We start from the raw sequence: 288358 nt of genomic DNA, 5'->3' as shown, positions 1-288358 counted from the left end.
TTCCATCTCCCTCTAGCCTTCCACATGGCAGAAGGGAAATATCCAACTCTAGCCATCCTGTCCCACCTAAAGGGGGCATGGGGAACAACAAAGAAATACCTGTGAGGTTCACAGTCCAGGGGCATAGTGTCACTAAAAGAATGCAATCTAATTATAGGACCGTAGAACACTTTCACCCTGCCGACAACTCATTACCACATTACTAAAAACCTATTTACAGCAATTCCTTTTACCTGGTATAGTAAGTCCAGTTGTCAAGAAAAATTTACAAGGTATATAAAGAGGGGGGGAAAAGCACAGTTTGAAGAGACAGAGCCAGCATCATAAGCAGACGCAGACATGGCAGGGATGTTGGAGTCATCAGACCAGGAATTTAAAACAACTATGATTAATATGCTCAGGGCTGTAATGAATAAAGTAGACAGCATGTAGGAACAGATGGGCAATGTAAGCAGAGAGATGGAAATTCCAAGCAAGAACCAAAAAGAAATGCTAGAGGAAAAAAAAAAATCTAACAGAAATGAAAAATGCCTTGGATGGCCTTATTAGTAGACTAGAAACAGCTGAGGAAAGGAACTCTGACCTCGAGGATATCTCAATAGAAACCTCCAAAACTGAAAAGCAAAAAAAAAAAAAAAAGGACGAAAAAACCTCTCCAGAATATACAAGATCATCTATGGGACAGCTTCAAAAGGTGTAACAAATGTGTAATAGGGATACCACAAGGAGAAGAATGAGGAACAACAGGAGAAATGTTTGAAACAATGGTGATTGAGGATTTCTCCAAATTAACGTCAGACACAAAACCACAGATCCAGGAAGCTCAGAGAAGAAAAGACAGGATAAATGCCAAAACAAACAAACAAACTACAACTAGACATATCATATTCAAACTACAGAAAATCAATGATAAAGGAAAAATCCTGAAAGAAGCCAGAGAGACAAAACATCTTACCTGTAGAGGAGCAAAGATAAGAATAAAACATGACTTCTTCAAAACCATTCAAGCAAGAAAAGAGTGGGATGAGATATTTAAAGTGCTAAGAGAAAAAACCCACCAACCTAGAATTCTGTACCTGCAAAATTATCTTTTCAAAAGTGAAGAAGCAATAAAAACTTTCTCAAACAAATAAAACTGAGGGAAATTTATCACCAGTAGACTTGCCTTGCAAGAAATGTTAAAAGAAGCTCTTTAGAGAGAAGGAAAACAATACAAGTCAGAAAACTGGGTCTACATAAAGAAAGGAATAAATGAAGGTAAAATAAAAACTTTTGGTTTTCTTATTTTTCACTGATATAACAAACAACAATTTGTTCAAAATAATGAAAGAAACAATGTATTTGATTGTGTATGATTATGTGTATATATACATATCCTGCATATATACATACACACATACACACATATACTTATGAAATGAATGACAGCAATGATACAAGACACTGAAGGAAGGAATTAGAATTATTTTGTTATTAAAAGTTATTTACGCTACCTGTAAAATGATATTGTGTTATTTGAAAGTGGCCTTGTACATTGCAAATTGTAGGGCAATCACTAGAAAAAGTAAACACAGAAGTATAAATGATATGCTAAGAAATGAGAGAGGGTGGAATCATACAAAATCCTCATTAAAATTACAAAAGGCAGAAAAAGTGGAAGACAAAAATAGGAAGCAAGAGCAAAGGCAACAAACAGAAAACGGTAACAGATAAATACACGTTAATCCAACTATATGAATGATTACCTTGACTGTCAGTTGTCTAAATTCACCAATTAAAAGACAGAGGTTATCAGAGTGGATCAAGAATATAAGATCCAACTATATGCTGTCTACAAGAAACACACCTTACATATAAGGACACATACAGATTAAAAGTAAATGGATGGAGAAAGATACACCATGCTAACACTAATCAAAACAGAGCAAGAGTAGCTATATTAATTTCAGACAGAGCAGACTTCAGAAAGTTATCAAGGATAAATAGGTTAATTCTCCAAGACTACATAACAATCTTAACATGCATGCACCTAACAACAGAGCATAAAATACCATAAGGCAAAAACTAATAGAATTGCAAGGAGACACAGATTAATCTGCTACTGTTGGGGACTCCAACACCCCATTATCACAAATGGACAGATCTAGCAGGCAGAAGATAAGTAAGGACATAGCTGAACGTAACAACATTAATCAACTGGATATAATGGACATCTATAGACTACTTCATCCAAACAGCAGCAAAATACACATTCTTCTCAAATTCACATATAGAACACTCACCAAGATAAACCACATTCTAGGCCATTAAACACACCTTAACAAATTTAAAATAATAAAAAATTTACAGCAAAAAAAAAAAAAAATTTACGATGTCTGCTCTCAGACCACAACGGAATTAAACTAGAAATCAATAACTGAAAGATAGTTGGAAAATCCCCAACTACTTGGAAATTAAACAATACACTTCTAAATAATATATAGGTCCAAGTAGAAGTCTCAAGAGAAATTTTAAAATACTTTGAACTTAATGAAAATGAAGACATCAAATGCTAGTGAGGGTGTGGAGCAGTAAGAACTCTCATTTATTGCTAATGAGAATGTAAAATGGTATAGTTACTTTGGAAGGCGGTTTGGTAGTTTTTTTACAAAATTAAATGTACTCTTACCATATGATCCAGCAATCATGCTCCTTGGTAGTTACCCAAAGGAGTTGCAAACTTATGTTCATTCAAAAATCTGCACATGGATGTTTAAAGCAGCTTTATTTATAATTGCTAAAACTTGGAAACAACAAAGATTTCCTTCAGTAGATGAATGGGTAAACAAACTGTGGTACATCCAGACAACAGAATATTATTTAGCAATAAAGTAAATGAGCTATCAAGCCATTAAAAGACATGAAGGAAACTTAAATGCATACTACTAATTGAAAGAAACCAACCTGAAAAGGCTACATATTGTATGATTCCAACTATATGACATTCTGGAAAGGCAAAACTATAGACAGTAAAAAGATCAGTGGTTGCCAGGAGCTGGAGGAGGGGTAATATGAATAGGTGGAGCACAGAGAATTTTCAGGGCAGTAAAAATGCTCTGGCTGATGGTGGATACGTGTCATTATAGATGGTCCCTGACTTACCGCATTTCAACCTAATGATTTTTCAACTTTATGGTGGTGTGAAAGCGATACACATTCAGTAGAAACCGTACTTCAAATTTTGAATTTTGACCTTGTCCTGGGTTAGCGATACAGTACTCGTTCCTGACGCTGGGCAGCAGTAGTGTGCCACAGCTCCCATTCAGCCATGTGATCAAGAAGGTAAACAACTTGATACAATGATTCTGTACACATATAACCATCCTATTTTTCACTTTTAGTACAATATTCAATTAATTACATGAGATATTCAACACTTTATTGTAAAATAGGCTTGGTGTTAGATGATTTTGCCCAACAGTAGGCTAATGTCAGTGTTCTGAGCATGTTTAAGGTAGGTTAGGGTATGATGTTCAGTAGGTATATTAAAAGCATTTTTGACTTACAATATTTGCAACTTACAATGGGCTTATCTGGACATAAACCCTGTAAGTCAAGGAAGATCTGTATATATTTGTCCAACCCCATAGAATGTACACCAAGAATGAACCATAAAGTGGACTATGGGCTTTGGGTGCTATGATTTGTCAATGCAGGTTAATAAATTATAATAAATGTATCACTCTGGTGAGGGGTGTTTATCATGCAGAAGCTGTTCATGTGTGGGGACAGCAGGTATATGGTATATCTTTGTACCTTGTACCCAATTTTCCTGTGAATCTAAAACTGCTCTAAAAAAGTCTGTTTTTTTAAACAAATGATGATGATATAGGTTCATAATCCCTTATCCATAATTACAAAATCAAAAGATCTCTAAAAACCAAGTTTAAAAATAATTTTTCCATGACACAATCTGACCTGAATTAACATGAGACTATTTATGATACACTTTCTATGAATATTCATGTGTTTCACTACAGAAATACGAATGTATTTAATTTGGAAGTGCTGGAGAAATTGTGCAAGCTACTGTATATCTCTCTTATTTCTATTTTAAACATCTAAAAAAAACTGAATTCCAAAATACATCAGATATCAAGCATTTCAGAGAAAGAATTATTGGCCTATAACGTAACTGGTATTTACTAGGAGCTATTCTAAGCACTTTGTGTTTGTTAAAGCAGTTCATCTAATTAGTGTAATTGTGGTGCTTCCAAAACTAGGGCACCTCCAAAAGGACACGCAATCCAAGAGTACATGAAAAAAGAAAATGTTTCGTGTACACCAGTCTTTTGGAGAACTTTGATCACTCTCTGCGTGTCACCTGGCAGAACTCAAATCTCAGGGATCCAGATTTAGAAAAGATGTGCTTCCAATCCCCTCTTGCAGGTGGAGATGAACTTCAAAATCTTTAATCTACATATTAATTCATTGAAGCTTAGAGAAGAAAGAAAAGAGTTCTTTCAATGTTCGGTCTTATTTTTTTGACAACAACTTGTGAAAAATAAGTGTGAAGGGAAAAAAATGAAGCAAACAAGAATGAAAATCTAAAATATATTTCCATTTACAGCAAAATCATTAGACAAATTTTACTCCATAGCTCTGACCAGTTACTTCTTGAACAAATATATACTGGAGGTATGAAAATTACTTATGGAAATGAAATTTTTTATCTGATGAGAGGATTTCATTTCTCAACAGAGTACTGAATAAATATTTATTGGTTTCTAAGGATGAATGACTAAGGAAACTGCATTGAATTAATACTGTAATTCCTTTCTTTAGTTATCCACTTCCTGATGCACAGAACTAAATCAAATCAATGGGAAATTGATTTCATGCTGGGCTTGAATAGTAAAATATCACCAGTTAACCTAATATTCCATATTACTTACACCTCCATTATATAGAAAAGAAAGGCTAAATAGGCCTCAGTTAGATGACATATCATCATATTACATTGATTACAAGCTTACAAGCTTGACTTCTATAGCACACATGTCCTCCAATTTCAAGAACTATGCAAATGAAGCTAAATTAAAAAGCAACTAAAAGAACAGTCACTCCCCTTGCTAACACAATATTTTAAAAAAAGGCAATTTATCATACTTGAGCGAAGAAGTGGTAACTGTCCTATTCACCTAATTCTTTGAACTTTTTCAAAAAAGTTCAAGAAGGAATGCATCTTTGTCATCTAGCCCTTAATAGTGGTTTACAGAAGTAAAGCATTTTTTTGTCTGGGAATATCAGACTAATTTATCCACAGGAATTATAATGAGAGATGCAGAATTTTCACTTAATATGTCTAGATGAAAGCCCAAATAAAATGACTGACTACTGACCCTATATCTTCCATTTATTCACTAATTAAGCTGACTTGGTATAAACCTTACTTCCAGGTTCAATAAAGAATAAGATAAAGCATCAGAATAAGCTATGACTCCTGCTTATCTTCAAAGAGCAAAGAGCTTTTAGTCTATTGCAGAAGATAACGATATTATGTTGTTGAATTCAATTTTGCAAAATCATTGAGTCTTTGGAAAGCAACGTTTGACCTATTATCTTAGTTGGAGTCCCCAGAAGCAGACCCTGAGGTGAGGGTTTGTGTGCAAGGAAGTGCTCCCAGAAGAAAATGGTAAGGAAGAGAGAGAAACACAACAAAGAAGAAAGTAAATCAAGAAGGTTTTAATTTCAGCAAAGTCCTGGGAGAGCAGTTTCAGCCTGATTCCACATGATGTTTCTGGAGTATAAGTTACAGCCTCAGAGCTGTGATACCTTAAGGCTAGGGGCTGGACTCTCATCTCCCAATGTGATCATTCATTAGCTAAGCATCACTTTAGGGAATCATAAATTCCCAGGCCCTTCCAGTTCTCTGTGTCTGTGGGCAAAGCTGCTGCAGTAGACTGAGGACAGTCCTTTGAGGAAGAGTAGCAGCTGAGGAAGTTGAAAGCAAAAGCACATTAAAACTGGGAGAAGGTATACAGAAGAGATAAAAGGAGTCTGAGGATACCTGTGCAGAAAATGGCAACGTCCACTATCAAGATATGTGGGAAAAAATTTGAGAAAAGATTTCCTATGTAATTACCTCCCCCCACAAAAAAAAACCCACATAGATTGAGATACAGGTGTTTCTTCCAGAAAGGTATCTAATGCAGGGATTTAGGTGTTTACCCCATTATGACAAGAACTAGAGGAGCAGCCATAGACTGGGCATCCAGGAATGGTTCCCAGTAGGAAGGACCTGGAGGGAAGAAGAACAGCTTCTATCTCAGCCACAGTCAGGAAGCTGACGAATCAAAACTGCTATTGCAGCTGTTGCTGGAGGAACACATCTCAGCTGTGCTCTAGGGAAGTGCTGCTGCACCTGTGGGTTCCAGAGCCACACTGCACCTGCTGGAGCCTTGCCAGCAAAATACATAAGTAAATGAATAAATGAATCAATCAAGCAGCAGTGAAAGTGTTTTCTATGATTTTTTTTAAATCACAAAAATGTATTATCTTGTAAGATTTTTACTTAAAATAAAATCAAATACTGGGAAAATAATTAATGAACTATAAAATATAGAAACATACATTGCTCTGCATGGGAAGCAAATAAGCAAAGAAGTAGCTTTGTTTTATAACAATCTTCTTTTTTTTAAATCTCCTTTACCTATTTCTCCTACCACTTATCCCCCATCTCTGGCAACCACCAATCTCTTCTCTGTGTCTATGAGCTTGGGGTTTTGTTTGTTTGTTTGTTTTCTTTGTTTGTTTGAAGAATCCACATATAAGAGAGCACATATGGTATTTGTATTTCTCCGACTTTTTCCCTTAGCATAATGCTCTCAAGGTCCATCCATGTTGTTGCAAAGGCAAGATTTCTTTCATTTTTTATGACTGAATAATATTCCATTGTGTGTTTTTATATATATATATATACACACACATAATGTGTATACATATATATACACTACACCTTCTTTATCCATTCATCTATTAATGGGCATTTAGGTTGCTTCCATAACTTGGCCATTGTAAATAATGCTTCAGTGAATATGGGGGTGCAGGTATCTTTCTGAGTTAGTGTTTTCATTTTCTTATGATAAATACCTAGAGGTAAAATTCGTGAACCATATGATAGCTCTATTTTTAGTTTTTTGAGGAACCTCCATATGGTTTTCCTTAGTGGCTATACCAATTTACATTCCCACTAACAATGCACAAGAGTTCCCTTTTCTCTGCATGCTTGCCAACACTTGTTATTTCTTGTCTTTTTGATAATAGCCATTCCAACATATGTGAGGTGATATCTTATTGTGGTTTTGATTTGCATTTCCCTGATAATTAATTATATTGAGCATGTTTTCATGTATCTGTTGGCCATCTGTATGTCTTCTTTGGAAAAATGTCTGTTCAGACCTTCTGCCCATTTTTTTTTTTTTTTAAGTTTCCTAGTTCATACTCTTATTTATTTATTTAATTTTGGCTGTGTTGGGTCTTCGTTTCTGTGCGAGGGCTTTCTCTAGTTGCGGTGCGCGGGCCTCACACTGCCGAGACCCCTCCCATTGCGGAGCACAGGCTCCACACGTGCATAGTCGCTCCGCGGTATGTGGGATCTTCCCAGACCAGGGCTCGAACGCATGTCCTCTGCATTGGCAGGCAGATTGTTAACCACTGCACCACCAGGGAAGTCCCCTGCCCATCTTTTAATTGGATTGTTTGTATTTTTGCTATTGAGTAATATGAGTTCTTTGTGTATTTTGGATATTAGCCCCTTATCAGATGTATGATTTGCAGATATTTCCTTCCATTCAGTAGGTTGCCTTTCATTGTACTGATTATTTGCTTTGCTGTGCAGAAGCTTCTTAGTTTGCTGTAGTCCCACTTCTTTATTTTTGCTTTTGTTGCTTTTGGTGTCAGATTTTAAAAATCATCACCAAATCGCTTACTGCCTATGCTTTCTTGTAGGATTTTTATGGTTTCAGCTTTTTTTTCTTTCTAAGTGCTCTAAGACTATAGTTCTGAACGTACCATGGAATCCTCCTTGTAGAATGTGCATGTCTTTCATGGTCTTCCTCATAGTAGTTGGATAGCTTTTCTCAACTTATGTTTCTCAGACTTAGTTCGTGAGGTCGTTCCTGGAAGTTTGTGTTAAAAGTATAGTAACAACAATTTCAATCTTTACCTATAGGAATCAGGTAATAAAATGATTATTCATTTCTTTGCATTTAAAACTGTACATTTTAAGAGCTTCCAAATATGTATATAAGGAGCATGCGTAGCAACCAGTGGCAATCAGATGAGCAAGTTTATCAATCAGCTGAGCACTGCTCACCACGAGAAAATGTTTGAGCGCTGGGGGTTTTCTTCTGTTCCAATACCAGAACATGCTTCCAGGGTGTCCCCAGTTCATTGCTAGGTATCAAATGAGCCAGCTCTAAAACATTCATATGAAGGATTATTTTCATGAGAAGGTATTGGAAGTGAAAAGATTTTTAGAACTCTAGGAATATTATTATTTTTAAATGTATCTTCTTCCAGATTGGGTTTAAATGACATACTATGTCATATTGTTCAGATCATCTTTTTAAAATTTTATTTTCATGAAGAAATTATATATTATTGTTTAACATTTTCTTCTTATATTAAACAAACTGATGCCAAATTGACTACAGTTAGATAGGGCTAAATAGTATATATTCTATTAGATTATACTACATTATAAGGTATTCATCTATGAATTTATGTTGTTTTTATTAAAATTATATACACACACAATAGAAACTTAAAAACTAAAAAATGCCCAGAAAAAAATTAACAGAATCCCATTATCTATAAATAACCACATATAACATTTCAGTGAATATCTTTCTAAAGAGAAAAAGATAAGTTTACATAAATGAGATCCTGCTTAGAGCACTTTTCACCTTTTTTTTTCACTCAACAGTATGTCACAAACATCTCTGTGGCAATAAATATTGAGCTACGTCAAGTTTAATAACTGAAGAATAGTATTGCATTTATGTGCAATAAGTTACTTCATCAGACCACTACTGGTAGATGTCTAGGATGTTTCCAATTTTCATACATTAAAAACAGACTTATAAGAAACATTCACATGCCTACATCTTTTCATTCTTATGTTATATCTGCATCAGAGTCTGACTTTTATGCATTGCTAAACTGTGTTCCAGAATGGACCATGGATTTGCAGCATCCTTCCTTCCATTCAATGCATAACCCTAAATGTGACTAAAAAAAACCCCAAAAAACTTTTATTCCTTGAGGAATATAGAGAGACATTATTCTTTATTTTCTCTAAAGCATTCCTCATTAAAATGAGAGTCTCTAAAAACTAAAATAAATAATTCCCACAAAATTTGTTCTCAACAAGTTTTAATTTTGTGGTAGTTGTAAAATGATGTATTTAGGTTTCAAGAAAAATAAAAATTGATTGCTTTCCCCACTAGCATTTAAAACTTTTGTTACGTAGGAAAGATCTAAAATGCATTCACTCTGAGAATTTCCATTTTTCTGTTATTAAAACAACTGAAAAATGAATGTAAAATATAGTGATTAATTTTAGAAAAATGTGCAAATCACCAGTTATTATTCAAGACAAGAGCTATTTTATTAAAGCAAGGAATAGGGATGAAATTACCATTTTTAGTGACAAAATTGAAAGTGATTCTGTCATCCCAGCCAAGTTTAATTGAGATAAGAAGTTTGCTGTGCTTAAATACAGACCCTGAAACTTAATAGTTCATACATGTTAGAAAGCCTAGTCCCAGAGCATTTGAAATGAGGAAGATCTTATTCGTGGGAAGAAGAAATAAGAAAACCTTATTTGCCCTCTAGATATGAAAGGTAGATCTGTCTTCCGTTTATATGACTGACTTAGAGGTAAACTCAATGATTCCTCCTCACCCCTGGACATCTACTGGTCAGTGTCTACCAGCTCTGATATCTGGTGTGTCTGGGGATCCATATCCTGTATGGAAACAGCACAGTCAGTACCGGCGAGATTTGCAATGACTCCACCCTTGTAAAGGCCAAGAGGGAACGTGTGCAGTAATGACTATGCAAGGTTCATAGGAAGACTGCTGCTTTGGGAGAATAAGTTCGCAAACAGGCATCAAAGCCCTTAATTTATTTTCCTTTACCATGAAAAATTCATAAGCACCACCCTTCTCTCTTTGCCCTGTATATGCACGGTTTATGCTACATTTTCACTCTTCATTTTCCTACTTGAATTAAATCTCTATTATCATTCATTTACATCATTTCATTATATGTTTATTGAAAACCGACTATAGGCTAGAAATGGTTCCAAATATTGAGGAAATAGTAGTCAATATAACAAATTCCCTTTCCTAAGGAAGCTTAAATTCTAGTTGGAGAGGCAGACAATAATCAATTAAATGCATAAATAAATATGTGGTGATACCAGCTTCTCATGGAAAAATAAGTTAGGTAAGGGAGATAGAGGATAGCAAGTAGGGATGACGGGGAGCATTACGTCAGATACCATGGTCAAGGTGAGCCTCTCTGTAGAGGTAATATTTGAGCAGAGGCCAAGGAAATGAGGAGTGAGTCATGCCAATATATGGAGTAAGAGAGTAACATTCCAGGCAAAGTAAACACGAGGTAAGATGAGAAGATGTAAAGAGTTTTCAAATAATTATTCTGACTGCTCTGTAGAGGGGCCATTGACTGATATACAGATCATTGGATGAGCAGGATTGGAAGAAGAAATCAAGGGTTTGCTGTTAGATGTGTTGAATTGGAGACATCCAAGTGAAGATGTCAAGTAGGCAGTTTGATATACATTGTATGAAGTCCAGAAGAGACACCTAAAGATGTGTATCATAAAATGAATCATACTATCTCAGGATTAGATGGATCCTTTAAATATTGTCTATCCCAAACACCAATCAGATGCTTGAATCTCCCTAAAATACTCCTGCCCGTTGATTATACAACCTAACTCAAACCTTTCCAGCAATGGGTAATTCATTATCCCCATGGCCATGAAGCAGCCCACTCCACGCCAAGACCATTTGGACCAGCAGAAAATTCTTCTTGATAGTAATAAAAATCAGTCTCTCTGTAAATTCTACTCACCATTCCCAGCTTCATCCCTTTGATTCCTACAAAAAGTGTCTATGCAAAGTAGTAACTAGCCAAATATAAAGGACTTTCAGCTCCTTGTAAGAAAGAACTATTCAACTTTTAGAGCTATCCTAAATTTAGATTTGGCATTTCATAAGGGGATAAAGTTACAGAGTGCAGTAATTTAGGGAGAAGTTGGATACAGATTCCAAGGATTCCTGCATCAACTAGATTTCTGAGATCCTTTCTGAGGTTAATGTTCTAACTCTGATAAATTATCTGTTTACAGTATGTCAAGTCAATATATCATAACCTATATTTAATGTTGGTTTGGGAGACTAGATCGCTCTCTATGAAAGTGTTGTGTGCCTCTCAACAAATCTCAACTCCATATGTTGAACCCTATTTTTTATCATTGATGCATTTTGAAGTCAGAAATATTATCAGTAGTCTGGTCCCCTCTAGAGACATAATCTCTTTTAGAGCTGTGTTCCAGTAACAAACATCTGGAGGGAGGAATAAATTCTCCAGCTTGGCTCCTATTTCAAAATGGTCATTTTTACAGAAAGTAGGGGGAAGAATTCTACCTCCTATGGGGGCACCTGAGGGCCCTAAAGGGTTAAACTAAATCAAAAATAAACACACTTCAAATTGGACAAATGTAAAAACTGATATAGCAAGTTAGACATTGCACATTTGCACTGACCTATTTCAGTTTTATGTCTAAGTTTAAACTTCAAGAGGTTTATGGTTCATGTCAAAATAACCTGTTGTTTCTTCCATAAATTTAACAGAATCAGTGGGAATAAAGTGTGAGAATTTCTATACTTACCCAGAGTTATGAAATGCCACCAAACTCAGAAAATGGAATTCTATTTTAAAAGTACTGAAGTAGTGGACTTCAAATAAATGCTCCAACCTGCTCATTTTCAGAGTACTGTGAAATGCCTACATTCATTTATTTATTCAGCAAACATTTCTAGAGTTTACTATGAGTCGTTACAGGGCCAGGCACTGAGAAATTCATTTTCCACCTCTTTTAAGGAAAACTAGGCTGCAGAATAGAAAAATAGTGTAAAAAAAATAGAGAAACTGTTGGCCTGCTAATTACTGGATATCAACTTGGAAACATAAAAAGATCATTTCAGTAACTACATCCTGTGCAAGACAACCCAACCGTGGGAACAGAATATATTATTATGAAATAATTTTTGTTACTACTCTAACAAATGAAAGGTAAGCAGATTCTTCCCAGTGGTTTATGTTTTGAAATATGCCGAGAGATCTTTTTTCTAAAGTTAACATTTTACGCAACATTCACAAGGCACCTGTCGAGCTCATTATTTAAAAATGTAAGTAAGTATTTACACACTCACATCACTACGTTTTATCCTGGACTCATAAAACGCTCAGTTGGAAAAGTACTTAGCCAGGTGATAAAATCATTTCACTTTTGTATCTGCACATAATTTCTTCCTCTTTAAGTATAATTTTCACTGCTACAATGGGGATGGGAGTGAAGGCTTATGGGAATCCTAAGGTGATGTCGCTCTCACAGTTTTGAAAGCAAAGCAGCTGTCACAGCAGAATTCCTCACCCCCGACCACCCTAAATCTGCAAGGCCTGGCAGGGCTTCAGAATGAACCACAATCCCTTTGGCGAATCAGAATTTCATGTGGCTCCAATAAATCACACCACTGCTCTGTGTGGAGATACTTGACCTTTTTAAACTACCAATATCAGAAAGAGCTGGGATTTGTTTTTAATTTTTATTTTTAACCACAGAGAAAATAGAAACAATGAAAGACAATAGAAAGAATTTAAAGGAGGGTTTTGTTTATCCCGGTACTTCAAAAGAAGAACGTGAAAAAAACATTTCAAAGGCATCCTTGCCAGGAAGTCAACCTCTGTCCAGAAGGCAGAGGGAACAGAGCCTCTGTGTTGGTCCTTGTCAAAATATACTGTCCTGTTGACAGAATCCCCATGAGGCCGAAGCCTGAATTATGTCCTCCCGGGGCCCCACTACACTCAACCCAAAAAGGGAGGAGGAAGGAACATGAATAATGGCTCTCTGGATTTGGGATTTTCTTTCTTTTTTTTTTTTTTTTAAGAGCACCAGAACCCTTTCTTCAAAAGAAATCACACCAGGGAGTCCAAAATGAAAAACAAATAAAATGACAAAAGTAGAGGTGCTTTCCGCTTCAAAGGTGGGTGCTGAGAGGGAGGGCCTAGGTAGCTGATTGCACACTTGTTCCTATTCTAACTGTGAATCATCTCTTAATGAATCATCATTATTTGAATTTAGATCACACAGACAGGCAAGCTTTCCTACATTTTGCTACCTGTGACATCAAATCTAATCATTACCTAGTTAGTTCTGATCCTGATTTTGGCCCAGAGCCTGATAGATGTGTCCCCTGATTCAGTGAGTAAAAACTGAAGAAATTATAGTTATATTTTAAAAAAGGAAAACGACATGAATACATTGTGCTTAAGGTGACAAAACGGTGGGGTAAAGGGCTCTTTCCCACTTGAACCCAACATCATTGGTTGATTCTGGAGCCATTAAGTTCATGACTTCTGGAATCATAATGCCTTGGTTAAAAATCCAGCCTCTATATTTGTTATCTGTATAGAGCAGTTAACCCTTTCAAAGACTCTGTTATGGCCGCTATACAATGTGAATAATAATAGTGCCCACCATACAGAGCTGTTATGAGTATTAAGCTCTCATAGTAACTTGAGTAAAGTTCTTAGCACATAGTATGTGCTCAGCAAATATTAGTTACTACTATTTGTGGAGGATGATGCTGCATTCTGCCCTATGGGGATGGTACCAGTACAAGTAGTATCCCAGCTTCAGCACAGCAAACTGGTGTGGAGCTGGCTTTGGTGAAGAATAGTCAACTTTGGCACATCAAAGACCCCAGCAACCAAAACTCTGGCAGCCATCTGGCCTACCACCCACCACCAGACCAGACTCTCTGGTTCTCACAGCAACAGGACACGGTGTCTGCTGGTGGTGGCTTGGTGGTGGACTCTAGTAGTAGTGAAGAACTTCTGCACACAGCTTTGAGGGTGCTAGAGGCCTCTTTCCTCAGGCAGGGCAAGGTCCCTGAGACAGTCAAGAGTTCAGCATGTTCAAAGAACAGCAAGATGACCAGTGTAACTAGAGTGGAGTAAGCAAGGGAAGACAGAAGGAGGTGAAGCACGAGAGGCAACAGGACCAGATCATGGTGTGGGGGTGTCTTATAGGTTATCCTACAACTTTTGATTCTTAATCTGAAGGCGATGGAAAGCCACTGCAGGGATCTGAGAGGTGAAAAATCATCAGCTTGGTTGAAGTAAATGTCTTAGACAAGACTTGGAGCCAAGTGGTCCATCAGTTTTAAGAGACTAAGTATCCATACAAGGCCAAATGAACTGGGCATGCTTTGGTCTTGGTAATCAAGCAAACTACACACAGGTCATTCATTGTGATCTCAAAGTAGATTTTGCAGGTATTTAATAGTATCCAAATGATTGTAGAAATTATTAGAAGTATCTGGATAACTGTCAAACTTCCTTTAGATGCTGTGTTACTACTGTATTATTTACTGAATTATCGAACTGTGAAATACAGATCAAGTATAATTACCACTAAGTCTGGATCTGAGCTCTGAAGCAATTGGAAGTTGGTGTTTGTGCCAGCCATGGGTCACTGAAAGTGCTAATCCACACTGGAATAGTCCAAATTTGATAAAACCAGAAACAAGGAAAAGGCTATAAATATCAGGAAACTTTCAGTGACAACCACTCCCAAACCAGAGATTGTGTATACATAACTCAAGTTTACAACACTCAAGCCCTCTGCAAGGCTGGCTTCCTCACGCATAGCAAATAACTGCTGAATGGGTTGTATTTCAGTTTTAATGTAATGTGTCAGCGTTTCCTACTCTCTGGATCTAAAGCCAATCCCATCAATCATCTTTGAGGCTAGCTCTGTCATAAACACTCCAATGAGTTGAGGTAGTATTTTCCAAGAACCAGCAGTTACATGCCCCTTTACTCTCTCTGTTGTAGAAAATTTTCTACTATCTGGTCACCCCACCCAAGAGATGAGCTACAGAGTAAATGTTCAGCCAAGTAAATGTTCAGTATCTGGAATATTTACAGCACATGGTGTGTTGAAACATCAAGTGAAACTTCTATAAAAGTTCTTACTTTTAATTAGAACGTTGTTATTTCCTGATTGTGGTCCCTAACCAATAACAACGTGATTCACGGATTTACAGTTAAAAAAATGGAATCTTTAATGTTATCTGGTCTATTGTCTTCACAGAGGAGGAAGTTAAAGTCCTAAGAGGTTAAGGGATTTTTCTTCCTGGATTACAAAGCAAGTGAGTTGCAAAGCCACAACTACAGCTCATGCCCCATGACTCTTAGCTCAGGGTTTCTGCTACTTCATGATGCTTCCACGCAGGCTGAGTGAATTAGTTAATGTTCTATGGTAGCAAGCAACAGAAACTGTCTTGGGAAACATAAACACAAAGGGAAGGCTTAATTGAAAGGATATGGGGGAACCACAAATTGGAAGAAAGAGATGAAAAATCATTCTTGAACTGGACTAAATCAAGTGACTCTGGAAGGTCTTTGTAGTTGAAACTGCAGTCAGTCGTGCCCAGATTGTACCATTGGCATTCAGGAGCTCCAACAACAATTTTTTCCAACCTGGCATAATTCCACTCAAGACTTAAAGCTGCATGAGACTCTGATATTATCATGTGCCTACATCTAGGTGGTTCTTGAATGATAAGATAAAGCATCCGATAGAAGGAGCCTCTAGAAATCACTTTACAGTCCATAATGGCAGAGCAAATACCCGGGTTTACCACCAGACCAAGACACAATGGAGAGAATTAATTTCCCTAAATAAAATCAGAGTGTAGGTAGGAAGAGGTACTGGTGCTGAGTCGTCAATAACTGACAAATGTCACTACAAGATGAAATAATACATGAGATCTTGCACAACTTGAAAAGGAAACTAAATTTTAGAAAGCAGAGACCGCCTAGAAAATTAGACAGTTGAGCAAAATATTTTTCTAAGTTGATAAAATTGTATATCAATTCAAGGAGTGAAATGAACAGTTAAGGACTGATTTATTGGATGATACTGTGTTGAATGAGAAACATGGTTAGAACACTTAACTCAATTCCATAACTCTTGGACATGAAAGGAAAGAAGTACTGATAAACTTATAGCCTCCATTAACTATTTCAACTACTGAAGAGAATTAAGTCATTCTTAATACAGCAAGACAGTAAATGTTTTGAAGATTTACTTACAAAATTAGTAATAAATGGCAATCTAGAAGTGAGTATGTGTGGGGTTATGATTGTGGGATTAATCCATAAGACAAGTGGATTTGATCTCAGCGGCCAAGATATTTGTTAAAAATACCATTAATAAAATGTTACTATATTGAATTCAGTAAAGATTTATTGGGTCCCTACTTTATGACAGACACTAATATAACTTTGAATAAAGCCTAATCCTTGCCTTCAAAAATATTATACACTTTTGGTGAACACACACACACACACACACACACACACACAGAAATGAATTTCACCACTTCCATGGGTAAATGAGAGTTCAGCTTTTCAGCTACAGCCACCATTGCCCCTCTGGGGGTTAATGTTCACAGTCTCCACTGTGGCATTTCCAAAGGTGTGGGGATTTTGAGATGGTGGTTGGCTCTCCTGGACCAGTTGATTAGGTATTGAGCAAAGTTTTGTGCAGATGGCTATCACTCTGTCACTCCGTCAGATAATCAATAAGTGGTGTGCTGATTCCTGACCCTTAGAGGGGACAGCCTCTTCCTCATCCCTGATTTTCCTTTAATGTCAAGAGCGGCACAGCTAATGTAACACTGCTGGCTCTCCAGCCCAACTTTGTGAGAGAGGTAAGTATAATCATGTCTATATCTGATAAAAGTGGGAAGAACAAACTGAGCATGTTCATATCGTCTCCCTTTTTCCTCTCGAGAGCAAACTTGCTTACCAGGATGAGCAGTGGGAGTGGCCAATAACTTCACGGGACACCCCATCACCTCCCGGAGGTCTTGCCCTTCCTCCAGCACTGCCAGCGAGGAGAGAAGGTGCATCTAGCTCATCTAGGGTTCTATAACACATACCCTACATCTTCAACCTAGGATTTATCAGTAATAAGGGTGATGTTGTGGTTCTTGTTTGCCGCTTCTTGGTTTTACTTCTGAATTTGTTCAGAGCTCAGGCATATCCCATCATCCCAGATCTCACCTGTCTCTGCCTCTCACTAGGTTATATTCCCTCTATCTCCACCCCTCCCCCATACTAGGGGACCCCACACTAATGAGCAGGACAGCTAAGGTGACATAAAATCCACACTGGAATGAGACTGGACCTTCTCATACAGTTCCCTGGTACTGGTGCCAAATAGCGCTCACTCTAGAGGATGGTCAGATGTGAGCAAGCTCTCTCTGGATACTGTTGCAGGCCTATCTGTGTGAACCCTCTGGACTTGGTGTATCATCCTGGATCCCATCAATCTCTGCTCCCACTAGGCTCTCTCCCTCCATCTCATCCCTGTCTCCCATACTCCAACTCAGGGAATCCTAGCTATGAGTTAATTCTTCTCTAAGTCATCACATCTTTATCAAATCTATTACCTCTACATGGGTCCTTTCTATTTCCGTGATGCCCAGGCTCTGAAACTCAAAGGTCAAACATCAACTTCTTTTTTGTCTCTATGCGTCTACTCTACCACCCCTGCCCTGAGGCAATGAACAAAAAATGCTCAGCTGGATGAATGAGGTAAAGGGCAAGGGATAAGAGTAAAGATGAGAAACAAAAAGTTTATTCAGAAATATTATTCCACTCCACAGGTGACTAAGCAATTACAACTTGATGTTAAAAACAGGAGGACTAAGCACAGAGAACTACATGGATACAAATGAAGACCAGATCATCCAGTAGGCTTTGAGGAAGACATTAAGAAAGACTTTGGGGAAAAGAGTACTCCAGGTCAAGACTTGAAGTTGTCAGAATACAATCTGAGTTCTTACGAAGGTGTGTGTATTTGTGTGTATGTTTGTGCTGTAATGATTTTTAAATTTTGGTTGTTAGTTTACTTTTGGAAAATTCCAACATAAATGTAGAAAAAGAATACCATGAATCTCCAATACCAAGTGCATCACCAAGTTGCATTAATTATCAACTCATGGCCATTCTTATTTCATTTAAACCACCCATCTCCCCCTGCCCAAATTATTTTGAAGCAAATTCTAGACATCTTAAAAGGTAAGGACTTATAACGTTCAATCACAATGCACATTAAAACCATGGATATTTCTTTAATATTATTAAATAACCAGTCAATCAGCATACAGATTTCCCCAATTATATCCAAATCAGATTCCAAACAAGGAGGTTCATACATTGTTTTTGTCTGACATTAATGTTAAGTCTCTTTTCATCTATAGCTTCCCCCGCCTTTTTTTCTTGGCAATTCATTTGTCAAAGAAACCAGATTGTTTGTCCTATAGAGTTTCTCACGTTCTGATTTTGATGAATAAATTCCTGTGGCATCTTTTTATATATTTCTCTATCTCGTCTATTCACTATAAACTGGTAGTTAGACTTAAAGCTTAATCTGATAAAACTTTGGATTTGTTTGACCAAAAATACATTACAGGTGATATTGTAAACTTCCAATAGGAGTCACATAATTTTCTATTGCCCCTCTGTGATGTTAATAACCCTTGAAAATGATTACCTAGATTCATTATTTCATTAGGGCTTTTTATTTGTATTTTAAAGGTTTATAGCAAATTCCACAAAAAGGATTCATATTCCACTGTGATATGAGGGAGGGTATTTTGTGCTGTCATAGAGTTTCTAACACTGTTGGGCTAGAGTCAAAAGAGTGAGGAAGAGGAGTCCTCAACAGCTTCACCAGCTACCATGAAATAAAGCTTTATAATGTTTCAAAGGGCAGTAATAAATCTCACTTGACAGCAGGATTGTGATACCCAAAGATTGATGCTTACATTGAAAATAGATTTAAATGCAGTTTCTAGAGCAATTCTACCATGAAACAGAATTCTGGAATTCTGATTTCACTTCCCCTGTGCTCACCATTCAATCACTTTCCCTTAGATTCACTAAATAAGAATAAAAAACAATTTATTCCATTTGTATCTATTCACATTTTCTTCCTTCACTGACAGATTTCCCTCCCTCTAGTTGAAATTCTCCTTGTCATAAATAAAAAATCGTTTGGATTTATTTACAGACAGTCCTGCCAAGGATAAAAAATCACTAAACATGAAAAACCAAGACAACACTATGATACAAAAGCAGCATGTATTTCCATACCAAGGACATCTGCAAGCAGTTAAGGTGTGGTAATAATTCTTTTCCTTTATGCATCAATTGCTAAGCCACCTGTTAAGTTTTCAGTACTACTCACTTCACAATGCAGACTGAGAATTTACTCTAAATGAAGAATTGCTCCCAAGACTAACACTTTTTAAAATAAGGCATGGCTAGATTCATTTCTTATCTAACAATCAGTAATGAAAAGCAATGTTTATTTCACATTTGTTTCATAAATCCCAATCAATCCTACAAAAAGAATTCTTACTTTCCTATATATCTAATTGAAGGCAAAAATTCAAATGAAATAATAATCATACATTTTAATCACCCAGAGAGTATTAGGGTGAGTGTTGGGCAAGGGTGGGTTGGCAATTGTGAAAATAACAGATTTCCCCATCATAAATATGAACACCATATGAGGTGCCTAAACTCACAGCTTGGCATTATGTTACAAACCACCATTGCACTTACAATGTGTCACATTTCAAAGAAGCCTAGATATGTTTTCAAGTGTAATCTTTAACACTTTGAATTCCCTTTGATGTGAGTTCTGTCAGGTTTTGTGCCTGTTTCTGAATATGCTTAATTAAAAACACAAATCATTTCAGCTCTTCATTTCAGAAATGGGCATAGAAAATAGTACGATGCCTGATCACTAACTAGTTGTTTATATCCTGCCTTACTCATGATGGATATAGACAGCTCTTAAGATACACAAAATAAGGTGAGAAAAAAAGAAACAAAGAGACAACAATGAAGACATAAAACAGAGATGAAAATGAGGCTAGTCCACAAAAGTTGTGCCTGTATTCTTCCAGGGGGCACTGCCCATGCATGAAGAGACTTTCTAAGATTCAAGGACATCACTGAATGAAGCCAAGTGGGATTGATCTCATGTGGACACTGCCACTCAGGCCATAATCTTGTGGTAACTTTCTCCCAAGTTATCATCAGTTCTATGACTTTAAAACTTTTAGGTTAAAAAACAAATAAGTCTTTAGGTGACAAATACAATAGAAAGCCACAATTTTATCCAGTTCAGATCATCAATTCCTCCAGATTTCTTTAGCAATATTTCCCTTATCCTGCAGCTAGTATAACTATAAAGATCATACAACTAACAAACATCATAGTATACCCTTTGAGCCTTCTGTAAAAAATTAATAAACAGAAACCTCAATCAAATAGAGTCCTGAGACCAGAACTGGGAGCTCTCATGCCCCAGGATGATAGCAAAGCCCAACAGGAAGAAGACAGACTCCTCTTTTTTCCTGACAAGGACTCAGCCAATGAAAATTCATGGACATTTTGTTTACTGTAGCCTTCCCAACTTCCTTGTTCCTTCTATAAACGTGTTCTCCTTCCCTTGCACGTGGCTTTCCACAGTTGTAGACCCTGAATTGCAATTCTCTGCTGGTCCTGAATGTACCAATCTTTGCTGGAGAAATATCTGGAAGTCTACTTGTTTTAGGTCAACACTTTCTAAGCCTTTTGAAGAGTTTCTAAAAATCAGAGTCTGGATTATTTAAACCAGTTTCTCCTAATTTCAGCATGGAAAACTTTTTACACCACATTCTAACTCCAATCCATCTTGTAAAGAGTACTCCATAAACCATCCTACACTGTGGGTGGGAATGTAAATTGGTGCAGCCACTGTGGAAAACAGTATAGAGCTTCCTTAAAAAACTAAAATTAAGGTTACCATATGATCCAGCAACCCCACTCCTGGGCATATATCCAGAGAAAACTCTCATTTGAAAAGATACATGCACCCCAATGATCATAGCAGCACTATTTACAATAGCCAAGACATGGAAGCAACCTAAATGTGTATCGACAGATGAATGCATAAAGAAGATGTGGTACATATATACAATGGAATACTACTTGGTCATAAAAAAATGAAATAATGCCATTTGCGTCAACATGGATGGATCTACAAATTATCATACTAAGTGAAGTAAGTCAGAAAGAGAAAGACAAATACCATATGATATCACTTATATGTGGAACCTAAAATATGATACAAATGAACTTATTTAGAAAACAGAAATAGACTCATAGACATAGAAAACAAACTTATGGTTACCAAAGTGGACTGGGGGGGAGGGGTGATAAATTAGGAATTTTGGATTAGCAGATGCAAACTACTATATATAAAATAGATAAACAACAAGGTCCTACCATACAGTACAGGGAACTATACTCAATATCTCATAATAAACTATAATGGAAAAGAATGTGAACAAAAATTATATATGTGTGTGTGTGTGTGTGTGTGTGTGTGTATAACTGAATCACTTTGCTGTACACCAGAAACTGACACAACATTGTAAATCAAGTATACTTCAATTAAAAAAAAAAAAAGAATACTCCCTAAAGCCTAATGTGCCCTTGGCAGCTGAAAGTCATTCATCCATTCTTTTATTTATTCATAAATTCATCAATTTAACAGATATTTATTGAGTGCTTTCTATGTTCCAGAAGTGGCACTAGGCAAAATGAAGTAGGATTGAACAGGATATATGTTCTGTCTTTAAGGAACAGGCAGATGTGAGGTCTGATCCCAACCCCCTTTCTTCGTATTCCCCTCCCCTATGGAGTTTCTCAGCTCCCAGGCTTCCTGAAGCTTGGTGTTGCCATTTGAAATTGTTTAATGAGATATACAAAAATATCTGCTCAAATTTCCAGGAAAGCTTTCTTGATGAAATGAAAGACTTAGCTGAGCAGAGACTTTGGCTCTGCAAAGATCAGCTGCTAAACCAACGCCAGCAGCTGGTTTCTTTCATCTTGACATACTGTATGTAAGAAAAACAACCTCTGTTTAAGCCACCCTGAGTCAAATTTGTGTTACTTGCAGCCTAAAGCATTCCTAACTAAATCAATGAACTCACGGCCTATTTGAAAAATTACACACAGATAACCATAAAATATAAGACAAAAAGAAAAAAAGGGCTATTAGAGAAGTTCCAGTAGAGTACTACTAGCTTTGAGGAATGTAAGTCATTTCCTTCTAAGAAATAATTGAATAGGAAGAGATGAATGGAGAAAAAATAGGGAGGAAGGGGAAAAAATGGGGAGGAAGAGAAAAAAAGGGAAGATTTTTGCTTTTGCATGTATTTGTCCCAGCAAATCTGCTTTAGAAATTATTTGAGGCAACGTTTCAATCAAACTCAGACAACAGAACAGTCATCCTGCAGACCTGGGTAACATGACAGTTGGGCTGGGACATTAGGGAGAAAGAGAAATGAGGAAGAATTAATATTTTTGGACAGAATTGGGATAGCTAGCTGCACTGTGAACCATAATTTGGAGAGAATTGCACTTTTGGGAAGTTTTGATAGATGTTGAATGGGATTGCTCCCTTCTCTTTTAGACACTCCATAATGATTTGTATTGTTTCTTAGGGCTTTTGGAAATGGATGTATGTTCTATTAAATGAAACACTGTACAAAGCAGAAACTTTAGGCAACTTAACAAGGGCCAGAATATTCAAGTTTCACATGCATTATCATATTTAATCATTACAACTACTCTATGAAAAAGCTAATTTTTTTTTTAATATGAGGAACTGGGGCTCAAAGGACTAAGGTATTTGCCTCAGTTCTTATCTTCGGAAGGTTGCATAATGAAAATTGAGTAGACTTTGCCCATTTCCAAAATCCTTTCTCTTTCTACTATACTTTGTGGCCTGGAGGAAAAAAAAAGGGAAGTGGAGAAAAATAGGAAGGAGGTAGATACAAACAGGGCTGAGAGAAAAAAATTCCTTAGACAGGAATTTCCCTGAAATTCCATAATAGATAACCAGAAGCCAAACGGAAAGTTCATTGCTCGATATAGGGAAGGAAAACAAACAAACAAACAAAAAAACCCAGGGAGTTTTTTTGTTAGGTGAAAGGTAGCTACACTACTAACTATCTGGGTGAACTTGGAGGACATACTTAATGTCTCTGGCTCATTTGCAGCAACATGGATGGACCTAGAGACTGTCATACTAAGTGAAGTAAGTCAGACAGAGAAAGACAAATATCATATGATATCACTTATATGTGAAATCTAAAAAAGATGATACATATGAACTTATTTATAAAACAGAAATACACTCACAGATATAGAAAACAAACATATGGTTACCAAAGGTGGAAGGGGGAATGAATTGGGGATTTGGGATTAACATATACACACTCTTACATATAAAGTAGATAGCAACAAGGACCTACTGTATTGCACAGGGAACTGGATTCAATGTGTTGTGATAACCGATAATGGAAAAGAATCTGAAAAAGAATATATATATATGTATCTATATGTATAACTGAATCACTTTGTTATATACCTGAAACATTGTAAATCAACTCTACTTCAAAAACTAAACAAAACAAAATCTCTGGCTCTCAGTTTTCTCATCTGTAAGACCGGTCACTCTGAGGATTCAATGAGATAATGCATATAAAGTACTTTGCTATAGTGCCTGGTATGTTTAAGTTTCAAAGCTGTTAACTATTGCTTTTACCACAATTCCTCTATTTCTCTTTCCTGGTCCCAATCATTGCTCAGCTGCAAGTGAGAATTTGTCATTGTATTCCTCTTCTGTTCTTAAAGAAGATTAATTTCCAAGAGGTCAAAAAAGGAAACAAGAGGTGCCTACAAGCAATGGAAAAAAGTAATATCCGAAGAACATTCTGCAACATGAATGATCCTGGACAAACACCAAGATCAGCAGGACTTCAATCCACGCCGATAAATACCATTCACGCCACTCTTATATGGAGCAAGGCTTCTGGAATGTCAAAGCAGCCGGTCTTCTGCGGCTGGAACGGAAGTTTTCATGGAGGGAGACTAAAAGCAAAACCAGAAGGTCACAAAGGAAGGGGCCTCCCACTCTCTAAGAAAGATGAAATCAGACTGTTTATCCCTTGATGTTAAAAACACAGAGTGAACTCAGTGTTTTTAAAAGCATTCGGACATGCCGTCATTTTTTTGCCTGCTGGTACACCTGAAACGTTTCCCTAAAAATTTCTAAGCTGGATTTCCTAAAAATGTCTAAAACTTTTTTTCCCCCTAAAAATGCCTAAACTTGTAGCAGTTATAAAGAAACCCTTTGTCGGAATCCTAGCAATTGATTCTTAAAACTTTAATATAGCTGCATTTAATGGTTTATAAACTGTTGAATAGCCAGACCAAAAATGTCTACTAAGCAACCAAGGGGATCCAGGAGGGTAAACAGTTGAAGGCAGGTGCATAGCTTCATCTACACCAAGCTGGGAAAAGGGCCTTAATAAGATAAATTAAGCCCGAGAGGAAATCCCCTGTGAGTGAAATATGAGACAGAAAGCAATTTTGCAGTAGGAAACCCCTGAGAATAAGAACAGGCTCTTTGACTGAGCGCCTCTGGGTTCCAAATAAGACTTGTGGGGAACAGACCACCCAATGATGGAAGAAGAAACAACTGGCCTTGTACAGCCTTTAATCTGTTCCACCTCTAGACCGTTGTCTGGTCTTTCAGTTTTACTTCTCTCCCTTGGTTTCAGTCTCTGAGTTTGGGACCCAGTGTGAACACAGCAGTTTATTAATGTACAAGTCCTTTAGATTTCAGATACATAATTTTAGAGCTGGGAAGGATTTGAGCAGGGTTGATCTGGTCCAGACTGGATCAACAGTCTCACTTGGATACTATAACACAGCGAGGAAAAACCCAGGAGTGCCACCCTCAGGCCATGGGACAGTTGTAGAACTGGGAAAACTGGCTGAAAAGGAAAGTAAGAGGAGGGGAAGGCAGAGAAAGAACAGCAGAATAGAAATGCAGCGGGGAGCAGCAGCTACAATTGCCCTACGACTTTGTCACAGCAACTATGACTGGAAGTCTGGTCTTCTCCTGGCCTAGACTTTACCTAAGCCATTCCATGTATGACTGGATAGGAGAGATATAAAAGAAGAGCAGTGGTTGGAGGGAACCTCAGTCTACCCTTTTGTGAGCCTACACACCCAATCAGTGTTTTGGTAATAGACAGGCAATCAAATCCTCGCAGACTCTCAGCTTAGGCAAGTGGGACACGAGCTTTTCCCATATACCACCATACTCTCCTAAATGACACATGAGAATTTTATAGTTTGTATTTTATAGTTTGCAAAGCAGTAAAGTTTCATGGTTAAGGCTTTGGAATCAGAGAGCCTGAGATCAAATCTTCTCTCTTACTGGTTGTGTGACACAGGGGTGCAAGTTAGTTCATTCATTCAGCCAATATTTATGGAGCCATAATATGTCAACTAGAGATATAGCAATAAACACAGCAGAAATCCCTCCTTATCACATGGAACTTATGTGCTAGTTGGGGAGAGAGACAATGAACATATAAGTAACTGTATGAATATTAGACCATGATAGGTGCTAAAGGGAAAATATAAAGCAGAGTGCCTGCTGTATCTTAGAATAGACTGAGCAGAGAGAAGGGTGGAAAAAGGTAGACCAGTCAGGAATCTATTGCAATATTCCAGGCAAGAAAGATGATGGCTTCTATTAATCAACATCTCCACGTGTCTTCTCCCTCATCTACAAAATGGGTGTAGTAATGCTCACTGTTCGTGTTAGTCTGTGAGATGCTGCATTAACATATGTAACAGATGGAGCAAACACTTAACTATTCACTCTTATGTGGTCTTCTTCGAATTTCTCAATTAGCCCCCTTTTATGGACACAGAAACTGAAGCGTAGGAAATTTAAAGGACTCCTCTCAATATCTGGAAAGGATTACAGGCAGAACTTGAACATGGGACTTAAGCCTGTGTGCTTTACAGTGTGACATGTTGCTGCTACTTTCAGAGGAGTAACTCACTCAACCTCATTCTAGCCAGTGTTTGCTCTGACTCTGTTCTTCAGATCAACCAGTCACCCAACATGGTCCTGAGCTAACCCTGGGCCACAGAACATGTAGGTCTGATGGATGGAAAGAGATGGGGGGGCGGTTCAGAGCATAGGGTCACTCCTAGTCAGAGTACGCCCACCCTGAGAATATAGAGAGGATAAACAGGAGACACCTTAGGGATAAGACAAAAGAAAAATAGAGAAAGAAGATGAAACATGGGCACACAGGAAAAGCAAAAGAAGAAAAAGAAAAGTCTTACAGAGAGAGAAAATTAAATCCTAAAGGCAAATTTTACCGTTTTCAAAATCCTATTCAGGGCTGTCCCTACAGTCCTTTTTAGACCTTACAATTTTCTTGAATGACTTTGCTTTTGACCTGCCCCAAGTTTTCCACAACTCTCTTTAGCATCAATAAAATGCAGACAGCTAGGGTCAGTGGGAGGGATAGACTGGGAGTTTGGGATTGACATGTACGCACTGCTATATTTAAAATAGATAACCAGGGACTTCCCTGGTGGCACAGTGGTTAAGAATCTGCCTGCCGGGCTTCCTTGGTGGTGCAGAGGTTAAGAGTCCGCCTGTCAATGCAGGGGACATGGCTTCGAGCCCTGGTCCGGGAAGATCCCACATGCTGCGGAACAGCTAAGCCCCTGCACCACAACCACTGAGCTCTAGAGCCCATGAGCCACAACTACTGAAGGCCGCACACCTAGAGCCCGTGCTCCGCAACAAGAGAAGCCACCGCAATGAGAAGCCTGCCCACCGCAATGAAGAGTAGCCCCTGCTCTCAGCAACTAGAGAAAACCCATGCGCAGCAACAAAGACCTAACACAGCCATAAATAAAGTAATAAATTTATATAAATAAATAAATAAAATAGATAACCAACAAGGACCTACTGTATAGTACAGAGAATGCTGCTCAGTATTCTGTAATAACCTAAATGGGAAAAGAATTTGAAAAAGAATAGATACATGTGTATGTATAACTGAATCACTTTGCTGTACACCTGAAACTAACACAACATTGTTAATCAACTATGTTCCAAAATAAAAGTTTTAAAAAAGGAAAAAATACATTTAAAAAAATGCAGGCAGCCAATCATACTGAAAACCCATTACTGGGGCTGAAGAAACACAGAAGGAAAGTCCACCTAAAATTAAGGTCAGTTAAAGAGCATGACCATTGTAACCAGGAGCCAATTAAGAACAAAGTGATTTCTCCTTGGGATGAGGTATTCATGTTAATTTTATATCAGAACAGGAGACATTCTTTTCCTGTCAAATCCCTTTTTCTTCAAGGGAAAGATGTCTCCTGTTCTTTTGCTTTAGTTGGTCCAAAAAAATCTAGACTAACAAAAATATTCTTAATATAAATGAGCCATCCTTGTGTTGTGAAATATCACAACATGACTTTAGTTCCACCAGCATAGTGTCTTCACCACAAGTGTGCACCCTCCTCTTCATTAGAAAGCTTAATGTGTGCTTATATTCATTAACGAAGGTAATCCTGGCTTAATTAGCATCCAAATTTATATGTCCTGTAGAGATAAGCCCTCGGAAATTAACAAAAATGTCTTCTAATTTATGCAAATCACCATAATCAGATTTGTTGTTAATTTTATGTGCATTAAGTTTCTATTTAGAAAATGAAGAGAGCTTGGTTTAGGCCAGAACACACACAAATCCAAGCCAGAAAAAAGAACTTTTCATTCCCAATAAAAATGTGGAGAATAGGGGGGCTGCACACAGGGATGAGAACTTTTATTAATTTGACAGCATAAGATGCTAACAAGGCCATCTTCAAGTTATTTCATTTCTTCTCTGGTTGAATGGACTCTGGAAGATAGAGTCAGAGACATGGGGGTTGTAAAAACATCAAAGGATGTGCCAAAGGGTAAAGCCAGCTTTAGTAGGGGCAAGTTCATTTTTGTTGGACTGAGAAAATTAATGGAATGCCCCCTTTCCCCCTGCAAAAAACAAACAAACAACAAACTTGACAGCTAAAGAAGTAAAAGAGTTATAGTAACTGACATTTAATCATTTTGACTTCATCTTTAATGGACTGTTAGATAATATCTTCCAAACCTTTGCCAATAAAACAGCAGTCGTGTTTTTTTGTTTTTAATGATTTGCTTTACTAAATGTAATTAGGGGACTTAAGTAGGAAGCTCCAAACATCCAGCCCCATTTTCATTTTGGTAACAGAGGCAGTGGTTCCCCAAAGCTCTTGCCTCTAAGCAGTTACATCTGCTCATCTAATTGACAATGCAGGAGGGAATTGTCGTAATTTGTTTTCTTTGGACTATATCAAAAATATTCATAACCACATGGTGTCAGGGACAGTAACTATATAAATCCATACCAGTTATTCTGATGAGAACTTATAATTTCAAATAACAGACTGCCTTTTTCCGTGCTGCTTACAGTACACTAATATCTGTAAATCTGATACATATTCCCTTATAGTATTTGTCTAAGCAGGTCTGGGAAATTGCATCTATTCTCTAGGGGAGACTCAACTGGAGTAAGTTAGAATGAACAGGCATGAGGAGAAAAATACCTTCTGTTCGTTGAACCAGATTGATGCAACTCAGCCATTCTATGTCTTGTTTTCAAAGAATATCAAATAAGAATTATCAAGAAAAAAATGCTCTCATTTTCATTTCCACTTGATCAGTGAGTTTGTATTAATTTGACAGCCTACTCTACCAAGTTTAAAAAATAATTAAATTTAGGTAATGTTTCCAATCATGTGCACATGTAAATGTTAACTTTTTGATCCTGTTACTATCATCTGTTCTATATTTTTAAAATGAGCAAATATAATTAAGCAGAATTTGAGTAATTCGAAGCATACCCTAGCTGGAAAATCTTATTTCTCTGAATTGTAATGAAAGATATCAAGAAAATTATTTCAACCAAATCCAACCAATTTTCCCCAGGACTCTTTCACCGAACAGCTCCCAGAGGTGTTATTCACATCGTTAGCTATGGGAACGGCACCCCCTTGAGTTGTGCAGTGCACAGCCTGTGCAGACCTACACTCTGTGGCTTGGGTTTTCCCTAGGCTGCAACTGTCAGATTGCAGACTTCATGAACCAGTTCCTGAGTCTTGACTACTCATTGTGCAAAGCAAAACTTTCATTCAGAGACTGCATGCCATCATAAAGTCAAATTAGTCATTTGTTCCATTTTGCCATATCTTATATTACTGGTCCCATTTCCCATCTATGAATAGGAATCATAACTGAAGGCAGTAGGGTTACCCATTATTATTATTATTATTATTATTATTTTGTGGTACACGGGCCTCTCACCGTTGTGGCCTCTCCCATTGCGGAGCACAGGCTCTGGACACACAGGCTCCGTGGCATGTGGGATCTTCCCGGACCAGGGCACGAACCCGTGTCCCCTGTATCGGCAGGCGGACTCTCAACCACTGCGCCACCAGGGAATCCCTACCCATTAATATTTATTGAGAAACTGCTATATACTAAGCACTCATTTTAATTAATCCTCACAATAAATCTGTGTAATAAAATTATCACCATCTCCACAGGATGATTCAGTTAACAAATTAGAACATGGATTTAAATCCAGATCTCTTTAGTCCCAAAGCACATACTATTTCCCCTTCATAACTTTACCATGTTGCTATTATAAAAGCAGGCTTTGATAAATGGCTATGGGAAACTCCCCAAAATGTGATGATCAATTGTCATAAAGATGATGCTACAATGTAAAAGGGAGTTTTAAAGTACTGTCTAGACTTCTTAGGGGAAAAGGTGCTGCAGTTAACATGAAGAAGTATATGGAAAGTCCTCCCAATGGAGAGATTGCAAAAAAGGATAGAGTGAACTGAATGCAAATGATCTGGTGCAGTGGAGTGGAGGGGTGATAGAGCCACACAAAGCTAACGCAGACATGATGTGAGGAGTCAGGGATATGAGAAGTACAGGTGGAAGGCACAAGCTACTAGACGAAACTATGACCAAGACCAAGGGAATCAATGTCGGAGGCTCAGAGGCATTAAAATGAACGCTTAATAAGTAAGCAAATGAAAGCAAACAGGATTTCGGGGGGTAGGGGGTGCATCCCAGAGGAGCACCAGCTGATTGAATCGGGACCTACAACCAGAGGTGATCCCAAAAGGAAGGCTCTGGTTCTTTAAGAAGGGTTTGGAGCATAGCTAGAGGTGGGGGAAAGAGGGCAGTCTTTCCTCAAGGATTATGCTGTGTGTTTTTAACGGATAAACTAAGGCATACTAAAATTTTTTTGAGTTTATTGGAACAAAAATTGACTAGAATCTCAGTGCCAAACCACAAGTGGTTAGGAGAGCTCCACAGACAGGAGCAGGGGAAAGCCTTAAACAGAGAAAATGTGGAAGCAAAGAAAGGAAATTATTTGATTGACTGTAGTTAAAGCCTAGTTGGCTGTTTGTGATTGGTTGTCCTTAGTGTTTTGATTTCATAACCTTGGGGCATTTACAGGCTTAGATTTTGGTTGCCTTTGGGGGCCACTACGGCATTGGAGCACCTCAGTCTAATGGGCTCCTTGTTGAATTAATTTAACAGCATTCACCAAATCCTATTTCCTTTTCTCCTGGCTCACAGCTTGACGCCTTTCCCTAGTCTCTCTGGCAGTTACACGTGGCCTATATGGTTGAATTTGGCCAATGGAACGAGAGTGGGGTGATAGGTACCACATGGTGGATGAAATCGTTAAGATGCATGTCTGTCTTCTCCAGTCTCCTTCCCCACCTGTTGACTAAATGAAGACAGCAGCAATTTCTAGAGGTAGGTAGAGCCACAAGATGGAAGGAGCCCAGGTCCCCAGATGAGCACATGAAAGTCAATCAGCCATAAATACACACTGTAGGGGCTTCCCTGGCGGTGCAGTGGTTGAGAGTCTGCCTGCCAATGCAGGGGACATGGGTTCGTGCCCCGGTCCGGGAAGATCCCACATGCCGTGGAGTGGCTGGGCCCGTGAGCCATGGCCACTGAGCCTGCGCGTCCAGAGCCTGTGCTCCACTACGGGAGAGGCCACAACAGTGAGAGGCCCGCGTACTGCAAAAAAACAAAAACAAAAACACACTGTAGTGTGAAAAGAGCAAAAAATAAACTTGTGCCGTGAGCCACTGAGATTATAGAGTTTCTCTCTTATAACTGTTAAGAGATCTCTTACTCTTACAAGGGTAAGTTTAACTCTTACCCTAATACAGGCTAACAAAATGCTTAGGATTAGGGCCTACAGGAAGGCTGTATAGATTGATAAATGAGTGATACAAGTGCCTCTGAAACCATTTAATGCTTTAATAGTTTTCCTATAGCTCATTGAGCCTCAACTCACTCAGTTATCCTCCTTTCACTCTGCACTAGGCATTGACTTAGGTGCTGGGGTCAGTGCAACAAGACAGAGAAGTCCTTACCCTCATGAGGCTCTTATGCAAGAAGTTCAGGTAGGAGGGCTGGAGATAGACGTTAATAAGTATCTAAAAAGTCATTCATTTCAGATAATGAAAAGTGCTACGAAGGAAATAAAATTGGGTGATTGGATGGAGGTGAAGGAGGGCTAGCTACTTCAGTTACGGTGGCCAGGAAGTCCTCTCTGGGAAGCAGTTTTTGAGCTGAGAACTAAATGATGAAAACCAGCCAGTCACATAAAGATCACGGAAAAGAGGAAACAGCAAGAACAAAAGCCCTGAGGTGAGAACAAGCTTCATGTGTTCCGTTAACAGAAAGAAAGCCAGTATCGCTACAGCACAGGGAAGGAGATGCAGAAGGTGAGGTGAACATGGCAAGTCACAAGGGACCTTGTCGGCCGGGATCCAGAGTTGAGGTTTTCTTTTTAAACTTATTCTAAATACAACAGGAAGCAATGAGAGGTTTTTTAATTTCTGACTTTTATACTCAGTGTAATGGAACTTAGCTTAGCTGTAGAAAATTATATGTATTGAACGTCTTACACTCTGTAGCAAAGTTTGTTGTACTTTGAATTGGATGACTGGGTAGAGACAAGGAAATATCCCTGATTTTAAGGAAAACAAACAAGTCCAGATGGAACTCCACCCCCCCACACTTTTATCCTGGGTGGTGGTACAGTTGAGTATGACATCTCCTAAAGATGGCAAGTTAACCCCACAGCAGACTTTGAATACATTTGCCATAACTATCAATGCCTGTATTGTTTCTTGCATTATTAAAAAAAATCACCAGTCAGATACTGGAAAATATGTATTGGTAGGGGGGAGTTTGTTCCCAGTCTTTCTCCAGGCCATCGTATAACTTACTTCATATCATTATTCTTTCCTCTGGAGTGTCATTAAAAAAACAACAACAATTCAGAAGCCTTGACATTTGTGTGGATGGATGTGAAATACCACAGTATGTTTTAAATTGCAAATAAAGAAACAAGATATTTTAGTCGAAAGGACAAACATGTTAGTGGCACTCTCCCTTCTAGCCAGTCTGATGATCTTGAATGCCAAGGTTCTAAGCTTCCCACAGATGGCTGTTAGGGTCAGTTGTCTGTAGGATTCATTCTTGTATGAGAGAATTGTGATGTCGAAATTTATATGCACCAAGCCATGGTAAGGCCCTGCTAGCAAGAACAGAGAGTTTCCTTGTGTGCCAAAGACTGCCCTTGGTGGCTGTGCATCAGGAAGCAAACTCAGCAGCACAGACTATCCACCTGACATGCCTTGCTGTGCAGCCTGGAAATCTGTCTTGCTGCTACCAGCACCGGACAAAGCAACCAGAGGTGGGTCTCAGACTGTCCAGAGCACAGAGGATGATAACGAACATCTGAAATGGTTTTTTATATGCTAGAATTACCCATTTATACATATGTACATTTATACAATGTGGTTTGTACATTTATAACTGTGATTTTACTAGCAGCCTTATTGTGTGTCCAGCCTAACACACAAGAGATATCAGAATTCTCACCCGAATGTCTTCCTTATAAATTTTCCTAGGACTAACCAAAGTCTGAGAGAGATGCGAATCAACCCTTATCAAGAAAGGTACAGCTTGACTGTTCTACACCAATTTTCCATTCGGTAGGATGATCTGTTAATGCACTTCGAAGGATGAGCTCTCCTAGGAGGCTCTAAAATGTTTGGTTTGAAAGAAAGGATTATAAAACCACAAGATTCTTCAAAGCATGCCCCAATAAATACCCCGTAATACATTTTTCTTTTTGTCCTTTCCCAGTAAGATTGAAACTCCAACTTCTTTCAAATTTTTCCAATATTTGCTATTTTCCCTATTTTGCTCTCTTCAGAATTAAATCACTGCAAAGAAATTTCCGACAGTTTAACCCAAGTTCTGCAGCAAATTACCCTGCAAGTCACAGAAAAGTGCAAAACCATTTGAAAAGATGCCATTACACTTCCAAGATATTTATCCTTGATACAATTTGTATTTCCTGCAAAAATATGTATGGTGCCTACTGCTGCCTTCAGAAATATGAGTAATTTGATTAATATAAAAGGCTTTAAAGAATGAGTCTGAAAGTCTTGATTATTAATTACACCTAACACAAAGTTAATTCTCTCTAATGATTTATTAACCACTGCAGTTAGCCCAAAATGAGTTCCTGAAGAAATTGGGTAAAATTACATGGGATATTACTATTCTGCATAAATTAGATAAACTATCCCTAGGTTATATACATGCCCAAGTAAATTACATCAAGAAAGCAGCAAGTAATGTAACTCATCACTCTTCCAACATGTGGTTTTGATTTTCATATTTCAATCAAAGGGAGATGATAGACAAGAAATCTTTTAAAAATTACACTGGGTTTTCATGTAAGTATATCTAGTAATTTATTTTATTGAGGATAGGTAATTTCTTCTGTAACCTTCTAAACATTCTCTTCATTATCTATGAATACAAATTTTCTAGGATGAAAAATAGCCTTTTACTCAAACATTTTTGTTTTCTCTTATTTTCTAATTGAAGAAAATGAAGTCTGATTCCATAGTTTACTAATTTTAAAGAACTGCTTTAAAACATATTAAGATGGTGTCTAAATTTTTATAGGGAAAATTAAAGATATTCTGCATGATTGTTTTCTTTTTATTAAAAAAAAGGTGAGCATAAAGTATCATACCTTGTTAACAAAGTATGTTGCACATGCTATTCACGTGCTACAGAATTTCATACTGAAAAATTTTTTCTGGTGTCAAAGACAATGCAAAGGAGTGCTATAGATATGCTTCCTATAGCTCAAATATCATCAGGATTTAATATAAAAGTATCTATAAATTTTGTTTGTCTATAAATTCATTTAATGATTAAAAATGCATTTCACAGAAAAGAAGGAAGGCTCAGATTATTAAAAGGTATGAATAATAAGGTTCTGGGGTGACAATTAGATTTTAAGCATACCAAGGCTAGAGTTCACTGTGAAGATAAAATAAGTAAACTTGTTTTTGTCAATTATAAAGTCTCTATAAATGTTGATTATTTCCTGCCCAACAAAATTTACAGGATTCTTAGAAGGATTACAAACATGGTATTAAAAATGACCATCCCGGGTCTTCCCTGGTGGCGCAGTGGTTGAGAATCTGCCTGCTAATGCAGGGGACATGGGTTCAAGCCCTGGTCTGGGAGGATCTCACATGCCGCAGAGCAACTGGGCCCGTGAACCACAACTGCTGAGCCTGAGCGTCTGGAGCCTGTGCTCCGCAACAAGATAGGCCGCGATAGTGAGAGGCCCACGCACCGCGATGAAGAGTGGCCCTCGCTTGCCACAACTAGGGAAAGCCCTCGCACAGAAACGAAGACCCAACATAGCAAAAATTAATTAATTAATTAATAAACTCCTACCCCCAACATCTTCTTTAAAAAAAAAAAAAAGACCATCCCTTTTCACTATGAAAGTGATGTGTTTTTTTTTATATATTTATTTTATTTATTTATTTTTGGCTGTGTTGGGTCTTTGTTGCTGTGCATGCAGGCTTTCTCTAGTTGCAGTGAGCGGGGGCTACTCTTCGTTGTGGTGCACAGGCTTCTCATTGCGGTGGCTTCTCTTACTGCAGAGCACGGGCTCTAGGTGCACGGGCTTCAGTAGTTGTGGCACGTGGGCTCAGTAGTTGTGGCTCGTGGGCTCTAGAGTGCAGGCTCAATAATTGTGGCACGTGGGCTTCAGTAGTTGTGGCACACGAGCTCAGTAGTTGTGGCTCACGGGCTCTAGAGCGCAGGCTCAGTAGGTGTGGTGCCCGGGCTCAGTTGTTCTGTGGCATGTGGGATCTTCCCAGACCAGGGATCGAACCTGTGTCCCTGCATTGGCAGGCGGATCCTTAACCACTGTGCCACCAGGGAAGTCCCAAAAGTGCTGTATTAACATTACTTGGCATTATACTTCCTTCCCAAATTATCATATCTTCCTTAAAGTGGAATGTGCCAATTAAAGTCTGGTGGCACTGACTTACTGTGTGGAAATCCACTTAAGCTCTCCAGGAGTCAGCTTCCACCCAGCAGTAAAATGAGAACCATCAGCTCTACCAGCCTTACAATGTATTGTCACTTATCAAAAGAGACCATGAAGGTGAGTCCATTTTGAAAAATCAATATTAAAATTAAATGGATTATGAATAATTGGTGATTGTATTGGCCCTCTTGGATTGAAATGAATCTTGTCCACAGCTTGTTTTGTGTGGCCCAGAAGCTGTGAATGGTTTTCACATTTTTAAAGTGTTGAAAGGAAGGAAGAAAGGAAGGAAGGAAGGAAGGAGGGAAGGAAGGGGGGAAGGAAGGGAGGGAGGGAGGGAGGGAGGAAGGGAAGGGAGGGAGGGAAGGAGGGAGGGAGGAGGGAGGGAGGGAGGGAGGGAGGAAGGGAAGGGAGGGAGGGAAGGAGGGAAGGAGGGAAGGAGGGAGGAGGGAGGGAGGGAGGAGGAAGGGGGAAGGGAGGAAGGAAGGAAAAAGGAAAGGAAAAATATGCTACAGAAGCATATGGTCTGCCTAAAACATACACTACCTGGCTCTTTATAGAAAATTTTGCAATTTATGATGTAGTTACCACAATTACAGCCAATGTTGTTTCTTGTCCCTCAATTTAATAAAGGTGCTAAACATATATTTCCATTGGTGGATATTTGGAATTTTAATATTTTATACTTTACTGACATATACTTTACATGCAATAAACTGCATATATTTAAAGTATATGATTTATGAGTTTTTGAATGAAACTATCATCCTAATCAAGATAAATATTTAAATACTAAATATTTCTAACACCTCGAAAAGTTTCTTCATGCTTCTTTGAAATTAATCCCTCCCTCCACTCCTTTCCCCAGACAACTACTGATTTGCTTTCTGCTATCATAGGTTGGTTTGAACTTAATATAAATAAAACCACAGTACATAAACTTTTTCAACTGGCTCTTTCATGCAATATGATTTTGAGATTCATCTATCTGTGGTGGGTATTTGTAGTTTGTTCCATTTTAATGCTGAGTAGGATTCCACTGTATGGATGTACCAGTTTGTTCACCCATTCATTTTTTGATGGGCATTTTTTGGGATAAATATACAAAAGCAAAATTTCTCAGTAATAATGGCAATTATATGCTTTACTTTACAAGAAACTGGCCAACTGTTTTGCAAAGTATTTGTACCACTTCATATTCCCCCACAGCAATCTTTGCCACACATCTTTAACACTTGCTATTGTCATATTTTTTTAAAGCAATTCTAGCTGTGTAAACTTATCTCATTGAAGTGCTAGTTTGCATTTTCTTAATGACTAATGATAAAGACTCCTTCCTTGACCACACTCTAGCCAGGCTCCTCTGAGCCCTTTCTTGACTAGGCTTCTCCCTTGGCCTATGAAAACTGCAGAGTCCCCGCACAAATGATTTTGTCCACCCACACACACAGACGCTCGAACCAACACTAGCCTAGTTTCTACCGTCTCAAGGCCTTATCCGCTGGATGACCCCAGCCCCCCCTTAACATGGTGATAGGCAAATAGGCCCATGAGTCTCCTCTTACAGAAGTTTCTTTAGAAACTTTGCAACAACAAATCCTTTCTCTACCCCTTGAAATATAAATCTACCACCTAAAACTGTTTTCTCAAGGACCCAAGAGCCATTTCTTTGAAAGGCAAACTTTCAGGGGGATAACTCACATCTTGCTCCAGCTTTACTGGGTTCCTTGGTCTAATGGACATCACTGCCTCCTGTCGTAAAGACACAAAAGGCTGTTTCTCCTCCAGATAAGGGCTGATCAACAGAGCCAGATGACATGGTCTTGTTCACTAACCTCCTCTTCCTGCTCTTTCTGAATTCCTACCTCCATGACCTGCTCAAGCCCCCATTGTTTGCCCTCCCTGCTCCTCCACGCTCCCTTGAAAATGCCCTACACCTCTGCACAAGTCAGTGTTGACTTGAGTTCACACTGGACTCTTTCCTACTGCAGTAGTATCGCTGGATAAGATCTGTCCCCACCGCTTTGAGTGTCTGGCTTTATTTATCTTTGACACGAATAATGTTATCTTTTTTCTTTTTCTTTTTTTTTTTAGTGTTGAATATCTTTTGATGAGCTTATTGGTCACTCACATACCTTCTTTTGTGAAGTGCCCGTTCGGATCTTGGTCATTTATTACTGCCTTCTTACTACTGAGTTGTAAGATTCTTTATATATTCTGAATGTAAGAATTCAGAATGTATATACATATATATGTATATACATATATAATGTACATATTTAATGTATATACATATATATGTATACACACACACACACATCAATATATGATAAAATAATTTCTGCCAGTTTGTGGGGTGACTTTCATTTTCTTCATGGTATCTTTCAAAGAGTAAAAGTTTTCATTTTGATGAAATTTAATTTATACATTTTTCTTTTATGATTTTACATTAGGATTCTTCAGAGAAAATAAAACCAATAGGATGTGTGTATGTGTAGAGATATAGATTTATAGATATAGTTATATAGAAGAGGAAGTATCCTGATAATTCTATATATATCTATACACACATACATCTTGTTGGTTCTATATCTATCTCTACATATCTATACATCTACATCTGTATATCTATATGTATAGATATATCTCTATACCTAATATAATCTGTATAGCTATAACTGCATATCTACATAATACAGAGATATAGATATATTTTATTTTAATTAACTCCCACAATTGTGGGGACTTGATGAGTCCAAAATCTGTAGGGTAAAAAGTAAAACAGAAGGTATCTTTAAAAAGCTTAATGGTTATACCAAGTCGGGTCAAAGTGAATTAACTGGATAACAAATTTATGTATGTATAATCAGTCTAACTCTATGAAGTTCGTTTTCCTGGGAGCTGTACACACTGAAGTAAATTAGCCTTTGCTCCCTTGTCACCTGACCAAACTCACATTTGGCTGAAGAGTGACAGCCAAGTTGAGGCACAAGGGAGGTATAAAAGGGAGAGGGGCCGCAGGACTACGGTACTGAGTGGAGATGCTGTGAAGGCCTTGCAGAGAGACAACAGAAAGTCAACAGGGAAGGAATGAGGAGGAAACGGCTTTCTACCTGGTGGTATCCAGAGCCCATTTCATCACATAAACACCTCAAGCACATTAAGTACTGGCGCTCCATGAAAGCACTAGTTCCCTTACTTCAAGTAATATGAGAATAGGAAAAGTAAGTAGCTTCTGGGAAGAAATCCAAAAAGTACATTTCATAAGAGGGCTATTTTCTCAAATCATAACCTTAGATATTCCAGAAAACGAATATTAATCAAAGATACATCCTTTAAAAAATACTTTAAAAGATTTGAGCTGCACAAATGTGGTAACATGGAAGGTTTTCCTCATTGAATGGTGGGTAAATGCTCTACAGGGCAGAGTCATTCTGGGGGAAATGCAATTTAATTTCGTAAGAGAATTTTCTTCCAATACATTATTGACTGTCAGCACAGACAGGCTGGACTAGGACACTGTGTCTCAAGGTTTTAGTCCTAGTTGTGCTATAGAGCAAGCTACTGAAGGAGGACAAAACATCTGACCCCTCCCCAATCCCCTTAGCTAATCCCTCCACAAAGCACTTCCACATTTATTATCTTAATAAACGGAGAATACATGAGAAAATTAAACATCTTGGAAGAGAGGTTTTTAACAAATTATAAAAAAAAAATAAAACTTTGGAAGGTAAGTATTAGTATCCCCACTCTACTGATGAGAATTACTTTCGGATGAGTTAAGTGGTTTCTCAAAGTCACGCAGCTAATGGCAAGCACAGGAGTAGAACTTAAGTCTCATTTCCAAGCGGTGTTTTACCATTACCTTATCTTTGTAACTAACTCACACATCCATCCATCCATTCATTAAACTTTATTAAACCTACTATATTCTAGGAATTATGCCAGGAGATAGAAACACAAGGATGAATTAGACATAATCCTTGCCCCCCCAGGGAGCTCACCATCTTACCAGGAAGAAGACGTATGACTAAATATAAACTGTGTGTCACTGGTTCTTACCCACGGGTACAATTTTAAGAACCAAGTGCCTTGCAAAAACATCTCCCCAAATCATCAAGTATTTCTAAGACCCTCACAAGTCTCATGAATAAATGTTGTTTTTTTGTGTTTTTTTTGGCTGCATTGGGTCTTGGTCGCTGCGCGAGGGCTTTCTCTAATTGCGGCAAGCGGGGGCTACTCTTCGTTGCGGTGCGCGGACTTCTCATTGAGGTGGCTTCTCTTGTTGTAGAGCAGGCCCTAGGTGGGCTTCAGTAGTTGTAGCACGCGGGCTCAGTAGTTGTGGCTCGCGGGCTCAGTAGTTGTGGCTTGTGTGCTCTAGAGCACAGGCTCAGTAGTCGTGACGCAGGGGGTTAGTTGCTCCGAGGCTGTGGGGTCTTCCCGGACCAGGGATCAAACCCGTGTCCCCTGCACTGGCAAGAGGATTCTTAACCACTGCACCACCAGGGAAGCCTCTCATGAATAAATTTTATTAGCTCCTGCAGATTTGAGAAAGTGACCAATGGTCTATAAGGATATAAAGATATTGTTGGACGTGCATAGTATTGACCTGCATGGTTATCGGGGGTTTTTGGGGGGTGGGGTTTGTTTTTTGTTCTTGTTTGTTTTGTTTTGCGGTACACGGTTGTGGCCTCTCCCATTGCGGAGCACAGGCTCCAGACGCGCAGGCTCAGCGGCCATGGCTCACGGGCCCAGCCGCTCCGCGGCATGTGGGATCCTCCCAGACCGGGGTATGAGTCCGTGTCCCCTGCATCAGCTGGCGGACTCCCAACCACTGCGCCACCAGGGAAGCCCGGTTATCGTTTTTTTTTTTTTAAAAATTGAATTAGTTGCCAACTAATTTTACCTAAAAATATCGATTTTGAGCTTTCTTAAAAATGTAGAGATCCAGACCCCACATTCTCATGCAGCAGTGATAGGCTAGAACCGCGTAGTAGTTGTCCCTGATTGACAAGGTAATCGATCTCCAGTTTACCAAGGACCCACCTCTCTCGGTTCACTGAACTAACCTACTTTAGCATTTACTTTACCTGCCTGGCCATCAGCCAAAATTTCCTCTCCTCCAGCCCTGACCTTCTCAACTGGTTACGGCTATATTAAAGTCTAAAAACTCTTAGTGAGTCCACAGAGTCCCAAAAGAGAATTCTTCTGCAGGAGACTCTGGGGAAGATGCTGTGGTCAGATGGAGAGAACAGGTTCATTTTTGTGCCATGCTCTCCAGGAGGGATACAAAACACTACTGTTTCTGCAGAAAACCATCTTCCAATTTTTTACTTCCATCCTCTCAGATTCATATATAGGTCCATGGAGAACTGAGTGGAAGTGTGTATCAGTCAGGGGCCAGTAGGGAAATAGCAGCCATCTTAGTGATTTTAACAGAATTTATAATAGGGAATTGGTTAAACAGGTATTGGAGGACCAAAAAGCAAAAGGGCACACCAAGGTAACAGAGTAGTAACTGCCAAAAACAGCCATCGTCCATAACCAGGGGAATAAACAAGAAAGGTTGGGATTTTTACACCCTAGGAGCTTGGAGGAGACCCTCAAAGCTGGGATTCGACCTTTGATGAGGGGTGCCACCCCAATGCCCCTGGCACCTCTGAGGGTGATTGGTAATCAGATGTATCCAGTGAGATGTTATTACTCAGACACAGAATAGAGAACAAACTGGAACAATCTTTCTTGTCTACTTTTGCATCCCCATCTCCCTCTAGTGCTTTCTATTGGCAAAGCAGAATCCCAGCCCCAGCGTCAGGAAGAGTACAGAACACAGATTTGGAGGTCAAGAGTAAGAGCTAAGAATCAGCACACAGACATCAGGTCAAAATAACCTGCTTTGTAACAGCAGAGAATGTATTATAGGACAACTTGTTATCCTTGGCTTTTCTGCCCTCAAGTTGAGTTTTCTCCCAGAACGGTATGCAGTCCCTTATACAAACACATTTCTGGAAGATCCGCCTGCCCCACAGGGTTATCAGACATTCTGACTCCCAGAGTATGAACAGCGAAATCTCAGGTTGGGGAGCTTGCTACACAAATAATTATGTGCAATTAATATTAGTCAAAGGTATATACAGCATGCAGCAGTGAAAAAAAAATCAAGGAAGAGGTGACATTTGACTAGCATCTTGAAGGACAGTTAGGCAGTTACCAGGAGGAGAGAGAAGAGTCTTGTGGATAAATGAAGCGACCTCATCTCCTTCTATATCCTCCCAAAAGGATGTATTGCTGTGTTGCTGCCTACAGCCATCAAGCTGGGTTGCACTGCCCTACCTGTGCATATGCCTGGAATGGTCTCCCAGACTCTCCCTTGTCTGCCTCATCATCCTCTTTTAAAACCCCACTTACATGTCACCTCCTCAAGGAATCTGTCTTGAGCCCACAGGTAAAATGAATCACGCCTCTTTGGGGCTGGTTCTATGGCTTCCATTGTGCACATCATAATCATTTGCTTTAATTCTATCTTCCCGGACAGAGAATGGATTTTTTTGAGGAAAGACTATACATTTTCATTTTTAATATCTCCTATGCTTGAGAATTGTATTGTTTATAGTGGCAACGGTTTCGATACAGCTTAAGTCTGATTAATTATGGCACATCCTAAGGATAGAACACTATATAGTTTTAAAATATATTGAATCTGACTGATACGGAATAAAGAACCAGTGTCCAGAATAGTGGGTATGGCATGTTCCTGTTGTAATTATTACATATATATATTTTTTTTTGTTTCACTGTATACTTGATATACTTCTGGGGAAACACACAAGAAAACTTCATAGTGGCTGCCCCTAGAGATGCAGTCAGCGGGATTAGTGACAGAATAAGAGGGAAACTTGCTTCATTCTATATCCTTTAGTAGCATTTGACTTTTTAAAAATATGGATTTAGTCATTTTTTAATAAAAGAAAAAGGGTGGGAAAAAATTCACCAATCTAATGAATAAAAATTTACTCTTTGTTTGACTTTGTACTTCCCCAATAAAAAGTGAGGTTGAATAATTTTTTTCCTATATTTCATGATGACCTGCATTCCCTCTTCTAAGAAATGCCTATTCATATCCTTTGCTCACTTAAAAAAATATTGGGTTAACTTCCTTATTTTTAGTGACTCTTTGAATACAGGATATATTAATCCCTGTCTATCATATATATTGCAAATATTTTTCCTAGTCAATTTTTTTATATTGCCTTTAATGACTTTTGCATTCAGAACTTGTTTTATATATATAAATATAAAATTCACATACACATATGTAAACTTGCTATATATATTTATTATATGTATATGTAAATAATTCCTTTTTAAAATAGTTTCTCTTCTTGCTTAGGAAGGCCTCCCTCAACCAGAAGTTATAAAAATGTTATTTTTAACATTTAGATCTTTAATCCATCTAGAATTTATTTTTTTAAATTATATGACCCAATCTTTTTCTTCCAAGTGGTTAGTGTCATTTTTTTTAAAGCCTTTTCCCCCCAATGAATTGAAATGCCAACTATCATGTATTAACTTTCCATGTGTGCTAGAGAGCCTTACTTTACTCCCTCAGATTCATTCTCTGCCCAGCCCTGCATCCTAGGAAGCTGACCCCTAGGATCCACATCACCCAGGCCCCTTTGCTTCCTGACTTTAAATCAGCTTTGACCTATAGGGGGAACTGGTAGGAGCTCAGAGGTCAGAAGGAGAGAGAGGTTAGAGTATTTCTTCCCTATCCTTCCTTGCTTTGTCACCAAAGTGCCTCCACCTCACTGTTGGTCCCCTTACCCTGACTACACCTGTATAAATAGATACTCTTCTAAATTCTGGTTTTAGTCTCATTCGAGTGTTCCTTCTGTTTTCAGACACTGTCTTTTCTTGCGCCTATTTTATACAGTTTGATTATGGCAGTTTGAGTATGTTTTAACATGTACCCAATTTACTATCTGACTGAAATACTCTTCTACTCTTATTCTCCAGTATTCTTCTACGTTTTCAATATTTTCTTGGAAATTTTAACATGTTCATTTTTCCACATGAGATAAAGTAATCTGGTCAGTTCAAAAAAAATTGTACCTATGATTAAAATGTATTGAGTTTGGATGTCAGTTGGGTAGTGATCATCAGTCTTATGATGTGGGGTTTCCCACCACTGAACAGGGTACTGCTCCAGATGTTCAAATGCCTATTGCAAACCTCAAGTCAATATACACAAAACTAATCACTGCTTTTTCAAAAACCTGTTTTTATTTTTGATTCTCACTTAATGGTATGCACACTATTGCACATGCTTAAACCTAATGTCATTTTCACTCACTTTTTCTTACACCCAATGGTTGCCAAGTCCTGCTCATACTAACTGGAAAATATCTATCAAATCCTTTCCTCAGTCATCTCAAAACTGCAGAACCAAGTCCTCATCATCGCTTGAACGAACTGACATTTATGTCCCTTAATTAGCCTCCAATCTCCAACCCTCCTTAAACCTATTTCTCACACTGCCTCCAGAATTAGAGTTCTAAAATACAGATGTGAAAATGTCATTCTTCTGCTGAAAATTTTCAATGGTTCCAAAGTCATGAAGTCAAACATATTTCATATTCTTGCCCCAATTTATCTTTCTGGTTCCTTTTTCTTCAATTCACCACCCCCTTCCAAAACTTACACACACACACACACACACACACACACACACACACCATGCTCTAACCATACAGGTCTACTTGTAATTTCCCAGACATCCTGCTTCGTGCCTTTGAAAATGCTGTATTTCCTGCACTGCCCAATATGGTGGTCACTAGCCACATGTGGCTACAGAGCACATGAAACATGGCTAGTCTGAATTGAGATGTACTATACATGTAAAATGCACACTGGGGGAATTCCCTGGCAGTCCAGTAGTCAGGACTCTGCACTTCCACTGCAGGGGCCTCAGTTTGATCCCTGGTCATGGAAGATCCTGCAAGCTGCATGGCATGGTTAAAAAAACAAACAAACATGCACACTGGATTTCAAATGTTTTGTACCAAAATGTAATGGAAAATATCTCATTAATAATATTTTATTAAAAATTATTATACATTGATAATATAGTAGAAAGTAGAGTAGAACTAATAATTTATTGGATATCCTGGGTTAAGATATATTATTAAAATTAATTTTATCTGTTTCTTTTTACTTTCTTAATGTGGCTATGCATTGTTTTCTGTTGGACAGCACTGCACTGCTCTGTTTTTCTCCTTCTGATAAAATCTTCTTTGTGCTTAAAATCCTACTTCAGATGTCACCTTCTTTGTGAAGGCTTTCCAGGCCCCCCACTCTAGGGAAAATTAATGATTTCCACCTATGTCCCCTAACCACTTTGTCCATACCTCTATCACAGCACTGACCTCATTATAATGTGATTGTTTATATGTCTGTCTTTACCATTTTTAAAAATCTTTGTATCATTTGTTTCCTTCCTCTCCAAATAGGCTTAGTGCTCAATTTGTGCTTGTTAACTTGGAGGAATAAATAGTTCTATCAAAAACTGACACTAAGGATCATCACTAAAAAGAATCACAAGATTTACCCTTAAGCTTAGTGCACACGAAACAGGAAAGGAAAATATTTTATATAATTCCAATAACAGAAAGTTTTTGGTTTGTCGGGAAACCAAACATTTTCCCAGCACGAACTCTGGGAGGGATTTATCGCCTGAAACCTTATATGAGACATTGAACCACATAGTACGTCAGGTCTTTAATCAGGGGTCTACAGATAATACAGAAAAATTCCTTATATGGCTGTATCTTATATCAACCAATGCTGCAAGCAGACAACATAATATTATAGCTCTGAAGAAAGCAAGGATTTTACAGACTGGACTAAGATGGTCCAAATTGAGTTCTCTGGTGATCTCACTTGATGAAAAGAAAGAATCCAGAGAATACAGCTGGGTTTTTAAAAATCCACTCTGACAATCTTTGTCTTTTACTTGCAATGTGAATTATAATTTATTAAAATTATTGATATTGTTGGGTTCAAATTTCTCATCATACACTTTGTTTTCCATTTGTGCTATTTGTTCTTTGTTCTTAATTCCTCACTTTTCTTCTCTTGAATTAAACAAGTATTTTTATTATTCCATTTTTCTCCTATATTAGCTTTTTAGTTATATAGTCTTTCATCTTTCCTTTAGTGATTATCTCATTAACGGATAAAACTTTAATTGTTTTTAAATATATGGTGTTGACAAGAGAAAATATTTAAACACAAAGGACATAGAGAAATTCAGAGAAAGGGGATTGGAAAAGACAGAAATACATAGTAACCAGAAGAAAGCTGGTGCAGCTATATTAATATCATATAAATATGATTTTAGGACAAAAATGTTACATAATGACAAAGAAACAATGTGCTTAAAGATGTAACAATCCTGAACATGTCAGTTAACAACATGGTTAAAATATATGTTTAAAATATGGACAAAATTTATAAATCCTTAATCATAATGGATGATTTTAGCAGCCTTCTCTCAGCAGTTTATAGATAAAGCAAACCCAAAGTAGTAAGAATATAAAGAATTTAAACAAAATAATGATGAAGCTTGGTCTAATGGGAATATATGTATAAATCCTGAGCAAAGTATTTATAAAATCTGACACTATAGTAAGTCACAAAGCAAATCTCAATACTACCCCAAAAATCAGCAAAATGCTTACTATATGGCCTACTCACAAGTCATTAAAAATAGAACATATTAACAAAAAGATAACTTCCGAAAATACCCACATTTGGAAAAGTTAAACTGTAATTGTAGGATTTCTGTGGATCAAGAAGTAAGCCAGGGGCAGAGAATGGGAGCAGCTAGAGCGAAGGGTGTGGATCCCTCAAGTCAGTGCCTGGCAGATCAGAGTCCGAAAGTTGGAGCTGGGGCCTGGAGCCATATGGCTGACAGGGTCTTGGTGCTCCGGCTGGGTGACAGGCCTGTGCTCTGAGGTGGGAGAGCCGAGTTCAGGACATTGGTCCACCAGAGACCTCCCGGCTCCACGTAATATCAAATGGTGAAAGGTCTCCCAGAGATCTCCATCTCAACCCTAAGACATAGCTCCACTCAATGACCAGCAAGCTACAGTGCTGGACACCCTATGCCAAACAACTAGAAAGACAGGAACACAACTCCACCCATTAGCAGAGAGGTTGCATAAAATCATAATAAGGTCAAAGACACCCCAAAGCACACCACCGGACGTGGTCCTGCCAGCAGAAAGACAAGATCCAGCCTCATCCACCAGAACACAGGCACCAGTCCCCTCCATCAGGAAGCCTACACAACCCACTGAACCAACCTTAGTCACCTGGGGCAGACACCAAGAACAAAAGGAACTACGAACCTGCAGCCTGCAAAAAGGAGACCTCAAACACAGTAAGTTAAGCAAAATGAGAAGACAGAGAAATACACAGCAGATGAAGGAGCAAGGTAAAAACCCTCCAGACCAAACAAATGAAGAGGAAATAGGCAGTCTACCTTAAAAAGAATTCAGAGTAATGATAGTAAAGATGATCCAAAATCTTGGAAATAGAATGGAAGAATATACAAGAAACATTTAACAAGGATCTACAAGAACTAAAGAGCAAACAAAAAATGATGAACAACACAATAAATGAAATTAAAAATTCTCTAGAAGGGATCAATAGCAGAATAACTGAGGCAGAAGAACTAATAAGTGACCTGGAAGATAAAATAGTGGAAAGAACTACTGCAGAGCAGAATAAAGAAAAAAGAATGAAAAGAATTGAGGACAGTCTCAGAGACCTCTGGGACAATATTAAATGCACCAACATTCGAATTATAGGGGTCCCAGAACAAGAAGAGAAAAAAAAAAAGGACTGAGAAAATATTTGAAGAGATTATAGTTGAAAAATTCCCTAATATGGGAAAGGAAATCGTCAATCAAGTCCAGGAAGCACAGAGAGTCCCATACAGGATAAATCCAAGGAAAAACATGCCAAGACACAGATTAATCAAACTATCAAAAATTAAATAAAAGAAAAAATATTAGAAACAGCAAGGAAAAAACAACAAATAACATACAAGGGACTCTCCATAAGGTTAACAGCTGATCTTTCAGCAGAAACTCTCCAAGCCAGAAGGGAGTGGCAGGACATATTTAAAGTGATGAAAGGGAAAAACCTACAACCAAGATTACTCAACCCAGCAAGGATCTCATTCAGATTTGATGGAGAAATTAAAACCTTTACAGACAAGCAAAATCTAAGAGAATTCAGCACCACCAAACCAGCTTTACAACAAATGCTAAAGGAACTTCTCTAGGCAGGAAACACAAGAGAAGGAAAAGACCTACAACAAGAAACCCAAAACAATTAGGAAAATGGTAATAGGAACATACATATCAATAATTACCTTAAATGTAAACAGATAAAATGCTCCAACCAAAAGACACAGACTGGCTGAATGGATACAAAAACAAGACATGTATATATGCTGTCTACAAGAGTCCCACTTCAGACCTAGGGACACATAAAGACTGAAAGTGAGGGGATGGAAAAAGATATTCCATGCACATGGAAATCAAAAGAAAGCTGGAGTAGCCATTCTCATATCAGACAAAACAGACTTTAAAATAAAGACTATTACAGAGACAAAGACTATTATAGAGACAAAGGACACTACATAATGATCAAGGGATCAACCCAAGAAGAAGATATAACAATTGTAAATATTTATGCAACCAACACAGCAGCACCTCAGTACATAAGGCAAATGCTAAGAGCCATAAGAGGGGAAATCGATAGTAATACAATCATAGTAGGGGACTTTAACACCCCACTTTTACCAATGGACAGATCATCCAAAATGAAAATAAATAAGGAAACACAAGCTTTAAATGATACAATAAACAAGATGGAGTTAATTGATATTTATAGGACATTCCATCCAAAAAACAGAATACACTTTCTTCTCAAGTGCTCATGGAACATACCCCAGGATAGATCATATCTTGGGTCACAAATCAAGCCCTGGTAAATTTAAGAAAACTGAAATCGTATCAAGTATCTTTTCTGACCACAACACTATGAGACTAGTTATCAATTATAGGAAAAAACCTGTAAAAAATACAAACACGTGGAGGCTGAACAATATACTACTTAATAACCAAGAGATCACTGAAGAAATCAAAGAGGAAATTAAAAAAACCTAGAAACAAATGAAAATGACAACAAGATGACCCAAAACCTATGGGATGCATCAAAAGCAGTTCTAAGAGGGAAGTTTATAGCAAAACAATCCTACCTCAAGAAATAAGAAACATCTCAAATAAACAACCTAACCTTACACCTAAAGCAATTAGAGAAAGAAGACCAAAAAACCCCCAAAGTTAGCAGAAGGAAAGAAATCATAAAGATCAGATAGAAATAAATGAAAAAGAAATGAAGGATACAATAGGAAAGATCAATAAAACTAAAAGCTGGTTCTTTGAGAAGATAAACAAAGTTGATAAACAATTGGCAAGACTCATCAAGAAAAAAAGAGAGAAGATTCAAATCAACACAATTAGAAATGAAAAAGGAGGAGTAACAACTGACACTGCAGAAATACAAAGGATCATGAGAGAATACTAAAAACAAGTCTATGCCAATAAAATGGACAAACTGGAAAAAATGGACAAATTCTTAGAAAAGCACAACCTTCCTAGACTGAACCAGGAAGAAATATAAAATATAAACAGACCAATCACAGGCACTGAAATTGAGACTATGATTAAAAATCTTCCAAGAAACAAAAGCCCAGGACCAGATGGCTTCACAGGCGAATTCTATCAAACATTTAGAAAACAGCTAACACCTATCCTTTTCAAACTCTTCCAAAATATAGCAGAGGGAGGAACACTCCCAAACTCATTCTATTAGGCTACTATCACCCTGATACCAAAACCAGACAAAGATGCCACAAAGAAAGAAAACTACAGGCCAATATCACTGGTGAACATAGATGCAAAAATCCTCAACAAAATACTAGCAAACAGAATCCAACAGCATATTAAAAGGATCATACAACATGATCAAGTGGGGTTTATCCCAGGAATGCAAGGATTCTTCAATATATGCAAATCAATCAATGTGATACACCATATTAACAAACTGAAGGAGAAAAACCATATGATCATCTCAATAGATGCAGAAAAAGCTTCTGACAAAATTCAACACCCGTTTATGATAAAAACCTTCCAGAAAGCAGGCATAGAGAGAACTTACCTCAACATAATAAAGGCCATATATGACAAGCCCACAGCTAACATCGTTCTCAATGGTGAAAAACTGAAAGCATTTCCTCTAAGATCAGGAACAAGACAAGGTTGCCTACTTTCACTACTATTATTCGACATAGTTTTGGAAGTTTTAGTCACAGCAATCAGAGAAGAAAAAGAAATAAAAGGAATCCAAATTGGAAAAGAAGTAAAGCTATCACTGTTTGCAGATGACATGATACTATACATAGAGAATCCTAAAGATGCTACCAGAAAACTACTAGAGCTAATCAATGAATTTGGTAAAGTAGCAGGATACAAAATTAATACACAGAAATCTCTTGCATTCCTATAATGATGAAAAATCTGAAAGAGAAATTAAGGAAACACTCCCATTCACCACTGCAATGAAAAGAATAAAATACCTAGGAATAAACCTACCTAAGGAGACAAAAGACCTGTATGCAGAAAACTATAAGACACTGATGAAAGAAATTAAAGATGATACAGACAGATGGAGAGATATACCATGTTCTTAGATTAGTCAAAGCAATCTTGAGACAGAAAAACGGAGCTAGAGGAATCAGGCTACCTGACTTCAGACTATACTACAAAGCTACAGTAATCAAGACAGCATAGTACTGGCACAAAAACAGAAATATAGATCAATGGAACAAGATAGAAAGGCCAGAGATAAACCCATGCACATATGGTCACCTTATTTTTGATAAAGGAGGCAAGAATATACAATGCAGAAAAGACAGCCTCTTCAGTAAGTGGTGCTGGGAAAACTGGACAGCTACATGTAAAAGAATGAAATCAGAACACTCCCTAATACCACACACAAAAGTAAACTCAAAATGGATTAAAGACCTAAATGTAAGGCCAGACACTATAAAACTCTTAGGGGAAAACATAGGCAGAACACTCTATGACATAAATTACAACAATATCCTTTTGGACCCACGTCCTAGAGATATGGAAATAAAAACAAAAATAAACAAATAGGACCTAATGAAACTTAAAAGCTTTTACACAGCAAAGGAAACCATAAACAAGATGAAAAGACAACCCTTAGAATGGAAGAAAATATTTTCAAATGAAGCAACTGACAAAGGATTAATTTCCAAAATTTACAAGCAGGTCATGCAGCTCAATATCAAAAAAACAAACCACCCAATCCCAAAATCGGCAGAAGACCTAAATAGATATTTCTCCAAAGAAGATATACAGATTGCCAACAAACACATGAAAGGATGTTCACATCACTAATCATTAGAGAAATGCAAATCAAAACTACAATGAGGTATCATCTCACACCAGTCAGAATGGCCATCATTAAAACATCTACAAACAATAAATGTTGGAGAGGGTGTGGAGAAAAGGGAACCTTCTTGCCTGTTGGTGGGAATGTAAATTGATACAGCCACTATGGAGAAGAGTATGGAGGTTCCTAAAAAACTAAATATAGAAATACCATACGACCCAGCAATCCCACTACTGGGCATATACCCTGAGAAAACCGTAATTCAAAAGGAGTCATGTACCACAATGTTCATTGCAGCTCTATTTACAATAGCCAGGACATAGAAGCAACCTAAATGTCCACTGACATATGAATGGATAAAGAAGATGTGGCACATATATGCAATGGAATATTACTCAGCCATAAAAAGAAATGAAATTGAGTTATTTGTAGAGAGGTGGATGGACCTAGAGTCTGTCATACATAGTGAAGTAAGTCAGAAAGTGAAAAACAAATACCGTATGCCAACACATATATATGGAATCTAAAAAAACAAACAAAACTGGCTATAAAGAACCTAAGGGCAGGACAGGAATAAAGACACAGATGTAGAGAATGGACTCTAGGACACGGGGAGTGGGAAGGGTAAGCTGTGACAAAGTGAGAGAGTGGCATGGATATATATACACTACCAAATGTAAAATAGATAGCTAGTGGGAAGCAGCCGTATAGCACAGGGAGATCAGCTCCATGCTTTGTTACTACCTAGAGGGGTGAGATAGGGAGGGTGGGAGGGAGACCCAAGAGGGAGGAGATATGGAGATATATGTATAGCTGATTCACTTTGTTATAAAGCAGAAACTAACCCACCACTGTAAAGCTGTTATACTCCAATAAAGATGTTAAAAAAAAAGCCAAATGGAACTTAGAAAACATTTTAGAATTGAAAAACATGAAAATGTTATGTATTAAAATCTATGGGATGCAGCTAAAGCAGTACTCAGAATGTTATCTACAATGTTAAATGCATAGACTAGAAAAGACAAAGGACAGAAAATTAATTCTTTCAACACAGGTAATGAACAAAAAGGCACAAAAGAGAAGTTTTGGCCAAAAGAAAGGCCAAGAGAAGTACAAGAGATAATAAGAATATAATTTATTAAAACAGGAAACAAAGAAATACCAGAGAATCACACACACAAAACCAAAAGTCAGTAATTTTTGAAAAGCTAAGAAAACAGAAAAAAAATTCCTGAAAAGTTTGATCAGGGCACCAAAAAAAAAAAAAAAAAGGCGCAACTATATTAGGAATAAAAAAAGGGATTCAGTAGACTTTTTTTTTCTAACCATATGTATTAGTTTTAACCCTTTTTGGTCATAAAGGATCAAAACCCAACATAAACTGAGTTAAATAAATATTGAGTTTATTGTCTCATATTAAAGTCCAGAGATAGGCATGGCTTTAGGTAGAGACTCATCAAGGGTTTAAATTATATTACCATGACCCAAATTCAACCCCATTTCTCTGTCTCTCAATTCTACTCTCCTCCATGTTAGTGTCATTATTATCAAACACACTCTCCTCTCATACGGCAACACAGCTCGACCCAGTAGCCTCATAACTATCTTCAGGAGCTAAGGGGAAGGATCCCCTTCCCAGTGTCTCAGTAGATGTATTATTGCATTTTATTGGCTCTGATTGTCTCATGAGCCCATCCCTAATCCAGTAACTGTAGCGCAGGGAATGAGCTGCTCTGATTGGCTGAGCTGGAATCACATATCTCTGCTGCAGTAGGCAGCATGATGGGCAGCACAGCAACCAAAATCAAGGTGCAGTTAGAGGAGCATGGTGAATGGCTGTGCTGGGGTAAAAAAAAAAAAAAAAAAAAAATACCGGGATGTGAACTATACCACAACTTCATGTGGTATTTTAAATGGGATTCCAACCCTATGAGTTCACCAAGATGAATTAATTGCCAAATATCCCTTCATATAACAAAAAATTTAATCTGTTGCATGCAATGATTCAATACTATCCAATGCACCTTAATGCTACAGGCTATTCGCCAGAATTGACTATTCAGATTTGGGCAAATTTGGTACCGATTTGTTCTTTTTGACAGATATTAGCCAACAGATTCAACAACTTCTTAGCATCCATTCCTAAATCACTTGGCTCCTTTCAGGTAGGTTTTTATCAACTGAGTATCTTGTCTTAAAAATACCTCAATGCTCTGTATAAAGTTTATCCTTTATTCTTTTACTTAAGAAATATTTATTGAGTGCTGACTAGGCATTTCATTTACTGCAAGGGAAACAAGAGCAAACAACAAAGACTCGTATCCCTGCCCTCATGGAGTTGACAGTAGTGAGCCTAAGAGTAGAATAAAATTTCAACTACTATACTGAAGTATAAGGGTTCAAGAGCATGAGTTAATTTTATATCCTTTTTAAAGGGTTTTGCACCACAGATTTCACAGGCCATTAATCTGGCCAAGCAAGGAGAATATTTTGCTCTTCTGGAAATGTTCTCTGGGCACTGGGGAATGTATCACTAGCATTTAGATGGGGCTTTAAGGTGAAAGAACAAGAGAAACTGGAACAATTTGTCCAGCCTGTCATCTAGACCCCATTCCCTGCCTAACTACAACCTGGCAGACTTTTAAGGGTCGTGGGTTTGGAGGAAGGGAGCAGAGTGTAACAAAAGAAAGGAGGAGAAGCATAAAAAGAGGAAGAGAGGGGCTTCCTTGGTAGCGTAGTGGTTGAGAGTCCGCCTGCCGATGCAGGGGACATGGGTTCGTGCCCCGGTCCAGGAAGATCCCACATACCGTGGAGCGGCTGGGCCCGTGAGCCATGGCCGCTGAGCCTGCGTGTCCGGAGCCTATGCTCCGTAAAGGGAGAGGCCACAGCAGTGAGAGGCCCATGTATCACAAAAAAAAAAAAAAAAAAAAAGAGGAAGAGAAAATTAGGAAAGAGTTGGGGTGGGGAGAAGAATAATGATACAGGTTGAGATGTGCCTTCCAGAGCACAAATAGATATTTGTCCATTAATTGTTGTCAGCACTTATTTACAGTTCTGGGAAAGATGACTCCTCTGAATGATTCAGTGACTTTCTTTCAAGTGATCTTCAAAACTTTGAACAAAACCACTATTGACTGAAAACCCAGAAAACTAATTTTATACCATCCTGACTTAATTATGGCAAAGAATAACTGATTTCATATAAAATTTCATGTTATATTCATGTCCTACCTCTTAGCTAAAACAGTTCAGTTTAGATTTCACTTACATACTTGGCTAACAAGAAAATGATGTTTGATTGGAAAACAAAGGAAAGAAAATCAAAATGCAGATTTGAATGGGTGGAAACTATGCATTTTCAAACAACGAGAATAATTATGTATACAACATCATAAGCTAGTTTTCAACGAATGTAGGCAGGGATTGATGTAAAGTATTTCTGTGAGTAAACAAAAGACCTCTTTCGAATAAAGACAATAGCATATGTAATGTACATTTATTGCTGAATAAAAATGTATTTCAAAAAGGATTTTTAACCAAGAAATTAAAGAGTATCATACCAATGTTAGGAGTAAAGTTTGAACAGCTTACCAAATAAAAAAAGTTAGAAAGTTCTATTTGAAAGCCAGGAGAAAGAACTAGGAAAACTGGTTAAGTCTGTGGTACCCAGCTGGACAGCTTTCCGTATGCAAGGCTCTGTTGCCTCTGGAAATCAAAGAGCAAGTCACTCTTTTGCAGAAAATCTGCTCATGTTTCCCTTGTAAGCACCAAAGTTCTGATGGTATCTTTTATGTTCCTACTCCATTTGGCCTTGCTTCTCTACCTCATCTCCTATAATTCTGTCCTTGACCACTGCCCTCCAGCTGTGCTGGTTCCAAGCTGCTTCCAAACCACAGTCAGGCTTATATCACCCCAGGGCTTTTGCATTTGTCCTTGCCTTTGATTAGCACCCTCTTCTCTCAAGTTTCTACATGGCTCCCTCTGTCCTTCAAGTCTGTTCAAGTGAGGCTATTCCTTTTTTCTTTTTTTTTTTTTTTTTGGCATTTTTTTGGGGGGGGATCTTAGTTCCCTGACCTGGGATCGAACCTGTGCTCCCTGCTGTGGAAGGGCAGAGTCTTAATCACTGGACTGCCAGGCAAGTCCCCTTAAGTGAGGCCATTCCTAACACCCGATTTAAAATTACAGACCTCAAAAAAAAAAAAAAAAAAAAGAAGAAAGGGCTTCCCTGGTGGCGCAGTGGTTGAGAGTCCGCCTGCCGATGCAGGGGACACGGGTTCGTGCCCCGATCCGGGAAGATTCCACATGCCGCAGAGCGGCTGGGCCCGTGAGCCATGGCCACTGAGCCTGCGTGTCCGGAGCCTGTGCTCCGCAATGGGAGAGGCCACAACAGTGAGAGGCCCACGTACCGCAAAAAAAAAAAAATTACAGACCTCCTCCCACATTCACAACTTCCCCCCCTGCTTGCTTTCTCTCCATAACACTTTTCATATGAGCACCGCCAAGGCACAAACTTGGGTGTTTGCTTTCCCATTATTCTGTGCCTGGCACAAAGTAAGCGCTCAATGAATATTTGTTGAATGAATGAATGTTGGTATCTGAAAATGGAGCTACCATCATGGTTAGAGGTCTAGTTAACCATCAGTGAGTAAAATTGGCCTCATCAAAAAAATCACATCTTCAAGCAGTGTACACTAACTGTTAGAATCTCGGTTCTCTTGAAAGCAAAGCCTGAGACGAAGGCAGCCATGCAGGTATTTTGTTTGCCAAGTGATACCAGACATCAGGAATGAGGGACAAAGGGGGTGAAATAAGTAAGAGTTCGTGAAATGGCAACAGAGGAAAGTCAATACACAGGGTTAATTGATAAAGGCGGGGTGATAGCCTCAAAGCAAGCAGTGTTAGCACAGAGGCAAGGGGAGGTGGCATCCAAGCCTGAGGCCCATAAACCTCACAGAGGCAGGTCTGAAGAGAGTGGGGGGAGGTTGATGTGGGGCAGGGTCAGAAAGTCAGGCAGGGCAGTGGAGACTGTTGCGTTCTAACTTTGTAATCTCTGATTTCAGGGTTGGAGCAATTGCTCAGAAAGGCCTAATCATCAGGGCTGTCCTCATGGGCATGTCATCGGTGCCTATACACAGGGCTGCACTTGGTTTACTGCTATGTTCTGCTGTCTTAAAATTCTTAATATTTGATCTGTGAACTTGTGTTCTGTAGAAAAGTCTGATGGGACAATGGAGCGTGGGCATGAGCAGAGGAGAAACCTGTAAGCGGTCACGGTCCAGCAGCAGCCCCTGCACACAAGAGCTCAGATGCATGGCCATGGTTGGCAGCAGGCATGCAGAGCAGTCTCAGGGCAGTCCTGGGGGGCCACAGGGCCTGAGGAAGTGGCTGGGTGGGCACCTGGGCCTAGACTGACAATGAAACAGCTACAGCAGCTGCAGCAAAAGTGGCAGCGGCGGGCTTCCCTGGTGGCACAGTGGTTGAGCGTCCGCCTGCCGATGCAGGGGACACGGGTTCACGCCCCGGTCCGGGAGGATCCCACGTGCTGCCGAGCGGCTGGGCCCGTGAGCCATGGCTGCTGAGCCTGCGCGTCCGGAGCCTGTGCTCCGCAACGGGAGAGGCCACGACGGTGAGAGGCCCGCGTACCGCAAACAAAACAAAAAACAAAAACAAAAACAAACAAACAAACAAAGTGGCAGCAGCCATGTCAACAGCCACAGGAGAGAGAAGAGGCTTTGGATGTGAGACAGGCTGGGCCCTGGGACCCTTTGCTGCTGCGCTGGCACCTGGACAAACGTCTCCTCCAGCAACAAAATACAAAGAAACTCTAAGGGACTAAAAATAACTGCGTGCATGCGCAGTTGGGGCAAATTATGGACAAAAGGTTACAAGAAAACCAAAAATCCCAACTGCCACTTCTGAAGAACCGGGAGCAAAAACAGGGTGTTGGGAGCAAAAGCAGGGCACTGCGCATGCCCCCGGCACACACCACCACCAAAGGGGTGGGCAAACCACCTAAACTAACCCTCCTCCGGCCGACTCCTGGACCCGCCCCTACCCTCACCCCATATAAGGAACCAGCTCGCCCCCCCCACCGCCCTCAGGGAGCGAAGGAGCAAGGGAACCTACTGTTTGTTCTCGCTCCCTCCTACTGCAGCAGGGGCCCCAAGAAAGCCTTGCCTGAATTTCTTGTCTGGCACCTTAGCGATTTCTATGGATTAAGGAGGCCAAGAACCCTAGTCGGTAACAGATGGACGCAGCACCAGGCCCTGTAATGGAGGCCAGCTTGCCCATCCGTCCCAGAGCCCATCCTTGCCATATCTGCACAAATATTAACTCTCCCTCTAGCTGGGGCACTGAGATCATAATTGCCTGCCCTCGGGTGGTAAATTTTGTGGGTAAATTATTACAAAATAAAAAAGTGTACACATGTACAGGGAAATAAAGCATATCAGGGAATTATTAGAATTCTTCAAAGAGTTTAGAAACTCTGGTTTGAAAACTGCAGTACTGCAAAGCAAATATCTACAGGCTTAGAAATGTAAATAAAATTTAAAAATTGTCACATTCAATGAGAAAGATCACTATATTTTTTATCAAGCTTTTGCTGAACCAAATATTAACCAGGAAAACAATTTTTAAATTATTTTTGTTTTTGTAATTGAAGATACACCACAGAATTAATAAATGTTTTCAATGATACACAGATCATTAAGCCTCTTTTGGTTTCTTAGATGACCTCTACAAGTTATAGGAAATCCCAGAGGAAAAAGTAAAATGCCATTGTATAAATTTACATTTAACACTAAATTCAGACTTATACAAAACTGATTTGTATAAAGTTAAATTTCTGAGAAAATGCTCTAAAGATTTTTCTTTTTTAGAAAAATTAGTACATCAGCCCCAGATGTACTAAAATTTATATCAAGGTAACTTATCAGAAACTTATCCCACTGTTGTCACTTTCTATAAGATACTCTTAACGGCTCCAGTTGCATCAGCAGAAAGATCCTTCTCAAAATTACAAATAAAAATTATTTACAATCTTGCATTTGGCAAGAGTGACTAACATCACTTTAAAATACATTGATGTAAAAGTATAAATTTTGGTGATCTAATAAATGAATTTGCAGAACACTAAGACAGAAAAATTGTATGATCAATCAAGATATCACATTAATAAAGTATTATTTTAGTATGTAAAATTATGACACCAGAAAATATTTTTTTGCAATTTATAATTTAATGCTGTTACTCATGTATCACTATTACCCCTATTATGTTTTATAAATAATAAAATCCTTTGAAAGAAAACTTTATATTTTAGTATCTTTAATGGCACTTCCCCACCCATTTTTTTTGGCTGCGCCATGCGTCTTGTGGGATTTTATTAATAGTTCCCTGACCAGGGATCAAACCCTGGGCCCTTGGTAGTGAGAGCACAGAGTCCTAACCACTGGACCTCCAGGGAATTCCCACTTCCCCTATTTTTTGAGCAAAGGGTCCCACATTTTCATTTTGCACAGGACTCCACAAATATTGCAGCTGTCCCGCCCTGATAATAGCCACTTGAGGCCATTTGAACCTGAACATTAATTTGAAACAAAAGGAGATCCTTTCACTATGAAGAAAATTAAAAGTATGGCGCGTAGACAGAGACTAGCATCTGGCAGTGGTCCTTTCTGATTATCTTTCCTGTAGGAGAAGATGACTAACTGATGAGAAGGAGGGAGGAAAGAAAGTCTTTTGTTGAATATGCATCTTATGAAGCCAAAGTCAACACCTTGAAGAAGAAACAGAACTGGTAGTTGAATTCAAGAATGCACGTGGAAAAACACATGAGTCCCTACCTATAAACACATTGTTATATTGGCAAAACTAGAGTTAAATTCATAAAACAAAACAAAATCAGATGAAATGGCATACTTGAGAGTTAAATTAAATATCAACATAAACCAAGAGGCAGAATATATATTAAAGTAATGAGGACTCTGATGAGAGAGTAGCCAATGTTTTAGATCCAAAAGGAGCTCCTAAGTCCTAAGATTCAAGGAAATTTTCCATATGGCTCAAGATGGAAAGGAGCTGGTAGCTGGCACAGAAGGAAGAATACAGACTGTTATTTTCCTCAAATATTAAAATGCTGGCTGGTTGGCCGTAATCATCACTCTTTTGTTATGTCAACATGCAGAAAGTTGGTTGATAGGCAAAGTGGGACTTTGTTAAGGTTCTTGGTCTGCCACTAATTATCTACATGACACAGGGCAAATGTAGCCTCTCTTTTTCCTAATCTGAAAACTGGAGGAACTGTAGATAAGATAATCTTCCCACTCATAGGATTATAGAGATCATATATGTGAAAGTGCTTTTGAAAAATAAAAAGTAGTAGTCAAAGCCTTAAATTACACATTCCAGCAGTTAGAAGAGCTGTTTTATGTCAAAAAAACAAACAAAAATCCAATGGTTTCCCTATGATTTAAGAAAGACTGTAATTTCAGTGAAGTGAACATCAGTAGTAAGTATTATCTCCTTAAGCATTCCTGAAAAAGTATCTATCAAATGCTGAATAGCAAAAATACCAATAATTACTGAGTTGTCCTCCTCAAATCTCTCCTAAACTGAACACGGTCATGATAAACAGCTAACATAGAAGTAGCTGACCAATGGAAAACTGCAGTGGTAAACAAGCTCTGGATTAGAGTCCAAAATAAATAGCAAATCTTTTAAAAATAGCTGCATGATTTCGTAAACACTAAAATACAAACAAAACTCTTCAAGTTATTTGGGTAAATTGTGATAAACATGATAAAAATATCCTGAATTTTAAAATCAGACATGAACTTTCCCAAGTTCTGTCTTCAGTCTTTAGCAAAGTTTCCCTCTAGAGAATCTATAGAATCTAAATGGAACTGTGGAAACTGTTTCTGTGACACAGTTATGTAGCCTTGTATATATTTCTATATCTTCAAAGATTCAGTTTAACCATTTGTAAAATAGGATAATAATTTCTCCTCTGCCCACTGCATGGTGCTTTAAAAGGGTGAAATGTCTTGAAAATGATGAGGATGTTTACAGGGAGACGTATTTCTACCAGTTTTCAACTATGATCCAAGGCTCTGGAATTTTATCTGGAAAAAGCCAGAGGCTATGAGCAGGGGGGAATCTAAAGAATCCTTCATTTAAGGCAACAATCAATAAATAAAGGACAGAATCCTCTTTAGTGGACTTTGTTAGAAATGATGCAAAAAGGAACTAAAATTAATGAGCCAGTAATCTCTAAGCAACCAACTCCTGGTTAGCAGGAATTTCTGTCCTGCCAAAAATTAAGTGTTATATTGCAGGGGGGAGGGAGGGATAAATTAGGAGTTTGGGATTAACAGAGACACACTACTGTTTTATAAAATAGATAAACAACAAGGACCTATTATATAACACAGGGAACTATATTCAAAATTTTGTTATAACCTATAATGGAAAAGAATCTGAAGAGTATGTGTGTGTGTATATATATATATATATATATATATATATATATATATATATATATATATAACTGAATCACTTTGCTATACACCTGAAACTTACAACATTGTAAGTCAACTATATTTCAATTTTAAAAATACTATATATTTTAAAAATGAACAAAGTGTTATATTGCATACATGAAACAGATTTATAGCAAATATATTGGAATATATTTATTCAAATAAAATGTTTTCTCCCTCAAAATAGCCACACTTATTTTTTTCAAAATAGACAACTCCCCTTTTCCCAAGTTCAAAACATTTTTAGATTTGTTTCACATTTTATTTGTAAACCCAAATGGTATTATCCAGAATTGGCACACCCCCCCCCCAAAGAGTTTTGGTTCCTGCCAAAAACCAAATGCGTCATTAAAGACTGATATTTTCCTGTCATTGGGATTATTCAAAAGCAAGGGCCATAGGTCTTCAATCACAGGTTATCACAAAAGTCAATTTTCAAACTGCTTTAGCAAAGGCAGCTTCAGTGTTAATACTTATATAACTTTACCTATAGTTGTACAGGTAACTTCCTTGAAAGGACTGAGTGAGTTCTGGTTTTGTTCTATTGTTAATCGGTCACGTTACATCATAGTAACTTCATGCATTTGCATCTGTGTGCTCAAGTGTGCAGATCTGTATCTGTATGCTTGTGTCTGTCAATCACAGCAGGCATTCTTTACTATCATTGAGACTGCTGACTTTTTACCTGGAGCAGTTCATAAAAAAGCCAGTGCTTTATTAGAGTGAAAAACTAGTTTGACATACTGGTAATTACTCTTTATCTCATTGCCCTGTTTTCATTTTCATCATACCACTGATTACTTATCTCAAATTAACCTTATTTGTTTCTCAAATTATATTATTTGTTGCTTTTTCTCCCTTTTGGACTCTAAGCCCCACTTGAGTAGGGTCTTCTGGGTCCTGTTCAGCTCCAAAGCCTGGAACGTAATAATTGTTAATAAATATTTTGGGAGGGAGAGTTCCCAGGTCTGAGCTGAGATTTTATTCACTTCTCTCTGAAGGGCCTTGGCTGGTGGTTCAGTCTACACAATCAAAATCAGGTGAGGGAGCCAAGGATCTTGTAAGAATCCTTGCCAAGGATCTGCTCTTTCCTACCCAACACCCTCCATCCCCACCTGATCATCTATGTCAGTTCCTACACGACTCACCTCTGCATACTTTGATAAATTGTTCTCAATCTTAAAGTACTTTGCAAATACAACCTTAAGCCAAAGATTCCAGCCACTGTCGTTGCCCTTTCTGCATAGAAATTATGGAGCTGCCAAGGAAACCCAAAGTTTTTGGTGTTTTATTTTGGGGCAGGTGCTACACTATCAGCCTGGCTCTGGCTCTGTCTTTGGCTCTCTGGCTCCTGCAGTGGCTCTGTGTGTGTGTGTGTGTGTGTCTCTCTCTCTGTGTGTGTCTCTGTGTATCTCCGTCTCTCTCTCTCCCCTACCCCTCTGTCCCCCTCTCTTTCCCTGTCCCTCTCCCTCCCCTTCCCCCATCCTCTTCCCCATCTCCCTCTCCTCCTTTACCCAAGAGCCACGGCTCAAAACCCCCCACCAAGGTCAGGGGTCACCCACAAGGACAAGGTAGCCTGGCCCTCATATTCACCAAAGTCTGAAATGTAGACATTAGACATTATCGCCAAGTGAGCTTATACTTATAATCATCTTTGGGGGTGGGGGTCATGTTAAAAAAATGGTTTGTTAAATGTAAACATTTAAAATAAATGTGATCCTGTTTGGGCATTTCTCCATTTTTAAAGATATTGGGAGTCTCAAGAAATAGAACCGGCTTGGGCATTCTCAACCTCTAAAAAGGTCCTGAATATCACGAAGAACTCTGGCCTCTAGTTATTTGACCCTGAATATATTTTGGAACATTGGAGACCGAGTTTAACGATTTATAAAATGAGATAATAATCCCTACCCCGCCCATTGCACCGTACTGTTAAAAGGACCAAATACAGAAATACCTGCAAAGCTGTGAGGAGCTTCACAGTAGGGGGACGTCGGAACACGTGGGTGAGGGTGTAGCACCTCCCCCAGCAGCTGTGGGACCTGGGTCGAGTCACCACCCCACGTAGTAAAAAGAATTGCACACCCAGCTCTGTTATTATCCCCACCAGCTATCCAATTCCAGGATGTTAAAAATGAGAATTATTATCACCACTTCCTTTTCAACTTTGGTAGCTGCTGCTATGTTTACAACACAAGAGGCTAAAATAAACTGGCCTTTTTGAATATCAATTTTATTACATGGAATTAAATGTTTACCATTAACAAACCTCAAGGAAGTGAACAGAGGGTGGGGCTGAAAGGAAAATAGCAGTAGATTCACTGAGAAATTGCGTTTTTGCAAGTCAGCCGCTAATGCATTTTTTTAAAAAAGACTCTTGATGTTTCTAGCCACCGTGGATCACAGGTGACTGACTCATCTCAACTCTCTTCGGAACTAGTCAGCTGTAGCCAGTGTGTATTATTACATGTAATTAAAAGCATCTAACACAAAAGAAACGAAAATTGGAAGGGGGAGAGTAAGGATGTCGGCGAGTGAATTTGGTCTACACATGCTTCCAAATAAGCAATGAAGAAAAAAGGAACGTCTGCTTTGATTTGATAGATAACAACTAGAATAAAGGAAGAGACAAAAGTATTTATTAAAATGGAATTCTAAAATTCCTCCATTCTTATCAAAACCTCTTTTAAGTAAATTTCACCAGTTCCCCTCACATAGATACGAACTTGGTTTTCCTGGGTTCTGATCCCTTTGCTCACTTTTACACCCTGTCCCTCAACATGGCATTTTAAACTTTTCTTGAGCAGACATTAAATTTTATATATATATGACAATTAAAAAGGCCTGATTTCTAGCTTCTCAAAAAATTGGAAGAGATGGTAACAATGGACACCCTATATTCTTTCTGTTCTCTCTCCCTCTCCCTCTGATCTCCCTCCCATTTCCCCCACTTCTCCCTGCCCACCCCCCTTCTCTCCCTCCTTTTCTGGGGTGGGGGCATTCTCTCCCCCCCTTTGCTGTTCTCTCTCCCACTTTCTCTCCCCCCCTCCCTTGTTTTCTCACCCTCTTTCCCACTCTCTCTTTAAAAACCCGATTCCATTTTATTTATTTAGATCTCCTGCCTGGCCCAATGAAACTTGAGTTTTCTACCCCAGACCACAAGGCCAGTAGTGTCTTTGTTTGGATTTCCTTTATTTACACTACATTTTAAAAGGTTTTCCTGCTTCCGAGTTTTTGTCTTAATGTCAATATTATGACCACCTTAATAGTAAAAGACTAGAAAGACAGACAAACATGTCTCAGTGATATAAATAGAGAAGGTACAAATAGCAAAGGCATTAGAATTGTGAGTGGAAAAAATGTATACTAAGAAAAAAATTAGGATATTTCACCAACAAACTCAGAAGTCCAAAATCCATTAAAATTAATCTGTAGTTAAGAGAACCTGATCTCATTAGGCTTCTAACCCTGAGGAACTAATTTTGTAGTGATAGTGCATAATAAACTAGTTTTTAAAAAGATGTACTTGTGTAATTGAGTATTACAGGCTGGGGCTATCACTACCACAACTGAGGTCCCTGGATGCAGATCAGGAGCTCCTAAACTCAGAATCACCTTGGAAGCTTTAAAAAAAAATAAAATAAAATACTGATGTCTGTCTAAATCACTACAAGAGTTTAGGATTTAATTGGTGTGCAGCGTGCCCTGGACATTGGGATTTTTAAAAGTTCTCCAGATAGGCGCCTTCAAGATGGTAGAGGAGTAAGACGCGGAGATCACCTTCCTCCCCACAAATACATCAGAAATACATCTACACGTGGAACAACTCCTACAGAACACCTGCTGAACGCTGGCGAAAGACCTCAGGCCTCCCCAAAGGCAAGAAACTCCCCGCATACCTGGGTAGGGCAAAAGAAAACAGAATAAACAGAGACAAAAGAACAGGGACGGGACCTGCACCAGTGGGAGGGAGCCGTGAAGGAGGAAAGGTTTCCACAAACTAGGAGCCCCTTCGCGGGCGGAGACTGCGGGTGGCAGAGGGGGGAAGCTTCGGAGCCGCGGAGGAGAGCGCAGCTACAGGGGTACGGAGGGCAAAGCGGAGAGATTCCCGCACAGAGAGTCGGTGCCGACCGGCACTCACCAGCCCGAGAGGCTTGTCTGCTCACCGGGGCGGGCGGGGCAGGGAGCTGAGGCTCGGGCTTCGGTCGGAGCGCAGGGAGAGGACTGGGGTTGGCTGCGTGAACACAGCCTGAAAGGGGCTAGTGCACCACAGCTAGCCAGGAGGGAGTCCGGGAAAAAGTCTAGAACTGCCTAAGAGGCAAGAGACCGTTGTTTCAGGGTGCACAAGGAGAGGGGATTCAGAGCACCACCTAAACGAGCTCCAGGGACAGGCGCTAGACGCAGCTACCAGTGCAGACACCAGAGACGGGCATAAGATGCTAAGGCTGCTGCTGCCGCCACCAAGAAGCCTGTGAGCAAGCACAGGTCACTAGCCACACCTACCCTCCCAGGAGCCTGTGCAGCCCGCCACTGCCAGGGTCCTATGATCCAGGGACAGCTTCCCTGGGAGAACACAAGGTGTGCCTCAGGCTGTTGCAATGTCAAGCCAGCTTCTGCCGCCGCCGCACGCTCGCCCCGCATTCCATACCCCCCTCCCCCTAGCTTGAGTGAGCCAGAGCCCCCTAATCAGCCGCTCCTTTAACCCCATCCTGTCTGGGCAGGGAACAGATGCCCTCAGACAACCTACACGCAGAGGTGGGTCCAAATCCAAAGCTGAGACCCGGGAGCTGTACGAACAAAGAAGAGAAAGGGGAATCTCTCCCAGCGGCCTCAGGAGCAGCGGATTAAAGCTCCACAATCAAATTGATGAACCCTGCATCTGTGGAATACCTGAATAGACAACGAATCATCCCAAATTGAGGTAGTGGACTTCGAGAGCAACTATACACTTGGGGTTTGCTTTCTGCATCTAACTTGTTTCGGGTTTTATGTTTATCTTAGTTTAGTATTTAGAGCTTATTACCATTGGTAGATTTGTTTATTGATTTGGTTGCTACATATCTATATGTCTACATATATATCTATATATCTATATCTATATATATCTATATATAGATATATTTTCCTTTTTCTCTTTTTGTGAGTGTGTATGTGTATGCTTCTTTGTGTGATTTTGTCTGTAAAGCTTTGCTTTTATCATTTATCCTAGGGTTCTGTCTTTTTTTTTTTTAGTATAGTTTTTAGCACTTGTTATCATTGGTGGATTTGTTTTTTTGTTTGGTTGCTCTCTTCTTTCTTTCTATTACTTTTTATTTTTTTAATAATTTTTTTCTATTTTAATAACTTTATTTTTTCTTTCTTTCCTTTTTTTTTTTCTCCCTTTTCTTCTCAGCCGTGTGGCTGACAGGATCTTGGTGCTCTGGCCAGGTGTCAGACCTGAGCCTCTGAGATGGGAGACCTGAGCTCAGGACACTGGTCCACCAGAGACCTTGCAACCCCATGTAATATCAAATGAAGAAAACTTTCCCTGAGATCTCCATCTCAACACCAAGACCCAGCTCCACTCAATGACCAGCAAGCTACAGTGCTAGACACCCTATGCCAAACAACTAGCAAGACAGGAACACAACTCCATCCATTAGCAGAGAGGCTGCCTACAATCATAATAAGGACACAGACACCCCAAAATATACCACCAGACATGGTACTGCCCACCGGAAAGACAAGACACACAGCCTTATCCAACAGAACACAGGTACCAGTTCCCTCTACCAGGAAGCCTACACAAATCACTGAAACAACCTTAGTCACTGAGGGCAGACACCAAAAACAACAGGAACTACGAACCTACAGCCTGCAAAAAGGAGACACCAAAAACAGTAAGTTAAGCAAAATGAGAAGACAGAGAAATACACAGCAGATGAAGGAGCAAGGTCAAAACCCACCAGACCAAACAAATGAAGAGGAAATAGGCAGTCTAACTGAAAAAGATTTTAGAATAATGATAGTAAAGATGATTGAAAATCTTGGAAATAGAATGGAGAAAATACAAGAAACGTTTAACAAAACCTAGAAGAACTAAAGAGCAAACAAACAATGATGAACAACACAATAAATGAAATTAAAAATTCTCTAGAAGGAATCTATAGCAGAATAACTTAGGCAGAAGAATGGATAAGTGACCTGGAAGATAAAATAGTGGAAAGAACTACTGCAGAGCAGAATAAAGAAAAAAGAATGAAAAGAATTGAGGACAGTCTCAGAGACCTCTGGGACAACATTAAATGCACCAACATTCAAATTATACAGGTCCCAGAACAAGAAGAGAAAAAGAAAGGGACTGAGAAAATATTTGAAGAGATTATAGTTGAAAAATTCCCTAAAATGGGAAAGAAAATAGTCAATCAAGCCCAGGAAGCACGGGGGTCCAATACAGGATAAATCCAAGGAGAAACATGCCAAGACACAGATTAATCAAACTATCAAAAATTAAATACACAGAAAAATATTAAAAGCAGCAAGGGAAAAGCAACAATTAACATACAAGGGAATCCCCATAAGGTTAACAGCTGATCTTTCAGCAGAAACTCTCCAAGCCAGAAGGGAGTGGCAGGACATATTTAAAGTGATGAAAGGGAAAAACCTACAACCAAGATTACTCAACCCAGCAAGGATCTCATTCAGATTTGACGGAGAAATTAAAACCTTTACAAAGAAGCAAAAGTTAAGAGAATTCAGCACCACCAAACCAGCTCTACAACAAATGCTAAAGGAACTTCTCTAGGCAGAAAACATATGAGAAGGAAAGGACCTACAATAACAAACCCAAAACAATTAAGAAAATGGTAATAGGAACATACATATAGATAACATATAGATAACATACATATAGATATATGCTGTCTACAAGAGACCCACTTCAGACCTAGGGACACATACAGACTGAAAGTGAGGAGATGGAAAAAGATATTCCATGCAAATGGAAATAAAAGAAAGCTGGAGTAGAAATCCTCCTATCAGACAAAATAGACTTTAAAATGAAGACTATTACAAGAGACAAAGAAGGACACTATATAATGATCAAGGGATCAATCCAAGAAAAAGGTATAACAGTTATAAATATTTATGCACCCAACACAGGAGCACCTCAATACATAAGGCAAATGCTAACAGACATAAAAGGGGAAATCAAAAGTAACACAATCATAGTGGGGACTTTAACACCCCACTTTCACCAATGGACAGATCATCCAAAATGAAAATAAATAAAGACACAAGCTTTAAATGATACTTAAAAAATATATATACTTAATTCATATTTATAGAACATTCCATCCCAAATCAGCAGATTACACTTTCTTCTCAAGTGCTTATGCAACACTCTCCAGGATAGATCATATCTTGGGTCACAAATCAAGCCTTAGTAAATTTAATAAATTGAAATTGTATCAAGTATCTTTTCCAACAACAACGCTGTGAGACTAGATATCAATTACAGGAAAATATCAGTAAATAAATACAGACACATGGAGGCTAAACAATACTAAAGAACAAAGAGATCAGATGAAGTAATCAAAGAGGAAATTAAAACATACTTAGAAACAAATGACAATGAAAACAAGACGACCCCAAACCTACAGGATGCAGCAAAAGCAGTTCTAAGAGGGAAGTTTATAGCAATACAATCCTACCTCAAGAAACAAGAAACACCTCAAATAAACAACCTAAACTTACACCTAAAGGAATTAGAGAAAGAGGAACAACCCCCCCCAAAGTTAGCAGAAGGAAAGAAATCATAAAGATGAGATCAGAAATAAATGAAGAAGAAATGAAGGAAACAAGAGGAAAGATCAATAAAACTAAACTATCTTCTTTGAGAAAATAAACAAAATTGATAAACCATTAGCCAGATTCATCAAGAAAAAAAGGGAGAAGACTCAAATCAACACAATTAGAAATGAAAAAGGAGAAGTAACAACTGACACTGCAGAAATTCAAAGCATCATGAGAGATTACTACCAGCAACTCTATGCCAATAAAATGGACAACCTGGAAGAAATGGACAAATTCTTAGAAAAGCACAACCTTCCTAGACTGAACCAGGAAGAAATATAAAATATAAACAGATCAATCACAAGCACTGAAATTGAGACTGTGACTAAAAATCTTCCAACAAACAAAAGCCCAGGACCAGATGGCTTCACAGGCGAATTCTATCAAACATTTAGAGAACAGCTAACACCTATCCTTCTCAAACTCTTCCAAAATACAGCAGAGGGAGGAACAATCCCAAACTCATTCTACAAGGCCACCATCACCCTGATACCAAAACCAGACAAAGATGTCACAAAGAAAGAAAACTACAGGCCAATATCACTGATGAACATAGATGCAAAAATCCTCAACAAAATACTAGCAAACAGAATCCAACAGCACATTAAAAGGCTCATACACATGATCAAGTGGGGTTTATCCCAGGAATGGAAGGATTCTTCAATATACGCAAATCAATCAATGTGATATACCATATTAACAAACTGAAGGATAAAAACCATAAGATCATCTCAATAGAGGCAGAAAAAAACTTTCAACAAAATTCAACACCAATTTACAAAAAGAACTCTCCAGAAAGTAGGCATAGAGGGAACTTACCTCAACGTAATAAATGCCATATATGACAAACCCACAGCTAACGTCATTCTCAATGGTGAAAAACTGAAACCATTTCCACTAAGATCAGGAACAAGACAAGGTTGCCCACTCTCACCACTATAATTCAACATAGTTTTGGAAGTTTTAGTCACAGCAATCAGAGAAGAAATAAAAGGAATCCAAACAGGAAAAGAAGAAGTAAAACTGTCACTGTTTGCAGATGACATGATACTATACATAGAGAATGCTAAAGACTCTACCAGCAAACTACTAGAGCTAATCAATGAACTTGGTAAAGTAGCAGGATACAAAATTAATACACAGAAATCTCTTGATTTCCTATACACTAATGATGAAAAACCTGAAAGAGAAATTAAGGAAACACTCCCATTTACCACTGCAACAAAAAGAATAAAATATCTAGGAATAAAACTACCTAAGGAGACAAAAGACCTGTATGCAAAAAACTAAAAGACACTGATGAAAGAAATTAAAGATGATACAAACAGATCATCATGATTCTTGGATTGGAAGAATCAACATTGTGAAAAATGACTATATTACCCAAAGCAATCTACAGATTCAATGCAATCCTTATCAAACTACCAATGGCATTTTTCACAGAAGTAGAACAAAAAATTCCAGAATTTGTATGGAAACAACAAGGACTCCGAATAGCCAAAGTAATCTTGAGACAGAAAAATGGAGCAGGAGGAATCAGGCTCCCTGGCTTCAGACTATACTACAAAGCTACAGTAGTCAAGACAGTATGGTACTGGCACAAAAACAGAAATACAGATCAATGGAACAGGATAGAAAGCCCAGAGATAAACCCACACACATATGGTCACATTATCTTTGATAAAGAAGGCAAGAATATACAGTGGAGAAAAGACAGCCTCTTCAATAAGTGGTGCTGGGAACACTGGAAAGCTACATGTAAAAGAGTGAAATTAGAACACTCCTTAACACCATACACAAAATTAAACTCAAAATGGATTAAAGACCTTAAATGTAAGGCCAGACACTATAAAACTCTTAGAGGAAAACATAGGCAGAACACTCTATGACATAAATCACAGCACCATCCTTTTTGACCCACATCCTAGAGAAATGGAAATAAAAACAAAAACAAACAAATGGGACCTAATGAAACTTAAAAGCTTTTACACAGCAAAGGAAACCATAAACAAAATGAAAAGACAACCCTCAGAATGGGAGAAAATATTTGCCAGTTAAGCAACTGACAAAGAATTAATCTCCAAAATATACAAGCAGCTCATGTAGCTCAATATGAAAAAAACAAACCACCCAATCCCAAAATCGGCAGAAGACCTAAATAGACATTTCTCCAAAGAAGATATACAGATTGCCAAAAAACACATGAAAGGATGCTCAGCATCACTAATCATTAGAGAAATGCACATCAAAACTACAATGAGGTATCACCTCACATCAGTAAGAATGACCATCATCAAAAAATCTACAAACCATAAATGCTGGAGAGGGTGTGGAGAAAAGGGAACCCTCTTGCCCTGTTGGTGGGAATGTAAATGGATACAGCCACTATGGAGAACAGTATGGAGGTTCCTCAAAAAACTAAAAATAGAACTACCATACGACCCAGCAATCCCACTACTGGGCATATACCCTGAGAAAACTGTAATTCAGTAGTGAGGTGGATGGACCTAGAATCTGTCATACAGAGTGAAGTAAGTCAGAAAGAGAAAAACAAATACCATATGCTAACACATATATATGGAATCTTAAAAAAAAAAAATTCTGAAGAACCTAAGGGCAGGACAGGAATCAAGACACAGATGCAGAGAATGGACTTGAGGACACGGGGAGGGAGAAGGGTAAGCTGGGACAAAGTGAGAGAGTGGCATGGACATATACACACTACCAAATGTAGAATAGATAGCTAGTGGGAAGCAGCCGCATAGCACAGGGAGATCAGCTCGGTGTTTTGTGACCACCTAGAGGGGTGGGATAGGGAGGGTGGGAGGGAGACGCAAGAGGGAGGAGATACGGGGATATGTGTATACGTATAGCTGATTCACTTTGTTATAAAGCAGAAACTAACACAGCACTGTAAAGCAATTATACTCCAATAAAGATGTTAAAACAGAAAAAGTTCTACAGGTGCTTCTAAACTGTGGGAACGTTTTTAGAAGTATTGCTGCAGACGCTGCTTTGGCTATAATGAAATATTAGTGCCATTGCCTCTTAAAGTCAATCTTAGTTCTTGAAAGTAAGGAGAATCATCTGTATGTCCCCATAGCTGGAGGGAGAGGGTCAGCAGGTAACTCCTCCAAAACGTGCATCATGTCATTAAGCTCAGAATTTGAGAAAGTAGCAGGCCAGAGGGCACGGCTTTTTACCCCAGAAGAAAATATCTGATCCATCAAGGGAACTTCCACAGTCCTACTGAAAGTCTGACAAGTTAATTCCTGAACTGAGCCTCAATATCCACATTTGTAAAATGGAGACAATAATTCCTCCCTTTGAAGGTTGCTCTAAAGATTAAACGAGGTCATGTATATGAAGCAATAGTTGGTACTTCATAAATGGTAACTATTTTAAAAAATTCAGTACTAGTGATTTTAGTTGTTCCTCAAAGCCATCGCCAATAATTCTAGCTAATATTCATCTCTCCTCCTTTACATTACAAAACACAGCAATTTCAAATGATTTTGTATTGTTCTATAATTGTTCAATGAATTTGAATTATTTGAAAGGGAAATTAAACAGATTATTTATCAGCAATGATAAAGCCTGCTTGCTTCCCACACAATTGAAAACAACATATTGACTTGAGATGTTTGACCCTAAAATTGTTAGAAGAAACTGGCCATGAATTGTAAAGTCGTATCCAGAAAACCAATGGGTCAGGATTTGGGGAGAGAGCTGTAGAACGGCATTTTCCTTTTCAAAGGTAGGCTAACCCATGTTTTGTGTATTCCGTTTTCATTGCAGCTGTAACAAATTACCACAAACTTGGTGGCTTACACAACACAAATTCATTACCTTACAGTTCTGTATGTTATGAAAGGTCACAGTATATGCCTCCCCCAAATACACTACTTTGGCATACTGATTATTTTGAGCTGTAGGCACATGAAAAACAACAAATGCTGAGAGGCTTTCTCTGAACTCCTGTTCTCTGCCTAAAGACAGAACATCCAAAAGGAACTCAGTTGTCATAAATCCCCACCCCAGGGGTTTCCTCAACCAGGGAGGAGACTAGCGACTGACATCATACCCAGACAAACTTTGTCACAAAATGTCCTATCTCCCATCTGTACTTCCAAAGGCCCTTTCATCTTTCATAAGAATCCTGTGCTCTCCCCTAGGAGGTATACACCCCCCCTCTCATTTCCCTATTAAGATGGTATTTAATCCTGAATTGTAAAGCTACCTCTTTGAGTTACTCATTTTCCTGGGTATCTCCCGTGTATACCTGAGGTATACACGTTAATAAACTTCTGCTTGTTTTTCTCCTGTTAATGTCTCCTGTTAATACAGGAGGTATTTTCTCCTGTTAATACAGGAGGTCTCAGCCAAGAACTCTCAGAAAGGCAGAGGGAAAATGATTTTTTCTTCCCTACAGTTAGAAATAGGACATGGATCCCACTGGGCTAAGAGCAAGGTGCTGGCAGGGTGCATTAATTTCTGGGGGCTCAAGGGGAGCACACTTTACCGTGCCTTTTCCAGTTTCTTCGGTCCGCTTTCCTTCGCTCTCGGCTCCCTTTCTGCATCTTCAAAGCTGACAATGTCTTCACGCTGCCAGCTCTCTGGTTCTCGTTTCCAGAGCCAGAGCCCCCTCTGACTCTCTCTTCTGCCTCTCTCTTCCATTTTGAAGAACGCTTGTGATTAAAACGAGCCCACCTGGATAATCCTCATTCCGCTCCCTATTTTAAGGCTAGCTGATTAGCACTTTATTCCATCTGCTCCCTAATTCCCCTTTGCCATGTGACATAACATATTCACCTAGCAACACACTATGTGGAGAGAACTCCAACTAGATTGCCAGGTAGGGTGCAATCAGTGATCATCTTATCTCTCAGCTCAGTCAAAACTGACTGTTATCCCAATTCCCAGGATTAGGATGTAGACCTCTTTGGGGGACATTATTCTGCCTATAACTCTTTTTTTTTTTTTTTGCGGTACGCGAGCCTCTCACTGTTGCGGCCTCTCCCGTTGCGGAGCACAGGCTCCGGACGTGCAGGCTCAGCGGCCATGGCTCACGGGCCCAGCCGCTCCACGGCATGTGGGATCTTCCCGGACCGGGGCACGAACCCGTGTCCCCTGCATCGTTAGGCGGACTCTCAACCACGGCACCACCAGGGAAGCCTTGCCTATAACATTTTGAACTTACCCTGAGAAGCTAATTAGGACCAAGAGTTTGTAAGAAGTAGGTCCTGCCACGAGATGATTTACCATAATAGTAACTGACCAAGTGGTTCCTCACAAGGCAATCAGGCCCCTTCTTCTCTGTAGTGATCCGTCGGCAGACACTGTTGATCAACCAGGCATAATCATAACCTTAGGATCCTTCTCCACACAACATAGTGGGTAAACACCAGTACAGTCAATCAGACTTGGCAAGCAAACTGAAATGTATTTTCCATACTAAATCTGAACAATTGTAGTGGAAAGAGACTTTCAGGGCCTTTTCTGGCATAAGGTACTGATCCCATGTTTTTAATTTGGCAGACAAAAGGAGTCCCAGCTGAGCTAAATAAAGAGATCATAATAAGACAGTAAAATAAGTGGAATAACTTATTCCATTCTTGACAGAAATCTGTGTTTCGGTGATACCTTGTAGAGCGCCCATATAGTAACTTAAAAAGTCTGCATTTATTACTGGTCCTGCCCACACAATGCAAAGCCTTCTCCTGAGATTTTTTAAAATAATGAATCGTCTTTTTTCCTAAGAGGAATTTTGCTTACATAAATATTTAAATATATGTTTATATGTAGGTATTTGAAAGCTTTTATTATTCTAAAATAAAACACCATGATCTTTTACAAGCAATCCACGATTGTGGTAGCAAATTTAGGAAAAACAAAGAAGAGACAAAACAGAAAAACCACACAGAATTCTGCCTGTCAGAGGTAAGTCTTGGTTCTCCTTCTACCAGATGTGTTTACATTCCTTTATTCATTCAACATATTTTTATTGAGCCTTTGTGCCAGGCACTATTCTAGGCTTTGAGGGTATAGCATGAAAAAACAAACAAACAACAGCAAAAAAGACAGACCAAAATATATGCTGTCAATGAGCACAGTTATGTACCCCCCCAAAAAAATTACACCAAAAATGATACTCTATTTTTCATATTGTTTTTAACTACCTTTTTCTGTATGCTAGTTTTTTTTTAAGTAGTCCTCTAATTTTGTCAGGCTTTTGTAGCTTTCCCAACAGTCTTGATGGCCCTGAGAGACAAGATGATCACGCTTTGCTGTGTCATTGGCCGTCCAGTGTGACTTGTCTGTCCAAGGTTTGGTGCTATGTGAGCAGGAAGAGACCTCCCCCAAAAGAGAGAGTGCTGTGAATCCTTACACCACAAAAGATGACCCAGGGGAGTGAAGAGGGCTGCATTCTATGTCGTTCGAGTTATCTACTGCTGTATGATGTGTCCCCCTAAAACTTAGTGGCTTTAATTTGCAAAACTCACCCTGAGAAAATGACACATATAGAAACAATGTTTCCTATGTATAAAGCATGGGAAGAACCATGAGCTCACTTTGTCATCAAAGGTTATTAAAATTATATGTAAGTTAATAAGTGTTTAAATGTAATGTTAAGAAGGCTGTTAAATATGTTCCAGACATCTGTGGGATCTCCATGTATGTCACTGGGGAGGGATAAACACATTAAATCACATCAGGTTACTCTTACCAAAAAAGCCAGATAAGAATTTAGAGAAATTATTAATACTTGCTAAAACAGCTATTTACAATAGCCAAGACATGGAAGCAACCTAAATGTCCATCAACAGATGAATGGATAAAGAAAATGTGGTATATATTGGGTCGGCCAAAAGTTCATTCATAAGATGTTACGGAAAATCCTGAACGAACTTTGGCCAACCCAATATATACAGTGGAATACTACTCAGCCATAAAAAGAGAATGAAATAATGCCATTTGCAAAAACATGGAAAGACCCAGAGATGATCATACTAAGTGAAGAAAGTCAGAAAGAGAAAGATGAATACCATATGATATCACTTATATGTGGAATCTAAAAAAAAAACAAAATACAATTGAACTTATTTACAAAACAGAAATACACCCACAGACGCAGAGAACCAATTTATGGTTACCAGAGGGGAAAGAGGGGGAGGGATAAATTAGGAGTTTGGGGTTAACATATACACACTACCACATATAAAACAGACAACAAACAAGGACCTACTGTGCAGCACAAGGAACTATACTCAATATTTTGTAATAACCTCTAAAGGAAAAAATCTGAAAAAGAATATGAATATTCATATGAATATGTATGTATAACTGAATCACTTTGCTGTATAACTGAAACTAACACAAGATTGTAAATCAAGTATACTTCAATAAAAATAAATAAATAACTAAAAAATACTTGCTAAAACAAATCAACATTTTATCCTTTTACTTCAGTACTTAACGAGCACCTATGATATATGTGGTACAAACAAATACTATGTACTCATGGTATACCAGCTATTTAGGAAATATATAAAGTAATATTAAAATGATTTATACTCAGTTTAATAGTACAAATAAAATCCTATTATAGTAAATACGCTTATGAAGAAGGATTCTATAGAGCAGATATATAAATACCATAGCAGAATACCCACAACATCAGTGTGCTATTGATCTAATCTCAACACATTTTTCCTGTTATCCAGCAAATACTTTTTCAACTCTCTAAAAATGTTACTTTACAGGTTCATAATTGTTTCCCGTGGAGGGAAGAGTCAAGCTGGATGGTAGCCGAAAGTCACACATTTCTCTTGTCCTGATGTCAAAGAAGCACTTACGTCTTCCCATGTATGAATTCTCAGTCCTCACTCTAGAAGTCAACATAAAGAAGGAAACGTTTCCTTCTTTCCGAGTTCAATCCGTTCTCCTTGTTAATTCACCACAAAATGAATATTGTTTCTTTCAGACGTGTTTTCTAACCATGAGTTCATTAAGACTAAAGTTCTTGTTTTAAAACTTTTCCTGTTCTCTAGAGCTCATTAAAATGCGAGTTGACTCCTGTGGTCTCCAAGAACATCGTGCATTAATTAGTTGATAAAATCAACCTAAGAAATCTGAGATTCTTATGCATGACATGCTCAACTGTGTGAATTTAAATGGGTCATTTCACTTAACACGGGGAAAAAAAGGAGGAACAGATGAGAGAAAACTCTCACAAACTAGCAAAGTTTTGTTCTCTATTGTTTTTTGTTTCTGAGGTTTGGGTTTGGTCTTGCTGGGGAAAGGCAAGTTTTCACTCATATCAGGAGCTGGCTCACCAGCACTGCCCTGACAAAAGGATGCCCAGGCCAAACCCATTTTCCTGGAATTTCAGCCTTTTCTCGCCATCACTAAAGATTGTTTAGGGAACTCACACCATCCAGGTTTTTTCCAGAAAACTCCGTTTTCTTTGGTGAATCATATACTTAAACAGGGAGAGGAAATGATAAAAAAGTTTTCCTCCTGTTCTCAGGATACAGTCATTGCTTGTATGGGTCCATGAGTGGGGACTGGAATCACTTGCTGGCTTTCTAGGGTCTTTAGTGGATATTTATGTCTATGTCTTTTATTAGTTAGAATTTAAAACGATCTAGAAATATAGTTCATGTAGCTTGAATTTTTGCCTTAATTTTTAATATTGTAACTACCATAGTGACCAATAGTTTTCCTCCAGATACTGCAAACGTATAAACTACGTTAACCACTCCTTTTTTCTTCTTTAAGTCTTATACACATTCTTAGGTCTTCTTAGGTCAAAGAAGCATAACAGTCTAGTAAGACAAAAGTCATCATTTCTTTTGATGGCATAAAATAGGGGAGAAGAAAGAATAGTAGTTACGATTGATTCATTCCCAGTTTTCCAAATCTGTCATAAGAATCAAGGTTTCACTTCATAGGCATTCAATATATATATCTGGGAAATCAATTTATAAAAACCGAGTAAACTGACCTTTTCATGATGGGCCTTGCTCTGGTTTGACTTTGTATTTTTTTCTTGTACTTGTTCATTCATTCTGCCAACATTCAAGAAGCACCTAATATATTCCAAGCCTTGTGCATCAAGCTGGGAGCTCAAGACAAGTGAAACAAACAAACAAACAAATATCCTGGCCCTCAAAGAGTTTAAAATCTAGCAGGGAAACAAACAATAACCAGTCACAAAACAATGTGTTTATACAGGATGCACTTAATGGTTTATGCAACAAATATTCCACATACTGTACAAAGTGGTAGGAATAGAGTAGATAACAACAACCACAACAAAAAGACACAGACCCTGTCTTTATGAAGTTTAGTCGTGGAGATAGGCCTGAATCAAATGTAACACAAGTCGAATGTTATATAATTTAGAACTCTTTCAATTCCAAGTGGTCAAAAACCCAGCTCACACTGGCATAAGCAAAAAAAAAAAAAGGGTGTTTATTGATTCACGTAATGAAAAAGCAAGGGCTAGTTGAGATGGGATTGGTGTAGGGGCTCAAACAATATCACTGGGACCTGGGACCTCTCCTTATTTCAGCCCTGTTTACCTGTGCTTTGGTTTCATTCTCACACTCAAATCCAGTAGTAAAAGAAGAGTGTTTCTCTTCTGCCAACAAATATCCTGGGCATGACGCTCACTAGTCCACAGAAGAACACATGAGCCTTCCCTAAACTCCTCCTGGTCAGGGGAATGCGGTGCCATGATGGGCCAGGCCTGCGTCACATGCTCAGCCTTAGACCTGGGGTGGACCAGTTCCAGGAGAAGCCTGTGCATTGCCAGTGAAGGAGGCTCAGTTCCCAGAGGAAACTGGGGACGCCTTACCACAAGGAGAGGAAGTGGACATTGGCTGCCAAAGCGCACTAGCCACAGTCCACTGCAACTTCCCATGCTGTCCAGTCCCCACGTGCCCCCCTACTCCTGGAGACGAACATAGCAACCAGAATGCCACCCAAAGCAATTTCTATCCTTAATGGTGCCTCTCAAAGGTTGCCAAATGTGATTCAATTCACAGCCCACAGACACACATCCTGATGCTCTCTTCTCCCTTTCCTCTCACTCTTTCTCTCGTATCCAATATTGTCCAGCTGCCTCTCTGCAGCCCTGTTATCCGGTCCCTTCCCAAATTCCTCCCAACCCTAGCTCACACCCCTGCTGCCGTTCCCTCATTTCTTGTGCCTCAGCTTCCTTGGGATCCACTTTCTCATCTCCTCTAGTACTTTCCACCCCCCAGCGTGGATCTTCTAGGCTTACCTGTTTCTCAAGTCTTCCCTCCACTGATTACCCCAACCTGCATAGTAAAGTTCAGGAATTCCCTTAACAAGTAGGGGATGGCTGGGTGGAAGGCTCCACTTAGCTCCGAAAGACTGGACTATTTTCATCTGAAGAGGTGGAAAATACAAACACTTCTAATGTCTTTTTTCTGTCTCTGCCATCCAAATGATCACACCCCATGGTATATAATTTCAAAATGTGACAAGAATCTGGGATGAGGGTACAGGGGACAGTGGTGGACTTTTGAATTAAGATCTAAAGAATGAACAAGAATGAACTAAGTGAAGAGTTCAGGGGGTGAGAAAGTGTTCTGAGAAGGAGAGACATCACAGGACAAGATGAGCCTGGGGAAGGTAGGAACTGAAAAGCAGCAGGTTTGTTCAGAGTAAGGGGAGCAGGACACGGGATGAGGCCAGGTAATCTCCAAGCAGCGACAGCAAAGCAGCAGACACCAGTGACCAAACAGGAGGGTCTGGCCCAAAAGGTCTGCAGAGTTTCCTTGAGTCTCAGGTAGACCAAGGAAAGTACTTTTAATAGTGTTGCTAAGCCCCAGGCTTGAGAGAAAGAAATCCCTGTCAAACACTCCGTTCCTGGATTGCTACACTATAGTGATCTGAGTTATGTAAGTGCTCTGAGAAGAAAGAAAAAAAAAGTGCCTTCAGCGCAGTGTCTCTTGGCTGAACTTCTTAGTCATCTTTCTGTGATATGCTTAAGTCAGAAAAGGAATCACTGCCAAGATCATTTTGCTGTTATGATTAGTTCAAGTTTCTAATCTTTCACTGCACAGCTTTTGGAGAGAAATTTAATGCTAATGGGAGATAAAAGTTAACTTGTTTATTTGTCTAAGAGTATAGGGGGAAAAAAAACCTGGTTTATTTGCCCAAGTGTTTACAGAGGTGGCTGGGTTTAAATCTATCATCTTGCAATTTGTGTTCTATTTGACCCATCTGTTCTTTGTTCCTTTTTTAAAAAAGATTTTTCTACTTTCTTTTGGATTGAGTATTTTTATGGTTCCATTTTATTTCTTTTGATGGCTTGTTAAGGGTTGCTTTAGGGTTTGTAGTATATGTCTATTACAGTCAACTTTCAAGGGATAATGTACCACTTCACATATAGTATAAAAACCTTACAATAGGACACTTCGTTTTCCCACCTCCAGGCCTTCATGCTATTGCCATACATGTTACTTCTATTTACATTATAAAACCTACCATACATCATATACATTGCACTGTTTTCTTGTTAAACAGCTGATGATTTTTCAGACATATTTTTTAAAATAAGGGAAAAAAGGTCTTTTCTACTCACCTATGTACTATTTCTAGAGCTCTTCATTCCTTTAAGTAGCTCCAGATTTCTTTTTAGTGTCATTTTCCTTCTGTCAGAAGAGCTTTTTAAACATTTCTTTTGGTTCAAGTCTGCTGTGACAAATTCTTTCAGCTCTTGTGTGCCTGAAAGTAACTTTATTTAACCTTCATTTTTGAAAGATTTTTTTTTCTTCTTGCTAGTTTTTGAATTCTAGGTTGACAGATTTTTTCTCTATATACTTTAAAGATATTGATCCACTGTCTTGTGGCTTGCGTTGTTTTCCATACGAAATCTGATGTCATTCTTTCATTTTTTTCCCCTCTGCATAGATTGTGGTATTTTTCTCTCTGAGTGCTTTTAAGATTTTTTCATTATCACTGGTTTTAAGCAATCTGATTATGATATGCCTTGGTGTAGTTTTCATGTTTCTTAGAGTTTGTTGAATTTCTTGGATTTGTAGATTTATAGTTTTAAATGAAATTTGGAAAATTTCTGGTCATTATTTTAAAATATTCTTTCTGCCCTTCTCTTTCAGGGACTCTCAGTCATGTATTTGATCACTCAAAGTTGTCCTGAAGCTCACTAATGCTCTACTCATTTTTTCAGTCTTTTTTTTTTCTGAGTTTCATTTTGGATACTTTGTTGCTATGTCTTTAAGTTATTTAATCTTTTATCCTGTGAGTCTAACAGATTGCAGTTTTCACCTTAGACATTATATCTTTTATCTCTAGAAGTTCAATTTGGGCTTTTAAAATATTTTCCATATCTCCATTTAACATGCTCAAGCATTTCTCTACTTTGTCATATGGACTTATGGAATATGGTTATCATTGTGTTAATGTCCTTACTAATTTTATTATCTGTCATATTTGGATCTGTTTCTATTGACTAATATTTTTCTTCTTCATTTTTGACTGTATTTTCCTGCTTCTTTGCATGCCTGGTAAATTTTGATTAGATGCCAGTTATTGTGAACTTTCCTATCAATATTCTAGAGCTTTGTTCTGGGATTCAGTTGTCATTTGTAAATACAATTGACCCTTGAACAACCCAGGGGTTAGGGACGCTGACCCGCTGCACTGTCGAAAATCCACCTACAACTTATAATTGGTCCCCTGTGTCCTCGGTTCCTCCACATTCCCTGGTTCTGCATCCTCAGGGTGAATCAACTATGGATCGTGTCATACTGTAGCATTTACTATTGAAAAAAATCTACATATGAGTGGACTCATGCATTTCAAACCTGTGTTGTTCAAGGGTCAACTGTAGTTTGATCCTTTCAAGGTTTGCTTTTAAGCTTCATTCGTCAGGACCAGAGTAGCTTTTAGTTGAGGGCCACTACTGGGTCAATACCTTCTGAGCATTCTACTAGTGCTCTGTGAATTAGAAGGTTCTTCCTTTCTGGCTGGTCAGAGCACAACCTATTGTCAGCCCCGTGTGAGCTGTATGGATTGTTTCCTCTGTCCCATTTGGGTGGATCTTTCCCTTGCTTCAGGTAGTTTCCTCACACTCATGCTCTGATCAGTTTTCAACTGAAGACTTCAGGAGGACCATCTGCAGTTCTCTGGGTACTTCTTTCTGTGTAGTTTTCTCTTATCTGGTGTTCTACCATGAAAGTCCTAGACACCTTGGTGTCCCTGGACTCCCAACCCCATCTCCATAACTCAAAGAGATAACCAGGCCCTACCTGGGGTCCCTCCTCTGCCTTCTACCCAGAAACTCTCTCTAGGTGCTAAGCTGGAGCAGCCATAGGGATCATTTCATTTGTTTTCCACTTCTCAGGGATGACTGTCCTGAGCTGCCTGATGTCCACTGTCTGTGAACTATTGTTTCAGATATTTTGTCCAGTTTTTCAATTTTTTTCAGGTAGGAGGATAAATCTGGTGCCTGTTACACCTTCTGAGCCAAAAGCAGAAGTTTTAAACTGTATGAAACTGGTGGTTCTCAAACTTTAGTATGTATCAGCATTAACTGGTAAATGTTAAAACACAGATTGTTAACATACAATTGCTGGACCCTCCCCCAGAGTTTCTAAGTAAGTGGGTGTGGGACCTGAGAATTTGCATTTCTAACAAATTCACAGATAATGCTGAAGCCTCTCGTTCAGGGGTCACACTTTGAGAACATCTGTGTTAAACTATTCAACTAAATATCTCAGATGATATTCATCTACAAATCAGCAATATGGTGTGAACAGTATTGATAATCAAGACAAAACCTGTCAGTCATAGAAACTCAATCATAAGTACTTACATAGTGTAGTTTGAATACATTGGGAGACATACACAGGAAGAACTAAAAAGCTGTTCATGCCGTCTTATTTGGGTAAATCCAGGAAATAAACTCCCTAGAAATCATGGAGACGAATATTTCCCAAGGGGTATTTCTTAGACCATTAGTACTCTGTGACTTGTTAATAGGTGCTTTGTGAAAGATTTTTTATAGTCAAATAAAGTTAGGAACCTGTAACATGTTAATGTATTTTATGAATCTTCCAAGCGGAAGATAAGAAGAAGTGTTTCCCAAACTTATTTGACCACAGAAGCATTTATTTTGCAAAACATCTATTAGTAACTTGAGGAACTTTAATGCTCCTTGGAAGCCAGTTTGGGAAATACTGGAGCAGATCCTTGGCTTTGTAAGTTTATTATTTTCAATGTTAGCTATTTGTCAGAAGAAATTGCTGTAATAATCTGTGGCTTTGCTGGAGCAAGGTGCCATTCCCAGGGCGTGAGTCACTCAGCTAATGAATGAACCCAGCCCACTGCCCACAGACCATGCCTTAATGTGCCTTTGCTGCTTATCACGCAGTAGCTTTGGCAGCAATAAAAATGTGTTTGGGGGCTTCCCTGGTGGCGCAGTGGTTGAGAGTCCGCCTGCTGATGCAGGGGACACGGGTTCGTGCCCCGGTTCGGGAAGATCCCACATGCCGTGGAGCGGCTGGGCCCGTGAGCCATGGCCGCTGAGCCTGCGTGTCCGGAGCCTGTGCTCCGCAATGGGAGAGGCCACAACAGTGAGAGGCCTGCGTACCGAAAAAAAAAAAAAAAAAAAGTGTTTGATTTGTGAAAATGGCCCTGAAAAAAAAAGTCAACTATTGGTTTTGGTAGTAGAAAGAAATTAAGAGAAGAAGAAAAAGGAGTTGGTGGAGGTGGAGGTGATATTAAAAAGGGCATCTTAGCAAGAAAATAGAAGTTTGGAGATAAATTTTAAAGGCAGTCTCCTAACTTTGTCAGGGACTTGGCTCTATATGCAAATGAGCTCATCCTATAACCTATACAGAAACCATCAAAAGTGATTCATGAACTGCTTTAGTGAGAGAAAGAACCTGGCAAGATAAAATGTTGCACAAGCAATCGCCGACCGAAATGTAATTCAAGAGAAAGCCAAAAGCCTGGGCAGGTGTTTCTGTGAAGCCACAGGAGGTGAAGACACTCATACAGTAAATAAAGTTGGCTTCTAGAATTTAAAGAGGAGTTTTTCTTTGCATATTATGATGTTAATAAGGGGGGTATGGCCTTGGCTGGCTATATTCCAAGGAAATGGAATATGTTTCATCCTAAGCTAAAGATCCCGCAGAAGAAAATACCTGAGAAATTTCATGCCTCAGGAGCTACAGAAGGCTGTAGAGGAAAAGAGTGTTGCTAGTCACAATGATTCTTTTACAAGAACCTAAATTCAAGTTCTCCTATTGCCCCTTTCACACTCAACTTAAGGATTTTCTCCATTAACTTAACCAATGTTACCCATTACTTGTTAAGCGCCAGGTGGTATGACAGTTATAGGGGTTAAAAGTATAAAGAAGCCAGAGCCCTGCCTGCAAGGAACTCATGGGTGGAGGCCTTTTGAATTACTGACCTACCACAGCTGTGTTCCAGCAGACTTCCTCACTAAAAAGTCGACTCCATAAGGGCAGATACTTGATGTGTCTTTGTTTGTGGAATACACTTTAATTGATTAAATGAATATGCCTTATAATAAAGTTTGAAAACAACCTAGATATTTAAATATAGAATACTGACTCAAGCAAAGAGTTAACACAGTGAAATACTAGGCAGCAATAAAAATAAGAATTACGTCACGTCAAAGGGGAAAACCAAATAGATAGAGTTATACCCATTAGTTATCTAAAGTATCCTGAACTTCGCCTTTTCTAGGTTTATGCTCCAGCTACTCCCTGGAATGGCTCGTCCCTGCCCACAGCTGTAGATGCCCCACCTCTTTAAGGCTCAGGTGAAGCACCACACCCTCCCTGAGGTAGCAAGACCTCTGACTCGTTCCATTCTCAAACTTAACCTCCTGGAAGATGCTGGTACTCCTCCCCCATGTGCCTGTGGTTCTACCTTCAATGTTCACAGGTGGATCTCCGACGGCTAGTAGCGGTGTGTCTGTGGTCGAGGACCTTCTCCAAACCTGGAGAACACTGCCGTGTCCACTTGCTTGGCAGGGCAGAATGCTGGAGAAGTAACTCCCTCCAGAAACGCCCCTGCTCCGAGACTGATGGAAGTTGGCTGTTTCAGTGAGCTTGGGCTGCCATAACAAAACACCACAGACGGGGCGGCTTTGAAACCACAAATTTGTCTCTCATGGCTCTGGAGGAGCTGTGAGGTCCAGAATCAAGGTGTCTGCCACTTAGGTTCCTAGTGAGTCTCTCCTCCCAGCTGGCAGACCAGGAAGTCTTCTTGCTGTGTCCTTACATAGCGGGGGTGGGGGGGTGGGGGGGGAAGAGAGAGAGAGTGAGACAAAGCCCTCTGGTGCCTTTCATCCTATCCTGAGGACACTACCCTCCTGACCTCACCTAAACCTAACTGCTTCCTAATTTAGGCCCCACCTCCTAATACCATCACACTGGGGGTTGAGACAGCAACACAAGGATTGTTGTGTTTTTTTTTTTTTCTCGGTACGCGGGCCTCTCACTGCTGGGGCCTCTCCCGTTGCGGAGCACAGGCTCCGGACGCGCAGGCTCAGCGGCCATGGCTCACGGGCCCAGCCGCTCCGCGGCATGTGGGATCTTCCCAGACGGGGGCACGAACCCGTGTCCCCTGCATCGGCAGGCGGACTCCCAACCACTGCACCACCAGGGAAGCCCCAACACAAGGATTTGAGGAGGACACAGAATTCCGTCCATACTGTTGGTGAATAAGCATCTCAGCTCCTTTGCTCTGTGGGTGGAATAACTCTGAGGTTGTGTCCATATCATTTCCCAGTTTCCCCAGGGGATGAAGTTCCTATTCCCCACCGTGGCAACTGGTTTGATAATGTGCCTTCTCTTATCTGTCTCACTTCCGCACTTACCTTCCCTCCTACACCTTCCAGAGAAAACTATCGGTTCTCGCATCCTTGCATCAGGATCTGCTCCCCATCTGGGCTCCTGTATTGTAATGTGTCTCACATTATGCTCTTTACTGTGGGGCTTTGTGAATGTCTTGGCTCTTATAACTAAACTGCAAACTGTTTGAGAAGAGAAACCTTTAAATACTGTATCCCCCAGAGCCTAACAAAGTACCTTGCATATAGAAAGTGCTTTAAAAAGAAACTAGATTAACTACATTAATCAAATTGAGTATTTTTAGGAGAAAAGCACTATAGAAATCTAATACCTAAATAGTTCACAGCATTCTCTGTGGCACTAAATAAATCAAATTATTTAAGCAAGTTTTTATGAATCATAGTTATGGATTTAAAAATCTCATAAGCTATCGTTTCAAGTTCAAAGTTGGGCTTCAAGTTTTATATTGAATATATTTTAACATTTTCTGGTTGAAAAAGCTCAGCATCCATTGAGGGAATTAGAGGGGACAAGATTTGAATTGGGTCCATATTTTTCGTTTTTGGCTGTGCCACACGGCTTGTGGGATCTTAGTTCTCCGACCAGGGATCAAACCCGGGCCCCCTGCAGCAGAAGCTCGGAGTCCTAACCACTAGACCAACAGGAAATTCCCTGTATTTCTTTTCTTAAAATAATTTATTTATTTATTTATTTATTTTTGCCTTTATTGGGTCTTTGTTGCTGCACGTGGGCTTTCTCTAGTTGCAGGGAGCGGGGGCTACTCTTCGTTGTGGTGCATGGGCTTCTCATTACGGTGGCTTCTCTTGTTGTGAAGCATGTACTCTAGGCACGCAGGCTCAGTAGTTGTGGCTCACAGGCTCTAGAGTGCAGCCTCGGTAGTTGAGGTGCATGGGGCTTAGTTGCTCTGTGGCATGTGGGATCTTCCCGGACCAGGGCTCGAACCCATGTCCCCTGCATTGGCAGGTGGATTCTTAACCACTGCGCCACCAGGGAAGCCCCTCCCTGTATTTCTTAACATAGCATTCAGAAACACACATGGTCTAGCCCCCACTGTCCTTTCTAGCTTTATCTTCCATTCTCTGTCATCATTCCTATATATACAGTTGTGTGATCTTCATGCAGAAGATTTGTAGTTGATTTATCTTTGCTTGTTAACAACACTGCATAATGCCACAGATCTCACTTCATAAGAAAAATTATCATTGTTTGAAAAATGGCAATGAAAGGTGTGATACGAGGAGAAAAAAACAACTCCAAATAATAATGCTTCTTGAGACCCCACTTTTCTTCCCTGTCATAATTATATTATTTTTGAGTCTTCATTAACAAATTTATTCAAATATCTAGGAATTTGATAACACGACCTGAACTTGAATGATGGTTTACACATCTTTCAAAGTTATTTCCAAGGTCTAATTCCGTGGCCAGTATCTTGAAGACAGATATCTACAGGACACAGAAAGACAAGGGCACTGCATCTATGTCATGTAGAATCATAGGAACATAAACAATAAGCATCACTCATTTAAGAAAAAATACAAGTAATATTCATTCATGGTAGAAATATCAGCCAATATAGAAAATGAAAAGATGATAAGAACACAGTAATACTTCTGATCAAAGAAAAATACTACTAAAATTTTAGTGTATACGTCTTCAGACTTTTTTGTATTTTTAACATAGGTACTTAAAGGGCTCATGGTGTGCCCATGTTTTTCCCCTCTTTTTGCACTCAGCAATGTAACACACTGTGGCAGACACTACACACAGGCTCACTCAATACCCACTCATCTTCTAACATGGGTTCCATCCTCTGGAGGCTAGAAAGCCAAACATTTCCAAGACTCCCTTGCAGCTTGGCTTCTGCATGTAACTGAGTTTCCACCATGCCCTGATGGAAGATACATTCCCTGAGCCAGATTTGGAAGGCAAATGAGTGACATGAGGTGATGGCCATGATCAGGGATGACAGATCTTCTGGTAGCTGAGGTAGAAAGTCTACTCTCAGGCTCTAAGATAATAGCCCAGAGGTGGGCGTGGGCAGCTGTGGGATCTCCTTTCACACTGGGCCATACTGGTGTCAGCCATTGATCCTGGCTCTGTAGCGTCATTTGCCTCCCTGCTCCCCTCAGAAATTCTGTTGTCTGCAACTAAGAACCCTAATAAATACATGTGAACACCTTTCCGTGTCAAAAAATATCATATAATTGCTACTAGTAGAATCATAGAATTTTAGAGCTCAGTGGGAACTTAGCAGTTAGCTAGAGTTAGGAAAACTATGCTCAAAGAAGTTAAATAACTCACGTTTCCTCAGATGGATAGTGGTGGAGGTAACACCACATGCATATCTCCTTATTCCCACTCTGTATAAGGCATTTATTCCGTGCTTGTGTCCCAATGAGGAGATGGGACAGAAATGGCTGTGCTCCAAGTTAAACTTCGGTGTTTTGTGTTGCTAACACATTCATCCATCATCTGGCAGGCTTTAGCCCAAAGACGATAGTCAGAGTGTGATGCCTTTTTAATGTGCTGCTTCCTCTTCACATTCCACCTCCATTTCTACCCCGCGCCCACCCCCCAGCACAGGCCCATCCCCAGACCTGCTCCGCTGGATGAAGACCAGCTGGCTTAGTCACGGTGCCACCTCTAAACACTGTAGCCTTCACTCCAGTCGGCTATGGTGTGGAGCGACTCCTCAGACTACAGAGGTTTCTGCTTGGTTTGTTTGAATGAAGACTTGTTCCCAAGGACCTAGTGGTCTTTAGTGCTGTCAAACAGAGATACTTTAAAAAAAAAAACTCTTCTTAGGTGACAGAAAAGAATCATTGTTGAAAGGCCCCATTTGGGAATGAAAGAGTGTGAGCTTTGGATCCAGACTGGATTTGAGTCCCAGCTCTGCCACTTACTAGCTACATGGCTGTGGGAAAAGTTACTCAGTTTCTACAAGTCTCTCACTTTACTGAACTGGAAAACGGAAAGAAAGATAATGCCCTTACAAGCCTGCTCTTGGGACCAGAAGAAATATTCCTATAATGTTTGATGTACAAGGGACGTTCAATAAATAGTTTCTGTTGACTGAGTTGCAAGATATGCTGTTGGCTTGAAGACCAGCCAACAGTGTATATGTTGGCTCCTCCCCACTTGTGATTTTACAGCTGAATTTGGACAGAAGAGTAAGATCACTGCAGGGGAGCCCACTGCTGTTTCACAGAGGACTCAGATGACTGTGTAAGTCCACATAAACATATATATTTGAGCTCAGACGCAGCCATTAACAGGTCAGTGGAGTTTGCTTCTGCTGCAGCCCTCCAAGTCTCCGCTGAAGTGAACACAGGGACAGATAAATCAAAAGCTTGGGTCTTTGAACATAGGACATTATTTAAGAACTAGGAATGGGAATTAGGTATTCCCACAATCTTTTTGGAACAGTGTAAGTCAATAATGTTTAAAGTAAAATCTAAGTCAGCTTTCCTTATAAACACATAAATACAGAATTTATAGGAGCTGGTTTTTTTAGGTTTTAGCCTTTCTTCCATAGCTCAACACTTTTCTTATGAGGTGAGAGCTGCAGGAACATGACAGTTTTTATTTTCTTTTACAAGAAGAGATTCATTTTACAAATGACATTTAATTCCATATGTGAGGATTACAAAAAAATCCTGGCAGGCATAGGCTGTAAGTAATTAAGTGCCTGTCAATTATAGCATTGTGCATTGTTTCCAAAATCCTGTTAACTTTCCTTACATCATTTCCCAGAGAAGCATTACATATATACATATATATGACGTTTTAACTGGAAATTTTTATGAGGTTTTCTCTGAAGCTTTGTTCGATGATCAAAACACATATGGAAATATTGTTTAACTACATTTGAAATGAAATATACACCCAAATGATAATTCTTAAATCCCAAACTGGACTAATTTTCTACTTAGTCTTTTTCTGAACAGAAGGGAAAAAACCAGAATAATTTGATAAGCACTATTGCAGATTCTAAAATTTTTTTCTTGAGATTTAGTGGATAAATATACATTTACTTTTATACAATCTGTAGCAGGAAAAAAGTATATAAAGTTAGAATATATATTTTTTTATTTTCCTGGAAGTATCTGGTGTTTCTTATCACACATGAGATAATAAAAAATTATTTAATGCATCCTCTAGTTTGCTCTGTTCCTCATATTACAGTTTTTTGGGGGAAAGAAATAAGTTTCCTAGTGGTTGTGGCTTTGAGAATTTATTCCCATCTCTCACCAAAACAGTATCTTAAGACAGAAGTTAACATTTGTGCAAAACTTCAGAATTGTGACCTTTCTTAGGAAATTCCATTTTGTGAGTGTACACACAATCATATATTTATCTGACATTGCCTCATAACCAAGAGGTCGAGTAGGGTAAGCACTGAAAGATGGTGACTGCTTTGGCAATCAGGGACTCTCTGATGACCACAGTGAGAGGCTCGGGTCTCTCATGAGGGTGCCGTCAAACTTGTAGCAAGGGCTGGAGTCATTTCAAGCTTGACAGGACCGTGGAATCTCCTTCCAAGCTCACTCATGTTTTTGTTGGCAAAAGGCTTCAACTCACCTGGGGGCTGTTGGCTGGAGGTCTCTGTTCCTCACCATGTGGGCCCTTCATAGGCTGCTTGAGTGTCCTCCTGACATGGCTGCTGGCTTCCCCAGAGCAAGTGATCCATCTGAGAGACAGAGAGACAAAGCTGGAGAGGGAGAGAGAGAAGGGAGTCGGGGGAAAATAAGGAGGAAATCACAAGGCCTTTTATGATTTAGTCTTAGAATCATACACTTTATTCTATTTTCTGGCAACCAGTCACACACTCAAGGAGAGGGGAATTAAATGCCGCACGATGAAGGGAGGAGTATCAAAGAATTTGTGGACACAGTTTTAAACCGTTACAATCAGTTGGGAGTCCTAGTGGCAAGGCACAGAAAACCCATTTCAAAAGGGAATAAACATCAGTGGGAATTCATTTGCTCCCCAAATGAAAAGATCCTGCAGGTAGACAAACTTTGTGAGTCGTTTGTTCAGAGCTCTGGCTCCATTTCTCTGTCCCTTCTGGGATGCATCATTCTCAAGCTGGCTTCCTACCATCAAAAAATGACTGTAGGGCTTCCCTGGTGGCGCAGTGGTTGAGAGTCCGCCCGCCGATGCAGGGGACACGGGTTCGTGCCCCGGTCCGGGAAGATCCCACATGCCGCGGAGCGGCTGGGCCCGTGAGCCATGGCCGCTGCGCCTGCGCGTCCGGAGCCTGTGCTCCGCAACGGGAGAGGCCGCAGCAGTGAGAGGCCCGCGTACCGCAAAAAAAAAGAAAAAGAAAAAGAAAAAGACTGTAGCAACTCCAGGCCTCACGTACACACACAGCACCTTCCAGACAGGAGAACACGGCTCCGGCTCAACATCCCAGCAGAGTTCAGAGACTCCCTCTGATTGGGTGGGATTAGGTCACATGACTCCCCCATCCAACCAGGGGTTGGAAGGCCTAGATTGGCTCCAGGGCTCCACCCCAAATCAGGGCTGTAGAGGCATTTCCCTAAAGGCATATGGACCCCCCAAAACCTGGGCCTCTCAAGAACCTACTACAAAATTCAGGGAATTTTTCTCAGCTTTTTAAAATATGGGGTAGATAGCATTTTTGTAATCTGAAAGGAAAGGAAGCAGTAGAGACAGAGAAATTGAAGAGCAAAGGAATATAACAAAGAATGCCAAAATGAATCAAAAGCGCAAGCAGAGTGAATATTCTTGGTAAGGGTTGGAGAACCACCTGCTCCCCTGAGGTCAGGGACAGCAAGTGTAAACATGGGAGACAATATGGGCCATTCGAGGCAAAGAGGAGGAAGGCTGAGGGCAATGTTGGCTGGTGGCTGGGAATTCGAATGAAAGAGAAGGGGATGTCATCAACTGCAAAGAAGAGAGAAAAGTGGAATAGGGCATCTAAGGGGTTAAGATGGATGAAACAGACTGATTCGGAGGTTAAAGTTAATGGTAGTTTTCATCCTAGTAGAGCTAGAAAAACTCCGCTGTAATAAGAAAGCATAAGCAGAGCCAGAAAAGCAAGAAAGCTCCGGTAGAAAAGAAAACCTAAACAACACTGTAAGAGAACATAAAGCACTGAAGAGAAATAGTACTCATTAAAGAAAAGGTTAAGAAATAATGCAGGTTATAAGAAAGTGGGAGTTTGAAGCAAGTTAAAAAAAAGCAACTATGGCAAGTATAAAAAATGATACTTTAATCTACCTTTCAGACCTTAAGCATATATAACTCATATTCTCTGCCAGAAAATGCGTCACAGAATGTTAGGGTTGAGTATGAGTAATTTTTAATTCCCACCACTGCTGCTAAATCTTTGCTAAGAAATAAGCTGGGAACAGCTGCTTCTTTATTATTAAGCATGTACATAAGCAAAATGAGAGAATTAATTTTTTCCTTTATTTAACGTATACTATAAGATTCCTCTCCACCTAGCTGGCTTCTGGGAAGGAACCCTTGCCCTAAAATAAAATAAAGAAGCCCTATGTTTATATTCACACTCATCTGGTTCAGAGTTTTGTTAAGAAAAAGTAGCATGAAATAAAAAGAATAAAAATATTTGAAAAATCTGACCTTGGAGCACAAGGTCACAAAGAAAGGCAACCTTGGTTCAGCTTGCCTTAGGACAACATTGACAAAGGACTTTGATTCAAAATTGGTTAATGGGTTCCAGAGACTGACGGAGCTGTTACAAGTATAATGTGCATTTCTTGGGAAAAAGAAGCATCCTGCTGGACACATTTAACCTTCAATTTTGCCTCTTATAATAAGGTTGAAGGAGTCAAACAGACTAGGACCATATGGAATTAAGAAAGGCTTATTCTTCTCCAGGAACGCACATTTCTCCCACTAGCTCCTCCCCAGGCACACAATTTACTTTCTACTGGCAGGCTTTTAACTGTTTTGGAAAACCCATAATACTTTGTTACTACCAAACCCTTCAGGAGTCAGCATAAGACGAATGCTCAGCAAAGTCCAGTTTCTACTGCTTTCTCAAGTCAGAAGAGGACATCAAGATACCCTTGCTTAACATAACAATCATTATTTATGGAGTATTTACCAGGTGCCACGTGCTATACCTGGCATTTTACATACATCGTCTGATTTAATCCTCCCAACAATGCTACAGGGTGTGTACTGTCATCGTTTTACAAATAAAGAAACAGATACAAAGAAGTCAAGCATTAGGTCAAGCTCACAGAGCTAGTAGGCGTCAGAGCTGTCTGCTGAAACCACATCTGTTTGTTTCCAAAGCTCACACTCGTTCTTTTGCACCACTCTGTCTAAATAAACTGAAGGGATTTCCTAACATTTATAATGAAAAGAGTCAACAGTTTAAAGAAATGTTTAAAGAGAAATAAAATATTTTTTAACTGTGGGTAACTAAATACAAGTATAGATTTATTCAAAATCAAATGTTGCACGTTATCCCCAGACTCACTGTAAAATACACTCAGACAAAGACATAGAGGGACAGATAGCAGAAATACTTTCAGGTCAGGAGCAAGCCCAACATCAAATGCTAGGAGGTGGCTGTGGAATTTAGGGACAACATGAGCATGTCAGAAAGCAAACAGGTCAGGTCATGGAAGCATCAAAAAGAACCCAAGGGTGGGAGAGAAACAGTGTGCTGAAAACCAGTGCGGCATCAAAAATCACCGATAGTTTCATTCAGTAGAAACACGATATAAACCAAGGCAAGAAAAAGTAAGTACTGTAAGCAGCAGAGATAAAGGAAATGTCGAATCAGAGGGACAGAATTTTCATGTTGGCTCTTACATTAGCTGATGTCATGAAAACATGGATTGCCCATATTTAGCAAAGCTCGCAGCAGGCAGGAATACTTCCAGACTCCCGCCACAATATCAGGAGATGTCAATCACCACTATGTGTTTTTGTACAGTACTGGGTAGACAGAGAATAAGGCTGCTCTTATAATGGGTTTATCCTGGATTGGCCTCAGCATATAAGATAAAACAATAATAATATTATAAGCCACTTCTGCACTTTATCATGCAGATATATACCAGGGCAGCGGTTCTCAACCAATGCCTTCTGCCCTTCCCAAGAGGGCATTTGGCTCTGTCTGGAGACTTTTTGACTGTTACAGTGTGGAGGGAGGGGTGCTATTGGCATCTAGTGGCTGTAGGCATCCTACAACACCCAGGACGGCCCCCATAGGCAAGAATTACCCAGCCCCAAATGTCTCCAGTGTGGAGTTTGAGAAGCTCTGCACTAGAGGAGGCTATTGCATTTGTGGCCTGAGGGAAAGCCTTGGTCACTGTCTTTCCTGAGTACTCCACTTTCCCAAACATCAACTCTCAGGGATCCTCACTTCTGGCACAGAGGTCATCAGTCGGCCTAGAATGTGAACAAGATAAAGATGGCATTGTTTGTTCTTCTTTTCATCTAAAACAATAAATCAGCCTGTAGTTCAGGTATTAGGTCCCCTCGGTTGTCACTGCTGTCCCTGGGCTTTTCGGATACCGACAAATGTAATCCCAAGGCCCTTTGGAGCCCGGGTTTCCGGGTGGGTTTCTCCGCACCCCCTGCACCCCTTCGGCAGCGTGTGCAGCCGTGTCCCCCGATGGTGGGAAAGGCAAAACACTTGAGTAATGAGGCTTTTTTGGTAACGTCATTTATTTAATCTAGATGAGAAATTTTGCTCTTTAAGAACAGGAAGGTTGCGGATTCCCAGAAGCTGGAAATCGGGCAAGCGGATACTTGTCCACTGGGGAAGTTAATCACGTTGAATTTACTTATAAGGGTAAGACAAGGGACGGGGTGGTGGAAACGTCCGATCTGGCCGGTTTTCTAACTGCTGGAAACTCCTCGACCTTGGACTGTTCCCTCCTAAAGGAGAATTGGCAACCGCGGTCGGAAGGGGACGTCGCAGGGCGGCGAGGGCTGTTTCCCGACGGGACAGTCCCGCCGTCCGGCCTCTCTGCAGGGTGAGGAAGCCTCCTTTCCCGGCTCCGGTTAACCACTTCTAGACACTGCGGGCTCCCGTTGCGAGCGAGAGGAGTAAAGTCGGTGGAAGCAGTCCCGGTACGTGGGAAGATGCTGGCCGCGCGGGAAGCAGCAGGAAGAGGCGGGATTCTGCCTTTGTCTCTCTGTCTTTACCCCGGAGCCCGGCCGCGAGCAGCTCACCGCTCCCGCCCTCCGCGCCGGTCCGGGAATCGGCCAGGCGCTGCGCGGCGCGGCGCCGCGAGGCGGGGCGGGGCGCGGAGGAGTAGGGGCGGGGCACCCACAGGCCACGCCCACAGGGGGCTTGAAAAGGTACCGGCGGCTCCCTGCGTCCTGGCTCCCGGACTCCCGCCGCGCTCTCTCCGACTGCTTCTCGCTAGTTCCGCCCGCGGTGCGTGATCCTGCTTGCGACTCGAGTGAGTAGGGAGGTGCGGACGTCTCCGCCGACCCCGGTGGGGGGGGGGGTTCTCTCAGCCTCCTGGGATGCGGAGGCCGCCCTGCCGGCGCCCCCTCTCATCTCCTCCGATGTCCCCATCGCGGTCCCCATTTGGTCCCCCTAGCCATCCTCCTCAGCCCTGCGCCCCGATCTCCACACACCTGCCCCGTTCCCCGTGGCCGCCTCAGCCCTGCTCTCGGATCCCGAGTCCGCTGCGCAGAGAAATAATCGTGCGCGACCTCTATACCGGTTTCTCTGGGAGAGAGAGGTGGGATCGAGAGTTTCGCGGGGCTGCTAATCCGCCTTTTAGTAGCCTAGGGCCCCCTCCTCCAGTGGCGCGTTCTCTCTTCGCAAAGGGGAGGGCGGGATCCGAGTCTCGGGGTCTCCTGTGCCCCGAGTGTGCTGCACGCCAAGGGCGACCTTCCCAGAGGTTTGTTCGGAGCCCTGGGGGTGCGGAGGGGGCTCCCCCAGCCTGTCGAGCCCGGAATCCTTCCCCTGCTGCGGTACAGAGCTCCTGGTATCCCCATTGTTTGGTGGTCTCTGCCCACCGAGCGCTGAACCTTAAATGTCGAAGGCACAGCAGTGAAACGTCATATTGATCACTCCCAGCTTTTTCCGGAACTTTCTACCATTCAGGTACAAACCGGGAAAGCAAGAATGCTTGGTTGTAAATTCTGCAACAGGTCCTGTAAATCACGTCCTCGGTTCCAAAGCTCCACGTAGGCAGTCCCCCGGGGGGGGGGGCAGGGTGGGTTTTCTGAGTCGGGAGACACCCACGTCTGCCCTGCCCGCCCCCACCCCCCCAGCCAGGACGTTTGTAGAACGATATTTGTTTAAATGGTTACCCCAAATGTTCAACCTGTTTTATTCGCAGTCTGCAGACCAGACTTTTTCCTTTTCCTGTTCATTTTATAAATACTTTTAATTTTGGGTAGTTTTTTTTAACTCGGCAGTAAAAATGGTCTCTTTCGTTCTTAACTTTTCTAGTTAACCTGTTTTAAAACTCTACTTATAAAAAATGCCAAGAATTCAAATAGGACAGCCACAAAGTTGGCTATAATTTGACTCCAATTTTCAGGAAAGAGATGGGCAATGGATTCCTAAAGGGTGAGTTGCACGTACGTTAACAACTGCATACCAAACGAGAACACATTTTGTGAAGTCCTTTGCGGTCTCCCTCCACACCGTCTCCTTGGTCATTGCCCTCTGAAGTTGACTGCCACTTATACTTTACCAATACTTCTCAAGGTTCTTTTTACCCTGGATTCGTTTCCTTTGCTCTTTCAGAGTGAAGTTAGGGAGACACGGGGGTCTGTATCCCATGAGTCTTTGAAATTCACAGTGCCTGGCTTGGGTGTCTTAAACACACCGTTGGACCAGAGCCAATGCTGGTTAATTGAATGAATGAATGAGTAAGATTGCAATTGTAGGGAACAAAGATTTAATTGGACTCAAGCAATAGAAATATTAGCAGATTTGATCTACAGTCTCTATCATGAGTTTTTTAATGGATTCCTCCAAATGTATTCACAAATATTGATTGATACTGGTATACGCCAAATACTGGGCTGAAAGCAGTACTCATTGGAGGTCTGTCCTGATGAAATTGCCAACTCATCTGGATTTTGAGGAAACTGTATTTTATAATAAAATAGCAAGAATTGTTGGCATAGATTAGAGGGGGCAGCAATAAACGAGCTTTAGAAGCCTGGGTCCAGTCTTGACGCCGCCACGAAATGTGGACATCTGGGCCTCTAATTTTTCTTCTCTGTCAAAAATCAGGTAAATCAGATGAGCGGGGGAGAGCAAGCCCGCAGTGGGAGAGGAGGCATAGCATGGTGAGAAGGACAGGACTGACCAGTTGGGCCCAAATTCACATCCCAGCTTCAGCAGCCACTGGTTTGATGACCTTAGGCAAGTTATTTTACTCTCTGGTCTCAGTTACTTCATCTTGTAAAATGGGTGTAATAGCACATACCTTGCAGGGGTTCTCGGAAGGCATGCTGTTCCTTGTATAAAACCCAGCCCAGTTTGGGAGAGGTTCCTTGTAATTAGACTCCGTTCTGCACTTTGTTGAATATAGGGGGAAACGGCTATCAGTGAAAGCCTCTTCTAGAAGATTGCTGACTCTGAACAGTATCGCCTAGGCCTTGCCTGGAGGCCAGCTTTCTTCCCTTTGCAGATATTCACAGGTTTCCTCAACTGCATCATTTCCTGGGCTGGTATTTGCATGGCATCCCTTGTGTTCTATTGGGTGGGGTTCCCTACACTTGGGGTCTTGATTACCTAGGATGGTAATACCTAACTTCTTTGTGTCATGGAGCTTTTTGGCAGTCTGGTGAGGCCTCTGGACCCCTTCTCAAACTGTTTTTAGGTGCATAAAATAAAGTACACAGTACCAAGTTCAGTGATCCCCAGAATTTCAAGGAATCTGTGGACCCCAGGTTATGAACCCTGACTGACTTAGGGGAGTTTTCTCAAACTGGATTGTGGAGGAGCCGGGCACAAATTCTGATGATAAAAATTGTACATTTTAGCGTACGTCTTAGAGGAAGAAGCAAAAGAAGTATGTTGTGAATCATTTGCAAAGGATATCAGGTTCCTTGCTTTTTTGTTTGTACCAGCAGTACTCACTGTCCTTGACTAATAAGAGGACTCATACCATTTAACACATTAGGGCCGCATGGCTTCCCAGTTAGGTTTCGTGGTGGCGTCTCCTCCGGAAGAGGACAGCAAAGACAGAATCAGATCTGCATACCTCCCACAGCAGGACAGAAAATACCCCATTTCAAAGGACTTGTGCTGGAGCCATAGCAGTCACTACCATATTTGTGTTGCTGGCAGTGGTTTAGTTTTAGTGACACATCAGTCAGATAAACCCAGTATAGTCTATTTGAATTTCACTGGTATTTTGAAGTTGAATTGGTAATTGTGTTTTGGTTTTACAGTTATGAGTCACTTAATAATCTATACCTCAGCTTTCCCACCCATGCAGTGAGGATAATGATAATGCCTACCTCGGTTGTTATGAGGATTAAGTTAATATTTAAGTAGACCACTTAACCTAGGTGTAGTAAGCTTTACGTATTTCTAATTACTGTTATTTATCATGTGGCAGGCATTATTCACAGTGCTTTACATGTATTGTTCAATCTCAAAACTGCCTTATGATATAAATAAGCAGTATCTCCGTTTTTAAAATGAGAAAACGAGCCGATCAGATAACCAGCCTAAGATCTTTTGGCAAATAAACAGTAGTCTTGGCATATAAATCTCAGTCTGACTCCATGTAAAAATCACACAAACATTAAATTGTTTGAATAATTGAATAGCTCATAGTTTGCACAGATTGTGGCTATCTGGGGCTGGCAGGTGGAGGTCAGAGTGCCCGAGCTGAGAGCGCAGTTGTGTTCTAATGTGTGATTTGACAGCTGGTCTCCAAATCTGTGTCAGGCTCTCCTCCGAGTTGAAGACATGAGTGGCAACAGGATATAGAATTAGTAATGAATGGTGAGGGTGAGGTACACAAAGCACAGCTTATTAGACAGAAGGGAGGCTTCCCTCAGTAGGAGGATGGACTTTGGTTGGCGGAGAGGAGTGGTAGAGAGTGCTTTTTGGTGGAAAGTAGCAGTTTGGGTATGAGATTAGCACATAGAGGACACTTGCTAACTGCTAGGTGGATGGATGAAGACTGGCCAGAGAGGAAGGTGTTCTTGCGTGTCAGTTGATAGCTCAAGGATTGATCACGCTCAGGTGGTTTGAATGTTCTCGACCCTTAAACCAGATATGGGAGTTTGGGGGACAGCTTGTGGTTCTGGAGTCAGACATGAGTGGTTGAGCCTAGATTTGCATCTTTGGAGGTCAGTGACCTGAGCAAGTCACTTAACCGCTGAACGTTTGGTAACCATAATCAGGCCCGCTAGTGCTCCTGAAGGAAAAGGAAGCCAATATTTGTGGAGCACAGGCTTCTGCCAGGTGCTTTACGAATGTTGTCTCGTTAAACAACCATCCTATGGCAGAGCGCTCATCCATTTCCGAGTTATAGCTGAAGACGTGATGGCTCAGATGTTAAGGAACTTGGCCAAGATCACAGAGCTGGTAACTGACTTTCAAGCTTACATCTGTCGCATTCTGAGTTCCACACTCTTTCTCTTATCCCTGGAATGTCTCAGAGGTGGCCCGTGCACTGCAGTTTCTATGGCTGACATTATTAACCACAGTGACCTTTAATGTGGAACCTTGACTGGTCTCCAGAATCTCTTCCAACATAGTTCCAGGAACCCAGTATCAATCAATCAATAAGATGAAACTGTTTTGGCGTCCCTCCATCAACAGACCATAGAGACTTCCCAAAGCCCCCTTCTACACGCTTCTGGGCTTTGGGTTACTTTGCTGTTATTTGTTTACATACTTCTACCACCAAAGTAGAACTCCCTGAGAAACAGGCACCCTTCCTTTACCCTTTTATCCTCAGCTCCCAACCCAGGATATGGCTTATAAGATGTTGAATTAATAGATTTGTAGGAGAGCTTCATAAACTGTACAGCATTACAGGGTTTATTAGCTGCCCCTGCCCTGGAAGAATTACTTGAGATTCAGAAATGAAGTTGGGGGCTTCCCTGGTGGCGCAGTGGTTGAGAGTCCGCCTGCCAATGCAGGGGACGCGGGTTCATGCCCCGGTCCGCAAAGATCCCACAGCCACGGAGCGGCTGGGCCCGTGAGCCATGGCCGCTGAGCCTGTGCGTCCGGAGCCTGCGCTCCGCAACGGGAGAGGCCACAACAGTGAGAGGCCCTGCGTACCGCAAAAAAAAAAAAAAAAAAAGAACAGAAAAGAAATGAAGTCGGGAGTTAGCTGGATGAGGGTGGGAGGTAAGTCAGTTTTCCTGATGTAGAGGGATTAGGGACACAATGAAGGAATGGATGGACTATGAGATGGGTCGGAGAAGATGAGTGTTGATAACAAAGACTGAACATTGCTAAACACTGATGATAAAGGCCGCCAGTAACTGAATGCCAACTGTAAGCATTTTCTCATCTCATTTTCTTAATAACTCTGAAAGAAAGGCTCTGCTACCCTTATTTTACATATGAGGGAAATGAGACTGTGTGGACTCCAAAATCCATCTTCTTAGTTCATCCTGAGGCCGAGCTCTCTCGAAGACCAGCTTGAGGATTTAGCTTTGGTAGAAGAAGCCAAATGGAACTTGGAGCCCATCACTAAGACACAGAGAGTCCTACCCCTGGCTCAGTGGTGTTCACTCAGATAAGGGAAGTAGACTAAGCAGGTAGTTTGGGTTGCAGAAGAAAACCTTTCTAGAATGGGCATTGAGTGCAGCTTCATTTCCAATTAATTACAGCTCTCAAACTCTGGCCTCTTTAAAGATCATTGTAATTGGGGACAGTTACATATTCTTTAACAAGTGACCCCCTCTAGGGCTCAAGATGAAACTGGTTTATAGTAGATTCTCCTTTTGGGAAGCTATAGCATAATAACACAGATTCTGTATGTAGTCATAAGATGTCAAATCTTCTGGAAGCATTTAGAATCTGGGTTTATAGACGGATTCACTCGGCATCAGACCAGTTAATTTAAATTACAAGTGGCGGCACATAGGCTCGCAATTCAAGAGTTTGACTCATTCAGATTCTAAAATGAGGCAGTCAGTGCAGCACAGGTGGGGAGAAGGGTCCCTGTGGTCATTGGTTATCTAGAGAATGAGCTAACTTTACCGCAAGGTGACTCAGATTTAGACTATAGTAATTTTCTTCTTGGGCTAAGTCTTACTGATTCTGGGTGGTGTCTTAGACTGGGGAGAAGCAGCAAAGAGAAACTGCACATAGGTGTTTGATGTAAACCAAGCTTTTTAATCCAACACAGTGGATAAATCCTAGTGCTGGAGCTCTTTCAAGCAATGAGAACCAAAGAACAAGACAAAAACCTGAATTGGCCCATGTTCGGCCTCATTTGCGAGGTGTGTGTAACGTGGGGTTTTATTTCTCCTCTTACCATTTTGTCAATTAATGCAGAGGATCAGGGAAAGGCATGCAGCCCAGACTGCTCAGTGCAAATCCAGTTTGCTGTGATTAATGTCAGCTGTTGTGGAGTAGTACAGCCAAGGGCTTGTAGGAAAAATGAAGCTCTGGGTTTTTGTGTGTATGTTTTTTTTTTTTTAATATATGCATAGCAATGCCAGGAGTGACAGAAATGGAAGATGGTCCCATTTCCCTCTGCCAAATTCAGCAGACACGCATAGGGGTTCACCCTAAGAGTGTAACTTTGAACTTCATTTCTTGGTCCCCGCAAGTACAACCGTTGTTACACTTGCCGTGCATTGTAATGTTCTGGAGAAAGGTTTATGAGTGACTAATCGGGTAACGTTTTCCTTTACTGTTTGTTGCTCTGAGCTGTGTTCTATAGGTGCTAGTCAGTGGGTTTCCTATAGGAGTACTGATAGGATGGACCGCATGAGATGCCCCTCCCATCCTCGAGCCACCAGTTACTGGATGTCTGCCAAGGCATTTATTTACTGTGTTTTATCTTCACAATATCTCTGTGAGGTAGAGAGAGCTACCTTTCCCCCCGTTTTTGCAGATAAGAAAATTAAGCCCGACATTGCACAACCATTATAATAGTGAAGTTAACCCAGGTCTGTCTAGATCAATGTCTTCCTCCATCACTCCTTTCCTTCCTTCCTTCCCTCCTTCTTTCCTTCCATTACGAAATATTTCAGACATACAAAATAGAGGATAACATAAGGAACACCCAACTATGCACTATCCCGCTTAAAAAATAAAACGTAAATCCATCTGAAGCTTTCTGAGGATGCTCTATTACACCATTAGCCTGGCCCCCAGAGAGGGTTATTCAGAAATCTTTAGGAAAGCCTTTAAACTGAGTGGAACTTTTAAAAAGTTAATGACTTGGAAATCTTACTGAGAATCCAAGAATGTGACACAGCAGTAGGGCAGTGCTACCTTTGTCTTTATAAGCATAAGATCAAATTGGGACGAGTAAAAACAAGTTGAAAACGGAAGGATTCCTTAAAACAACAGAAATGAAATATTTTGACATATGCCAAGCACTCTGGTTGACGGTGTGGGAGAAGATAGAGCAGTGGTCCCCACCCTCAAAGGAAGGCAGTTCTTAAAATGGTAAAGCTGAAAAGGTATTGGATGGGTGTTTCCCGAAAAGATGACGTATTCACACTTGGCTGGCGTGGCAAGTACCGTAGGAATCAGACTTGACTTAAAAGGGGGTGAACTCAAGCCTGAATTACACAAGGAGAGGGAAGATGTTCTTCCTTTTTTAAAAGTCCAAGTTGCTCTGTCGTAGAGAGAGAATAACACAGAGTGATGAGTTCGTTTTTATGTATTTTTAACTGTTACTTAGAGACAACCGAGGATAGTGTTTGTCTTGATACAAAGTCTGGCTCCTTATTGGTGATTGCTGCAAAGTAATTATGATACGGGTTGGTGGTACGATGACCCTTTCTAACATGATGAGAAATGCCTTGATGATAAAAGTATTTTAAAAGCCAGCTGGGCTGTTGATGGTTGGGATCTGATTTTAAGTCACTGGGACGTCATTACCTGCAAGTCTGGGTTTGGTGTTTGGTCTCCTCAGAAATCATGGGATACTTCGGGCAGATGTCTGTTGTATCTGTGAGCATTCCAGAACACGGGTAGCTTTGGAGCCATGGGGCAAAGTCAATATCATTAACTGCCCTCCAAACTCAAGCCAGTGCAGGCGCTGGAGCCAAGTTTTGTGTCAGGTTCTATAGCCGGGCTCAGGTTTCACTGTGGATTTAAACAATGGAGCACCAGTCTCCGGGGACAGGAATAAGAGATTTATGCAACTACCAAAGAAAAGCTTGCAAATATATTCCATTGTTGCTGGATATCGATCCTATATGGATGCCTTCACAGGAGCCTGGTAACATTTGTGGACCCTAGCAATGACTCTGTTCCTGTCTGAACAAGGGAAACAGGCTTTTTGCAAGTTGAGGCCAACAATGCAGGGATAACTAGTCCTGTCAGTCAGGTCTTTTTGTGTGTCTGTGTGTGTTGTTCCTGTTTGTTTCTAGGACCAGGGGCTCTATCTCCCAAAGGCTTAAAAAGGGGAATTTATTGGCTCATAATTGAAGAGCACAGGATACAACAAGGCTCAGCTAAAGACTATCTAAACTAGTCTCTCTGTTTTCCTCTGTGCTGGCTTCCTTCTTAGGTTCTTTTCTTCCAGACAGCTGCTAACAACTCCACTCCTGCACTGGCACAGTTCTAAAGCCAAGGCCGGGTTTAACTTCCATTGAACTGGCTTGGGGTCCTGTGCCCATTCCTAAACCAGTCGCCAGGGCAGGAGGGGGAATGCACTCATCTGACTGCAGTGATGCATCGCATGTCCAGCCCTGGAATTGAGGGTAGAGTCACACCCTCTAAACTAGTGCTTCTCAAACTATCTGTGGTAAAGGACCATTCTTTTTATTTTAATTTTCAAATACACACTGATTATCTGACTGTCCTCTGTCCAACAAGATGAGTCCACTGATCATGCTCTTGATTATTGTGGCATAAAATTGTAGAAAACTTTCTAAACGCTTATCTGAATGTTGTCTCGAATTGGTAGCCAGCACAGTGGACTGTCACCAGGAGACTACATTTTAATAAGTACTTCTCTAAACCACGTGTGCCAAGAAAGAGATGGTTGCCGCCCTCGAGAAAATCTGGGGGAAGTATTCCCAGATGAGGGGCCAGAGAAGGCTGTGCCCCAGAAGGGTGACCAACACAGTGGTTAATTCTGTAAATCTTTCATCTCGGTGTTTAGGGAGTCATTGTGTTCTGGATTGTAGGATGGGCAGTGGGATAGGAATTTTCTCCGCCCTCCTTTTTATCTCAAGGACTGAAGATTCTTCAGCCTTTTGCTTAGCAGCTGTCCTTGTCCCCCCCTTTTTTTTTCTAGCCAGACTTGAGTTAGTAAGGACGTCTCAGCCTTCTTAGCTAGCTGTTTACTAGAGGGCAGCACCTCATCCAAGGAGACGCAGCAGACAAGGGCTGCAAATGGCACTCAGCAAAGGGAAGTCCGGAAATGATGGTGGGGGTGAAAGGAATTCTTCTACTGTGTTTTCAGATACCACTCAGGGCAGGTCTGACATAACACGCTGTCTCTGCAGGACAACTTTCTGTACTGTCAAAGGCACTTGAGCACACTGGCCATTCAGAACTAGGCATTTTAAACTGGGTCCAGGTAGACCAGTACATTGCAAAGGAGATTAGAACACGTTGCCCTACATCACAGCAAGATAGCCAAGGATTTAAACTTCCAGTTCTACCCCCAGGCCACATTGCTCAGAGGTTATTCTGACACAGTCAACAAACAATTCATCTTGCCAGGAAGGCAACTTGGTAGCCTATTCTGTGTGGACGGACAGGCCCACCAGAGAGGGAAAGCCAGCTGTGGGCTGGACTCCAGGACACTGGGATCCGTGAAGCACAAAACCTTAAATGATAGCCATCTGGATGGGTGTTTGTTGTGGTTACCGCCAGGCTCCAGCCATGCAGTTGTGCCAGTCAGAGAAACAAGTGTTTATGCCATAATCTCTCATAACTTGAGCTGAAAACATGCAACTTAATCTCGCCTCCCTGGAGGCGTGTTACAGCTCGTGTATGTTCTATGGTTAAGAACTTGGAGATGTAACAGTGAATGAAACATGTAAACACCTCCACCCAAGTGTAAGTTCTTCAGCTGAGCCTTGAACCAGGTCCTTACGAGTGGAGGTGGGCGTGGGCAGCCTTTGCCTTTCCACCCCCTACACTGCTTGCTCGACCCCCGTGGATGCTGGCGGCAGCTTGTTTTGTGCCTGTCGACCTGCGGTGCCGTACTAAGTGCAGGTCCTTTGTCCTGGAGGAGAAAACAACCTGTGCACGACAAGCCCGTCTCCTAGTGAGGGCTGTGATTTGGGGGGTGAGACGAGGTTACTTTCGAGGCACGCAGGTCTTTTAAAGATGTGGGCAGGGCAGGTTATAAAGAAACCAACGCTGTCTGCTGTCCCCTGGGTGTAGAAAGCCCTCCAGGGAGCGTGTAAGACGTCTCGTACAGTAGGGGCCCGTCCTAACGATTCTGTCTTCCTGCAGGATGCCCGTCTGGGGAGGTGGCAACAAGTGCGGGGCCTGTGGGAGGACTGTGTACCACGCAGAGGAGGTGCAGTGCGATGGCCGGAGCTTCCACCGCTGCTGCTTCCTGTGCAGTGAGTCTCCCCCGCGCTCGCGCGAACAGAACGCGTGTGTCAGAAGCTTCAGTTAACCGATTTCAGGAAGAAACGGTGGTTTTGTTAACAAAGATGATTTTAGCGGCCCCAGTGGTTTCTGCCTGTCTGTCCCCATGGGCAGTGCAAGCGCTCAGCCTCACAGCAAGGACAGCAGGGGCGACCCAGACCCTTGGCCTCCGGGTCCCCGTAGCGCTTCGCCTCCACTTGGCACCCCCGTACTTTATCTGTTGTCACGTCTGTCTCCCCCGCTTCACCGAGACCTCGGGGTTGTTTATAGTCTGGCACCCGGCACAGTTCCTGGCACATCCCAAGGGCTTGGCTCCGATTCCTGAACGAACGGCTCACTCCCCGTCCGCCCCAGCCTTCTCGTTCTGGCGGCGCTCCTTCTCTTGGAAGCCTAACTGGCTGGTTTCTCGCCACACTGTTAGGTGAAATTCACATGTCTAGAAGCTCAAATTCTGTCTTCTCTGGTAGTGAATATTCAGAGTTATTTCTTGTTATTGATGTCCTAAATTTGAGGGAAAGGAACGTAGGATATGAAAACCCCACAGAAGCAGGTGGGGAATTACTGTTGTTTACAGAGAGAGAATTACCGGAGTGGCTGGTACCGACGGGAGGTAGACCACGAACTAGCACGTGGGCGTCTGCTCCAACGATGGTCAGTACCTGATAATGAGAGAGACGGAACAGGAGAGAAGCCCCCTCTCCCCGGCAGGCAGATTCCTTCTCAGGACAACCAAGTCTTCAGTCTTAAAACAGGAGAGTAGCTGCTTCGGGAAGCTCAACATTAATCAGCTTCTGATTCAAATGACAAAATTTTCTTGAACGAAGGATTTGGTGAGGAACCCACCCGTCTGTGCAGCTCTCCGCTACATCTAGAGTACTGTGCAGTGAAAATTACTGTTCGAAACTGCCTATGTGAAAAAGAAATCTGGTTACACTAAGGAATAATCTGCAGAAAGAGTTTCCCTCCCAAATTTTAGTTGTCCTTCTCCTCTAGGCACCAGCATTTAAGGTGTCTGGACCTTTCTATACAGCAACTGCTTTGCAGACGACCAGAAACAGACAACAGAGAGTTGCAGTTACGAAGAATACAAATACAACATATGAATGTTTGCTATGTACGCCTCCATAATAGCTAGCATTTCTCAGATTTGGTTTAACCATTTCTTCTCTTAGAAGTTAATTTTTTTTACAGGAATCCATACTTTTCAGCAGCTTTGTAACCAAGAGAGTATGTGAACAAAGAGGAAATGTAAATACTTGAGAAATTGTTCTTAGTTTCCTCTAGGTTAAGCCAGGATATCTACACCGTAATCAAGTCAGTGTTTATTAAATGTCAAGGTCTTTACTGGTCATCTTTATTACTCCTTCCTAATATGTGCCTCTGCTGACTAAAGCCTTTTAAGGAAATAATTCAGAGTAGTTTGCAGACCTTAGGAGAATTTTACTGCAGAGAATACGGACGAGGCCTAGGGGGAAAGGGGTGGTTCTCTAGTCAAAATTTCATACATTTAAACTTGCTCTGGTTAATAAATATGTGTTTAGAACCAGTTTTCTACTTAATCTGTCTGTTAAGGGTGTTTGTTCTTCAGCAGTGTACGATTTTAGGTTAACTCTGTCTTTAAGCAGATATATTTCAGTACTTGAACCTCAACAGCAAGGTTCAAAGTAGATGACATCATTTCTGTTCTACCAGAGAAGACTTCAGTCTAAGATAACAGAAACGTCATCATTTAACTCTAGTCTGGAGCAGCCAGCCAGTCGCCTTTCCCTGCCCGTCTTTCTGTCCTTCCTCTTTTTGTTTCTCCCTCTTTTAAATAAGGGGTGGGGGGAATCCCCTTTTCTACGGCACTGATCTTGGGTTTCCTGCTGCCCGATTGTGCTTCCAGTGAGCTCTCTCACAAGTCTTTTTTTCCTTAAGCTTAATTGAAGTCTTAGAAAGTGAAATAATGTCTGGATAAAACATGATGACATTTGGCAGTTTTATGAAGTGGGATACGTGGAAATGTGGTAAGAAATCCATCAAGAAAGAATGTGTTCTCCTCTGGGACTGAAGGGAAAACAAATGCAGACTTTAAACCACTTGACGATTTTCAGACATACTTATCACTGCTGGAGAAGCCGGTGGCCTGGCGAGATGAAAGAAGACTGCTTTTTCCCTTCCGGACTAGTGATGAAGACTAGAATGCTGGATTTAAAACCGTTTTTATCCCTGGGGGTGCTTTTGGGGGAGGAGGGGCTGCAGAGGCAGCTTGCCCAAGGCGCTCCTACCCTTTTGTTCTTTAATACTTGGATGAAAGGATTGAGCGTTGAAGGGTGGGAGCAAGGGTCTTGGGCACGAAGCGCTAGTTTTGTTCCTTTTGTTCGTGTAATTATAGACATCTTGGAAACTTCTCTCCCTCTTGTCTGGGGGGAGGATCCTACTAAAAAGTTTGAGGCTTCAGGATGTTAAAATTCTAATGTATTTCTGAAATGACCATCATATCCATGGAGGAACGCAAATCGTCCTCACAGGTAGCAAGCCGTCCAGGTGCTCTCCAGTGGCTTTTGGGAACCAGAGAATAAACTAGGAATGTGAGAGAGCCTGTGCCTTTTTCTAGGCCCTGTGTCAGCGCCACCATTGTTCTAAGGAACAAGGCAATCTTTGGCATATTTTTAAAGTCTAACTTTTCCCCCTCAGTGGTTTGCAGGAAAAATTTAGATAGTACAACAGTGGCAATTCACGATGATGAGATCTACTGCAAATCCTGCTACGGAAAGAAGTATGGGCCGAAAGGCTACGGGTACGGCCAGGGCGCGGGCACGCTCAACATGGACCGGGGCGAGAGGCTGGGCATCAAGCCCGAGAGGTGAGTCAAGACCACATGACCTTCAGGAAGGCATGGTGGCAATTCATGTTGCTTGGTGAACAGGAATCGGGGGGTTTCCACAGTTTTAGCTTGAAAGAATCAAAGACGATGACTCAGATTTTCTAGTATCAACTAATGACTGTTCTTTAAGCTGGAAATAATGGACAGGTTTGGACCTGGCAAAGTTCTTATTGATTATTCCAGTGATTTCCAGTCCCGGTTTATAGCATTATGAGGTGTATCAAGGAGCTGTGACGTTCTCAAAAGCAAGTGGTTTAAATTTACTTCCATTTCACAGCACTTCAAAGACCAGACATCATGAAATCAAATGATGGAGAAATGTAGTATTGGGATCATGAGATGCATTTCTCATGTGGAATTAAGCAGTCAATGAAAATTCCTCCGTCAGCCCTTCCATGTAAGAATGTTTCCTCACCAAGAAATTACTTTTCTCTAGCTTACAATTCTTACTTAAAAATGGAAATTATTTCCTGTATTTGATTCTATGAGAGGTTAGTGTTACTAGATTTTAAAGGTTTCGGTACCAAAGCAAGTAAAGCACTAAATCTGCTAAACTTCACTTAGTAATTCACGTTGAGACATAATTTCTTCATGTGGAATTTAATTCCTGTTCTTGACTAATTCCCTCATTTGAACTTCACATTTTCCACATCCATTTTATATTGAAGAGGCCAAAACTGTGTAATACTCCAATAAGATGGCCTTTCCTTGGACAAGGCCATTAATTGTGCCCTTATTGTAGACTGGACACCATGCAATAATATATGGTAACTCATGTAATCCTCAGAACCCTATAAGGTAGGGTTTCCTATCTTAATCAAGAACAAAGTGAGACAGTGAGAATTAAGTGATTTGCCTGAAGTCACACTGCTAGTTAATTGTAGAGCCTGGAACTTAACCCAGTGTAACTCCAAAGCTTATGATCTTAAGCCCAGTGCATTATGGTATGCCTGAAATAACGTCTGCTGAACATTTATGTTCGTTCTATATAATCTTCACAGGAACTCGGAGTTGAGTTACTTTGTCCCTATCTTACAGATAGGACACTAAGGCTCAGCTCACACAGCTCAGTGGCAGAGCCAGGATTTGAACTTCTGTCCTTTTGGCCCGCATACTCGTGCGCTGTCCTGCATCGAGACCCGCCTCTCTGTTCTCCTGTTTCTTCCACACTCACTTTCTGAACTGTGGTGGCCTGCTGGGCATCAGCTGTATGAGGGCTGACTCATTCATTGCTGCATGCCGTCACTTGCAGGACCCCAGCTTACCTCTCTGACTTTGTTAGAGTTCATTGTTCTTGTTCTGCTCTCCCTTTCCGACGTGTTAAAATCTATTCTTGTTTCCCAAGATTTTATTTCAAACACATAAACCTGTACACATTCCCCCCAAACAGAACTCATCCATGACCCCAAACGTGAGTCAGCACTTGTGGCCATCGTGTTGAAGTCACAGAGACCAGCGGCCCCTCCTCTTTGTCTACGCCTGCTTCTCCGTATTCTCCACTCATTAGCCGACCTTCTGTGCTGGCCTGTGTCGACGGGTGTCCTTGCCTCTTCCCCTTTTTAGCCTGGCCACATGTTACTCATCCTGCAGGACCAGGTGTAGGGATGTCCTTTTCCAGAAGCCCCTCTCAATGACTGTACTCTGGGAGTACCTGCAGTCTGGACTGCCCTTATGGCACATGGCCACTGTGAAAGTTATGGGGACCAAACAGCTTCGGGGGGATCTCTTGAAGAGGCACCACTGAGTGCGCAGAAACATCTTCACTGAGGCAGACCTGCATTTGTTAGCTCAGGCTCACCAGTTTACTAATTCTCTAGCCCTTCAGCAAGTTACTTAAATGTAAGCCCCTATTTCCTCATCTGTCATATGAGGTAGCAATTAACCATGGCTTCTGAGGTTGCTGGAAGGGAGGTGGGAGATAATCCATATAAAGTTCTTCTTAATATGATTGGCAGATTTGGAAATTTTTCTTGGAAAACTCCTAACTGCAAGTGTTGGATATCATTGTGAATAGCTTTTAAAAATCACTTTTAAAAGTAAGTACAGGTGTCCCTTGGTATCCATGGGGGATTGGTTCCAGGACTCCCCACGGATACAAAATCTGAGCATGCAACTGCTATGTAAATAGTTGCTGGCGTGTGGCAAATGCAGGTTTTGCTCTTTGGAACTTTTCAGAATTTTTTTCTCGAATATTTTTGATCCGAGGTCGGGTGAATCTGTGGATGCACAACTTGTGGATAAAGAGGGCTGGCTATATATACAGCGGGTTGTGGAGGTTTTTTAAAAAATATGCCCATATTAGGGACAATGGAAAATTCAGTCCTGGGAATTAGTACTGGGAATTGGTATTTGTTGCTTAGAATAAAATTTCCAGTGGACACATCAAACATGATTCAAGAAATGCTATATATTAAACAACTTAGGTGGAAGTGTAGAAAACCATTAAATGACTAAAAAGTGGATATAGTGGAGATGAAGATATTAAACATACATGTAAAGTTTGGGCTTCCCTGGTGGTGCAGTGGTTGAGAATCTGCCTGCCAAGGCAGGGGACACGGGTTCGAGTCCTGGTCTGGGAAGATCCCACATGCCGCGGAGCAACTAGGCCCGTGAGCCACAACTACTGAGCCTGCACATCTGGAGCCTGTGCTCCGCAACAAGAGAGGCCGCAACGGTGAGAGGCCCGCGCACAGCAATGAAGAGTGGCCCCAGCTCGCCACAACTAGAGAAAGCCCATGCACAGAAACAAAGACCCAACACAGCCAAAAATAAATATAAATAAAGATATATGTAAAGATTGAATAAACTATTTTATGAAAAGGCAGTATTCCTAAATTAACACTTTATTTTAAATATGTATGTAACCTACTTAATAAAATATAACTAGGATGAAATTGTTTTCCTAGTAGGAAAAATTGACACTTAGCTACCCTTTGCTGAGTGCTAACTCTTGTTGTCACATCTTATCTGCTCAACCTACTTGTAAGGCTTTAGGAAAGCCTTTAAATCTTTTCAGAGCCCAGCATGGTAGGTACATCTACCTACTGAATGGAAAAAAATTACAGAAAGTGAGAGGAAAACAAGGTTTACCTAGTGACCTGTAAATACTGACAAAAACAGTACATTATACAGAGAAAAAGTAAAGATAAACAGATCACAGAGTAATAGGTAAACTTTCTAAAATATTTTCCCAGGAAAAATGTAATTTATCCATACTTTCCCCTAATATATTAGGGAATTAAGTAATCTGTGAAACATACTTAATTTTCCTAGTTACTGCCTAAGTCAGCTGACCTATGTGTAGAACTTAACTGCTTAAGTTACTACTGATTTTTTCTATCTTCTGTGAAGTAAAAAGCTAGCTGTGATTCCAGTGGTAATATGAATAATAATAATAATGATATGAATGTGGGGTGAAAATATGTGCTATGGTAGGTTTTCTTAAAACGCAGAATAATTGTTTAGTGGAGAGGTTAGCACTGGGGATTCAATGAATTCTGATGAGTTTAGACTCAGAGGGACAGACATTTAAGTTTGGAGCCTTGTCTGTCTTTTTGTAACAATAATGAGCCCATAATAGGTTAAAATAATAACGGGCCAGCCCCTGAGATTTATTTCTTCCTTCTTCTTTCCCCTGTACTGGCCTGTGGGGCCTCCAGTCAAGGGACAGTATAGCAATTAAGTCCCAGAGTTCCATTGCGTCTGCCTTGTAAGGCTTATAAGGGCCCTTTGGAAAATCTTGCCTAATTCCCTTTCTCCCCTTTCCACAGTGTTCAACCTCACAGGCCTACGACAAATCCAAACACTTCTAAATTTGCTCAGAAATACGGAGGTGCTGAGAAGTGTTCCAGATGTGGGGATTCTGTGTACGCTGCCGAGAAGATCATTGGAGCTGGAAAGGTAAAGTGCCGTCTTGAGTGAATAGCAGCGGATGACTACTCTCCACTCCCTTTCTGCCCCAGGCCCCTCCGCAGCCCACTCAGGCGCTCTGCCTTAGAAATAAATGTCTTGAATTAAACTTTTTCTTAATCGAATTTCCATCCGAATCATTAATTTTTTGAAGTGATGCCATTATTTGGCAAATCACATCTGTGTTTAAAAGAACCTTGTTTTCATAGGGGGTGCTCCTGAAGGTGTTAACTGACAAGCGCAGACTTAACAAACATGGACTCTGCAGGTTCTTCAGTGTAGTGACAGGGAAAAAAACAAAAACAAAAAAGCAGTGACTCAGGGCCCCTGATGCTAATTGGGTTTGGAGGAGTTGCTTAACCACTTCACCTCTTTGAGCTGCAGTGTTCTCAGCTGTAAAGGAGGCGGTCTTCAAAGGAGCACATGGGGCTTGTGGCGAGGTGTCAGACAGCTCTTAGGAAAATGGCCCTCCCGTGGCACAGCTCCCGGTCCATGTCTTCTGTGGATGAAGTCTGAACTCAGCCCTTTTGCAGGCACCCAAGAATGCAGAGGGTCCAGTCTCAGCCTTCTGGTTGGGGCTGACCCACAGAAGTCAGGAGCCTGTTTTGGGTTGATCTTCCTGAGCCACTGTGTGCCACAGCATCTAAACTTAACTCATTCCTCTCTTCCAGCCCTGGCACAAAAACTGCTTCCGATGTGCCAAGTGTGGGAAGAGTCTTGAGTCAACAACTCTGACTGAGAAAGAAGGTGAAATCTATTGTAAAGGTAAAACTAACTTCAGTTACTGGTGTCCATAAGGGTATCTCACACTGGCTGTTAGTGAAGGAAATGTCACTAGCAGGGGGAAAAAAAAAAGGACAAAAAGCACTCTGAAAATGGGGAAAAGCTGGGATAGTGCCACTGGGTATTTGAAAATAAAAGATCTAGAGATGCTTACAGATGATAGAAAAACCACAGAACATTTTTGATGATACAGTAAGTTAAGTTCCTGGTCATTTAAAACTCCCCTACAAATGAAAACAAACAGTAGTCTTCTTTCAGCTTAATGTTTTAAGCAAAGCATATGAATATATGAAGGTAACAGACAAATATATAACTTGTCTGGCCCGATGTGCATACTTGTAACTCAGTTGGGACCATGAGCTGAACACTAGGGAACCAGAAGACTCGGACTTACCTTTGCAGCTTTAACATAGTTACTACATGGCACATTTTACACCTTAATAAGTTGAACTCTTCTTGGTGTAGCCAACAGCTTTTTCAATTTATGGATGTTTGCTGATACAGCAGTCTTAAGCAATGCCAGCAAAGCTTCGTGGACTTGCACTAACTCTTCCCTTTTCTTTTGTAGGATGCTATGCGAAAAACTTTGGGCCCAAGGGATTTGGCTATGGCCAAGGGGCAGGAGCCCTTGTTCATGCTCAGTAGAGGCGCAGACCCAGAACCCAGATCACACACTGAGAAGCTCCACATAATCTAGGCACAGATAGTCTAACACTACACTGCTGTGAAGTTCTCCCAGTACTTAAGTACTGTATGTTGCCCTGTACTTGGATAGGCCAGCTGACTAGTAGGAAGAGGGCACTATATCTTTTCGCTTTACTCATCAGCATTTCAAGAACCATTTCTTTTACGTTTTCAATAAAACTTCAGCTTAATTTAGTGTCCAGTGTCTTTCAATTAACCTTTTGGAGGAGTGTTGTGCTGTCGGCTAGTGGTAAATCATCTGGGTCCCCACCTTCGTTTTGATTGGTTAAAGAGAGTCCACCCCATTATGCGGTTGACTCACCAGGTTAACGTTTGCATTACAGCTGTTGGAAAAGATGGCTCTCTCTAAGCTGGCAAGTGTGCCTCAAGAGTGAGGGTGGCTAGCCAACAGGCCCCGCCATTGTGGCTCTTCAGAGCTGGCAATGAATTCAGCAGCGCAGAACTCCTGCCTGCCTGCCCCACTCTAGCTCAGTGGTTGCTCTTCTCTTGTTGGAAGCAGTTTCCTAAAGCATGGCTCCTGGACAACCTGCACTAGAGTCACCTGGGAGTATTACAAGGTAGGTTCCTAGGCCCCACAGAAGCAGAATCTCTAGGGGTGGAGCCATAGAAGCCCTCCTAACAAGCTTCTCAGAAAGGTACGCTGACCCAGGGTAGGCACACTGTTAAAACACTTAAAAATTCTTTTGATTTATCTCGATCTAAAGATCATTATAAACAGCTACTTACAGACAACTACAGAATCTGAGGCTCAGTGTGACTTTTTAAAGACTCCCCACTCTCATCTGATAGTGAATTACTAATCCTGGAAACTGGGTTGAGGATTTGTGTTTTTCTCACAAATCTCAATTCTGCAAAATTAGCAAAGAATGCTGCATTGTCCTGGCACATTCAGCTGGCTCAGGGAGAAAAGGAATATCAGACTATATAAGGTGTATTTTCATTATTTCTCCAGAAACTTTTAGTTCATTACCAGACTCAATCCAACCCTTTATTTTTCAGCAGCAGGGTGTGATATTAGTCTGTAATGTGTATTTGTAAAGTTGAACCAGCCTAATCTGTGAATACATCTTAATCTTATATGACCTCAAAAGAAAAAAAAAAAAAACAAGCAGAAACGTGGTGGGAAAAGGTCAGTTGAGGGTGTACCAGGTGAAAGAATTCATGATTATTTATATCACAGCCTTGAGTACTTCACATGTTCCATAAGGCAAGTGTCACCGTAGGAGAGGGGAGGGTCTTTTTGGTAAGCAGGCTGGGGAAGTTAACAATAAAGGAATTGGGCTGAACTGAAGAAGATTTATGGAGTAACTTCTGATTCATTCTGTGGCTGTTTTAAACACATGCACAAATTCTCTGACATTCCAACAAAAGATGGAGTCTAATTCCCCTTTCTCTGAATAAGGGTCAACCTTAGTGACTCATTTTTAACTAACAGAGTATAATGGACCAGGCTAGGTTAGAAAAGACAACACAGCTCTTGCCTGCCTCTTTCTCTTGAGATGCTTACTCTTGGAACTCAGCCACCATGTTTTGAGGAAGCCCAGACTACATGGGGAGGCCACATGTAAGTATTAGAGCCATAACCTCAGCTAAGATCTTCCCCATCAGCCAGTATCAACTAACAGACATGTGACTGAGTAAGCTTTCAGGCTCTTCCAGTCCCCAGTTTTTGAACCATCCCAGCTGACACCCAGTGGAGTAAAGTGAGTTATGTTGAGTCCTAAATTACGAATCTGTGAACAAAAATGCCTTTTTAACCACTAAATTTTTCAGTGCTGTAGATAACCAGAATGTTGTAACTGTTCCCACACAAAGCCAACATTTCCCATCCTACTATGTTTCCCAAATTGTACCAGAGATGCTAATAGATATCTGATAGGAAAATACTCTACATGAAGTTGCCAGGTACCCGATAATTTTTGAAATTTCTGCCTGATAAAGTTTAGACCCCCCCTTTCAGAATTAAATTTATTCTTAAATTGGGAGCCATGGCAAAACAGCTACTCCAAAACTATAAAATTAGCTTCCAGGGCCTCCCTGGTGGCGCAGTGGTTGAGAGTCCGCCTGCCGATGCAGGGGATACGGGTTCGTGCCCCGGTCTGGGAGGATCCCATATGCCGCGGAGCGGCTGGGCCCGTGAGCCATGGCCGCTGAGCCTGTGCGTCCGGAGCCTGTGCTCCGCAACGGGAGAGGCCACAACAGTGAGAGGCCCGCGTACAGAAAAAAAAAAAAAAAAAAAAAAAATTAGCTTCCAGTGGTTCTAGGAGTGGAAAAGGGAATTTGGCTTTGGGCAGGCTCTGTTCTCGGGGGAATCACTTTCATCATTTGGAGGTAAGTCAATAGAGTAGCCCCAAAGTAATCCAAATGTGATATTAAAGTCCTGCATGGTAAAGAAGTATTTTTGTTTTAAAAATGACCCACTTGGGATATTTTCGGCCCCTTGTGGTGGTCTGGTATATTTAGGGAGGACTGCTGGCAACTCTAGTTCTAAAAAGCCTTCATGATCAATTAAGTTCAGGGAGCCTTACAGCCATCTATGTATGTTCCTGTAGATTCACACTGCATGCCAGCAGATTGAAGCCCTTGAGATCTTGTAGTTGAGGAGTCTGTTTTAACTTGAAGAAAGACTTGCACTGAATTAGTTGTCCATGGAACCACTAACATCTCAAGGAGCACTGGGAATTGATGGCCTGGACCACTGGTTCTCAAACTTTTTGATCTTGGGAACTCTTCACATTCTGCAAATGACTGAGGACCCCCAAAGAGCTTTTGTTTATGACAGTTACATCTATCATTACTTTCCATATTAGAAATTAAACAAAATTTTTAAAAAATGTATTAACTCAGACTTCCACTTATAGTCAAGTTGAAATAACAGGAACCAGATTTACCCTCTCACTTGAAACAATCAGAAACACAGACGAATTACATGAAAAAAATATGGTTTTGAGAACGACTGACAATAGGCAACAAAGGAGAGTTACGGAGAAAATGAGGTCAGTCTTGGGACTTTGAGAGTTTCCAGGCTATAGTCTAAGGAGGGAGAATACAGAGGGAGCTGGAAGGCACCCCACGTCGCGGAGACAGAGCTGAGGGCCCAGAGGCACCAGGGCTGGCGCTGGAGGGACTGGAGAGGGCTGCACAGAGAAGGAGTCCCAGGAACTCGCAGAGCGCCGTCCAAACCGCACCCCCCCACCTTGCAAGTCTTCAGCTGTGTTCTGATTGCACATGCATGCGGGGTAACTACCCAAGATCCAAGATGACGGAAAAAAACACCTGAAAGATTGACAGAGAAGGGTGGCTGGTGCTCATATGGAGCTGGGGATAGTGCCTATTCTCACCAGTGAGATGGAGAAGTGTGACTCATGGAGCTTTGGATGGAGACCTCAGTACATTACTGAGGTCTTGCCTCAGCAATGGGGAATAATTAACCCTGAACTGAACACTGCTCTGGTCCTGCCTAACAAATCTTGCTTAACAGCAAAACCTGAAAGGATCAAAGTTTCCAAATAATTGCATCCCAGAACAAAGCTCTGGAATTTTTATAAAAACAACAAAATACCCAGCACTCAATTCATAGTCTGGCATCTAATCAAAAATTACCAGGCATGCAAAGAAGCAGGAAAATACAGTCCATAATGATGAAGAAAAATCTATCAAAACCAACCCAGACCTGACATACATATGAAAATTAACAGGTAAGAATATTAAAACAGTTAATTATAACTGTACTCTCTATTTTCAGAGAGTTAAGTAGCAATACAGAAGATGTAAAAATGGTTCAAATAAAACATTGTAGGTGAAAACTATAATGTGGCAGATAAAAAATACTGAATAGTACTGATGACAGCCTAGACAGTGCAGAAAAAAATTTAAGTGAACTTAAAGACACTAAAAACTATCTAAGATAAACACTGGGGAAAGAAAGAGAATTATAAAAAATGAATTATCACTGAGCTAGATAGGACAATCTCAAGTGGCCTAATATACGTATAACTGGAGTTTGCTGAAAGGGGGGAAGAAAAATATTTGAAGAAACAATGACTGAAAAATTTCCAAATTTGATGACAACTGTAAACCTACAGATCCAAGAAACAGCAGCAGCAGCAATGAGGCTTTCTAATGCTTTGGATGGAAATAATCCCTCTTTCTTACTTAGTACTAGAAACACTGCTGTCTATTAAAAAGTATTTTCCAATCCAAGTAAATATCTGATGACAGAGATATTCTGGTAAAATTTATCTGAGCAAAACAGTCATACTCCAACTCAAAGACAAAAAGAGTTTTCTAAGAGGCACATTTGGTTTCCTTGAGTTTATGACTTAGCTGACCTAGATCAAGGGACATTCTGAAGTTTCCACTTGGAATTACAGATTTTTCTATTTTAATAGTCACATAAAGATATTTAATAGAAAACTCTAATACCAAGAACTTTTTGAAACTGAAGGTTTACTTTCTGACCTGAAGCTAATATTTCTTGTCCTGGTACAATTGGAAACCACTTGTTTCCAATTATCTCTATAAACGCTTAGGACCAGACATCTACATTGTAAGTACAAGCTACCAATCTGGGAAGGACTGCGGGATCCAGACAAGAAGACAAAGAGGAGAAAAGTGCCTTAACTGGAATGAGAAGGGAGGGCTGACAGTAGGATTCCCTTTATTATTTATATTTGTTCAAATATTGTTCCTCGAGTTCTACACAGCTCTGGAGGCATTGCTTTCAATACAGTAAAATAATCATGAAATGAAAATTAGTCCAATCTGAAAATATTTGTTTAATACCACTGGGTTCTCAATTAAACCATAAACAATCATGTGAACAACAGGAAAGGGTTCCTCCATAATTTTTGCTTTTTGAAGTCCCAAATAAAGCTTTCTTAGTCATGCAGAGTTTCTCAGGTAACTGAGATCAATGCTTGGTAGGTTTCCTTTTCCACTATTTTACTACAGTCTTTAGACATACTTACATATAAATCTTAGAGATTCATACAGTCCTTGAGGATCCTAACTAACTCCATGGAATACAAAATTCTTAAAGAAAAACATATTCTCTTATTTAAAAAAAATTCATTACAAACACAAACATACATAGAATTAGAGGTTGCTGGTTTTTGTTTTTTTTTAAAAGAATACTACCACCACCTTCGACTTTTGCCAATTTCTAGTCTTGCCACCTGATTCCTAGTTGACCCAGATATAAACATGTAGAATAATCTTTTCAAATCACAGGTACCACTACCCGTGTTTCATCAATCTCTTGAAGAGAACGGAGCAAAAAAACAAACACACATTTAAGAGTCAATATTTATTCTGATTAATATTTTACAAAATTTGACAGATTTAATTTATGTAAGGAGAGCTAATTTATTAAACACTTTACAGGTTTTTCTTTCCACAGAGTAACACGTTAAGTAGCAAAATAATACTTGGCACAGTTATAAATAAAATATAAAATAAAAATATCCATAGCTTAAGTATAATAATGATGCTGTTTTACGCCTATTAATATTTCAAATAAATTCCTGGGAACAACAAAATAAGGAAAAAATTCCAAAGAAGTAATTCATGTTTAGAGCTGAGAAATAAGTTCCTATTTGCTAAAAGTATGCAATGAAGCTGATACGAACTATTCCCCAAAGGGTCACCTTCATACACAACTTTAGAACGGGGTTAAACTGGTTCCACACACAGACCTACAAAATAATTAGATGGTACACAGAGGCATGGTTGGCTCCTGACCATCAGACCATTTCTGAGTTATAAATATCACTGGTACTATGAGATGGCTAGTACTGAAGCATTAACATTGCTAATATTTTCCATGTATACATCTAGAGTTTTGTTTTTTTTCTATTTAACTGAAAGACATCTCCTTTGCACTGGAAAGAATATTGTACCATAAAGAAAGAACATGGTAACAACACTCTCATCCAAAGTCTGAGAAAACCACCATTGTATTTGACTGTTAATAAAAATGTATTCGATAAAAACTGCAACTGAGTCTTCACGTGAAGTGGCTCAAAATACAAAAAATTAAAATGAATTCTAGCCTTTTATAAATAACTTTGAATTTAAAAATTATCTAAAATTTCCCCCAATTAGTAGTCAAAACTAGCAGAGACATTTGTAAAGTTAACCAATTTTGTACACTCTATGACAAAATGGCACAATGCTATTGCCACCCCACACCCATCTCTTCCCTTTTCAAAAATAAAGTACGTATGCCAATTTTCTAATATTAAAACACTCAAGTACACTAAGAGTAATTTTTTTGATGTATGACTTATGCTCAAAGAAACTACTATATAAAAATGGTACTTGGAAATACTGAACATCAACTATATACATTTTCACTGCTCCTCTTACTAAGGCAAGGGGCGGGTATACCACTAGACTGCTTTAATACCTGTAATCTGCATTTTACAGAGAATACTAACTTTACCAAGCATCAGACATGCAGTGAACTTGCAAGGTATAATGCTTATTAACAGCGATACTGAACATCACTAGAAGCTCATTAATTATCTCCCTTTTCTTTTTGGTTGGATAAAATGAAATGAGCAGCTTTAAATACACTAACACATAGAGACACAAAGAGAAAACTATTTGATAAATTATTTATATGCAGATACGCAATCTTTACACTGGTCTAGGATCTGTCATTGGTCTGACCACCCTCCCCCAGGCCATTCCCTCTCACAGGTTTCCCACAGGTTGCTCGAACCACAGTTTGCTACAGCGCTTAAGAGGACTAAACCTGTAAACAATAGTTATGGAAGCAGTGACCAACAGTTCACCATGAGAGTATGGAAATGCTGCAACAAAAATTGATCAGTGCATTATGTTTGACAATTCGAAAATCTTTCTGAAATTGTTTCAGACAGCATTAACAAATTTCAAAACATTCAATATTGGGAAAATTGAAACAAACTTAGGGATAAAATTCTTTCTGATAGGTCATTCTTTAAAAAACAGAATATACTATTAGCTTTTCTTTTATTCACATGTGCTGTATGTACAGAGATCATGCTCCATCTTTAGCTAGACTCCATTATTTTGTCTACACTTTATTTTGCAGTATAGCCATTTATCTCTATTATTGAGAATTTTGCATTAACTTATTTGTTCTGCCTTTTCTTGAAAATAGCTCAACTCTTAAAAAACTGGACTATGTGCACATCAAATTAAATTCTAATTTATGCTTTACTGGATAGTGTGTGCCAGTATACATACTATGTATGAGGTGTATCATGCACTTAGTAGGGCTTTTAAGTTGAACAAAATAACATGACTTACTATACTCATGCAAGTGCTTTATTATCAGACCATAAAACCTTAGAGCAAGGTTACTAAAAATTATTTCACTGAACTAGAAATATATCAGCATTGCCAACAGCTGATAGCAATAAAATACTGTTAGCACATTTTTTGGTGAACATTATTTTCTTGTGTCTTTGAAGACACATTACAGTAGATCCCTAATAAAACCACATGATTTTATCACAGTATTTACATGTACATTCTAACACGTACATAATACTAGTCTGAAGCAATTTAAGACAACTTTCTTGGAATTAAATGCAATACTAATAGTGGATTGCATCATAATATTTAGCTGTACACCATAAATTGAGTTTTAGCTCGAATCAGGCATTTCGGATCAGTATACCATGTCTGTCAACAGAATAAGTTCACTCTTTCTTCATGAAAAATGTTATGAGAACAAAACCAAAAAGTTGAGTATTTTGTGAATTCCCACATTAAGAACCATTAACATTCTTTTTAAGATCTTTATTCTTCCCAGAAGTGGCAGTGTGTTCTGTCCATGTTTACTTTTGTTAATAAAAGTGTTGAAAAAAAAGACTGTAAAATTCACTGTTAGCCCTACATATAGCATGCTATTTGTTCAAAGGATGTGGATTCGAGTGTGAGAGAGACACGGACAGACACAATTTTCAGGCACCACTCAGCAATATGCTTCATAGGATAAAGATGCTGCTACACGAGCTGGTACCCAGATCCTGATATTTGGTCATATTCTATGGTATACTGCCTGGTCCAGTCCACAATAACAGGACGAAAGAGGCCACAGCATCGAAATTCAAAGAAGTCTATAATATTCCTTACACATCCATGGCTAAACACCACCCCCCACCAAAAAAGAAAAAGAAAAAGAAAAAGAAAAAAAAGTCTATTAGTACAATAATTTAATATGAGTTTAATATCATTTTAATGTTAAATATATATTTTTCAAAACTTAAAAACTCAGGTTTCCTGCCAGAAAGAACCTGCTTATAACTCTACAAAATATGTATGCATTCATGTTTCTTCATGGCTCTGATTTTTCTCTTTTGCTAATACAATGGGTTATACAATTATATATTAAAGTTATTCAAATGTGCATTTCTTTCATTCCTGTGTGATACGCAATTTTTGAGAAAACCTTTCCTTGACCAGTGTTTCTCTGGCAAGGAGACAAACTATATCCAAAATTGAGAGAGTAAAAGACAAAATAATATCAATAGCATAAACTTGACAGTGTACCTAAGAATAGCAATTTAAAAAAAGAAATATCAAGGAAAGTTCCCAAAATTTTAGAACTTCAAGAATACCTTTGGAAAAGCAGTCAGTTTTACACCTTATATAATTATTGTGCCTATGGGAGAATTCTCAAAACTACTCAACCGACTCTATTATTTTTGCTTTTATTTAAAGGTTTACATGCTTTCCACAAACATGCAACAATTAATAGTACCACAAAAGCTTGATGGCAGTAGACAAGCAGCTTGAGTAAAACTCAAAGTTTTAAATATTTCTATTATTAGGAAACTATTGTTTCTTAACTTTGAATTGAATGCAAATTAAAATATATATATATATATATATATATAAATAAAACAATAGGACAGTCTCTTCAATAAATGGTGCTGGGAAAACTGGACAGCCGCATGCAAAAGAATTAAACCGGACCACTATCTTACACCATACACAAAAATTAACTCAAAATGGATTAGACTTGAATGTAAGAACTGAAACCAGAAAACACAAGTGGTGAGCTCCTTGACATCAGTCTTGGTGATGAATTTGTGAATCTGACACCAAAAGCAAAGGCAACAAAAGCAAAAATAAATAAATGAGACTACATTAGACTAAAAAGGTTCTGAACAGCAAAGGAAACCCATCAACAAAATGAAAAGGCAACCTACTGAATGGGAGAAAATATTTGCAAATCATACATCTGATAAGGGGTTAATATCCAAATCTATAAAGAACTCACACAACTCAATAGCAAAAAAGCAAACAATCCAACTAAAAAATAGGCAGGTGATCTGAATAGACATTTTTCTAAGGAAGCCACACAGATGGCCAACAGACACGAGAAGATGCTCAACGTCACTAATTTTTAGGGAAATGCAAATCAAAACCACAATGAGATATCACCTCATACCTGTTTGAATGGCTATTATCAAAAAGACAAGAAAAGCAAGTGTTGGTGAGGATGTGTAGAAAAGGGAATTCTTGTGCACTGTTCGTGGGAATGTAAATTCGTGCAGCCGCTGAGGAAAACAGTATGGAGGTTCCTCAAAAAATTAAAAAGAGAACTACCATATGATCCACCAATTCCACTTCTGGGTATTTATCCAAAGAAAATGAAAACGCTAACTTGAAAAGATATCTGCACCCCATGTTCATTACAGCATTATTTACAACAGGCAAGATATGGAAACAACCTAAGTGTCCATCAACAGATGAATAGATTGAAAAAATGCGACACATACACACACACACACACAATGAAATGAAATTCAGCCATTGTAAAGAAGAAGGAAATATAGCCACTTGTGATAACATGGATGGACCGTGAGGGCATTATAAGTGAAATAAATCAGACAAAGAAAGACAAATACCACATAATCTCACTTACATGGAATCTGAACAACCAAACTCGAGCTCACAGATACAGAGAACAGACTGGTGGAGGGCAGAGGCTGGGGGTGGGGCTGGGCGAGATAGGCGAGGGGGGTTCAAAATGTACAAACTTCCGGTTCTAAAATAAGTAAGCCCTGGGGATGCAGTGTACAGCATGGTGACTATAGTTAATATTGTACTGCATATTTGAAAATGGCTAAGAGAATAGATCTTAAAAGTTCTCATGACAAGAAAAAAAAATTTTGCAACTATGTATGGTGACAGACGTTAACTAGATTTTAGCGGTGATCATTTTGCAGTATATACAAGTATCAAACCATTACGTTGTATACCTGAAACTAATAAAATGTCATATGTCAATTATACTTCAATTAAAAAAAAAAAGAAAAGAAAACTAGGTGTGTGGAAATTTTTGTGTCATTCAGAGGGCAAATAAAGTAAGTAATCTGCACCAAAAAGTAGTTGCCCTAGAGTCTGGGAAATTTCCCTAAATAATGAATTTTAATCAACTGTATTTTTGAAAATCTTATTTCAATTTTCTGGATACATTCATTTTTGAATGAAAATTTATAAATTGATGGAAAGGTTAAAGAACAAATACTAAACGTTAGTAGGTCAATAAAGTTTGAATTGTATAATTAAGGAAAAAACGAATATCACAAATTTATATACAGTTAATGTGATAAGTATTAAAGTTATGGTGAACTAACCAATGTTTCATCTGGCAGAAATCCTGGTATTTGGTATGTTTTATAAGCTATTTTACACATTGTTAAGTAAAATAAATATTCCCTGTTTCATATATTATTGCCATTCTTAAAGAAAATACTTATCTTTGATGTACTCACTAGATATTTGCTGAGTTTAGTTAGTGAGGAACTTTATATGTCAAGAGAAAATATTAAATTCATAGATAGGTACGTACTTGAATGGGCTTTCAATAGATGTTGTTGTGACTTTAAAGTGCTTGTATCTTCTGGCATTCATTCTTTCATTTGTAGTAATACCTAAACATGATATCTAAGAGGCAAGAGAAAGCAAACCATTAACTCTCTGAATATTTAATATAAAACAAGTTAATTCTCAAGAGGATCAGGATGGAGAGAAAAATGATGAAGTCTGTTTCTGGCTTTCCATCAGGAGATCATCAAGCTGGTTTACACGGTACCATCTGACTCTGTGAGAAGTAGCTGGTTAAACAGGGAAAATATTTAAAAACAGGTCACCTGGTATTGTGTATGTAGAGGCATGGACATTATGTACATACTACTCCATCAGCCCCTTTAAGAGGGAGCTTTTTAAAAAATCCTAATTAAAAAAACTCTTGAATAAATACTGATATTTGTAGGTAATAAAATATTAAAACACACACAAAATTAATGGAACCATCAGTCTAAGCTCACACTTATATCCAACTGGATGTATGTAAACCAGGAAAGAGAAATAAAAAGTTCTGACAGGAGTAGTATTGAAAGTTAAAAGTTCATAATATAAGAAGAGGGAGAGCTGGAGAGCAAGAGTGAAGAAGAAAGGAACAGCAAATTGAAAATTTTAACTCTTGAAAAAATTTTAATTACTGAAAAGTAGGAATGGTTATAAAGAGAATACATTGTTATCTTTTAAGCAAGGAGTGAATTTTTAAGAGTTCTCAGCACACTAAAGAACAAATAATGCACTTGCACATACCTGATACATCTGACACATGAGTAATACAGCCACCCACATGAAATGAAAAACACTGTTCAGAAACATCCAAAACATCCAGGGTGAACATGTGGCAATTTGAGTAATATATGTCCAAAATCCATCCTTGGTATAACTGGTCTCACAGTGGAGTCCCCAGTCTAAAATCAGAGCAGAACTCAAATTTACTCAATAATCATCCAAGCACCTCGTGTGGACATTTGTGGTAGGCACCACTTAGAAAACACGATCCAAGAATTTAACTGATGACTTTCAATGCAAGTATTTTTATACTCTTAAATAATCCCCTTGTACATGAATGAAAAAAACGTATCAAAAGCAGAAATAGAAAAAGGAGCAGGCAATCCTAAAAGCAAACAAACCTGTACTGTAACGATATACAGTTTTTATTTGATTGGTATTGCATACATACAATATGTAAAAAAACAATTCCTTTATACAAAGATAAGATGATACAGATAGATATGTGAGACTTCTTTGGAGGGGAGGAACATAACACAAGATCACCTTGGTGAGGGGGGCTTTTTCCAAAACAAAATCTACTCTTTGAGAGATGCTGCCATAAAGAACTGATGTTATTAGTAGGACTATGCTCTCTCTCTCAGGTGTGTTGGGCTGCCAGAAATTAGGTAAAGATCTCTGACAAAATCGTTCTCTCTGTTAATCCCTATTTGAGGAAGTAACCTCCTTTTTCATTAGGGCAATAACAGAGATTATTCTTAACTAGGAAATCATCCAAGACTTATTTTTAAGTCAGTATCTAATACTTCTTTGTGCTAAATACCACCAAGCCCTGAAGGACAGTAACTAATATTTTCATTTAAATTCTTTCCAAATTATGTTCTCAGTGCAATAAAACCCCATCATTTCTTCTAAGATACTATACCCGTATGATCACTGAATGACAACTTATTCTTAACCTTTTAAATATTCTCTAATAGGCAATAATTATACCTTACTCTTCAAAACATTTCAAGTTCTGTGCAAACTTAACTATATTTTCCCAGCTGTTTGGTAAGAAAGAGCAACGTGCACAATCACAAAATCTATAAACTACTAGAGTAAAGCAAGCATGTGATGTGAAAAATGTTGGTGTTTTTTACCCAGAAGCTTTTCAAAGCCTGTTAAAAGATAATTAACTGATAATTCTGTTTCTTATACTCTATGTTGAACATGTCTGACAGTTCTAGATCTATTTTTTCTTTACACTTCATTGTAGTGAGGTGCCCCAAACCATAATTTGTAGTTAAAAGACATTTGTCATTATCATATTTTTTGTTAATATGGAAAAGCATGAGTATGCAAACACGTGTTTTAAGAAGATAAAAAACTAATTGTACTCACAAGAAATACAACCATAAATCATCCAACAGATCATAAAAAGCAAGAAGAATAGGTAGCCCATAAAGTATCTATGGTTGCCTGCACCTAAAGAACAGAACAGAAGCAATTTTTTTTAGCTAAGAAAAAAACAACTGGAAATACACCTAGGGGTGAGGTAGGGGTGATGAAATTCCATGAAAAGTGAGATACACCTTGGACAATAATCACATACATTATTTATTTTACAAAATGTTCTTCAAGAAAATAAATGTTTTAATAAAATTGTTAAAATAAAAGAATGCTTACAATGACACACAAAGATGTAGTGACTGCAATGATATTCATTCAAAAGAGTCTTAAAGAACCAAATAAATCACAAGTTTGAGCTTTAATTCTACTATTTGCCTTGAGGTTTAAATAACCCTATTTTATCTTTAGTTTTATAAACTTTAAAATCCTACTTTTTAAAGGCTTCTCCCCAACATAGTCATACAATCTTTGTAATGTTTCCCTGCTGTCCTCTCATAAAATCTCCAGGGCCACGTCTCAGACCACTTAGTTCATTTCCTCAGACTATGCCATTCTTGAACACTGAGATATGTAGAGTTCTTATCTGTCATTCTTCTCTGCCTCTGTACATAACAACCTTTAAATATTTTTTATTGCCTTACTTTCTGTAGTTTAACTAAAAAACAACACAATCTGCCTCCTTATTGATTTCACTGTTATCCAATGGAGAAAACAGGAAAGAGTAGGCACCAGAGATAATTGATAGAGAAATTATATCAATCTTTTCTAGACATTGATTTTATGATGTCTTTTTCCCTCTCTCTTACAACTGAGTTGACGTCTTGCCACTCAGAAAATAATTGGGGCAACGAGGGGTATTGTAGGGTGCTAGAATGAACCTTCTACACCTACTCTAATATTGTACTTCATTAGTTACCTAGAGTAATTTAAATGAACAATATATTTAGAAATTACTAATAAAACTTACCTACACAGTTGCCCACCCATGGGCAATGATGGTCGAATTTTGCTATACAGCGGTTGCACACACCACAGTGTTTGGACCGCACTGGTTTCCGTATCTGTTAACAGGCATGTTAAAAGATTATGAAAGGCACTATACCTAAGAGAGGAAAGCCGAACAGTTTATTTTCTCAAAATACAATATGAAAAAAAACCAGTATTTTTTGAAAAAGATTATACCAAGGTTTTCAAAGGAATAGAACCAGACAAAAATCACTTTCGTTTAATAAAATTTCAACTGCAACAACAAAGACGCAGAGGATAAGTCTACTCTAAAATATAAATTCCTAAGATGCGGCAGAACCATCAATTCACAAAAATAATTAAGAATCAAAGACCACTTTGCTGGTGCAATGAATGGTACTATATTTAATTCATAGCCCTCAAGTTCCTCAAATATCACTCTTCAGGCTTCTTAATGAAAATGCACTGCAATTAATGGTCATAATACTGGTTGTTGCTTAATAAAATAAAATTGGTTCCTTAGTAAAAGGAAGGTCAATTTAGAAGTGAATAAAAGAGAGCTTTTAAAATTCACATCATTAATAAAATGTCTTCCCAAAGTTTACAAATCTAGCAAAAAATCCCAGCAAGTGTACACGTCTTTCTTTCAGTGAAAGAAATCTGAGATCTCTCATTAAGGTATAGCACATCCTCTGCTGAACTGCACGACCTTATCTAAGAAAGTACAACATGCTTAAGAAGTTTAGGCAGTCCCTGTTTGTTTCAAAAAACATAAAATACATTCTTCAGGTCTTCACAGGCAATAAAAAACTCATGTTTATGATGTTTTAAGTGTTGTGAAATGTTTTTCTCTACACTACTCTAAAGCAACCAAGTGAATACAAGAACTCATTAGTGATCTTCAAAGAGCTGCTAGCCCCAATGCTGGATACATGACAAGAGCTAGAGTTATCAACCCTTGCTAGAAACAAATTTTGTAATATCCTTTATTGGTGTTTCAATAAAAGCACTAACATTTCCCCCAACAGTTTGCATAAATTACACACTATTCTGAGGTACTAAGAAAAAGGCATCAGTGCACTATGAAGTTCTTACACGTATTAAAGCAATCTGTGGACCCAAGAAAAGGCTAAGGTATTCTTCCCCACAGATATGAGACTAAATCTACTGCAGAAAGAAGCAGGAAACATCAAACAAATTTTATCCTTACTTCCAACTCGCAGCTAAGTCTCCCCTTTGGGCAACAGCTGTCAATGAGTTCTGCACAAAGACTGACACAAGGCTCCCAAACACAACAGGTGCCGTAGTTCACTTACAGAGCAATTCATTTTTAGAAAATTCTGATCTACATGTGTCTTGTGTATTTTTCAAAGTAAAGGATATCCATATAATGACAAATACGTCTGTCGATTTGAATTATTTTATAATAGGACAAGCTCTTTATCTTACAATAACAAATTATCTGTGCAGAATGATGCAGCTTATGATAACATAATATATAATAAAATGTTTATGCTACGATGAGAGAAAGTCTTGTTCTTACCATCAGATATTTACTTAATAATGAAACTGTATTGAACAACTCTATATAAAGAACCTGCTTGCTGACTGCAAGACTGATGCCCTCACAATAAGAAATGGTTAGAAAATGTGTTTTCCACTTGGGATATTCTTTCTACAATCATAATTTGGCTATATTTGATAAAAATGAGGGTACTTTTAGAGAGAAAAGATTATGTTTCAATAGATGTTAAATTCTAGTTTTGTTAATTGAGGTCAGTATTTACCATCTAAAACTCTCTTCCCAAATAGCTCTTTGTTACTACGTTATGTTATTGTAAAGTTTAACTGAGTTATTAAGAAGATATCCTAAGCTTGTTTCTGAAGCTGATCACTGTAATCTATCTTTGGATGAAGATCAGGTGCCCCATGATCTATAACCAAGGGGTTATGCATACTGGTAAAAGCATCATTTAAAGGACTGTCTCCAATCTAGATGAAAGGCTTCTTATCAGGTATTCTCAAGTACCTCATGCACAAGGAAACTGAAGGGAATCAACTCTTAAATTCATATTTCCCAATTAAGAAGGGCCTCTGCATTGAACTGTCTACAGAAAAGACTGCTGACCCCAAGTGACAACCACACCAGGATAAGAAAAGAACAGCAGTGGTAGGCAGCTGACCCAAGAATCTGTATCAGCCCTGAAGAACCATCCAACTAATTTAATTGAACTGTTTACCAAATGTTTGTCTTCCTATCAAAATGGAAAGTTATTATTTTACTTTGACCACACTTTTAAGCCCAATGTTCATGATGGAAAGACAATTCTCTAGTGAAGTTGTCTAACTATTCATGACATGTATCACTGCTTGCTTTGAGTGTACTGCTAAAAGCACGTATACAATGTTTGAATGACACTTTGGTATAATTGATTAAATGCATAGCCTATGAAGTGTTAAAAAAAAACAAACCTGTTTGCTATATGGCAAGGATATCAGCAATGTACACCTGACTTTGAGGAACAGAATAATATTTTCACAGAATAGTAGAGTATAAAAATGTTCTAAATGTTAAGAATACAATTCTGTAAATTACCCATTGTAAAGCACAGAAACAAAAGCCTTTTTAAAGCATGCTTGAAAATACAAAAGAATCAGTCAGTACCCTAAAGTTGTTACCAAGAGTAAAGCAGTATATATTTTGAACATCCAAAATCATAACTGTTAGGTCAAAGAAACAAACAACCAAACAACTGTTTGGTTAAGTGAAACACCTTAAAAGAATCTGCAGAAGTAGAGCTTGGTTTCAAAAACTCATTCCAGAATCCTAAACTAAATCAACTATTTTTATTATTATTCAACTGTTAAGATATTAGTTCAGTTGTCGTGTATAACTTAAAGGTATAAAAGAGCATTTAGTTTCAAGCATGATTTGGGGATATTTCCATTTCCATGTAGAGAAATATGGTTTAACCACTGCGGCAGTCCATATATTTTCCACAAGAACTAATTATAAAAATTAAGCAGAAAATCATTAAAACACAAAACAGTATTATTCTATAGAAATTAGATGTCTATAGTAATAAAACAATATCAATATCACTATATCTGATTCCATAAGTAAATGCCATTTAATTTCATATATAGCTTTATCTATGACCTGGTTGAATATGACGTTTAATATCAATGATAGAATAGTGCTCTAAGTTGAATAAACACTCTAATACAGATGGATAACTGCTCTAATTGAACCAGTTTAGAGGCCATGTTGTCTTAAAAGTTATCTAATAATTTCCCACTGTGAGGTTTAAATATAAGAATAAATTTTCTTAAAATGTAATTAGGATAACAGTATATTAGGGAATCATAGTAAACTTTTGATTTTAAATACTTTTATTACTTAGTTTTTTATCTGTTGAATTACATTTTAAGAGAGAAAAAGAGAATAAGAATGAATACAAATGAATGGCACCACTGAATCAGAAGTGTAGTTAAGGTCTACCATCGGGGGAATAAGCACATTGGAAAGGGGACATCTTTTCACCATCTTTCCTCTCGTACCATGATCTAAAAGGCATTTTGCAGGGGTGGGTCAAGAAATGTGCTCAGTGAAAGAAACTGTCCTGGTTTCCCAGACTCTCTATGCTATGCCACTGGTAGGGGAAGAAGAGAGAGAGAAGAATAAAGAAAAAAATATTTTACCAAACAGGTACTGCAGAATACACTGAGGTCCAGACTTCCTGTCTCTGCAAGTTCAACTATTGTCTGTGAATTAAAAAAAAAAAAGTATTCAAAACAGAACAATACCAACCATTGTGCCACCAATATGAGTATCAATACACACTACTAAATATAAAATAGATAACCAACAAGGACCTACTGCATAGCACAGGGAACTATACTCAATATTTTGTAATAACCTATAAGGGAAAAGAATATGAAAAAGAAAAAAATATATATGTATAACTGAATCACTGTGCTGTACACCTGAAACTAACACGACACTGAAAATCAAGTATACTTCAATAAAAATAAATATATGAGTATCAGCAAATGCAATGCCCATTTTTAATTAACCAACGTTTTCAGCTGAAGATAATAAAATCTCTTTGCTTACTTCTGCTATTTCATTATAATATGAATATAGGAATTTTATTTCTTGGATATATGAAAAAGCAACCCTAAATTTAGTTATGGGAATATTTCTCTGAGAATAAAACTAAATGACCTATCCTAAGAGCTAGTCTGTATAAGGTTTTGATGATTAAGGGGTGAATGTAAACCTAAGTCCAATAAAGAACTGAATCTTCAGAACTGGATTATGACTAAGAAAACCTGGCAAATCAATAACCAGTAATGTCTAAAGAATACTGGAACATAAGGGTAGCACTCTTTATGCAGCCTAGAAAAGGGAAGATTAGACCGTAAGAACCTACTAGTGTTTTAATCCATTGTGGATAGGAAATAATTCATCAGGATTTGTTCTGTTTTCAGAGACTGGATTAAACAGCTCTTAAAATGATCTAATTGCCTCTAATCCAATTCTCTACTTACCGTGACATCTTTGGATTATAAATTCAGTTTCCTACATACCTCAGCTATAGATGAGGGGTGCCCTGGATCATATATACAAACATTTCAGTTATTAGAACAATATATCTACACTATCAACCAGTTTAGTGGCCTGCTAATTTACAGTCATTTAACAAACATTTACTGAATGCATATTTATTTGCTGAAGGTTTACAGAGATGTGTAAACTACTGTTATTTGTCCCTCGAAACAATCATAATCCTTATAAAGGAGAGAAACATGAAATTTTAAAATGTCATGGAACTGTAAGGACAGGCATCACAAGAACACCAAAGGTGAGCACCAACTACACATAATCTCAGTTTGGTTTGAAATTTCTAGTTTCCTTTTTTGTACTCTATTATCTGCTAAAAATACTGATAATCTGGCAATAAAACACATGTGACTAGTCAGATTGCATCTTGCTACCTTTTTCTTTTGTTCCTCTGTGGCTTTAATAATCCCTGGATCTGATTTCCAAGATTTTCCAAAATTGTAGAAAAGTGCAATACTATTGACAAGGAATGGAAGATGGATAAATAAAAAGTTGAGATGTACCTAAAGTTAAGGAATCTACAGAAGCAATGAAAACTAGTTATTATTATAGGTAAACTTATAATCTGTAAAATTTTATCACACACACAAAAAAAAACCTACAAAAAAATACAAGATGGTTTATTTATTACATCAAAATAGATTACATCTATACATGCTAGTCTATCTATTACATCAAAATAAATACATTTCCCATTCTGCTCATAAGTAAGTGTAAAAAATAAAAATGTGAATTGTTTATAAACTTTAAATCATGTAGGGTTATCTGACACTTTTTAAAAGTCAGTGAATACATTATTTTTAAATGATCATTATTTTGACAAAAATGAAGGGACTTCTCATGTTCAAAGTAATTAGCATATTATCAATATTTTATCTATATGCATTAAAATCTACCACACACTTAGATATCACACCCATCTATTTAAAAGATTGTTTTTACATTCTCTCTGTTGCCATTTTTGCCCACATTCAAGGTGACCTTAATTTTAGAAAAGGTACTTATAAACTTGCTTAAAACAGAAACAGTGTCTATGTTTACATTTTTCTACCTAATGAAAATATAAGAAATGTACTAGGCACTTATAAGTGAAGAATCAAAGACTATTTTCTTTTTTTTTTTTTTTTTTTTTTTTTTGCGGTACGCGGGCCTCTCTGTTGTGGCCTCTCCCGTTGTGGAGCACAGGCTCCGGACGCGCAGGCTCAGCGGCCATGGCTCACGGGCCCAGCCGCTCCGCGGCATGTGGGATCTTCCCGGACCGGGGCACGAACCCGTGTCCCCTGCGTCAGCAGGTGGACTCTCAACCACTGCGCCACCAGGGAAGCCCCAAAGACTATTTTCAATAACACTGGGAGAAATAAAGCAATGTTGCTAGAGCAACACATTTTTGGGACACAAAACATACCACTTTCAAGATTTTACGTAGGTACAAAAGCTGTTCACAAAATTTCCCATGAGAATGGTGCCTTCCCTGTACCAGAGAAGAAAGGAAAGGCCTCATCACCAAAGCCTGGGAAGGACTCTGACAGACAGGGACCTGTGTTCACATACTGACTGCACTAACCCTTCTCTTCCACTAGTCTCCCCACACAGCTCCTAGTCACATCCCCATAACTGACTGCCCCTAGCTCAAACCCTCTGTCTTGTCATTTCTTCACAAATGTATCGTTTCTTTGCTAAAAGGCATAAAGATTCCTACTCTGGTCACTTCTTCAGGTTTTCATTATTTATGAAGGCCCCCATGTACATGTTAAAAAAAAAACCGAAAGATTTAATAAAATGTTAGGCTGGGAATTCCCTGGTGGTCCAGCGGTTAGGACTCCTCATTCTCACTGCCGAGGGCCTGGGTTCGATCCCTGGTCAGGAAACTAAGATCCCACAAGGCACAGGGTGCAGCCAAAAAAAAAAAAAAAGATTTTATGTAGTACAAGTATCATACAAACATTCTGTAAGACTTTTGGACATTATCATGTATACACACTCTTTACATTTCTTATGAAGCACAGGTAAGAAAGAACAGCTTCATGAATGAAACAACCCTATATCTGTTTGGTAAATATGAAAACACTAAACAACCACTTAAAATACAAGAGGAAAAAAAGGAAGAAGAAAGAGTAGTTAATGTCACCTGCCATATATAAAAGTGATTTCTCTTTCTCCAGTCCCCTATTTATTCCCAACTTTCACCATCCTTATTCCCCAAAATCCATGGGTACAGCCAGCAGAGAATAAACAGAAAGTCAAAGTTTCAGCTCCTCCAACAAGCAAAATTCACTTAAGAATAAAGCTGGATAAACGTATGTGCAACGAATGCTGAACCGTGGCATTTTCAGGGCAGTATCTTATTATAACAGTTTCAAAAAGTGCTAACATATAAATATATAGGTCAGGTTCTTACAGCCTGGATTAAATTTGCAGGGAGCTAACTAGCAGCTCAGTAAATGACTACAGGTTTGAAAGGGGTATTCAGGAATTAAATATCAGATGAACTTAAAGAATTTGTTTTTTTAAAGGTAAAGAGATTAGATATCTTCAAATGGTAGTTTAAACTTAGCTTTAGCAATAGATCAGTGCAGTTAATTTAAAGCATTTAACAGAAATAATTTTCTGGTATGGCTGTTTTTTGTAAACCTTTTTTCCTAATGGAAGTTAGAAAACACTAAAAAGCATAAAGACAAAAACAATAACTCTACAACCTAGAGACAACTCCTTTTATTTTCGGTATTCTGCACTTTTAATCATAATTGAGATCACTGTGTATTTATTAACACTAATAAAATAACACTTATTTATCACTGACTACCAGCCATTTAGGCTGTACAAAAACCCTACGATAAAGCCTGCTGCTATCCCCATGACAAAGCTGAGGTTAATTAAGCAGCCCAAGATTAAAGAATGCATGAGAGGTGGAGCCGGTATTACAAGCTAGGCTCTTACTACCTATGCTATTCTGCCTCTCCAAAGTGCTCGGCAGCATATCCTGGGTCAGTAAATATTACGGGAACAATGTCTTTGGGTATGAACAATTTTTTTTTTTTTTTGCTGTATGCGGGCCTCTCACTGTTGTGGCCTCTCCCGTTGCGCAGCACAGGCTCAGCGGCCATGGCTCACAGGCCCAGCTGCTCCGCGGCATGTGGGATCCTCCCGGACCGGGACACAAACCCGTGTCCCCTGCATCGGCAGGCGGACTCTCAACCGCTGCGCCACCAGGGAAGCCCCTGGGTATGAACATTTTTATAGCTTGATATATATTTTTATACCATCAGATTATTTACAGAAAGATACACCAATTTATAACCCCACTAGCAATACATATTTGTTGATCACTATGTTTGCATTAGCATTGAGTAAAGGAAAAAAGTTGCAAATTTAGAAGAGAAGCACTATTTTATTCTTAATTTATATTTATGTTTTTATGCTTAAACATTCCTCCAATTAGAGATAAAACAAATACTTGTCATCAACGTTTTCATTTAAATGTTTATGGAATCTTCTTTTTCTATTTAACTCTTTAATCTACTTGGATGTTATTTTGATGCCTGCTGTGAACTGAAGCTCTAACTTACCATAATACCCCCAAAATGAACCAAAAACGGTAAATCAAACCAACCAAGTGACCCGCAAAATGCCAGCAACAACTTTGGAAAGAGGACAAGCCACACTATACTATAAAGTTCAAACTGGAGGTCAAGGAAAGCAGATGATTCTGGTGAGACAGGCCGCCTGGGGTAGTTCTTAATCCCACCTCCATCTGTATTAGTAGTATGGGAAATGTGGATGAAAATACAAAGTCAGAATTCTCATCAATCCCACCCTGGACTTCTGCTATGGACTGAATCATGTCTCCCCTCTTCCAAATTGATATGCTGAAGCCCTAACTTATAATGTGACTGTACCTGGAGATAGGCTCTTTACGAGATAATTAGGTTAAATGAGGTCATAAGGGTGGGGCCCTAACCCAACAGGACTGTGGCTGTATAAGAAGAGGAAAGGAGAGATCTCTCTCACTCTCTTCCTGCCATGTGAGGACACAGGGAGAAGGTGACTGTCTGTAAGCCGGGAAGAGAGCCCTCACCTGAACACAACCGTGTGGGCATCCTGATCCAGAACTGTGAGAAAATTAATTTTTGTTGTTTAAGCCACCCACTCTAGGATATTCTGAAATAGCAAAGATCTAAATATCAGAAAGAAGTCATTTTTCTCTAAATTATTCTATAGCTTAAACAGAATTTCAATCAAAATTGCATTAGGCTTCCCATGGAACTTAAGGAGCTGATTTTTAAAAATTTAAGTAGAAGTGCAAAGGGCTAAAAAGAGGTAAGATATTCCTGAGAAACAAAAAAGTTGGGAAACTTGGCCTACCAGATACCATGAGTTAAGAATAAAGCTACAGTAATATGATAATACAGTACTGGTAAGGCACACAGATCAGTAAACCGAATAGAGTACAGGAAACTTGATAAATATCGAGGTTGATACTGCAACTGAGTGAAGAAAGAGTGTGTTGGAGCAATGAGTTCTCTAATGAGCAAAAAGGAAGACACTGACCTCTCCCGTCACATCATTTGCTATACACAGTAGTCAAACACATGTGAACTAAGAACTTTTGTAAGAGTATCTTTAATGACTTCACAGAAACCTGCACATGTGCACAAAAAATATATACAAGAATATTTATAGCAGTATTGTTGGAATTCACAGGTGATGACTGGATACCTAAAGATAGGGATTAAAAAGCTTAGAAAATATGAGAAGGAAACTAGCAGAGATACATGTAAAACTGAAGAAGTCCTAAGAGTAAACTACAGGAAAAAATGCTCAAGAGGAAAATGCATAGGAAAGAATGGTAAAAATGATAATTCTGCACTGTTTTGATTTTTACATATGTAATGATCCAGGTTCCATAAGTTTCTCACATCCACCTTTGGTTTAAGAAGCTTAAGACCTGATTGAAAAATAATTACTTTTAGATATAAAATTTCTAATAAGTTATTTCAAAAGTGTTGCCAACACAATAAACAGTAGACTCTACTGTTTACCACAGTGAATTTTAGAGTTGTTTATTATAAAAGAAGTATGGTCAATGAACAAAATTTTCAAATAAATAAAAGCACAAGAAAATCACTCACAAATCTCACACCCAGAAATAACCACAGCTAAAATTACATGTACTCACTTCCAGCTCTTATTATTCACACGTTTTAAAATTAGAATCTCTCTGTAAATACAATTTAGTATTTTTTCATTTGTTATTATTTCATTTGTTATATTCTAAGTATAAGCCCATATCACTAAGTCTTAGAAAAGCATTTTAATGGCTATTTTATCCTGTACCATATGTCACATAACTGAAAAATCTTTCCTCCTATTCAGGTTGGACATTTAGGTTATTTCCATTTTTTCCCTATTATATTGTAAATGGTACTATGATAAACATCCTTGTAAATAAATCTTTGATCTTATCTCTTATTATTTACTTATGAATAATTAAGAGATCAAAGGCCCTTTCTACAGGTTGCTAAATTGCTTTCTAAGAAGGTTTAGGAACTTAAAAATTATGTTCAGAGTAGAATATAGGGCTTTTGAAGACATATTGTATCAGGTCAAAGAGCTGGGTTCTATATCAGACTCTCAATAATTACCTAGCTATGTAACTCTGAGCAAGACATACAACTTCTCTGAACCTCAATTTTTCCATCAGTTAGAAAATAGCATTACAATTTGTGTGGTTTATTTTTTTAATCTCAAAGAATTGTTCTGAGAACCAAGTAAAACAACATATCTGAAAGAACTAGAAACCAGAAAATCACTAAACAAATATAACATGTATATGGGGTAATACTTATCTAACTTAAATTGGGTAACATATTATGAGAACTAAAACAACTTTTATACAGTTGATCCTCATGCCTACTAGCTAGAATTTATTTGTAACTCCAAAATCAATATTGACAGTGCTTTTGCAGTCATTTGTATGTGCAAAGCAGCAAGAAATATGAGCTGCCCTATGCACACATTCCCCGCTGAGTTACACGAGGCAATACTCTGCCTTCTTGTTTAGCATTTGTGTGCTTCTTTTGGTGATTTTGCTGTTTAAAATGGTCTCCAAGTATAGTGCTTAAGTGCCATCTGATGTTCCTAGGCACAAGTCTTTATACACAGACTATATAAAACTCTCTGGCATAAAGTTTTCATTATTTGTTACTTTACTAATTATCCTGTTTTTCTCTACTTACATCCAAACAGATTAATAAGAGTACAGCAACAGTCTAAAATTATTTTGAGATGTGAATCTGACTTTTTTTCTTGAACATAAAATTTACTGTCCAATTTAGGATGCAAAGTTAGAAAATATGTCTGGAATACTAAAGTCATTTCAGATGTCAGTGCTTTTTTATAAATTTAAAATAGATGAGGTACTGAAAATGAGCAGATACATTTTACTCATTAAATGTTCCAATAAGACAGTTCTAATGCTTAATAAATCCCTGAAGAACAATTTTTATATCAAAGTATAATACAAGCCCAGAATGGGCTAGTGAAAACTGCCACATGGAAAAATTTCAGTAGACACTATGCTAAGAAAGTATTTAAAACGTACTATACTTTCTAAAAGTAATCCTACAGGGCTTCCCTGGTGGCGCAGTGGTTGAGAGTCCGCCTGCCGATGCAGGGGACATGGGTTCGTGCCCCGGTCCGGGAAGATCCCACATGCCACGGAGCGGCTGGGCCCGTGAGCCATGGCCGCTGAGCCTGTGTGTCCGGAGCCTGTGCTCCACAACGGGAGAGGCCACAACAGTGAGAGGCCCACGTACCACAAAAAATAAATAAATAAATAAATAAATAAAAGTAATCCTACAATGCTGTGAAAATATAAGAATTAGAAGTGTAGTTACAATTCTGAGGCTCCATTTCAGAAAGAAAGTTAGCATATCTTGCTTTTGTCTAACACACAAGACAACTTAAAAAGAATGCAATATTAAAACATGTAACACTGTGAAGTGAAACCAGCTATTAATTAATTTTGTTCAGAACAGTTAAAAGTTACTGAATAATTCATACCATTTAAAATCTTATATACTTTTTATAGCAATGTTTTGAAAAAATGATTAAGACATTTATGAAACATGTACCTTTATTATAATAAAATAGACTGTCTTACTGGTTGATTTTTTCCATTAAAAATATCAAAAATTGACATTGTCCTTATTTCTTGAGATGTGATTGACTTCTTGAGATGTGAGATCTGAATCTCACGCATACACACACATTTACAATTTCAAATTATATTACTTTTTAAAAGTATAGTACATTGAAATAATATGCTGAAGTTAGCAACATTTGAAGATACAGCATTACATGCTTTTCATGAAGCAAAAGAGAAAATTAACTGTTACCTATCACAGCAAAATAGTAAGTTGTGATAATAAGAAAATATTTAGAGAAAATAATTTGACCCTAAAATATGGAAATCACAGTTCAGTAGAAAGGTTCAGAGTAAGTGTTATAGAATAAGACAAATATGTGTTTCGACCCTGCTTTATTAGAGACTAGCTGTGTGACCTTGGGCAAGAATAACAGCTTAACCTATTTAAGCCTAAACTGTCTCATCTATAAAATGGAAGACAACAGTACTAACGTATAGGATGTATACTAAATGGAGCACAAAGTATTTAAGACAATCCCCTTAAAAAATCAATAAATGGTCACTATTAGTATTATTGCTGATGTTATTAAAAGCAGCTTTGAAAAGCAATTTATTAAATATGAAACATTTAAAAACAATACATTAGTTCATACTTATTTTTCTAGGAATACTGTAGCACGTTGTGAGTAGTTCAGCTCTTATGTTAAATTATTATTAAACTAAGACCTTTATAACCAAAGGATATCATTCCAAAACCAGAAGAACCATGTCACATACATCCAGAATTTGGTTGCCAAATATATTCCAAGGGGCAATGCACTATGCATTGAATGATCAAAAAAGGATCTGTAAAACACAAGAAGTTTTATAGAATTTGAACTCTATATTTCATTGTAAAAAAGGATATTTATTTATTTAAAAGAAAATCACATATATTCTGTATAGTATACTCTTAACAAAACCCAGAAATCCAGGATGCTTAAATATCAATACTGTTTTCATAGTACTCAGTAAGAAATGAGTGCATAGCTGAATGACTCAGCAAGAGTCTGAAGCTACTTTTAATTCATCAGAATTAAAATTATATTCTATGTACTTTTCAACTTTAGAATTTCACTGTATTCCTATTCTCTTAAATCAATAACTCACTTTAGTATATATAGTAACTCTATCACCCAGCATATTACCCACCAAAGACATAATTTTAACAAATGAGTGCAAAGCAATTCCCAAGTTTTTCTCTATGTTTCATCATTATTTCTCCTTACCTACACATTCCCACTAAGCTTTCAGCACATCTTCTCAAAGAGAATGAACTCGCTAACTTGGAGGAATTAAAGGTCATTATTTACAGCATTCAGAATTCAGGAAAAATAAATACTGATAAATTTTATTAAACATAAGCAGGATCAACCATCCATATACACTAAGTAGGGAGTATTGGTGAATTCCTACCTACACTACCCCTTGGAGCGCCTAGAAACACTAAAATGAGATTAATTACCTAGAATTAAGCCTCCTCCTGAGAGTTACCACATTAGTGCATTACCAGTCATTCCCATCTCTCTCTGAATTATTTTCAGAACTCTCTTTTGAAATTCTGGTGAAAACAAGGTACTAAAGGAATGGAAATTAGGTGGGAAGTTCTGGATCATAAATGCCTGCCTAGTTTGCTGGATGGGCCACTTTAGGGGAATAGGATCTAGGGATAAGAAGAAAAGGGCATGATCACAATGTTTAAGTAAAAAAAGAGAAAATTAAAAACAAAACAAAACTGAGCGTTACTTCATATGCTTAGACTCTACCTTGTGCTAAAATCAAACCTCTTTCTTGCACACTGCCTATGATCAAAGAAAATATAATTCCTATGGAAAGGTAAGCTCAAGCATTATAGTTACCCAGAAATAAGCAATATATATTACATTTAGAGTTCAACAAACTTGAGTCTACTTCTATTGAAATGCCTTAAAAATTTAGCCTTAAAAATTACATGTTAGACTTTGTCACTGAAAGTACCTTTAGAGTCATTTTTAACAACAATGTTAAAAATGTTAAAGATTTCAGATATAAATCTGCCAAAAATTCTTTAACATTAAATTAAGATCAAACAAGTTATATAAAGGCAGTGTTCTAAATATACAAAACATTAATTTTATATAGCCAGGTCCAAACTATATTCTTACATGTCCAGTTAAAAATATAGCTAAAAACAACACACTTACTTTGAAAGAAACTGTACTGTAGCCCAAACGCCACCATACATTAGCCCTTTAATGAGCCAAGAATCAATATTTAGGTTTGCTATAAACCCAACCAGCCAAATAACTAGGAAAGGAGTTCCCAGCATTACTTTCTGCCGAAATTCCTGTACAGAAAAAAAAAAAAAAAGAGAGAAACTTTTGCATGTTTCAAGTAACCTCAATGTGAATCACTGTTACCTTTGTGAAAACATAGAACAGGGGTGAAATTCATTCATTCAAATGTATCTACTATGTACAGATACTATTTAAGGTGTTAGCCTCTGTTTTCTAGAAAGAGGTATTAAATAAACAATTTAAAAGTTCTTGGTTAAAACTGTAGACAATGAGCATAGAAGTTAGAGGACTGGGTCTAGATAGTCAGATACAGGAGACAGCTGTACCACCTGCCAACACGTGGACAGGCTAGAAAACAGTTCATGAGAATACCACCCAGTTTAACAAAAGCATTCATAACTAAGGAGACAAGGGCAACCAGAATGACTGTAGGCCCAACAGCTATATCAGAGAAGGAAACCTGAGTATGCTTGGCCTGGAGAAGATATTTTGAATAATACATATATATACATATACAGTATATTAAAACCTTAAAGTAAGATAGAGAATAAAATCAAACAAACTACAGGGTCCCAGAGACCACAGAATGGAGACGTTGTGCCTCTGAACACATATCAAAGCAGAGTGCTTAATATTTCAGACGTAGTACCATTTCACTTTTGTACTGGTCTAACTGTTAGAAATACTCATAAGTATAAAACCTGCCTGCTTCCCTGGTATCTTCACAGCAACACAAAGTCTACTGCCGCTCCTACATAACAGCCCTTCACAAACTTACAAGCAGCTGTTAAGTCTCTCGAGTTACCTTAAGTGACAAAACTATATGATATTCCAGCTGTGATCCAACGAGGTTCAGAGTGTAAATATTACTCTCATCGTTGAATATTTACCTTTCTGAAGGCCAAGATTATATTGTATTATGCCTCTTTTATTTTTAGCACACCTTTCATACCGTTGGCTTCTACTGAAATAAATACTTTTTCATATAAATGACCATGTCTTCCCCAATTCAGCCAGTGTAATTCATTTTCTGAACTAATTGTGTAATTTTAACTTAGACGTATAATTAAACATATTGACTTCAGAGTTTCATTTTATGCTGTAGTGAAATAACACCCTTCCAGTTTGTTTCTTCATCTCTATTATGTGTGAATTTCATATCAAGACATTAGAGAAAGTTTACAACTGGGAGGAGAGAGTGTATGACTAAGGGTGGGTATTGGTGGGAGAGAAGGTGGACATGTGTCATTTGAAAAAGTATTTTCTAAAATTATCTTTAACTTGGTTTGTTTTTAGTCAAGACACTTGTTCTCCCTCAGCAATGGCCACATTTTTTCATTATTAGTGGCCACACTTTTTCACTATTAAAAATTATGACACAATTTACATACAGTGAAATTCACCCTTTTTTGTGTACAGTTCTCTGAGTTTTGATGAATATACACAGTTGTGTAACAAGCATGAATATCAAGACACAGAACAGTCCCATCAAGCCCTGAAATACTCTATGCCACCAGGCCTAAGCCCTGGCAACCACTAGTCTGATATCTGTCCTTTTACTTTTTCCTTTGCAGGAATGTCACATAAAAGGAGTCATACTGAATGCAGTCTTTTAAATCTGGCTTCTTTCACTTAGCGAATGCATTTGACATTCATCCATATTGTTACGTGTATTAGTAGTAAGTTTCTTTTTAAGGCTGAGTAGTATTCCATTACAGGATGTGTCACAGTCTGCTTATCCATCCCCCAGCTGAGGGATTAAGCTTGTTTCCAGTTTCTGACTGTAAATAAAGACATCATAAGCATTCACATATAATTTTTTGTGTGAATATAGGCTCATTTCACCTGGTTAAATACTGATGTGTGTGATTTCTGGATTTATTTCAAGCTGTCATTTAATATACATATTATAATATTGTAAAGATGTAATAGTGATGCGCTGCATTTGTAGACATGAAAAATCTATTTTCTCGTATATTTCATTACAGAACGTTTCTAATATATAGTAAATTTGAAAGTATTTTATAGTGAATATCTGTATATCCACCACCCAGATTCTACATTTCAGTAATCTATTTTTTAATTAAACTTTTTATTTTGAAATAATTGTAGATTCACATGCAGTTTGTTTTTTTTTTTTTTTTTTTTTTGCGGTACGCGAGCCTCTCACTGTTGTGGCCTCTCCCGTTGCAGAGCACAGGCTCCAGACGCGCAGGCTCAGCGGCCATGGCTCATGGGCCCAGCCGCTCCGTGGTATGTGGGATCTTCCCAGACCGGGGCACAAACCCGCGTCCCCTGCATCGGCAGGTGGACTCTTAACCACTGCGCCACTAGGGAAGCCCCACATGCAGTTTTTGGGTTTTTTTTTTTTTTAAGACATTGGGGATAGGAGCTTATTGATTAATTTATTTATTTTTGCTGTGTTGGGGTCTTTGTTTCTGTGTGAGGGCTTTCTCTCGTTATGGCAAGCGGAAGCCACTCTTCATTGCGGTGCGCGGGCCTCTCACTATCGTGGCCTCTCTTGTTGCGGAGCACAGGCTCCAGACGCGCAGGCTCAGTAGTTGCGGCTCACGGGCCCAGTTGCTCTGTGGCATGTGGGATCTTCCCAGACCAGGGCTCGAACCCGTGCCCCCTGCATTAGAAGGCAGATTCTCAACTACTGCGCCACCAGGGAAGCCCACATGCAGTTTTTTAAAACCATTTTTTAAACTGATGTAGTTAATTTGCAATGTTGTGTTAGCTTCAGGTGTACAGCAAAGTGACTCAGTCATACATATAAAATAATATATATATATATTCTTTTACAGATTCTTTTCCATTATAGGTTATTACAAGACATTGAATACAGTTCCCTGTGCTATATAGTAGTAGGTCCTTGTTGTTTATCTATTTTATACAAAGTAGTGTGTATATGTTAATCCCAAACTCCTAATTTATCTGCGCCCACCCCGTTATCCCTTCTGGTAACCATAAGTTTGTTTTCTATGTCTGTGAGTCTATTTCTGTTTTGCAAATAAGTTCATTTATATCATTTTTTAAGATTCCACATATAAGTGATATCATATGATATTTGTCTCAGACTTACTTCACTTAATATGATTTCTAGGTCCATCCATGTTGCAGCAAATGGCATTATTTCATTCTTTTTTATGGCTGAGTAATATTCCATTGTGTATATATACCACATCTTCTTTAGGTTGCTTCCATGTCTTGGCTATTGTAAACAGTGCTGCTCTGAAAATTGGGGTGCATGTATCTTTTCAGATTAGAGTTTTATCCAGATATATGTCCAGGAGTGGGATTCTGGGATCATATGGTAATTCTATTTTCAGTTTTTTAAGGAACCTCCATACTGTTCTCCACAATAGCTGCACCAATTTACATTCTCACCAACAGTGTAGGAGGGTTCCTTTTTCTCCATACCCTCTCCAGCATTTATTATTTGTAGACTTTTTATTGAGGGCCATTCTGGTGTGAGGTGATACCGCACTGTAGTTTTGATTTGCATTTCTCTAATAATTAGCTATGTTGAGCATCTTTTCATGTGCCTGATGGCCATGTGTATGTCTTCTTTGGAGAAATGTCTATTTAGGTCTTCTGCCCATTTTTTCATTGGGTTGTTTGTTTTTTTGATATTAAGCTGTATGAGTTGTTTGTATATTTTGGAAATTAATCGCTTGTCGGTAGCATCGTTTGCAAATATTTTCTCCAATTCTGCAGGTTGTCTTTTTGTTTTGTTTATGGTTTCCTTTGCAAAAGCTTTTAAGCTTAATTAGGTCTCAATTGTTTATTTTTGTTTTTGTTTCCACTACTCTAGGAGACAAAGCCAAAAAAATATTGCTATGATTTATGTCAAAGAGTGTTCGGCTTATGTTTTCCTCTAGGAGTACTATAGTATCCAGTTGTACATTTAGGTCTTTTTTTTTTTTGCGGTATGCGGGCCTCTCACTGTTGTGGCCTCTCCTGTTGTGGAGCACAGGCTCTGGACATGCAGGCTCAGCGGCCACGGCTCACGGGCCCAGCCACTCCACGGTATGTGGGATCTTCCTGGACCGGGGCACGAACCCATGTCCCCTGAATCGGCAGGCGGACTCTCAACCACTGCACCACCAGGGAAGCCCTGAGTTTATCTTTTGATATGGTGTTAGAGAATGTTTGTTCTTTTACTTGTAGGTATCCAGTTTTCCCAGCACCACTTACTGAAGAGACTGTCTTTTCTCCATTGTATATTCTTGCCTCCTTTGTCATAGATTATTTGACCATAAGTGCATGGGTTTATTTCTGAGTTTTCTATCTTGTTCCATGGATCTATACAATCTGCTTTTCTGCCAATACCATACTGTTTTGATTACTGTAGTTGTTTTTTTTTATACAGCAGGTTCTTATTAGTTATCCATTTTTACATATTAGTGTATATATGTCCATCCCAATCTCCCAATTCATCACAGCACCACCATCACCCGCCTCCGCCACTTTCCCCGTTGGTGTCCATATGTTTGTTCTCTACATCTGTGTCTCAATTTCTACCCTGCAAACCGGTTCATCTGTACCATTTCTCTAGGTTCCACATATATGTGTTAATATACGATATCTGTTTTTCTCTTTCTGACTTACTTCACTCTGTATGACAGTCTCTAGATTCATCCATGTCTCTACAAATGACCCAACTCGTCCTTTTTTATGGCTGAGTAATACTCCATTGTATAGATGTACCACATCTTCTTTATCCATTCGTCTGTCGATGGGCATTTAGGTTGCTTCCATGACCTGGCTATTGTAAATAGTGCTGCAGTGAACATTGGGGTGCATGTGTCTTTTGAATTATGGTTTTCTCTGGGTATACGCTCAGTAGTGGGATTGCTGGGTCATATGGTAATTCTATTTTTAGTTTTTAAAGGAACCTCCATACTGTTCTCCATAGTGGTTTATCAATTTACATTCCCAGCAACGGTGCAGAAGGGTTCCCTTTTCTCCACACCCTCTCCAGCATTTGTTGTTTATAGATTTTCTGATGATACCCATTCTAACTGGTGTGAGGTGATACCTCATTGTAGTTTTGATTTGCATTTCTCTAATGATTAGTGATGTTGAGCATCTTTTCATGTGCTTCTTAGCCATCTGTACGTCTTCTTTGGAAAAATGTCTATTTAGGTCTTCTGCCCTTTTCTTTCTTTTTTTTTTTTTTTTTGCGGTACGTGGGCCACTCACTGTTGTGGCCTCTCCCGTTGCGGAGCACAGGCTCCGGACGCGCAGGCTCTCAGCGGCCGTGGCTCACGGGCCCAGCTGCTCCGCGGCATGTGGGATCCTCCCGGACCGGGGCACGAACCCGTGTCCCCTGCATCGGCAGGCGGACTCTCAACCACTGCACCACCAGGGAAGCCCTTCTGCCCTTTTCTGATCGGGTTGTTTTTTTTAATATTGAGCTGCATGAGCTGTTTATATGTTTTGGAGATTAATCCTTTGTCCGTTGATTCATTTGCAAAGATTTTCTCGCATTCTGAGGGATGTCTTTTCGTCTTGCTTGTACTCTCCGTTGCTTTGCCAAAGGTTTTAGGTTTCATTAGGGCCCATTTGTTTGTTTTTCTTTTTATTTCCATTACTCTAAGAGGTGGATCAACAAAGATCTTGCTGTGATTTATGTCAAAGAGTGTTCTTCCTATGTTTTCCTCTAAGTTTTATAGTGTCCGGTCTTACATTTAGGTCTTTAATCCATTTTGAGCTTATTTTTGTGTATGGTGTTCGGGAGTGTTCTAATTTCATTCTTTTACATGTAGCTGTCCAGTTTTCCAAGCACCACTTCTTGAAGAGACTGTCTTTTCTCCACTGTATATCCTTGCCTCCTTTGTCATAGACTAGTTGACCATAGGTGCGTGGGTTTATCTCTGGGCTTTCTATCCTGTTCCATTTATCTATATCTCTGTTTTTGTGCCAGTACCATATTGTCTTGATTACTGTAGCTTTGTAGTATAGTCTGAAGTCAGGGAGTCTGATTCCTCCAGCTCCGTTTTTTTCCCTCAAGACTGCTTTGGCTATTTGGGGCCTTTTGTGTCTCCAAACAAATTTTAAGATTTTTTCTTCTAGTTCTGTAAAAAATGCCATTGGTAATTTGATAGGGATTGCATTGAATCTCTAGATTGCTTTGGGTAGTATAGTCATTTTCACAATATTGTTTCTTCCAATCCAAGAACATGGTATATCTCTCCATCTATTTGTATCATCTTTAATTTCTTTCATCAGTGTCTTATAGTTTTCTGCATACAGGTCTTTTGTCTCCCTAGATAGATTTATTCCTAGGTATTTTATTCTTTTTGTTGCAGTGGTAAATGGGAGTGTTTCCTTAATTTCTCTTTCAGATTTTTCATCATTAGTGTATAGGAATGCAAGAGATTTCTTGGCATTAATTTTGTATCCTGCAACTTTACCAGATTCATTGATTAGCTCTAGTAGTTTTCTGGTGGCATCTTTAGGATTCTCTATGTATTGTATCATGTCATCTGCAAACAGTGACAGTTTTACTTCTTCTTTTCCAATTTGGATTCCTTTTATTTCTTTTTCTTCTCTGACTGCCGTGGCCAGGACTTCCAAAACTATGTTGAATAACAGCCGTGAGAGCAGACATCCTTGTCTTGTTCATGATCTGAAAGGAAATTCTTACAGTTTTTCACCATTAAGACAGATGTTTGCTGTGGGTTTGTCGTATATGGCCTTTATTATGCTGAGGTCGGTTCCCTGTATGCCCACTTTCTGGAGAGTTTTTATCATAAATGGGTGTTGAATTTTGTCAAAAGCTTTTTCTGCATCTATTGAGATGACCATACGTTTTTTATTCTTCAGTTTGTTAATATGGTGTGTCACACTGATTGATTTGCGTACACTGAAGATTCCTTGCATTCCCGGGATAAATCCCACTTGATCATAGTGTATGATCCTTTTAATGTGTTGTTGGATTCTGTTTGCTAGTATTTTGTTGAGGATTTTTGCATCTATATTCATCAGTGATATTAGTCTGTAATTTTCTTTTTTTGTAGTATCTTTGTCTGGTCTTGGTATCAGGGTGATGAATGGCCTCACAGAATGAGTCTGGGAGTGTTTCTTACTCTGCAGTTTTTTGGAAGAGTTTGGGAAGGATGGATTTTAGGTCTTCTCTAAATGTTTGACATAATTCACCTGTGAAGCCATCTGGTCCTGGGCTTTTGTTTGTTGATAGATTTTTAATCACAGTTTCAATTTCATTACTTGTGATTGGTCTGTTTGTATTTGCTATTTCTTCCTGGTTTAGTCTTGGAAGGTTATACCTTTCTAAGAATTTGTCAGTTTCTTCCAAGCTGTCCATTTTGTTGGCATAGAGCTGCCTGTAGTAGTCTCTTAGGATGCTTTATATTTCTGTGGTGTCTGTTGTAAGTTCTCCTTTTTCCTTTCTACTTTTATTGATTTGAGTCCTCTCCCTCTTTTTCTTGATAAGTGTCTAATTGTTTATCAATTTTGCTTATCTTCTCAAAGAACCAGCTTTTAGTTTTATTGATCTTTGCTATTGTTTTGTTTCTATTCCATTTATTTCTGCTCTGATCTTTATGAATTCTTTCCTTCTACTAACTTTGGGTTTTGTTTGTTCTTCTTTCTCTAGTTCCTTTAGGTGTAAGGTTAGATTGTTTATTTGAGATTTTTCTTGTTTCTTTAGGTAGGCTTGTATTACTATAAACTTCCCTCTTAGAACTGCTTTTGCTGCATCCCAAGGGCTCTGGATCATCACGTTTTCATTGTCATTTGTCTCTAGGTATTTTTTGATTTCCTCTTTGATTTCTTCAGTGATTTCTTGGTTATTTAGTAATGTATTGTTTAGCCTCCATGTGTTTGTGTTTTTTACATTTTTTCCCCCTGTAACTGACTTCTAATCTCATAGTGTTGTGGTCAGAAAATATGCTTGATATGATTTCAATTTTCTTAAATTTACTGAGGCTTGATTTGTGACCCAAGACGTGATCTATCCTGGAGAATGTTTCGTGCGCACTTGAGAAGAAAGTGTAATCTTTTGGATGGAATGTCCTATAAATATCAATTAAATCTATCTGGTCTATTGTGTCATTTAAAGCTTGTGTTTCCTTGTTAATTTTCTGTTTGGATGATATGTCCATTGGTGTGAGGTGTTAAAGTCCCCCACTATTATTGTGTTACTGTTGATTCCCTCTTTTAGAGCTGTTAGCAGTTGCCTTCTGTATTGAGGTGCTCCTATGTTGGATGCATATATATTTATAATTGTTATATCTTCTTGGATTGATCCCTTGATCATTATGTAGTGTCCTTCTTTGCCTCTTGTAACATTCTTTATTTTAAAGTCTATTTTACCTGATATGAGTATTGGTACTCCAGCTTTATTTTGATTTCCATTTGCATGGAGTATGTTTTTCCATCCCCTCACTTTCAGTCTGTATGTGTCCCTAGGTCTGAAGTGGGTCTCTGGTAGACAGCATATATATGGGTCTTGTTTTTGTATCCATTCAGCGACCCTGTGTCTTTTGGTTGGAGCATTTAATCCATTCACGTTGAAGGTAATTATCGATATGTATATTCCTATTACCATTTTCTTAATTGTTTTGGGTTTGTTTGTGTAAGTCCTTTTCTTCTCTTGTGTTTCCCACTTAGAGAAGTTCCTTTAACATTTGTCGTAGAGCTGGTTTGGTGGTGCTGAATTCTTTTAGCTTCTGCTTGTCTGTAAAGCTTTTGATTTCTCCATCGAATCTGAATGAGATCCTTGCCGGGTAGAGTAATCCTGCTTGTAGGTTCTTCCCTTTCATCACTTTAAATATGTCATGCCACTCCCTTCTGGCTTGTAGAGTTTCTGCTTAGAAATCAGCTGTTAATCTTATGGGAGTTCCCTTGTATGTTATTTGCCGTTTTTCCCTTGCTGCTTTCAATAACTTTTCTTTGTCTTTAATTTTTGCCAATTTGATTACTATGTGTCTCAGCGTGTTCCTCCTTGGGTTTTTCCTGTATGGGACTCTCTGTGCCTCCTGGACTTGGGTGGTTATTTCATTTCCCATGTTAGGAAAGTTTTCGAGTATAATCTCTTCAAATATTTTTTCAGGTCCTTTCTCTCTCTTCTCCTCCTGGGACCCCCTATAATGCGAATTTGTTACATTTATCGTTGTTCCAGAGGTCTCTTAGGCTGTCTTCATTTCTTTTCATTCTTTGTTCTTTATTCTGTTCCGCAGCAGTGAATTCCACCATTCTGTCTTCCAGGTCACTTATCCATTCTTCTGCCTCAGTTCTTCTGCTACTGATTCCTTCTAGTGTAGTTTTAATTTCAGTTATTGTATTGTTCATCTCTGTTTGTACTTTAATTCTTCTAGGTCTTTGTTAAACATTTCTTGCATCTTCTCAGTCTTTGCCTCCATTCTTTTTCCAAGGTCCTGGATCATCTTCACTATCATTATTCTGAATTCTTTTTCTGGAAGGTTGCCTATCTCCACTTCATTTAGTTTTTTTTTCTGGGGTTTTATCTTGTTCCTTCATCTGGTACATAGCCCTCTGTCTTTTCATCTTGTCTCTCTTTCTGTGAATGTGGTTTTTGTTCCATGGGCTCCAGGATTGTAGTTCTTCTTGCTTCTGCTGTCTGCCCTCTAAGGCTTCTTGCCTGGAATTTTCTTCTTTTGACTGTAATGGTGTAGTCATCAGAGAAAGGCAGAAGGCAGACTGGAACATCTAAGGCAGCAACACTAACATTTTTCTGGCCTTTTAAAAGTATTTACAAAGAGGCTTTCAGAAGATGCTTAGAACACATAACTGCAGTGCTGAAAATATGAAGAAATCACAAAATTTTCTCTTCTTTTGCATCTCTTTTCTTAACTCCTGGGAATCACGAACGTTTGTCCAGTGTATTTTGGCTGTGATTTACTGAAGCCTCTCACCACAGCAATGGGTTAACCCCGAACTTTGTCTCAGAAGCTCTCTCTTTTCCCTTGCTGAGGTTCCCGGCTTGAGTGGAATCTCCGATTACTGTAGCTTTGCAGTATAGTCTGAAGTCAGGGAGCATGATTCCTCCAGCTCTGTTTTTCTTTCTGAAGATTTTTTTGGCTATTCTGGGTCTTTTGTGGTTCCATACAAATTTAAAAATCTTTTGTTCTAGTTCTGTGAAAAATGCCATTGGTGATTTGATAGAGATTGTGTTGAAACTGTAGACTGCCTTGGATAGTATGATCGTTTTAACAATATTGATTCTTCCAATCCAAGTACATGGTATACCTTTCCATCTGTTTGTGACCTCTTCAATTTCTTTCATTAGCATCTTATAGTTTTTAGAGTCCAGGTATTTTGCCTCCTTAGGTAGGTTTACTCCTAGGTATTTTATTCTTTTTTGATGTGATGGTAGACGGGATTGTTCCCTTAATTTCTCTTTTTGATGTTTCATTGACAGTGTATAGACATGAAATAGACTTCTGTATATTAACTTTGTCTCCAGTAATCTTACTGAATTCACTGATGAGAGCTAGCAGTTCTGTGGTAGCGTCTTTAGGGTTTTCTATGTATACTATCATGTCATCTGAAAACAGTGACAATTTTACTTCTTCTTTTCCAATTTGGGTTCATTTTATTTCTTTTTCTTCTCTGATTGCTCTGGCTAGGAATTCCAAAACCATGTTGAATTAAAGTGGCAAGAGTGGGCATCCTTGTCTTGTTCCCAACCTTAGAAGGTATGCTTTCAGCTTTTCACCATTGAGTATGATGTTTGCTGTGGGTCACATAGTTTTAACAAAAAATGCGGACAGATCATTACCCAAAGTTCCCAAATGGCTAATATGTTGCAAAAGCATAGTATAATATCACAACCAGGATATTTACACTGACACAATTAAGATACAGAATATTTCCATCACTACAAGGAATATTTCCATCCTTTTATAGCAATTTCCCTCATACCCTACTCCTCACTGCCATATTAACCTCTGCCAACTACTAATGTGTTCTACATTCCCATAATTTTATTTCAAGAATTTTATATAAATGGAATTATACAGTATGTAACCTTATAGGATTGGCTTTTCACTCATAATAGAATTCTCCAGATATTCATTGGGTTACTGTAAGTACCATTAGTTCATTCTTTTTTATTGCTGAGGAATACTCCATGGTATGAATGTGTCAGTTTGTTTAATCATTCACCCACTGAAGGACGTTTGGGTTGTTTCTATTTTGGGTTACTATGAATAAAGCTGTTATAAACATTCACATACAAATTTTTGTGTGAATATAAGGTTTCATTTCTCTTGGATAAATGCTTAAGAGTACAGTTTCTGGGTTGTATGGTATTGCATGTTAAGCTTTTTAAAAGAAAATTCCAAACTGTTCTTCACAGTGCTGTACTTTTTTACATATCCTTCAGCAACAGATGAGTCTCTCGGCATCCTCATCAGCATTTGGTGTTGTTGCAAGTTTTTATTTAGTTATTCTGACAGGTATAAAATAGTAAGTCACTGTGGTTTCAATTTGCATTTCCCTGATGACTAAAATGATGTTGAAGATCTTTCACCTGCTTATCTGCCATTTTTATATCTTTTTTGGTGAAAATATCTCTTGTTTAGCCTATTTTCTAATTGTATTGATTTTGCACTGCTGAGTTTTGAAAGTTCTCAATATATTTTGGAAACTAGTCCTTTGTTGGAAATGTGGCTTGTAAATACTTTCTCCCAGTCTGTAGTACGCCTTTTCATTCTAATCACAGGGTCTTTCATAGAACGTAAGTTTAAAATTTTGATCTAAATCCAAATGATCAATTTTTACCTTTATGGATCATACTTTTTGTGTCAAATCTCTTTGCCTAGCCCTAGATTTTTAGTTTTACGGTTTACATTTAAGTCTTGAACAGTTTTGAGTTAATTTTTTTTTTGCAGCCTCTCACTGTTGTGGCCTCTCCCGTTGCAGAGCACAGGCTCCGGACATGCGGGCTCAGCGGCCATGGCTCACGAGCCCAGCCGCTCCGCGGCATGTGGGATCCTCCTGGACCGGGGCACGAACCCATGTCCCCTGCATCGGCAGGTGGACTCTAAACCACTGCGCCACCAGGGAAGCCCGAGTTAATTTTTTAATACAGTGTGACATTTGAGTAGAGGTTTATTTTTTTGCCTATGCATGTCCAAATGCTCCAATATCAATTGGTGAAAAGGCTGTCTTTCCTCCAATTAATTGCTTTTACACATTGTCAAATGTCAGTGGGCATACCTCTGTGGTTCTACTTCTGGGCTCTCTTTTCTGTTCCACTGATCACTTTATTCCTCCAGCAATACTACACAGTCTTGATTACTCAAGCTATATAGTAGGTCTTAAAACTGCAGAGTGATTCTTCTTTTTCAAAATTGTTTTAGCTACTCTAAGTCTACTGCCTTTCCATATAAATTTTGGAATAATCTTGTATATACAAATAAAAAATTTTGCTGGAATTATTTAATTACATTAAACCTGTATATTAATTTGGGGACAACTAACATATTTACTAAGTTGAGTCTTCCAGTTCATGAACACAGTATGTCTCTCCACTTATTTAGATCATCCTTGATTTCTTTCATTTCATTTAAAATGTTTCAGCATACAAGTACTTTACAACTATTTACAGAGCAACTCTCTAGGAAAATGACCTTTAGACTAACAGAAAAGATTTTCCATAACTAAAGAAATAAAGATGGAACCACAATGAGATGGGTAGGAGGGGTGGAGACATGGTATAATCAGGGCTCACACCCCCAGGATCAGTGACCCACAAATGGAAGGAATATCACAATCGTGGAGGCCTTTCCTCTACGAGGGAGAAGGGGTCTGAGCCCCGTGTGGGACTCCTCAGCCAACGGGTCCTGCACCAGGAAGTAAAGCTCCCAGAATTCCTGGCTTTGGAAACCAGCAGGGCCCATGTTCAGGAGAGCTGGAGGGCTATAGGAAACAGAGACTCTGCTCTTAAAGGACACTGGAAAACTCTGTGATGCTCCAAGTCTCAGCACAAAGAGGCAGCAGTTAGAAGCCTGGAAGAGATCCACTTGCTGATCTTGGAGAGTCCTCTGGAGAGGCAGGAGGCAAATAAGAGACCCCTGCTGATACAGAAGCTGGTGGCAGCTATTTTGGGGAACTTCCTCTACCCTAATAACACTAGGGTGGGCAAGCACCCTTCTAGAATCGTCCCTCTAGCCTATTAGTACCCAGAAACTGGCCCACCCTCCAGCTGGGTGGCACCAGCTCTGAGCACTGCCCCCACCACCACCTGGGACCACCCAAATAGCCAATCAATCAGCATGATATACTACATTAACAAACTGAAGAATAAAAACCATATGATTATCTCAGTAGATACATAAAAAGCTTTTGACAAAATTCAACATCCATTTATGATAAAAAAAAAAAAAACTCTCAACAAAGTGGGTATAAAGGGAACATACCTCAACAAAAAAAAAGGCCATATATGACAAACCCACAGCTAACATCATACTCAGTGGTGAAAAGCTGAAAGCATTTCCTTTAAGATCAGGAACAAGACAAGGATGGGCACTCTTCTATTTTTATTCAACACAGTACTAGAAGTCCTAGCCACAGCAATGAGATAAGAAAAAGAAAGAAAGGGAATCTAAATTGGAAAGGAAGAAGTAAAACTGTCACTGTTTGCAGATGACATGACACTAGATACAGAAAACCCTGAAGACACCACCAAAAAACTATTAGAACTAATAAGTGAATTCAGTAAAGTTGCAGGATACAAAATTAATAAACTAAACTCTGTTGTAATAGCAAACCATCAGAAAGAGAAACTAAGAAAACAATCCCATTTACAACTGCATCAAAAAAAAAAATACAATACCTAGGAATAAATCTAACCAAAGAGGTAAAAGATTTGTACTCTGAAAACTATAAGATATTGATGAAAGAAACTGAAGATGACACAAAAAAATGGTAAAACATACCATTCTCACAGACTGGAAGAATTAATATTGCTAAAATGACCACACTACCCAAGGCAATCTACAGATTCAATGTGGTCCCTATCAAAATACCCATGGCATTTTTCACAGAACTAAAACAAGTAATTCTACAATCTGTATGGAAACACGAAAGACCCTGAATAGCCAAAGCAATCGTGAGAAAGAACAAACCTGAAGTATCACACTCTGGGATTTCAAACTACACTGCAAAGTTAACAGTAATCAAAACAGTATGACACTGGCACAAAAACAGACACACAGATCCATGGAACAGAATGGAGAGCCCCAAAATAAACCCATGCTTATATGATCAATTAATCTACAACAAAGGAAGCAAGAATATAAAATGAGGGGAAAAAAAACTTTTCATTAAATGGTGTTGGGAAAACTGGAGAGCTACACATGTAAAAGAATCCCACTGGACTAGTTTCTCACATCACACACAAAACTAAACTCAAGATGGATTAAAGACGTGACTGTAAAACCTGAAACATAAAACTCCCAGAAGAAAACAGGCAGCGTGCTCTGTGACATCAGTCTCAGCAATAGTTTTCTGGCTCTGTCTCCGTAATCAAGGGAACCAAAAGTAAACAAATGGGATTGCAGGAAACTACAGTAAAGGAAACGAACAACAACAGCAACAAACCAAAAGGGCAGCTCACTGAATGGGAGAAGGTATCTGCATATGATGCACCTGATAAGGGGTTAATATCCAAAATATACAAAGAACTCATATAGCTCAACATCAAAAAAACAAACAACTCAATTATAAAGTGGGCAGAGGACCTGGAATAGACATTCTTTCAAAGAAGATATACAAATGGCCAACAGACACATGAAGAGATGCTCAACATCACTCATCAGGGAAATGCAAATCCACACCAAAACAGGATACCACCTCAGACCTGTGAGAATGGCTATCATCAGAAAAGACAAGAAATAACAAATGTTGGCAAGGATGTGGAGAAAAGGGAATCCTTGTGCACTATTGGTAGAATTGTGAATTGGTACAGGCACTCTGGAAAACAGTATGGAGGGTCCTCAAAAAATTAAAAATAGAACGGACACATGACCCAGCAATTTCACTTCTGGGTATTTACCCAAAGAAACAAAAAGACTAATTAGAAAATATATATACACCTCAATGTTCACCGCAGTATCATTTACAATAACCATGACATGGTAGCAACTTAAATGCCCACTGACAGAGATGAATAGACACAGAAAATGTGATCTATATATACAATGGAATATTACTCAGCCATAAAAAAAAGAATGAAGTCTTGCCATTTGTGACAACATGAATGGATCGAGAGGTATTATGCTAGGTGAAATAAGTCAGAGAAACACAAATACCATATGGTCTCACTTATATGGGGAATAAAGAAACAAACAAACAAACCAAAAACAGACTCAGAGATACAAAGGACAGGTGGTTGCCCGAGGGGAGGGGGTTGGGGGTGAAAGAGATGAAGGGGATTAAGAGGTACAAACGTCCAGTTATAAAATAAATAAGCCATGGGATGTAATATATAGCATAAGGAATATGGTCAATAATATTGTAATAAATTTGTATAGGGACAAATGGTTACTAGACTTAATGTGGTGATCATTTCATAACGTATACAAATGTGAAATCACTATGTAGTACATCTGAAACTGACATAATATTGGACATCAACTACATTTCAATTTTAAAAAGTTATGTTTACACTATACTGTAGTCTCTTAAGCATGCAGTAGCATTATGTCTAAAAAAACACTGTACACACTTTAAGTAAAAAATACTTTATTGCTAAAAAATGCTAACCATCTTTTGAGCCTTCATCAAGTCATAATCTTTTTGCTGGTGGAGGGTTTGAAATATTGGGAGAATTACCAAAATGTGACACGGAGATACGAAGTAAGCAAATGCTGTTGGAAAGATGGCACCAACAAGACTTACTAGATGCAGATGGCCACAAACCTTCACTTTGCAAAAACAAACAAACAAACAAAGACGAAATATCTGTGAAATGCAATAAAATGAGGTATGCCTCTAGTTTTCCTTTTTGTACTGTCTTCGCCTGCTTTTGGTATCATATGTCATTTCCATTCTGCTACTTGCCCATATAAGTAACTTGCCAATATTCTTGTATGTGAAGTGAGTTTCTTACAGACAGCATAGAGTTGAGTCACACTTTGTAATCCACACTGCCAATATCTGTCTTTTAATTGGTATATTTAGACCATTTACAGTTACTCTAATTATTGATATGTTAGGGTTTAAATCTATAATTTTATTTTTTGTTTTTTTGTTTGTTCTGTGTCCTTGTTTCTGGTTTCTTTTTCCTGACTTCTTGTGGGTTACTGAAAAGCTTTTTAGAATTTTATTTTATCTATGGTGTTTTTGAGTATATCTCTCTGAATAGCTTTTTTAGTGGGTACTCTAAGTATTATATAAATATAACTTATCACAGTATACTGATGTCATCATTTTACCAATTCAAGTGAGATGTGGAAACCTTACCTCCATTAATGTCCCTCTACCCTCCCGTTTACATTATAAATTGTCTCAAATATGTTTTCTACATACATTTAGATCCACATCAAACAGTATTATAATTTTGCTTCGACTGTCAAACATAATTTGGAAGATGGAGAATAAGAAGGAAAGTCTACTGTATTTACCCATAATTTTGCTTACCATGATCTTATGTTCCAAGATTCTTTCTTTTATCATTTTCCTTCTGTCTAAAGAACTTCTCTTAGCCATTTTTTTAGGGCAGGTCTGCTGGCCACAAATTCTCTTACTTTTCCTTTATCTGAAAATGTGTTGACTTCTCCTTCACTCCTGAAAGATATTTTCACTGGATAAAGGATTCTGGATTGAAAGTTCTTTCCATCCAGCACTTGGAAAATGTGGCAGCTCCTTCTGCCTCTATGGTTTCTGATGAGAAATCCAGTGTTCTTGAATAGTTTTACCCCTACTGGTAAGGGGCCTTCAAGATTTTTATTTCTTAGTCTTTAGTTTCCAGAAGTTTGACTATGAGTGTTTGGTTTGGATTTGAGTTTATTCTGTTTAGGGTTTGCTCCACTTTTAATCTGCAGGTCTTTCTTTTGCCAAATTTGGGGGGTTTTTGGCCATTATATGTTTGAGTACTTTTTCAGCTCCACCCGCTTTTCTTCTTCTGGTACTCCAATCGTATCAGTGTTAGATATTCTGTTATAACCAGAGGTCCCTAAAGTTCTGTTCTGTTTTGCTTGTTTTTCTCAGTCTATTTCCTTTTGTTGTTGAAAACAGGTAATTTTTATCGTCTATCTTCAAGGTCATTGATTCTTTCCTCTGTCTCCTCTCTTCTGCTGTTGAGCTCATCCACTGACTCTTTATTTTGGCTATTATAATTTTCCGTTTTAAAATTTCCATTTGGTTCTTCTTTATATTCTATTTCTATACTTCTATTTCTTCGCTGAGACTCTATTTTTCAGTTGTTTCAAGCATGTTCATAAGTATTCACTAAAGCCTTTTTATGATGATTGTTAAATTCTTCTGTCAGATAATTCCAACATCTCTGTCATCACACTGGCATCTACTGATCCTCTTTTCATTCAGTTAGATCTTCTCGATTCTTGGTATGATATGTGATTTTTGTTTGAAACCTAGACATTTTGGGTATTATGAGACACTGGATCTTACTTAAACCTTTTCTTTTATGTGGATTCCTCTGATGTAGGCAGGGGGAGGGAAGTGAGACACCTTCTCATTACTGGCAGGTGAGGTGAAAGTCTAGGATCCCAAGGGGGCCTTCACTGACACCTGAGGAGGGGTTTCCTCATTATGGACAGGCAAAGGTGGGACTTTCAGCTCTCCACTATACCTCTACTGGTATCTCCTTGACTGGGAGGGTTACAAGTACCTCATTACTGTTTCCTATGTGGTCTCCACTGATAACAGCAGGGGATGGGACCTCATTAACAGCCAGTGGGGATGAAAGTCCCAACTCTCCGCTCCACCTTCCCTGACACCACCCCAGGAGAGAAGTTGGGGCACATCATTATAGCCTGGTAAGGGCGGAAGTCTAGGCCTTTGCTGTTGTGAGTCAGGGTGGAGCCATGTTTTTTTCTGTTGTGTTTGGCTGTAGTAGAAAGTTATTTTCTAAAAGTTTCTATCTTGCTAAATAAGCTGCCTCTTTTGTGGTCCTGTGGCTAAAAAGCAGGTTTTGGGGGAGCACTTTTTGTCTGTACCATTCATGATTCTGGGTTGCTGGCTCTGTCAGTTCCTCTTCTGGGAAATATGAGGCAAAAAAAGAAAATTCAGGGAACTCACCACCATGTCATTCTTTGGATCCTTAGCTCCCTACCTGCTCTGCCACCTTTTCTCCATCTTCAGTCTTCCTATATTTGTTTTGTACATAATGTCCAGGTTTTTTAGTTGTACTTGGCAGGAAGGAATAGGGAAAAAATATATCTACTCCATCTTCCCAGATTTATTCTCACATAATCAATAAACATTAAGAAGTAATACATGTGAGATTTCCACTGTTAACAAAAGGGATCGTGGGTTTTTAAATTCTGAGAAACACTGATTTAGAGATTTCCTTCTAACTCATTAATAAGCAAGTAACACTTAATTAACCACAAATCTGCCTAAAAGCTTCTAATCTTAAAAATCAAACAGCTTTTAAAATAGTTTTCTAAAATCAAGACTCTTTTCATATCTGTCTACTATCACTGTCCAAAAATATCTTTTTTTTCCTTTTGGGATGACTTATTTTTAGTAAAAAGCTATTGAGTCCTAGGTGTTTCCTTGTTTAGTTTTAAATACAGAACATACTTCACAGACTAGCAAACCAGGTCATGTTCATAATTTAAATTTTTCTAATGTGAGATGGAAAGAGAACAGTCTACACAAATACTTAATTACACAAAGCCCCAATCTATCATATATTTTTATCTAGTGACCTTTTCAGAATGCATAATATATTTAAAGCTACTAATGCAAAAAAACAAAACCCCAAAAAACAGGAATACGCAATTTCTGAACTGATCACAATAATATACACAAATGTTAATAAAATTGTACTAAACTTTTAATGAGGCAATCTTTTTAAAAGAAACCATATCCAAACACATAACCCTGATATATAGTTCATTATTGCTATAATAAATAACTTTATATATTAATAAACATCTAGAATTTACAAAGTCATTTTCATCTGACAATACATTAAAAAAATACCCTTTAGCATATTTACACTAAGCAAAATGAACATATAAAGACAATGGGATTTTCCAGAGTAATAAAAGACATTTTTACTAGTAGCCTAGTTATTATGAGAAATTAGCCATTTTTTACTCTGTTAAGCAAAACTGCTCTAAATTCTAGAGGACAGAGCAACATCAAAGTAAATAAATAATTAACTATTTTTAACATATATAATAGCGAAATGAAAAGTTGACATGACATGCAAAAACTGCTCCTTAGTCTCAAATATGGGACTGAAAATAGGCAAGTTTATGAACTACAAATCTAATTCTTCTGAAGTCTAAGTAATGGACCGGTGAACTCTTCAGCTCATTAAGGAAGTTCTGAGCTCCTACAAATAAATGAGGCATGCTCTCAAGTCTATTTCCCTTTACCCAAAACTTATTTTGTTCTAGTAACAGACAGATCAACGTTAACTTTATACAAACAGTATTACCACTACAGCAGCCTAAATAGGACATATGTGATATCTCAGGCTTAATGCCATTCAAGTTGTGATTACTGACAAGTTAGCGAATACCTTGTCAATTATTTTGGTATACAAAAAAACTGTCAGCTAATTTTTCCTTTTAAGGGAATAAATTTTTAAGAAATACAGACCTGCCTTTCGGGAAAATGTTCTTAGTTTTGAAATCATACAACTAGGCAACTGAGCCAATAGTCATACAGTTAAAAATTGAAGGTTTTATGGACGATCTAAAATGAACTTTCTAAAGAGAAGTGAATAGTATGTTTCTCCCTCTCTAATAAAAGTTATGACATATTATAAAAGAATGAAAAGCTTAAATTAACTATAGCTAGAGTTGTGAGTAGTTTTTAAAAAGATATATATATATTAGGACTAAGATTTTTCACAATTTATTACTACACTAACAAATACACTTAAACAGGAAAAACTTTTATTATCTCTCTATTACTTAACAAAGGCCAGCTGAATTAATGCTAGTAGCCTATGGAAATCTAAACAATTTCACATATACCATCTTTTTTAAACTTTGGTTTCTACCTTTATTTACTTGGGTGAAATAATGTTTTAAAAATTACACTGGTCAATGCCAAGATTAAAGGCTGTAAATGTAAATACTCATGCTAAGAAAATATGCTTATGAATCTTAATTAAAAAGACTATATATTGAAAATCTTCAGTCATGAACTTACCTTATCAGCTTTCAACTTTCTAAGGAAAGATGGATTGTCATATCCCTTTGCTTGCCTTGCCTCTTGCAAATGGTTGATCATCCACACGTTTTTTCTCTGCTTTGCCAAATCAAGTGCTGATTCACCCTGATAATATAAGCAAAAGAAATTCACGTTAAAAAAAATGAAAGGAAAAGCAGAATATTTTAGTTACTAACTTTTAAAGCACTTCCACAAAAATAAATTGCAGTATTACTTCATTAACATTGTTTTTACATTTGGCAAAGTCAATTACTAAAAAACTCTAACTCATATATTACTTATACCTTCCCATTCAAGGTACAATCAGAAAATGTATTTACACCTCTTATTCAATAGATTCTATATCTGCTTGCATTTTAACTTAGAGAGTAATCAAAAAGTAGGTATTTTAGCACCTGCTGGATCAGAGGCTACCATTAAGTTTATCCAGTTATTTCATATTCTTTAAGGGTTTCATTAGTAATAGTTATTGCTACAAACCATCCTGCTGTAATACCAAACTGCCAGAAATCTCTCAGTTTAATTTCAGTGATGAACGAAGTCTGAGGAAAAGAACAGGGAAGAAAAAGAAAAGTCAACTTCCACTTCTACTGTTATATTGGTATTCTTGATCATGTTAAATTCATTCACCCATCCAGAAATGTCCAAAGAGAACACGGGTTGCAACAAAAAATGGTTAATCTTACATTATAGACTTGTAGCTCCCTTTAACTGCAAAGAAAAAGAATTCCAAAGAGTATAACTGAACTAAAATGTTTTAAAGGCAGTAAGAAACAAGAAATGAGTGTCCCCAATTCTAGATCTATGCTTCTTTTTGCCTTTATTAATTTACAATCTTATTTCTCCTTTTGCAAGTTAGATACCTGCATTTTTATTCTATTTAATATTCTTCACTCTTTATCTCCTTCCTTAAACAGAAAAGTAAAATTAATAATTTTGTTTACCAAACTTTCAAGAATTATGGATGAATATTCAAAATTACTTTAAAAAAAGAAAAAACATGTTAAAATTTTATTTGAAAAAACTGGATGAAAATAAAGAAATAAGGAGCCTTGGGTTCCTTACTTGTGAGGGATAATTATTAATCAAGTATGGAGTACAATTTAATTTTTAAAAAAAACACTGAAACATAAAAAGAACCAAACAACACACTAAACACACCACTACCACCAAGAGCAACAACAGTAACAACACAACGATAAAAACGAAAAGCCTAACCAATCCTTGCACAAAAAGATCAATAGTATTTACCACGAAATGGGCTAATCCAGGGGAGTCGTCCACAAATAGGGGTATGTGTTTTAAAATGTCTCCGTACCTATTCCGAAATTCTACGGCAGAACCAGCTAATTAATCCAAACTAAAAGATTACCTGAATAAAAGCAATCCCTTGGGTAACAACTCCCAGAGAATATCCTGCAGTTGCCTCGGTCCAGCTGAGCATCCCTTCCACTAGAGGGCCATGTGACACCTAAGGATTGCCTAGATAAAAAGATGGAGGGAGCTTTAAGCAATCTTTCAACTACTCCTCTAGTCATCTGACTACTTTTATACAGTTCTTTTATTCAGCTGGTAAAATAAACAAGCAATTAATTTAAAGAATTGTACTAAAACCAGGGTTCCAAGTCAAGTCTATATTTAAACACTCCATGTGTCAGCCAAAATAGTAAATGATAATAACAGCAGCAGTAATAACAAGAATCATGGAGTATTTATAGACTATGTAACTAACTGGTAATAAAAGAAATTCTTCAGGGGTTTTGGTGTGATAAACATTATGGAAGGTGGCGGGTGGAAGATCACTTTTTGCCTAAGTGAGGTGGAAACTCATTATTAAAACTAAGGAAAATTCTTCCTTGGAGACCATCTAGGTGGGGTACTTAAGAGATATTTTCTGAAAATAGTTTCTTACCTCTTTTCAAGAAACCATATAAGCGTTTTTCAATATATTAATTAACAAAGCTCAGTAATTGTATATTTTGCACAAGCTAAAAATTATGTCCTTTGATAACTTTAGAAAGAAAAATCATAAATGCGTAGGCAGCACTCAGATTAACTGCCCGCCCCAAACTCAATTCATCTAAATTTATCAACCAAAAACATGTGCAAGGGGGTGAAATATTCTTTAAATTCACAAATGAGATGCTACCATGAAAAGGGATTACTGCATAGGTCATTTTTCTTAGAGTCTTAGTATCCTAAACCACTCCCTCTCCTCACTGTTATTACTTCAGAAGATTTGAATTTATTCTATGTAACCAGTATCTGGGGCCATGGTTTTTGAACTCATTTAAGTCATGTCTGATGAAAAGCCGTTGACTCTCTCCCCAGAAAAGTGCTGATACTTTATTTATAACAATTTCAGAAGTCCATGGACCCACCCCCTAACCAAAATCCACTGCTGGGTCCCAGATTAAGAACCTCTAATCAAGGGTTTATGGCCATTCCTAATCCTTCTAAGGATCAAAGTAGTCATTTTAAAGTCACCTATCATTTAATATTTATTGTCTGCAAAATAAGTTCTTATTCTGATAAAAGAATCATTTGTTTATATATTAAAAGAATTGAATCCCTTACTCAAATAACTAATTTACAAGGATATCAAGACAGATTTCTAAGAAACTTAAGCTTAATTTTATTTAGACAATAGCTATTTTAGAAGAAATAGGGCCAATTAATAAATATTATAACTAAATATAATTTTTCATATTCTTTAGAGAATGTAACTTTTACTAGCTATTAAAGCCATATCCAGATTTACAGGCTCCACCTTGGTACAATTTATGATTATCAACCAGACTTTCTTTCTCAAGACTTAAAATGAAAAATGGAAAAATACACAGCTATGAATCGACTTTGTCAAATTCTAGGACAAATAATCTAGGTTGGTTGTTTTTTATTTATTAATGAATTTTTCACTATCAAAATTAAGTTTACTTAATTAGCTTGACATTCCACATAGCTAAAACGTACCACCTCGAATTATATATGACTAAAACAGAACCAATTTCTATTGCCTTCACTCCCAAAAAAGTCTGTTTCCTTCCATCTTCACAACTTCAATACATATCACAAGACACTCAGTTATTCAAACCAAAACCTAAGTCATCGATGTTTTTTTCTTTCACCTTCATTTCTAATCTACCTTTTCTTTTCTACTCTAAACTATCATTTCCAAATCCATTCATTTCACTCCATCACTACTACTACAATCACAGGCTAAACTAACATCATCACTTGCCTGATTTATTACGAAAGCCTAACTGATCTTCATCTATCCCTTCCATTTTCTTTTCTTTTTTTTTTTTTTTTTTTTTTTTGCGGTACGCGGGCCTCTCACTGTTGTGGCCTCTCCCGTTGCGGAGCATAGGCTCCACAGGCTCCAGACGCCCAGGCTCAGCGGCCATGGCTCATGGGCCTAGCCGCTCCGCGGCATGTGGGATCCTCCCGGACTGGGGCACGAACCCGTGTCCCCTGCACCGGCAGGCGGACTCTCAACCACTGCGCCACCAGGGAAGCCCAAAAGTACATTTTTAAACAAAAATCTACTTTTTCACCAGTGTGGTTAAAAAAGATTATTTTTACTCTGAAAGTATAAATGTTCCCTGAGCAACTGAAGCAACTCCTTAGACTTTATTTCCTTTAAAAACAATGTCACTCTAAATAAGTCAAACAGAGAAAAACAAATACCATGTGATATCACTTATATGTGGAATCTAAAAAATAAATAAAACAAACAACAACAAAACTCGAGCTCATAAATACAGAGAACAGGTTGGTGATTGCCAGAGGTAGGCAGTGCACTGTGGGGAGTGAGGAAGATTAGTGAAGGGGATCAAAGGTACAGACTTCCAGTTCTAAAAGAAATAAGTCACGAGGATGTAATGTACATAACGGCAACTACAGTTAATAATACTATAGTGCAGGTACTTCCCTGGTGGTCCAGTGTGTAAGACTCCATGCTCCCAATGCAGGGGGCCCCGGTTCGATCCCTGGTCGGGAAACTAGATCCCACACGCATGCCGTAAGTAGGAGTTCACATGCCGCAATTAAGAGTCCGCACGCCGCAACTAAGAGTCCTCATGCCGCAACTAAGAAGCCTGCATGCTGCAACTAAGAGAGTCCGCATGCTGCAACTAAGAGAGTCTGCATGCCGCAACAAAGATCACACATGCCATAACTAAGACCCGGTGCAGCCAAAATAAAGATAATAATAATAATACTATAGTGCATATTCAGAAGTTGCTAAGAGCAAAGCTCGAGGGTTTGCATCACAAGAAAAAAGAAAATTTTGTGACTGTGTAAGATGATGGATGTTGACTGGACTTGTTGGTCATTTTGCAATGTGTACAGATGTCAAATCATTATGTTGTACACCTGAAAGTTGTATAATGTTATATACCAATTATACCTCATAAAAAGTTAAAAAAAAAATGTCACTCCAGAGCTAGCAAGGAATTATATTTAAAATAACTCCTTTTTGTCAATGGCCAACCTTGATGATACAGTCAGATAAAATTAAAACATTAATAAAAAGAAAGTAACCAAAAAAATAGATGTATTTCAGTAAAAGTTCTACAGGTACAATAATTAGCTCAATTATTTGACATGATAGACTCTGGAAGGTCGTCACATGAACTGTACTAGCTAAGGAAGGTGCATTCCAGTTTATCCCATCTTGGTACCAAATAATTCATGTGCTGAGCCTATAAAACATTAAAAATACAAGGTTTGAACCATTTAAATCAGTTCAACTATCTGCATTCTTACCATTACCTTTCTGTTGAAATTCATTATAGATTATTTCTTTTACTAAGACTAACCAAAGTTTATACAATGGTTAATGTGGAGTACAAGTTGAAAAGACATTAAACTTACAAACCACACCTCAAATACTTAAAGTTCATGAATGAAGAGAAGTTATCTAAAATTTTATATGGTAAGAAAAGATATTTTTAAATGCTCTGAAAATATACACTAGTTTCAAATTCCAAAACTGTGCAGTCATCTTGTCATAATTCTTAGGTACAAATGTAATTTTGATATATTTATATGACTTTTGGCAAAGTCTATGGAGACTCACTATTTGCTGTAGTGAAATTGGTTCTGTTTTTTCAAAAATATAACACTAAATACTAGAAATGTATTCCTGGGGCATGACTCACTTTAGGAATGGCTATCTAGTAGCTAAGAGATGAAAATATAACACTCTAAAGCAATTCAGATCATAAGACATAAGGTCATCTCATTAATTTTTTCTCATGGGGATATTGGTCAGGTTTAGTCAAACTCCTCCTGTCTACTTTAGGCCTTGGGGTCAGCCTAATTTACTACTCACAGTGTTATGAACTTTTCAGAACTTCCTATTTTAAAATGTTTGGAAAAGCAAAAATGTCTCTCCATGATTTCAGAAGTGGCAGAGAGTTAAGCTAGCATAGTCGTGAGAGCTAGCTTAGAGGTAAAGCTCAAGACTACACAAATCTGCAGTCAGTCAACAAATACTTAGAGCGCCCATCACATGTCAGGCACTATGGTAAGTTGACTTTCCTCTTTCCATACATGTACTAGCAGATGCTAGACCATTCTGATCACTTTGGGTAAAGACACGAAGGCTTGAAATTTTAAAAAAAGAAAAAGAAAATACACGTTTTTCTCAATTTCTTACAGTTTCCAATAAGATATTTGATATTTACTTTTAACTAATTAGACTCATTTCTAAAAATTGGTTATAATCGTAAATAAATTTAAACTATTTTATTTTAGTAGTTTAACCTTCTCTTCTTAGAGTAATCAAATAGAGGAAGAACTATTCATTGCAACATAAAAAGATGCCCTGATCCAGCAGGAGATAACCTACTTTTTGATTGGCATTTTAGATTATTATATGACTCGAACTCCTTTCATATTTAATTAGCACATATTCCTTACAAATTTAAGAAGCATGACTCAGAAAATACTACGGTCTATAGTCAAAATGAAAGAAAATCTGTCAACGGGCACAAAGATATTTATGAATGCATATTATTAAAAGATATGTTTAAAACTTTAAAGTCATTTCACAGAAAGAGTCTGTTGCTGAAGACATGGTGGATCCTGAAGCTTTAAAAATGAGAATGGTTAACCAAAATTTAAGACTACCAATAGCATTTTCTTGCAGGTATTCATGAAATATTTATAAATTTCTAAATGCTCAGAGTGTAAATGTTAATTGTGCTTTGCTCTTAGATAATTTTGTATACTTTTTTGGTATACTTTTCCTGGATTAGTCCAGCATTTGGGGGAGAGGAGGTCTCCTATAAACATCATGAAGGTGATTATCAAATTTAAAGGTCTTGAACTTTAAAAAAAAGGAGACAATCAATGACCAAGTCAAAAAATTACTAAAAGTTATTATGCATACTTGTGATATAAACTTGTGCTTCTCTGCAATGATCTTCTTAAAGAAACCAGAAAACTGTTCTATTCAGCTGTAAAAACAGATTATGTAATTTAATTTCCAAAAGTCAGTAAGAAATCACTAATGAAAAGGCCACCAAAATCTGAAAATTACTCCAATAGTAAAAAGACGTAAGTGAATAAATCAGTCTTTCAAAACAAATTCTTGCATGGAAGGGTTGAGCTTAAATGAGAAGTTTCTTCCATCTCTGAAAGTCTGTTAAAAAACCTGTGTTTTATTAAGGAATTCCCATCTTGGTAACCACATGTCACAAAGCACAATCCATACAGGCTAGTGTTACCTTGATATTCTGGGCGTCGACGTTAGCGCCAGCTTCCAGAAGAAGACTAATGACTGTGGTGTTCCCTGCTAGTACTGCCCAATGCAGAGCAGTGTTTTTGTGATACTTGTCACCAAGGTTAACTGAAACATTGAATGTTAAAAGCAATCTAGTTGGATCCACACTGAAAAGGAAACAAAAACACAACAACAACAACAACCCTAATTTCAATTATAGAAATAATTACAGGTACTGAACTGACTGTGGTTGCACTCCATCTTGGAACCCTTCTATTCTAACCTATTTTCAACAACTTTATGACGAGTAATGGGACGACATTCCTAATATGAAGTAGTAAATACATGCAACACCATATAACCGAAACCACTTCGAAGAGAGAGCATACTTCGTCCTGACATTTATTATTTTTCACCTAGGGATTAATGCCGTTAATATCTATATAATTAAACAATTAAAAATTTAAATTTGAATCTGGATTGTTCCAAAAATGATTTAAGGCAACTTACTAATTAGTATGTGAAACTTGCCAATATACAAATCATATAAAAATGAGTCACTTTTTAAACAGAAGGTAGTGTCTTCCATTCTTGGAAATTGTTAAAAGAAGAATACCTTAAGGATACTACAATTACCAATATAAAGGTAAACAAAGAAACTCAAAACAACCAAGAAGGTAATTTATGTTATATACTATGTACTCATTATAAGAATTTTAAATATTAGTAAGTATAACATTAATTGCTTTTTCTCATCACTTATTTTACATTTTATTATGCTGAAAATTATCTGAATAAGTATTTTATAAACGGTTACATACCTATGTGTTCTATAAGCTGCCCACATTAAAGGCGTCATCCCATTCTGATCCATCATATCTACATCCTGATAGAGTAAAAAGAAAGTCACACAGTAAAAACTTTTAAGTTCCTGCCAAATTTACTGAGAAAAATATAATTTACACATCACAGGAGAAGCCAACATAATAACAGTACTCAATCAAGGGTGATTTATGAAACATTTTCTTTCTTAACTTTAAAATAAAACTATTATCACTGAATATTTTAATTAATGTGGATATAAGTATCTAATTGACATATATTAAGTATATATTCAATATTTAATTAACTTCTATTTCTCATTTTCCCTTTTAAGATGCTTCACTCAGCCTTTCAATGTTTTCATTTAAAGACCTTAACATACTCCTGATCTTTAACCCACAAAGGATCAATTAAATAAATGACTTACGTCTCTGAAAAACTTATTTATACTAATTCATGATAGGAGGGAATAATAAAACCCTGTTTATTTCTAGGCATTTTAAAACAAAGAATAAATTCAATAAACTTCAACAGATTCAAAAAAGTTTGCTTTTTATCACTATCACTACGCATAAATATTTTTAGAATTAACTAATTCTACAAAGCTTTTGGTGAAAAAGCAAGGTAATAAAGCAATCCTCTGTCTTACTCCCCACCATTTTCACTTTTTTTAGCTCATTATTTTGGTCTTTACCACTACATCTTTAAAATAAGATACCTGAATTGCTACTTTTTGATTTTTCAGTTTTAGGCATTATCCTAAATATGCATATTTTACATATCCTCAATATGTAAAATGGCAAATTCTCTCTTTCTTCTCACTGCCCCATCACAAATTTGTACCTTTCCTATTCTTTCCTCTGAAAAGATCTACTGTAATTCTGGTTCTATAAATATTTGACATTTACATTATTATAAATATATATGAATACTATTCCCAACAAAGTATGTAGTAAACCATGATTACTTTCCTCTCCTACCCAACTTTTTTGCTTTCCTTGGTACTGCATTTTTTCTCCCTTTTGCTTAGTTTTCTTTTTCTTTCTTTTTAGCAAATTAGAATTAAAACTACTACCTGTTCAACCAAAACTCTTCTCAAGTTATCTAAATCTCCTTTCAAGACTTGCTGATATATCAGGGATTCTATCAGTTTCACTTCCCTAAAATTCCTTCTCCTGACCCACTCCAATCTGCCTGAGGCACCTGTCTCATTAACTAGAACAGGACTTCTTTGAAGACAGAAATTATTTTAAATTCATCTTTGTATTCTCAGTGCCCAGAAGAGTAGATAATCAAAAAACATTTGTTAAATGAAAAGACATGTTTATCTATCTACTCTTCTAGGCTTGGGGAGGGCATGGGCTTTAGAATAAGACAGACATGATTTTGAATTCCTAGCTCTACCACTTAACTATAAAATTGGCAAAATTACATTAATTCTCTGAACCTCAGCTTTCCCACCTACAAATGTGAATACAAATAATGGCTTCATAAGACCCCTGTGAGGATTAAATGGAATAATGTGTGTAAAGCAAACTAATTCCATAGTCTGGAACATAACAGACATGCAATAAATATTAAGTTTCCTCTTCTTCCCTTCCCCATCTCCCATTCCTGGATTACATTAAACCAGCAGATCTTATCCAAGTTATGTTATCTAATTTACCGGTCAGTGGAGAGAGGACAGAGTTATGGTGAGTACACTAGAAAACACTTCATAACTCTGTGTAGCAGTTCTCTGTAAGCCACTCTTACTGATGGGCGTATGTCTCAAATATCCAAACGTACTGAGGCAGAAAAAATGCTGAGAACCACCACATTGACAACACATATCCTTGGACATCATTAGTTTTAGTCTCTTTCATGAAAACTGTAGTCAAATGTTATGCCTTATCACTACAAATCTATTTCTAAGTTTATTTTACGTGTTGTTGGGAACATCTCATGTAACCTCACTCAATATTTACATTATACATGTTGATTTTTTTCTAATAAAAATCTTAAAAAAAAAATCTTCTCTGAAGAAATGACATACCTCCTTGTTTCTTATATGAGAGTTAAGTTCTGTCACTTATTTTACTTCCTTCACTGCCCTGGTTTGAAGAAAGCTCAACTAAATTTGATGTCCAATTAAAGCAAACATGTAAATTCTCATGTTTAAGTTTCTTCTTCCTTTTTAGTTGTAAGTCTTTTCATATTCTTTTTAAAAAGTGACAGTATTTAAAATATTAATAAGTAAAATAAAAAATGTAAAATTATGCCACATCTCTAGAGTACTAAAAGAAAAACGAAATTCAACCTTTTCTTTCTTTGGGTCGGGGTTTAAAACTTGGTACTTCTTTTCCAAGTTCAGCCTGGACGTATGAGTATTCTCTATTAGGAAGAATTAACAAGCCCAGATCAAAAGGTTATGGTAATTCCATGATCAACAGGGCTCCATTACTTAGCATTTTCCCCTTTTTTTTCCCTGAAAATCATCCAAAAGAATTGGTAGTGAGCACTGAATATATTTAACAGTATAACTAACATGAAACAATTGTGAAGAATAGAATGACAAACTGAATGGAAATGTTACAGGCCCTAAGAATGTAAATTTGATAAAATTAACCAAAAATGGGGGGGAAATGGAAAAAGGCTGAAAAGAAAGTATAATGAGTGCCTAACCTGTAATAGCTATGAGTCAAAGGATATTATTTAAAGCTGAAAAATCAAGTAATAGAAATTTATCAGAACAAGTTAACACTAAGAAAAACAGTATCATTGACTAATGTCAACGTAAGACAGGGAAGAGAACGAAGAAATTAGAAATACACTAATTTTATTACTGCTTATAATTGGGAACTAATCAGAACTAATAAAAATGGAGCAAACATCTGATTAAAGTGAGAGAGAAAAAGAGAACTAACTGTGTGACTGAGGAAAGAATTACCAAGCAGAAGAAAAGAGCAAGCACAAAGGCCCTAAGACAAAGCTTATCAGAGCTGTTCATAAACAGCAAGAAGGCGGGTGTGGTTAAAGCAGTACTGAGGGGGAGATGACAGAAGATGAAATCAGAGGTATCCAGGGCTAGACCACACATGGTCCTATAGGCCAGAGAAGGACTCTGGTATCCATTTCAACTATAATGCGATGCACATTAGAGTGGTTTTCTTTTACAATATTTTAGCACATAGATTGAAAAAAAGTCTGGAAAAATATATACTAAACTGTTAAAGGAAGTGATCTCAGTGGGGAGGGGAGGTAAAGGAAGAAGTGGGATTTCATTCTCTAAGTCATACTCTTCTATTATGTTTGAATATTTTACAATAAGTATGTGTTACTTTTCTAAGCAGAAAAAAAAAGAAAACTCTTACTCATGAAAAAGAAAACTACTTGTCAGACATTTATTAACATTATCATGCATTTACTGCACAAAAGGCACTGTGACAAAAATCTCTGCCCTTGAAGAATTTTACAGCCTACATACTATGTCAGAGTTAAAATGATTACTGAAGCATCCAAACTCCAAAATCAATAAGCTAACAAAAACAGTGAAAACTTTACACCACTTTTCCTACCCAGTTAAAAACTGGAAGAAAAAAAGTCAACATGTGTTGTAAACTTATATCTGTAATACAGAAGGCCACTGAAGACAATGGCACGTGCAACAGCGCCATCTACTGCTTCAACTGCCAGTCTAGAAGGAACCATAGGAGAACAAAGATGATCCCTTGTGGCAGCTGGTCTCCAAAGATGGCCCCAATAAACCTCCCTTCCCAGTATTCACGCCCTTGTGTTCCCTCAATGAACATGTGCTGGCACTGCTACTTGCTTTAACTGACAGAATGGAGCAGAAATGTTGTTATGCCAGTTCGAAAACCTTAAAAAAGTCAGACAGGGCCTCCCTGGTGGCGCAGTGGTTGAGAGTCCGCCTGCCGATGCAGGGGATGCGGGTTCGTGCCCCGGTCTGGGGGGATCCCACATACCGCGGAGCGGCTGGGCCCGTGAGCCATGGCCGCTGAGCCTGCGCGTCCGGAGCCTGTGCTCCGCAACGGGAGAGGCCACAGCAGTGAGAGGCCCGCATACCGCAAAAAGAAAAAAAAAAAAAAAAAAAAAAAAAGTCAGACAGATTCTGCTCTTGCTCTTTTGGGCGCTCTGAGCCACCATGTAAGAAGTCTGGCTTTCCTGCTAGAGAGACCACATGGAGGGGTATCGTGGAGAAGAAGTTCTAAGACTGCATGGGGAAAAAGAGAGAGGCCTAGCTGTCAACTGAGCCAGGCTTTTAGCTATTCCTATCAAGATATAAGGTATGCAAGTGAGCCATCCTCCAGCCCAGTTGAGCCCCCAGATGACTGCAGCCCCCTGCCATTATCACAAGAGGAACCACCCAGCCAAGCCCAGTCAACCCACAGAACTGTGAAATACAATGGTTGGTTGTGTTCTAAAGCCACTATATTTAGGGGGTAGTCTGTTTACACAGTAATGGATAATAAACTCCCCCTTCCAGCAATTAATTTCACCAGTCTATGCCTCTTTTCCTTAGCAATAGTGTACAACACACAACTGTCACTGACTGGCACTGCCAACAGCAAATACCTTAAAGGACTGATAAAATAAATACCATTCAAATTCTAAATCTAATATTTTAAATTAAAATAACAAATATATGTTAATAGCACTGAATTAAAATCATTTGTCTTTCTCTTATGATAAGATCCTTAGCTATAAAACTAATGTTTAAGTACAACGAGAGAAAACTCATGAAAGAAAAACTGAGTGACATTATTTTTAACAAAATACATGTTATTGAAACAAATGAAAATCATGGTACACGGAAACTGATAATATTTAATACGATTATAGTCACTACATATTCAGGAGAAATCAGGAAGAATCACTTAAATCATGAGATTTTTCTGACACGTAAGAAGCAGTATTTTATATAGCAGAAACAGAGAAAATGACTTAAGGAATGTATCCCCCTTGAGAGGGACTTAATACAGAAAATAACCAGTAATACGTTCAAAAAAGTTTAAATGAATTCAGATGATATATTCAAAAGACGTAATTAAGGAAAAAAAATAGATACTTAAATTTTCTCCCTTACTTTCTGGAATTCATCTCTGTCACTACTGGAAATAAAAAAAACCCCACCTTAATGGATCATTATCTGGATCATAACTGGTTTTCATATTTTTACGTTAAACAGCTCAATTTTACGTTAAACAGCTCAATAACAAACTAACTATATATTTATTTATTCTCTTCATCCATCAGAAAGTACTATTTAAATATCACTAGACTGTTACACTTGTTAACACCAATGATATTAGGTATTTAAACCATGAAGAACGTCTGATTAAAATCTACCCCATTGTGACTTTTTTTTACCTGTCCTTTTGCTATGAGATAAGCAACAATTGAGGTATGTCCAAACTGGGCAGCCAGATGAATACAGCTACATCCTTCTCCGTCAATTAATGAAGGATCTGCACCATATTTCATTAGTTGCACGACCATAGATAGATGGCCTTGTCTAAAACGTAAAAGAATAAACACTTAAATATATAAAGTTAGTTCAAACAAGAAACTCTGGAAAGATCTTTTTTTAAAAAATAGGGTAATGGTGGAAAAGATTACACAAATCTTATTTTATGTTATTTTAAAATAGGCATATGTCAAGACACATTTAGGATTTTATGTTCTTAAGTCTTAACTGGTATAAACGGTCTTTGAAAACTTATAGTTACTCATAACTTCTTTAAATATGTAATAAATAGTTACTATATTCTATTAATCCTATTCCAATATGACCTTAATTGTCCCATGAACTAGATACTACTTTCATTGTAAACATATGTAGGCTGCAAAAGTATTCCAAAGTTTAACCCCATCTTATAATTAACTGGATTAATATCAGCATGGTTAATTCCTTAAGGACACTTTGGACAATAAACTTTGCTTCCAATGCAGGTAACGCTGGACAGCAATATGTTAGCACATTATTGATATTAATTACTGGCATAACAAGTTCTCCCATTAATTTCCTCATATTCTTTTTAAAGTTACTTATAGACTGCTAAAGGAACCAAACGGAAAAAAAAAATCCAGAATTAAATTTAAACCTTGTGGCCCAGTGCAATGGAGTTGAATTTAGGTCTCCTCCAAGTTGATCCACAATAGCACCTTTCGAAATATAGTATCTATAAGACAAAATTTTAAATAATTAAGACAACTTTCATTTTCAATTTTAAGAAACTGTATGAAAAGAAATAAATGTTTTTCATTTTAGATCTCATGCTAGTTTATGCCTTTGACAATAAACAATCTTTTGTGAGTTTTTAAAATATATTAGGAGAATTTTACATCAAACGTATCACTCTCTTTTGTTCCAGAAGTAAAAGGAGTAATTTTTTAAAATTACAATAAAGAATAGCAAAGCCAAATAACAATCATATAAAAAAGAAGGCAGTCAGAGAACCACAAAGATTTGGATCCTACAGCAGCATCAGGTAGAATTTTGGAATTACAACAGCTGTAGAGCAGGCCAGACACATAGCCTACCATGGGTAGAAGCTCAGCTTTGTAAGCTCAGCTTTACTTTCCTCACAAGATTACTACAGATTAAATCAAACAACATATGTGAAAGAGTTTTATACATTGTAAAGTATAACATAAAGGTTCTTTATGATGCCTTATTTGTTATGCTTTTAAAGCTGTGTTGCTTTAAAAAGAAGGAGCAACCTCGTTTCTTACTATATTCATGTCATAACATCTTGATATTCTCTGAAATGAACAGGACCTAGCTGCTTATATGATGCTTGTTTTGGAACTGAACAATGCAATGAATCTTGAATACAAATGATTTCAAGGCATTTGATGGCAAATGTCTGACATATGTATATTACTGAGGTTCTTAAACTGTTCTAAGTGATTGCTGCTTTAGATCACTAATGCATTCACTCTTAATGCTCATAGTTCCAAACATTTAATATATTCAATACTTATAAGCTTGATTCAGATATTTTCTGCTTTATACATTTAAGTTGGTGCTTTTAAAGCATTATGCAATGAAGGGCCCAATTCCACTCTATCATACGGTTTGAAGTAACTTAAAATATTTCTAGACTAAAATATTTCCAGTCCAAAATATCAGATAGTCTGAACACAAACATTCAAATGCTCCTAAACTGATTCTTAAGGTACCCAGTAGACATTAATGCAATAATTGAAAATGATTTTTTGAGCCCAAAGAGAAGTATAGCAAAGCCAAAGAACAGCTTTGATAGGAAATATTTTCTTTAAAATTCCAACTAGAAAGTTTTTTTAAGCAATTTTATTACCTTCTCTATAGTTAATATATCTGTGTTCCTGAGACGTATTTTTACTCACATTTCAAATCCTTGCTAGGACTATGGCAATGAGTGATTTCCAAACTAGTTCTAAAGTTTGAAGTTCTAAACTTTTTTTTAACAAGGTTAGGGGAATTTTTTTTTCTGCATGATAAAGAAGAGTAACTTCTATCACCTTTTCATTGTAAACCTCTGGAAGAAAAATACTATATTTTTATAACATGTTATTTTTTGTAGCTTTAAGACCCTAGTTCAAACTACAAAATTCTGAGAAGATTGTATAATTCTTATTTTTAAACTCAAGCCTCCTTGCAATACTATAAGATGGTTATTATCAAGAAATGTACTTGTGGGTACTAATGATCCCTAGGTTTTGAGAAGAGAATATCAATGAACAAGAGATAGCAACAAATACTTGAAAGATGAAAAGCAAAGAGCTAAAACCCAAATGTCTCCAGAGGAGAACACCAATGAGAAGCAAACCAGAATATGTTATAAAACCCTAGAAAGGCTAAGGGATTAAAGGCAATAGTCACCTCAAAAGAAAGTAATAAGAAGCTGGACTGTAAACAGAAACACTGGTTCAAAGTCAATATAAGCTGCTGAAAAATTGTCGTTTTCTAACTTATATTCTCACTGAAGGTGAGTGTTTGTTTAGCATCACAATAGGCATTTTAGTGACATGGAAGCAATCAAGCAGCTGACAAAGCTAGACTAGTTTTCTTTGTGCACTGTCATCTTAAAATGTGACTACTTAAATATTTAATATTATTATAGTGATAATTCAAACTCTTCTATTAAAGTTCAGATTCATTCTAGTGTCTCTAAACTTCTCATGCTCCTGTTGATTTTAACATTCAACCATTCAGTATTTGCCAAAAGGGGTATTCAGTGCATCTTTCCAGAGAAATTTAAGACTCAAGGAATTACATCACAGAAACATATGGGACACTGAAAACGTACCAATGAAAGTTTACATGCTAAAGGGACATTTGGGAGGTTCCTAAGTCCCACAACTTCCAATCAGCTTTGTTATGTCTCTCCTAAATATGAATGGTCAAACATGACCAGATAGTTGAGGAAAGCTTCAAACATGGAAGGAGACCAAAATAAACAGAAGAAGCCCAAAGTAGGTAATATACAGAGAAGAAGAACTTAAAAAACTAAAGTTAAGGGCCTCCCTGGTGGCGCAGTGGTTGAGAGTCCGCCTGCCGATGCAGGGGATACGGGTTCGTGCCCCGGTCTGGGAGGATCCCACATGCCGCGGAGCGGCTGGGCCCGTGAGCCATGGCCGCTGGGCCTGCGCGTCCGGAGCCTGTGCTCCGCAACGGGAGAGGCCACAACAGTGAGAGGCCCGCGTACCACAAAAAAAAAAAAAAAAAAAAAAAAAAAAAAAAACTAAAGTTAAAATAAATAGCCTCCAAAAAATAAGAGAAGATAATATACTCATGACATAAGAACAAAACATTTTTTTTGAGTGGGGTGGGGGTAGAGATCAAGAGAGACTGCTTCAAATTGAAAATGCCATAGATAAAATTAGAAATTCAAGAGAAGGATTAGAAGACAAATTAAGAACATCTCCGTAAAGCACAATAGCTATAAAAGGACCATATCAATGCACAATAATGTAAACTTCCACAAAGTGGGGAATGAAGAATAAACACTTCTATGTCGCCAGGGAAGAAGAATAAGCCACACACACACTGTGCTCTCAGAAATTATAAGCTACATATTTTTTAACAAAGCCGCATATTCGTTAACAACACCTTGACTTGAAATCAGACTGAAATCAGGGACTACAAGCATTATTAGCTGTTGTTAACAAAGAATCTTGAAGTAACAGGAGACTGTTGAAGACCCAAGCCTGCACTAATCCTTTTTATTTCATTATATCAGGGTAAAATCTAAGAAACAGTTAAAAGACTTCCACTTGAAAACACTAGGAATATAAGAAATCCAGGCCAGGTGAAGGTCTCCTCCTTTCCAAGTTATACTTACTTTAATATCTTACCAGCATGAAAAGTGACCCAACTAACTTTGCTTGAAGCAAGCTCCTATAATACATCCTGATGGAACATAACTGTTAGAAGGGACACTTCTCCATGGGTCTCTGGTGGCTCCCATACGTCTTGCTGAGTATATGAGAAGACTGCAAGGTCCTGACCACTCTTTACTCAGGCCATTTCTCAGAGTTCTGTTTGCATCAAGCAACCTTGAGAGATGAGGTAATGTCTCCCTCTGGGACAAAGAGCGGCTTTGCTTCCCATGTACTATAAAAGCAACAGAGACCCACTGTGTGTGCTGCATTGACCATATCAAGCCACTCCCATGGGACCTAGGGAGCTATGCCAATGTGATGTGCATGCTATTTGCTGGGCTATGAATAATAAAGTCCTTGGTCTCTACCTGAGTCATGTATCTTCTGCCAGCATCCATGAAATAGTAATATGCTGTAGCTTCTAAGAAGGGTGTCATTCTAGACTGAAAAGTAAAAAATTAATCTTGGGGCTATAAATACCAGTTACTATAGAAAACTGCATTTACTCACCATTATGTTTGTTTTAGGAAAGTAACTTGCTAAACTATGAAATGTAAGAAATTAAGTTTACCCCCCTGATTGGGAGAGTGTGACGGACATATATACACTACTATGTACCAAATAGATAACTAATGAGAACATGCTATATAGCACAGGGAACTCTACTCAATGCTCTGTGGTGACCTAAATGGGAAGGAAATCCAAAAAAGAGGGGATATATGTATACATAAGGCTGATTCACTTCGCTGTACAGCAGAAACTAACACAACGTTGTAAAGCAACTATGCCCCAATTTAAAAAAAGAAAGAAATTAAGTTTACCCCTCTGAAGACATAATATACACAGGCATTGTAGTTATTAACCCACTCTATAGTTAGTGACTTTATTCTGTAACCTCACTTGCCCATAAGTGGTGGAACAATCCATAAGGCAGGCAACATCAAGACTTTTTGTCTGTATTTCTCATTTTAGAGTTTCTTATTTATTTTTAAACACAAGACAAATGTGAATTTTTTGATCAACAGAATGAGATCAAATGTATCTCAACTATAACACTTGAAGCAAAAAAATAATAAAGTATTGCTTTAAAATTCCGAGAAAACGAAGCTTAATCTAGAAGTCTACACTCAGCCAAACAACCAATAAGGTTTGAGGGCAGAAGAGATAGTAACTTCAAAAGATTTACCTCCCAAGCACTCTCTCTCTCTCTCAGAAAGTTATCGAAAAACGTGCTCTACTAAAACCAGAGATTAAACCAACAGAGAGAAAAACCTGAGATCCAGGAAACTGAAACCAACACTGGAGCAAAGGGATTTCCCAGAATGATTGCAAAGGTAAGTCTCAAGACAATTGTTGTGCATAGCTCTCAAGAGCAAACGGTCTGGGCTGGAACAGAAAGATGGAGAAATTCAGGAGTGATCTCATCCTCCCTACTCCACCAGAAAAGGAGCCAATAAGTTATTTGATACCGTTTGCATACACAGATGGGTTCTACAGTTCTGTCTATGAGCATGGGAACAATTAGTTCCAATATACATAAACTTAAACAAATGAAGAAAGAAAGCAACCATTACTTCTGACAAAAATAAAAATTCTACAGGAAAAAAACAGATATCATAGAACACTTCTGGGCTTATCAGTGAGAATTTACATATGCACAACAATTTAAACTTTGCATAGTAATTTAACTAAAACTATAATAGAAGACAGAGGAAGAAGTATTAGTGGTGAGGTGTTCTAGGACATCTAGTTATCCCAAAACAGAAAGTCAAAATATAATAACTGATAAATCAAGAAACAGCACAAAAACTGGCAATAGTTATTAAAATTCAAAATTCATTCTCCTTACTTTCCTTCTCCTAAGAATTCTACAGATATATAAGAACATAAGCAAAATGGTATGTGAACAAGACATTATTTACAACACTGTATAAAATAATAAAAACACTAGAATCAATCTAAATGTTCACCAATAGGTAAACCATTAAATAAACTAAGTCCACACAATTAAACATTTACAGCTTTTTAAAAAGAATGATGTAGCTCTAGTTGCATTGATATGAAAAAATTTGAAGATACATAAATTAAGTGAAAAGAGCAGAAAAGCATTTTCTATCATTTGTGTAAAGAAAATAACTTTCTAGATAAAAGTAACAACATAAAAATGTAATGTACAAGAGTAAGTACTGAAAGAAACAGCTAAAGTACTGAAGATAGTTACTTCTGAGGTACAGGACCCAGGGGGTCGGGGGGGACTGCTGTTTCCATTGTAAGCCTTTAAGTACTATTTGATTTTTTAAATTGTTTATGTACTATTTAGATTAAAGTAACAGTAATTTAAAAAAATACAGATACTACAGAAGGCTAGATAATTTGAACCAACCCTCCAATTAAAGAAAACTAAAAAAAAAGCTCAACAAAATAAAGAAATATTTCCTAAAAGCAAATATTTCCTAAGAAGATTATGAGCATTTACCTGGCTAAGATTCAGGAGATTAAAACTGGGAGAAATTAGAAAACTGCTTGGGCACCATCTACCCTAGAGACAATTTGCTGATACAGAAGAGTTGGCCAAGAGGCAAGCTAAGCAGACAAAAGCAAAATAAGGGCTGGGACCCCAAAAAGCTGCACTGTAGGAGTAATTAAGAACCAGAAGTAAACCTGGCTCTAGCATGGTCTTCAGCCACCTGAGTGATCCAGAAAATCTAAAGCCTTAAATTAAAGTTGGGCTTAGCAGAAACAAGTGGTATCTTCTCATCTTAGGCCTCAAATTATTCAACAAATAAGTTTTCAAGCATAATGTCTATTATACATTCAAAGATAGTCAGGCACACAAAGGAATAATATAACAGATACAGACCCACACAGACTCCCAATGCTATCTTCTCAGACACAGATTATATAATAACTATATTTTCAAGTATAAGGCAAGATGGAAAAGTACAGCAACAAATGAATCAAATAACGCAAGTTTTTAAAAAATTAAAATGCTAGAACTAAAAAATAAACAAAATTGGAACTCATTGAATAGATTTAACAGCAGATTACACATAGAGAATAAATGAACTGGAAGATAAGTCAGAAGAAGTTTCCAGAAAGAAGCAGAAAAAAAAAGGACAGTACACACAGAAGAGAGGATAAGAGACACAGCATACAATGAGAAGGTCAAACATACATTTAACTGGCATTCCAGGAGAGCAAAAAGAGAATGGGCCAGAAGCAATGTTTGAAGAGATAATGGCTGAGATCTTCCAGAACTGATGAAAACATTAATCCACAGAATCAAGAACTTCTTGCAATCTTATTCAGGGTAAAGAAAAGAAATCCACACCTAGAAACATCATCATGAAACTGCAGAAAACTAGAAACAAAGAAAAAAAATCTTAAAAGCGGCCAGAAAAAAGAAAGAAAGAAAAAAAAGCCTTTAAAAGTATAACACTTAGACTGACTTCTCAATTGTAACAGAAGCCAGAAAACAGTGGGATGATACTCTCAATGGGTAAAAAAACAAAAATAAAATTAAAAGAGCGGCCAACCTAGACTTCTATACCATGTGAAAATTTCCTTCACAAATGAAGATGAAATAAAAACATTTTCTGACAAACAAAAACAGAATTCAGACATCAAGAGACCCACACTGCAGGCAGAGGAAAGGTTAGAAATACAAGAAGGGAAAAAAGGAGCAAATAAAATGGAAATACGCTCTCCGGAAGAAAGTGATTCATGGATTTCAATGCTTTAGTTATTACTTGCTTAATCTTTCTTTAGTACTCTAAGGGCAAATTCTTTTACCTGATATTAACATCCTATTCGTCTCTAGACTCTGTATGCTGTACTTAAAAGGCACACCTGCAAGCAGTTCATTTCAGATTCATGTCTCTATCTAAAAATCTTATATCCAGATTGCCAGAGACTATTTTAGCCAGATTTACTAAGACTTCTTTATCATCCTGACTCCTGCTTATCTAACCACCTCTTATTATTACTGAACAAGCAGATGAACAGTAAGTAATACAAATAATTTATACTGAGTATATAAAGTATTCTTCATTTATGCTGGTGTGAAATTAGTTTATTATTACCTGCTATTATTAACTCCTCTCTTTCCTTTTGTAGCTTTTACCCATAGAATTCATATTTAGAATGTAAGCTACAAGTTAGACTGCCTGAGTTAAAGTCCAGACTCCAACCTTTATCAGTTGTATGTCACTGGTAGCATATTTAACCTCTTTATGCTTCAGTTTCCACATCATTAGGACAGCAGTAAAAATTGTTATTTTTCACACAGGGTTACTTCAAGAATTAAGATTTAAGGAAATGTACATGGAAAAGCACTCAGCATAGTATCTGTCACATAATAAGCATTCGATATATGTTAAAAACAATTTTTTTCAGGAAAAAAGTACACAGAATCTACATTTTAAAAGCTATGAATTTTAGAAATTATATATTTGATAACTATTTCTAATAATTTTATAGTAATAATTAATTACTTAAAAATATAGAAATGCTTACTTGACTAAATCTATTCTGTTATTGATGGCAGCCCAATGGAGGAGTGTAACATTTTCTTTGTCTGGTTGCCGTACATCATAACCTGCTTCCACCAATTCTCGGCAGCGTTCATATATTCCATATCTTGAAAAGAAAGAAAACATGCGATTGTTACCACTATTTGACAAGAAATTTAAAGCTGAAAATAGCATTTCCAGAAGAAATTAATGCTCCATTTTGAAACCTGGAAGTTAAAATGGCTTTCTCAATATAAAATGTTACTTTAAAGATATCAATATTCCAACAGCTGTTATTACTAACCCATTTTATAATTAAAAATTTTTCATCTATAAGAATGCAATAACTCATAAAGTGGAAGAGACAAGGATAACATAAATAAAGTGTCTATCAGTTATTTGTTTTTCTTAATATCACCACTTATTCTACAAAACACTTAAGGCAGCTTATAAAAATACATACAGCTATGTTAAAAAATATTAAATCATAAAGAAGCAGTAACAAAGAGTTTATCAATGATTTAGAACAGCATTGAGAAAAAAGGATGTCTTACAACCTCAGCATTCTTTATTTCCAAATTTAGCCTCAAAATTCCTAAGGCAAATAAGAAGGGAAGTGTAGGGGTGGGAGCAGGGCAGGTGCAGGAGGAGTCCTGTGCGTTCAAGCCAATGAGACATAAGAGAAAGTCTACTGGCAGAATTCGAGGAAAGACGTTCACATTTAATAAAGAAGAAAGGTGCACGCAGAGAGCTTAACCTTTTCCTCCCTTTCTGTTTTTGGTCATTCTGTGGCAGCATATATATTTTTTAAAACTTTGTATTATGGAAATTTTCAAGCATAAGCAAAAATAAAAAGAACAGTACAACAAACCAAGAATCCATCACGGAGCCTCAAAAACCATCAACTTCATCCTCAACAAAATACTGGATCCTTGGAAATACGAGACACAAAAACAAATTAAATGAGCTTTGACTATATTTGTAATTTCTTAAAGTGGTCTCCAAAATGGGGAGGTATACCGCAGGGTGAGGTTGGGGGAAAGGTGGCCTAATAAAGGAACATTAGAAGCAAATATTAACTGTATTCGTGTCTTAGCTAATAACGAAAGAAATTAAGCTGCACTAATATTTAATACAGCCTTCACTGCTTCAATGCTGCCCTACAATGGCTCTGTACTACATGTGTACACGTACACACACACACACGCGCACAAGGTAAATCAACCTAAAGGAAGAGCAAGAGTTCCACAATTCACAGGCGATGACAGAAGTTCCTTCAGCTCTTTGTTCTTTTTCAGAAAGTTGTTTACATGTGCCCAGTTAAGTGAACTAGGCATATTACCTTAAAGAGCAGAATCTACCTCACCCTTTGAATGAGATAAGTGATGATAAGAACCTTTTTAACTAGACTGAGAATCACTGGTTACTTTTCTAACATTTAAAAGCGAGTATGCATTTCCCTTTGAACAAAAAAGACAAGTGTTTCAAACCTGCTGGCTTTTTTGGGGAGCAGGGCACAGGTAGTGGTGGCAAAGAACTGTGACTGGTACGCTATCAACCATATACCGTTGACCCTTGGACAACATGGGGGTTATGGGCGCCAACCCTCCCGCAGTCGAAAATCCACATATAACTTTACGGCTGGCCCTCCATGTCTGCAGTTCCGCATCTGTGGATTAGACCAACTGCAGACTGTTTAATACTGTAGTATGTACTTGTTGAAAAAAATTCGCATTTAAGCGTATCCAAGCTGTTCAAACTTGTGTTGTTCAGTGCTCCACTGTATTCTTAAGAAAGGTAAAGACAGTCAGTCTGTTCTCCTTCAAGGCAAAGAGGGTATTTCAGACACAGTGAGAAACGTAACTACTTCCATTTCAGAAAAACACCTACTATAAAGAGAATATTTTAAAAAAATTGTATGTTTGGGGCTTCCCTGGTGGCGCAGTGGTTGAGAGTCTGCCTGCCAATGCAGGGGACACGGGTTCGTGCCCCGGTCTGGGAAGATCCCACATGCCGTGGAGCGGCTGGGCCCGTGAGCCATGGCCGCTGAGCCTGCGCGTCCGGAGCCTGTGCTCTGCAACGGGAGAGGCCACAACACAGAGAGGCCCGCGTACCACAAAAAAAAAAAAAAAAAAAAAAAAAAAATTGTATGTTTGGAAATGTTTCTATCATTATATAATATAGTTTCTGAAAGATCTTATACAACAACTGTAAAAACATTCTTATGTGGGCACATAAAAAATTTTGAAACAATTTTCTAACATGTGTAAACCCATTTGCTGTAATTACAAAAATGTCAAAACCTGATTAGTTTGCAAGAACTATCATCAGAAAATGTTCATTTACAAGGTAAAGTTTAGTAAAATCTTTATTTAGTGAATAGTACTGAAAAGTAATTACTATAACTTAATAAATGCAGCATATGTTGTAATTCTTCCATTAGGGAATCATGTATCTTTGTGAGATTTATCTTTTTTCAGCCAAAAAATCATGAAAACAAAGTATCTAAATAAAATAAATGTAGGATCAGATTTCCATATCACCGTAACATAAAATATTAAACTATCTAAAATAATAATGAGGAAGCATATTAAATTATACTACTCTCACTGTAAATAAGGTTAATTAATGAAAGACGTTAAAGTAAGACCTGAAGAAATATATACCCCAATTTCCCCCAAAATTATCTGCAAATTTAATGAAATTCTAATTAAAATCCCAAATGAATATCTCACGAATGTCCCAAGTAGAACCCTGAAATTCATTTGTGAGAGTAAAAGACCAAGAATAGCTGAGACAATTTTGAAGACTAAGAAATAATTAAAACAATGTGGTACTATACAAGATTAAACAAATGGAAGAAAAAAAGAGTATTTAGAAATGGACCGCAGAGTGACATCAGCATCATGATGGAAGAAGACATTCATCGTTTTGTGGCCCCTCCAACAATAATAATTCAGCCTCTATCCGTGGACCTCTGTGAGCACTATGGGATCCAGCACCATCGGCCAAGAGAGCTGGGAGAGTCTCACCCACCCATGCATTGGGTACCAAGCATACAGACCTATTCCTAGCTGTGGACCCTGCAGTAGCCCACGAACTGGCTCCAGCCCCTCTCAGCCACCATCTGGGAGCCTCAGTCAACACTGTCTTTCACAGTCACCACAGATGACAGAGCCTTTGTGGAAGTACAGGTTTCCAGAGAAGTTCCAGCACATTGTTACAGGAAAAAAATATGAGTTTGGATACACTGAAGAGGAGTACTGAATCATGAGCTGCATGACTAGGGGTGGGAAGGGGCTGGGAGAGTGGCAAATGGGACTCTTGGAGGACATTAAAGGGACACAGATCTCACTAACTTCTTTGCAAACTCCATCAAAATACATAAAGAACTTTTACAAACTAATTACAGAAAGACAAAAGAACTCAAAATAGGTATATTTAAAATGGTTAATTCACACAGGAAGAAAGCCAAATGGCCAATAAACATAGAAAATATGTTCAATATCATTTGTAATCAGAGAAAGGCCAATCAAAAGAGAGAAAAACCATTTCACAGCTATCAAACTGACAATGACTAGTAAGTGTGATAACGTTTTCAGACTCTGGAAAAGTTAACAAAAGGCCTTCAGCAATCCAAGGGATCTTTAGTCAAGAAAAACAGCTGAATTTCAGGAAGAACAGAGGACTCTGTGGTGTTTTAAATACCACAGTCCCACCCCCGGCTCCCCAGCAGCCTTGGTACTGATAGCAGAGTGAGCAGAACAGGAATGGGGTTCCTTCCAAGCCTCATTCTCAAAGAGGAGTCATCATTTCACCTCTATGGTGCTTCCCTGGAAGAGTCTACTTGAAAGGCTTATCTATTAGACCTCACCCAAGCTCCTTTCTGGGATGTTTGCCAAACGTTTTAACCTAACAGTTGTTTGAGAGGATGGAAAGCAGTTGGGACAAACAACAGACAAATCAAAAAGTTAAGCAAAAGCTGAGGAATGAGATATCCACAGGGGCTTGAAAAGCTCAGACATATTCTTGGGAAGCTAGAAGGCCATGCACATGTTCAACAAAGACTGGAGAAGGCCCTAAGCTCTCACTTCTGATTGACCTTGAGGTTCTTTGCAAGCAGAAGGTGAAGGCTAGGGCAGAGCTGTAAGCTAACTGGCTGAGCGCTGGGGGTCTCAGCTTGCACTTGCACGAAGAGTTCCTCGACAAAGATCAAGACTTACTGGTTCTAGGGATTTAAGAAGTCTCTGACCACTAACTAACCAAGTAGAGACTTCAGTGGCCACGCATGACAAAGATACAGACTTTATAGAATGAGTTCAGAAATGTTACAAACAACAACAAACCCTGGAGAACCTGATACCCAGAATTGCCATGTGACATTATTTGAACAGTCCAGTTTTCAACAAAAAATTACAAGACATGAAGAAGAGCAAAAAAGGATAACCCATGGGGAGGAGGGGGGAGCAATTAATAGAAACTGTCCCTGAAGAATCCCAGACATTGGACTTACTAGACAAAGACTTTAAATCAGCTATTTTAAATCTGTACAAAGAACTAAAGGAAAGTGTGAAAACAACGTCTCACCAAGTACAGAATTTATCAAATAGCGAATATCAAAAAGAGAAAGAAAGGTGTATTTCACTTAAAATACAGATGTCAAAGAAGAAAACAACTGCAACAAAAAACTTACTGTGTAGCCTTAACTATGTCCCACGTGCTGTAATCATCAATATGAGTTTTCCGTCCGAGGGGTTCACCATATCCATGGCTATAATGGCTTTGAGGTTTGATTTCCTGTTGAAGAAAAAGAATTACACAGAGATAAGAATTGAGAAATGAAGTATGAAAATATTTCAGTATTTTACTATTGCTTTTGTGCTGTTTGAAGAATGTTTGTTATTTAAAAGATTAAGTTTAACCTTATGCTGAAGTCTGTACTCTTTGGAGAAAAAGCATGTTCAAACAGATCTACCCCCTTATACACACTCTCAAAACAGAAAAGCTACAAAACTGCAAATCAGTGACAAATCAGTAACTGAAATTCATCTTTAGCTCCACAGAACTCTACTTTTTCAGCAAATCAACTCTCATTCTCTCAGACCAATTTTTCTACTATTCCAGCATAACCCCCTAGCTCTAACACTCTACTTCAAAACTTTCATCACATGCCAAATAAAAACTAAGGTCCTAAAAAAGGAACCCAGGGATATTATTCTATTATTCTCAGATATCACCTTTTCTTATACTCCTTCATGCTGAGGACTTGTTAAGGCATCTACTATTAGGTGAATAAAGAACAATAGGGCATTCTAATAAAACGTAAATCTGCTTGAGTAGTTCTAAAAATGTCAACACCCTTAAAGAAACTAATTTTTATATAAAAATTTAATTAAACAGCTTTATAGAATATTACATCCATTTAAAACTTATATGCTATGTGCAATTTTCTATTTAAAATACAAAATTTTCTATGCATAGTCAGCTTCCTCAATATAGCACTAAGGTACAATTACTTCTTTTATACAAAAACAGAAAAATTGAGCATGTTTGGTTCTACTACCATCCATTCAAATTTCTATGATTCTGATATTTTTCTCTTACAGGCACACACACATAAATGAAAGGATAAGGCATAACAAGATATTTGGAGAGAATTAAATCCTTAGAACAATTCATTCTCTCTTGGCCACTGATATTTAATAATACAAATTTATGGTATTTCATTGGAGAAAAAAGTCTATTATCTTTAGCTCACTCTAGCCATTTAATCTATGTGGAAAATTCCAATACTGATTTGTTTGAACCATACATTTAGAAGACTATCAACAATATTACTGAATATTTTCAACAATAGGGAATTTAAAAGTTTCACAAAAGCAAATTCAGCTTAGTATATAACCTTTCCTTATGAAAATGCCACCGCCAACATTAAAATACCACTGTAATAATCATAAATCCACATTTGCAGAAGAAAGAAAATAGACATCAGTCTTAAGCCAAGATTCACAACATATTACACATACTGCATATAATTTACTAAGTGATTTTTTTGAGAGATTGTTCTTAGACTCCATTAAAATAGAACTGGTTAAATATGAACACAAGCAGGTATAGTATTTTGGGTGTATGAAACACTCTGAATAATTGATGAAGCTAACCAATACATAAGACTTACCCAATGTAATTTTTTAAAACTTTTCTATTTAATTTCTCCATTGAACTCCAGTTCTCAACTTCTCTATGCTCTATATTCAGTGGAGCAAGATAAAAGAAAGACATTTCTCAGATCAGTAGCACTTCCTTTTTTTCTAAATTTTTTCTGATATTATTCTCCCCTACCATAAGGAAAATAACCTTTTAAACTTTCGATTCTGACTTTTTCTATTAGGACCATAAGACATCTGAAGGAAAATAAAAACCTGGCCATAGTTTACAAGCAGAATGGAGTAAAATGTCCAACAAAACATGTACTGAAAGTCTGCTATAAACAAAGCCCTCGGGCTTCCCTGGTGGCGCAGTGGTTGAGAGTCTGCCTGCCGATGCAGGCGACACGGGTTCGTGTCCCGGTCCGGGAAGATCCCACATGCCGTGGAGCGGCTGGGCCCGTGAGCCATGGCCGCTGAGCCTGCGCGTCCGGAGCCTGTGCTCTGCAACAGGAGAGGCCACAACAGTGAGAGGCCCGTGTAAAGCAAAAAAAAAAAAACAAAGCCCTCTACAATGTACTGGGACCCCAAGCCAGGACAGGGTAAAGCTAGTGCAAAGTTTAAGAGAGTGCCAAAACACTCCATAATCAAGATTTTTTAAATCTTAATGAATTATCTTTTAAAAATCAAAACAGGGCTTCCCTGGTGGCGCAGTGGTTGAGAGTCTGCCTGCCGATGCAGGCGACACGGGTTCGTGTCCCGGTCCGGGAAGATCCCACATGCCGTGGAGCGGCTGGGCCCGTGAGCCATGGCCGCTGAGCCTGCGCGTCCGGAGCCTGTGCTCTGCAACAGGAGAGGCCACAACAGTGAGAGGCCCGTGTAAAGCAAAAAAAAAAAAACAAAGCCCTCTACAATGTACTGGGACCCCAAGCCAGGACAGGGTAAAGCTAGTGCAAAGTTTAAGAGAGTGCCAAAACACTCCATAATCAAGATTTTTTAAATCTTAATGAATTATCTTTTAAAAATCAAAACCGGGCTTCCTTGGTGGCGCAGTGGTTGAGAGTCCGCCTGCCGATGCAGGGGACACGGGTTCGTGCCCCGGTCTGGGAGGATCCCACATGCCGCGGAGCTCCTGGGCCCGTGAGCCATGGCCGCTGAGCCTGCGCGTCCGGAGCCTGTGCTCCGCGGCGGGAGAGGCCACGGCAGTGAGAGGCCCGCGTACCACAAAAAAAATAAATAAAATAAAAAATTAAATAAATAAATAAACTCAAAACAAAACAAATCCTAAACAGAAACACTGTAAATATAGACAGCAGTAGTATTGCTCATGTTTCCTTTTGTATCAGGCTCCACTGTGGCTTGAAGCAGTACTGCAAACCAATATGCAAATACCAAATATGGTCTCTTGCCCTCAAGGCCTTTACAATCCAAAATGGAAGGACAAAGTAGATAAGAAACATAAGTCAAAGATTAGAAGCAAGAGCTAAGTTAAAACTTAAATAAAGACAACATGAGGGCCAAAAAGTAGTAACATAACTTTAAAAACTATTTCAATATGAAAATCTGCTAGGGCAAACTGCTGTTCTTTTTTACTAAGGACAAATAGGTTGCTTTTACAGGCAAATAACAAGTATTCATTAAATAAAAAATAAATCTCTTTTAAAGCTTACTACTGTAATGCTTTCATGTGATTTTAGTTTTATTTGTATCCCCAGAGACCTGTTATCATATATAATGATTAAACTGTATTCTCAGTTTACCTACCGTCCATTTTGCCCCACTGACAGTGCCAAATGTGATCTTCCAATGTACTAGAAATCAGACTTTTTTCCAGTAACATTTAAAAACTAAATGCATTTGTTTTACCACAATTATATGGTTTTTATTTGTTCACTTCTACTTTTTAGTAAAGGAAATATGATTTTTATAAAAGATGGCTTTACATATATCCTTAGAGTAATTTTCAAGAGGTACAGTTATTCCCACTAAAAAGGTAGAGGAAATGGTGTTTAAGCAAATCTCCAACCTGTTGTACTATTTTTTTTTTTAATTAATAACACGGACTTAAATTCTTTTTCTCACTTTTAATCACATTGGAAACTGATTCACCTCTAGAACTAGTACCCTGCCAATCTGACAAATGACAACACTCTCTATCAAGATAACCACCGCTATCACTAGGCCTAGAAATAACAGTTGTGATTTTTAAACTTTAAAAACATAAAATAAAAAATACTGTTAATGTAAATAAATATAACCTATAAATGTATAGATATTCATTTTTAATTATAAATTTGCTATTATACATCAGATAAATTTTCAACATACAAATATTTAATGACACTAAAATCCTATAATTTTTCCTTGATTTTAATGGGAACCAAGATGCAACTTAATTGATATCTCTGCCAAGGAAAGTAATACTAATTAAAAAATACATATGTAGGTCATTGTAACTTTTAAGAGTGCAGTAATTCCATTAGAAGCAGCATGGTATAATAGAAAAAGTCCTTCACTGAGAGGCTACTGACTTGAAAGTCTGCCATTCTCTTACCTAGGCTACAACCCAGCAAGGCAATTAACTATGGTAGGATTCAGGTCCCTCATTTGTAAAAAGAGGAGGATGAATAAGATCAGCTTAGAGTTCCACCCAGGTGCCTCAAGGACCAACATCAGGGCACCAAAGAGCTTGATAGTTTCAGCTCTACTCAATTCACTCCCTTCTTAAACAAAGCACTTTGTTATTTATTTAGCCTCTTTTCAGATACTGGGGCTTTACATAATATTTCTTTAATTAAAAAAAAAAAGATTCAACTCCTTTTTAAAACCACTAGATTAGAAGTCCTCCAAGATCCCTTCTAAGGCTAACATACAATGATTTTATATATTGGAATAAAGAAATTACAGCCACTAGAAGGATCCTTAAGGTACCTGAATTGACAGCCAAAGGTTTTTATAGCCCTAGGAGTTGCTGAAGAGAGCTAGAAGGAGAGAAAGCACCTCCAAAACCTGCTGCTCAAGTAGCAGACAGGAAGGAGAAGAGCTGGGACAAGCTCAGCTGCCATGCACTGCTGCTGAGAGAAATCACTACGATAAAGCTCACACTTATACGGCAGATACAGGCAAACTCTGGATGGCATATCAGGATGATAAGGCTCCATAATGCGTGTTTATTCACATGCCTGGATGGAATTATATAACCAATAAACTAGTTAGCAAGTGTCTGTGTGCAATCTAGTTAATACAATCTAGTTAACTTTTAAAAAAATACTAGACCTATTAATCTTTAGTTTACATTCATTTAAAACAAAGAGGGAGGCAGCACTGACCAAAGAATCTACGGCAGGGGTCCCCAAGCCCTGGGCTGTGGACTGCTACGGAACCGGGCCACACAGAAGGTGGAGAGCAGTGGGCAAGGGAGCAAAGCTTCATCCGCCGCCCCCATCACTGCATTACCGCCTGAACCATCCCCCCTTCCAGGCCATGGAAAAACTCTTCCACAAAACCGGTCCCCGGTGCCAAAAAGGTTGGGGACCCCTGCTCTATGGCGCAGTACTTTATTACCAACCAAATAGAGATGTTTAATAAGTGCTCTATAAGAAAAGGTGCTCCAAGAATCGGTTCTATGGTAGAGTATATCTGAAAGAGCAAACATGCAAGAGTAAGTTCAGGAAGATTCAGAAAGAAGGGTAATGGCAGGGACTTGCCCTGCCATTAATTACAATACATCAGAAAGCAAACTAAAGAAAAAATGGGAGTACCGCAGTGATAAACAGGGCAGTGGAATAGAGCCTGAAGAATGAGAATTAGAATCAGGAGGCAAAGACATATTATTCAGTAAATGGTATAAATGGACAACTGGCTAGACATTTGGGATAAAAAAAAAATTCAACAGGCTCCAACATAGAAGGGTGATGATGTGCTTGGCAGAAAGACACTAACAAATACAGCCAAGGATATAGTTTCTTTAATGGCATATGATACTGAAACTTGTCTGAAAAAGCAGGGCCACACAAAGCAGAATTCAGAGCAGCATGCTCCCAGGTGGAAGCTTCCCAGGTCAGCAACACATCCCATGAGACCATACAGGGAGATGCCTATACCATTCTCCTGGTGAGAGAAGCATGCACCCTCCTGTTCTGGGGAGGCTTTGTGCCACTCTGGACTCTCCTGACTGTTTTGGAGACTCTGACCGTATGTCTGGTGCTCACCAGGTCTAAGTAACTTGTTCAAAACAGCTCTAGGACTTAACCTGAATGTTTAATGAAAGACCAGTTAGAGTGCAGATCAATTTCCCAGGCTTCCTAGAGAAGTGACTACCCGGCAGGACCAGGCCTCAGTCGAGGACTCTTCCTGTAAGATTCCCATCTCACTCCTTATATTAGATAACTTCCAGTCAGGTCAAAGATTTAAATGTAAGAATATCAGTAATAACAGTCCTAATGTTTAAAAAAGGCTCTGAGAAAAAGCATGAGTAACAACACATTGAAAAATGGGCAAAGAATATGAAGATAATTCAAAGAGGGCAAAATACAATGGCAAATATAGGTATGAAAAGATGCTGTAATTCTCAATATAAATGCATTTCCAAACAGAGAGAGAAAGAGAGAGAGAGCACAAAATCAATTCAATAAAATTCTAGGGCACATACATGTTACCTACAAGACACATGTTACCTGCCTGCCTTTGGTGCATTAACCCATAAATATACACAGGTGAATAAGCAAACCAATAGGGCTTAACCATATGCTTGTAACCTGCACTGTGCAAATGTCTGCTGTCAGGTATCATTCTAACAGGTTGGACTCTGAATCAAGAAGCGAATTGTATTTAATTATATAATTTTGAGCTTCTCAAATTTAATTCCATTAAATGTATATGATGAAACTAAAACAATATAAAGTGTTGTTGACAAGAAGAAAGAAAAAAAGTCTCTATACATAATTGACTCATTTTCAAGTCCTAGCCAAAACTGATGAGCCAAATGTGAGACCTTCTTAAAACCTAGGTAGTAATGAACTAAATTCTAGGAATACCATAAGGATTTTTAAAAAGGAATATATAATGAGAGGACAGCATAAGCATTAAACATATGACCAAATGAACAATGAAAGATAAGGAAAAGCAGTAGCCACTACAAAATTATAAAATAACTTTCTTTTAAAACGTATTTAATTAATAGTGCCAGCAAATGGCACTACACTCAAGACAGCATTTCTTGCTAATCTATTTGATGTACCCTCTTTAAGGGAAGATTGGACAAAAATGATTTGGTAATATAATGGAAAGATTTCAAATCAATTTTTTCAGTAAGTAAGAAGTCTCTGCTATATTATATGCTCTGCTGTGGTCCCCAGTCCCTGGCTAACAGTATGTGATGTTTGCTTTTAAAAAAGAGAGGCCAACTTGAGGCATAGGTAGGTTCTCTTTATGTTGTAGGACCACCACTGTCTCAATCCAAACTATCAAATTCACTTTGCTTGCTTCCAACAAATTTTAGACAAGGAAAATGTTCATCACCTTCTAGCTTCACTAAAAACTGGTTTTCACTTCATTTCCTTCTAGTATTAATCTATACGTATATACATACTTGTAACAATAAATCTGGCACACTTTTTTTTCCTTCCACAGACATTTGATGAACAAATATGCCTATATGTATATTTTTCTCCCTCTCCTTAAAAAAAAAAAAACAAAAAGAAAGAAAAGAAGACTTCCGGGTAAGATGGCGGAAGAGTAAGACGCGGAGATCACCTTCCTCCCCACAGATACACCAGAAATATAGCTACACGTGGAACAACCCCTACAGAACACCTACTGAACGCTGGCAGAAGACCCCAGACCTCCCAAAAGGCAAGAAACCCCCCACATACCTGGGTAGGGCAAAGCGGAGAGATTCCTACACAGAGGATCGGTGCCGAGCGGCACTCACCAGCCCGAGAGGCTTGTCTGCTCGCCCGCCGGGGCGCGCAGCGCTGGAAGCTGAGGCTCGGGCTTCGGTCAGAGCGCAGGGAGAGGACTGGGGCTGGCGGCGAGAACTCAGCCTGAAGGGGGCTAATGTGCCACAGCTAGCCGGGAGGGAGTCCGGGAAAACTCTGGAGCTGCCGAAGAGGCAAGAGACTTTTTCTTCCCTCTTGGTTTCCTGGTGCGTGAGGAGAGGGGATTAAGAGCGCTGCTTAAAGGGGCTCCACAGACGGGCGCGAGTCGCGACTGAAAGCGCGGAGCCCAGTGACGGGCGTGGGACGCTGGGGCTGCTGCTGCCGCCGCCAAGAAGCCTGTGTGCGAGCGCAGGTCACTGTCCACACCGCCCTTCCGGGAGCCTGTGCAGCCCGCCACTGCCGGGGTCCTGGGATCCAGGGACGGCTTCCCTGGGAGAACGCACGGCGCGCCTCGGGCTGCTGCAACGTCACACCGGCCTCTGCCGCTGCAGGCTGGCCCCGCCTCCGTGCCCCTCCCTGCCCCCCGGCCTGAGTGAGCCAGAGTCCCCGAAGCGGCTGCTCCTTTAACCCTGTCCTGTCTGAGCGAAGAACAGACGCCCTCCGGCGACCTACATGGAGGGGCGGGGCCAAATCCAAAGCTGAGACCCGGGAGCTGTGAGAACAAAGAAGAGAAAGGGAAACCTCTCCCAGCAGCCTCAGAAGCAGCGGATTAAAGCTCCACAATCAACTTGATGTACCCTGCATCTGTGGAATACATGAATAGACAACGAATCATCCCAAATTGAGGAGCCAGGAGGCAGTGCTGTGCCTCTGAGGTGGGAGTGCCAACTTCAGGACACTGGTCCACAAGAGACCTCCCAGCTCCACATAATATCAAACGGCGAAAATCTTCCAGAGATCTCCATCTCAACACCAGCACCCAGCTTCACTCAACGACCAGCAAGCTACAGTGCTGGACACCCTATGCCAAACAACTACCAAGACAGGAACACAATGCCACCCATTAGCAGAGAGGCTGCCTAAAATCATAAAAAGTCCACAGACACCCCAAAACACACCACCAGACGTGGACCTGCCCACCAGAAAGACAAGATCCAGCCTCATCCACCAGAACACAGGCACTAGTCCCCTCCACCAGGAAGCCTACACAACCCACTGAACCAACCTTAGCCACTGGGGACAGACACCAAAAACAACGGGAACTACAAAGCTGCAGCCTGCAAAAAGGAGACCCCAAACACAGTAAGATAAGCAAAATGAGAAGACAGAAAAACACACAGCAGGAGAAGGAGCAATATAAAAACCCACCAGACGTAACAAATGAACAGGAAATAGGCAGTCTACCTGAAAAAGAAATCAGAATAATGATAGTAAAGATGATCCAAAATCTTGGAAATAGAAGAGACAAAATGCAAGAAACAGTTAACAAGGACCTAGAAGAACTAAAGATGAATCAAGCAACGATTAAAAACACAATAAATGAAATGAAAAATACTCTAGATGGGATCAATAGCAGAATAACTGAGGCAGAAGAACGGATAAGTGAGGTGGAAGATAAAATAGTGGAAATAACTACTGCAGAGCAGAATAGAGAAAAAAGAATGAAAAGAACTGAGGACAGTCTCAGAGACCTCTGGGACAACATTAAACACACCAACATTTGAACTATAGGGGTCCCAGAAGAAGAAATGAAAGAGAAAGGGACTGAGAAAATATTTGAAGAGATTATAGTTAAAAACTTCCCTAATATGGGAAAGGAAATAGTCAAATCCAGGAGGCACAGAGAGTCCCATACAGGATAAATCCAAGGAGAAATACGCCAAGACACATATTAATCAAACTGTCAAAAATTAAATACAAAGAAAACATATTAAAAGCAGCAAGGGAAAAACAACAAATAACACACAAGGGAATCCCCATAAGGTTAACAGCTGATCTTTCAGCAGAAACTCTGCAAGCCAGAAGGGACTGGCAGGACATATTTAAAGTGATGAAGGAGAAAAACCTGCAACCAAGATTACTCTACCCAGCGAGGATCTCATTCAGATTTGATGGAGAAATTAAAACGTTTACAGACAAGCAAAAGCTGAGAGAGTTCAGCACCACCAAACCAGCTTTACAACAAATGCTAAAGGAACTTCTCTAGGCAAGAAACACAACAGAAGGAAAAGACCTACAATAACGAACCCAAAACAATTAAGAAAATGGGAATAGGAACATACATATCGATAAATACCTTAAATGTAAATGGACTAAATGCTCCCACCAAAACACACAGATTGGCTGAATGGATACAAAAACAAGACTCATATATATGTTGTCTACAAGAGACCCACTTCAGACCTAGGGACACATACAGACTGAAAGTGAGGGGATGGAAAAAGATATTCCATGCACATGGAAATCAAAAGAAAGCTGGAGTAGCAATTCTCATATCAGACAAAATAGACTTTAAAATAGAGACGATTACAAGAGACAAAGGACACTACATAATGATCAAGGGATCGATCCAAGAAGAAGATATAACAATTGTAAATATTTATGCACCCAACACAGGAGCACCTCAATACATAAGGCAAATGCTAACAACCATAAAAGGGGAAATCAACAGTAACACAATCATAGTAGGGGACTTTAACACCCCACTTTCACCAATGGACAGATCATCCAAAATGAAAATAAATAAGGAGACACAAGCTTTAAATGATACATTAAACAGGATGGACTTAATCGATATTTATAGGACATCCATTCCAAAAACAACAGAATACACATTTTTCTCAAGTGCTCATGGAACATTCTCCAGGATAGATCATATCTTGGGTCACAAATCTTGCCTTGGTAAATTTAAGAAAATTGAAATCGTATCAAGTATCTTTTCCAACCACAACACTATGAGACTAGATATCAATTACAGGAAAAGATCTGTAAAAAATGCAAACACATGGAGGCTAAACAATACACTACTTAATCACAAAGTGATCACTAAAGAAATCAAAGAGGAAATCAAAAAATACCTAGAAACAAATGACAATGGAGACACAACGACCCAAAACCTATGGGATGCAGCAAAAGCAGTTCTAAGAGGGAAGTTTATAGCAATACAACCCTACCTTAAGAAACAGGAAACATCTCAAATAAACAACCTAACCTTGCCATCTAAAGCAATTAGAGAAAGAAGAACAAAAACATCCCAAAGTTAGCAGAAGGAAAGAAATCATAAAAATCAGATCAGAAATAAATGAAAGAAGAAATGAAGGAAACGGTAGCAAAGATCAATAACACTAAAAGCTGGTTCTTTGAGAAGATAAACAAAATTGATAAACCATGAACCAGACTCAGCAAGAAAAAAAGGGAGAAGACTCAAATCAATAGAATTAGAAATGAAAAAGGAGAAGTAACAACTGACACTGCAGAAATACAAAGGATCATGAGAGATTACTACAAACAACTCTATGCCAATAAAATGGACAACCTGGAAGAAATGGACAAATTCTTAGAGAAGCACAACCTTCCAAGACTGAATCAGGAAGAAATAGAAAATATGAACAGACCAATCACAAGCACTGAAATTGAAACTGTAATTAAAAATCTTCCAACAAACAAAAGCCCAGGACCAGATGGCTTCACAGGCGAATTCTACCAAACATTTAGAGAAGAGCTAACACCTATCCTTCTCAAACTCTTCCAAAATATAGCAGAGGGAGGAACACTCCCAAACTCATTCTGCGAGGCTACCATCACCCTGATACCAAAACCAGACAAGGATGTCACAAAGAAAGAAAACTACAGGCCAATATCACTGATGAACATAGATGCAAAAATCCTCAACAAAATACTAGCAAACAGAATTCAACAACACACTGAAAAGATTATACACAATGATCAAGTGGGATTTGTCCCAGGAATGGAAGCAGTCTTCAATATACACAAATCAATTAATGTGATACACCATATTAAAAACTGAAGAATAAAAACCATATGATCATCTCAATAGATGCAGAAAAAGCTTCTGACAAAATTCAATACCCATTTATGATAAAAACTCTCCAGAAAGTGGGCACAGAGGGAACCTACCTCAACATAATAAAGGCCATACATGACAAACCCACAGCAAACATCATTCTCAATAGTGAAAAAACTGAAAGCATTTCCTCTAAGATCAGGAACAAGACAAGGATGTCCACTCTCGCCACTCTTATTCAACATAGTTTGGAAGTCCTAGCCATGGCAATCAGACAAGAAAAAGAAATAAAAGGAATACAAATTGGAAAAGAAGAAGTAAAACTGTCACTGTTTGCAGTTGACATGATACTATACACAGAATATCCTAAAGATGCCACCAGAAAACTACTAGAGCTAATCAATGAATTTGGTAAAGTTACAGGATACAAAATTAATGCACAGAAATCTCTTGCATTCCTATACACTAACAACGAAAGATCAGAAAGAGAAATTAAGGAAATAATCCCCTTTACCACTGCAACAAAAAGAGTAAAATACCTAGAATAAGCCTACCTAAGGAGGCAAAAGACCTGTACTCCGAAAACTATAAGACACTGATGAAAGAAATTAAAGATGGCACAAAGAGATGGAGAGATATACCATGTTCTTGGATTGGAAGAATCAATATTGTGAAAATGACTATACTATCCAAAGCAATCTACAGAGTCAATGCAATCTCTATCAAATTGCCAATTGCATTCTTCACAGAAGTAGAACCAAAAATTTTACAATTTGTATGGAAACACAAAAGACCCTGAATAGCCAAAGCAATCTTGAGAAAGAAAAACAGAGCTGGAGGAATCAGGCTCCCCGACTTCAAACTATACTACAAAGCTACAGCAATCAAGACAGTATGGTACTGGCACAACAAGAGCAATATAGATCAATGGTACAGGATAGAAAGCCCAGAGGTAAACCCATGTACATATGGTCACCTAATTTATGACAAAGGAGGCAAGAATATAAAATGGAGAAAAGACAGCCTCTTCAATAAGTGGTGCTGGGAACACTGGACAGCTACATGTAAAAGAATGAAATTAGAACACTCCCTAACACCATACACAAAAATAAACTCAAAATGGATTAAAGACCTAAATGTAAGAGTGGATACTATAAAACTCTTAGGGGAAAACATAGGAAAAACACTCTTTGACATAAACCACAGCAAGATCTTTTTTGACCCACCTCCTACAGTAACAAAAATAAACAAATGAGACCTAATGAAACTTAAAAGCTTTTGCACAGCAAAGGAAACCATAAACAAGACCAAAAGACAACCCTCAGAATGGGAGAAAATATTTGCAAAGCAACGGACAAAGGATTAACCTCCAAAATATACAAACAGTTCATGGAGCTCAATGTCAGAAAAAACAACCCAATCAAAAAATGGGCAGGGCTTCCCTGGTGGCACGGTGGTTAAGAATCTGCCTGCCAATGCAGGGGACACAGGTTCAAGCCCTGGTCTGGGAAGATCCCACATGCTGCAGAGCAACTAAGCCCGAGTGCCACAACTACTGAGCCTGCGCTGTAGAGCCTGCGAGCCACAACTACTGAGCCTGTGTGCCACAACTACTGAAGCCTGTGTGCCTAGAGCCCGAGCTCCGCAACAAGAGAAGCCACCGCAATGAGAAGCCCGCGCACTGCAACAAAGAGTAGCCCCCCACTCACCATAACTAGAGAAAGCCCACGCACAGCAACAAAGACGCAATGCAGCCAAAAATAAATAAATAAAATAAGTAATTTTATTAAAAAAAAAATGGGTGGAAGACCTAAACAGACATCTCTTTAAGGAGGACAGACAAATGGCCAAGGGGCACATAAAAGGATGCTCAACATCACTAATTATTAGAGAAATGGAAATCAAAACTACCATGAGGTATCACCTCACACCAGTCAGAAGGGCCATCATCCAAAGATCTACAAACAATAAATGCTGGTGAGGATGTGAAGAAAAGAGAACCCTCTTGTACTGTTGGTGGGAATGTAAATTGATACAGCCACTATGGAGAACAGTATGGAGGTTCCTTAAAAAACTAAAAAGAGAACTACCATATGACCCAGCAGTCCCACTCCTGGGCATATACCCCGAGAAAACCATAACTCAAAAGGACATATGTACCCCAATGTTCATTGCAGCACTATTTACAATAGTCAGGACAAGAAAACAACCTAAATGTCCAATGACAGATGAATGGATAAAGAAGATGTGGTACATATATACAATGGAATATTACTCAGCCATAAAAAGAAATGAAATTGGGTCATTTGTAGAGAGGTGGATGGACCTAGAGTTTGTCATACAGAGTGAAGTAAGCCAGAAAGAGAAAAACAAATATCATATATTAACACATATATGTGGACTCTAGAAAAATGGTACAGATGAACCTATCTGCAGGGCAGGAATAGAGACACAGATGTAGAGAACAGACATATGGACACGGGGAGGAAAGGGAGGGTGGGATGAATTGGGAGATTAGGACTGCATATATACACTACCATGTGTAAAATAGATAGCTAGTGGGAACATGCTATAAAAGCACAGGAAGCTCAGCTCAGTGCTCTCTGACGACCTAGATGGGTGGGGTGGGGGGGTGGGAGGGAGGTCCAAGAGGGAGGGGATATAGGTATACATACAGCTGATTCACTTTATTGTACAGCAAAAACTAACACAACACAACATTGTAAAGCAGTTATAATCCAATAAAAAAAATTTTAAATAAATAAAATTTATATGCGAAAACAACTAAAACAGGCAAAATAATTTAAAAAAAAAAGAATTGTAGGAAGGAGTCTACTCAATTTCAAGACCTATTATATAGCTCCAATTATCAAGATTGTGTCGTACTGGCTGAGAGATAAACACACAGATCAATGAAACAGAAGACAGAACCCAGAAATAAAAACATACAAATATGCTCACCTGATCTTTGAAAACAATGTAAAAGCAATTCAATGGAGGAACGATAAGCTTTTCAACAAATAGTGCTGGAGTAGTTGGACATTTAAAGGGGGAGAAAAAATGAAGTTCAACCTAATTCTCACAATTTATACAAAATGTAATTCAAAATTGATCCTGAACTTAAACTTAAATGTTACATGTAAAACCATAAACTGTTTAAAAAAGAAAAAGGCAAAAAACTCTTGGATCTATAGCTAGGCAAAGAGATCTTAAACTTGACATAAAAAGCACAATCCATAAAAGAAAAAATTTATAAACTGAAATTCATCAAAATTTAAATTTATGCTCTGAGAAAGACCCTGTTATGAGGATGAACAGACAAGCTACAGACTGGGAGAAAATATTTGCAAACCACAACAAAAGACTAGTGTCTAGGGTACTAAAAACCAAAAATGAAAACACAAACTTCTCAAAACTCAACAGTAAAATAAACAATCCATTTTTTAAAAATTGGCAAAAGATACTGTTATGGGCTGAACTGTGTCCCCCCAAATCCATCTGTTGAAGCCCTAACTTCTAGTACCTCAGAATGTGAACGTACTTGGAGCTAGGCCCTTTACAGAGGGAATCAAGTTAAAATGAAGTCATCAGGGTGGGCCCTAATCCAGTGTGACTGGTGTCCTCAGAGGAAGAGAAAATTTGGACACACAGACACCAGAGATGCATATACACAATGGAGAAACCATGCTGAGGACACAGCAAGAGGGCTGCCATCTGTTAAGCAGAGTAAGACCTCAGAAGAAACCAAACCTGCCAACACGTTGTTCTTGGATTCCTAGCCTCCAGAACTGTGAGAAAATAAATTTCCATTATTTAAGCCACTCCATATGTGGTATTTTGTTATGGCAGCCCTGGCAAACTAATACAGACACACAGAGACATTTAACCCAGGAGGATATATAGATGGCAAATAAACACATGAAAACAAAGTCAGCATCATTAGCCATTAGGGAAATGTAAATTAATAACACAGTGACTTATCATCACATACCTATTACAATGGCCTAAGGAGATGCAGAGAGATCAGATTACTCATATACCGCTGGTTGTAATGTAAAATGTACAGCCACTCCAGAAAACAGGTTGACAGTTTCTTAAAAATATTAACACACAACTATCATATGACCCAGTAATTGCACTCCTGGGCATTTATCCTAGAGAAACAAAAGCTTATGTTTACACAAAGACCTTTACACAAATATTTAAAGCAGCTTTATTTATAATAACCAAGAACTGGAAACAACACAGATGTCCATCAATGGGTAAATAGTTAAATAAACTGTGGTACATCCAACATACTACCCAGTAATAAAAAGGAATGAACTACTGATACATGCTAAAACCTGGACGAATCTCCAAAGTATTACGCTGAATGAAAAAAGCCAGTCCCACAGGGATACACACAACACGATTCCAGTTAAATAACATTCTTAAAATTACAGAATTATAGAAATGGGAGAATAGATTGGTATGGGTACACACACAAAGCAATATGAAATATCTTTGTGGGGACAGAAATATTCTGTAACTTCACTGATTCAATATCAATCTCCTGGATGTCGTATTATAATTTTGCAAGGTGTTACCATTGGGAAAATCTGGGTAAAGGGTACACAGGATCTCTCTGCATTTTTTCTTACAACTACATATGAATCTACAATTATCTCCATATAAAAGATTTTAATTCAAAGAAAGTCATCAACTTAAACATTTAAAATATGTGCAACTTATAAATACAATATGTCTCAATAAAAATAGTTATGTAGTAAAAAATATTTTTAAAAGACATAAATTTTTAAAAAACTGTCCAGACCAGTGTTGTCCCACAACTTTCTGCAATTACTGATATATTCTATATTTCTGTGCCGTCTAAAACAGTAGTCACTAGCCACACATGGCTAATAAACACTTAAAATGTGACTAATATGACTGAAAAGCTCAATTTTTTATTTTATTCATTTTAATCAATTTAAATTTAAATAGCCACATGTCATTGGTGGCTACCATATTGGACAAGGCAGGTCTAGACATTACAAAGAATGGGAAAGATCATCATACGCTAAGATGAAACTATGGCCAAAGTGTATTCAGAAAAAATATAAATTGTATAACATTGTATGATACCATTTATGTAACAAAAACAAGGAAATAAATGTATATAAGTGTGTATATGAAATATACATTTATATATGCTTTTACCTTCTACTATATAGCCTTCTGTACTATTTAAATTTTTTTGACAATAATTCTGTGCTGCTTTCTTTTAAAAGCCAAAAGCCCATGCTAGAATTTAAATTTGATACCTTGATAATTCATATACTATTCAACAATACAAAATAAATCACATGTTAGGATATTTCAGAAAGTTTAAGTTTTTATTTGGTCTGCTAGATTCTAGTTTGTCAATTTTTTTCCCAAGTGTGGCCTTTTTTTGGACTTAGTAACATACAATTACCCACTGGAAAAAGGAGACAAATAAGGAAAAAATAAGTATAAATAATGGGAATTTACGAAATCAAGTTAATTAACTTCTTACATAAACAGCTGTAAGATCGGGATATTTATATCAAGTGTTCTATCAGAAAGCAAAATTTCCTTAGAAAATAATGTCTACAGTTTATTCATGATCATAGTTACAGAATTATGAATGAAGATTAATGAGTATTTATAATTACAGTGAAGGGAGATAAAATCTCCAAGGTAGAAATAGATTTAACAATCTGCTACAATTCTCTCTCATAACCTTGAACGGCAGAAAGAAAGATTACAAAACAGATGATAGCTAACTCTACGTGTCAAGTGCCGTTCTAAACTTTATGTAGAGGCAGGATTCCTCAGAATCAGATGCTGTTGATTGTAAGATGCACATAGTACTGTAGTATTTACCACTGAAAAAAATCCGTGCATAAGTGGATCCACACAGTGCAAACATGTGTTGTTCAAGGATCAACATGTACAGTTGTACATGACATTATGGTAAAGGGAAAACTATGGAGACAGCAAAAAGATCAGTGGTTGCCAGAGTTAGCAACTCTGGGTATTTAGGGTAGTGAAACTATTGTGTAATAGTGGATACATGTCCTTATACATTTGTCAAAACCCATATTAAAACCCAAAAGTGAACCCTAAGGTAAAGCACAGACTTTGGGTGACAATGATGTGTCAACACAGGTTCATCACCTGTTAACAGATGTGCCACCTCCGGGCAAGTTGCTGGCGCAGGGTGTGTGGGAATTCTCTGTACTTTCTGCTCAACGTTGCTGTGAACCTCAAGCTACTCTAAAAAATAGTCTATTAAAAATATTTTTTCCAGTAAATGAGGACTTTTGCCATCACAGCTAACTACTCAATCCACTCTGTATCATCACTATCACAATACAAAATGGGCAACTGGATTCAAGCAGTTTGAACCTGGATTCTAATTCAGTTCTGCCACTTATCAGCAAGTTACTTACCCTCTCTCTATGCCTCAATCCTCTCATTTGTAAAAAAAAAAAAGGTATTAAAAAAGGTGTGATAATTAAATGAATGAATATATAAGCAAAACTGTTTAGGACAGTGGCTAGTTCAGTTATAATTTGGTAACTGTTAGCAATTACCATTGTGATTATCCATCAGATTGAGGAGATAACATGAAAAGCACACAATACAATGCCTCATACCTTAAATGTAAAATTAGCTACTTTCCTCCTCCTTGTGTAAAAAAAAAAAAAAGTAATAAAACTTTTCCCACACATCAAGTGCGTATCAGAGAGGGGAGGATGAAGTATGGGATTATCAGAATCACCTCTGAAAGTTTTTCAAAACATACATACCACAAACCCAAATAGTAAATTAGAAACTGTGAGAGGTGTATATGGAAACACGTGTATTCTAACAAAGTTCTCCATAAGGTTCTAATACACACACACACACACACACACACACACACACACACACATATACAGTCTTACTTTACCCAACCCATCGACCATGAAAATCTAGTTCTGATGAAGTTATTTCACACCAGTGGTTAATGGGATTTAACACACTGAAATATCATATATTTTAACATAAATTTCTTGGAGTTCCTATGTATTATCTAGATCAGGGCTGGCAAAGAGAGTCCACAGTTCAAATCTGGCCCAGCACCTGATTTTTTTTTTTTTTTTGGTACGCGGGCCTCTCACTGTTGCGGCCTCTCCCGTTGCGGAGCACAGGCTCCGGACGCGCAGGCTCAGTGGCCATGGCTCACGGGCCCAGCCGCTCCGCAGCATGCGGGATCTTCCCGGACCGGGGCACAAATCCGCGTCCCCCGCATCAGCAGGCGGACTCTCAACCACTGCGCCACCAGGGAAGCCCCCAGCACCTGATTTTATATATTAAGTTTTATTGAAACACAGCACACCCCTTCATTTCCATATTGTCTACAGCTGCTTTCATACAACCAACACAGAGCTGCGTAGTTGCTACAGAGACTACATGGCCCACAAACTTGAAAATTCTTACTATCTGGCCTTTACAGAGAAAGTTTCCCAACCTTGGTCTAGATTATTCATGCAGCATGCTATTCAGTAGCTCAACTAGAACATTTACTGTTAACAATGAGTGCAGAGTAATTACAGCATCTCAAAGTATGTAAAAAACTAGAAGACTGGCACAAAGCAAACAAACAGAACTAAGAGTACAGAGGACAGAAACAGTTTCCCTGCTAGCATTCCTGCTTTAAGGAAACTGCTCCTCCTCCAACTCCAAGCAAGGTAGCTTGGCAAAGTTCAGACCCTCTCCCATGGTCACAGGAGTGGACACACTGCCGCTTTCCAATGTGGAAAAAGGAAAGACATGCAGTCCCTCTCTAATGGTCAGCTGAGATGTGACCATGTCCCCACTACACAGAAGAAAGAAGCTACTCTGCATTAGGAGAGAATGAAGCTGAAGGGCAGACATGAGGAGAGAGAGAAGACTGTCTTGGTGACATTCTTAGCTCAGGATCCAATTATCCTTGAGCCCAACTGCACCCCTGCCATCCTGAGTTTGGGTTATGTGGACCAGTAAATTCCCTTTTTTGCCCAAGTAGATTTTTAAAAGGTTGGTGACATCTGCAATCCAAGGATTCTAACTAACAAGACAAGCAACTTCTTCCGCTCACAAAAGGGTTTGTTCATTCGTTCATTCGCTCATTTATTTTAATGATAATGGGGATAGTTTTGGTCACCAGTTTTGTTCATCCTTCATTAAATCCTTCATAAATTAACAGATGTTCATAATACACACACACACACACACACACACACATTTTAAAAAACTGAATGAGGGTACAGTAACATATCAATCAGTAATTAACAGTAATTTTCACATAGATTTTTCCTAGTATAAAACAACTGATAGGGCTTCCCTGGTGGCGCAGTGGTTGAGAGTCCGCCTGCCGATGCAGGGGACACGGGTTCGTGCCCCGGTCCGGGAGGATCCCACATGCCGTGGAGCGGCTGGGCCCGTGAGCCATGGCCGCTGAGCCTGCGCGTCCAGAGCCTGTGCTCCGCAACGGGAGAGGCCCCAGCAGTGAGAGGCCCGCGTACCGCAAAAAAAAAAAAAAAAAAAAAAAAAAAAAAAAACTGATAAAAACACAAGTTATCTGACATATATACAAAGAAACCCCTTCAGGTACATTTAGCCCTATCATTTCCATCTCCTCAACAATAATTATCAGTGATCAGAAAGATGAGCCTAGGACACTATAATATTCTGATTTATCAAAGAAAGATTCTATCATATTTAGTATGTATTAACCCTAGAAAGTAGAGTAATTCATTTGGAAAATTTTCAACACCAATTGAGACAAAAATCAAAAATATTCTGTTAACCTGCTATAATTCAGGAAATTAAGTTCTTCATGATATCTCATTTAAAGAAGGCTCAAGTTTCACTCTACTTTCAAATTAGCTGCCTGTAGCTCTATTTTAAGGAGAATTTAACAGAAGATATCATCATACAAATGGATAATTATTGCACTGGGTGAGAATTTTACTTGCATATTTTATAAATATAATACTGCCCTGAATCAACTTTTTAAATTCCAAAGCTTAAACTATTTGATTTTTTTTTTTTTTTTTTTTTGTGGTACGCGGGCCTCTCACTGCTGGGGCCTCTCCTGTTGCGGAGCACAGGCTCTGGACGCGCAGGCTCAGCGGCCATGGCTCACGGGCCCAGCTGCTCTGCGGCATGTGGGATCTTCCCGGACCGGGGCACGAACCTGCGTCCCCTGCATCGGCAGGCAGACTCCCAACCACTGCGCCACCAAGGAAGCCCAAACGATTTGATATTTTATTCTTGAATTACCTATCTGTAATAGAATCTAATCATAAAATAATATTAGAAATAGATGAGGCTTTGAAAGAGAATTTCACATAACCCTGATATTGAAGTAACATCTTTCTGGATTATGTGGCTGTTGGGAGTTCTGTTAAAAGCACAGTACATCAAGACACTTTAAATGACTAACCAACCCTAACTACCCTAACACACCCTTAGGATACTCTCTAGAGGAAAGGAGGTCCACAATGCATTTTAAATTTTAACAAAATACACACACACGTACACACACACGCTCATCTATCCTGAGGGATCTGAATGTCTCCAATTCACCTTTTGTTATTTTACAATGCCTTATTCTGTATTCCTCATTACTCTATGGCTATCAAAGCATCAAGACCATACTGAGATGCTCAACAAACACTCCTCATATCAAAGCACACATCTTTAAGAACATTAAATAGTGCAAAAAAGGCTTATAATAAAGAGTACTCTGCCTGTCCTCTCCTCAAACCCCAGACAACCAATCTTCGTTATCTTAGCTACCTAGACAGTTGCCTCAATATCTAATATATGTATACTACTATTGCTTGAGATATTAATAACTAATCATAGCATTAATAGCTAACATGTGTTGCGTTACTAAGTGCCAGACATAGAACTTTACATATATTCTCTCATTTCATCTTCACGACAGCTTCATGGGGTAGGAGCTATTATACTCCCATTTCAGTCTGGAAAATTAGAACACAGTTCAATAACTTGCCTAGAGTCACAAAGCTAGTAAGTACAAAACTAGGATTTGAACTCAAGCAGCCAAACACCAGCACTCTCACTTTTAACCTGCATCCTCTTATATTTACCCACTCCACAGTCCTCTCTTAATAAATACTTTTAGGATAGGTCTCACAAATTAAATAAAAATAGGGATCGAAACAAAACAAAGATGTCAAAACAGTAAAATGGCATTTCTCACAATCAAATATAATTTTTTGGTTCTGCAGGTCAGTAATTTTCAACTTTGGCTTTGCCACAATCCATGAGGTCACCAATTAGTTGCATTTTCATTTTTATATATTGACTCAGTAGTTACTATGCTTAGGGTATAGTATTTTTAAATCTAAATTACAAGTATATGGCCTATAGCATTTTTGCTGAATAAAAAAGGCATCAGATCCTAAAGCCTGACAGAAAGGTATGTTTTGAAAGGAAAGAGTGTGCCAGCAATCTATCAGGAAAAGAAAAGTAATTTTCAAAGGAACTTTCTATCTGCTTCACGAAAACAAATGAGTTAATGTATATATGTGTACACACGTACATCTCTATATAATAGAGCCAAAAAAATCAGCAATGGAAAAAGACAAAATCACTTTAAAGAAAAGTTTCAAAAAATAGATTTTTTAAAATCTGTAAAGAGAGGAGATGTAGTAGTTCTTCAGTTTAATATCCTAAACAAAAAAATGAGATATGAATATGGACAAATTTAATGTGAAGCAAAAAAGTTACCATTAAAAAAAAATGAGACACTAGAGAAAAGGCAGTAATAGAAGTCTGAAATTGAGAAAAAAAGGAAGCAAGCAAGAGATGAAAGCCCCAGGTAATCTAGGCGATCCAGTTCAAAGCTCTGTGAGTCAGACCTTGCTGAGACAGAGAGCTCTTATAATAATACTCTGGCTGAAGGGAGTACTGTGGCCTCATTCTATGAAAGAGCAGAGAAGGCTACTGAGGACGTACTAGTGAGTGAAACGGAAGGCTGGTGACAGCAAGCCAGCTGGATCTGTAGACCAACATATGGTCTTTATCTCTGCTGAAGTTTTACTTCTAACCATTCTAGATAACAGGAATCCGAACCTACTTACAGGCTACACTTCTCATTTCAGCACTTATGTGTATTCTGACATCTTCCCAACTGGATCATTAACTTCTGGAGAGCAGAAGCTATTCTATTTATTTTATTTTCACCCATATAACCTAGTACAGTGCTATGCATCTAGTAGATAGATGCTCAAGCCTATCAATCTTGAAAAATCACAACATACAACAGAGCATTAGAGTTTAAGGAAATCTGAAGAGAGCGTCCAGTCTAGCCTCTTTATCTTAAAAGCAAAGAAACTAAGTGTAGTTTAAATGTCCACTAGCCTAAAATGGAAGAGCTGGGATTAGCACCCTAATCCCCTGATAATCAGTTTATCTTTTTCCAAATAAACTCTAATTTCTTCCATTAAAATAAAACAATCTTATTTCATCAGAAAACAAAGTCAACAGCATCAGTACTCACTATATGTCAGAGCCCTTTACATTTGCTTGGCAGTCTACATGCCTAGGTCTGTGATGACTGCTTTACAAACATTATTCTAGTTAATACTCACAATGACTCTAAGAGGTAGGTACTAATATCCTAATTTCACAAAAGCGTAAAATGTAATTTGACCATATGATGATAGTAAGTGGGAGAACCGAGATTCTCCATTTGTCAACAGAGTCTTGGCTCTTGACCAGTATCCTATACTGTTTCTCACTGTATTTACCACAAATATACTGAAGTCTCAAGATAAACAAATGTTTAAGTGACTGACTAAATGAATGGATTATTTAATTAATTGAAAAGTAAGGTTCTCTCATGGCAAATATCTCTAAAAAGGGTTCGTTGTTAATCTAATTACATAATCCCCTAAGGTTTTAACAGTGAGCAGTCTGCATACTAACAGGAGATTTAAGGATAGCTAATTTCTTTATCCCACAAATAATTCATCTATTCAACAAATAGTGAGAAACTATTTTTGTGACACTGTTAAATTTGAACATAAAAAGTAAAATAAACTTGTTCCTGCAAGATCCTATTCCACTAAATTAAAACCCACACAAGTTTCTACACCAGTCATCAAAATCAAAATAAATGTATAACACGCCCTCCTTTTGGTGGAGAAAGGAGTAACATTAACTGAGCACCTACAGTGTGCCAGTTCTTAAACCTCAACAAAGAGTCTCACCTAATCCCTTAAAGCCAAGTGAACTAGGCAGCATCTCCATTTTCTGATGAACAAACTGAGGCTTTAAGAGATTAAGAACCTGTCTCAGGTTACTTGGCTAATTACTACAAATCCAGAATTGGAACCCAAGTTTGACCAAAAGTCTATGTTCTCTCCAAAAACGAGTTAAAGTTACTATTATTTTATTTGCTCACCAAAGCAAAAAAGGTTTGCTAGGTTTCTTTCCAAGGGAGTAGGAAGATACTGCTTACTTTAACAACAAAAAAGAATATATTATCTCACTTAATCCTTAGCTTATTAGTTATTATTATTTCATCCCATTATTATAAATCATGAAGCTAAAACTCAGGGAAGTAGCTTGCCCAAGAGTGAACAGCAAGGAAGCAGCAGAACTACACCAGGTCTGTACCAGGTGTGAATGCAAAACTAACCACAGGAAAAATGCAGAAAGACCTTAGGCCTGGTAGTTATGAGCTTAAGACTCAAAACACCTAAACTAAGTGGACCCTGTGTTTGTCAAGCAAAAAGGAATGGTAGATATCATCTACTTCAACTTCCACTTTCAATGATGAGGAAGTTGATTTTCTAGTAATAGTCTATTAAATGGCAACCTGAAGACTGGTCTCTAAATTCCAAGCCTACAGGCCATTACATTATACCAAGCAATTTCTGGATTTGTTGCCTGTTGAAATTATTCCTAAAGTAGCAAACAATGAACTATTTCACAAAGCAAAGGTTTATGAAGAGAGAAGAGTTATGTTAAAATACCTACAATCAATACTTAAGTATTTAAAATACTTCCACAGTAGATGAATAGAAATATTCCTTAGCAACATTTTCAATGCATCATCTGAAAACGTTGTCTATTTCTTGATATATTTTTAGGGCCTAAAGTGTGAACTAAAAGAGAGATGTCTCCGATGCCAATTCTGATAATTTTTTTACCACTTTGGTCAAAAAAACAATGTTTAGTTTTACTGTAGAACTCTGTCAGAAATCCAAAGTAGCCTTTTCATTGAGAGTGGCCCAAGTTCCTAAGGAACTGTGCCACTGTTTTTGAAAAGTCAAAGTGATGAATGAGAAGGTGATGAGTATTAACATATAACATGGGTAAGTGCTTGTATTTATATGATACTAAGTAATATAAGCATGCTATAATTCCAACTCCAGAAATAAACAGAATCATTCTAATGCGAGATAACCAGGTAGAGACTTCCATGTTTGTTCACCCTACTACAACACAAAGATCGTCTTCGTCCCGTAAGCTCATACAAACTACAGGAGTTCTTCAGCAGGCTTTGCTGGTGCCCTCCGCACATCGCTGTGGATCATTAGAAACCGGAACGCATCAAGAATTGCTTCCAGGCCTGAACGAGCGCTAGCTCAGCTATAAACTAACAGAATGCTACTGATCTTGGAGAGGGGCACTGTTTACTTACAGGTGAAGATGCTCATGTGATGGGAAACGTGTTGCACTCTCCTCTGGCTCCCGCCCCCCTCCCCGAAAAAACACGGTACTCTGACAAGCTAATGTGAGCGTGGGTCTACTCCCAAAAGTTTTGACCTCTCGTTTTAATCGCTTAAGGACAAACGCTCAAAGAAGGACATCCGACACAAGGGGCCCCGAGGTGCTGCCTATGGCATCACGGGAAGGACATCACTTTGGCCAAAAAACTGTGTTCGTCCCCTACACTCCCCCACAGTGAGCCAAATGGCAGGAATAGATACCGTCATTCACTCTGGCGAAGGAAAAGAGAAGAAATCAAAACCAGACGCGCTTCCTTCTCGCCCCGAGAGGCTCGGAGCAGGACTAGGGGCTTAACGTCCAGTTCCAAACCAGCACCAGGCCACCGCCGCCAGTGCACCCGGCCAGTGCACCCGCGAGCAGCGCGGCGACAGAGTAGAATCGTCAACATCTCCACCTCTGTCCTCCAGGCACAGCCAGGGACGGCGTCCCAGAGCCCGCCCCGGCCGGGCCCGCCCCGCTATCTCCTCCCCCGTTATCCGCTCACAGCCGCGCTCGGGCCTGGATTTGCCTCCCCGCCCTCCCCAACTGCCGCGCGTTCCACTACCCCGAACACGCAGGCCACCGCCCCCTGAGCGTCCGGGGGAGAAAGGTTGGAGGACCGCAGGACTAGGAACGAACTCGGCGCCGTTTCTCACCTCTGGATGGAGAAGGGGCACGCAGCCCGCTTCGCTCTCGTACTCATCCGGGCCGTCCGCCATCTTGGTGTTAAATCCCTCCTCCCGCTGCATGCCGGGAGAAAGCGTTTCACCCTCGCGGGGTTCGGGCAAGGCGGAGGGCGAGCGCGAGGGCGAGCTCGAGACCCGCCGGAGGCAACGCGGCCGCCTCCTCCTCCTCCTTCCCTTCCCCCTGTGACGCCCCCCTGCCCCTCCCCGCTCGGGGAGCACGGGTCCCTGCGCGCGTGCGCGCGTGCCGGGCCGGCCCGAGCGGGAGCGCGCTCTGCTGCACTGCGCCGGGGCAGGCAGGCGGAAGGCTCTGGGCGTGGGCGCTGCCACTCGCAAGGGGGCCCGCGCCCCAGGCAGCTGTGCGCCTCTGGCTACCCCGGGGAGGCGGCTGCTGGGCAACCGGGTAGTTAACGTGGGAAACCAAGCGGCGGCACGGGAACGAAAGCAGGGCTCCGGAGAGGCGCAGCCGAGATTCGGGATACCCGGCAGTCGGGGCGGCCAAGCCCGCAAACCCCACTGTCCCGATACGAGACCCCCGGGACCCCTTCTCAGAGACCCGGAGTGGAACCATCACTTCGCTCCAGGTACTGCGTTTTGGGCTCTCAGGCTTGAATCCAGATGTGCCTCGCTCCAGAAGACGAAAGACGCACCCCTTCCTCCGCATTCTAAAAGGTCATCCCGCAATTTATGCCTCCGCGGGGCGCCCGGGAAAACACGGATAAAGCTTGGGATTTCCTCCTGGAGAAGCCTGTTAAAAATGATCGCAACCTGCCCTCATTGGTCTTGAATTAAGAGTAACCACATTAAGAATGTACGCCCTCAAAGCCCGCCCGCCCCCATCTGCTACATTTTAATGTAATCCAGGAATTCAGAACTGAAGTCATTTAAACTGATTTCGCTGAAATGCGAACCAGATAAAATGACTAAAGCCATTATTAAACGGATATTAGAGCTGCATGGGGGGTGGAGGGGATTGCTTTCTAGAAATGTGCTGATGGGACTGTTATAGAAAGCATTTATCTTTGTTTTTAGCTATTAAAAATCGAAAATGCAAACTGCTCAGAGGACGATGTAGCAAAAATCGTGGAACATCTAGTAGAGATCCTGATACTAACCTGTCTCGTGTTAAAGCCAAATCGGGAAGAAGCCTGCAACCCGATAACATCAGATTTATTTGTAAATCAAGAGGAAGGGCACTCCAGAGGAAGCTTGGATACCACTGGAAAAGGGAGGAGAAAGAGTCTTTTGTAAAGTTTAGGTTCCCGCCAAAGGACTCTGTAGGTCTAGGGAGAGCGGGGATCAGCTCTGGATTGGATGCTGTTTCTGAGGCGGGATTAGAGGATTAACCGGGGATTGGATGCTGTCATGAGGAGAGGGCCCGTTCAGTAATTGGGTAGTCTAGTAATAAACGAAAATAGCAAAGTGGGTCTGGGCATCACTGGCTAGAGAACAGTATCACTCAAAGAGGGGTGGATATGGCATTTGACAGATGCTGCATCACAGGGGGGAAAAATAGCTTCCCTGTTAACTTTGTGGCTGGCTGTGTCTGTGTTCCAGCACTGTTGCTTTTTCTCATTTCAGTCTGAGAAAAAGCAACATTTTCATTCTTTTGGTCCTGACCCAAACCAAGAATTTTGGTTTTGACTCTTCCACCCAGTATGCAGAACTAGTCAGAATTAGGGTTCTGCCTTTGGAGCTCCAAACTGCTTTCAGACACCTTTTAACATGGACAGAAGTAATTTTCACTTCAACAACTCAATCTTCATCTTGCCCCTCCTTACCCTTATGTCACTGGTGTAGATAAAATCAAATTAGGGAATTAAGGGGAATATGTGGAATTTGACATGTGTTTAATTTAGGGATGCGGCGTTGTTACCGACCCCAGTCCCTGGACCCTTTAATCAATAGAAATTGATAAGAGGCCAGATGAGAAATTCAGGTAAGGCTTTACTGGGACCTGTGCTGCAGCACGAGGGAGTGAAACCAAGTAACAGGTGCCCTTGCTTGCTCCAAGGAGGGCAGGCTGGTTCCTTCAGTGGGATGACTGGTAGGGGCCGATTGGTGGGTTGGGCTGGAGGTGGGGTGCTTAGGTGGTCTGCCCAGCCCCTTGGTGCTACTGTGTGCAGGGATTTTGGGGAATACCATGCCTTTGCTCCCCACACCTCCAAAATGGCAGCTAGTTTATGACCTTTTTGTATCTTATTGTTGATAACTGCCCTACCTGTGCCTGCGTGCAGGTATTTTTAGTCCCTTATAGTTTCTTTGTATTCCGTTGCTTGAGGAGACCTTTGTCCGGCTGCAAATGCCAGCGCTCTCGTAGAAGGTCCTGGGTCCCCGCTCATCTCACTGCCAGCAGTGCTCTGATTCACCATGCTGGACCCCTGCCCTGTTCCCTGTTCAGGAGGATATTAAAAGAGTAAACTTATATGAGGGCTTCATGAGGACAGTATGGATGTCTGGTAACTGTTGTAGGCCTAGACTGTTACCAGGCTACTTCCATAGGGTTCCCTGGCACTACTGCCCCTGACCTCTTCCCCAGGCTCCTGGTCCATCATTGGAGGGATATACCCTGATTCGCTTATGTCCCCTAAGGTATTAGATCAGCAATCAGGGGCTCTTCCCTCACTGGCTTAGTTACACCTAAGAATCAAACTGAGAGTTGGAAATCGAACTAAAGTTGGCTCAGCTGCTTTATGCTATTTAAGAAACACTCTTCTATCCATGTTTCCCATGCTAGTCAGACCACCTGGGTTGCAATCCTATTTCTGTCATCTTAATTCTATGACCTGAGGAAATGTACCTATGTTCTCTGGCTATAGCGTGCTTGCGTGGCTGCTGTGCCATTTCTTCTCCTCTTGCTCAGGCTCCGAAGGCTCTTCAGACATTCCATTTGTTGTGATGTGGTGTGGGTAACATCTTTACTTTCTTTCCTCCATATCTGAGTCCAGTTTCATTTCCACTCTTAGTTTCTGTTTGAGGACAGCATATTTCATCTTCTGTTTACTTTTCCATTCCTTGAGGAAATGGTGGGGGAGACATAAGCCTTGTTGAGGCAAGATACAGCCTACATGAGAAAACCTGGGTCATGTTATCTTTAGTGAGTGTTTATTCTAGCTCATATCTCTTATCTCATTCCCATAGGGAAATATCCTCAGACATCAGATCATCGCCCTATCTTAGTGAGTAGCCCTGGAGTTTCACTTTCATTGTAAAGGGTCAGCTCCATGGTTCACTTTCTCCGCATCACCAGCCTTTCTTGCAGCTATTTCTAGTAACGTACAGTGAGAAAATGTAAGGAGATGCATTAGTTTTGTTTCTCTGCAAATTTGGGGATATTAGCGTGAATCTCAGATATTTGGTATCTTTATCAGTATAGCTTGAGATGGGTAGGTGGATGAAAGGGCAAAGTTAAGAAGTAAGCTCATTCGTTCTTCTCTGCTCCGTTTCAGAATATTATGTTCCTTTGTGTCCCTGTCTATTTTTTCTCTCTCTCTCTCTTTCTTTTTTAACTTTGGGATATGACCATTTCATTTTGGGGTTGCTGAATTTGGGGATTTTCTAGACTTTTTTTCATTTTTTAAACAGGTATTAAGGGAGAAAATCTGTGGTGCAGTTTTAGTTGACCACCTGGACATTTCAAAACTCCCCAGCACCTGAGAGTTTTCCTCCATGCCCACTCAGCTTTTAATACGCTGATATACTCAGGTGCTCTAGGGACTATTCCCAGATTGCTGAACCTGAGAGTCTCCTGGCTCCTCCACCCCTCATTGCTGAGTTTGGGTTCTTTCTATGATTGGTTACCTCATTCACTGCATGATTTTTCCTAATTTCATTCTCTGAGATTAATCTCACATTCAGCTTTTGGGATACTTGCTGTTAGGTTAGTGCATTATGAGAAGGCACTGGGAGCTACAAATTTCCAACATACATACACACAATTTTGCATAAATATTAGAGGGTCGAGACTTTCTCAGCATAGTCCATAGACCCCAGATGTAAAAAATCCCTGATTGTGATAAATGATGGCTTTAATTCTTGACTAATGTCTTTAACCTATAAAGGACTTTGAGAAGTCATCTAGTTTATCCTAGTTGTCTTCAGACAAAATAATTCTCAGTAAGTGTGGTATAGAAGAAGGACTATTATAAGAAACTGAACACTGGTTCTGGCTTTACAGCTAACTAACTCTGTAATCTTTTTCACTTTAATTTCTCAGGCTCAGTTTTGTCATCTGTAAAATGATGGGGCTTGGAATAGGTGCTCTGAAAGTCCCTTTTATCTTTATAATTCTAACTGTAATAATACCACCCTAAACAGATGATAATTTCCTTTTAAACTCTCATAATGAAAAGTCTTCAATGTCTATAATTAAGCTCTGTTCTATCTGTGATACCTTTTTTTTTTTTTTTTTTTTTTTGCGGTACGCGGGCCTCTCACTGTTGTGGCCTCTCCCGTTGCGGAGCACAGGCTCCGGATGCGCAGGCTCAGTGGCCATGGCTCATGAGCCCAGCTGCTCCGCGCCATGTGGGATCTTCCCGGACCGGGGCATGAACCCGTGTCCCCCGCATCGGCAGGCGGACTCTCAACCACTGCGCCACCAGGGAAGCCCTCTGTGATAGTTTCTACTGTCAGAAATTTCTTCCTGATTTCTATCCTAAATCTGTCATGCTGTAATTCTTCTTTTATTTTCTTCTCAATTTTCTTAATATTCTTTTATCTTCCTTACCTAAATAATTTCTAGACAGATAGTCTTATTAGTGAAACCGAAGGAAGTATTTCCATTAGTAAGTAGCCTTTTTTCCCACTTCTAAATCATTAATGCATATGGTAAATGAGATGAGACACAGTCCTAGCACCCAAAGGCAGTTTATTAGATATTCTGTCTCTCAAATAAAAGGAGCTAAACTGTTGTAGTTGTGATATCTGGTATTCCCTACTCTTCTGGATTATACCTTCTAGCTTCACTTAGAGAAGATGCCATAGCTAAAGATACCACATTAAGAGAAAAAACTAGAAGTGAAAACATTTATCTGAATCTGGGGCCTCACTCCATTTTAGGCGTCAGCATTTAACTGCTATGTCTGCTATCCCCAGACTCTTGCAGAATCCTAATGAAAATACCTGCCCATCTAGAAATTAACAATTTTCTCTTTGTTTTTTTAAACAGCTTTTCATTTTAAAAATAATAATTGTACATCCTTTTAAAAGTTTAAATAATTAGGTAATACCTACAATTAAAATTGTCTCTTTTTCCTCCCCATTCATCCCAATAAAACTTCACAGAGTTAATCATGGTTAATCATAGTCTTCCCCAAATTTTAAGGTATATACACATATATCCTTAAAAGATGATGTCTGAGCTGTACAAATTGTTCTACACCTTGTTTTGTTTTGTTCTGTTCACTTAGGAATTTGTCTTAAAATCCTTTCCATTGAAGCATTTATAATTTTATCTTATTCTATTCAGTGGTTTATGTATTATTCTCCTGGGTCCTTGTATATCAGTTAGAACATTTTGGGATTTAAGTAACAGAAAACTTGACTAAAAGTGGCTTATATGATAAGGACCCTTATTATTTATTTTTTATACTAAATTAAAACTTTATTGAATAAAGAACACTCTCCAGAACACATGATCAGATGGACTAGGTCTACATTACATGCAATGAAGCTAAACATGACAGTTTAACATGGAATGTCAAACAAATGAGTATTTCTCATTGTACAAAACCGCTATGTAGTTAACATGCAAGAAGAAAAGTATGATACTCTGCATTTTCACTAATCATCCATGATGAATTTAAAAAAGGCATTTGCAGAAATGGGTAGATTTCTTTAGGATAGATTTCAAATAAATTAGTTACATGTGTACTACTCAAACCCCTTTCAACCTCTCTTGCATTCCAAATAAAATCTTAGTGCAAACATCAAAGTTGCTGGTTACTCCAAAAGACTGTCAAACTCATAATACAAGTTCTGAATTAATGTGTATAAGTAGGACAAAACCAAGAATACCAGTTACTGCAAAATTCATTTAGGCACACTTAATAGTCATTTCTTTTGTCTCTCACATTAATTACTAAAGCCTGTTTACAGTACTAAAATTCTGTCATTCAAGCATCAGTGATTATATTTCAGAAAAAGAAAATCATTCATTTCAGCAATAACATTACTGCTATATTCTAAAAAAAGAAAAAAGAAAAAAATCATAATTAACAAAACCAGTATCCATAATAGGATACTTGGGGAAAAAACATTTTAGGAAAAAAAAAATGTGCTTTACTTGCACAGCAGGAATTATATAATTTAAACACCATATTGGCCCACACCACAAAATCCACGAGAAAGGTTCAAATATGAACACCATGTGTGCATTATATTCAAATCTGTGTTTGTGAGTTTATACTGCATCTGCTTGTATGAATACATGGCCAACAAAACACACTCTTCCATACACATTCACATACAAGTGATTGTTAAATATTGAGCATGGCTTTGTTAAATATTAAGCATGGCTTGCTTCCCTGCCTCTAACTCTCAAAATGTTAAGTGATATCCCAACTGTTTTTAAACTGTTTACAGAAATCATTAAATGAATGTGAATAGTAGTTATTTCTTACAACAAGTAGTTAGAGTCAGGTTAATTCAACACTTCATAATTTCATGAAGATTCAAGTATTTCCCAGGTTAATTCAACACCTCTGAACTGAATATTATGAAGATTCAATCAGACTCTTCTACTCTGCTATTCTCAGTGAAAAGGCAAGAAACCTCATGGTCTCAACATGGCTGCTGCAGCTCACACAGCAATATCTATGGGCAATAAAAGGACTGTTCCTTCTCATGTGCCTCTTTTTTAAAGCAAGGAAAGCTTGCAGAATCCCACCCCTCAGCTTGCATTGTTCAGGACTTAACTACCTGTCTGTGCTCAAGCTAATCTTTGGCAAAGGAAACGGGACCACCCTGATTAACTTCTACAAGGGGTTGAACTATGGCTTATGGGCAAATCTGGCATATGTCCATAAAGGGGCCTGTGTCCTTTCGGAGAACAACTGGGAAGATCTGTGGTATGTGTACTTGTGCTAGCATTGCTGGGTCTTTACCCAGCCTGCCATTCAAATGGTGGGCTTTGGGCTCAGAGAACTCACTTAGATCTGTAAAGTGAGTGTGAGGGGTTGCAATTTTCCACTGAGAGAGCTGTCCTCTGCCTTCTTTTAACCAGCTGTTGATTTTTTGTGTGTGTGTGTGTGGTTGTACATATAGATCAAGTAACACCCTAGTGGATGCTCATTTAACTTGCCCTGAGACACACCATGGTCTATTAGTCATTATAACAGAGCCCTGTGGGTAAAGGTATTCTGGTTGCCATTCTGGCCTTGCATTATCACAATTATGTACACTTCCTTCTGTTGGTCAAGTACTACCATCTGGCCTCTGCTATTTTGTGTTCTTATCAATCGAATTAATATCAAGGAGCCCAGTCCCATAGCAGCATCTCTTACTGTCACCTACAGTGGATAACTACCACTGAGCTTCTCAAAGATGCCAGTGGTACCCTCACCACTGTATTTCTTACTGTCTTGGAGATAGGTGTGTCCACTGGGCTCTTACAAGAGACATAGTCAGATGGTGGGTTCTCAGGTATAATATTGTACATTTGTTCTTACATTCTAACCTCCCTGAGCCTTCTGACACCTTCCTCAAGGTAGTCAAGGCACTTCTAGAATCTCTCCTTCATTTGCTATAGGCCTTCATCCTATCTAAGCTTTAAGGAGCCATCCCAGCAATATATTAGAACTAGCTCCATGTGTCCTTGCTATGTCATGAAACTCCAGGTGTTTTTCAATGTCAATTAATTCTCTCCTGTCCACATTTGCCTTCCCTGGTCCAACACTTTCAGGATTCACTCCTCAGTTCCTTCAGGTAAATAAATATTAACCAGGTCTTACAGATCTTTGTTTATGTGTCTATTGCTTCATACAGGTTTTTGCACGGGCTCCAGAAAAGATAGGCTCTTCTTAAGCAGAGCAGAGGAAGCTACTTGTACCAACACAGATTTCAGAAGACATTTTGACATTTCTCAGGCTTCATCTAAATGCTACTGTTGCAAGTCTCAGGTTTCCATTTATTCCCTTTTAGGTCCCTGCCTTTGGCATAGAAGGCTTGTCAAGACAGTATTTCAGTCCCCTTTGTAGCTATGCTACCTTACAGCTCAATCCTGGGTCTGATTATGAGCACGGTTTGCTCTGTGGATACAAAAGATAAACACCTCTTCAAATACTGCCTTGGATGCTTTCTGGTCTTCACAGCCTGCCTAGACTTGAAAGTTGGTAACTTGAGCCTGTCCCTTCTTATTTTTTTCTTTCTTTCTGTTTTCTTTTTCTTTGTTTTTAAGTTTTCATGAGCCCTTGACAAAAATAAGCCAATCCACAGGTCTTATAATTACCATTGCCTTCCAACTGTTCAAGGGCTATCCTTAGTTCATAAGCAAATGCTTGACGTTCTACCTATAATTCATCCCAGTCATCTACCAGTAAAAGTCTTAGTGATGCTGATTCAGGCCAGGGGTTATCACCACCCACACTTTCCACCAAAAGTGCAAGTGTCCGACTGGCGAGGGATTCAGTTCCAGAATCCTTTTCTGGGTGTCTGCTTTCTAGGTCTACTCCTGAGATCAAATGTCTTATCTTGGGTTCCCTCGAAAGGTAGAGTCTGAGACAAGGGTTTAGATGCAGTTGGTTTGCTTTGGAAGTAATTCCAAGAGACAGGAGTGTGAGTATGGAGAAGAATGGTAAATAGAAGGAAAGAAAGACAATCCAAGCATGCATTTTTGAGCTGGTCACCACTGTGGGTACCAGGAGCTTTGTCCTGATGAGAGCCTTTGAAGAGCTGTGTAAATTGTGCCTCAGAATTGTCAGAACTGACTGACACAGAATCAATTGATTATTGATTCACTGGCTCTACCCCTCAGTGGTTTATCCAGTTAGTGTCAGCTCCTTCCACTTCCCAGTCTGTGCCTGTGCCAGAATAGCTGGATGGGCTTCTGCAGGCATCCCAGGTGGTGGTGGCAGCAGAGAATTCCTACTGCAAAAGCAGGAGATGCTCCATGCACTTGAGGCAAGGCTGTGGCAGAGCATAGTTGGCTGCAACAGCAATGGCTGGAGCAAAAAGGTAAGCCAAGAAAATATGAAGAATGAATAAAAGATGCCTACGCACATGTACATCTGACTTGTGATAATCAGACTACGTCAAAGTTATTTGTCTGTGTGCCTGTCACCACTCCTAGATGCTAAGTACTTTAAAAATAGGGACATGGAATAAATTGGCATTATGTGTCTCCTGAAATAATGCATTGAGAAGAAGACAATGTCGCTTCTGTGATATTCCTACCAAAAGTCATATCCTGAATCTAATTGTGAAGAAACATCTGACAATCCCAAACTAAGGGACATTCTACAAAATTTGTGGCCTGTACTCCTAAAAAAATGTCAGTGTCATGAAAGACAAAGGAAGAGTGAGGAATTATTCCAAATTAAATAAAAATTGAATACAACATATGATCCAGAATTTTGTTTTCCTATAGCAGACACTTATTGGAACAATTGCCAAAATTTGAATACAATCCATATAGTAGACAATCCTTTTGCATCAATGCTAATTTCCTTATTTTAATCATTGTTCTATGGTTATATAAAAGAATGTTCTTGTTTTTAGGAAATATATGCTGAAGTATTTAAGAATAATGGAACATCATGGCTGAAAGTCTCCAAGAGAAATGATAATAAAATGTAAATATTTGAGGAATCTGAGTGAAGGATATGTGGAAATTCTTTATTCACTTATTGCAACAAAGGTCTCAAATTATGTCAAAATAAAAAATTTTAATTTTAAACAAAATAAATGGATATATATTTATTCATATGTGTGTGTGTGTAATTAATTAATTAATTATCAAGTACCTAGCACAATGCCTGCTGTCATATAGTAGGTTTTCAGTAAATGTTGTAGAAATCAGGAGAGGAGTGCTCTGAAACAAACCAAGAACAGGTTTCTAGGTGATCTAGCACTTCCTTTTCCCATGATGATAATTCAGGGCACTGTGCTTAGGATTTGAGCTCTTTCACCCTAAGCTATCATATAATTTCCAAATACAAACTGTACTTTAAAAGTGTACCTTGATTTAACATCTAAGGAGGAAGTTATACTGATTCTCTACAGTCTATTTTAGAGGACAAAATCAGAAAGAATACTTCCAAACTCAACCAAGTGGGATTTATCCCAGCCACAGAGGCTGATTCAATGGAAATCAATTAACATAATCCATCACATCAATAGGCTAAAAAAGAAAAATAAAATGATCATATCAATAGATGCAGAAGAAGCATTTGACAAAATCTAATACCCATTCATCATAAAAACTCTCAGTAAATTAGGAATAAATGGGAACATCCCCAACTTGATTTTAAAAACTAAAAAAAAATACCTACAGCTAACATCACACTTAATGGTGAGAAACTAGAAGCTTTCCCACTAAAATCAGGAATAAGGCAAGGATATTCCCTCTCATTGCTCCTTTTCAGCACCATACTGGAAGTACTAGTTAATGCCATAAGAGAAGAAAATTTAATAAAAGGTATACAGATTGAGAAGGAAGAAATTAAACTCTCTTTGTTTGCAGATGGCGTGATCATCTATGTAGAAAATCTAAGAGATGTGACAAAAAAATCCTGGAGCTAATAATTGATTATAGCAAGTTTGCAGAGTACAAGATTAATACACATAAGTCAATTGCTTTCCTGTATCCTAGCAGTGAACAAGTGGAATTTGAAATTAAGAACACAATGCAATTTATAAAAATGAAATAACTGGTATAAATCTAACAAAATATGTACAAGGTCTGTATGAGGAAAACTGCAAAACTCTTAAGAACCAAATTAAAGAACTAAATAAATGGAGAGGTATTCCATGTTCATAGATAGGAAGAATCAATGTGTTCTTCCCAGCTTGATATATAAATCCAATGCAATCCCAATCAAAATCCCAGAAAGTTATTTTGTGGATATTGACAAAATGATTCTAAAGTATATATGGAGAGGCAAAAAATAGAATAGTCAACACAATATTGAAAGAAAATAACAAAGGTCAAGGATGACACTATCGAATTTAAGACTAACTATAAAGCTATAGTAATCAGGACAGTGTGTTATTGGTGAAAGACTAGACAATAGATCAATGGAACAAAATAGAAAGCCCAGAAATAGACCCTGATATAGATATTGAACTTATCTGACAAATGAGATAAGGCATTACAATAGAGCAAAGATAGTGTTTTCAACAAATGGTGCTGGAACAACTGGACATCCACATGCACACACACAAAAAAAGTGACTCTAGACATAGACCTTATATCCTTCACAAAGATTAACTCAAAATGGATGACAGATCTAAATGCAAACTATAAAAACTTCTAGAAGATACCATAGGGAAAAACCTAGATGACCTTGCTTATGATGATGACTTTCTAGATACAACACCAAAGGGATGATCCATGAAAGAAATAATGGATAAGCTAGACTTATTAAAATTTAAAAACTTCTGCTCTGCGAAAAACAATGTCACAAGCATGAGAATACAAGCCACAGACTGGGAGAAAATATTTGCAAAAGACACATCTGTTAAAGGACTGTTATCCAAATTCAACAAAAAGAAAACAAACAACCTGATTAAAAATAGGCCACAGATCTGAACAGACACATTACCAAAGAAGATATACAGATGACAAATAAGCTTATGAAAAGCTGCTCCACAACATATGTCATCAGGGAAATGCAAGTTAAAACAACAATGAGACTCCACTATATACCTATTAAAGTGGTCAAAATCTGGAACACTGACAACACCTAATGCTGGCCATGATGTGGAGGAGGAGTGGGAACTCTCACGCATTGCTGGTGGGAATGCAAAATGGTACAGCCACTTTGGAAGGCAGTTTGGCAGCTTCATCCGAAATGAACTATACTCATACCATAAGATCCAGCAATCATGCTTGTTGGTAGTTACCCAAAGGAGTTGAAAATTTATGTCCACACATAAAAACCTGCACATGGATGTTTATAGAAGCTTTATTCATTACTGCCAAAACTTGGAAGGAACCAAGGTGTCCTTCAGTAGGTGAATGGACAAATTGTGGTACATACAGACAATGGAGTATTATTCAGGGTTAAAAAGAAATGAGCCAACAAGCCATTAAACGACATGGAGGAAACTTAAATGCATATTACTCAGTGAAAGAAGCCAATTTTAAAAGGCTACTTATTGGCAACTATACTCCAATAAAAATTCATTTAAAAATAACAAAATAAAATAAAAAATAAAGGCTACATATTGTATGATTCTAAATATATGACATTCTGGAAAAGGCAAAGCTATGGAGACAATAAAAAGATCAGTGGTTGTCCAGCATTGGGGGGTGGGTACAGGTGAGGAAAGAGTAGGCAAAGCCCAGGGAATGTTTAGGGCATTGAAAATACTCTATGATACTATAATGGAGGATACATGTCATTAACATTTGTCCAAACCCATAGAATGCACAACACCAAGAATGAACTGTACTTTAAACTATGGACTTTGGTTGATAATGATGTGTCAATGTAGGTTCATTAACTGTAACAAATGTACCACTCTAATGGGGAATGTTGGTAATGGGGGAGGCTACGCATGTATGAAGGCAGGGGGTACATGAGAAATCTGTGTACCTTCTCCTCAATTTTGCTGTGAACCTAAAATTGCTCTTTAAGTATGAAAAAAAAAGTGCATTGAATCAATGAACAATTAGGATTAGGCAGCCATTAATAAAAATATAAAGATTACATTCTTGGGCAAGTACAAATGAAATAAATGAAATGTGAAATGTGACTTTGTGAAAAGGTAAAAAATTACATATATTCTGGAATTTACTATGTGGTTATATGTAGAAAGAGAGCAAAAATAGTCCAAGAAAAGAAGGAATTAGTTTAAGTAAAGGGGATAAAGATGAATTCTCTGGAAATGACCTTAATAATAAATTTTTATAAAATGAAAAGAATAGGGATGATGTCTTATCCATCTTTATATTCTCAGTACTTTATATTCTCAGCCATCTCTTCTACCTTGTAGGGAGAGCCCGCCTGAGAAGGAGCCCAAGCAGAGAAAAGCAGGCAAGAGCTGGAGGATAAGGCACAGCCCTTTAGAGTCAGCTGTGAACTCACTGACACTAGAACATTGTTAATCTCTCAACTTTCTTTTACATAAACGGGTGAATTCTCTTTTAGCCTGAACTAGTTTGAGTCAGGCTCCTGCACTTGCAACCAAAAACCACCACCACCAAACAAACTAAAACTAAAGCAGTTGGTTTGTCCTACTCAGGGGCTTCCCTGTGTTGGAGATCTACTTACCTTGAATTGAAACAAAGATAAATAGATTCTTTGCTTAATCTTTGTGTGGCAAACAGTATTCAAATTCACACCAGTGCTGGTGATTTTCTCCTTTGCATTTGACTACTGCTCCTGTTTCTTTCCCAGCTGCACTTGAGATCTGGGCCAACCCCAGCTTTTTAATTTCACACATGGCATAATCATGTAGTTTCTTACCTCCTTCTTACATAACCTCTGAAAAGCTGTTTTCTGTGATATTGGCACTGAGCCAGCCCATCCTCTATGACTTTTATATTTTTGAGCATCATGGTTACAATAAAACATGTCATTGTGCAGCTTTTTAAGGAGGATATGAATATCTGAGACTATTATTCCCAGGTATGGTGAATGTAAGTAGACACAGATGGACTGGAGAGCTTTTCCCCAAAGCAAAAACCATTATTTCATTATACATGACTCTGGTACCAATATAATTCTAATTTTAATTATAAGCTTTAAAATTTTCAGTTTCTTAATATGAAACGCAAAAACATGTACTCTTTCTTGGAAATTATCTGCAATATAAAAATCCAGGCACAAAAAGAATATAGCTCAGAGAAGAAGAACTATGAATGGTTAATAAATGTATGAGAAGTGCTAGATCTCATCCATGATTAAAGAAATGCATATCAAAATAACAATACTATACCATGTTTCACTAACAGATTGGCAAAGATTTAAAACAGACACTCTCAGACACATGCTGTTGGTAAGAGCACAGGCTGGCATAACCTTTTTGGATGGCATTTTTGTGGTATCTATGTAAATATCAAGTACATCTAATCTTTGGCCCAGCAATTCCATTTCTAGAAAGTTGCCTTCCAGATACATCACATACACATGCAAGAATATACATTACAAAGTCACTTATTGTAACAATGTTTGTAATTGTGAAAATCTAAAATCATTTAAGTTGTATTTCAATAGATAAACAGTTAAATACCTTACAGTACATCTGTACTACGAAATATCTGGATGACGTGGACAGATTGTCATGTGGAAAAAGTAAGTATAAGAGTGTGTGTGCGTGTGTGTGTGTGTGTGTGTGTGTGTGTATACACAGTCATAAGCTCATTTGTGGAGAACAACTGTACATGCTTAAAAATCTGGAATGACACATATCAAACGCTGTGACTTCTGGGAAGTGGAATTTGAGGGCAAAAAATAGGATAATTTCTTTTTATTTCTTAACTCTTTCTATTTGCACAGCAAGCATACACTACTTTTTATAATAAAATATATTTTTAAATCCAGTCACAATTTTGCATTACTACACAATCCAAAAAACAACAAAAAATACAGTTAAACTCTGTTATAAAATTAAACAGTAATTAAACCATGCCTCTGTGCCAGTCACAGTAGGTGGTATTTTAGGATGATAAGCAATTGAAGTATGAGAGGAAAGTAAATAAAAGTGTGTAAAACTGAAATGTAAAGGTTAGTCACTTTTTAACCTACACAGATAATATAAGTACTAACACAAATGAACTACTGAATTCAATTTTATGAGAGCAAGTTTATTGCATGGAATTATATTTTCAGTAGCCAACAGTGAAGTTACTGCTAACGCTTGTCCTCAAGTTCATGTGTCCTCCTACTGCCCTGCCATTGCCATCTCTGGGAGGGCAGTAGGAATTATTTTGCAGGATCAGGGTTGTGGAATTTTCCCTACTTCCTATCCCTGCCCTGGAGAAAGCCGTGTGTTCTGGAATTATGGCCAAGGGCTCTGATGTTATGGTATGCCTATAGAGGAAGGCACCAAGTGTTATAGATGGGGGCTGTTGTTCTTTCCCTGCTGTGTAAGCAGAGATATGAGAAGTTTAGGAGTTGCTAGAATCTGCCTATGACTAGAAGATTGAACTAAGTGTCCCCAGCTACACCCCTGGGGGAAAACTGGGTAGATAACACAGGAAAGAAAAGGAGGGAAACACGGAGATACTGAGACAAGGTTGCTAGACCAACCATATCATGGCCTTGCTAAATGGGGCTGGATTTAACAATTTTGTATTAAAGTGTTTCCATATCTGTTTTCCTATCATGCTAAAAGCACCTGGGTACAACTGGAACAATGATTGGCACATAGTAGGTACTTACTAAATATAGATTTGAATAAATAAATGAATCAATGAATAAACATCTAAGACAGAAGAAAGACTCATTAGAGAGTGGCTTCATTAGAGAGCTCCCTAAAGGTAGGGGAGGAAAAAACAGGTGACGAATGAGAGGGAATGGCAGAAAAGCATGCCGGGAAGAATTAGAAAGGGAATCTTGAGCTCTCTCAATAGTGCAGTATACTTGGGAGGCCTTATTATCCTTGCGTAACCTAGGATAACCCAGAGAAATACACAAGCCAACTTAGATAGCTTAAAGCTAAGATAGAATGCCCAGATTTTCGCCAAATAAGAAGGGTCCCAGTGTTTGCAGCAAAGGAGAACTTTGGAGAGTTCCACCCTTGGTAAAACTCCCTTAGAGTCTGTGTAAAATAACTCATGTGATTTGCCTGCTCAGATTCTATTATTCCATACCAATTCTGGATTCTACATCATCTACTATCCCAAACCACTGAGCCCCACCTTAGCTCCAGAGGCACATCATACCCAGGAAACTTCAGGACCTCCCGGCACTTTCTGGCCCGCGCAGGAGCAGTATTACTACGGCGTTACTACGACAAATATTAATCCCTTATTACCACCCTACCACCCCCACCAGGATCACCAGCATCATCGGAGTGAAATCATCCAATAATAAATCATAGCCCTAAAACGTGTCTGGGATCCTAACCAATCAGGGTGGCACCCCTTCCTTTCCTCCTCGGGGTGGGGTAACCAGGAGAGAGGTGGGCAGAGAAAGGCGGAATATTCCCTGTAGTTATATCTCTATCTCTGTAGCTATGTCTGTAGGATAAGAAGTATACTAGGAAAACTTAGAGATTTGAGAGGAGACCTTCGGGAACCAGATAGGTTCTGGAGCTTCAGAAATTCAAACTGGGACTCAGTACCTTCAGGATTTTTTTTCTTGTTCACTCCATCTCTCATGTTTACTTACTTCTGCTTGGATTCGTTCTCTCATTTAACAGATGGGCTATTTCCACTGGCAGAAAAACATATCTGCCAGCAGTCTTGGGCTAATATCATCCCAGTTATCTTTCCCAGAAGAGGATATATTTTTTCAGCTTCATTTTGAATATTTCCAGGGAAAACTCTGAGTGACTTGAGCCATTTACGTATCCCTGGACCAATCATTTTGGTCAAGAGGATAGTTTACTCTGATTGGTCCTGCCTGTGTCGCATGTCCACCTTTAGGCCAGGGAATGGGATCCTGTGATTGGCAGCTTCCCAAAACCATATGGGATACATAGTTGGGGAGTGATGCCTTGTACCTAAAGAAGGGGAAGACATTATTGAAAGAAGGGAAAAGAGATGCTTCAGAGGTCCACAAAAGATAGATCAAGAATAACTAGTTAGCTAGATGGGAAACTAGCTCGTTAGATGACTATATAGATGACAGTTACATGTATTAGCGATCATTATAGGATCTAATATTTGTTCTCATTTTTTTCCAAAAGATGTATTTCTTTGCTATTCTCTCCTGTTCAATTATTCAAATGTATTATAAAATCGTTGTCATATACCAAGAAAAGAAAAGAAAAGAAAAACTTGTTGATATCTTAATTAGAACTGATGACACCTAGACATTTTTACATTAGACTTGCCATCCAAGTGTATAGCACAGTTTTCCACTTATTCAATCTTCCAAAAAAAATTTGTAGATCTTTTATATAATGTAGGTGGGAGATTATTAGCATAACAGCTGACACCAGAACAGTCTTTGATTAGGAAAATACCTTAATAAAGTGAAGGTAGGGCCGCCACGCTCTGTCCCTGAACTGCACATCTCCAGGGAACCCCATTTACATGAACTAGAATGTAAGCAAGGCCCCTGGAGTTATGTAATGAAGCAGATCTGGGATGAATGTGAGAGTGGACAGGAGCCAAAGCAATGAGAAGAGTGGTTAAACTTCTCTGCATGAGAACATTTTGATTTAGCTCAAATTTTGATTGAGAGAGAGAACAGAAAAGAAGAGAAAAAAGGATGAGAAAGGGGGCAGGACAAAGAGAGAAGCTTATGTGATGGTGGAAGGCTGAGTGGTACATGAGTGAGGAAGCCAGTGAGAAAACCTTGACAGCAGTATAAAGAAGGGCCATTTCAGAACAGGAATGGTCTACAAACAATTTTCAGTTGTTTGAAGTGGGATATGCAGGCTGCTGTCTTCAATAAAATTTCTGCTACTTGATACAATCTTTTTCTACAAGATAATTTTGGAATGGGTAAGGGGAACAGAAAGCATGGGCTATGACCCAGCTTGTGTCATTGTCACAGCAGAGATAAAAAGATAGGCACAAACATGCAGAGAACAAAGGAATTAAAGGCATGGAAATGGGGGGTTTGAGTAAATCATATCTGGAACTCAGGATTCTAGGGTGAGTGCCCTCCTGCTGACGCCTAAATTGCATTCATACTGCCTCTGTACCACTCATTAGCGTTCTGTAAAGTACTCTGTGGTTATTTCTTGCCTTTAGAAATGGGACCCTATATTCCTTAATATTTTCCTGCCAGTTTTTGCAGTTACTATAATCTACCTGTATCTATCTATCTATCTATCTAAGAATAGATGAAATAGGGGCTTCCCTGGTGGCACAGTGGTTGAGAGTCCGCCTGCCGATGCAGGGGACACGAGTTCGTGGCCCGGTCCGGGAGGATCCCACATACCGCAGAGCGGCTGGGCCCGTGAGCCATGGCCGCTGAGCCTGCGCATCCGGAGCCTGGGCTCTGCAACGGGAGAGGCCACAACAGTGAGAGGCCCACGTACAGCAAAATAAAGAATGTATGAAATATGTGTAACATATATATATATGAACTAAAGAAAAAATTTTTAAATATGTTAGACCTTTCCTGTTAATCTGGCTTTTATCTGATATAATTTCCCTTTAGACCAAAGAATTTCTTTTACAATTACTTGTAGTTTAGGTCAGTTGTCAACAAACTCTCTCATCTTTTACCTATCTAAAAATGTCTTCATTTTGTATTTCTTTTTAAGGAATCATTAGGGTATATTGTAGGTTGACTTTTTTCTTTCAGCACTTTAAACATGTTGCAGTTTGACTATAATGTATATATGTGTGTTTACTTTGTGTTTATCTTGCTTATAGTTTGCTGTGCTTCTTGGTTCTGTGAGTTGATAACTTTAAAAATTTTTGGAGAAGTGTCAGAAAATCCCCCACTATCTCATCTCTCCTTCTTGGGCTCCAATTACATGTTTTAAATAATTGGTAATGTTCCAAAGGGCTCGGTTGTTGGAATGTTTTTTTTAACATCTTTATTGGAGTATAATTGCTTTACATTGTTGTGTTAGTTTCTGCTGTATAACAAAGTGAAGCAACTATGTGCATACATATATCCCATATCCCCTCCCTCTTGCGTCTCCCTCCCACCCTCCTTATCCCACCTCTCTAGGTGGTCGTAAAGCACCCAGCTGATCTCCCTGTGCTATGCGGCTACTTCCCACTAGCTATCTATTTTACATTTGGTAGTGTATATATGTCCATGCCACTCTCTCACTTCATCCCAGCTTACCCCTCCACCTCCCTGTGTCCTCAAGTCCATTCTCTATGTCTGTGTCTTTATTCCTGTCCTGCCCCTAGGTTCATCAAAACCATTTTTTTTTTAGATTCCATATATATGTGTTAGCATACGGTATTTGTTTTTCTCGTTCTGACTTACTTCACTTTCTATGACAGATTTTAGGTTCATCCACCTCGCTATAAATAATTCAATTTTGTTTTTTAATGGCTGAGTAATATTCCATTGTATATATGTGCCGCACCTTTATCCATTCATCTGTCAATGGACACTTACGTTGCTTCCATGTCCTGGCTATTGTAAATAGAGCTGCAATGAACATTGTGCTACATGACTCTTTTTGAATTATGGTTTTCTCAGGGCATATGCCCAGTAGTGGGATTGCTGGATCATATGGTAATTCTATTTTTAGTCTTTTAAGGAACCTCCATACTGTTCTCCATAGTGGCTGTATCAATTTACATTCCCACCAACAGTGCAAGAGGGTTCCCTTTCTCCACACACTCTCCAGCATTTATTGTTTGTAGATTTTTTGATGATGGCCATTCTGACTGGTGTGAGGTGATACCTCATTGTAGTTCTGATTTGCATTTCTCTAATGATTAGTGATGTTGAGCATCTTTTCATATGTTTGTTGGCAATCTGTATATCTTCTTTGGAAAAATGTCTATTTAGGTCTTCTGCCCATTTTTGGATTGGGTTTTTTCTTTTTTTGATATTGAGCTGCATGAGCTGCTTGTATATTTTGGAGATTAATCCTTTGTCAGTTGCTTTGTTTGCAAATATTTTCTCCCATTCTGAGGGTTGTTTGTTCATCTTATTTATGGTTTCCTTTGCTGGGTTAAAGCTTTGAAGTTTCATTAGGTCCCATTTGTTTATTTTTTTTTTTTTATTTTTTTTTTTTCATTTTTTTTTTTCTTTTTGCGGTATGCGGGCCTCTCACTGCTGTGGCCTCTCCCGTTGCGGAGCACAGGCTCCGGACGCGCAGGCCCAGCGGCCGTGGCTCACGGGCCCAGCCGCTCCGCGGCATATGGGATCCTCCCAGACTGGGGCACGAACCCGCATCCCCTGCATCGGCAGGCAGACTCTCAACCACTGCGCCACCAGGGAGGCCCCCATTTGTTTATTTTTGTTTTTATTTCCATTTCTCTAAGAGGTGGGTCAAAAAGGATCTTGCTGTGATTGATGTCAAAGAGTGTTCTTTCTATGTTTTCCTCTAAGAGTTTTACAGTGTCTGACCTTACATTTAGGTCTTTAATGCATTTTCAGTTTATTTTTGTGTATGGTGTTAGGAAGCATTCTAATTTCATTCTTTTACATGTAGCTTTCTAGTGTTCCCAGAACCACTTATTGAAAAGGCAGTGTTTTCTCCATTGCATGTTCTTGCAACCTTTGTCATAGATTAGTTGACCATAGGTGCGTGGGTTTATCTCTGGGCTTTCTATCCTGTACCATTGATCTATATTTCTGTTTTTGTGCCAGTACCATACTGTCTTGACTACTGTAGCTTTGTAGTGTAGTCTGAAGTCGGGGAGCCTGATTCCTCCAGCCCCATTTCTCTTTCTCAAGATTGTTTTGGCTATTCGGGGTCTTTGTGTTTCCATACAAATTGTAAAATTTTTTGTTCTAGTCCTGTTAAAACGCCATTGGTACTTTGATAGGGATTGCACTGAACCTGTACATTGCTTTGGGTAGTATAGTCATTTTCACAATATTGATTCTTCCAATCCAAGAACATGGTATATCTCTCTGTCTGTTTGTATCATCTTTAATTTCTTTCATCAGTGTCTTATAGTTTTCTGCATACAGGTCTTTTGTCTCCTTAGGTAGGTTTATTCCTAGGTATTTTATTCTTTTTGTGGCATTGGTAAATGGGAGTGTTTCCTTAATTTGTCTTTCAGATTTTTCGTCGTTAGTGTATAGGAATGCAAGACATTTCTGTGCATTAATTTGTGTCCTGTTACTTTACCAAACTCATTGATTAGCTCTAGTAGTTTTCTGGTAGCATCTTTAAGATTCTCTGTGTATAGTATCATGTCATCTGCAAACAGTGGCAGTTTTACTTCTTTTCCAATTTGGATTCCTTTTATTTCTTTTTCTTCTCTGATTGCTGTGGCTAAAACTTCCAAAACAATGTGGAATAATAGTCGTGGGAGTGGGCAACCTAGTCTTGTTCCTGATCTTAGAGGAAATGTTTTCTGTTTTTCAACATTGAGAATGATGGTTGCTGTGGGTTTGTCATATATGGCCTTTATTATGTTGAAGTATGTTCCCTCTATGCATACTTTCTGGAAAGTTTTTATCATAAATGGGTGTTGAATTTTGTCAGAAGCTTTTTCTGCGTCTATTGAAATTATTGTATGGTTTTTATCTTTCAATTTGTTAATACAGTGTATCACATTGATTGATTTGCATATACTGAAGAAACCTTGCATTCCTTGGATAAACCCCACTTGGTCATGGTGTATGATCCTTTTAATGTGCTGTTGGATTCTGTTTGCTAGTATTTTGTTGAGAATTTTTGCATCTCTGTTCATCAGTGATATTGGCCTGTAGTTTTCTTTCTTTGTGACATCTTTGTCTGGTTTTGGTATCAGGGTGATAGTGACCTCATAGAATGAGTCTGGGAGTGTTCCTCCCTCTGCTATATTTTGGAACAATATAGCAGAAGGATAGGCCTTCACTGTTCTCTAAATGTTTGATAGAATTCGCCTGTGAAGCCATCTGATCCTGGGTTTTTGTTTGTTGGAAAATTTTTAATCAGTCTCAATTTCAGTACTTGTGTTTCGTCTGTTTATGTTTTCTATTTCTTCCTGGTTCAGTTTAGGAAGGTTGTGCTTTTCTAAGAATTTGTCCATTTCTTCCAGGTTGTCCATTTTATTGGCATAGAGTTGCTTGTAGTAATCTCTCATGATCCTTTGTATTTCTGCAGTGTCAGTTGTTACTTCTCCTTTTTCATTTTTAATTCTATTGATTTGAGTCCTCTCCCTTTTTTTCTTGATAAGTCTGGCTAACAGTTTATCGATTTTGTTTATCTTCTCAAAGAACCAGCTTTTAGTTTTATTGATCTTTGCTATTGTTTCCTTCATTTCTTTTTCATTTATTTCTGTTCCTATCTTTATGATTTCTTTCCTTCTGCTAACTTTGGGGGTTTTTTTTGTTCTTCTTTCTCTAATTGCTTTAGGTGTAAGGTTAGGTTGTTTATTTGACATGTTTCTTGTTTCTTGAGGTAGGATTGTATTGCTATAAACTTCCCTCTTAGAACTGCTTTTGCTGCGTCCCATAGGTTTTGGGTCATCGTGTTTTCATTGTCATTTGTTTCTAGGTATTTTTTGATTTCCTCTTTGATTTCTTCAATGATCTCTTTGTTATTAAGTAGTGTATTGTTTAGCGTCCATGTGTTTGTATTTTTTACAGATTTTTTTCCTGTAATTGATATCTAGTCTCATAGCGTTGTGGTCAGAAAAGATACTTGATATGATTTCAATTTTCTTAAATTTACCAAGGCTTGATTTGTGACCCAAGATATGATCTATCCTGGAGAATGTTCCATGAGCACTTTAAAAGAAAGTGTATTCTGTTGTTTTTGGATGGAATGTCCTATAAATATCAGTTAAGTCCATCTTGTTTAATGTGTCATTTAAAGCTTGTGTTTCCTTTTTTATTTTCATTTTGGATGATCTGTCCATTGGTAAAAGTAGAGTGTTAAAGTTCCCTACTATGATTGTGTTACTGTTAATTTCCCCTTTTATGGCTGTTAGCATTTGCCTTATGTATTGAGGTGCCCCTATGTTAGGTGCATAAATATTTACAATTGTTATATCACCTTCTCGGATTGATCCCTTGATCATTATGTAGTGTCCTTCTTTGTATCTTGTAATAGCCTTTGTTTTAAAGTCTGTTTTGTCTATTATGAGAATTGCCACTCCAGCTTTCTTTTGATTTCCGTTTGCATGGAATATCTTTTTCCATCCCCTCACTTTCAGTCTGTATGTTCCCCTAGGTCTGAAGTGGGTCCCTTGTAGACAGCATATGTATGGCTCTTGGTTTTGTATCCATTCAGCCAGTCTATGTCTTTTGGTTGGAGCATTTAATCCATTTTCACTTAAGGTAATTATCGATATGTATCTTCCTGTTACCCTTTTCTCAATTGTTTTGGGTTTGTTTTTGTAGGCCTTTTCCTTCTCTTGTGTTTCCTACCTAGAGAAGTTCCTTTAGCATTTGTTGTAAAGCTGGTTTGGTGGTGCTGAATTCTCTTAACTTTTGCTTGTCTGTAAACGTTTTAATTTCTCCATCAAATCTGAATGAGTTCCTTGCTGGGTTGTGTAATCTTGGTTGTACATTTTTCCTTTTATCAGTTTAAATATGTCCTGCCACTCCCTTATGGGTTGCAGAGTTTCTGCTGAAAAATCAGCTGTTAACCTTATGGGGATTCCTTTGTATGTTATTTGTTGCTTTTCCCTTGCTGCTTTTCATATTTTTTCTTTGTCTTTAATTTTTGATAGTTTGATTAATATGTGTATCTGTGTGTTTCTCTTTGGGTTTATCCTGTATGGTACTCTCTGTGCTTCCTGGACTTGATTGAGGAAGTTTCCCATGTTAGAGAAGTTTTCGACTATAATCTCTTCAAATATTTTCTCAGACCCTTTCTTTTTCTCTTCTTCTTCTGGGACCTCTATAATTCGAATGTTGGTGCATTTAGTATTGTCCCAGTGGTCTCTGAAACTGTCCTCAATTCTTTTCATTCTTTTGTCTTTATTCTGCTTCCTGGCAGTTATTTCCACCATTTTATGTTGCCGCTCACTTATCTATTGTTCTGCCTCAGTTATTCTGCTATTGATTCCTTCTAGAGTATATTTAATTTCACTACTTGTGTTGTTCATCACTGTTTGTTTGCTCTTTAGTTCTGCTAGATCCTTGTTAAATGTTTCTTGTATTTTCTCCATTCTGTTTCCGAGATTTTGGATATCTTTACTATCATTACTCTGAATTCTTTTTCAGGTAGGTTGCCTATTTCATCTTCATTTATTTGGTCTTTTAGGTTTTTACCTTGCTCCTTTGTCTGTAACATATTTGTTTGTTGTTTTCACCTCTTTGCTGAAATTCTCCTTTTGTTCACACATGCTGTTGACTTTTTCCATTATATATATAATTATGCACACACACTATATGTGTGTGTATAATCTTGTATGTATGTATCTAATCTGTGTACCAGAGGCCTCTCTGGTTGGCTTATTTTAAAATGACAACCCATTTGCTATCAGTGAGAAAGAATAGCACTTAAGCCTAAAGGCATCCAATTGGGTCACCACATGTCTAGAGAAAGTGCTTTGACTCAAATTTGAAGGAAATATCTTATTTTCAAATAAGAAAAAAACAACGTCTGTTTTCTTTTATTGGTAGATATCACCATGAGATTATAGAGAGGCATTTTGACATAATGTTTAAGTGGAAGAGTTTGAATTCAGGCAAACTGGGGTTAAATTCCTAGCTCTGCTGCTCATAAGCTCTTCAGTCTTATGTAGGTTAGGAACTCCTCTAGGTCCCAGTTCCTTATCTGTAAAATGTGCATAATTTTAAAAATACCTTTTGCATAGAGTTTCTGTGAGGTTTAAATGTGATCAAACATGGACAGTAATCAGTACCGGAGCTAGCACGTAGAGGCCCTCAGTTAACACAAGCCATTTTCTTTCCCTTACACATTGCCTTGTCCCCACCTCCTCCCCTCCAGGCTGAAATGCAGATGAACAGAGAACCAGTTTTGTCCTGGTCATTGATATATCTCTAGCATCCATCCTATCTCAGGCACTCAATAAATATTTGTTGAAAGAACAAATTAATAAAGCTCTTCTCTGAGTTAGGTAATCCACAACATGGGGCTCACCAGGGATCACACTTGCCTTAAACAATATTTTCATGAGCCATCCAGAAAAGGGAGTGTTTTGTCAAATCTATTAGGCTTCAGAAGACTCTAAAAATGGTAGTGAAATTCCTGGCTCATATATACATGCTTCAGAGAAATTTTTCAAGGCTATCATGGGGGCAAAGGAGTGGCAACGTAACATTATTGACTCATAGAAGTGGTAGTTTTTGAACATTTTCTTCATTCCATGAATGAGGACTGAGAATCACTAAGTTCTTGCTTAAAGATATGAGATCAATGTACTGCTTTAGCCAAAAATGGAAATGAAAATGTCATCAGGAAAATCAACAAAGTGTACATTAATTTATCTCTGTGCGTAACAAGGTTCATCCTTGCCTGAAAAGCAAGTCAAATTCTGCGATAACAAATGCTAAAGAATCAGGGAGACACTATTTCTTGAAACTAACCCACCAGCGTAGAATAATTAGAAGTATGTGTCTGTTTCATAAGGGTTTCTAGGAAGCATTTGAAGGAATGTAGAGCATATGCTCACTGGTAAAGGAGGAGTTAGTCATTTTATAAAATGCTTAAAAATCACTTTATTTTTAGAATGTTCCCTTTTGTCATTGACATCTTAATGTACTGTAATTTGAAATGTTTGCATGTCGAGTGAGCAGAGCACAAGCACTTCACAGCAGTGAGAATAATTCCTACTTAAATGTGTTATAAATCAATATATAATGCAAGGATGCACAATAATGGCTCACACCATTTACTGTACTTTAATGGTAATAAAACACAGTTTAAAAAACGCTAGAGGTGGGCTTCCCTGGTGGCGCAGTGGTTGAGAGTCCACCTGCCAATGCAGGGGACACGGGTTCGTACCCCGGTTCGGGAAGATCCCACATGCCGCGGAGCGGCTGGGCCCGTGAGCCACGGCCGCTGAGCCTGCGCGTCCGGAGCCTGTGCTGCGCAACGGGAGAGGCCACAACAGTAAGAGGCCCGCGTACCGGTAAAAAAAAAAACACTAGAGGTGCTGAATGGAATACTTATTTTAAGTATATTCTCTAGTGCTTGTATTCATTAACTATTTGCTAATGAATTAACTAATTTTTTAACTCACACCAGTGAAATTCATGATTTTAAAGATGTGTATGTATAAGCTTCACACTTTTTAGAGAATTTCAGGGAGAATATAATTTGCTCTGTAGAAATATGAATCAAAATTTGTGATCAAAAAGAATCAAAAGAAAGACTGAACCATATTGTTTCTAAATTTAAACATCTCTGTATATCTTTAAAATCAACAATTTTACACACAGTTGAAATCTTTCTAATACAATGATCAAGTACAAAAATTCTATAAGTAAAAGAGTTTCTTTAATATCTGGGACCTGATCAGAACAAGAAAGTTCCAAAATTGGAGAAGAAAAGAAAACAGAATGTTAGGTGAAGTGATTTTTCTTGATTTCTAAGTCCAAAGCTTACTAGTTTATAGAAAAGGTTTAGAAAATGTTTGAAATAGGGACTTCCATGGTAGCGCAGTGGTTAAGACTCCACGCTCCCAATGCAGGGGGCCTGGGTTCCATCCCTGCCCAAGGAACTATATCCCCCATGCATGCTGCAACTAAGGAGCCCACCTGCCACAACTAAGATCCAGTGCAACCAAATAAATACATAAATATTAAAAAAAGAAAGAAAGAAAATGTTTGAAATAAATAAACCTTTTCTCAGGATGGACTTTTCTTTCTTTTCCCTATATCCTCCTGGAGTCTGGCATATTAGACTGTGAAAAGCTAAAAAGACAAATACCCTATTATAAATAATGTGGAAGGTGTTAATCTAGATAATGTGGTTTGATTATTCTGCAGATAACCTCTAAAGGCACCCAGCATGCAGTGTTCTCTGGCCTCCGTCCAGCACCTTTGGTCCAGCTGCTCAATGATGTCACTAAGGAAGGCTCCAGGCTCTTTTCACCTTTTTGCTCTCATGTTTGATATGTCATAATGTTTTCCTCATGGTAACAAAATAGCTGCCTCAGCTCCAAACATCCCAGTCTCAAACAACAAAGTCAAAAAGCAAGCAAGAAAGAAGAGCTGAGTGCTTCTCCTATGTATCTGTCTTTTTATGAAGAAGGAAGATCTTTTCTAGAAGCACCCCAACTAACTTTTCTTTTTTCTTTTTTCTCAATGGCCACAACTGTGTCACATGCCTCCCTTAAACCAATCACAACAAAAATGAATGGATATTCCCACTGAGTTAGAACACTCACAAGTTGTCCCCTGGGACTAAGGAGGGACCCACTTTCCCTGAGTATACTGCTAAAAAATCTCTGAACAAAACTGGATTTCTGTTAGGAAGGAATAGAGGCAAGATGGTTGTTTAGTCAGTAACCAACAGTGCCCATCACACCACAAAGACAGGTATTTACAACTGAATGCTGGTTTATTCATTTACACTTAGAAGTATTATGGTCAAGAGAACTGAGCCCTTGAGTTCTCTGGCCAACATATTCTTTCCTTACAGAAAACAAAAATTTCAAGTGAAGTGAAGTTATAATGAGACAGCTACTAGGTGAGTATAGAATCAGAGGAATAGTTATTTCTCTGTGCTCAGGTTAACTCCTCTACCTGCTGTGTCTTTTCCCTTTTTTAACTCCCACATATTTTTAAAAGTTCAACTTAAGCATCATCCCCTTTAGAAAGATTTCTTTGTTACCCCCACTTTCTCCACCTGCACTTCCCGCCCCCAAGCTGAAATGCATGCCTCTCTTCTGTATCACCATGGCATACTGTGCATAGCTGTATCATTACTCCTACTCTATTGTATTGTACTTACCAATTTATGTGTCCTCTTCTCTAAAGGTGAGTTTAGAGAAGCAGAAACTGGGCTGGCTTGTTTTTAGAGATGTAGTGGTTAGCACAGAGCTCAGAATGTGGATAACGAGAGAGATATTTGTGGTAGGCAGAATAATCGCCACCCCACAAAGATGTCCAAATCCTAATCCCTGAAACCTGTTGTGATGGTTAATTTTATGTGTCAAATTCAAGAGTGTTTTTGAATGAGATTAACATTTACATGCATGAATACAGATTGCCTTCCATAATGTGGGTGCGTCTCATCCAATCAGCTGAAGGTCTGAATAGAGCAAAAAGATTAGCCTTCCCGAGCAAGAGAAAATTCTCCAACAGATTGCCTTCAGACTTTATCTGTGCCATCCACATCCACTCTCCTGGGTCTTGAGCCTGTTGGCCCATACTGCAGATTTTGGACATGCCAGCCTCCATAATCACATGAGCCAACTCCTTATCATAAGATATATATCCCTATCTACCTATCTATCTCTATACATAGATATATAGGTATATATCTCCTTTTGGTCTGTTTCTCTGGAGAACCCTGACTAATACACCTGTGGATATATTATCTCACATGGCAAAAGGGAGTTTGCACATGTGATTAAATGAAGGACCTTGAGATGGGAATATTATAAGATTATCTGGGATTATCCATTAGGTCCAATGTAATCACAGGGTCTTTATAAGAAAGATGCAGAAGTGTTACAGTCAGAGAAGTTGTACTGACAGAAGCAGAGGTCCAAGTGATGTAATTGCTAGCTGGAGGCCACAAACCAAGGACAGTATCTAGAAGCTGGGAAAAAAACAATCTTCCTCTAGAGCTTCAGAAGGAATTCAGCTCTGTCAGCACCTTGATTTTAGCCCAGTGAGCTCCATTTTGGACTTCTGACCTTCATAACTATAAGATAATAAATTTATATTGTTTTAAGTCAGTGAGTTTGTGGTAATTTGTTAACAGCAGCATAGGAAACTAATACACTGGTAAAGAAATTGGGGGGGGGTTGAAAAAATGACTTAAGTATTTAATGCATTAAGCTATTGTAATAATAACTAGCATTTAATCATTGCTTGCTATAGCCTAGGCATTTTTACACATTCAATCTTGATCCAAATAATCAAACCAAGATCAAGATATCATTATACTTATTTACAGATAAGAAAACCAAAGTTCAGAAAGATTGAATAATTTTACAAAAGTACCATGCCAATAACTGATATAAGTGTATTGGAAATCAAGGCACATTCCTCTAAATCCCAGGGCTCCCAAGGTATCCTGAGACATGCAACTGTACAATAGACTAATAGAGCACCAAAGATGGCTTCAGAGCATTTTAGCCTCCCCCCAATCTGCTTCAGAACCCCTAAAGCAACTTAAATAACAGTAAAATTGAAGTGAAAACAGTGTGCTTCTTTGCAAATGGAGTTTCAAGACAGGTGTCTGCCTTCTCACAGTGGAGAGAGTACTCTCTGTAAGTCTCTCCCACAGGGAATGTTGGAGCTGCTTGCAGTCAGTCCACAGTTGAGTCCTGTATGTAGGCTCCCACTCTCCATGGACTGAGACAAGCTAAGTACTGGGGACCTGGCTTGTTTTATCATCATATTTTTGTCTGCTTATTATTTCCTTTCTTTTGAAAATATTGATGCAATCAGTTAGACCCTAAACAGGGTTCCCTGGGCAATAAATCTGTCTTTTATGATTTTGTACATCTGTAAGAGCATTCATTTCTTATAGATTTTATGTTTATGATTAACTGAAATGCTATTTCCAAGTTTATGAGTTTCACCTCACCATTGCCCCAATGTGTTGTTAATAATATGCTAATAATAGTGAACATTTATGTCAGTGCACACTTATTTAGAAAATCTTTTTAATGAGCAAACACTTATAAAGTCCTTGCATTGTAAAATAGCAATTAAAATAATTCATAAACTTTAGAAAATATTCTAAAAATGTAAATAGATTCATCCCCAGGTTTATTTTGAGTTATGTCTTAATATAGAAAAGCCACTGGGAAATATTTAACACAATAATAATGATTACTTTTCTATACTTATGGATAAAATTGAAGACTGTTTCCTTCCTTTGCTTTTGTTTTTTAAAGAAAAGTCAAACTTTCATTATTTTTTAATTTTGGAGACTATTAAAATTTTTTATAGCTGACATTTAAAAGAATTGACTGAATGTAATTATTTGTATAATTGTTGGGTACTTTTTTTGGAACATGTTAATTAGAAAAGATTTCTAATATGGATAGAACATTTCTAATATGGATAATTTGGAGTTTGTCTGTATAAACCAGTGCGCATGGTCTCATTGCTACTACCTATGACTTCACGTTCAGAGCATTTTTTTTTTAATTTGAGAATTAAATATAAAACCACACAAAGAGTTTACTTAGTGTACATGCATAAAATATAGGTATATTTGCCAGTCTTTTTGTAAGTATGTTAATTAATTTACTCCAAAATCTCAAGTAGAATCATAAAGAAGACTGTAATTAAGAAAAGTTCCCGAGACTTCCGGGTAAGATGGCGGAAGAGTAAGACGCGGAGATCACCTTCCTCCCCACGGATACACCAGAAATACAGCTACACGTGGAACAACTCCTACAGAACACCTACTGAACACTGGCAGAAGACCCCAGACCTCCCAAAAGGCAAGAAACTCCCCACATACCTGGGTAGGGCAAAGCGGAGAGATCCGCACACAGAGGATCGGTGCCGAGCGGCACTCACCAGCCCGAGAGGCTTGTCTGCTCGCCCGCCGGGGCGCGCAGCGCTGGAAGCTGAGGCTCGGGCTTCGGTCAGAGCGCAGGGAGAGGACTGGGGCTGGCGGCGAGAACTCAGCCTGAAGGGGGCTAATGAGCCACAGCTAGCCGGGAGGGAGTCCGGGAAAACTCTGGAGCTGCCGAAGAGGCAAGAGACTTTTTCTTCCCTCTTGGTTTCCTGGTGCGCGAGGAGAGGGGATTAAGAGCGCTGCTTAAAGGGGCTCCACGGACGGGCGCGAGTCGCGACTGAAAGCGCGGAGCCCAGTGACAGGCGTGGGACGCTGGGGCTGCTGCTGCCGCCGCCAAGAAGCCTGTGTGCGAGCGCAGGTCACTGCCCACACCGCCCTTCCGGGAGCCTGTGCAGCCCGCCACTGCCGGGGTCCCGGGATCCAGGGGCGGCTTCCCTGGGAGAACGCACGGCGTGCCTCGGGCTGGTGCAACGTCACGCTGACCTCTGCCGCTGCAGGCTCGCCCCGCACTCCGTGCCCCTCCCTCCCTTCCGGCCTGAGTGAGCCAGAGTCCCCGAAGAGGCTGCTCCTTTAACCCTGTCCTATCTGAGCGAAGAACAGACGCCCTCCGGCGACCTACACGCAGAGGCGGGGCCAAATCCAAAGCTGAGACCCAGGAGCTGTGAGAACAAAGAAGAGAAAGGGAAACCTCTCCCAGCAGCCTCAGAAGCAGCGGATTAAAGCTCCACAATCAACTTGATGTACCCTGCATCTGCGGAATACATGAATAGACAACACATCATCCCAAATTGAGGAGCCCGGAGTCAGTGCTGTGCCTCTGAGGTGGGAGAGCCAACTTCAGGACACTGGTCCACAAGAGACCTCCCAGCTCCACATAATATCAAACGGCGAAAATCTTCCAGAGATCTCCATCTCAACACCAGCACCCAGCTTCACTCAACGACCAGCAGGCTACAGTGCTGGACACCCTGAGCCAAACAACTAGCAAGACAGGAACACAACGCCACCCATTAGCAGAGAGGTGGCCTAAAATCATAAAAAGTCCACAGACACCCCAAAACACACCACCAGACGTGGACCTGCCCACCAGAAAGACAAGATCCAGCCTCATCCACCAGAACACAGGCACTAGTCCCCTCCACCAGGAAGCCTACACAACCCACTAAACCAACCTTAGCCACTGGGGACAGACACCAAAAACAACAGGAACTACGAACCTGCAGCCTGCAAAAAGGAGACCCCAAACACAGTAACATAAGCAAAATGAGAAGACAGAAAAACACACAGCAGGAGAAGGAGCAAGATAAAAACCCACCAGACCTAACAAATGAAGAGGTAATAGGCAGTCTACCTGAAAAAGAATTCAGAATAATGATGGTAAAGATGATCCAAGATTCTATTTCCCAGATCCAAAATCTTGGAAATAGAATAGACAAAATGCAAGAAACAGTTAACAAGGACCTAGAAGAACTAAAGATGAATCAAGCATCGATTAAAAACACAATACATGAAATAAAAAATACTCTAGATGGGATCAATAGCAGAATAACTGAGGCAGAAGAACGGATAAGTGAGGTGGAAGATAAAATAGTGGAAATAACTGCTGCAGAACAAAATAAAGAAAAAAGGATGAAAAGAACAGAGGACAGTCTCAGAGACCTCTGGGACAACATTAAACGCACCAACATTCGAATTATAGGGGTTCCAGAAGAAGAAGAGAAAAAGAAAGGGACTGAGAAAATATTTGAAGAGATTATAGTTGAAAACTTCCCTAATATGGGAAAGGAAATAGTTAATCAAGTCCAGGAGGCACAGAGAGTCCCATACAGAATAAATCCAAGGAGAAATACGCCAAGACACATATTAATCAAACTGTCAAAAATTAAACACAAAGAAATCATATTAAAAGCAGCAAGGCAAAAACAACAAATAACACACAAGGGAATCCCCATCAGGATAACAGCTGATCTCTCAACAGAAACTCTACAAGCCAGAAGGGAGTGGCAGGACATACTTAAAGTGATGAAGGAGAAAAACCTGCAACCAAGATTACTCTACCCAGCAAGGATCTCATTCAGATTTGATGGAGAAATTAAAACGTTTACAGACAAGCAAAAGCTGAGAGAGTTCAGCACCACCAAACCAGCTTTACAACAAATGCTAAAGGAACTTCTCTAGGCAAGAAACACAACAGAAGTAAAAGACCTACAATAATGAACCCAAAACAATTAAGAAAATGGGAATAGGAACATACATATCGATAATTACCTTAAATGTAAATGGACTAAATGCTCCCACCAAAAGACACAGAGTGGCTGAATGGATACAAAAACAAGACCCATCTATATGCTGTCTACAAGAGACCCACTTCAGACCTAGAGACACATACAGACTGAAAGTAAGGGGATGGAAAAAGATATTCCATGCAAATGGAAACCAAAAGAAAGCTGGAGTAGCAATTCTCATATCAGACAAAATAGACTTTAAAATAAGGACTACTAGAAGAGACAAAGAAGGACACTACATAATGATCAAGGGATCGATCCAAGAAGAAGATATAACGATTGTAAATATTTATGCACCAAACATAGGAGCACCTCAATACATAAGGCAAATACTAACAGCCATAAAAGGAGAAATCGACAGTAACACAATCATAGTAGGGGACTTTAACACCCCACCTTCACCAATGGACAGATCATCCAAAATGAAAATAAATAAGGAAACACAAGCTTTAAATGATACATTAAACAAGATGGACTTAATTGATATTTATAGGACATTCCATCCAAAAACAACAGAATACACATTTTTCTCAAGCGCTCATGGAACATTCTCCAGGATAGATCATATCTTGGGTCACAAATCAAGCCTTGGTAAATTTAAGAAAATTGAAATTGTATCAAGTATCTTTTCCGACCACAATGCTATGAGACTAGATATCAATTACAGGAAAAGATCTGTAAAAAATACAAACACATGGAGGCTAAACAATACACTACTTAATAACGAAGTGATCACTGAAGAAATCAAAGAGGAAATTAAAAAATACCTAGAAACAAATGACAATGGAGACACGACGACCCAAAACCTATGGGATGCAGCAAAAGCAGTTCTAAGAGGGAAGTTTATAGCAATACAATCCCACCTTAAGAAACAGGAAACATCTCGAATAAACAACCTAACCTTGCACCTAAAGCAATTAGAGAAAGAAGAACAAAAACATCCCAAAGTTAGCAGAAGGAAAGAAATCATAAAAATCAGATCAGAAATAAATGAAAAAGAAATGAAGGAAACGATAGCAAAGATCAATAAAACTAAAAGCTGGTTCTTTGAGAAGATAAACAAAATTGATAAACCATTAGCCAGACTCATCAAGAAAAAAAGGGAGAAGACTCAAATCAATAGAATTAGAAATGAAAAAGGAGAAGTAACAACTGACACTGCAGAAATACAAAAGATCATGAGAGATTACTATAAGCAACTCTATGCCAATAAAATGGACAACCTGGAAGAAATGGACAAATTCTTAGAAATGCACAACCTGCCAAGACTGAATCAGGAAGAAATAGAAAATATGAACAGACCAATCACAAGCACTGAAATTGAAACTGTGATTAAAAATCTTCCAACAAACAAAAGCCCAGGACCAGATGGCTTCACAGGCGAATTCTATCAAGCATTTAGAGAAGAGCTAACACCTATCCTTCTGAAACTCTTCCAAAATATAGCAGAGGGAGGAACACTCCCAAACTCATTCTACGAGGCCACCATCACCTTGATACCAAAACCAGGCAAGGATGTCACAAAGAAAGAAAACTACAGGCCAATATCACTGATGAACATAGATGCAAAAATCCTCAACAAAATCCTAGCAAACAGAATCCAACAGCACATTAAAAGGATCATACACCATGATCAAGTGGGGTTTATTCCAGGAATGCAAGGATTCTTCAATATACGCAAATCAATCAACGTGATACACCATATTAACAAATTGAAGGAGAAAAACCATATGATCATCTCAATAGATGCAGAGAAAGCTTTCGACAAAATTCAACACCCATTTATGATAAAAACCCTGCAGAAAGTAGGCATAGAGGGAACTTTCCTCAACATAATAAAGGCCATATATGACAAACCCACAGCCAGCATCGTCCTCAATGGTGAAAAACTGAAACCATTTCCACTAAGATCAGGAACTAGACAAGGTTGCCCACTTTCACCACTCTTATTCAACCTAGTTTTGGAAGTTTTAGCCACAGCAATCAGAGAAGAAAAGGAAATAAAAGGAATCCAAATTGGAAAAGAAGAAGTAAAGCTGTCACTGTTTGCAGATGACATGATACTATACATAGAGAATCCTAAAGATGCTACCAGAAAACTACTAGAGTTAATCAATGAATTTGGTAAAGTTGCAGGATACAAAATTAATGCACAGAAATCTCTGGCATTCCTATATACTGATGATGAAAAATCTGAAAGTGAAATCAAGGAAACACTCCCATTTACCATTGCAACAAAAAGAATAAAATATCTAGGAATAAACCTACCTAAGGAGACAAAAGACCTGTATGCAGAAAATTATAAGACACTGATGAAAGAAATTAAAGATGATACAAATAGATGGAGAGATGTACCATGTTCTTGGATTGGAAGAATCAACATTGTGAAAATGACTCTACTACCCAAAGCAATCTACAGGTTCAATGCAATCCCTATCAAACTACCACTGGCATTTTTCACAGAACTAGAACAAAAAATTTCACAATTTGTATGGAAACACAAAAGACCCCGAATAGCCAAAGCAATCTTGAGAACGAAAAATGGAGCTGGAGGAATCAGGCTCCCTGACTTCAGACTATACTACAAAGCTACAGTAATCAAGACAGTATGGTACTGGCACAAAAACAGAAAGATAGATCAATGGAACAGGATAGAAAGCCCAGAGTTAAACCCACGGACATATGGTCACCTTATCTTTGATAAAGGAGGCAGGAATGTACAGTGGAGAAAGGACAGTCTCTTCAATAAGTGGTGCTGGGAAAACTGGATAGGGACATGTAAAAGTATGAGATTAGATCACTCCCTAACACCATACACAAAAATAAGCTCAAAATGGATTAAAGACCTAAATGTAAGGCCAGACACTATCAAACTCTTAGAGGAAAACATAGGCAGAACACTCTATGACATAAATCACAGCAAGATCCTTTTTGACGCACCTCCTAGAGAAATGGAAATAAAGACAAAAATAAACACATGGGACCTAATGAAACTTAAAAGCTTTTGCACAGCAAAGGAAACTATAAACAAGACCAAAAGACAACCCTCAGAATGGGAGAAAATATTTGCAAATGAAGCAACTGACAAAGGATTAATCTCCAAAATTTATAAGCAGCTCATGCAGCTCAATAGCAAAAAAACAAACAACCCAATCCAAAAATGGGCAGAAGACCTAAATAGACATTTCTCCACAGAAGATATACAGACTGCCAACAAACACATGAAAGGATGCTCAACATCTTTACTCATTAGAGAAATGCAAATCAAAACTACAATGAGATATCATCTCACACCAGTCAGAATGGCCATCATCAAAAAATCTAGAAACAATAAATGCTGGAGAGGGTGTGGAGAAAAGGGAACACTCTTGCACTGCTGGTGGGAATGTGAATTGGTACAGCCGCTATGGAGAACGGTATGGAGGTTCCTTAAAAAACTACAAATAGAACTACCATATGACCCAGCAATCCCACTACTGGGCATATACCCTGAGAAAACCATAATTCAAAAAGAGACATGTACCAAAATATTCATAGCAGCCCTATTTACAATAGCCCGGAGATGGAAACAACCTAAGTGTCCATCATCGGATGAATGGATAAAGAAGATGTGGCACATATATACAATGGAATATTACTCAGCCATAAAAAGAAATGAAATTGAGCTATTTGTAATGAGGTGGATAGACCTAGAGTCTGTCATACAGAGTGAAGTAAGTCAGAAAGAGAAAGACAAATACTGTATGCTAACACATATATGGAATTTAAGAAAAAAAAATGTCATGAAGAACATAGGGGTAAGACAGGAATAAAGACACAGACCTACTAGAGAATGGACTTGAGGATATGGGGAGGGGGAAGGGTAAGCTGTGACAAAGTGAAAGAGCGGCATGGACACATATACACTACCAAACGTGAGGTAGATAGCTAGTGGGAAGCAGCCGCATAGCACAGGGAGATCAGCTCGGTGCTTTGTGACCGCCTGGAGGGGTGGGATAGGGAGGGTGGGAGGGAGACGCAAAAGGGAGGGGATATGGAAACATATGTATATGTATAACTGATTAAATTTGTTATAAAGCAAAAAAAAAAAAAAAAAAAAAAAAAGACCACAATAATGAGATGTCACTACGTATCTATCAGAGTGCCTAAAATAAAAAATAGTGACAAAAAAAAAAAAAAAAAAAAAAAAGAAAAGTTCCCAGGGCTTCCCAGGTGGCACAGTGGTTGAGAGTCCGCCTGCTGATGCAGGGGACACGGGTTCGTGCCCCGGTCCGGGAAGATCCCACATGCCACGGAGCGGCTAGGCCTGTGAGCCATGGTCGCTGAGCCTGTGCTTTCCCTGGGGAGATAGACAATAAATAAATAAAGTAAAATACATGGAATGTCAGGTGATGTTGACAAGTACTATGGAGAAATGAAAAGCAAAGGATAGGACAGGGAGGGCCAGAGAGTAGGGCTTGGGGGCAGTTGTAATTAACATAAGGGGGTCAGGGAAGGCTTCAATGAGAAATGATGTTTGAACAAAGGCCTGAAAGAAGGCAGAGAGCAAGCCCTGCAGATGTGTGAGCACAGAGCCTCCAGGCAGAGAGATCAGGAGTGCAAAGATCTCTAAGTGAGAGTGTGCTTAGCATATTCAAAGGCGAGCAAGGAGGTAGGAGTGGTCAGGAAGTGGAAGTGGGTAAAGAGGTCCAGATTCTGCTGGGTGGTCAGGGGCAGATTACATATGGCCTGAGAGCCCCTTTAAAGGCTCTGACTTTAACTCTGAAAGAAATGGACAGTCACTGCAGGGTTTTGAGCAAAGGAGTCACATGATCTGACTTGTGTTTTATAAAGATTGTCCTGGCTGCTTTGTTGAGAATAGACTGTAGGGGGTAAGTGCAATAGTAAAGAGCTTAGCTGGGAAGACATAATCCAGGCAAGAGACAATGGCAGCTTGAAACAGGGTGGTGGCAGTGGCAGTGTTGAGATGGGTTGGGAGTCTTGACACACTTTGAAATTAGAGCCAATAAGATTTGCTGATGGACTGAATATAAGAGAAAGGGGTGAGGGTGGAGATGAAGGATGACTCTAGGTTTGACCTGAGCAATGAGAAAGATGAAGTTTCAGAAACAGAGCAGGACCCTGTGGGGCTCCTGGGCACAGAAGACTTTCTGTGTTGCCTGTTTCTTGTTTTTAGGGAATAGGCTTCAGCCTCCATGACCTTCCCTGAGTTCCAAAGGGCAGGTTCAAATCGTTGCTAATCAGGGAAGGGAGGGGATGCAGAGACAAGGGAGGAGCAGTCCAGAAACAATAGTGCAGCCTGATCCTAATCAGCAACCCAGCCCTTGAACCATTGCTATAAAACCCCTCACCAAATCCCTGGGGGTAAGGACACACAGTTTTGAGGGCATGAACTCTCTGTGTCCCTCTTCGCCTGGCAAAGCAATAAAGCTATTCTTTTCTACTTCACCCAAAACTCTGTCTCTGAGATCTGATTCAGCACCGGTGCAGAGAGTTTTTGGCATCCTTTCCTTCTGCCAAGATTGGTAAATCTGTGGGAGGAATAGGTTTAGAAGGTGGTAGGAGAAGATCAGAATCTCAGTTTTGGACATGTTAAGTTAGATGTGCCATTTAGATTTCCAAGGCGAGATATGGAGGAGGCAGTTAGATATGCAAACCTGGAGTTCAAGGGAGTAGCCTAGGTTGGAGAAATAAGTTTAGGAGTCTTCAGTGAAGGGACTCTACATAAAGCCTTGAGACTAGGTGAAATCACCTAATGTTACCTGAAAACTGGGTTTGCCTCTTGGTGGGTGTTGAGCCAAAAGACACAACCAAGCCAAAGATTGGTAGAAGGAAGGATTTATTACTTGCAGCAAGTAAGGAGAAGGATCCTTCCCAAAGTGTCTCCCTAAACAGCAAAATTTGGGAAGTTTTAAGCCAATGTTACATGCATATTCATGAAGGTGCTTGAGCAAAGGAGAATTCAGCATAGAACTGGGGCAAAGGTCAACAGAGTTTTAGTTGCTTGATGCCAGGAGAGTCAGAAAAGTTCAACATCATCATCCCTTGGGTTCCAGTTGACCTGGTGGTTGAGTCCCTGCGGGGGTTTAAGTTCTGCAGAACAGCTCAAAAAAGTGCTTCAGGCTAATCTTTACCATTGAAACAGAACTGGGAGTTTACAACTGATTTTTTATTTTTGCTTTTGTTATTTCTCTTGCCTGATAACAGTCATTTTTTCATTTATTCCCTTAAAATGATTATTATTGAGACCTGTTTAAGGGCAAGCACTGTAGCCAGGCTTAGATCACAAAACGGTTTAGGCCAAAAGTGGCTTCACTTATGTCAAGAAATCCATGCTAGGTTCTCTTTCTTCAGGGACCCCCTACCTTATCTGCTTACACTAAGAGTCAGTATATATAGAGAAGAAATCTGAGAACTGATGGAATCTGGGATATTCCATCTGAAAGAGGGCATTAAAACTAAGAAAGTTAAAAAAAATTGCAAGAGATTATAGGGAGAGACCACATTATTTTTCAAAGGTATAGAGCTTCAAGGTTGATACCTGCATAGCTGGGGCGGTTCTCCCTACCAGGATGAGGCACTTTTATAAACACAGAAACAGGGACTGTTGTGGTTGTACAGACATCTGCACTGTTTCATTCCAACTTCCTCCTCCAGGATTTAAAAAAAAAAGAAGAAGAAAGAAAGAATTCAATAAAATACTGAAACCATGGTCAGGAACATCTGTGGCTGGAACAGTTTTGGTTGCATAAATAAGGCCATGAGATAGAGTCTTTGTCTTTCCCATAAGTAAATATCACTCAGACTTAACACTATCAGTGAAGCAGATTACAGCAAGACGGGACCGGAAAGCGTTCACTCTGTATGATCTTCTTCAGAAAGGTTTCAGTACAGGACTGACGTGTGCAAGATACATATATATTGGTGTGGGGTGCAGAAGATGGACTTAAATGGGTAATTAGGAAGTGGAACTAGAACATATAGACTTCATCTTTGCAGCATAGCACAGGGACATCGGCTCGGTGCTTTGCGATGACCTAGAGGGGTGGGATAGGGAGGATGGGAGGGAGGCTCAAGAGGGAGGAGATGTGGGGATGTGTATGCATATGGCTGATTCGCTTTGCTGTGCAACAGAAACTAACATGGTATTGTGAAGCAATTATACTCCAGTAAAGACCTATTAAAAAAAAAAACTTATCTAAGTGTTAAGAATAATTTTCAAGAAAAGGTAAAATCAAGACTCTCAAATAGATGTAAAGTGAAGACATGTCAAAGATTATTTTTACATATTTTTAATGAGGAAATTATAAAAATGTTACAACCAATTTGAAATCAGAGAACCACAAATTTATACGGAGTAAAAGAATATTGAAGTGAATTTAACAAACGACTGCAAAACTGGCTTTTTCCATAGGAATGGGGGAGGGTATTTGGGAAGAGAATGGTTGTCTTCCACCAGAGAGAAGTTATTTGCTGATCTATAGACAAGAATTAGTCACACAGCAAGGTTATACAGAGGCTAGGAAGCCAAGTCAAGAAACCCCACCAGGCTTCACCTAAAGTGCTCATAAATTTGAAGACTGAGACTTATCTTATCCTCCCTGAGACTGGAGGATAAGAAGGATGGAAAGTACAGGTATAGAAAAGCAGTGGTTTTGGGAAAAACTAGAGGTAGTTGACATACGATGGCCTCAGTCTTCATAATGAAATCATGATGTCATTGTTATTAAAAATCATAAATCATTTAGAAGGCAGAGAATTTGGTATAAAACAGCAATTGAACTCTTTTAACTCTGAGTTTCCTGGTAGCAAAGGCAAACATGGAAATGTAGCAATATTGTAATTCCGACTGGCACACAAGAGAAGAATGCAAGTTTTTCTGGAAAGATGGGTTTGACTGCTGAGGGTAAGGAGGCTGTGAGCTATATGAGGAAAGAGAGGGAAGCTTTGGAAGTCCCTAAGCAGCATGGGAGATGGAATTCACTAAGGACAAATAAAAGAAGTTCTAAACTGTGCTGTGGGACTTCGGGGTTAGAGACATATGTGCACCTGGAGTAACTTTGGAATATAAATCAACTCCTTGGAGAAAACTTCCCTGGTAATTAGAGATTGGGCTAAGGTGTCCTTGCAGTATACAGATCTGCCTCTTTGTGGCAGTTAGAATGTTGTTTCACTGTTTCTCCCCACAGAGCTCCAGGAAAGCAACAATGCTACCTTAGTGTTTCCAATGCCTAGTACAGTTGCCTGACACTAGCCGATCTCAGGGAAATTGAAAGCATCAGGAAAGAGTGAGTGAAGATGTCTCAGTCCATCATTAGGGCTGCTAGAAAAGAATACCATAGGCTGGGTAGCTTATAAACACAGACATTTTGTTTCACAGTTCTAGAGGCTGGGGAGTCCAAGAGCAAGGTGCTGGACAGTTTGGTGTCTGGTGAGAGCCCCCTTCCTGGGTCACAGATGGCCATCTTCTCCCTGTGTCTTCACGTGGCGGAAGGAGCGAGGGGGCTGTCTGAAGTCTCTTTTTCAAGAGCACTAATCCCATACATGAAGGCTCCACCCTCTTGATCTAATTACTCCCCAAAGGCCCCACCTCTTAATACTTCACACTGGAGGTTAGTTTTCAACATATGAATTTGGGGGCACCACAAACATTTAGTCTAGAGCAGAAGATATGAACACAGACCGTTCAGTCAGGTGTACAGGGTAAGGAATGGTTCTGTCTGGGGCATGAAGCTGGGAAGAGGCCAGCACTCACTCCACAGGCGCTCTTGCATTTCTCATCTTGCCTTGGACTCGATAATACCAGAAACTAGGTACCTTCTCACAGAAAGATGTGAGGGGAGGCAGTTGCAGTGTGAGCAGGTCTTGGGCAGAGCCTGTGAGATGCTCCCACCTGCGGCTTGATGCTTCACATCCTATAGTTCAGGATTAAATTAAATCCCTTGAATTTAGTTTTTGTTCTGTTTTAAAGCTTTTAATTGTAGGTAATTAACAAAATACAGAAAAATACAAAGGAGAAAATAAAATTCCTACAACTCAGGTATAAGTGCTGTTAACATTTTCCTATATTTTTCTATGCATTATATGTATAGTTTTTTCTTTACAAAATAGGGACCCTAGCATATATATGACATATTATCTATATATAATATTTAATTTATATATAATAGGTATATTATTATATATAATAAGTATATGTTTATATATTGTTGTTTTTTTAAATTTACAATTCTATTCCAAAATGTTCCAGTGCCATGAAATCATTTCTTCCAAATTTTTAATTTTTAATGAACATATACTACTTATCTTAATTATTCTTCTATTATTGAGCATTTAGGATGTTTACAATTCTTTATTTTATTTTTTATAAAGTTATTTTTTAATTTTTAAAAATTAAAAAAATTTTTGGCTGTGATGGGTCTTCGTTGCTGCACGCGGGCTTTTCTCCAGTTGCGGTAAGCGGGAGCTACTCTTCATTGCGGTGCGCAGGCTTCTCATTGCAGTGGCTTCTCTTGTTGCAGAGCGTGGGCTCTAGGTGCGTGGGCTTCAGTAGTAGTAGCATGCGAGGTCAGTAGCTGTGGCACATGGGCTTAGTTCCTCCACGGTATGTGGGATCTTCCTGGACCAGAGCTCGAACCCGTGTCCCCTGCCTTGGCAGGTGGATTCTTAACCACTGTGCCACCAGGGAAGTCCCTACAATTATTCTTTATTTTAAAGTGACACTTTGATGAATGTCCTTGTTGAAAAATACTTGATCACACCTTGATTATTTTCTTTGAATAGATTCCCATAAGTGGAATTACTGAAATCAAGGATATGGACTTTTCAAGAACTCTCTTAAGCCAAGTGGCTCTCAAGAAGATTGTTTCAATTTATACTTCCATCAGAATGTTTGAGTGCCTATTGCCCTGCACCCTAAAAAGTATCAAGTATTAACAATTAAATATTATTTATGGAAGACACTAACTAAAGTCAGCACAAAACATCAGAATGGTATAGCTCCCAAAACAATGTTATTTGGAGTAACTTCCCTTCATTATGAGAGGAGACAATAGTGAAGCTTTTCAGTCTAAACATAAATGGGCTGTACTAGTACAGTGTTACATGATCCAATTCAACTTCAGACCAAAAAACTCTACCTTATCTTCCTAAAAATCTTCGCTTTTAGAAAACTGAGATACAGAAGAAAGTAGAGTGTCAACGAAAATCTTATTTAAAAGAAAATATCTTGCAACAGAGACGTGAACAAAAAAAATGTTAAGTGTGTACAATCTCCGGAAGGAAGCATGGATGTTCAGAAAACAAACTGTGCAAATTAATTCCATGTGCAATCCCAGAATAATCATTTCATGTCATTATGCTTTAACGTGCAGGGGAAAAAGAGAAAAATTCTTGCTTTCCTTTGGTAGTTTGGTTATGTTTTATTACTTGTGCCAGGTTCTTTATATGTATTATCTCTAACAATCACAAACCTTGGCAAGAAAAAAAATTTTTTTTTGCTCTGATCTTACAGATAAGGAATCAGACTGAGAGGTGAGAGGTAAGAGGTAAGTTCAGTATTTGAGCCTAGATGTGTCTGACTACAGAACTGGAATCATTCCACCAGGCTAGAGTGACTCCCAGAGAGATACAATAAGGTTTCATGTGAGACAAAATGATGGAGACCCTGACCCCGGGCTAGGGACAAAAGGAACTGATGATACAAAACCACCTCTGGTGGTCTGAAGTGGACAAGTAAACAAGTTAACACTTTCGTTATTTCTAAATTTAAATTAATATGTTATAAAATTAGCATTGGACTGCTTTTGTTTCTTAAACTGTAAGGAGAGAACAGAAAAGACAAAAGAGAAAGAAGTAGGACTTCCCTGGCAGTCCAGTGGTTAAGACTCCACGCTTCCAGTGCAGGGGTCGCAGGTTCTATCCCTGGTCAGGGAGCTAAGATCCCACATGCCGTGAAGCGCAGCCAAAAAATAAATAAATAAAAGCACCGAATTCTGAGTCAAGGGACCCAGATTCTGTTTCTAATTCAGCCAATTACTGGTGGTGACTATGGGCTTGTCCATTTGTAAGTTTCACTTTCCCAGTGATGATGATAATAAAATATACTTTGAAAAAAAAAAGTTAAAAAAAGGAAAAATGAATAAAGAATAGTAACAATCAGCCCTTGTAGGATTAAGAAATCCCACAACAACTTAGAGAATGTCCAGGTGCTGAGTAGGGAGTGGGTAATTTTGAGAGTATTTCATTACATTTGGAGACCGGGAAGCAGAGGGATGGGCTATTTTAGAATCAGGCTGAGCGGGGAATGGTCACAGGCAGGGCACTGAGCCATCTCTCTTTTTCTGTTTTGCCACCTGGTGCCGCCACAGGGATGCATCTGCTTCACAGGAGGGCAGTTGTGTTTGTGGGTCAGGACATTCCTCTCTTGGACAGGCAGACGCTAAAGCATTCTTTTCCCTTTTCTTTTTCACCCTTCATGCTGAACCCATCTCCCATTCCTTTTCTTTCTTCAGACTGAGTCCCTGAGTACTTGATGGGAGGCAAGCTACACTGTGGAGGCAGGGTGGTGTCCTGTTTAAGAGCAAATGCTCCCACATCAGGCTGCCACTCTCATGTGAGCTCCGGACAAGTCACTGAGTCAGTCTTTGTCTCAAGTCTTCCCATCTGTAAAAGGGGGATCCATTCAAAAAATACCTATGAAGCACCTGCTGTGTGCCAAGACTTGTTTGACTCTCTGAGGATAGAGCAATTAACAAAACAGAGAGCTTTTTTGCAATGAGGCAGACACACTTTAACCAAAAATATTCTGTAATGATAGATATTAAGCATACTGAAGAAACAAAAAGGAAGATAAAGGCACCAGAGTGACAGGGAGTAATATTTTAGGTAGGTAGCTAGAGAAGACCTCTCTGAAGAAGCGGTATTTGAGCAGGGACACTAATAAAAGTGAATGAGTCATGCCATAGATCTAGGGGAATCAGAACAGCAGGTACAAAAGCCGTAAGTAGGGGCAAACTTAGTGTGTTCAAGGGAGAGCACAGTGCACAGAGCAGTGTGGCCTAAGCAGAGTCAGTGAGAGTAGCTAAGGGCCAGATCATCTTGGACTTGCAGGCCTTGTTAAGAACTTTAGATTGATACAAAGTGTGATTAGAAATGTTATCAGTCACAGGAAACAGAACAGACTCTCATTATTTAATTTGAAAGAGATTTGGATGCTTATAAAACCACTGAACGGGCTACGGGAGCAAGCTCTAAGCTGACTCTCAGGAATGAGACCCAGAACATCACCCCCAAATCAGCCTGCCAGAAAAGCTGCTACTTCCACCATGGTCAGGAAGATGCAATGAGAAGTTGCAGATGAACTGGTGATGATTTCTAGAGCAGATGTCATGGCCATGACCCAGGGAATGAGAAGCACTCGTCTCTGTGCTTGGTCTCTGTATCACGCTTACATGCTACAAGAGCAGAGCAGCCAGAACATGGTCTCCACCCCATTGCCTCCTAACCTCTCATATGTACCCAAACCGTAGCTACAACAGTCTAAGAAATGCAATTTGTAATTTTCCAGTCTCTGCAGGATGAGAAATCATGTTAGAAGACTGGAAATGGATGGTGAAGGCCTCTAGGAGGGTACGCAGGAAGGAAGGGGTGGGATGTGACTGGGTTTACATTTCAGCAGTTTCGCCCTCACTGCTATGTAAAAAAATACACTCTAGTGCGCCAACAGAAGAAGCACTAACTGTTAAAGGGCTATATAAGTAGCTTAGTTAAGAGGTAAATAAACAGCCTTAGACTAGAGTGGTGACCATGAAAAAGTAAGATATAGGGAAATTATATGTTTTGTAAGTAGAGCTTATAGGATTTGCTGATGGATACAAGGTGTAATAAAAGTAGGGAATCTAGGATGTCTTCAGGATTTTGACCTAACACCTGGATCTATAGCAGTGATGTATACAGAGAACACAGGGAAATGCTCCCATTTATCTCAAGCAATAAAGAAAACCTCAAAGTTCTTAGAGCAGTACTTGGCTCACTGTAAATATTCAGCTGGTACTAGCTATTCTTTTTAATTAAAATAACATATTTGTCTTAACTCCTTGAAGTTGAGGCCACTGAGGGTGAAACTGGATATTTCTGAAAGGTAGTCATGTCTTCCAGGTAGAAAGAGACAGCAAGACACCCAAAATCTGGTATCCTGAACCAGCTATTTTCCAAAGCCACAGCTACCACTATTAGGTTGCAAGATCACTCAATATTGCTTTCTGGAGCTGTGGATCTAAACTCCAATGGAACTTGGTGCCTAGGCTGAATCAAGATTATTCCTTTTGCCTGTATTGGAGGAAGGTCTAGAGAGCTTGGGAGATGTCTCTTGGACCAGCAGGAGAGGATGGGCTCGCACATGCCCAGTTTTCAGCACTAGCACGTGGAGTTTCATGAGAGACAATTCACAAGGACTCTAATATGGAATCCAAAAGGAGCATAATCCAAAGGGAGAAATACAAAGAGAAAAGAAGAACCCAAAGGGGAAATACACACAAATACAAGGACACTTTTCCCCACAGGTCTTAATAATAGCTAACCTAAGTATTAAACACCGTGGAGGCATTGAGAGATTTTCATATATCAGCTCTTAATTTTTACAACAAACTCTGAGGTAAGGGTTATGGTCTTCATTTAATGGATGAGGATACTGAGGCTAAAGAGGTTGAATAACATGCCCAAGGCCATGCAGTTAGTAAGCTGCTGAGATGGTATTCAACTCAGACTAACTGACTCAAGACGTCATGGTATTACATATCCTATTCAGTTACACTCTTACCAAAGACCTGTATCAATATTGGGGATGGGTTGTATTGGAGGGCTGGATAAAGGTAGGATATGGCAGTGGTTTTTGTCGGAGAGGCATTAGTCTATTTGATTTACTCTCAAAAGGAAACTGGAACTTTAGTTTGAGGTTAACCTTGTTTTCTTTCTCACGTGAAATTTACATTTAGATCAAATAGACTATGTGACTCTTTTCCTTCACATTCAATTTGCTTACAGAGAAGTTCTACATTTATTTCTTGAAGCTTTTAAAATAAATAGCCTTTTCTGATGATGTTGTCCATAGCTTTTCCCATTACTTTCTTTTTTTCCTACTTTAATAGGGTATTACATCTTGCAGAAAGTTGTAAAGTTTTCATGTTTATAAAGACTCCTTTAAACCTTAATTGATAAAACATTTACAGTCTTGTTATGCTTATATCTAATTTATTGATGCCTAAAAGTTTATGCCCTGACATGGGCAAATATATAATAATGCCATTTTTGCCTATGACAGTTTACATATTAATGAAGAATATCAGGTGCTAACAAGTCCTAATGAGGGTATCCTTATAGAAAACTCATTAGATTTTGCTTGATTTTTCAGCAATGTCCCTTTATCTTCTCTAAGTTTCAAACATTCCCCCGTTGTAACACACATTGTAACTTTGATTTTCACTAAGAATTCTGCCTCCCATTCCAATGCATGGGGGTTTTCCCAAAACCATCAACCAATTCTCCAACACCAGCAGGATGTCCTATAATTCAACTCAATTCTGACACTATATACCTGGAGATAGCATCAGATCCCGCAGGTTAAGGGCTCAGTCCCACAAGACTGCCCCTCCCCACACTAATTTTTTCTCTGTAGTGTTTTTCATATAGTATGAGCACAATTTAAAAAATACTGATTTCAACTCATATTTTTTATTTTAGCTACAGATGTTTGTTTCATCAAACTACATGAAAACATTTTCTCTTAGCACTGCCAAAGCATCCATTCATCCAACAAGAACTAAAACAGCAATGAAAATTCATAATCTAGTAGGTAGCAAGTCATAAACAAACTATTATAGTGCTGTTGACCTCAAAACAAAACAAAACAAAAACAAAAAAACAGACTGCCACTTATTTCTCCAGTGAAAATGAGTTTGGTCAGGATCAACAAAGAATTGCAATTTGGACATGTGCAATCATGGTGAGCCACAGGCAAATTCCCCACAACAAAGAGAGGAGGACTCTTTTTTAGAGGGGAAAAGTTAAGTTGGGTGGGCTGTAGTAAACAGTCCATTGGAGGAACTGAGATTCTGAAGAATAGTGGCTTTTCATTGGCTGAGTTGTGACAGTCTTTCATTGGCTGAGCTCTTGCCAGGCAAGAAGAGGAAGACTTTCTTCTTCCTGTTAGGCTCTGCTATCATCATAGGGCATGGGAGCTCCCTCTTCTGGCCCTGAAATCTATTTTAATTGAGGTTTCTACTTACTAATTTTTACAGTGCCAAGAGCTGAAGTACATTCATGAATAAAGTATGAAGGTAGGACCAGAGAGACTGACTGACTCATCTTAGAAAAGTCAAAGACAGCTGGACAAAGGAATTGATATTTAAGCTTTTAGATTGAAGAGATAGAGAAAGATTACCAACCATAGAAAACAACATAAGAAAAAGCAAGGCAGCTTCCCTGGTGGCGCAGTGGTTGAGAGTCCGCCTGCCGATGCAGGGGACACAGGTTCGTGCCCCAGTCCGGGAAGATCCCACATGCCGTGGAGTGGCTGGGCCCGTGAGCCATGGCCGCTGAGCCTGTGCGTCCAGAGCCTGTGCTCCGCAACGGGAGAGGCCACAAGAGTGAGAGGCCTGTGTACCACCAAAAAAAAAAAAAAAAAAAAAAACTATAAAGCATAACTGATAGAAAATATGATAACCATAAAAATCCCGAATTGTTATAGCTCCATGAAAGTGGTTTTTGTTTGGTTTGGTTTGGTGTGTTAATGTTTGTGCTTCTCATTATGGGGAATGAGCTTTAAGAAACTGAGGTTTAGTGAAGCATCTTAACATGTCTCCTAATTTGTTCTCTTATATGCACATGTTGATTACAGAGCCATATAATACAGATTATGAGATCAATTCTTTTTAGAATGGAGCCAGGTAGCCTGAAGTGTCCATTGGTCTTCCGTTTTGGAAATGTAAGACAAAAAACGCTTTCTGTTGCCACTGATTGGAATTTATCAAAAGAGGTTTAAGGCCAAAGATTTCCTTTTGTTATGATTGTGTTGGTCTCTTTGAAACTGAAGCCTAATCCACAATACTGGACTTCCTGTGAACAGAACAGATGGATGACAGCTCTCATAGGAAGGAACAATTCAAGGGTTGAGTCATCGTGGCTCTTTCTCCAGCACTGAGCAGAAGAGAGCGTATCATCCTAGACGCCCCAGGTCTGCTTAATATGGATACAATAACACATCATTAGAAATATGCAACTCACTCCCTTTGTTCTGATTCCCTACTCAGCAAATGATCCTTTCTGGCTTCCCACACAGGTTTGCTGCCCTAAGGCATATCTGGTTCTCAGCACAAGCTGCCCGTCAGAATTACCTAGGGAGCAGGTTAAAAATAAGATACTGGAGCCTCTCCTGAGGCCAATTGTACCAGAATCTCTGAGGGTGGGGCTCAGCATAAGTATTTCTAAAAAGCACCCTTGGTGATTCTAAAATGCAACCAAGGTGGAAAACCACTGGCCTGCAGGGCATAAAGTGCGGATCAGATTTGCCTGCTCCAAATCCTCTAATGGACTAAAATCCTAAATCCTTACCGTGGACTAGAATGCCCTGTGTGATCTGAGGCCTCTCTACATCGGTGAGCCCATCACCTAACACATTCTCCTTGCTCCATGTATTCCATCCATACTGGCTGTATTAGTTATCTATTGCTGCATAGCAAATCACCCAAAACGTAAAGGCTAAAATCAACCAATTTTTTTTTTTTTTTTGGTTGTGCTGCACAGCTTGCAGGATCTTAGTTCCCCGACTAGGGACTGAACCTGGGCCCCAGCAGTGAAAGTGCTAAGTCCTAACCACTGTATTGCCAGGGAACACCCAACAAACATTTATTATCTGACAGTTTCAGTAGGCCAGGAACCCAAATACAGTTTACGTTGTGCCTCTGGTTCAAGGTCTCTCACAAGGCTACAGTCAAGATGTTAGTCAGGACAGCAGCCTCATCTGAAGGCTCACCTCAGGGAGGATTTGCTTCCAGACTCACTCATGCAGACCTCTGTTCCTCACCGGCTGTGGGACTGAAGGGCTCAGCTCCTTCTTTTTGCCTGTAGGCCAGAGGCCTCCCTCAGTTCCTTGTCACAAGGACGACTCCACAGGGCAGCTTATGGCAGCTTTCTTCATCAGAGTGAGTGTGTTGGGGATCCTCAAGACCACCCCCACATTCAGAGATAAGTTAGAAGCACTCATGGGACTCTCACCATGTACAGGCATTCCTCGGAGATATTGTGGACTTGGTTCCAGACCACTGCAATTAAGTGAATATCACAATAAAGTGAGTCACACAAACCTTTTGGTTTCCCAGTGCATATAAAAGTTATGTTTACACTATGCTGTAGGCCATCAAGTGTGCAATAGCATTATGTCTAAAAAAAACAATGTATATACCTTAATTAAAAACTACTTTATTGGGGCCTCCCTGGTGGCGCAGTGGTTGAGAGTCCGCCTGCCGATGCAGGGGATACGGGTTCGTGCCCCGGTCTGGGAGTATCCCATATGCCGCGGAGCGGCTGGGCCCGTGAGCCATGGCCGCTGGGCCTGCGCGTCCGGAGCCTGTGCTCCGCAGCGGGGGAGGCCACAGCAGTGAGAGGCCCGCGTACCGCAAAAAAAAAAAAAAAAAAAAAAAAAAAAAAACTACTTTATTGCTTAAAAAATGCTAACCATCATGTGAACCTTTAGCTAGTCTTGATCTTTTTGCTGGTGGAAGGTCTTGCCTGGATGTTGATGGCTGCTGACTGATCAGAGTGGTGGCCGCTGAAGGGTGGGGAGACAATTTCTTGAAATAAGACAAGTATGAGGTTTGCCACATGGATTGGCTCTTCCTTTCATGAATGATTTCTCTGTAGCATCAATGCTGTTTGATAGCAGTTTACCCACAGTAGAACTTCTTTCAAAATTAGGGTCAATCCTCTCATACCCTGCCACTGTTTTATCAAATAAGTTTATGTAATATTCTAAATCTTTTGTTGTCATTTCTACAATCATCACAGTATCTTGACCAGAGTAAATTCTATCTCAAAAAACCACTTTCTTTGTTCATCCATAAGAAGCAACTTCTCACCCATTAAAGTTTTATCATGAGTTTGCAACAATTCAGTCTCATCTTCAGGCTCCACTTCTAATCCTAGTTCTCATGCTATTTCCACCACATATACAGTTACTTCCTTCACTGAAGCCTTGAACCCCTCAAAGTCATCCATGAGGGTTGGAATCAACTTCTTGCAAATTCCTGTTAATGTTGATATTTTGACCTCTTCCATGAATCACAAGTGTTCTTAATGGCTTCTAGAGTGGTGAATCCTTTCTGGAAGTTTTTCAATATACTTTGCCCAGATCTATAAGAGTAATCACTATCTACGGCAATTAGAGCCTGAGGAAATTCATTTCTTAAAGACTAAGACTTGAAAGTTGAACTTACTCCTTGATTCGTGGGTTGCAAAATGGATGTTGTATTAGTAGTCATGAAAACAACATTAATCTCACTGTATATCTCCATCAGAGCTCTTGGGTGACCAGGTGCATTGTCAGTAAGCAGTAATATTTTGAAAAGAATCTTTTTTCTGAGCAGTAGGTCTCAAGAGTGGGCTTAAAATATTCAGTAAATCATGTTGTAAACAGATGTGCTATCATCCAGGCTTTGTTGTTCCATTTATGGAGCCCAGTTAGAGTAGATTCAGCATAATTCTTTTTTTTTTTTTACAAAGTTTTACAGTTATTCTTTTTTTGTTTTTTTTTTTTTTTAGATGTTGAGGGTAGGAGTTTATTAATTAATTTATTTATTTTTGCTGTGTTGGGTCTTCGTTTCTGTGCGAGGGCTTCCCCCAGTTGCAGCAAGCGGGGACCACTCTTCATCGCAGTGCGTGGGCCTCTCACCATCGCGGCCTCTCTTGTTGCGGAGCACAGGCTCCAGACATGCAGGCTCAGTAGCCATGGCTCACGGGCCCAGTTGCTCCACGGCATGTGGGATCCTCCCAGACCAGGGCTCGAACCCGTGTCCCCTGCATTGGCAGGCAGATTCTCAACCACTGTGCCACCAGGGAAGCCCCAGCATAATACTTAAGGGCCCTAGGATTTGGGGAATGGTAAATGAGCATTGGCTTCAACTTCAAGTTACCAGCTACATTAGCCTCAGCCTGTCCTTTGAATCTTTGATGCCAGGCATTGACTTCTCCTCTCTAGCTATGAAAGTCCTAAATGGCATCATCTTCCAATATAAAACTGTTTTGTCTACACTGAAAATATATTGTTTAGTGTAACCACCTTCATGAATGATCTTAGCTAGAGGTTCTGAATAACTTGCTGTAACTTCTATATCAGCACTTCCTGCTTCACCTTGCACTTTTACGTTGTGGAGATGGTGTCTTTCCTTAAACCTCAAGAATCAACCTCTGCTAGCTTCAAGCTTTTCTTAGGCAGCTTCATCACCTCTCTCAGCCTTCACAGAATTGAAGAGAGTTAGTGACTTGTTCTAGATTAGGCTTTGGCTTAAGGAAATGTTGTGGCTGATTTATCTTTTTTATCCAGACCACTAAAACTTTCTCCATATCAGCAATAAGACTGTTTCCCTTTCTTATTATTTGTAAGTTCACTGGAGCAGCACTTTTAATTTCTTTCAAGAACTTTTCCTTTGCATTCACAAGTCGGCTAACTGTTAGGTGCAAGAGGCCTAGCTTTCAGCCTGTCTTGGCTTTCACCACGCCTTCCTGACTAAGCTTAATCATTTCTAACTTTTGATTTAAAGTGAGAGATGTGTATACCTCTTCTTTTCACTTGAACATTAGAGGCGGTTGTGGGGTTATTATTGGCCTAATTTCAATATTGTTGTGTCTCATGGAAGAGGGAGGCCCGAGGAGAGGGAGAGAGACAGAGGAACAGCCAGTTGGTGGAGCAGTCAGAATACACACAACATTTATTGAATTTGCCATCTTACATGGGCACGGTTTTTGGCACTCCCCTAAACAATTACAATAGCAACATCAAAGATCACTGATCACAGATCACCATTACAAATATAATAATAATGAAAACGTTTGAAATGTTGTGAGATTACCAAAATGTGGCACAGAGACAAGAAGTGAGCAAGTGTCGTTGAAAAAAATGGCTTCAATGGACTTGCTTGCCACAAACCTTCAATTTGTAAAAAATGCATTATCTGCAAAGTGCAATAAAGTGAAGCACAACAAAAGCAAAGTGCAATAAAATGAGGTATGCCTGTAGTTGTACGGACACCAAGATTTATCAAAGCAATATAGTGAGGCTACAGAGCCAGGTCATAAAGGGAAAAGGCACAATCAGAGTCTGGAGGAACGCATTTGTAGGCTCCCTTATGCTCTCCCAAGGGATCACACAGGTCACGCTCTTCTCCCAACAAAGAAAATGCAGCAATGTGTGTGCAATGTTTCTGTCTGGGGAAGCGCATTAAAGATTCGGCACCCAGAGATTTTATGGGGAGCTGGTCACACAGGTACCCTCTGCCTAGTGCCTACTAAAATTCCAGTTTCCCTGGAGGAAAGCAAGTGTTCAGCATATGCATATTATTTGTAGAAACAGTCTAGGTATAGTGAGCCACTCTTATCAATTCGGGAAAGTTTTATATCAGTGTAGGGAACTGGTTACCACCCAAGTTCCCAGATTCCATCCAAGGGCCAATCTTTCAAGCTGGCCTATATAAGGATAGTTGTCTCAGGGCTGCCATGTTAATTCTTTTCTGCATAGTGAGAAAGCAAGAGAGCCGGAAAGAGGTGCCCAAGACAGAGACCACGATTCTTGCAATCTAACATTGGCAGTGACATTCCATCACCTCTGTTACATTCTGTTTGTTAGAAGCTATTTACTACATTCAGCCCACACTCAAGGGGAGAGAATTTCATACAGGTGTGAATACCAGTAGCTAGAGATCATTGAGAACCATCTTGGAGGCTGCCTACCACACTGGCTTACTTTTTATTCCTTGAACACCCCCAGGATTATTTCTGCCTCAGAGCCTTTAAATGTAATGCTTCCCATTTCTGGTACTTTCTTCCCCCACTTCATTCAGGTTTCAGTTTAAATGTCCCTTCCTGGGGGTCACCTTCCCTTTATCAATTTAAAACAGCACACACTCCTTCCTAACAATTTTCATCCTTTTATCCTATTTTTTTCTTTATAACAGTTACTATTATCGGCAATTATGTATTTATTTGTTGACACAGTTGTGCAAATTGCATGACAGTAATAATCTTGTCTGTTTCATTCACTGTTTATACAAAGATATAGGAATACCTGGCACACAATATATGCTTAAAATTCATTAAATGAATAAATGAACAGAATTCCAGATTACCCCAAAGTTCTATTTTTCAGTGGAAATAAATATGATTTATACATCAGTCTCTTATGAGTTTGTTTAATTTGAGTCTACATCCAAGAGCATGATCAATTTCAGCTAAGTGCAATATTATGTTCCTAGAGTTGAGGACCAATCCTGGACCAAACTACCTCACTGAGACAATGCCACCCTAGAGATCTGTCCAATTCCTGAGGTGGTACCTTTCTTTTATCAATAAGCTCATGATGTACCTCCTCCACAGATATTTACTAAGGGTCCACCTGTGCCCAGCACTATGCGTGAAAATAATCCAGTTGTGAACAAGACAATCTCTGCCTTCAAGAAGCTTAGAGTCTAGTAAAGAGTCTTGGATTAATCAAGATGTAATTCAGAATATAAATAGACCATTTCAGAAAGATATATCAATAAAGGCCATATTAAATATAGCTCTTAAATGTGACGCAAAATCACTAAAACTGCATTATAACATTCAATACTTAGATGAAATTAATAACACACTACTGATAACTGCTACTAATAGCCACATTTATTGTGTATTCTCTGCTAGTCACCATGCTGTGAGGATACGTGTAGAATCTAAGTCAACCATAGTTCTTAATAGCTAGTAACCAAAGCTAACTGAATGGGTTACACTATGAAAGAATTTAAATCAAGGGCTATTGGTTGCCCATGGACTTGCCTGAACACTTGAAGAAGCCAGCTTTCAGCTAAATCTCTAGGAGTGATATCACGGAGTTGGACTGATGAGAAACTGTTGTCACTGTCACAAAGCACGAGAGGCTGTAGTTTGCACGGAGGCCACCTCCACACTGCAGCCAGTTTTCATGCAGCCCGTGCTGCCCTCACCAGCGTCACTGCTGTATCAGAACCCCGACTGGTGGCCACTGCTGCTGCGCCTCTAGAGAGACCTCCCAGCCCCCTCCCGCCTGTGCCATTAGCTCCTGCACCAAAACTTACCAACAGCTGAATGAAGAAGCCCAGGATACCAAGTGCCGAGCACTGCCAACACTTAAAGGGTGAGGCCTTCTTTGTTCTACCCAAAACTCATAAACAGGAACGTCTATAACAGAAAGAGTTTAGATGCTGAGAAGCCTGGAAGAATGACAGAATTTCATTCGATCCTCACAACAACTCTGGACAGAGTTGAGGATACACCTTACCCAAGGTCACACAGTTAATGAGTGGCAATGTTGGGGCTAAAACTCAGGTATGTTTGGCTCCAAGGCCATATTCTTAACCAAAACTCCATGCTCCCACTTCTCTGGAGGAGTAGTTATTTCCTGGAAGTGTTCTTAAAAAAAAAAAAAAAATGAGACTGGTTTGCTCTATATAGACAGAATATTCCATTGGTAACTCCAAATGTAATCATCTCTTAAGCCTTGTACTTATTAGCAATAAAATTCCCCAAACAGGGAGTTCCCTGGTGGGCCAGTGGTAAAGAATCAGCCTCGCAATGCAAGGGATGCGGGTTTGATCCCTGGTCAGGGAACTAAGATCCCACATGCCGCAGGGCGACTAAGCCTGCGCACCACAAATACTGAGCTCGAGTGCCTCAACTAGAGCCCACATGCCGCAAACTACAGAGCCCAAGTGCTCTGGAGGCTGCGCACCACAACCAGAGAGAGAAAAAACCCACACACCACAACTAGAGAGAAGCACGTGCCCCAATGACAGATCCTGCATGCCTCAACGAAGATCCCGTGTGCCTCAAACTAAGACCCGACACAGCCAAAAATAAATAAAATAAAATAAATAAATAATAAATCTTTAAAAAAATTCCCTAAACATATGTTATCTTCTTGTATGTGATGGTAATGTCACTGACAAACCACAGTACATATTTCTTTGCAATTAATTTCTATTAGTGATGACAGATTCTTACTGGATTATATACGTAGAATTATCCACCCTCCACTATGGCAAAAGGCATTTGTGAAACCAATAGTTGGTGCTACCACGATTATGATTACAATGTAGCCATGATGTGTGACCTACATTGACCTACACTGTGTTTGAGCTTATAGCTTAATGTTACCCTTTAAGCAACTCAGTTTCTCGGTTAGAGCAATCTAATGTAACCTAGTGCCTTCGTATACCAGGCACTGGGCTGCATCAGGGATTCTGCGATGAACAAGCTACAGAAGTTACAGTCTAGGAAGGGGACATGGGTCAGCATGGATAGACACCTCCACCTGAGCTCAGGCCCTTTTCATGTCTTGTCCAGTACAGTAGTCTGTAGCACCTGTTTCCTGGACTTTTGCTGCCCATTTTTCAGGGAGCAACAACTCGAATGAACTTTTAAAAACAAGTCTTATTACGCTCCCCTCCTCCTGCCTTGGTCCCTAACACGGTTTCCAATTGCCCTTTGAACAACACCCAAATGCCTTACCATGGCTATAGGGACCTGGGTGGTCCAGCCCCTGCCTACTTCTCCAAACTCAACAAATGCTCTCTCATCAGTTACTTGGGACCAAGCACGGTGGTCCACTTCCTGATCCTTGAAGCGCAAAACCTAGGGTTGCCCCTGCTGTTCCCTCTAACGGGAATGTTCTGTCCCCCTGACTTGCCTGTGGGTGCCTCTCCTTCTTGTCATATGCTTGAGGTCTCTGGTCATATACTGTCTCTTCAGAGATGCCTTCTCTGGCCCGTCACCACCATAGCATCACCAACAACTTGTTTCTTTTTTTTTTTTTTAATATTCATTTATTTATTTGGTTGTGCCAGGTCTTTTTTTTTTTTTAAGTCTGTATTGAATTTGTTACAGTATTGCTTCTGTTTTATGTTTTGGTGTTTTGGTGAGGCATGTGGGATCTTAGCTCCCTGACCAGGGATCGAACCTGCAACCTCTGCATTGGAAGGCGAAGTCTCAACCACTGGACCGTCAGGGAAGTCCCTGCACTGGGTCTTAGTTGCGGCAGGCGGGCTCCTTAGTTGCAGCAGGTGGGCTCCTTAGTTGAGGCATGCAAACTAGTAGTCAGTGTCACACATGTGGGATGTAGTTTCCTGAGCAGGTATCGAACCCGGGCCCTGTGCATTGGGAGCACGGAGTCTTAACCGCTGTGCCACCAGGGAAGCCCCAACACTCCTGTTTCTGATAACCCTGTTCTACTTTCTTTGTAGCACGTTCCACTTTTTGAAATTATGTGTTAATTTGTTCACTTACTTATTTTGTTTTAGTCAACTAGAAAATAAGCTCTGTGGTGAGGACCTTACGCGTCTTCTTCACAAATGCAGTCTGTCCTCTGCATCTGTTGGTTTTGCATGGCAGATACAGAGGACCGACTGCATTCGTTATTCCATGGCATTTTGTACAAGGAACTTGAGCATCTGCAGATTTTGATACCCGCAGAGGCTCCTGGAGCCAATTTCTCACGGACACCGAGGGACGGCTGTATTTCCTGGGTGTATAGAATAGTGCCTGACTTGTCATATGCACTCAAAAAATATTTTTTGAATAGATGAAACATGGACTGCAGTAATCTCTTCTTTCCCTGCCTTCAATATTCCTCAACCTGATCCATCCACCATACTCCACTAAAGTTTTTCTAAAGCATTAAAGTTGATCAAATTTCTTCCCCTATGAATGGCCTATAATAACTTAAACAATGAGGTAAAAACTACTGAAAATGTCTTGGGAGATAGTTTTTATATGGTATTATTATTTTATTTTATTTTATATTTTTGTGGTACGCGGGCCTCTCACTGTTGTGGTCTCTCCCATTGTGGAGCACAGGCTCCGGACACGCAGGCTCAGCAGCCAAGGCTCACGGGCCCAGCCGCCCCGCGGCACGTGGGATCCTCCCAGATGGGGACATGAACCCGCGTCCCCTGCATCGGCAGGCAGACTCTCAACCACTGCGCCACCAGGGAAGCCCTATGGTATTATTTATACATATATGAGTGTGAGTGTGTGTGTGTGTATACTATAGTACTTTATTAAACATATTTACTTTCATGTCCTTCTTAAATCTACTAATCTAGTAAGTACCTCATGGGAAGGAACTTTGTCAGATTTATCTTTGTATCTAGAGAACTCAATGGAATACCCAATACTAATGAACTTATTGATGAAATTCACTCATTCATTCATCAATTCATTTCAACATTCAAGAAATAGTTGTTAAACTACAGGCTCTACTATGAATTAGCTCTATGCTCTTGTCACTGGAGATATAGCAGTGAATCAAAGTCCCTGTTCTCATGAAGTTTATATTCTGGTAGGGAGACTGGCTGTAAAACAATATATAAGTAAATATATATTACATAATATAATGTTGGGTAGTGCTAAGTGCCTTGAATGAAATGAAATTCATGTATTCTGAGGGAATTTTCCTTTACAAAACAATCAGATCTCACATGAAAAATAGAACTTGCTGGCTTTACAGGCCATGAGAGGAGGGAAAAGACCATGGACTAAAATAAGATTGACAAGTCCCCAGTATAGGAAGGACAGATAGATATCCTGAGAGCAAATGCTAACCATGACCACAGTAGAGGAGCCTTGGACTAGCAACAATGTAGGGATTCTTAAGGTAAACTGAGACCCCCCCCAAAAGGGAACTTGTGTGGTGCCAGGTCAGTAACATCCCTGGATCCCAGCAAAACATCACATGCTCTGAAGAAAAGCATCCCCAGTGTATACCCTCATATTAACTCACAATAATATGACATGAATATTATGACTCAGACAAGCACATTAGACCCAAGGACTATATATATTGAATATAAGACATAGAACATAAAAGCCATATATGAAATATTGAAGAAATAAGAAAGGAATCACAAAATTAAGCAAGAAACAAGACTATAAAAGTTATTTGAAAAAAGAACCAAGTAGACATGAAACATATAGTTGTTGCAATAAAAACTCAATGAATGCGTTAACTAGCAGATTACACATAGCAGGAAAATATTTAGTAAACTGGAAGATAAATTTGAAAAATGCAGCATAGGAGATGTAAAAAATAAGAGGGTAGGAAATATACAATATAGAATAGGAAAGTCTGATTGAAATTTCAGAAAATGAGAATAAAGAGAATAAAGGAAGTTGATATTTTAAGAGATAATGGCTGAGAAGTTTCCAGAAAATGAAAGTTATAATTGTACAGATACAGAATGCACAGTGTAAAGTAAACAGGATAAAGTAAAACTCCATATGTAACAAAACAACAATATCAAGGACAAAAAGAATATCTTAAAAGCATTAAGAGGCAAAAGATAGATAACCTACAAATAAATGACAGCAGACATCTCAACAATTAAACAAAAGCCAAAACACAATAGAATAAGATCTTTGAAATATTGTGAGAAAATGATTACTACCTTAGAAATATGCACCCAGAAAAACTATCCTTCGAGAATGAGGCTGAAATAAAGACAAAGATAATAAAAACTGGGAGAGGATTTATTTCCAACAGACCTACACCAAAGGAATTTTTAAAGGATATTCTTTAGAAAGAAGATCCCAGAAGGAAAATCTGGGATGCAAGTTGGAATGGCAAACAAAGAAACTATTAACATCTAGATAAATCTAATATTGTCTGTAAAAAACAAATATTATCAAATATGCAGAGTTTTTATTTTTAAGGGCAAAAGTGAACAAAAAAATCGTGAAAGTCAGGAGGGAGGTGATCAGAGTTATGTGGTTCTAAGATTCTTGCATTTCCCCAAATGTTAACCTTCTACATACTCATAGCATGATGATCAAAACAAAGAAATTAACATTGACACACTACTAACCTGATATACAGACGTTATTCAATTTTCACCAATTATCCTGGTAATGTCCTTTGTCTAATCCAGGATCACACATTGCATGGGTGGGCATGCAACTGCTTCAACCAATAAAATATCACGGAAATGATGCTATGTAACAAGTGGAAGGAACATAGATTCCACCTCTCAATGGAAAGTGTTAAAGAATTTACAGCCATATATATATGTATGTATATACATATATATATATATATATATATGGTATTTTTTTGGCCATGCCATGCAGCTCATGGGATCTTAGCTCCCTGACCAGGGATCGAACCCACACCCTCGGCAGTGGAAGCGTGGAGTCCTAACCACTGGACCACCATGGAATTCCCACAACCATATTTTTAAACTACCCCAAAGAAGAAGGACCCAAGAATAGCTAAGACACTCCTGAAAAAAGAAAAACCAACTGGGGAAATTTTTATTCTCAGATATCAAGATTATTATAAAACCATCAATTAAGACCAAGTGCCATTGGTGTAGGAATAGACAACCAATGGAATAAAATGAAGGACCTGGAATTAGACCCATGCATGTATATGTTCTTGACGTATTACAAGGGTGGTATTGTAGTTCAGTGAGAAATGGACAAAATCTTCAATGAGCTGTACTGAGAGGACGGGTAATCCAAATGGCAGAAAGGTTATGGGATCACAACACATACACAAGTCGAAATAGGGTGAAGGGCACCACCTTAGGGTGTTTAAGGCATTGGATAAAAATACTCTCATGGCATCTCAGTCCCTGTCTCTTCAGCAGAGGGCCGTCTGCATTGCAGTCGTTAAGTGTTCATGAGTCATCCGTATATTCTTATAATAAACCCCACTACCTTTTTGTTTTTGCTACACCTGGCTGTACATGGTTTCTGCCACTGACACAAGGTGGTTAAGGTGAACTGGCAAAAAGGAGAGGCCAAACATTTATCCAGCACTTATTTCATGCCCTGCATCATCTAAGTGCCTCACGTACATTAACTCATTTGATTCTCACAAACAAGCCCATGAGATAGTCACTAATTATCCTCTTACAGATGGACATACGGAGAGGCAAGAGAAGTTAAGGAACTTACTCAAGGTCACACGGTTAATAAGTAGCAGAGATAGGATTTTAATCTGGGCGTTCTGGCTCCAGATCCTAACAAAGGAACTGGAATTTGAACTCAGGCTTTCTGGTTCCATATTCGTAACCTCCATGTAGTGCTGTGAAGACCAGAGTATGTATAACAATCATTTTCTTTGCTCCATTGTTTGATCTGTGGCCAGGCCAGCCCCAGCTCCTGAGGTACTGCAGAGCCTCACAGAGGGACCCTCTTCTGGCACAGACTTGGCAAAGGCAGTTCTGGGGCCAGATCCCGCCTCTGTTGTGTGCACATTTGGGCTCATAAATTCCAGCACCAAACTTGGAAGAGAGACCATTTTTCCCTGCCTCCTTCTCTGCCTCAAACACCCACAGTAGAGTTCACTGCAGAGGGCAGGAGACTCAATTTTCTTCCTGTCTGTGTCCCATCTCTCCCACTGCCAGAGAGACAGATGGCTTAGGTCTGGAAGTCACAATTAAGTGGCTGTAGGCAATTTGGTTCAAGGAAATCACTATTGGTTGAGTTCCTGCCAGAAGTTAGGCACTCTGCAAGGTGTGGCACACTTGGACTTTTGTACCCTCTGGATTTTGCATATCCTATACAAAAACAAGATTCTTTTCAGCTGCCACCTTCAGAGGCTCTGTTTTTTTCAGGGGCCACCTCCCAGGCTTTACTTGTGATCTTGTACCCTGCAGTTGGTGCAGGCTGTCCTAAGAAGCTGTGCCTGAGAGAGCTACCTAAAGACCAGCTGAGACGTTTGTTTTGGTTTGTTTCTAAGTGAGATATATGGAGTTTTGGGGGGGTTTTTTGCGGTACGCGGGCCTCTCACTGCTGTGGCCTCTCCCGTTGCGGAGCACAGGCTCCGGACACGCAGGCTCAGCGGCCATGGCTCACGGGCCCAGCCGCTCCGTGGCATGTGGAATCCTCCCAGGGGAACGAACCCGTGTCCCCTGCATTGGCAGGCGGACTCTCAACCACTGCGCCACCAGGGAAGCCCTGGAGTTTTTGAATACAGTAAAAATTCTGAATGTGAACTAACAGTTCCTAGAAATTGTTTAAAGTTTCACTTTTGGCGGGGAGGGGGCAGTCAGTGAGTGAGCAGGACTAGAAAAGACCTCCTGCTCCTCTAGTTCCTGCAGCGCATAAGCATCTGAAACGCGTTCATGTTCTTTTATTGAAGAAACAGCCATCCACTCCTCTCACCTCCCTACCAGACCAAATGTTGCGGTAACATTTGTTCTGTCTGAGGATAATCTCCCAAAGTGGCCCCTTTCCAACAAAATTTTAAAGGTGACATGTTAATCTGACAAAGGGGCCACTACTGTGTCACTCTGGCCTCCTCCACCACACTTAGAACAATACCTTGGCCACAACGGGCCATCTCATGCAGTAGGTCATCACAGCTTTAGAGCAGATGTGTTGAGAAATTAGTTATCATATGCAGCTGAGTTGCATAGCCTAGGATGTTTAATCCCTGCACCTGGGCTACTTTAAAATTTAAAAGAGAGGCATTAAGAAAAAAATATCCAAAACTTAGAAATAAGGCAAAGGAAAGGTGGCATGTCTTTTCAATGTTAAACATTTTAACAGGGCCATCCAACAGTTATTTAAGTATCTAAGGGAATACAGCTTTGCTCCGCTCACCATCTGGTATTGATTAAAATCCCAGATTTTGTGAAGTTGTACCTTAACTTGTAGATTATTTTTCCTCTAGGAGAGATGTAAATGATTTCTGTCTAGTGGAAGGATTATCTCATATTTATGATTTTATTTTATTTATTAACCAGTTTTATATTTAACCTACCAAATCTTATTCCAAAATTTTTTTTCCTAATGTTTTTAAATACCCATTTACTCAAATGGCCTTTGAATCAGCTTTACCATCTTACTGATTCCTTCATTAATGATTTGAATAAATCTTTGACACATGTCTATTCTATGTATGAAAGATGAATTTTTAAATTTTTGAAAATTATACTTTCCCCAAGAAACTAGAGAGATGGAAGGCTTTTTTTCTGACAAGAGTATTGGGTCTGGTTTGGGGAGCACAGCTTGGACTCCCGTCATTTCCTATACAAATCACAGGGCTCCAGGTCCAAGCACTATGTGTCATCACTGCCTGAGCTGGCTAAAAAGTCCCACCCAGCTGGGAGAATGCTACCCAGGTCAGCAGTGCACCTGGAGGAGAGTGACGGTGCAGGGGCGAGAGGCAGTGGAAGCAGCAGCAGCCTACAACCCCCAGAGATTAGAGCAGAGGGGAGAGGGAGGGACCAAAAGGGAAAAGGAAGCAGAAAAAGAATGGAGAAGAAGGAGAAAGAAGACAAGGCAGGGAAACAAAATAAGTTTCCCAGGGCCAACAAAGGCCTAGGGGTGGTACAAATGACTGGAATCCAAGCTCTTTGGAGGGAATTGAGAAACCCTGAAAACGAGCATCATAAGGACTCAATAAGAGAAAATATCCTGTTCTTTTAGGTGAGCCAACCAAGGTAAGGAGAAGCATAAAAGAAATGGATTTCGGGCTTCCCTGGTGGCGCAGTGGTTGAGAGTCTGCCTGCCGATGTAGGGGACGCGGGTTCGTGCCCCAGACCGGGAGGATCCCGCATGCCGCGGAGCGGCTGGGCCCGTGAGCCATGGCCGCTGGGCCTGCGTGTCTAGAGCCTGTGCTCCGCAATGGGAGAGGCCACAACAGTGAGAGGCCCGTGTACCGCAAAAAAAAAAAAAAAAAAAAAAAAAGAAATGGACTTCAAGTATGACTGATCAAGACTCAGAAGACAGAAGTCATGGTGAAAGGAATATCAGAAATCCATGAGTAGCTGAACATGAACTCACATGTTTTGTGAATCCAGATATAATTTTATCCACAGCATGCACATTAATTAGTAATCTCTTTTTGAGCACCATTTCCCCTCCCCACTACAGCAGTTTGAAATAGCTCAAAAGCTTTAGGGAAAAATTACGTTTTCAAAACAAAACAAAACCTGAGTCAGAGTGAACTATACCAGCTATCTAGTCACTAAATCAACACTAAGACAAGAAGAGGTGATGGACATCTGGGTTTACTTGCCTGGGGGCAGGGGAGGGAAGAGTGCAGAAGGCATCAGAAGGTGAAGCGAACACTGCACTTGGGTCTCCTGAGCACATTCTCCCAAAGTGACATTTTCACCAGTGATTAGGAGGCCAAAAATCCCTTTTTAGACTGTGGTGGAAAATTGTTGGAAGAAGCATTGTCAACATAAGGAGAAAAAGAGTCCGTGGGAGGAGCCCTCTTTATTATGCTCACCACCCGCCACCCCAAGTGTCAGCAATTCCTTCTCCCTCTGATGATGGACCTTTAGTAAGTCTCTGCTTACTAAAGGGTAAAAAAGGAAAGTGTATATGAAAGAATTGACACCACAAAAGAAATGTTGATTAGCTTAAACAGACCAAGAAAAAGACTAAGGTATCAAGCCCACCAAAAAAATCGAACAGTGCTTCAAAGGCATTGTTTAATTACAATCAAGTTAGTAAAAGGATGGAAATCAAACCTGGGCAGAAGGACCTTTGTCTACAGAGGAATGCCCTTGGTGTCACTGAATTCAATACCCAGGTAATAAAATTTCCGTCCAGTAAACATTTTTCTACATAGGAAGCAGTTCTAATTCTATTTGAGGAATATAGATTGGTGATGAAATTCAGAGACCATTATCTCTTCTGCCGATTTAAAAGATTCCGATTCCCCCATCTGGTAAAGCATCCAGCACAGTCCTTCATAATCCTCAGGGGTGGGGGAGGGAGGTGGGGCAGCAAAGCTTCAAAACAGGTGAAGCTGCTTTCAGTCATTGTTGCCATGAAGGGAATTATGTATTCAGCTCTAAATGCTGAAATCATTACTACAGTGCTTTTCTTCCTCACCAGGAATAAGACAGACAAACAATTTAAATCATTATTTACTTCTTTTCCAGCTAAGCGTCCTCGTTGTCCTGATCAGCTAAGTGAAGCGTGGAATATCGCCTTGGAAGGAATATGTGGCAGAAGTGCTAGTGGTTAACTGCCCACAGATGTTGGGCTCTGAGAGCTCACAGCTGATTGCGTAGTCACTGTTTGCAATTTACTGCTGGCATCTGTTGCCATTTGGCACAATGCTAATGGGCTACCCCTGGGAGTTAGAGCTGATGCTCTCTGGATAACTCACTTTTCAAATCACCTAAGTCAAGTCATTTTTATTTGCCAGCATGAATTATGCCACCAGTGAAAATCATGAATTCATGTTGTTAAAACAATGCAGATGACTCTAACTTCTATATCATTCAGATCAGTGTCAGTGTCAGGCTGCTGTCAAGAGCCAGATACCTACAGCTTTGGCTACAAAGACAGCAGGTAATCATCTCGGTGGGGAGCTAAGTCAGCACCACCCACCCAAAGGGTCCATTAGCATAAAAAAAAGGATTTTGAAATATGCTTGTGTCATGCCTCCCTGGCCTTTATGGGCTCACCTAAGCCAACTATTTGTTTTCTTATTATGCCTGGACACTCCCATTTAATGGTGTAAACTTTGCTTCCTTTTTTTCTTCTCACCCAATACAGGAGAGGCTTTCTCTTTCCTTTTCTTATCCGACACGAACTGTCCACATATCACATCCTTCTCTTTTGCCACATGCGCGCACACTATGGTTAGAATGGCAAAGGGGCTGACCACAGGGAAGGCAACCAGATTACGAAAAAGGGAGAACACATCAGAAGGAATTTCTTAAATCTTTATTGCACTAAGTGTTCCTCTTCTGGACAACCGTTCTGTGCTCAAATAGCAAAGAGATGGGCTTCTAATGAAACTTGTAATTTACAGCTAGGTTAGGAGGGAGGAGTTGTGTCTCAGAGGTAATGTCAAAAAATGAGGAGTGCGGGCTTCCCTGGTGGCTCAGTGGTTGAGAGTCCGCCTGCCGATGCAGGGGAGATGGGTTCGTGCCCCGGTCCAGGAAGATCCCACATGCCGGGGAGCGGCTGGGCCTGTGAGCCATGGCCGCTGAGCCTGTGCGTCCGGAGCCTGTGCTCCGCAACGGGAGAGGCCACAGAGGCCACAACAGTGAGAGGCCCGCGTACCGCGAAAAAAAAAAAAAAAATGAGCGTAATATAATATGTACCTTGTCCTTCCTTAACTTGGTGTTGGAAGATGTCCCAGTTTGAAGCCAAGTGGCACTCAGACATCTCAGGGCTCTTCTGGTGAACCCCAGGGGTGCAGCTTCAAGAATTTGCAAGAGTGAAGGGGGAGCCCTCTAGAGAGAAGCACTCCCTGAGAAAGGGAAGAGACATCAAAGCTGTAGGAGGGGAGGGGCAATTGTGAGTATCACGTGGTGTCTTCGCCATCAGATCAGGCCCCACAGACTCACATTCCACCCAGGGTGTGGGAATGGCTAGCAGAGAGTAACTCTAAGTGAAAAGGTTTCGTTCACAAAGATAACGTGAGATAACTGCCCTGTATTGGTAGGCTCCTAAAAGAAGAAAGGGAGAATTCCACATGTTGTTGGCACGGCCAGGGCTTCCTTGTACTGGAAGCATCAACTGTGAGGAGGCAGGAATGCCCAGCAAGCACAGCCACGGAAGTGACGGCAGCGTCTTGCAGACCAGTTCTATCTAGAGAAGGAGGTTGACGTGCTCAGGGGAGAAGGGTTGGGGTAACAGGACGGAAAAAAAATGACCTTTACTGTAGGTTAACTGACCAGCCTTGTTTGAGGAACATGTGGGAGAGACACCCTGGGGACCTTCATAAATACTTGGGCTGGGGAGGGCCCTTTGCAGATCTCAGAACACTGAGATCTTGTATTAGCAGGCGAGAGCGAGAGCCAGTGAAACCAGGGTGACATTCAATTCTTGTCCTAAGTGCGGTTTTACTTACTGAGGGTCTAACCAAGTGAACAGACACTTAATTATTCCTGCTTCAAAGGACAGAGGAGACCAGTGTTACCCGGGGCCAGCTCCTGAAGCACTGTGGCACCAGGAGTAGCAAAACAGGAATGTGCTGAAGCTTTGGGGGGCTGCTGACCCGCCAAAGATGTCACTGAGAATATTGCCAGGACTACTGGTAATATTATCACTCCACTGAAGGAAGTAAACTACAGTTATTAGTTTACAAACAACTTTTGTTGAAAAATTCTTTTAACATTTAATTTCTATAGCTCTTTATGGGCTTATTCCTTTGAGACTTGGTTCATCCTTGGTGTTCAGCATGGGCATCTTCAAAGAGCTCATATCTGGATCAGTTCTCCATTCTTGTTTACGCATGGGATTTTGTGTATGCTTAATTTAAAATCTTATTTGGGGGACTTCCCTGGTGGCACAGTGGTTAAGAATCTGCCTGCCAGTGCAGGGGACATGGGTTCAAGCCCTGGTCTGGGAAGATCCCACATACCACGGAGCAACTAAGCCCGTGTGCCACAACTACTGAGCCTGTGCTCTAGAGCCCGCAAGCCACAACTACTGAAGCCCACGAGCCACAACTACTGAAGCCCATGCGCCTAGAGCCCGTGCTCCTCAACAAAGAGAAGCCACTGCAATGAGAAGCCCATGCACCGTAAGGAAGAGTAGACCCCACTTGCTGCACCTAGAGAAAGCCCGATTGCAGCAACAAAGACCCAATGCAGCCAAAAATAAATACATTAATTAATTAATTTTTTTTAAATCTAATTTTTTTTTTTTTTCTTTTTGCGGTATGCGGGCCTCTCACTGTTGTGGCCTCTCCCGTTGCGGAGCACAGGCTCCGGATGCGCAGGCCCAGCGGCCATGGCTCACGGGCCCAGCCGCTCCGCGGCATATGGGATCCTCCCAGACCGGGGCATGAACCCGTATCCCCTGCATCGGCAGGCGGACTCTCAACCACTGCGCCACCAGGGAGGCCCTTAAATCTAATTTTTTTACATCTTTATTGGAGTATAATTGCTTTACAATGGTGTGTTAGTTTCTGCTTTATAACAAAGTGAATCAGTTATACATATACATATGTTCCCATATCTCTTCCCTCTTGCGTCTCCCTCCCTCCCACCCTCCCTATCCCACCCCTCTAGGTGGTCACAAAGCTGATCTCCCTGTGCTATGTGGCTGCTTCCCACTAGCTATCTACCTTACGTTTGGTAGTGTATATATGTCCATGCCACTCTCTCGCTTTGTCACAGCTTACCCTTCCCCCTCCCCATATCCTCAAGTCCATTCTCTAGTAAGTCTGTGTCTTTATTCCTGTCTTACCCTTAGGTTCTTCATGACATTTTTTTTCTTAAATTCCATATATATGTGTTAGCATATGGTATTTGTCTTTCTCTTTCTGACTTACTTCACTCTGTATGACAGACTCTAGGTCCATCCACCTCATTACAAGTAGCTCAAAAAAATCTTATTTTGTACTGAACTAATTGGTATTGGTATATAATTGGTATATATACCAATTATATATATATATAATTGGTATATATAATTGGTATATATTCTTGTGTCCCTCCGTGAGGCTATAAGTTCCTCAAGGACAGGGATCATGTCAGATATTTACATTATTTGAACTGAACTCTTCATAGCCTTCATCATTGAAAGGGTAAGCTCTTATCATTGCCCTCCCCTTGACAAAAAGATCTCAGATCAAATTTTTTATGAATATTCTACCATGGCTAACACTGGCAGTTGTCATCCAAAATGTATTTTTCTCTTCGTCGAAAGTATGAAAAATCTTAGGTTGGCACGGACAACCCCATAAAAACTATATTTCCCAGGTTCCTTTGCAGCTAGGTGTGTAGTCATGTGATAAAATTTTGGCCATTAGGATGTGAGCTAACTGTTGAGCATGATTCCCAGTTTGTGCCAGGAAAGGGGAGGCGAGAACATCCTTTCCTCCATCTACTGTATCAGGGATATGGTGATGATGATGAACCATCTCTGCTCTTAAAGACAAAGCTCACCCCCTAGATATGGTAGAAAAACCAGCTAAAAGAAGCCTAGGACCTGACAATGCAGTCATCATAACAGCCCTGTACTGCTCATGCCTGAACTATTATGTGAGAGAGAAATAAACTTCTATATCGTTCAAATCATTGAATATATGAGGATACCACTTTATTTGGTGTGTGGTATACATAAAAATATTTATTCCTCCTTTTATTGATCAGATCTTGCAAATGCTCTTGGCACAGAATAATAGGAACAAGTTTAATATCAAACAACAGATAACCACACTGTCAGTAGCTGGTATGTGAAATTGGCAGGATCTCTTGTATAAACTATCAAATTTCTAATGTTTTAAATCTTTTCATTTGTTTGTAGTTGTGAAATGAGGGAAGAACCTTCCCTTTCAGCATTCCACAGCCCATGCGTCTACCACTCAGGTATCTAACTCCAAGAGAGCTAAAGTCAGATTCTCTTATTTCCTGTCTGATGCCCTGGGGTCACTCAAGTGTGGCTGCCTTCCTACCCCAACACACACTTACTCTGAAATTAACATATTCCGTGCTGAATCTGATCAACTGTGATGGGAAGCAAACTGTGCATTCTTTCCTAGTCACCTCTTGCTCTCCTCTCTCATTGTTTTATCCTTCACTCCTGACTCCTTCATCCTCTCTCTCCCCCATTACAACTGCTTCCCACCACCAGCCACAACCACTGCCTGAGGCAGAAAGCGTTGCTCACAATGTTCATGAGAGACTTTGGTACCCGCAGTGAGTTCTGAGGCCCCTGCTTACCCAAGACACTTTCCATACACTGAGTGGTACTGCCTGGAGGTCCTGATAAGCCTGGCCACTATGCTAGCCAAGTGGGCTGAGGCAGAGTTGTGGGGCCCTTAAAGACCAGAATGACCCGATTCTAAGGTAATAAGAAATTCGTAAAGATGAGGGACACGTTTGATAGAAAGTCCTTTAGAGAGAGCAGAAAGTCAAAGGACTACTTCTAATGGAAGAGGTGACATAGGAAAGAGACAACAGAGCTCAAGGATCAAAAAGAGAAGGAAAACAATTCAAGTTGGAGTTGGCATCAGAGTTCACAAGTCTCAGACCAGTCAAAGTTGTTTGCTGTAATGTGATAAAATCTATATTTTGTTGTTTTTGGTTTTGAACCTGAGGTAGAGAGAATTGATTTACTCGTGGCATGCTGCCAACACCAGTCTGGGCAAGGGTTCCCTCTTATTTAGTTTTGTTTTCTTTTATCTTCTTCATTCTTGATTCCCACCTCCATTTCCCTCTCCATTGTAGGGACCCATTAGAATATATAAGCAATATATATCCTTGGATATAGAACAGAGAATTCAAATTGGGAGTTTTAGGCTCAGGCAAGGCCTGTCACCACAACTTGGTTGGAATTAGTGTTCACACGTCTCAGACCATTTCAGGTTGTTTGCTGGAATGTGGTAAAATGTAATCTATACTGTGTTGTTTTGGGTTTTGGATTTCAGGTGGGGAAAGTTGAGATACTCATGACGTGCTACCATCATTGGTCTTTGCAAGGGCCCGCTCTTATCTGCTTTTGTTTAACTTTCCTCCTTCACCCTTGATTCCCACCCTTATTCCCCTCTCCATCATAAGGACCCATCCTACTATATAAGCAAAATACATCCTTCTGCCATTCAGTAGGTGGCCTTTTTGTTTTGTTGATAGTTTCCTTTGCTGTACAAAAGCTTTTTAGTTTGGTATAGTCCCATTTGTTTATTTTGCTTTTGTTTCCCTTGCCTGAGGAGACATACCAAGAAAAAAAAAAAAAGAAAATTACTAAGATAGATGTCAAAGAGTGTACTGCTTATGTTTTCTTCTACAAGTTTTATGGTTTCAGGTCTTACATTTAAGTCTTTAAACCATTTTGAACTTATTTTTGTGCATGGTATAAGAAAGTAGTCCAGTTTGGTTCTTTTGCATGTAGCTGTCCAGTTTTCCCAACATGATTCATTGAAGAAGCTGTCTTTTCCCCACTGTATATTCTTGCCTCTTTTGTTGTAGATTAATTGCCCATATAAGAGTGGGTTCATTTCTGGGCTCTCCGGTTTGTTCCATTGATCTGTGTGTCTGTTTTTGTGCCAGCACCATACTGGTTTGATTACTGTAGCTTTGCAGTAAGTTTGAAATTGGGGAGTGTGATACCTCCATTTTGTTCTTCTTTCTCAAAATTGTTTTGGTTATTCAAGGTTTTTTGTGTCTTAAAAATGCCATTGATGGGCTTCCCTGGTGGCACAGTGGTGGAGAGTCCGCCTGCCGATGCAGGGGACATGGCTTTGTGCCCTGGTCAGGAAGATCCCACATGCCGCAGAGTGGCTGGGTCCATGAGCCATGGCCGCTGAGCCTGCACGTCCAGAGCCTGTGCTCCACAACGGGAGAGGCCACAACAGTGAGAGGACCACATATCACAAAAAATAAAATAAAATAAAATAAAAATGCCATTGAAAGCCCGTACACCGCAATGAAGAGTAGCCCCTGCTCACCGCAACTAGAGAAAGCCCGCTCATAGCAAAAATGACCCAATGCAGCCAAAAATAAATAAATAAATTCATTTGAAAAAATGCCATTGATATTTAATAGGGATTGCATTGAATCTGTAGATTGCCTTGGGTAGTATGGTCATTTTAACAATATTAATTCTTCCAATCCATGAGCACATTATATCTTTCCATCTGTTTGTACTTTTTCAACTTCTTTCATCAGTACCTTGTAGTTTCCTGAGTATCAGTCTTTACCTCCTCAGATTTAGTTCTAGGTATTTTTTTCTTTTTGATGTAATTATAAATGGGATTGTTTCCTTAATTTCTTTTTCTGATAGTTAACTGTTGATGTATAGAAATGCATTGGATTTCTGTATATTAATTTTGTATTCTGCAACTTTACCAAGTTCATTGATGAGTTCTAGTAGGTTTTTGGTGGTTTCTTTAGGATTTTCTATATGTAGTATTATGTCGTCTGCAAACAGTGACAGTTTTACTTCTTCCTTTCCAATGTGAATTCCTTTTATTTCTTTTCTTTATCTGATTGTGGTGGAAGTCCTAGCCACAGTGGAAGTGGAAGTCCTAGCTGATAGCCCTCAGGTTCTCCTGAAAGTAAGCCCCACTGGCCTTCAAATCCAAATGTTCTGGGGGCCCATCTTCCTGGTGCAGGACCCTCCAGAATGGGGAGCCCAATGTGGGACTCAGACCCCTCACTCCTTGGGGAGAACCTCTGCAATTGTAATCAATAGTTGCTCTGTAAAGAGCTGTAATTTTGGTTTGCCCATGGGAGGAGGTGAGCTCGGGTCTTCCTACTCTGCCATCTTGGCCATTCCTCTGGTTGTTTCAAACATCATTTTCCAATTTTTGATCTGTATATGAACTTTGCCTGTTATATCTTTTTAAAAAGAGTTCTTAATTTTAATGTATTTTCCATCCATTTCTTTTTTAATCTTAGAGTTTGTGTTTCTGAGTGTTGGTTTAAGAAGTTCTTCCACACCCCAAAGCTAGAAGAATAATCTACATGTTTCTTTCTCCTTTTCCATTAGCCTTTTTAGATTTTCTTTTTCCATTTAACACTTTAATCCAACTGGATTTCACCCTTGTATATGGTATAAACATGCATTCTCAGTGGGGGTAATGGCACTCGTAAGAAAGTGAAATTGGTTCTTGGGTGGTAAAAAAACCTTGGATAGTACAATTGTTTATAGCCCTTCAAAGGCCATAAAGAGATATATTCTATATCCAGGGTATTAAAATTTTATTGGGAAAGGAGGAAAATTAGGAAAAAATTATACCTAAAAAATTTTCTTTAAAGGATAGTAATGAAAAAACTGGTTGAGAAACACTGATATAGGCTAAGAATCCAGCATTACTTTTCTCCATAACATATTTCCCTAATCTATTAAATAATTTATGAATTCTTTCTCTACATGCACGTATCAGTTGTCTGATACCTGGCAGTGAGGTCCCCCCTTTCACTACCCTTTTTCAAAATTGCTTTAATTATTCATAATACATTTAGTCATCTTACACATGTTAGAATAAATATGTTTAATTCATTTTTTTAAAGTTCTACTGGAATTTTAATTAGGATTGAATTTATTGATTAATTTTAGGGAACTGACATCTTTACACTGTTGCCTTCCATTTCATGAGTGTGGTATAACACTCCATTTATTTAGGCTTTTGTACCCTTAAAACTTTTCTGCATAGAGATCTTGTACATTGTTTATTTGGTTAAATTCAGTTTATAGTTTTGAATGCTATTAGAATGACATCACAGAATCTGTTCTATTTTTAGTTGACTATTGCTGATGCAGAGGAATACTACTGATTTTTGTGAGCAGATCTTGTTGTATCTGGCATTCTTAATGAATTCTCTTATTAGCTGTAAGCCTTTCTGTTGATTCAGTTGGGATTATCTTATCTGAATAGAAAGAAAGAGAGGAGGAAGGAGAGAAGGAAAGGCAGAAGGGAGGAAGGAAGAAAGGAAGGAAAAGGATAAAAAAGAAAAACAAATTGTGTGCTTCCTCTGAAGTAGATAGGGAGAAACCAATAATCCCGTGACTTATCAATAGCAAGAGAAACAGTGAAGAGAACACTTGTGGATCACACTACAGTAATTAGCTGGTCTAGTTTAATGGCACAGGTAAATCTGCTTTGCATTTCAACAATCAGCTTATTCAATTCTGCCTAATAAATACCTATAATTGCTGTTAACTTCCTAATTCATATGCTTGGTCCTTTTTTGTCATATAATTATGAATTTCAAGAATGTATTATGTTACAAAAGGGTACAACCACTTTTATGGCTTTATCTCAGCAAGCAGTGCAGTAATCTATGGCTTTCTTTGAGTAGTCATACTTAATAACCTCTGAACATTCTCACCAGTACTCACAATGAGAAGAAAATTTATTCACATGAATTAGAAGAGGAAAAAATCTCTTGAATAGTTTCCTAAGTGATGACCTATCAAAAGTGGCTAAGTCAAAGTGATCATTTTTGCCTGATGATCCAAGTTTATTGCTTAATAAGAGTTTCAAGAGATTAGTTGCTTCAAAACATACACACCTTTCCCTGAATTGAAAATGTACAAAATAAAATTATGCTTCGTCATAATAAACTTGGACAAGGTTTCCACGCAAACATACAACTGTAGAAGCTGAAAATTTCCCCAAATAGTCACAAGAAGTCTAAATATCTTTAAAACAAGTTCCTGAAAATGAACAAATCAATTGGACTGAAAATTTCTTTACCACCTAAAAAGCCCAAGGAATCACTTGGCCAATGAGTAATTTCTACCAGAATAAAATAAAATACTTTTATTACATATAAGCACATGTACTTTA

General features: G+C 39.0%; 2 protein-coding genes across 3 annotated transcripts; one reads left to right on the top strand and one right to left on the bottom strand.

The window, feature by feature from the left end:
- Positions 1 to 88909: 88909 nt before the first annotated feature.
- Positions 88910 to 214220, bottom strand: ZDHHC17 (zDHHC palmitoyltransferase 17). 2 transcript variants are annotated; one of them, XM_082636341.1, is made up of 18 exons: positions 213998 to 214220; positions 188201 to 188304; positions 183512 to 183634; positions 175732 to 175809; positions 174998 to 175142; positions 169627 to 169691; positions 168810 to 168972; positions 162052 to 162177; positions 141604 to 141746; positions 140127 to 140227; positions 132609 to 132733; positions 131310 to 131372; positions 127609 to 127702; positions 126633 to 126716; positions 125271 to 125428; positions 124510 to 124604; positions 90259 to 90388; positions 88910 to 88993 (listed from the first exon to the last, which is right to left on the bottom strand). In XM_082636341.1, the coding sequence occupies exons 1-18, from the start codon at positions 214088 to 214090 to the stop codon at positions 88946 to 88948; spliced, it is 1938 nt and encodes a 645-aa protein (XP_082492467.1). In that variant the 5' UTR covers positions 214091 to 214220; the 3' UTR covers positions 88910 to 88945. The 2 variants fall into 2 exon arrangements, with proteins under 2 accessions (XP_082492467.1, XP_082492468.1); XM_082636342.1 differs by lacking the exons at positions 88910 to 88993; positions 90259 to 90388 and adding an exon at positions 118973 to 121791.
- Positions 94993 to 114193, top strand: CSRP2 (cysteine and glycine rich protein 2). Its single transcript, XM_082634805.1, has 6 exons — positions 94993 to 95099; positions 105248 to 105360; positions 108065 to 108233; positions 112025 to 112154; positions 112835 to 112928; positions 113515 to 114193. The coding sequence occupies exons 2-6, from the start codon at positions 105249 to 105251 to the stop codon at positions 113589 to 113591; spliced, it is 582 nt and encodes a 193-aa protein (XP_082490931.1). The 5' UTR covers positions 94993 to 95099; position 105248; the 3' UTR covers positions 113592 to 114193.
- Positions 214221 to 288358: the final 74138 nt, after the last annotated feature.

Source organism: Mesoplodon mirus (assembly GCF_964341445.2).
Source record: "Mesoplodon mirus genome assembly, chromosome: 11".
Lineage (NCBI taxonomy): Eukaryota > Metazoa > Chordata > Mammalia > Artiodactyla > Ziphiidae > Mesoplodon > Mesoplodon mirus.
The sequence above is the reverse complement of the archived record's forward strand: the minus strand, read 5'-3'. Positions and strand labels throughout refer to the sequence as shown.

Bases quoted from the DNA above. Each gene is read 5' to 3' on its own strand.
- CSRP2 (XM_082634805.1), top strand. From the start codon at position 105,249: ATGCCCGTCTGGGGAGGTGGCAACAAGTGCGGGGCCTGTGGGAGGACT. The intron at 105,361-108,064 runs GTGAGTCTCCCC...TTTCCCCCTCAG, and splicing joins CCGCTGCTGCTTCCTGTGCA to TGGTTTGCAGGAAAAATTTA. The intron at 112,155-112,834 runs GTAAAGTGCCGT...CCTCTCTTCCAG, and splicing joins AGATCATTGGAGCTGGAAAG to CCCTGGCACAAAAACTGCTT.
- ZDHHC17 (XM_082636341.1), bottom strand. From the start codon at position 214,090: ATGCAGCGGGAGGAGGGATTTAACACCAAGATGGCGGACGGCCCGGAT. The intron at 188,305-213,997 runs GTGAGAAACGGC...TTTCTTCAACAG, and splicing joins TGCCCCTTCTCCATCCAGAG to GAAATCAAACCTCAAAGCCA. The intron at 168,973-169,626 runs GTATGTAACCGT...TTTCCTTTTCAG, and splicing joins GCAGCTTATAGAACACATAG to TGTGGATCCAACTAGATTGC.